This window comes from Arctopsyche grandis, chromosome 11 (assembly GCF_051622035.1).
Source record: "Arctopsyche grandis isolate Sample6627 chromosome 11, ASM5162203v2, whole genome shotgun sequence".
Classification (NCBI taxonomy): domain Eukaryota; kingdom Metazoa; phylum Arthropoda; class Insecta; order Trichoptera; family Hydropsychidae; genus Arctopsyche; species Arctopsyche grandis.
In genome coordinates this window covers 16,312,641-16,600,998 of record NC_135365.1, presented here as the reverse complement: position 1 = coordinate 16,600,998, position 288,358 = coordinate 16,312,641, and the positions used below count along the sequence as shown (strand labels likewise).

Below are 288,358 nucleotides of genomic sequence, written 5' to 3'. Positions count from 1 at the left end.
AATGATGACGCAGTATTATATAATGTCCCATAAAGAATAAAAAAAAAATATTTTACACCCCTAAAAAAAGTAATTCAACTATGAAACTTTCAACAAAAAACCTGTACTTATTTACAACTAACATCATAGACTAGTGGTTAGCATATAATGCTTTCGAACAAAGGGGTCACGGATTCGATTCCCACCAGTTGCTGCTGGCTAGACCTTGGTTTGTCATTCCAGGTCAATTGTTTCCGGTCAGAGTTTGCCAATTTATCTGATTTTCATTGAAACGGTTGCTACATATTGGCAAAATTCAAAACCTCTCTTGCGAAATTCGAGTTATTCAGCATCTTGACTTTTCACTGGTATGTACTTATATACTTATAAATGCTGCAATTTCCCCATAGATATATCTGCACGATGTTGATCATATTTTCTATGCATAATGCTTACAATAATTCTATACAATATTTGACCATAGATGTCGTGTTTAATGTAAAAATATAAAATAATTATATATTTACAATTGAAATTTCTTGAACTGTGTGGTACACTCGTCGCATTGGAGCAATCTATAAGAATTTATTTTTTATTTAATCAACCATGCACAAGTGTGCATGATTGATTAAATAAAAAATAAAAATAAAATTATCCAAAAAATCGAATAGCCTATTTATTTTATAGCAAAATACTATTACATGTGTTTAATTATCAACTTGCATTTAATTAACCAATTAAAAATGGTCATCGTGCAAATCAAATTATATTACTAATTAATTAGGCGTTCGCTTTTAACGGGCGTGAAAATTTATTCTTAGATATGTTTTCAGATTAAAACGCTTACAAATTCAAAACATGAATTTCATTTTGTCGAAAGCCCGTTTTTCCGTGAAATTTTTCCGTCCAATAAGCAAGCCTTACCCGTTCTCCTAATTTTCAGAATTTATATGAAAGGTAAATATTTCGTATGCATTCAAAATGTACATATGAAAAATGTGAGTGTTGTTATTCCAAACTCATCTACATAATTGTTTCTCACAACTGATGATTCTATAATGTATTCTGACACTTCCTCTGGTACCTTGCATGTCTAAAAAATTGAGGAATTGGATAAATTTGGTAAACCATCTCATGCTGATCTATTTTCTCCAGCACTAACAACGCCGTATTCACACTCTCACTATTACTATATCTAACACTCTAATGTATTGTAATTGCTATTAGACACGTTTACCATATAACAACTCACTGTATCGACTGATCCTTACTTACTACTGCTTTCGGATGTTCCCTTCGTCTTGCGAATCGACTTTCATTACACGTAGTAATTTCGAAGCAACGCACACCAAAAAGTCAATCTTTTCGTGTCGGATTTACATCCTGCCTACCCTTCCGAACCAATCGCCTCCGGAGCTCCATAATTAATCCCCTACAGAGGGGGAGAAAAAAGAAATCACGTTGCGAAGAAGACACGACGACGACGACTCTATACGCCTGAAACATTATTAATCTCTTTCGGATTTGACGGGCCGACGCGAATTTATTTTTAATTAAAAAAAATCTTCACGAGCTCGCTAGGAGGAATGGGCCGTTCATGGGAACCGGGATTGAGTTGGGGATCATTCAAATGATAATATTTTTGCAAAGCATGGGGGGTGAGCTTTGTTTTCCGACGCTTTTCCACCCCCCCAATCCGAGTTTAATTTGATTTGCAGTCAAGTGTGAACCACTTCAGGCGTCATACAGACGCACACCCACATAAAGCTACCGGCATACGCATGTTGCTGGAGACCACATTCTAGGAAATAAGTTGTGTGCCCTGTTTAACATCTTATAAAGACCTGGTAATTGTTAATCGTATCAACAAATCAAGGCGTCACAACACAAAGCAAAGTCGTATTTCTACAGGAAAACCTCCTCATAATAACATTTTTGGAAGGCTGGAGTACCACCCACGCCGTCATGTAAAAATACTTCTAATGTCCAATACCCCGAAATAAGACCCTTGTTTTTAAAAAACTTTTTTTTATTATTTTTTTTTTTATTTTATGCTTTTTAGTGTTACAGAATATTATTTTTAAAAAAAAAATATTTAATTACTATTTAAAAATTGATTTAATTATTTCTATTTATAATTTTATTGAATTATTATTTGGTTGTGCCTTTTTGCAGGCACTAATATCTGCAAATTATTGGCTATTTGCAGGTACTATATCTGCGAATTACTGGCTATTTGCAGGTACTGTATCTGCGACAGGCGCAAAGCATTGTGAACTGTCAATGTCAGCGTGTTAACTGTTAAAATTTTGTTTTAAACCTTTTCAAATTTAGTTCGAACTCGTAAAGTAACGTAGAGTAAAAAATATAATCCAAATTAGGTAATATTATTAATTGTTACAAAATTATTATCATATACAACGTATAATACCTACATACAAGTACAAGCCGCGAACTAGCTAAATGATATAAATCTATTATAACAAGTCTAGCATACATTAAATGTAAGAAATTATAATCGGATTATAAGTTCACGCGCATGCGCAGAAGGCTGTGCAGATATAGTACCTGCAAATAACCAATAATTTGCAGATACAGTACCTGCAAATAGCCTCAACCTTATTATTTTTATTCATAATTATTTTCAGTATAATATCGTATTGAAACTGTATCGATCTATGTACATAGGTTGAGTCACATGAATGCCATCAAAGTCTACACGAACAGAAGGTACAGACATATGTACATAGGTCCGTTTCATAAAGTAGTATAGTCACAAATTTGGGGTTATATATCACCGACTGTCAAACGAAATCTATGTTTATAACCAATACCTGGGCCTGTTTTGGATACTTTTTTTGTACATACCTCGCAAGTTTAATTACAAAATATGTGGATGCATTTTCTATTTTTTTCACTATTTCATCAACGAAATTTTGAAAGTTATAATTAGAGGCAGGGCCGGAAGCGTGCCGTTCTTTGTTTGTTGTTCGCCGTGCATAGTTAATTTTTATGATGAACCTTTTTTTTGCACTCCAGTTTTGTAAATAGACCCAAAATGCCCTAATTCCTGGAAAAAGCACGCTTCTGGTCCTACCTATAGTTATAATCTTCGATATGTGGGATTACAAAAACGAAATGGGAAATTGGCTAAAATGGCTTATAGAATCTAGTATGATAAAAGGTTCGTAAAATATTGCAGATCAGATACACTAAGCGCAAAATCAAGTCAGAAGGACGAAATCGTAAATACAACATCAGTCTGAGCTGTCAAAATGTGGCGTTTAAAATTTGGCCGTAACACGTACGTATGTAAATATATCAGCATTATATTGTATTACATATAAACATTTTAACATTCATTATATAACCTATTAGTAAAAATACATAAAGAGATATTGAGAACCTAAAATGTATATTTTATACTATAAGGGCGGTTTCAGACTAGCGTATTTTTCTGCGCGTATACCGTCGTTTCGGCATACGCGCTTACACGCGCGCTACTTTTTGCGCTTCAAAAAACCGTACGCGCGTACACGGGCTTATTCCGGCATTTTCGTTCGAACCGGTAGTAGTGATTTAGTATCAACATGAATAATACGAGCGTATAGGTGCGTCTACGCTCGTACGAGTTGCGCGTATGGAAAACGACGCGCCTATACGCGCCTACATGCACTTCAAAAAACCAGATTATACGCGCGTATAAAACGTTAGTCTGAAACCGCCCTAAGGTACTAGCTGAACCCGGCATGCGATGCAATGCCACAATAACGCGTGCAATTCTCGTTCCCGTTCCACAGACATTCAATTTTATATATAGGTATAGATATATTTGCTGACGTGGGCCATCCGCTGTGTGTTTATGAATGGTCAGTACATTCGAGCGCGAGGTAGGCGTGGCGCGATTATTGTCACACTCGCAGCGTGATGCGTTGAAGGTGGGATAGCTTTACTTTCGCGTTAAATAAAGGTTACTTAAACACAATATGCTTTAAATAGTCGAAAGTTTGGACCATTGTTGCATTACAGCAATTCCTAATGCGTCACAATGGTCGAAAATATAACTAAGAAGAAACAAAATATATATAAATCGTAGAGAAAAAATACATAAAAATAGAACAAATAGTCACAAAAATAGTTTAATATAAGGAGAAAATTTGAGAATGTCTTGCATCAACAATCAGCACCAATATACATAAACATATTTATGTATGTGCATACATATGTACAATGTATAAAAATCAGCCGTGAATACAAAGCATCCCCGTGAGACCCAAATGGAAAAGAGAAGATCAAAATTCATACATATGTATGTATTATATATATCACATCCAATCATGAAAATAATGATGAGCGCAAGCTACCAGACGAATTGGTTAAAGTAATCTTTAATCGCCTACGCTCACTCAGCTGGAAAATATCACATTCAGGCACAGCAGCAACGATTTTATTGTTAAGTCGGATAACTCTTAGAATAGGAGCCATCCGATAAAGAACTGTGCTAGCAGGAGGTACAACCATCAAATGACTTTTCTTACCATTATTAGAGACATAATGTCCAACTGTTCCAGCAAAAACGGATATTACCACGTAGAAGCTGAACAACAAAACGAATAAATGAGAAGCTTCTCCAGAGTTCAAGGGAATTAATTATACCCAAACATGCCCAAATGGAAAGGAGTAGGGTAGAGATATGAGCAAACGAAGAAATGCTTTTTGTACTATATACATATGTATACATATTGTTGCGTAGGGGTGGGTGGAGGATCCAAGTAAACGGCCAACAGTCGTTTCACAGCATTTATTGATGATTAAGGAGATACACGCAGTGTCACTGCTAAGTCCAGAATGAATTATATCGCCTACGTACCGCCTTATAAAGGGTAGATCTCTCAGGACGCCTAATCTGTTTACCTGTTGTATAGTCACGTATTCGGATATGTATTTCCAAGACATTGGGTCTTCCCGTACCGATTCTGAGAAATAACTAATAACGGTCATTGTTTAGCCTAAATGCACTTAGAGTCCAGATATAATCCTTGGAAGTAAGTGCATGCATTTAGTTAATCCGATAACAGATATCCGTTGGTCTAAGTGCAATTCGCTCAATCCGCGGCGTACGTAACAATATATATGTAGGTATAGTCGATGACCAGTGAATCGGCAGCTATTAGAATCTTCTAAGATGTGTTAGAAACATAATTTATGAACAATATAATAACAAAACAATATAAATAAATATAAAACCTTTTAAATTTCAATTTCATACACATGTATGTATGTATTTTCATACTATGCATAACATTAAACACGGACGAATCGTACAGTCGTATTATCTTACATATAAAACACTAAAGTTTGTTTGTTCGTATGTATGTATGTATGTACCTACGTATTTTTCGTCAACAGTCTATTGTTCTGACGTCATCGAACAAATAATTCGTTTTTTTTTCAATTCAAAGGATTCGAAGATCCCGGGGGCATAGGTGCCGAGGGCGAAGCCCTAGGGCTCCGGACCCCGGGGGTGTACATATAATTTTTTATAAGAGACTTACTGTATATGTTTGTTTGTTCGTGACAGTCAATTTAATAAAAAAAACAAATGAGTATTCAAATAAATGTATATAAAATAAAACTATTCAAATAAATTTAATAAAATGTTTAAATTGTTTAAGCGGTTTATATTACAAATACCGAGCGAAGCCGGGTAATAAAGCTAGTTTATTTTAAATTATCCGTTCTAATAATTGTTCAACCATTCGTATTAAGTGTAGGGTCCTTGACGCGTATTATTATAATTGCCAGTGTATGTAAAATCAAAGTAGGCGTATAAAACCGAAATCGAGTGAAATCTCAAGCACCTACAAAACGGTGGGCGTAAAGTAGTATAGAAAAGTTAAGTTCCAACTAGTTGAATACAGTTGTTGTTTTAGTTGAGCATTAACACTTTCGGCGCCGTGTTACGTTTTCAATGCTAATTCACACGTTGTTAACCCGCACGAGCCCATTAACCCTATGCGATTATCCAACAATAACTGCAGTTATGAAACTACCGGCTCTGTAAATCCGCTAACTACATGACGACCACACACACACTTTAACCCATACATTAACCCTAATAAGCAGTAAAAAAAAAATCACACTCATACATAATATATTTTACGAGTAAGGTGTTAATAAAGCTTATTTTACTAATTAAATATATTGGACAGGTTTAATATGCATATGATATCAATATCTGTAATAAGACAGATAGTATCATTTATAAAATAAAAAATCAACATTTGAGAATCTGAAATTCAATGGATGTAAACTAATGTATTGGGTTCTATGAATATAAACTAAGATAAAAAAAATATCTGACGAAACAAACATGTGAAAGATTGGAAAATTTATTCATCATATACTAATGTACTATGTATATTTGTAATATATGAGCCGTTATTTATTTATTTATTTGAAAAGGCTCACCAACAATGTACATACATTACACAATATATTCTTTACATATTTATGATTCTGGTATATATGTACATCAATTTAAGTATATTGCAAATTATTTTTAAATGTTAAACAATTAATCTAGAATACAGTAGAACAATTAAGACAAGAATAATAATAATAATAATAATTCGATTACAATAATAATAATAATAATAATAACAATTTCTTCCTATACATCATAATGGAAACACTAAAAATATCTATATTACATCTTTCAGAGTTTAATTCATTATAGGTTCTACATAATCTTGCAATAGGTGCATTTAATCCGAGATTAGTATTACAGACAGGGATATGGAAGGTTTTACTTAAGGGGAATCTAGGGTATATAAAGGGTACAGGGTGGCGAAAATTCAATTTTCGGTTCCAAAAAGAATAAAAACAATCGTGGTTACAACAATTTTGCATTTTGTTAGAGGAAAATATCCCACTTCCGGTTTATTAAATTTAGTTTTTTTTTTCATTACATTGATATAAAAATTTTAGTTGAATTTTTTCGTGAAAAGCATACATGTTTAAGGGGTCGATCAAAATAGTGGAAGAAAAATCGAACTAAAATAAACTGCCACTTCCGGTTGACAGATGCTTACCAAATTTTATAAATATGTAGCTTAGTATTAAGCTTTAACTTCTAAATATAAAATTTCAGTTCAATAAACCAAAAGGTTTCTGAGACAAAAACAAAAAAGTAAAAAGTCTCTATAGTAAAAGTACAACTTCCGGTTTAGGAAAAAATAAAATTTATAATTTCTATAACAGATAAAATATTTTCAGTCCAATTCGATTAGCGGTGTGGGGGATAATTTAATTCTAAAACTTAAAAAAAGAGGACACCTACATATAAGGGGAGGTACCATTTCCAGTAAACTTAAAAATTTGAAAAAAAATTACGTCGTATCGATAAGAATTTCAGTAACCGATACTAAGTTTCGGATGAAAACGTGATCAGTTAAAATCTCGAGTTAACATTTTTGCATTATCACAAAACATACATAGATAAAGTAACAATAGGAAAAGTTTCCTTGCTTACTGACACCGTTAGGATAGATGTTCACGTTTGTAGACACAACCTACTTCACTTCACTAAAGATAAGAAGTATTGTGAACCTCAAAGATTTAAAGTTAAGAATGTACTCTGCTCTTCTTTGTTCAGCTCAATATTTTAAAAGTTCCACCCACCTCATTCGGAAGCACCCGTATTAAAAACACCACTATAAGTAACGACGCGCGGCTGAAAGTATTTTCAGAGCGGGATTTTCCACATTGTTAATGCCTCTCGTTCTCGTGTAATTTATCTCGTACAGTGTCGGATAACCTTTAATCCCAAAGCCCGAGGCGAGGACCGGTCAAGACGGACCGAGGAGAGAGGAGGAAAAAAATACGTGTCCGTGCCGTAAAGATACACCGGTGCGTGTGCCGAAAGTAAACCCCTTTTGTTGCCCCGATAAGTGTTTCGATCCCGTTTCATCCCCCTCACGATAAACAATATATAGCCTGAAACAATCGCTGGGGCTAAAATATCGAAAGCTCGTTACTGGTTAAGTGTATTGAAATTGAATTAGGATGATTCGTGCCGAAATTACAAGGCGTTATGAGTGATGGTGGAAGATCGCGTACCCTTACAAGTGAATGTACATACATACAAATGGTGTCTACATATTTTAATTTTAATCAATTTTTTATTATAATAAGTACTTTTATTATAATAAGTTTTAATCATTATAATAGAATTCAGTACACAGTTAATTCCAATTATAATAGAATTCCATGTCAAATATCTATTATACTATTTGTCTCATTCTGTCTTCAAGATTTTGGGAACAGATTTTCTAGAGTTTTCCTGTTTGCATTCTGAAACAATTGTAGATTTCTGATAATGACGATTTTTTTTCTTTATTATTATTATTATTATTTTATGTATATTTTTTATATTAAAATAATAATAACATTTTTATTCCAGACAATAGGGAGAATAGTGCAATCTATACAAAAAATATATAGATAATACAAATATAATATAAATATATAATAATAATATATGTAAATATAATAAAAATAATAAATATTAATAATATAAATATGTAGCAAATTCATTCAATAAAAAATACGTTCCCTATTATCGGTCTCCGTGACGAGCCGGAATGTTAAATTACCGAAAACGTAAATATCGGAAGGCAAAGATCGAAAATCGAAAGATCTTAAGTCGAAAGATCAAAAAAAAGGGTGCATGGTAAACGGTACATGATCACTTAATTTGCGCGAGCAGGATACAACAGGAACAAGAGGAAAAGGCTTTTCCTCCCGTATTAATGTGCGCGCGCAGAATACGGGAGGAAAAGTCTGCTCGTCACGTAGACCCCCCTATTAAGTATCCTGTTATTTGATTTTCTTTCCCGATGTTCATTTATACATAAGTTCTATCTTTCTTTTGGATTTTTTTATCATATTTTTCTGCTCTTTATTTTATTTTATTTTATTGTAAGTATTAATTTTTTCTCTTGTTTTCTTAAGTTGGCCATTGTGGCGCATTAGTTTCTTCCTATAATACCACAATGGTCCAAAACTATAAAAAAAAATAAATAAATACGTGCATACGTAGCCGTCTCAAAAATTATTATGTCAGAAAAATATCAGCAGATTTTAACACTTGCTTTACTGTGCTAAAAAAAATTCGCTAACTAACACCGCCATCTATTGAGAATTTATTTAAGAGGATTAATTCAAGGAGGTCCACCCGCAGCCAGCGCTCGTTCCAGAAAGATCTGATATGGCTTAAGTACCTCCTTATAAAGGGCAAGTTGCTCACTACAACTTCTCCGATCCGTTTTTTTCTCCATTGTCTAGGCACGTACAGTTTTAAGTGAGTCTCACGTCTCAGGGTTCTAAGAATTCTACTGACCACTTAGAGTCCCTCTATGCCACTTCGGGGGTCTCCATTGTTAGCTCCCGAATGCACTTTAGGCGGCGAATAATCCCTATAACGTTCCCACGTTACAATTCAAATAAAAAATAAACCTTGTAATTTAATACTTAAAAACGTAAAAAAATGAAATTTTGATTGCAGTTACTAAGAAATAAAATGCAAACTATTTTTAAAAAAATATTCTGTATGCCAAAAAATATTTTCTCGTTTTTCTAAAATAAAATATTTTAAATTACTCTTTTATAAGGTAAATTTAAAAAAAAATCAATTATACATAATACGTCATTCGATTTACAATTCTGAAAATTGAGTATCCGTTTCGCAGTTTTCAATGCGTGCTAAGTTGAATTCGGTGTGGCCCTTTTATGTCCAAGTTCCCTTTGTGTGTATTGAATCCGGCTCCCGTGCCAGGGAAAATCCAAGCTTAAATACTTCAGCGACAGTATTACAGTGGTAAGTTTTATTTTTATTTATTTCTCCTAACACGAGTGTACGTGTTGGAAAAACTTGCCTGTTTACACCGACGACGGCCTTATTGATGGAAGCTCGACACAAAGTTCTATTCGAATTTGTTCCATTGAAAAAAAATACGGAAAACAGAAACAACGAGGAAACTTTTAAGCCTCGTCAATAATTGAAAGTGAGAAACACCGAACTTGAATTGTTAAAAAGTTCGCCGCCCCAGAAAACGAACCTTGAATTTATAACAATATGGTTAAGAGGTATTAAAACAAAATTAATAAGTTTAAGTTAACTTAAATTGTGTAACAAATTTTGTTTGTTAAAAATATTTTCATTCTGCTACTTGAAATTACTTTCTCAAAGCATTAACATGCAACCTTTTTGATCCATATTTGCATAATTGTTTTATTACGTGTAATAGAAATTATAAATTCTATACATTAATATTTTTACCTCAACCGAAAGTTGTACTTTTACTCTATAGAATAGAGGTTTTTAATGTTTTTCTCAGAAACCTTTTAGTGTAATGAACTGAAATTTCAAATCTAAAAGTTTAAGAGTATCTTTACATAAAATCTAGTATTATAATTCAATTCAAGTATTCAAGTATTATATTTGTATCAATATGATGAAAAGAAAAAAATATTAAATTTAATAAACCAGTAGTAGGATTTTTTCCTCTTTGAACGTATCAAGCTGAAAATTTATATTTGTATTATTTACATATGTACTAATATAGAGTTGATAAGGTTTTGGTTAGAATTCGTAAACTGGAAGTAGTAATTTTTTTTTTAATATTTCATTATTTAATTTTGACCTTTTAAATTAATTTTATCTTCTTGATAAAATATTTTATGTTTATTATATTTATAGTCATATTAAGTTATAAGAAATTTTAAACAAAATCTGACAGCTGAAAGTACAAATTTTGCCTTGTGAAAGCTTCCCTACATTTGCACACAATTTGTATCGTAAATACTCTTATAGCCGGTATTTGTGAACGAGTATGTACATACATATGTATGTTTCAATGTCGAATTTTGTTTTTTATACTTCTTATATTCTTCAAATACATGGTCGTGGTTTGAAAAAGTCATGGTTTCGTTACATCCGAATTTTTACAAGGTTCTTATTAGTTTCATTCGCCAATCGGTATGACGAACTTCCTACATTTTTCCAATCACTTTGAAATGGCCATTTTGCGAGGTTTGGCCGCCAATAGAGATTTCAATTGTTTCCGCAAGTTCGATGGTGAAATATAATCGTAATAAACTCGTTTAAGAATCTAAAAAATTGGAGACGGTGACAGCTAACCCTTTGCCACTAGCCTGTAGCCTTATATGTTTGACTTTCCACCCCCCATTCGTTTTGTTGAATTTCACCAACATTTCCAGCTAGAATTATTTAGAAATCCAATAGAAAGCAGGTTTATAAATTGTAGCTAATTCAAACAAAACGATCACTACTGTTACGTACGCCGCGGATTGAGCGAATTGCACTTAGACCAACGGATATCTGTTATCGGATTAACTAAGTGCATGCACTTTCTTCCAAGGATTATATCTGGACTCTAAGTGCATTTAGGCTAAACAATGACCGTTATTAGTTATTTCTCAGAATCGGTACGGGGAGACCCAATGTCGTGGAAATACATATCCGAATACGTGACTATACAACAGGTAAACAGATTAGGCGTCCTGAGAGATCTACCCTTTATAAGGCGGTACGTAGACGATATCATGTCATTCTGGATTGAGCAGTTACAGTGCGTGTAACTCCTTAATCATCAATAAATGCTGTGAAACGACTGTTGGCCTTTTACTTGGATCTTCCACCCACCCCTACGCAACACTACCAACAAAAACTAGATCACTACTCTAGATGCCCTAGATAACTGTCGAGAATTTCGAGTTTTGTAAAGGTGTGTTTAGACTCTAATATATATTGCAACAATATAACATAAACAAAAGAAGTCTATTAATGAATTTAGTTTTCCAAAACTAGTTAGTTCCATCTTCTTCATTGTTGTTAGAATGTAATGCTCGCAATCTAAATGCCATGTCACTATGGGAAATTCTGCTATGATTATAAATTCAGAAATTCCGGTGTAAAACAGTCTTTATAAACATTGACAAATGAATGACATGTTCAATGCATTTTTATTTCAATGCCACCTGGAAAGGCTTAGCGGGTAGTATTCTTGTTTAATTTGTACAAATACAACACCTTTTTACAAAATACAATGCCTATTGACATTTTTCAGGCCCATCGACTTGTTGGTCAGCATTCAAAAGGTATTAAACTATAAGTACTTTATCTCTAGGGTATAACTTCATTGCACCAATAACTTTATCATTTTCACACTACATTTTACTTCAAACAGTTTTAAGTCTTTCCTGAAAACTTCATTGTCCACTTAAAACATTGTGGTTTTGGCACCTCTCAATTGTACGCGTGCGCAACTTTCATTAATCCCTCTCCTCTCCACTGTTCGCAAGACAAAACGCGTATGATTTCGCTGCAGTCACTATAGAAGTGTTAGTTAGTTAGTAGAGTGAAAATTTCAATACTCAAAAAGTGTACCGAAACGATTCTATACGATGTTTCGCATTGCACTTTTCCGAAAATAATTTAAAACCCGCGTGACGAATGCACAACAAACGACACACGCGAAAACAAATAGCGCACAATTCCCGACGTAAACTTTGGGCCATATTTCCCGTACGCGCGGCAGTGCCATAATAATAAATATTCGAGTCGAAAAGTTCGTTCGTTCATTTCGTTTCGCCACACGTATATATATATATACATATATACATAAACCCGTGGAAATTTTCAACCATTTCATTCATTTTCAAGACCGGACAACCAGAAATGTGCAAAATGTCCAGTTGCAATGAGTCCGTCCGGCCTCGGGACGATCAATGGTGCGAAAAGTCGCCGGAGTGCATCCGTTTGAAAAGTACACGTCAAAAACTACATACAAAGGGAGACTCGTTCAAATTCATCCACGAATACGTATGTACCTGTACATAAATATCTATACATAGGTACATACATGTTCGTTGATTTTGTGTGTGTGTCGGTTCGATTCGAGTTCAGTTCAATTACATTGAATTGATGTTGCAGCGATGGCGACATTTAAATAATTAACTGCGACCGTCATTGTGCTAATTAATTACGAACGCTGGCCGTTCGGATTAAACTTGAACCAATCTGTTAGGGATGTGTTTTAATGCTGCACTTTTTCATATTTAATTATTTTGGATGTTACAAACTTTGGTATTTATAATATTTGGAACTGAAAATTAGATAACTATAGCTTTGAGGGAGAAACTAGCCGAGCTGGTCAGAATGGTTGTTCCATTGGTCGAAATAAATTTTTAATTATTTAAATTAATCAAAAATATCAAATATTTATGATACGTTGAAGCGATTTTTGAACGACGTATCTATTTTTAGTGAGTTTTGAATAAATTTGATACACAATTGTTAGTTTTTATAGTTTTATATTTAAAAAAACATTTTTTTTATTTTCAAAATCGATCAAAATACAAACTTATTTAAAAATAATATGTGTATTTAGTAAATAGTAAAGGATTGAAACGATGTTAAATGGGCTGGCGGTGCCCTCCAAAAGTAAACATACATATGTACCTACATATGTGCGTCATTATTGAATTTTGTTTTATTTTAATTGTTGTACTATTTTTAACAAAGCAATTACTTTTAATTAATATAACAATTTGCGACAATATTTTCTTTTCATTATATTTCTCCCTTTTTTCATCATCAATCATCATCATTAACAGTCATTCGCCATCCACTGCTGATTAGAAATAAATTAAAGCAATTAGAAATTTAAATCTGCCAAATGCCATTCAGCCTAATTTTCGTTGAGCCAAGTGTCCATCCCCGCACGCTCGCCCAGCTACCTGTGTATAAATGAGCATGTGTCTTCGTCAGTGGTCATGACGTGATATCTCGCATTCTTTAGAATAGCGAATGTGATTCGTAGAATTGTATTTTGCTAATCGTATGAGTGTGAAACATTAAATGCAAAAATGTTGCATAATTTCCCATTCACTTAAGTATGGAAATCATGGATGAGAAGTAGCTGATATAGTGTAGCTAATTAAACTAATTTTATATACATATGTATATTAATCTAATTTTATTATATTTGAATAAATATAGGAAAAACTTGTCGACATAATTTTAAATCTAAGTTTGGGCCATTGTAGCATTACAGGAGTCTCTAATGCGCCACAATGGTCGAAAAATACAGAGATGAAAAAATGAAAATTGATACATATTTACAGACAAAAATACATTCATACATAATCATAAAAAAGAAATAGCAGATAAAGTAAAAATATCAAATAAAAAAATACAAAGTGGGGAATGTCTTGCACCTACAGCCAGCACCAATATATAAGTACCAGCCGCAAATACAATACATCCCTGCGAGGTCCAAATGGGAGAGAGAAGATCAAAATTCAGCTCATACATCACATTCAACTATCTCAATAATTATGAGCGCAGGCTACCAGACAAATATGAAAATATGTAGGTTAAAATAATCTCCGATAACCTACGCGCACTGAGTTGCAAAATATCAGTCAGGCTCAGCAGCAACGGTTTCATTGACAAGTCGGATAGCTTTTGGAATAGGAACCATTCAATCATGATCGATAGAGATAAAATAAGATCGTACTAAGATCGTTAATAATGACAATCCACCTACGCGTGCTGCACTTTTAAGTGTGCTCTTACCATACTGGAAGTGCATTGTAAAAACCATCATCTAGCAGCGGTATATCATAAAATATGGCACTTGATTACAGTAATACATAAAGTTGAGTAAATTAAGCAAAATATGATTTTCCACTCCATAAGATATTACTTGACCTTTTTTTTAATATCATTCATTATTTATTTCAAATTGCCAATTTGTCGACTTGTTTCGAAGCCCCAATTGTTCGTTTCGAATTGAATATATAAAGAGAGAGAGAGATAGAGAGAGCTCGACACGTCCTGTCCAGGGGGAGTGAGGCTGCACCTGACACTGCACCGGAAGCATACACAGACAGAGCCCACCAAATCGAATTAGCCGCGAATCAGATGAGTGCATTTCATTGCATTAATCTGGCGACGCGCTGGATGAAAGTGGAAAGAGATGAGTAGGGGCGAATCGCGTGAAAACACGCGCTTGCGCTTACGTCTCGCCTCCAAAAGAGAACAAGAAGAGACTCTGATTGCATGCAAACCTCCCCCTATTTCCACCCTACAGTGCCCACCCCCAGCCACCACCTCGGGGGACCCAATCAATTGAATCCCCCGTCCGTCCCATCTCGCTCTCTCTCAATAAGGCTAAATTACCAATTTGCCTGGTGCAACAGAAATAACAAAGATGCATCCACTGCCCGCATCCGTGGCCGGAAGTTGGTGCAAGCTATCCAGAATGCATTTCCCAGATTGCAGGTCGCCTTCAAGTCCGAGCAGGTATATGTATGTATGTGTATTCCATTAGCAATTGACACAGCACTGGTTAAATGACAGGTAGCAGCGTTTAAATAGAGGGCAAAGTACTGCATACATACATACAATATAATGAATAGAATGTAGATGAGTTTTTAAAGATATAAACTAAATATTTAGTATATTGAGTATTCATTTCATCCTCTACTCTGCCTAATCTGAAATATTAATCACTGTTGATCCTCTTAAAATGAAGCAAATGAGCAGACGACTAGTCACTCCATTCTGAAGCAATTGCGTATATATATAGACAGGTACCTACGTCCTATTACAATTTACTACAATTTGCCACAATGGTGAAAAAATACTTATTTCATTTATAAATCTCGATCTTTGTCTTATATAAATTTCGATCTTCGTTGTCATTCAGATTAAGAATGGTTGATTATTTACACACCCAATTATTTTCATTATACGCAAAATCTATGATCGAACATTGTACACAAGTTTTGTAAGTATTATACAAGGCAAATAAAAACATCGATTGAAAATCGTAGAGAAATGTATGGACAAATTTGCAATATTATGTATATAAATCAGATAAAATCAAGATGCTGCAGGCTGCCAATTTGTTGGAACTGTTTCAATGAAATCAGATAAATTGGCAAACTCTGATAGGAAACGATTAAACTTGGAGTCTGCTCAGCAGCACAGCCAGGGATAGAACCTGTGACCACACAACTGAAAGCGTTACGTGGTAACCATCTGGTGGTAACTGCTGGTTAATAATAATTGACTTTCCAAATTAAAATACTATGGTTTATGTTGGCATTTAATACTCTTATATCAAACCAATAAAGACTTGGTCATAGTTTTTCTTTAAAAATAAAAAATAATCTTAAATCAATTTAAGATTCTTTTAATTTTAGCCTTTGTCACTTATCTTACTTACCTTCTTCGTCCCTTCTCCTGCATGAGTTGGGGATGTCATTTATTTCGGGTAATCCTGTTCTCCCCTGTTTTTGAAGTCGACTTGGGATTGATCCATGAGATTGACTTCATTTGACATCTAAATCTCTTTGGATTTCTTCACTAACATTATTTTTATTTCGAATGCCTTCTTTCAATAATCAATACAATTCAACAAATTGTACTTTTACAATTTGAGCATCAATCATGATGCTAAAGATCAAAATACAGACGCGTGAGGAGATTCAAATTATAATAATTGGGGGGTCAAAACCACACTTCGATAATTGCTTGAAACCCATTCTGCGATTCTATGAATATAAACTAATTCTATAGATATTAACTAATAGCTCCAAGTAAAAAAAATTCGTGTGTCCAATTTTCAGATCCAAAAGCACTATTTCTGTTTGACTTAATTCACAAATTGTTATCACTTATTTTAATTTGATTTTTCCAGAATCTCAGAAAAGCAAAACAAACGTATGGCCACCGGTATTTTAAATATTGTTAAATGCAAAACATTATATTTAACGTTTTGTGAAATATTACTCGAAATGAAGAAAAGTGGACTTATGCTCCATTCAAATATAACGGCTCATAACAAAAAAAATAACTAAAATCAAATCACCCAATAACAGCTTTTAGTATTTTAATGAGATTTTGTCAATTTGATGTAGCTACTAATAACCCAAAGAACTGGATTGATCTCCAAATTGCCTCTTCTAATAATTCACTTTGGATTCACAGTCATGACAAGTATCCTTACAAATCGTGCACTAAAAAGATACTTACAAAAATAGATACGTATTTATGTATGTATACATACGTATATACAAAGTCTGAAACAATTTAATGCGACCATTTATCAAGGGGAGTCATTCGATTTTCCTTTCCCAGCAACGTACTCAGACTTTAAATGGACTCGAAGTTATCAATCTTTTTTTCTACACACATACTACGAAAGTATACATTCGCGAAGTTCCAATCTACGTTTGCTACGAACGGTCTGCATAAAGATTTTCACTCTATTTCGACGGCGAAAGAAAGCTCTTTGACCATAAATATTTTTCATGACCTCTGTGGGAATTCGAATCCGGTCGACTCTCATCTTTTTTCCGTACACTGACTTCCGAGGGAGAGAAGGTCAACCTTTGGCTGGGTAAAATTTTTACACCATAAAGTGCACGCTTTAATGTAACGACACTCATTCCAGGCGGCTGCAAACTTTATAATTTAAATTCGCGAATCTCAACGATTGAAACTTCTCGAGTTTCGTATCGAAAACTACGGATTGTTCCCAGTTTCCAATGCTGAAAGTTTCACTAAAACCGTTCCATGTTTATATGTATGAATTCGAAACGAAAACGAATGCACTTACTACTTAGCGCATAAATTAAACAAATGTACACTTTAAATGTAACATACACACAGTGTATATCCAATTTTTTGTATTACCAAATTTAATATTAATAATTTGACAGATAATTTGAATGGTACCCCGACTTGAGCGCGCGGCGTCAAAACAGCGCAAGACAAAACCCATAGCGACAAAAGGGCGCGTTGACAAAAGTGCGCAACGAATATATGAATGCGTATAAAATTAGAATAATAATGCATTTTCAAATTCTAGACGTAAAGTATAATTTCTTTAAGTTCTATGAATAGAATTTCCCAATTATTCACAAATGTTGCCACTTACTATGCTCTTTTTTCAAATGTCAAATCAAAGTTTGAGTATTGCAATGATCGTTATTTGATCTAGAAATAGTCTTGATCGTTGAAGAAAAGATGATCCTGGGTATTAAACACAATTTATTATTTATTGAAAAAAGCCGTCAAAAAACGACAATATTTATTTAGTTTTTTTTTCTTTACTTTAATGCAACAACAATACTTCATTTAACTACACAATTACCCGGTCTTCACTATAGCATACTAGAGTGGGTTTACATATTTTCTGACATAAAGCTAAAGTGAGGAGGCAAGCTTGTGATTGGTTATTCTTATATTTGTCAATTTTTATTATTGTATTGTATTTAAATTTTAAAACTGTTGTAGGGTGCACATTTTTTTATTGCTTTATATTCGTCTCCTTTAATTTTTACCCGTACGTAATATTCATTTGTATGATAATTAAATAAATAAATTATTTTATTTTCAATTATTATAAATAAATAAAATTTCGACTAAAGTGTGAAAACTCATCATAACATTTTTCATAAATTTGTTGCGCAACTTTTATCGCCAAGCTCTTTTTCCTCGCGTGGTTTATTAGACCCCCTATTTTGTCCCGCGCTGTTATGTCTCGCGCACTATGTCGTCGTGGTTTTGTCCCACACGGTTTTGACTGGACACCGATATGAATTCCTTTTATTCATTATAAAAAAGCATGCTCTGCATTTATGTAAATCTAATTCATTGCTTTATTATTAAATTCTAAATAAAAATTAAGTGTCTATTGTAGTATATCGTGAAATCCAATTTAATTTTCACTTTTCATGTCTCATCGATTTCCTAGTTCTAGCCAATTTTCGTACATTGCCTCGAACGGAAAGGACAACGAATCCAGGAGCTTCCAGGGAAACTTGGGGCAGCATCCCTGACGTGTTCATGTAGTACATTTATACATACATACATACATATATACAAGTATGTATGTACATCGTACTTCCTACATTCTGTGCGCCAGTGCAACTTGCCGTCATTCGACGTGTTGATCAGTAATGAGATTACTTTGGATGAGTTGCAATACACGTATGCACACACATATGTCTACAAGCTTTCCAATTACGTGACGTTCGTATGTCGCCAACTTGTATAAATGATCGATTAATTGAAATCTAATCAACAACTTACCTCGAATTTGGATATTCGATATTGTCTTCCGTGCACTTTTTAAACCGTTCGTAATAAGTATTATACAATATATCATCGGGATCAATTTCATCGTGCGCTATTTACTATAATACGAAATGGGCTGAATCAGTTTTGTTTTTCGCGTCGAAGGACTCGATTTCCATTCTGCCAAGCATGGAAAGGTTGGGATTTATCGCGCGCAAAGAATTTCAACCCTTACGACGACAAAGCCGAGCTCGGGATCAAAACGGACATTAGACACGGTCAATGGATCAGCGGCTACGGGTTAAACGATTCCAAACCCAGCACAGGTGACCCGCAGCCCAAATTATTCTCTTACATTGTATATATGTACGTATATAAGGGGTGCTTTAAAACAACTGGCAAGATTATTACAGTCGTTTGCCTCTTAAAGCGGTTTTAATGTCTCCAATTTAACTTCATAAAAGAATTGCTTTGACGTAGAACATCAACTGGTTACTAATTTGGGTGCAAATTGAATATCTTACTGTATCTATCATGTACTTATACTTATACTTAACTAACAGCATAAACTACTCGTTAGCATATATTATATACTGCTTTTGAACAAAGTGGTCATGAGTTCAATCCCACCGGTTGCAGCTAGCCAGACCTTGGATATGTAACTCCAGGTCAATCGTTTCCTATAAGATTTTGCCAATTTATCTGATTTTTATTGAAACGGTTCCAACAAACTGGCAACCTTTATCTATTTTCTCGCAAAGTTTTAATCCTTTATTTGTATCAAACTGATTCAAGGTAAGTACTATGTATTTATGGTTTTTGAAATGACATACCTGTATCGAGAATACATTTTCGTATTTTATTTTATAAAATTTATATTTTAACCATGATACCATTACAGGTTACCCCAATGCGACACCTATGGTTATAAATTTGAATTATATACAAATAATGGTGACAATTTCATAGTAAGCTAGTTTGGTTGCCGATTTTGTGAAGAACAGTTTCAACGATAAAATAAGAGAAATTAGGAATCTGTGATGGGAAATAATCGACTTTAGAGAGTCACAAATATCCATGTATGCCCACCAGCACCGCAGAAATACTCCGAATATTTTTTTTTCAATCTAGGTAAGCAATGGCTCGAATCCAAGACCCCTCGGTGTTTAATTTTTATATATCAGCTTATGTTCCATTATGAGTCATCCAAGTATTTATTTATTTACACTTGGGAAAGGATAGCTGATGGATCCAATTACATACTATATTTTCCCATAATGCTATTTTTCAGGTTGCCCCTGAGTGACATCTATGATATCAAACTTGTACATAACATACATATAGAAATTAATAGATTATAAGTTTTTGAAATCATATTCAAATAGTGGTGATATAGTGGATAGGATGGTTTTGCCAATTTGGTGAGGAAACGTTTCAACAATGAAATCATATAAATTGGCAAACTTTAAGAGGGAACATCCGACTTGGAATCACAAATATCCGAATCTGACGAGCAACACTACAGATATTACTTGGAATAAATTATTTCAAAATCAAAGTCAACCCACGGAATCGAACCCAGTAAGCTATTCTGCTGATTAAATTGGGACTTAAAAAATCCGTTCGTTTTATAATAAAATGTGCTGTAGGTAAACTTTATTGAAAAGCGTTCTTCGACAACGCTTTGTTTAAATGACATACGTATGTATGTATTATATGTATGTTTTTAATACCCCTAAGTAATAAATAGGTGTAATAACTCGTGAATGGATTCTAAGCCATATAATTTCCCATTTAAATAAAATTCCTTTTAAGGTGAGTAAAAAATAGTAGCAGAGAAACAAAAGGATGATTCAAAACGCTGGATAAAATTCAAGATTTAATGTTTCGATAGAAAATCAATCCTAACTTTTATTGGAATAAAAAGTTTTAATATCAATAAAAGCCTGTGTGATTCATAGAAGTTACTGAAATCTTGACCCGAAATGTAAACCAACATATAGCTACTGTAAGGTCAAACTTTTGCGTTTATAAATCATGAAAATAAAAAATTCAAATGGAAATTTCAGCATCTATGCTATACATATACATAATTCGAAGCGACAGGCAGAAACCGGATGGTTTGATACAAGTTTAGCGTTTTCAAAACAAAATGCAAATCCCATTCGATTCGAGTAAATAAAATTAAATTCGAACGGTATAAATTGTTTACTGTCGAAGTTCACGGATTAATTCCTTATTGAGAGCAGGAGTCGACCGAGCCCAGATGATTATTCAATTTCGAAAGGGAAAATTCGCCGGTTAGTTGCGCACCCACACTGGAAAACCCCGCTTTTCAATTAAATCCTCGACGAAGAGACGAAAGATAAGAGCTTTTTCACGGAAGACTGTGGGGTGGGGGAAGAAAGGGAGAAATCCCGTTCAAAATATTGTAGCGAATGACTTTGTTAACCGGTTAACGAACAGCTCGGAAATTTCTTTATTATACCTACGTAGGTCCCATCATCTGTTTACCGAGCGAAAGCTTCGACGACTTGTATATAGACTTTTAGAGAAAAGATACGCTCGAATAGATAATGTATAAGATATATTGGAGACGACTGTGTCTTTATTCGAAATGTCATCAAAAAGTGCAGTGACTACGCTGCTAACATGTATAAAATGTCTAGCACCAAGTGATCAGTGGGTTCGATCCGCCATACTGCTGGTTAGATTTGGGGATATTTATGACTCCAAATCGAACGTTTCTTATCAGAGTTTGCCAATTTTATCTGATCATTGTTGAAACGGTTCCTCAAAATTGGCAAAAAATCATCTTTCCTGTTATCACAAATCTTCTGTATTTATTGTGTGTATAATTTGTAAAAATTATGTACAAAATCTAAATCCATAGATGTCTCAATGGATTAATTCTGTAGTTAATTCATTAATTGTTATTTCGTGTTTTTCAGCTTCTGGAAATACAGTGATTTGTGTAATAATAAAATACTGCATTGTTTGTAATTAATTGTCCGGGAAGGTGCATTGGGGTCTTCCTGTCAAGCCTTCCTGGTATATATCAATGTAAAAATATAGGTATATACATATGTACATATATTACAGTCCAAATATTAATTTCTTTCGTTCATGAGTATACTAGTTTGCTATATTCATAAAAATAGCCAGCAGGGTGGACTAGTGGTTAGCATATTATGCATTCGAACGGAGTGGTCACGGTTCGATTCCCACTAGTAGCTGTTGGCCAGACCTTGGTTTGTGCCTCCAGGTCCGTCTTTTCCTTTCAGAGTTTGCCAATTTTTCTGATTTTCATCAAAACGGTTCCTGTTAATTAGCATTTCCTTTGCAATCTCTCTAGCAAATCCCAAGTTTCTATAATAAAATGCTGCAAAAATTTCTCCATAAATGTCACTGTGGATTATGTTTGTATGAATACGCATTATATAAAAATGCTTGTATTCATTATATCTGTATTATGTAGTATGTACACTAGTCACTTTGGATCGATCTGTAAAGGCGAGTGTACATGTTGGATAGAAATAAAATACATGAACCACAGTTTTAGTTTACACAAAAGAACAAATTGACAAATAAACTAGTTTTTTCATGCACAAACTATTAGGCATAAACTAAATATTGTAACGTAAATACTAGATGAGTGGCGCTCGTTAACCATGTTTTACTAGCGCTGATCAGCTGATCTCGCTTTCGCGCCAAAAAGGCCTCAGCGTATAAAAGAGCCGTATACAACTACCAATAATGTCACGCGACCCAGCGACCAATGATATCTCGATGCGGAAGTACCGCTTGAGTATAAATATTGGACGGTTTTGGACCGTGGGTCATTCGGAGCTAGCAGGCCAACGGGTGAACATCAATAAACTACCTCTACCACGATAACTGCGTCTTCCACTCCGATTCGGAAACCCCTCTACACGTCCACGCTACAGTATTCTCAATCGTTTGTTACATCGTGTATGTGCATACGTATATATCCTTACTGTGGGCTGCAATATTTTTAATATTAATGGAAATGGGAATCATAGCAATGTTGTAATTTGGTTTCCATAAGATTTACATTTTAAATTCTTAGCGTTTTGACAATTCAAATGTTTAGATAGCTAAAAAGTTGCTAGGAAAAAGTTTCATGTGACACCTGTTGAGTCTATTTGAAGATAACCTTTGACTGTTATCACTTAAACTAAAACCAATAGTTTAGGAACAAACTAGTATGTCCATGAATGGACTGGAGTGAACACTTGCACTGTAACATATACATAGGTATACTAGTGGCTTTACCCGGCTTTGCTCGGTATTTATTATATAAACCGATTAAACATAGTTAATCTTATAGTAAAAATTCATTTGTATTTTATTAAATTTATCGCATTAAAGAATCGAAAAAAATAATATTTAATGACAGCCAATCAGAAATGAATAGTTTTTTTTTATATACATATGTATAAGTTAACCGGAACTGATAAAATAATCCTGATCCAGAACTGAAAAGGATTCCGGATCCGGAACTGAAACAGTTATCGAGATCCGTAACTGTAACAATAATGTAGATCCAGAACTAAAACAGTTATGGGGACCCGGAACTGAAACAGTAATCGGAATCAGGAACTGAAACATTAATTGGGATCCGGAATTGAAAAAGGCATCCAGATACAGAAATGATAAAATAATCCGGAAACAGAATCGAAATCGATATCTTCGCCATACACACTTCGATTTTTTTTCGATGTTACCAACCAACATTACATACATACTCACATACTTAAAAAGTCTCTTTCGAAATTATATATTAGATGTACACATTATTCTAAAGGTCTGGTTCACCTTTTAGCGAACCGGTGATAAATATTGCCTGTCATAAAAATCATATTTTCTTGTTATATGCACAATACATTGCATTATATCTGGAATAAGATTAATTTATATCGAGATTGATGTGGCAAATGTCAATTGAAAATGATATATATGTACATACGTCTGAATAATAGATTCATTCTCCGAACTTTTTGATAAACCTCGTATAAATACATTAAATAGGAGGGGTAGGGGTAGTACATTCAGAAATCAAAGATATCCTCCTCGTGAAGTTGATATATATGTTTACATTTAGGGATAGCCTTCTTCTCTAACGATATTTCCTTTTCGACCTCTTCTTATATAGCTAGGGCCTAATTTATGTACACATAAGGTCTTCCAGTGAAATTTGCTTCTTTAAGAACTAATAATTCTCCGAAGCCACTGGGCGCGACTTCGCCCCGGGCCTCTCCCCCCTCATCCGATGTTATAATATATTTCAACTCGGTACATTGAATTCAAAATGGAAGACATATGGAACTCTCGTATATTATTACCCGCCGTGGCAGTTTTATAGGCCTTTTCTGATATTAAATCGTAAAAAGATAAAGTCCCGCGAAGAGCCGGAGAAAAAAATAAAGTAAGTCGGTGATGTAGTGGGCAAGAACGCTCGATAAATTCACATGCAAATCAATATAGCCTTCCCAAAACCCTCATCCTTCCACTCCGTATCTCATCGGAGGATAACTTCCGAACAAACTTTAACTACAGTGATAGTTCGACGTTAAAATGAACCGAGCGCACCTGAAACTAACTGAAGAAATCACCATACCATTTGAAATTATATTTTTCCTCTACAATCCATAAATTTTATTTATACGGAAAAATACTTCTATACTCCACCAAAAGACATAATTTTCCATGTTATTTGCTTGTAATAATATATATTTTTAATTATAAACTACATTTTTCTACACCCCAAAATAAACAGAAATATGTACATGTATAACTAAAAAGGGATAATTTGAAAATGGGAGTTGAATAATAATAATATAATCATTACAATTGTATTATGTCCAAACTCATTACGTTCAATGAAAACACTCATCTTAGAGGTCACACTTTCAGACTACATAAAGAAAAATCGAATAAATTGATTAAAGATTCCTTCTTTTCAAACAGAGTGGTTTCAGTTTGGAATAGTCTTCCCAACAATGCAGTTAATTCTGAAAATCTTAATATTTTTAAAAACAATCTATGTAGATGTCAATTTCAAATTTAAAGAATTTTTGTAATTCTTCTTCTCCAATATCTTTTCTATATTTTTGTTTTCTTTTAGTTATTATGTTCCAGTTCCAGATATTTTATTTTTATTTTTCTTTGATATTTTCTCTTATTTGGTTTTTTTTCATGTTTACTTATCTTCAATTGTCATTAATGTATTTGTTTTTATCAAATCCTGTGGGTCTATCGGCTTTGCCGCCTTCCCCATGCTTTTAAATAAATAATTGAGGCCATCTTCTACTTACTACTTAAAGATGAATGTATATTTATATATATAACCAGCGGCGTGGTCTAGTGGTAAGTGTTGTATTCTCTCGTGCTAGAGGTGCCGATTTCGCTTCCCACTGGAGTCTCGTTGCTGGCCAGACCTTGGTTTGTCGAGGTCGGTCGTTTCATATCAGAATTTGTCAATTTTTCTGATTTGAAACGATTCCTGTAAAATTGGCTTTCTTATCCAATTTTCTATTGCGAAAAACCTAGAGATATTATTATATCTTAGGTTTCGCCAGATTTTCTCCATAGATGTCTATATGGATTATTGTTGAAATATATGTAAATATTTCTTAAAAAAAAAATGTTATAATTGTATTGCTTACGACGTTTATATTAGTGTCTGCCCATAGATGTCAGATGTTATTTCGATTTGTTTGTATGTTGATTATTTATTTGATTCTTAATCTGTTTGGCACATTCGCCGCTTTGGAGCGATCTGTAAGGTGAATGTGCATGATTAATTGAAAAATGAAAAATAAAAAATAAAATATTTGTATGTCCGTCATGCAAATTTACAGTTCTTATATAGAAATACTAAATTTGCTATACTTTCTAATGTAAGCTACGAAACATTTGCAGAAAAGAAAAGTTGGATTTTCTAACTTTTTTGATAACTTATGATTCGACTATCCAACCAAAAATTTACATACATAAAGCAAAAATTTGACACAGGAAAGGCACTTAAAGCAATGAAGCACTTAATTGCCACAGTCTTATTATCTTACGTCCAAAAGGTCCAATAGATATAATCACTAATGCGCTGCCATAGGATGCTATAATTTTTTGTTCGTAGAGCTGGTTCCTAAAATACAGAAACTAAAAATAATATATAGAAAAGTTCGGGAGTAATGTTTGATAAGATGCTAGGCGGTTAATAGAAAATTACTTGATAAAATCACATCACTGAATAAAATGGTTGATTTACCAAATTTCCGATCTTATGTACATTATATGTACATATGTATTGCCTATATATGAAATGAACACCTTTTACTATTTTCAGCATTGTGTTATATTCGCATGATTCCGATACTTTTGCGTGTGAAATTCAAATATTCTTATTTGATATTGGATAGACAACGTCCCGTATAATAATTGTGATGTGCAAGAATAAAGGATATGGGCCCTTTGTGGATCGCTTCCGCTAAAATAATGGCACGATCCGAAATGTACACATACATACGTATATTAAATGTACATACATATAACATTTTATATCCTTTTATATTTGTTCTGTCCGCACATCAAAGAACTTCAACGTACCGTGTATAATATACAGTACAAATAAAAATATTCCTCCGGAGCGGCGAAAATGCAAAAAAATAAGTGGGTATGTACGTGCCAAAAATTCAGACATATTCAGAATCGACGCTTCAGTGTCACAAAAGAACATAAAAGAGGAAAAATCGCCGAACAGTCACAATAGGACGTCGAAGTTTTCCGGTCTGGAAGGATCCTGTTGGAATTTATTCCCGTCAATTTAAGGAAGATCTCGTAAAGGACGCTCAGTGGGTGAAAGTTATTATTGGCTTTCTTTGTAAGCAATTTACAAGAACCGCTTGATTTATGACGAAGGTGAGGCAGCAATGTTCCACTGTCAGCTGGCTGATACAAGCGAGGCAAACAAGGCAGGTGCCTGAGCCGGAACGTAATGGATCACTTTCATTTTAATCTCGAGACGTGAAAAATGGGCCACAGTACCACTACAACATATTCAATTTTTATCCCCGAGCCCAAGTTTCCATCGAGGAGGAGACACTTTGAAATCGAGCCCGTTTTACGATATTTTTCAAACAAAATTTGTCTCTTTCATACTTATGAAATATTGCAGTGACAGGTTGTTGGGGGTATGTGTGGTGCGTATGATGCTCGCGTTTATATTTACTGCTCACCCTCGCGAATTTCGTAATTTATACTGACCGAAGAGGGCAAAACAAGTCCGCGAACCATGGAAATATAAATAATGGCCGCTGGATTTATGAAAAGGGTCGGCGGCTCTGAAATGCCCATTTTTAATCCTGAAAACGAGCCCCCAAACTAATCCTTTATACGGAAATATTTTCAGCTCGCATCACTTTTTTCACACACGCGGGCAGGCGAAACGTCGAGGCGATTGCCGCTCGCAAAAAAATCATACGAAATAAATACGTCGAAACGTCGCAGTTTAGATTTAAAACCGCAGTGAATAATGATCGAGTACCGATTCTGTCTGCAATTGAATGTTGAACACCTAAAAATAGGACATTTATATGCTAAAGCTAAAAAACTAGATCAACTGTCAACAGCCTGCAGCCCCAATCCGATAATAAAATGTATACTTAATTTCATATACCAATACATACGATTTTACCGTTGCTGGTTTAAATTTCATACCCTTTTCACGTTGACGCAACACTGCGGTAATGGTTGTTGTCATATATTAAGAACACACTCAAAAATGCACGGCATGGGACGCGTACTTGGACTCCAGCGGTGAGAGGCGTATCTTCACACCGCAGGGATTTCCCATACCAAGGTCGCAACCAGCAACATAACTCAGTGGTTAGCGTGGCTCTATTATATGGTCTCCCTATCAAATTCGTTGGATTCGTCTGATGTTGGAACGAATTCAAAGGAAATTCCTCAGATTTTTATATTTGAAGAAATTTTGATTTTATCTATATCTGTTCCCTAGTGCCTTTGTCTTGGGATCTTTGGGGTTCAACTCCTTAGCAAAGAGAAGACATTTATTTCTTAGGAAACATTTCGTAAAATTATTAAGAGGAGAGGTTCACAATCCCAGTATCCTGGAGAAGGCTAAATTTTTGGCCCTGGAAAATCATAGGGTTTTGCGAAAGCGTCATATCTTGTTGCCAATTAGGGCAAAACAAACGTGCTCATGAACTCCCCCCTCTCGAGAACTGTTCGACTCCTAAACTTACTGCCATATTCCTTGGATCTCTTCAATGCCAGTTATGTTGAGTTGATCGAACACATCCTACATAACGCGATATAATTATCTTTATTATTTATTTGTTTTTCACTATACATATTTCTTACTTGCTTTTAATTTTTTATTATTTGACTACATATTTTTGTTATTCTTGTTTTATGTATACTTATATTTGTATTAAAACCACAGTGACGCCTTGCGGCTACCTGTCAAGTTTCTATTGTATTAATTTTTTTAAATAAAATAAATTCCGAGGTTGCATGGGCAACCAGCAACATAGTTCAGTGGTTAGCGTGCAATGCTTTCAATTGAGGGGTAATGGTAGTTTGTGGTCATATGGTAAGAACCAGGCCTGACGAGAGGGGGGGAAGGGTATGCAAATAACCTGGGGCCCATATTATGTATGTATCAGTGGCGGACGGTGGGTGTTAATACCGGGTGTGCTGTGTATGCCGTAGGGCATAGGGTATAAAATTAGCAATTAAAAAAAAATACTCGTTTTGCATTACAAAAATGTTTAATTTATTAGTTATTTATACATAAGTTCAATGCGACGTTTCTGAGACATAAACTTTTCAATCACGTCTGCATAGAATGTGTCTTTCTGTTTTAATTCCACCAATAACTTTTTTTCTATTGAAATTAAGCTAAGGCCACATAATCTATCTTGACCTTGCGTACCTCTATAGCAAGTTTTTATTCTTTTCAGCGCCGAAAAAGAACGTTCTGCTGAAGCTGTACTGCTTGGTATCGTTAATATTAATTCTCCCAGCTTAAACACCTCTTTAAAACCAGATTCGAGGTTATTTTTACTATGTTAAAAATGTACATACTATGTATGTACATTTTTATCAAAAGTATAAAAGTATTATTTGGCCCTTATACTCTTAGGGTTTTTTGAACACCAAGCAAATTGGTATAACTGCTTTCGAGTGACGGATTTTATCTACTTTTTATGGCATAATAAATTTTAGGGAAAGATCCGTTCTGGTGTCAGAATAGTCAGTTCCCTCGTAACAATATCCAAAACAAATTAATAAAATAGCCCTTGGCCGATTCAAGCAGGTAAAAAGCGGATAGTTAAAAGTACGAGATTAGTGCATTTTTACATGGATAATAAAGATAAAATCTTTCACATATCTGGCACTCAAATTCTCGATAGTTTACGTGACTCTCAATGGGTGGAATTTTTGAGTACCAAATATTTCATGTTCGTAACGTGTGCGAAATTGTCACCGGACCAAACATACATAGACTTGCATCTTAGTCTGTAAATGTCACTATGGCAAAATTGTAATAAATAGATATATATACCATAATCAACAAACGTTTATTAGTCTAAAGAGCGGACCCAGAGCGCGCCGTTCATTGTTCAATTGTTGTAAATGCATTGTTAAAGGTTCGCCGAACCTTTTTTTTTTGCACTCTAGCTTTGTAAATAGAGCCAAACCGCTCCGATTCCTGGAAAAAGCACGCTCTCTATCCGCGCTCTATAATTATTACAGTTAAAATCTTTTCCACGAATATGCAAATTAGCTATGTATAAATCGGTAAACGGATTATTGCGCACATTGCGATCGCGTGCTCGATAATTGTTGCCACAAAAATCGCGAATACGGAATATGTGGCACTCGAGTTTTCGTTAGTACAATATTTCTCGCGTGTAACTTTCGATTGATGGAGTTTTTGGCTGTCAGATGTTCCGCGATCGAGATTTTAGTGACGCTTTTTGCAGAATAATCACTTTACCGCATAAATCATTCAAAAATTCAACTATCAATTACCGAATTAAAACTTAATTTAAGCTTTAATCCATCACTGTCCAGTCTCTGGGATACGTACTTAAATATTATATATGGAACTTATTGGTTAATGCTTCATGTAACAGCCAATATAAAAATCAATAGAAAAGACGTTCCAACATCAGCTCGTACTCGCCTCCTCAATCATAGCTAGTATATTCCACTGGGAAATCTTCGCGTGTCCTTGATCTTATCCTCTGCAAAATATAATCGTTTCCTTTGAATTTAATGTGGCAGAAAATTAAAGATATATTCCGGAGATGGTCAAAGAGCGTTCAATTTATATTTGACCGGAAATGAAACATGTCATGACAAACTTACTTGTATGAGTTTTCTTAGATTAAAATGTTTTCTTTAATTTGTCAAAGATATTTTTGATTTCGATAAAAAAAATGTAGAAGGACAGAGGATAAGACTTTTTATTGATTTTCTAGAGCCACATTAGAAATATTTTCAATAATTAGTACATCAACTAATTCAATCATTCAACACAAACTTATTCTTATATTTATTATGCATTGTAAAGAAGCAAGTTCAATGAATGCTGAATATCAAACATTACGTACGGGATATAAAAACTTTTGGATGTGTATAATTTATTAAGAGTACAACGTAAGTTTCTGCTCAAAACTAATTTAATCATTTCTGCTCGAGTCTTCGCATAGACACAATTACAAATCCCCGATGGAGGAAAATTCGAGCCGAACTTCTACGACCAACTTGTAAGTCTAAACAAGTGCATGAATCTATATAGCATTCACACTTGCCATAGTACTTTCCTACTACTCCAAAATATATATTATACAGTTGTGATTACTTAGAAATGTGTACATATGTATCCAATCAGTATTTGAATTCAATTTGATTAAAAAAATAAAACTATTTACTATTTATAATTTAATAATTATATTATACATAAAAATACAAAATAATAAACATGGTATTGCTAGGAACAATCAATACTCTGAATACAAATAAACCCATCTCATTCATCGTGCCATACCGTACAGACAAAACTATCAAAGAAAAGTATGATTTTTTTTACTAAAGAAAAATCATAATTTTTACTTTTAAAAGTATTAATAAGTACAGAATGAAATTGCAATAGGTATATTTTACAAGATGCAAACTTACATTAGCGAGTAAACAAAATAAAACAAGACTACTCATGTTTGGAATTTCAATACAATTTTAAATGCCCAGTGACAAAATCGATGGCATTTTTACTAGCCGGACCAATTCCTAGTACGGTTTTTGTATTCGGAGCGATCTGAGTGCGGCCTGCGTCGCGAATCAAAGACGTGACAAGTCCAACCTTCTTAGCACTATTGTAGATATTCATCAACTCCTCTTCCGAGTCTACTTTCAATGCTATTTTCGCCTGCCCGGTGTACTCCCATTCGTCCAGAGCGGCCGGATTTTTCTTTTGGGTCTTTGAATAGGCGCCGACGGCCGCGTGGGCACATTGAGCAGCCACCTTTCCCTTGCCCATCTTCAAATCTGATCTCACGACCAATACCAATTTATGTTCGCCGCGATCGTCAAAGAATTTCTGTAACAACACAAATAAATTTAGCGAAGATTTAACAATATAATTTCAGATGTACACAAGTTATAAATATATGATAATACATTTTCATAAATTATATTTAAATCTTAATACAAACTTTTTCTTCCATTGATAATCGCAAACACTTTGATGTGTTAGTGATACCAGTATGACTTGCAAAGGCGCTTGCCAAAATACGTAGATACATATTGATTATTAATTAATTGACGTAAAGTGTTTGTCCAGGTGAATTTAACACCACATGTTTTGCAAATGAGTATATACTGTTGTTAAGGTTACTTACTGGTGGTTCTTGCTTCTTGGTTTTTTTTGTAATAATTTGTTTAGATACCGAGGTCAATCCAAACAAACGAGTCCTATTTACGAAAAGTGCACACAAACACACTCCGCAAGCAATTCCTGACAAAAATACTGTGTTAATATCCATTTCGACTGCAGAAAAGGTACTACAGCACGCGTGTATAACCTCCAAGCCTGTTGAGTTTGACAGTTCGTAGTGTCGATAATGCAACACACTGCTTTACCGTCACATACAAAACGAGCAATGAATAAAAAAACCTTTTAATTCGAAATTTCGTAATAACACTTCATATCGAAAGGAGATGGTTTTATTTTTAGTTTTACATTAGTTTTTTCGTTACTGTTCTGTTTCTTATTGTCTTTCAAATTTTTCAAGTGGTGATTACTCCCACTGCCCATTTGTTTAGAAATTTAATTTTATTTTATTTTTAACATATTAGCCACAGTGACATTACAGAGAGCTCCAACGCGTCACTGTGGCCAGTAATTCAATAATAATAACATGATAGCAATAATAATAACTTATAATAATAACAATATTAACACAACATCATTAAAATCATAAAAAATAACAATCATTCACATTTATAATTGGCAAAATCAATCACTGGCATTACTCAACAACCACTCAAACAGATTAGCATATTTTATATTGAAGAGGTCAATTTCACCAGCAATCCGGTTGAGCAAATATATCGCCCTAGATATAGAAGCCGTTGCCAACATATTTGTGCGAGCCACAGGAGGAACAAACAAATCACGATTCCTCAAGTCCCTGAATTTACTAGGTGCATAAAACCTAAATTCATTAATAACCTGAGGATTGTATATTATCCCATTCAACAGCTTAAAAAAGTGCCTTCCCAGTAACATATTCCGACGAGACTCCAATGAGTTGAAACCCAACGCCCCTAAAAGGAATGCACTAGGAAATAAATGAAGCCGAGGAGCTAATAAAAAATGAAAATTATTTGTTTCATTCACAGTTTAATGAAAAAATAGTGGACAATAGGGTCCTGAATGGTGAATCATAGATATTGCCACTTTATGTTGCCAACTCTGTTGAAACTATGTATAGCAACCAAGTTTGTTTGATCAAACGCAATCAAACGTTCGAGCAAAATTTTAAAATGCAGAAAAAGTCTTCAGAAGAATCTAAATACGATGATTTGGCACCGATTGTTCTCCCTCAGGGACATCCTTTCGAATCCGTCGCCGATTACTTCATTTCAAAAAATGAAACTAATTTTATGAGGTACGTCAATAGATCAAAATTTTCATCTTTACAATATGAAATACTAAAAATTATATTTATTTCGAATTTATTAGATTTGCTCCAGAGCATGATCCAGTAGGACGCATGCCTGGGTTGACTGGAGCCAGAGCTCATATAGCATACACAACAGCCAAAGAGCGGCTTCAAGAAGCTCGTAAAGAAAAAGTAGAAACTCGGCAATATATGGATTCTCAATGGCAGAAATTAGGACAACATCAACGAATGTTACGAGAAGCTTTCGTGAAATTTAATCAGGTTTTTTTTTTATATTAAAGAATATTTATAATCTTTAATTGTTTTTAATTAATTTTTTTTTTTTGGATAGTTTGTGATAGAAAATGAAGATAAGCACAAAAGAGCCGCTGAAAAATTGGCAAACGACGAAGCAGCATTGGAGATTAAATTGCAAGAGGAACAGGAGTTTCAAAAGAAACTTCTCGAAATGGAATCACTCTGTTCTGACGTGGAACAAATGCTTGAGAAGTATTCAATATATGAAGTGAGAAACAAAGTCTGTTGAAGTATTAATTATTAAAATCAATAATTTCTTAATCAACATTAAATATTTTTTAGAAGTATCTCCTATCAGTGGTGAAAGAATATGATGAATTCAAAAATCCAATGGATATTATACGTCGATTTGAAACGCTCAGTAATTATATGATTGATTTGTTTTAAAAACCGTTAATGTTTTTGGTACATAAATTTAATAAGTCTAAATGTTTCAGCTTCAGCCAAAGAAGAACTTTCAAAAAGACAAGAAGAAGATTTGAAGCAATTGGAAGAAGCTTGCAGTAAAATCAACACTGTTTTAGAAGATAAAAAAATGAAAATCAGTGGTTTTAACAACACGCTATCAGACTTACGGGTTATTTGTTTTCAAATATATTATACATATATCAATAATAAAAATACATTATCAATTTAACAAATTCGCTCTTTAATCCTTCAGCAACGATACAGTAAGGCAAAAACCGAATCTAAATGTTGGGAAATGGTTTTAAATAGATTGAAAGAAGACTGTGCAACGAGAGAAACAGAATTCTGTCGAGTCCGTGAGAGCCTTTGGTCACTCTACTTGAAGATATGCAAAAATAAGGGTATATTAGATGAATTTTATTACATATAATATGTATATTATTTTAATGCAATTTAGTCTAAGTTTAAATGCTAAATTTTAAGGAATACATGCATCCTGTAAAAAAGGAGATTATGAAGGCCAACTAGTAGTTGTGATGAGAGGTCTCGCTGAAATACGAAACATTGTGAAGCTAGCTGAAGAAAGAGCGGCTCAAGATATATCTTCGGAACAAGTTCAAAAATCATCAAAAAAATAGTAAAAATTCAATTTCAATTTTTTTTATCAATAAAACTCATTTCGTTAGAATTATCAGTCATATTTATTGTCTTAAAAACAAATTATATTAAGCCTTCCCTGATTTATCGCCTTTAGTTTTTGATTTTTTTGATTCTTTACCTGCAGTTTTGACTTTAGTTGGAGCTATTAATGTAGCTACTATTTTCCCTTTGACGTTTTTATTTTCCTCTGATTTTTTTACCTTTTCCTGAAATTTTGTTGAATTTTTTAATAATGTACATCGTATTCTAATACAAAAATATAATATAAAAAAACTAAACCAACTTCATAATGTTCGCTGGTCACAATATCCATAGTTTTTCGCTCGATCGTCTTCAAATACAGCATCACATTATGGATGCTAATTTCAGTGGTACCCAATAGTTGCAATATAGGCACTGCGCCACAGTCTATCATTCTGCAACGGATTACAAAATAACAAAATTGTATATGTATTCACATAGGAAATGAATTAGAAGTTGTAACGGAAGCTTTTCTCACATAAAGACATCCTGAATGCCAGCCAAAGAATCCGAAAGCAGTTCTTGAGCTTTGATCTTGGATTTTTCCGCTGCTTCCGTTCTCGTTTGCTGAGCTTTCAAGCTCTCTTTGAGACTTTCTAGTGACTCCTGCTCTCGAGCTTCTCTCTCTAATTTCTGAGCACGCATATCCTCTGAAATAATAATGCACACGTAAATAAGAAATGCACTAACGTAAAAGCTCTTCATTTCCGCAACACTACATTTATAATTAAAACTCCTCTCTTTTTCAATACGCAAGTTGAGCAACACTCTGCAACCTTGCCGCTCGTTAATCCTCACATACAAACACACCTATTTTTATCTTCAATTCGGCAACAGTATTACTCAAAGTTTCCAGTTCATGATTAGCCTCGTTCACATAGTTAAAAAGTGCGTAGTTTTCCTCATCTTGTTTTGAAAACTTCGCTATCAGTCGATCCAAATCAGTTTCACTTGTGAAGTCCTGAATAATATACATACATATGTACATATTTGTAAGAATCATTTCGTACATGTATTATATAATCCATTACAAAAATTAACAAAACCTGAATTTCTTTGAGGATATCTCTCAATCTTTCTTGGGCAGCAACTTCCCGGTCTCGTTGAGCTCGACGTCGTGCCTGGTCTCGAGCTTCTAATTCTGCCAAAATTCTCACAGACCCTTTCACAGCCAAAAACTGTTGAAGTTTTGAGTCGTGGTCTAGTGTACGTTGAAGTTCACTCATTTCCTAAAAAGTATTTTAATTCAGTTTCTAATTAAACTTAGATTTAATTTCACCATTCAAGTCGCAATATATGTATGTATGTATATAATTTTACATGAGTATGCTCCACTTCATCGTATTGAGCACGCTCTCTGATAGTTTGAAGCTTATGACACCACTCTTCTCTTTGATCGTAAAGCAAAGTTGACTGTTCTACCAATTCCATCATAAAACTTTTTCCGTTGGCTAGTGCTTCTAAAGTTTTTGCCCACACTACATTAAAATGAGACCTGAAAATTTCCAATAAGTATAGTTTAACTGCCAATTTGGTACTATATATGCATTTTTATTGTTACCTTTCTTGGAGTAGATGATCGATCTCTTGTCGCATTTTGAAATTGTTCGCATTTACAGAGTTGAATTTCTTTGTGGTGACTTCTAAACGATTCTCCAACTGTGCTACTCGATGTTGATTGTGACTCACCTTTTCTGATGCCTTTTATATTGTGTGACAAAAATGTAAGTGTTTATTGAATTACAAAAATGTAAGTGTTTATTGAATTACAAAATTATGTTAAAGCTATGTTTTGTAAAAAAATGTTTACTTCTTTTTCTGAAATTTGTTTCGACTTTAATGCAAAAACTTCTTTCTCGACCTGCTTCAAAAGATAATCTATCTCCCCTATTTGAAACCTTTCAGCTTCAATTTCTTTTTGATACTGTTCCTGTTCTAGTAATAAATCTGACATTTCACTTCCGACACAGGTGTCTTTCTTAATGTTCGAGATTGATCTGGAAATCTAATACAGCATTAAAGATACTACTGTGTAAAAATAGTTAGAATTTCAAAAATTGCACTCTACCTTCAAATCTATCATCATTTGTTCGTATTCTTTGGATAGAGCAGTTAAAAGTTGACGTTGTTTGCGCAATTTCGGTTTTGCTGCACTGCACATTGTCACCCTTTCCATCTCCATAATACGATACTAAAAATATAAAAATAAGATATTTAAACTGATATTTTGTTGTCTTAAATTTTATATAACGTCCAATACCTGTCTTTGAAGCCTCGCCAATTCATCTTCGGCGATTTTATCCAAATCGGTTTCTTCTTGTCCAGTGTTTAGAGCCATTTTGAGATTCTATTCGATGCTATTTGATATTTTATATTCGAAATCAATATATAATTGAAAAGTACTTGACAAAAGTAATCGAAAACGTTTTGAACAATGTAGCTAGCACGAAAACGCTTTCAATTCTAAGGTTTGTTTTCGTAAGTAGGTAGTTTTACTCCATAGCAACCTCATATTTATTCAATAGACAGTTGAAGAATTGTCCTTCCTATAAGAGTACAAACTTAAGATTGATTGAGTTCGGCAAAAAAGGATTGCTTTTAAATTTAGCAATGTTTTATATTGGGTATATGTATAATAAACTCTGAGATTTTGAGTGCATAATTTCGTATTTCAATTCAATACTCTTTTAATATAAAAGCAATTTGCAAATGTATTGGGATTGTTTTATCGTCCATTTACTATTGCATCATTTTTCCGAACGAATTTCCTTTCCCTTTTTCCCTCTCTTTGGATTCGTCCATTCAAAGATGGCGTTCGAAATGGAAATGGAAAAGCGCTGGCCATAAAGATATATCGGTTGACTTCTTTCTTAGAATACAGATAGTATTTCCAATTGGCCGTTGAGGCTTTCTTGTATTTGCCATCTTCTCACCATCACTTTATGGACACAGGTGTGTTTTATTTCGCAACAACCATTTACATCCACGCAGGCGACCCGCCTAAAGCACGCTTCACACCAATCGATACAGTAAACCTCGAATTAAATAATTCCAAAGTGACACAATAATTGAAGTCATGTTCACGGAATGACATCAAAGCAAAAGCACTGTTCGAACTCGAACATTCGAGCACTTCGCTCGAGTTGGAAACTGGCACGGAACCATTACGGGAGGGTGCAAAAATCAATGCACGCCATATGCAAAATGGAAAATTTCCATTTAGACATGTGCTACTTTCGCCTTTTGGAAGTTTGGAGATATTTTCAGACGCAATAACCAGCTGAAAGCTCGGCTTAAGCTCGGCGGGAAAGCAAACGGTCCCTGCAAACCGAGCGACATTATTACTGTCACGGTTATTGTAACTGCCGGTGACACTCTCTTAGTTTTATTGTCCGAGTCTATTTTTTTACGACGTACTATTTCAAAAAAGGATACTTGATATCGTCCTTCTCCTCCCCCCTTAGGGATTTTTCAACCGTGATATATGTATGTACGTGCCGACTTACATGTGCGAATGTCGGGACACCAAATTTTGAAACTTGATATTCAAACTTTACAAATGCCAGTTCGAATTTTTTGAACATAACATGGTGCTTTATAAAATTGAGGCTATTGTTCCAATGTCTTAAATAATAGTCCAGTTTGCGACATTCACAAATAATTACCATTAGATTCGGGCCTCACCGTCTAGTTGCGCGACCAGATCAAATGTATGCAACTGTATAGGGCGTGCCACACCGTACAACTCATCGGTCTCTCAAGTAATTTAGTCCACCGACCAGTGAGATCGGTCGCAGGCGTTGGGTTTCGTCTCGAATATTTTATGACTTGAACGACCAACACGATGCTTCTATGTAAGAGACGAGCTCCACCGTTTTTTAATGTGCCACACTGGTCGAAAATATAACATAAATTGAAGGAAAATATATAAATTATAAAGGAATAATATTAATATCATATACATATGTACATTCATACCTACAAACAATACATAAAAAACAACAATGGAAGTAGTCACAAAACATATAATAAAATATAGGGAGAATAATTGGAAATGTCTTGCATCAACAGTCAGCACTAGGGATCCAAAATATTCGAATATCGAATATCGAATAGTAGCTTTAAATTATTTATTTTATAGTTTTAAAAAGTTCAAGATATTATTAAAATTTTAAGAGAATCATTATCCGGAACATCAGATAGAACTAAATGTGCTGTACATTGAAACTAAAGGTATTTGCTCTTGGTAATCAAACATACATATAATATTATATGTTTGATTACCAAGACCAAATACCAAATAATCCCCGTGAGGCCTCCTCGTGATGGAAACGAGAAGATCAAAATTCAGTCATACATCACATAATTATGAGCACAGGGTACCAGATAAATAGGTTAAAATAATCTCTAATAGTCTATAGTCAGTGGTTGCCACGCTGGTTTTTTTTTTTTTGAGCTTTGTTCATTTTTCCAGTATTATCTTATCGGCCTATGTATATTTTTTCTATATATGCAGTTGACAGGGGTTTTCAATACAAATATAATATGTATTTTAATAAAATTAATCACAATAAAACAAATAAACATATATGTACATATATATCAACAATTCTCAGTACTTCAATTGAAGTATTCATATATTTTTTTTAAATTAATAATTCAAATAATAATAAACGTACCTATGTACAACGATATGTGAAAGCATATTCAAGTGACTAAATGTTCTCCTTTTTCTAGAGGTTTTATATTTATACACATGTACGCGTATACGCCTAGGGCTTCAAGAGAATGAATAAATATTATACGAGGCTTGTTTATGGGCGTTACGCATTTTCGATAAGTAAACAACATTTAGCCCTGTGTGTCCATTATCCGGCCCTGGCGACATTTTGTATACGTCTTATTTATCATTTTCTTTGAATGGACGAAGCGGCAATAAAAACCCCACGACGCATGAAAAGTTTCTGCCGGGCATTAGCGTGTTTTTTTTTCATATACTTTATATTGCATACGTAAAAGCCGAACTAATATCGTAACATTACGTATGTACATATATGCATATGTGTGAATATGTTTGTGTTGTAGCCCTTTATGAGCTCGGTGCGGTTAAATGCGAGCCACAGTTTGGCTCTGAATGGGGCATGTCTAAACAAAATCAAAAGCTAATGGTAAGTCGCTTTCTTGTCAGATTGTAATTCTTCACTTTTTTCCCAACAATAGGTTATAAGAAAGCACTTTGACGGAAAACGCCTTGATTAGATTTTACGACAAAAAAGTAGGGAGGTATATTTATATACTTCATGTAAGATTTATATAAGATTCGAATTAGGATCCCTCAATTTGCTATACTATGTATGTATTTTCACGGTATCTTAAATGATTCGTGTAATTGCGAATATCGTTTGAAGGGGTTTAACTTGAATATGCAAAACGAAGTTTAATTAGTCTTAAGTGTCACCTGAAAACGTGAATACTTAATGACAGTTATTACTTTTTTTTAAAGAAAACTAATAGCAGAAACGACAAGTGAAGGTCTATTGGCTGTTTTAAGAGATGATTTATCAAGTAAGTTAAACAAGTCAGACCTTGGGGCATATAAATAATTTAAAATAGTAAAGATAATCTTATATAATAGTTGTCTAATGCGTGCGTGCGTGTGTACGAAGTACTCGCTGTTAACACCATACTCCGTCTCTCGGTCTCCCCTAGGAATCGTATATCGTGGGAAAAGACGCGGCATATCACTTCGTTCATATGATCGGCCGACAAAAACAAGAGAAATTTTTTTCAGAATCCGAATCGGAATTGCGATATTTTACCGAGTGCACAATTACATATGTGCACATATGTCACTAGTATATTACAATTGATTGAGAATGTGCACACCGACCACCATAAATTATTTGTCAACTAATTAATCATATATATAAAGACTAATCTGTGTGTGTATGTAATCTCTGTGTGTGTGTGTGTGTGTGTGTCCTAACGCTCGCCGAACATAATGAATAAATCGATAAAAATCGATAGATCGATAAACCGGAGGCATCGGGGGCGTTGGGGGCGAATGCGTCGGGGCGTCGGCGATGCACAAAACGTAATTCGTAATCACTTCGTAATTTGTAATTCGTAATTTCTAATTCGTGTATCAATTTCTTTCCAAAACCAGTCGATTCAATATCTTTAACTTTATTTTGATTCGAGTTTCAATTCCTTTTCCAAACCACCCGTTGAAATTAACGGGCCCTACACTAGTTTATTATAAAGACGTTAATGTGTGTGTGTGTGTGTGTGTGTGCGTGTGTGTGTGTGTGTGTGTGTGTGTCCTAACGCTAGCCGAACATAATGAATGAATCGATAAAAAGCCTAAACTTTGTATAAATTCTCATTCTGAGTAGAACCGGCGTACCCTCACGCGAACACGAATATCCTCTTATAGGTATACCTGAGCTCAGAGACTTAGCCGTGAAACCATCTTCGAATATTCAAATCGTCTTTTTTTTTAAACATTAATTGAAAATTTTCGTTCTCGCCATATAAAAATACGTAATTATAATAATTATATTTAGCGAGGTTTTGAACCATTTTTTTTTTGTTTTCATGTTAAAAAATTAAATATATATTTTTAATTGAAATTAATTTATATTTTAACGTTATTTGAAAAATAAAATTAATTCCAGATCGTGGGGTCAAACCCGGGCCGCTCAGTTGCTTAACTGGGCTTTAAACCAGTACACCCCGACAACCGACAACGAAGGCGTTCTAAATTTAATATATATGTAATTTAAAATATTCTAGGTTGCGAGATCAATAATTGTGGGTATTGAGTTTTGTAAATTAAACATACATTTTTGCTTACGTCACGCGATGTAAAAATACGTACTTTTCATATTATCCAATTCCGATTCCGATTATTTTTCATTGCATAATTTAATTGGCATAACCGATTCCCGATTTCTGTTTCAGTTCCGATTCCGATTATTTATTACTATTCATATTGTAACTTTATTTTAAATCATGTATCAATTCGAAAGCACCCGTTGAAATTTCAACGGACATAAAACTAGTATATTAAGAATTATGTATTTATAATTGATAATTATTGATCTACTGGTATAGGACATTCGTCATATTGGAGCGATCTGTATGACAAGTGTGCATTATTGAATAAAAATATAAAATAAAATGTATTGCTTTCGTCATTCATTCATTGCATTTGTGCATTTACTGTATTTTTTTTACTCAACCTCTTGTGTCGACCACGAACATCGTTTCCCAATTAATATGAGTTGTGATAATAAAACGAAAACGATTTCATGATTCATATTCCGATAATGAAACTGTGGATAAGACTAGTTGTTGGCTGAAGTCCATCACTTGAATACAAAAGTTTCCTGACAAATATTATTTTGGATGGTTGGTAGGACGAGCTGTGAATATCCTCATTTATACATATGTACATATATGTGTGGACCTACACTCCATCCTTGTGGTTCCCTTCCTTTACGTCTGAGCTAATAATGTGTGTGCGCTTTTTTTGGGGTCGGAAAATGTGAAAACAGACATAGGATACGAGCTCTGATAATTATGGTGTCTTTTGTGCGGGGAGAACGCGTGACCATTCCGAGCTAGTTTCCGCTACAAGACGAGACGGGTTTCTTTGTCCAATTGTCGTGTGAACTTCACAGAACGATGCTCATCCCTGAAAAGTAGTATGTGGTAGAGTTTGAGATATTTTTATTAATTTTTTCCGTGCATTCTGTGCTTGGTTTTTCAGCCAGGGGTCGCCCATAGTCATACATTCCGCAGCAAAATAAAAAAGAAACATTTTTACTTAGATAAGTATGTACATACGAAAAATATGTATTTCTGGTTCCATTTCGTTATATAAAAGAGGTCTGTGGGCCACGATAAATCCTCAACACACCGTGGAAAAGTTTTAAAACCACTGCACCACGTAAGAGTGGTTATATAATATTTTATACGAGGCATTGTTAAAACTTCTTATCGCTCTTTTTAGAATTCAAATCATAAAGACACAAGACGCTCAAAGAATACCATCGATCGTAAAAAATGGCTATTTTTACTTCTAGATAAGAAAGTGTAACGTAAAGAGAATTTGTGTATCTTCTTTTGAAATTTTCAAAAAAACTGAGAAGGTACTCTCGTAAAATTGATGCGCTGCTATCAAAGTGCAAAAAGAACAAGAAGTGTCAAATAAAGTACAAAGTTGTAAAACGAAATATGTACTTCCACATTCATCGTAAAATTAGAATTGTCAATATCAGTGTATCGGTTTTTTTTCGCTCCCACAAAAAATGAGAAATAAACAATATCGTGGTTTTTACTGTATTTTGTCTTGATGGGTTGAAAATTTCCCATTACGAGGTCAAAAGATGCGATTCGAGGGTCGGCCGAAAAGACGGACCGAATAATATTCGCCACAAAGACTATTCGCCACAAAGACAAGTCGAAATGGAAATCGCCGTGCGAAATTATGGCGAACGCCGTGGATTTAGAAGACACCCTTTTTTATTAGATTTCACATATAGAGGTTGACAAGGGTAGATGGAATATAAGCAACAAACATTTGAGCTAACAGAAAAAAAAGCAATAACATTTTTTGTGCAAATAAAATCCATCGGAAGTAAAGCCTACATTGCTACTAGCATGTAATAAATTGCTTTGTTTATTTTTATTTTACAAGGCTGTTTACGGCTCATAATGTGAGGCGGATAATTTGAAATAAAAAACAATATTAAAAATACAGACAAATGGTACTGTATAATTTATAAAGGTTCGTTATACCAGTAAAACTCAACACGGCAACTGAACATAAATAGCAGTGCGAAAAATTTTCTTTGGTACATTCTATAATTCATCCGCTGTTAGAAGATACTTAGATAAAACGTATGTACATGCTATATCTTTCAGCGCCTCTCAACCAACCATTTGTAATGTATGTATATGTGAGCCGATTTTGCCTTGCACTCGTCTAAAGTATGAATTTGCCGAAAATGGGTGGTGCTGTATATTATGAATATAAGTAGTCTTTTCCGTGCATTGCTGTGCTGAGCTGTTGAAGTGCAGTGCTGGATAATATAAACGAACCTTAAAACCTCTCAGAAAATCAGTGTATTAAAATAACTAGTAACTATTGTTGCGTAGGGGTGGGTGGAGGATCCAAGTAAAAAGCCAACAGTCGTTTCACAGCATTTATTGATGATTAAGGAGTTACACGTATTGCTAGTGTTCAATCCAGAATGAATTATATCGCCTACGTACCGCCTTATAAAGGGTAGATCTCTCAGGACGCCTAATCTGTTTACCTGTTGTATAGTCACGTATTCGGATATGTATTTCCAAGACAATGGGTCTTCCCGTACCGATTCTGAGAAATAACTAATAACGGTCATTGTTTAGCCTAAATGCACTTAGAGTCCAGATATAATCTTTGGAAGTAAGTGCATGCATTTAGTTAACCGATAACAGATATCCGTTGGTCTAAGTACAATTCGCTCAATCCACGGCGTACGTAACACTATCAATAAAAACAACTAGTGTATTAAAAATACCATATTTCTTAAAAATAAGTTTAAGTTGCTAAATTCCAGTGCAGACTTCGTGTACTATTTTTAATATTAATTAATGTTCTGAAATCTTTTATTTCTGAACGTGATTTAAACAGTTTGTTAGTGTAATATTGTAGCATGGACGTGTAGAGGAGTTTCAGAGATCGGAGTGAAATATGCAGCAGTGGAAGAGGTAGTTTATTTTTCTTGATCCGTTGACCTGCCAGCTCCAAATAAGGCACGGACAAACACCACCTAGTATTTACATCCAGTAGGTACTTTTAATACAGAGATGTCATTGGTCAATGGTTCACGAGACCTTATTGGCTGTTGTATTCAGCTTGTTCATATGTCGAGGCCTTTTTGGCGCGAACACAAGCAACGATCATGTGGTCAACCAGTGGTCGACGAGCACCGATCTCTACGTTATAATATTATTATACTTTAATATTTTATGATAATTATTTTTCAATTCTATCTCCCAATTACAAACTCACTAATCCGTTCATTCAGATCCAACCTAACACCACCATAAATTTAAACATGACTTTCAATAAAATAATACTATCTATATTCACGTATAGAATCATTTTCATACCTGGTCACAATACACTTATCTGTGTGTTAACAGGTTGATCGGACACCATCAATATTTGCCTTACACCGAGCCATCCGAAACGCTGAAATCTCATTGCAGACTACGAATGGGCTTGAAAGTTGCATTAAAAAGGTATCCTCGAGGGATGCGACATCCGCGTTGTCAACACTCCCCAATGGGGTAGGTACATATCTCCGCCCCATGACGCACAATCTCCACCCCTGGCCTCACGATAATAAGCTCGTTTCCTTCGTAAGCACGTCCTTTTAATAAAGGATCACTGTCGGGCAAACATTTTCGGTCCCACCGTGCACTTTAATATATGTGCGCTGCGGGATAGGGTGCAGAAGGGGGTGGTAGAATCGGGTGGTTGTTTTAGTGTGCTCGTGTAGGACCTTATTTTGAAAACGCTTCCAAAAATTGCCAAACGCGCCCACCTCTTATTAAGTGACCTCATTTAAAATCCGCCCTGAGCTAAACGCAATTCTAAAACCAGACCGCCTATTTTCGTTAAATACACAGTTTAGCTCAAATGTTGCCACGTATGCATTTTGTGGCTTATATTAGACGTGCTTTCATTTTTTTCCCTTTTGACAAAAAAATTACGTCTACATAATTACATACATATACGTAAAGATATACACATATATATAGTAATGATGACATAAAGAAATTTCACCGTTAAAATAGCAGTTTGTGCAGAATTTTAGAAGATCAATACTAGTTTCAGATGTTTATCGGTTTATGTACAATACATATTGTTGCGTTCACGTGAAGAGGGGTATTCAGATCGGGGAAAAATACTCTTTTTTTATTGTTGACATCTCGGACAGTCAGCTTTGAATGACCAAACGGAACAATCTGCCGGTCTTTTATACTCAACGTATTCTCAACGCAGTGAGAACTATCGGTAGGTCTATAGTTGTTGAACGCTACTCACTCATAGGCCGTCGAATATCGATCACTGATTGGACGATGAGTACTTGTCACCCATTGGTTGCGCTACGATATTATTAAAAACACTGTTCATACATAAGTATGTGCCTTTAACGTTAACGTTAAGATGCCTACAAATTTACATACGTAGATACCTCAATAAGAATGTGTTAATTTATTTTGTATGTGTTTTCATATTATTATGTTGAAAAAGTTTTCAGTTGGTCATATCGGATTGAAATTTAAGTAATCAAGTAAGAGTTACACATAAATCATTTTGAAATTGATTAATTCCATACGCACGTGATTGACAAGGGGTGCAAATCCAACCGGGACGCACTTAGTCAATTTCGGTTGGGTCAATACGCTTAATTTAGTTAAGTTTGACTGGCAGAATTCCTTCAGTAAATCAATTCCTATTTGTGTTCTCAGTAAGAAACAATTTTGACATTTGTTCAATACAAAACTAAATTAATTTGAATGAACAGAACGCGACGGAATCAAAACATTCACAGACAAGTCTTGATTTTTTTATTTTTCAGATTCTAATCAATGTACATATGTATGTATGTATGAAAAGATACGTTTACATGAGCACTGTGTAGGTCAATTTTCAGATGGAAGTGATGTTGAGTATTAAGTTAACACGCTGTCATCACTGACATAAATTTTGTTTGCAAATTTGGGCCTTGAATATGCGACAATCACAAATGGAAAATAATGTTTTCGTTTGAACGTTGGGAATAGTTGAAGGAACAGATTCGCCATGTATGGTTCATATTTAGTTGATATTTAATATAATAAATTACCCAAAGTCCTTACCCAAATTAGAAAATCAATCCTTATAAACTTAGTTAAATAGAAAACAGGCCAAATAAACGCTTAATACACACAGGGAAAACGCGTAAAATGTATATTTTTGACTTTAAATATTCGCTAGATAATTCATTATAAATATTTAAAATCAATAAAAATTATAATCAATAGAAAAAACATCTAACTATATATTTCTATACTCATTTTTGGCACAGAAATACTAAATTTTGAGTTAAAGACCGCAAAAGACAAAATCTATAAAAGTTGCGTATTTTTTTAAACGCTCATATCTCATAAACGAGTGCAAACAAATAATTATCATATTCGGATTCAGTGGATTAAATTTAGGAAAAATTAAATGATAAATTTGTATATTATCATTTAATTTTAATAATGGGAATAAATTTCATTTTCTTCTTCATACTAGTATTTTCCAATTTTAAAAATGTTTACTTTGTTCAAATCCCGTCTCTGCAATATTTCAAATCCAGTAGTAAATTCGGCTACACACACACGATAGTTTTATTCTATTTAGAAAACGACATAGTAAAAGGCTCTGTAAACAGTGGAAAGTTGCAAGCTATTTGCATGCGGTTTCGCAAGATTAAATAGAACTTGTATGGAAAATAATGTGAGAGCTTACGTACCCCCCGAGGGTGCGGTTTCAACCCCCCGGAAACGTATATATATCCGTTACCGAAATGGAAAAGTCTCCGAGAGAACGCGGACCGAGCTTGACTATCGCCATTTTCTTCAGTTTCCTGAAAATTTTTCACAAGGAAAAACTCGACAACGGGACGGCCGCGCCGAAAGCCTCTATTACCGTAACAATTTCACACGTTAAGCCCAAACACGTTTTCGTCGAGACTTTAATACTGTAACCAGAGATGGGATTAGATCCTCGATTATAAAAAAAAATTAACAATTCAGTCACTATTACATCATTTAAATTTTGAAACTATGTAATAATTTCCTTACTCTTCGCTGCATGCTTTCTCATATTAATCAGTATACTTCATGAAAAATCATCGTTCTCAGAACGTATCAATAGCGAAAACTATTTAAACATAACATTCTTATTCACCTATTAGAATATGTATAATAAAACGTCAACATTCGAAATAGCTTATTTTGTCATTGAGTCAGACTGAAAGCTTAACGAAATTCTAAAAAAAAATTCGGGTGTGACCAACCCATGACTTTATCTATGTATTTGAGGAATATAAGAAGGTTACAAAACAAAATTCGATATTGAACTGATGACTATGATAGCGATACAAATTGAGCGCAAATTTATGGAAACTTGCACAAAACAAAAGTTCTACTTCCGGTTGTCTGATTGTGTTCAAATTTTTTTTATTACTAAAAATCACTATCAGTATCATACTCATTAAATATCAAGAAAATAAAACTAATTTTAAAGGTCAAAATAAAATAGTGAAATATTGTTTTAAAAAAAATACTACTTCCGGTTTACGAATTCTGACCAAAACCCTACCAGCTCTAAGTTAGTACATAAAGGATAGAAATATGCTTAATTTTATCTATGTACGTAGTAACAATAGATGAAGTTTTGTAATCATGTGAAAATTCGAACTCGAGATTTTGACTGATTCGAACTCAGAATCGATTACTGATCACGTTTTCATGATCTAGTTTATCTTTCGACTTAAGATCTTTCGATTTTCGATCTTTGCTTTTTCGATCTTTTGACTTTCGGTGCCGTGAGGTAGACCCCATTGTCATATCACGAGGGTTGTGATGGCATATTTTGTCCATGCTTGAGTTTTTTACGTGTGCAAAATTATCAACAAAAAATACGTGCTGTCAAAATCATAATTATCATACATCTATGAGTTAGCTAAATTGATAAATTAATGCAGTTTTTTTTTTCTATTTTCATATTTTTCAGTGCGTACTGATGACTTTTCAATGTAAGGCACAGCTTAGCTCACTGGTTATGCTTATGTTTACTTATGCTTATGCTTATATCACGGCCAAAATCGAGTAATTATTCAATTCATTTACGCTGCTGACAAGATCTAGATTTTTATTTAATCCAAATTGAAAGTCTCCTGTTAGATTTTGCCATTTTATCTTACTTTTAAATGCTGTGATTGATCAAATAAAAATTCGTTGCAAAAATGTTGATTGTTAAATATGTACATACATATATGTACCTACATTGTAAAATGTATCTAGTACTTATGTACATATTTGGCCATAATTAAATTATTTTATTTGACAAAAGTATGTACAAAGATTACTATTATTATTAAAGCTTTAATTTTAATTTCAAATTACTTCAATTCCACAATTCCTTTCCGAAACCACCCGTTATATTTTCAACGAGCTATTAGAAAATAAACTAAAAATAAGGTTACAATTAAAATACAACTAAAGTTCAATTATGAAGAGTTATCATATTTGTATTCAGTCCCCCTAATTAATTCTTAGCTTTAATGACCCGTCCGAATTAAGACACAATGTGCTCACAAAAATTCAAGACGAACATGGACAAAAACGTACATGCAAGGCTAGTTTTGCAGGTGATGTTCGTCTGTAAGCGCTTTGTGTCTCTTTTTTTGTGCGCGTTGTTTCCTGATTTGCCTTGGATTATTTGGATAGATTATCACCATACTGTTATAAGGATGCAATACATATATATTCGCAGAAAGGTCCAAAATTATTAGTGAGTTAAAAACTTAAATGAGAAAATAATATTAAATTCATACGAGATGATAGTAAATAAGAGTGAAATTCGAGTTTTTGACCTGTGAGTTGCAAAGGGGCGGCATAAAGCCGTGTTTGGATAGCTAGCTGTCATCGCTTCGATCTGACACAAGATTCCGATCTAATTTTTAATGAGTTAATTTATTATGCAATTTCTCTAGTTTATTAGCTCAGATATTAGCTTACTTCAATGTAAATCAACCCCCGTATGTCGGAAAAAAGCAAATCTTGTAAAATACATGGCTGTAGTCTCTCATGCCATACTTACATATATACATATGTATATTACTAAGAACATGTATGCTCATTTTACACCAGCGTAATGGGTATCTGTATGAATGATGAGAAATGTATATCGTATAATAATAAAGCATAAATCAATAGCAATAATAAAGTGTAGGTAAGATAAGTGGAATAGAAAAACGAGTGCGGTCCGCCGAATAGCAATAGGAGCAACCAAAGGGTTTGTTCGCTTTTTTGCCCTCCTGCACCCTCCCCCGTCCCCTTTATCACCTCTTCGAATTTTTTCCGGGGTCGTAACTGGGGTTATTTATTTTTCCCTGAAACAATTTACTATGTTAGAGGGATGGGGTGGGGGTTTGCGTGCGAGTGATATATATTCGACGGGGTTCTTTTCTCACATTTTACATTTGTATCGATAAGCGAAAATATGAGAAATTTGTTTGTAAACATCACTGTGCGAATGCGATAGTGATTATATATCGACACTCTTCACCCTTACTTCTACCACCCCATCCCCTACGCATTGTTACTGATCAAATAATTCGAGTATTTATAACACGTACCCACATACTCGCACATTATCCATATGTGTATGGATAATATTAAGATATAGATTTAAAAATATGAACCTTTCCAAACATATTCAAAAATACCGCTAAATTTTTTACTAATTCAGCTCACTGAGCACGAATATGATAATGTAATTTTCTCGCCCCCACCCCATCATATCTTTTACACATCATCGTCATCAACCTTACACCTTCTGCTACTGGGTGTAGTCCTCTCCCAATATCTTTCCATATATTTCTTTCTTACTCAACTATCTTCCAACTTCTTTATTCATCCGACCGTCTATTTACATATATACTTCACTTTTGAACACCATTTGAACCCTTCCTCCAATATCTTCTATTAAACAGCAGAATAGACTAGTGGTTAGCATATAATGCTTTGAACAAAGTTGTCACGGGTTCAAATCCTACTAGTTTCTGCTGGCCAGACCTTGGATTTGTGACTCCAGGTCGATCGTTTTCTATCGGAGTTTGCCAATTTATCTGATTTTCATTGAAACGGTACCAATAAATTGGCAACCTTACCTATTTTCTCGCAAATCTCGAGTTTCCAACAATCTCGAATTTCGTTGAATTGTATAAAATGCTGCAATTTTACAAATCTGACCATAAATATCTATGTGGATATTATTGATATGTATTAGTTGCAAATTTACAAATTTGACCATAGATATCTGTCAGATAGGTGTTTTTATACATTGTATAATAAAAAATTAAATAATTCTTTCAGTTGAAAATATTAAATAATTTGGAGTTCCAAATTATTTCATATTTTGTGTGTGCTTCTTATTCACCTGCTTCTTATTGCTTTTGATTATGACCGACTTGTCCAAATCAGCTCATTTAAATGTAATGACATTATTCGGAGAAGTCGAAAAGTTATAATTGAAAATGGCATAAGTCCACTTTTCTTCATTTCAAAAATTATCTCGCAAAACATTATATATAACGTTTTTTAACAATATTTAAAAATATTGGTTGCCTGTTATACGTTTATCCTGCTTTTCCAAGATTCTGGACATATCGAATTAAAATAAGTAACAACAATTTGTGAATTAAGTCAAACAGATTGTATTTTTGGAACTGAAAATTAGACTTCGCCACTTTCAAATATAACAGCTCAAATTATTATATAATGTTTTCATCTGTATATACACATGTAATATTTACATACATATATAATACTAGTATATTCAATTTTATCAACCTACCTTTCGACCTTTTTATGAATCTTACATAACTAAATTTTAATACTGGCTCTGGGATCTTCGATCCACCCTTCTACTCATACATATATCCCCTAGCACTTGATTATATCTGCTACTACAGTATTCCTCTTTTGCTTTCATATCATTATTATAAGCAAGTTTCTTAACAAATTGTGCCGTTGTATCACGCCTGATATGTTTCAATATATTTATTACTTGTTTCTTATATTATGTAAATCATTCACCGGGATTGTGTCTTTTACATACCGCTTTATTTCGAATAAATGTATTAATTCAGATTCCATATTTTTTTTCTCTCCAAAAATATAGGCTTAATCATACCGACTCCTTTTTATTACCGAATACCACATATCTTCCTTTTGTAGTGTATTATACAGCACACCACACACGTCTGTTGATATCAGCTCGTATCTCGCGAACTGGTAAAACGTAATTTATACTCCATGTTGTCTCATTTGGTGGGTGGGTGAGAGGGGAGCGCTATCTGAATTAAGAAGACATAAGCGAGTTTGCGGGTTTCAAGCCTCCCCCGACCACCCACTCCCACCCACCCGGAGATAAAGACCCGGGAACTCGGTTACAGCGCCGTTTAACGCGACACGGGCAAAAAGCGTTCGTAACAGACATTAAAGATAAAGTTTCTGCGAAATTCGCGTATCGAGATTTCACATATTACATTTTGATAATGCAGCCGAGTCGCCGAAACGCCCATATCACACGAGGAGCCGTTCCCAAACAACAATGCTAGAGAGAAAGTCGAAAGCGTGTTCCACTTTTCGAGATAAGACTTCGCGTTTCGTCAGATCTCAGATTAATACACGTGGCAGTATCAGGGCTATTTTTGTTCTATTTTAATCACACACATTATCGATATTTGTAGATCGTGGTTTCTCTATGAAATCACTTGTTCGAATAACTTTCCTTCAAATATTTTGATTTTTAAATGCTTTTTATTATTACGAAATTATGTTCACAATACCTCTTATATCTATTTTAATAGCTATTGATCTACTGATCATTTTCTATTTTACAATTTAATTTAATTTTGTTAGTAATCATAGTATTATATTATTCATGTTAATGTACAGCATAATAGGAAAAAGAGCTCAAAAACCTATTTACAATTCTTATAAATGCTCATAATACATCTAATACATAATATTAATTAAAGACTCTCTAAAGTCGATGACCTAAAGCAGATTGTGTTTAGGTAATCTGTGTTTATACCTGAAGGGTATAGACATTTTGTTGTAATCACCGAGACTCTTCACAAGTGTGTTAGTATGGTTATTAGTGATTCTATCATAGAATCTACTGGTTAGTTTGTAAGTAATGTCTGTAATAAACAGAATATGGCATGCAGTTTTTTCAAGTTAGTATATATGGGTGTATTATAAATTATTTTTAGTCCCTTCAAATATCAATAATATTGAATGTATCAGAAACGTGCTTCTACTACACATCCATATTCTAATGAAAGTCTAATGCAGATATTTCAAAAAAAATATGAGCTCGCTTCAAAATAATGTACCAGATAGTCTTTAAATTTCCATTTTTTGTAGATCTCTCCGATAGAATTTTACTTTTTTTACACGCTTTTTATTACCTATAGTTTCACTAGATGTATGTTGGTGACGCAAATGTGTGAGCTGATTTTAACCACTTCCACTTTTCCAATCGCTTTTATATTTTAGCAATAGACGGGGTTAGCTGTCATCAAAGTAAGCAAGTGTCTCCGACATGACGCTATCCTCTAGCATTTTATCATACCAGGCAATACAGATTGGTGGTTGCATTAATGCTACCCCAAGCTCAAACCTTGGGTCGACCTCGATTGAAGATAATTTATTCTGAGTATTTCTGCGGTGCTTCAGGTCAGACTTTGATATTTTTGACGCCAAGACCATCATTTCCAATCAGAGTTTGCCGATTGATCTGATTTCATTATTGAAATGGTTCCTCACCATTGTTGAATGGTTTGAAATCATATGTACAAGTTTAATACCATAAGCTCAGATATAAAACCCGTAATGACATCATGGTATAATATTTTTTTTATATTTAAAAAAAATAGTCAAATTTATATATTTACCTTTTGTAAAAATTTTAAATCATATTCAAATAGTGGTGATAAATAGTTATTCGATGAGAAATATATAGTTTTTAAAAAATACAAAAGGTATTTTTAAAGACTATATAAAAAGAAAAGGCAGCTGTCAGCACGTCGATCTGACAGATGAATCTGATGAAATTTGAATGATTTAATTATTTTTTATATTTATCCCTGAGCAACACTTGTGGTATTAATACTTGGAAATATATAAATTTATAGCTTATAATTTTGAAATCATATTCAAATAATGGTAATAATTAGTTATTTGATGAGAGATATTTTGAGAGGAGTTCTTCTGGCTGTGTGAGCTGCTAGTGTTCAATCTTAATACCATCGGTGAACATCTTTGGGTTGATCTTCTTAATAATTTTTTTCTGTTAATTTGGTTTTTATATTTTTTCCGAATGAATCCCGTCACATAATTTATTCATTATTTTTAAAAAATGCAAAGGTGTTTGAAAAATGTTTTGGCTAGTAGGGGGGCTATGATCTTGGGTGACTTAAATTCTACGAGTTTAAATTTTATTTATATTACAATAATTTTTATGTCTGAATTATTTACATAATATACATATGTCAATTGATATCTGTAATAACATAATTAAAAATGATTATTACTTTTTTTGTAATTGGCCAGAAAGGTGCATTGAGCTTACCTGTTAGGCCTTCCCGATATATACAAATACATATGTATATATTTATTAATAAAATAAAATTAGTGATGAATTTGGGACTACGCACTCGAACGTCATTGATACAATTTCGAAAAGCATACACAATTTAGCATGGCGTAAATTGTGCACAATCGAATTTTGAATTTAGAACACACCGGTCGTAAACAATGTCATAAAATTAGTCACATTGTCACTGCGATAGTGGTGTATAGATTTAAGTGCAAATTTTCAACTGTAGACCGCGGAGCGCATTTATCTTCGTCGATATCTGACGATAAATTTTGCAACATTTACGCTCTAACGGCATAAATCTAAATTTCGCTTAACGTCACAACTTTTGACAGGCCATTGTACTGGTGCGACAAATCCCCTCGATAATAATCGAACGAGACAAACGGAAATTTCCCGGGAAACGATTCTACGGTTTTGTTACGCTCAATCGACATCCCGACCGCAAAATCTAGTCAGTGGAAAGGCGATTTGCAAACGTTTTGAAATTTTGACGTGCTTATTATAAAATACTATGCACTATGAATCTAATATTCGACGCTAATCTCATATGACCTAATCTTATTAGTTGCAAGTATCTCTTAAACGTGAAAGAGATCTTTATGTAGGTCCGAATTTAAATTTAACAAACCTATGTACATATAAGGGGAGATACTATGTACTTCCAGACAAACTTAAAATTTGGTCAAAAAAACAACAAAATTTCTTCAAATTACTGGTTGGTTTGGTGAGCAATCTTCAAATTCTTGCAGAATTGAGCTTCGATGTTCCCACTCAATTCAGGCTCATTAGATGCCGCAGTTTGTTCTCTTCTCCTGTGGCACTTACCAAAAGGCATCAGACTTCTGTTAGCTTGGATTTTCTTGATCTAAAATATATCGGTATGGTTGTTAGATTGTTTAATTTTAGATAGTAAATGTTTTATAGTGTTTTATTTATTTTTAAATATTGATTTAATTGTTTCATATTTTATCTATATCTTAATTTCTTCTTACCTTTTTTGCTTTGCCAAATTAACTAATTAATTAAGTAATTGTGTAGTATTACTATGGTAAAATTAATTAACCAATACAAAGTTTCGAGGGCTCATAATATCTCCAAACTACACAAACATTTTTAAAAACCATAAAATCATGATCAAGGATACTTGACACAAATCAGTTAACATTTTCTCACTATTACAAAATTTAATATACATATAATTTAATATACATACATATAAATAAATAAAGCACTTCCATATGCGACAATCTCTATAGTGAAAAAGTCGCAATGCAAAAATTACACCAGGAATTAATCATTTTTATTACTAATTGTATTGATCAAATCGTATACATATTTTAGTAAGAAACATGTTATAGTTAGTAAATTAGTTAATAAAAAAAATTAATAATAAATTTATCTATATAAATTAATTAATTAGTTATATACATATATAGACAGTTATTAAATATCAAAATATTTTATTCCCATGCTAACCAAAATTCCGGAATGCTGCTATATGTATGTATGTATGTAAGTCCAGCGCACTAAAAAAAGTGTGAAACGCTATATGCTTGACATAAGAAGGAAGGGGGGGGGGGATAGGAAACGGAATACTTAGGGTGAGAAGTAGAGGTACGACCGGAAGCGTGCCGTTCTTTGTTTATTGTTCGCCGTGCATTGTCCATTTTTATGATGAACCAGAGTGCATTTTTTTGCACTCTAGCTTTGTATTTCCTGGAAAATAGACCCAAAACGCCCTGTTTCCTGGAAAAAGCACGCTTCCGGTCCTACCTCTAAAGAGTAGTTGATATAATGGATAATAAATAAAAAGACAACGGCTGGTTCACGTAGTTAGAATAATGGACAAAAGTGCTTGAATGGTACCCGAGAGAATGTAAAAGGATATGGCTGTTCAAAACAAATACGAATGAGAGCGTGTTGGAATGGCCTTATGACTTAACAAAATACATCGAACTGAAATCCCATTAGAAAAATTTGCATATGATCAATGTTTTCAACTATTTTGACCTGTCCGTACAACGAACGACTTCAAGGCTTCCTCAAACGCTATAAATATATTTTGCGTGGTCGTATTTAGGTATCCAGTTTTGCGCTTATGTATCTACATATGATGTATATTAAATATACATATGCACACGTAGCCTTCGCGACATCCATTACTTGAGCGTAGGTATAGTCGGATTAAGCGATGTGCGCTCGCTCGCGATCCTACGAGTACATTCTAATACGGTGTAATTAATTATTATTTGTATGCGCCATGTCGGCGCAGCCATTAGGGGCCAATGTCCAAAATTGAAATTGACTACGACAAAACACCATTAATTCGAATCGAGTTTACCGCGTAAATTTTAACGACCATAGCGGCTGCCGTTATTAGAATCCATAGACAATAGCTCGTCCCGGTCGAATCCATTAGTTGCACCTTTTTGCTAAACCTATCTAGAATCTTCGATAGTTTGATGTACAAACAATCAGTACTCATCTGACAGCTATTATATGTATATGAGATAGATTAAATTACGCACATATCATATGACCAGATCAATACAATTCTAATTATACTCAATGCTAAGTAAACGAGATATTGTTGTCCTGCTTTTTATCCTCACCTTATCCCATCAATATGGTTACAAATACATATGTACATATTAGTGGCGTGGCTAGAAATTTTAGGCCCTGATGCAAATATTACGCAAGGGCCCCTTGATATATATATATTTTTTTAATACGAAATAAAATAAGTTTATGTACATATTTTACATAATAAATATTCATATAATAGAGAAAATAATAAAATATTTTAGAAATAATCTCACCGATTTAAATTTTTCTTTCTTGCTTTCATAATCACTAATTAAATTTTTAACTTCTAATTTTGCGGCTTATTTATGTTCAATGGCCAACAATGCAAGATTATTTTGTCTTGATTGTAGGATAGAGTTGCTTTCGTTGTTTTTAATCATTTTTAATTTACTGAAAAATCTTTCAACACTCACCACTGTTATTGGTAAAGTAAAAAATAACATAACAAAAATAACGCCTTAAGCTTCCAAAAATTCACTTTCCAAACAACTTTATTTTTTTATAAGTAATTATGAAAATTGTTTTATGGTCATGTTTTCAGTGAAATCGTTTTTCTAGTCATCAAATTGATCTGAGAAAACTTCTGGATATTTTTTCTTTAATTTTAAACAATTTTCTAAAATAATAAATAAAAGTTTACCTAGTTAATAATATTATAAAATACATTTAGTCTGAATAGTTATTCACTGTTGAATCTGTAATCGGATGCTAACTCATCAGAATGACGTTTCATGATATTTTGACCTTTGTTTTCAAAATCATCATTTGAGCCCCACTTCCTGCTTCTGATTTTATTTCTTCGTATTGATAATACATAATTTACTAACATTCTCATATATACGATTTGACACCAAAGTGGCTTCGTCTAAAGTAAGATATCGTTTCCGCAATATTTTCGTACTCGAGTGGCTACACGCCTCATTTGTAATTGACCATATAACTAAATCATATGCAGCTTAGCTTATATATGGTATCAAATATGATAACACGTGAGAAAGTATTTTGTCATTTTCTGTTCTGTTCTGTTACAATATTCAATATATTTAGATAGAAAATAATATTTTTTTCATATTGAGTGTTAAAAAAATTGGGCCCTTGTGAAGCATGGGCCCTGATGCCTTGCATCACTCCACGCAATGGTAGCTACGCCACTGGTGCATATATGTATATTATTGTTATATTCATTTTTTATTTTTTAATGTTTAAACTTTTGTTTTTCTTTCGCCTACATCTGTACATATGTATATGCGAAAATGTTTAAAATGGTTTTTTCTTCTAATAATTATTTTTTGTTATCAATTTTGTACTAATAAAACTGTAAATTTTCCTAACAAAATAAAATAAAATATACATATTACAAAATAAAATAAAATATACATAAATTTAAGCCAGCAGCATAGCTCGGTCATCAAGCTTCTCCCTATCCCTAATACGGAGAGGCGCCGGGTTCAATCCCATGAGCTGACCTCGATTGAAAATATTTTTTCTGGGTATATCTGTAGTGCTGCTGGTCAGACCTGGATATTTGTGCTTCAGGTTGTTCGTTGCCTATCAGAGTTTACCAATTTTCTCTGATTTTATTGTTGAAACGGTTCCCGATTAAAAATTGGCTAAAATCCTTTCTACCTACTATGTCACCACTATTTGAGTATGATTAATGTACAATAAAAACATTATGTACAAATCATAGATGTCTCGTTAATTTGCGCATTGGGGTTTAATGCTGTATTGTTTGTAATTGGCCAGGAAGGCGCATTGGGGTTTACCTGTAAGGCCTTCCTGGTATAAAAATGTAGTAAAATAAAATATGTAAATAGGTGATCTTGTGATCCTCATCGTGGCCATAATGGCCTTTAAGTAAGACTAATTGTTTCTGAACATCAAAGTACAATCGTCACAGTAAGACGAGGATCTGCTTCTTCCTCTTGTTCCCTCCACACCCCCAACAACGACAATCCTCAATGCCGTCTTCTTCTCACATTCTTTAATATCACTGAGCAACAAAAAAAGTAGCGGAGCGGAAAATAGTTTACTAAGTTTGACCTAGTAATGATCTGATACTAAGTTTGACCTAATAAATTAATATGACATTAATTTGTGTTGGCTTCTTGACATCATTTTTAACGCTTATATCTCATTTATGAGATATAAGCGTTAAAAAAAATGCCCAATTTTTACAGATTTTTGGCTATTGCAGTCTTTATCTCAAAATCTGGTATTGTTGTGCTAAAAGTGAGTATTTAAATCCATAGTTAGATGCTTTTTTCTATTAATTGTGATTTATTATTGCTTTAAAATACTTTTTACTTAAAATACTTTAAAAATAAAAATATATTTTTTTCTTACACATTTTTTCTCGTAATATTATGAGCTTATTTCAATAATTTGTCACTTAACCATGTTTGTAAGGATTAGGTTTTATCTCAATACTTTTTTTATTATCTAAAATACACTAATTCGAGCGATAAATAATTTTAAATTAAGCCAAAGAATAGACCGCATGCGTCGGTCAAGAGCTTGATAAATAATGGAGAGCGCATCACTCCATCTTACTCGCTCACATTTTCAAACCAAAACTTACGAGCGATGATCGTCCCTGCCTAGGATATTTCATATTTTACTTAACCTTAATTTCATAAACCATTTACCGTTCGAGTCAGTACACTCAGATAAAATAAAAATCATTGTCATATTCGAATTCAATGGGTTAAACTTAGTAAAGATTGGTTAGTCTCCGCTAAAAATTTGTGGCTATACTTGTTATTTATTTGTTTGTTTGGTTGATGATTGCCCAAATAAAATCTATTTATAAGAGTGTTCTTAAAATTTAAGGTCCGTATTTAAGGGAGATTGAGCCGAAAGTTTGTAATTGATCCTGACCCAAGTATCATAATGTTATCCGACTAGGAAAATTCTCTGCAGAGACCACTGCTATAAACCTTGATCATATGTTAATACTGTTGTGTGTACGGAGCCGGATCCTTTAAGCTACTAAGCCGTAAAAAACGTATGCAAAGTTAGAAGCATACACTTTGTATCCAATGGCAAACTCGCCGATCAGCGGAACGCGAAACTTTGAGAAACGGTGAGCTTGTGCGGCGAGATGAGCCGTTGTCATATTGTGTTCAAAATGGCGTTAATATCTGACAAAAAATATCCGGAATCGATTAATGGCGCATTAATGCCAGATCATTAACCATTGATAAAGCTAAACTTTTCGCCTTTGAAACTTTTTTCATGAATAACTTTGGTAACATGAAAAAAAAATTATTATATTTTTTTTCTGGTCTAACGCCGATGATTAACGACCTTTTCGTACACAAGTTGACATTGTTTGAATCCGCAGTTTGTAAGAGTGTATTTTCTAAAATGTTAAAAAGCAAAAACATCGAACGACAGATATGTATATTCAAAACATGCCATACATTGACCTAGTGAACTAATGTTTAGTTTTTGAATGACGGATGTACAAAATTAGCTATGTATGTACATACATATATATGTACATATATAAAACACTTATATCGTAACACTGTTGATTGTTTATATAGATGTTACAACGAGAGCAATTTTTTTAAACGTTACTCACTTCTTATCATGTGCACGAATGCGTGCACCTGGTTACTAGTATGATATAAACCTCTTATGTACATATGTATATAATGCAAGGCCGTAGGCAGGATTTTTTTAGAGGGGGGTTAAACACACGCCCCCTCCCCTCCCTCCCCCATGTTGTTTTTCGCTATTTGTATGAGTTTTCCGAATCAATTATTAATTTTGCTATTTTTTTGAAAAAATTATGTACGTGGCACCTAAGTACGGTTTTCTTGTTTATTCAATAAAATATGTGCTAAATTCACATATTTTTACAAATTTAGGGGGGCTGGCACCTCCATAGCTCCCCCCCCCTGACTTCAGGAGTGATGTAATGCATTTTAATGTAAAACATACTGTAATTTGACCGTGGTGAACCTATGGCACGCCGAAATATGTATTTTTTTGGTATTTGCAATTATTAAAAAAATATAAATAAATTATTGACAAAATATAATATATCCCCCTGTAAAATTACTTAGTTTATTAAACATCTCGAGTTAGATCAATTAATAGGCTCAATAATCAACAAAAGGGTACTATTCAGTGGCGCGCAGTGAAAATTCCTCTGTTTCTATCGCACAACTGTACTTGGGTCTGCGCGAGTAGAATACAAGAGCATGCCGTATGACGTCATATGCTCATGTATACAGGTAGTCCTCGACTTACGACGGTTCGCACTTACGACCGAAAAAAAATAATATATTTTTTATTAATTAATTATTTTTCAAAAATTGATTGATAAATCTCAAGCGGATGTGAGTTATGAAAACGGGGAATTCTCTTTCGGAAGAAATGAAACATCGCAGTAGTTTTAAAAATTAAGTTATGACTCATTCCTTTGGGATTCGTCACCAGTCGCAAACTCAAACGGTCGTTACCGTTTGTTACATAAATGTTCGTTATTGTTTTGGGATGTTTATTTTTTCAATTTTGTGTTGATTAGTGCTCAAATTTTTATTTATAAGAACATTTATAATGTGTGATAAAGAAACGGGATAATGACTGATAAAGAAACTCTTGTTAAAAAAAAGAGAAAGGTGATAGACTTAGAAATAAAACTTTAAGTGATAAAACAATATGATAGTGGTAAAAAAGTGATGGACTTGGTAAATAATTTGAAATTGTCACATTCAACGGTCTCCACTATTTTAAAAGATAAAGAAAAAAATTCGGGTGTAACCAACCCATGACTTTATCTATGTATTTGAGGAGTATAAGAAGGTTACAAAACAAAATTCGATATTGAACTGATGACTATGATAGCGATACAAATTGAGCGCAAATGTATGGAAACTTGCACAAAACAAAAGTTCTACTTCCGGTTGTCAGATTTTGTTAAAAATTTTTTTATTACTAAAAATCACTATCAGTATTATACTCATTAAATATCAAGAAAATAAAAATAATTTTAAAGGTCAAAATAAAATAATGAAATATTGTTTTAAAAAAAAATACTACTTCCGGTTTACAAATTCTGGCGAAAACCCTACCAGCTCTAAGTTAGTACATAAAGGATAGAAATATAAATTTTCAGCTTAATACGTTTAGGGGTGCGGACAGAGTAGTGGGCACAACATTTTTGACCTTTCTACGAGGAAAAAAATCCCACTTCCGGTTCATTAAATTAAGTATTTTTTTTTTATTTTTACTTAAAATAACTATTTTTATTATACACATTAAATATCAAGAAGCTTAAAACAATTTAAAAGGTCAAAATAAAATAATGAAATATTGTTTTTAAAAAAAATACTTCTTCCGGTTTACGAATTCTGAGCAAAACCCTACCAGCTCTAAGTTAGTACATAAAGGATATAAATATAAATTTTCAGCTTCATACGTTCAGGGGTGTGGACAGAGGAGTGGGCACAACATTTTCAACCTTTCTAAGTGAAAAAAATCCCACTTTCGGTTTATAAAATTTAATAATTTTTTTTTATTTTCATCAAATTGCTACAAGAATTATACTTGAATTTTTTTGTGACGAACACACATGTTTAAGAGGTCGAAAAAAATAGTGGAAGAAAAATTGAACAAGAGTAAACTGCCACTTCTGGTTGACAGATACTTACTAAATTTTATATATAAGTTTATATTAAACTTAAACTTTTAGATATGAAATTTCAGTTCAATAAACCAAAAGGTTTCTGAGAAAAACATAAAAAACCTCGATTCTCTAAAGTAAAAGTACTACTTCCGGTTCAGATAGAAATATTTAAAAAATATAAGGTTATAAAAATTATTATTTCTATCATATTTAAAAAAAATTCAGTCTGATTCAGTTAGTGGTTTGGGAGATAATTGAATTCAAAAACTTAAAAAAAAGAGGACACCTATAAGGGGAGGTACCATTTCCGGTCAACTTAAAAATTTGAAAAAAAATTACGACGTGTCGATAAGAATTTCATTAACCGATACTAAGTTTCAGTTCGATAGGACTAACGGTGTTAAAAATATCCCCAAAATGCACACACACACAGACACACACAGACACACACACACACACACACACACACACACACACACACACACACACACACACACACACACATTTTTTTCTAGATCATGAAAACGTGATCAGTGATCGATTCTGAGTTCGAATCAGTCAAAAACTCGAGTTCGAATTTTCGCATGATCACGAAACTTCATCTATTGTTACTACGTACATAGATAAAGTAAAAAATTGCCTGTGTCACAATTATAAATAATAAAAAAGTATTTTAATAACAATAATATTTCACTTGAGACGTAAAATATAAACGATTAAACCCTTCATTTATTCATTCATTCGTCAATTTGTGACGGTTACAATTTTAATAATTTTTCATACTTGAAATAAGAGCATGTTAGAAAGAACGAGACAAGATGCAGCCACCGACGACAGGGGGGGGGGGTGTACAGGGGTTGATGTTTTGCGTACAGCTACAAACTACAAGCACGAAGTTTCGTGCACTGGGCCACTTGCTTAATTTATAAAAAAAAATAACGGTGAAGGGGTAATTATTATTTGGAAACATTCCTATTTTGAAAAAATATTGTGATATGTACTTGGACAAAATCTCACATTTTCGAATTTTTGACTTTTGGGCATGTGAGCTCAAAAAGGTTGACCACCGCTGCTATAACGAATGAAAATTAAAATGATCCATTTGAGACAAAGCATACTAGAGTGTGTAATTATATGTATAATCGCATAAGACTCTTGTCGAGAACCGTATCGTTGCTTATTGCCGGTACATATAACATACATACATATGTACATATGTACATATCGGCATTGTTTCCTGTTTGCGCATTCGGATTAAAGTAAACGTTGTCGCATTGCAAGAGATGCATATGCCCGATGATATGCTCCTCGACGAATTCGCCATTGTTCAGCTCGGTCTTATCTTCAACTGAAACTAATCTCCGTGGACCGACCGTCTGTCTGGGTAAACACGAGAACAACCATTCCTTGCTATCTAACCTAGAGAGAGATGTACATAGTTATGTATGTTAATTCGAATACAGTATATAATTTGGAGAATGCACTTGGATCGTATTAATTTCGACGATGACCGTAAACATTGCAATCATTAGCTCCGATTAGCGTCGAAATAGTAGAAGCAAAAGTGATTCAATAATTTAGAATTGCGTGCTTACCAAATTAATGTTTCTCGGATCTTGGAAATGGTGCAGTTATTAAAGCACTTTGGTCCACTGTCCTTTATACTACATACAGTGGCGGACTGGGACTGAAATTAGTGCATGCCAGGAGTCAAAGGGGGCCCACCCAGGTATAAAAAATTTCCCCCCCCCCCATATAACAAAATTTTCTTCTTTCCATCACGCTAAAAATCAAGGGTAAAAAAAATTTTTTTCAAAAATGGGAATAAACAAATTTAAGTACAAGAAAAATGGCAAAAGCAAAATAGATCCATAAATTACATTGTATATTTCTCATTAACCCTTGTCCTAGGTAAATAGAATGCATCATAAAAGAATGCGGCATAAAAGCGGCTTTTACTTTCGGTAGAAAACAATCGGGGACCTCATTTCAGCTTTTTCTTGGGGGGCGCAGGCAAAGATTGGTCAAATTGAATTTTTTTTCAAAAAATCTTTTTTGTATCGGAATAAAAATGGAAAATATTCTTTGCACACACCTTATTGAGTTATAAAATATGAAAAAAATAAGCTTATTTTTGATAAAATAATTATAAAAAAATATTATGTAAAGAGTGAAAAAAGCGCCGCAGGCGAAATTTTTTTTCTAAATATCTTCACATGGTCAACAAAAATTGACCATCAAACTGAGTCACTAAAAAACTATCAATTAACTTAATTTCTACCGACTGTCTTTTCACTTTATCTATGTACATACATACATACATATGTACGTAATACAATAGATAAAGTTTTGTTATCATGCGAAAATCGGGATTTTGGGGAGGGGGCCCCTATCCTATATTTCTATATATGTACATGGATGTGTCTAGATTACGAATAGATTTTATATTCGGAAACTGTTTAAAATTGTGTATTTAAATCTTACTATATCGTCGAAGTATAATCAAATGTTATTTTGAAAGTATGAAGTAAATTTAAATCGCTGGTTGATGATGAATCGTCCTATCAAAATTATTTTAAGCAATTCAGTTTATATTATTCACGGAAATTTGTTTACTCCCATTTTTATTTCAGTAGGTAATTACATAGGTATTGATATATACATAATATTGAGGTTAGAAATGGGCCCAGCAAAAGGGCCCACGCAAATGTTGAAACTTACATTTCGAGCCTAATAAAAAAAGTTAGCCGATCCTTGGGCTGTTAAAGCAAGGATCGGTTCATTAGTTGTTTGTGTATATCGTAAGAAATTTGTTTTGTTGAAATACCCAAACTTTAGGTCCCAAAGTGCAATATCCTATAAATTTTTACACACGTGAAATAGTTAAAAAGTTATTTAATTTTACTGAGGGCCCATATTTTCTAACAGATAGTGGGGCCCACATGCCATCGGGCATGTTCGCTTGTATGGCCAGTCCGCCACTGACTACATATATGGTAATATGAGATTTTTAATACATTTCGACTACGAAATCTTCTCAGCTTTAGCATGACCAAAGGGTCCATAACTGCTATTGAAATGGCTCTCTACCATCAAAACCATCTGTTTATCTATAATTATTATATGTAGTAACATGCCTGCTTAACTTACTCAAACTGTTTCCATTTACTCCACACCGTTAATTAATTCATTTATCTCATTATTACTTTCTGTTGCTTCTTCTTTCATATTATTCAAGAACAGTTATTTATATGACTTATTTTATTGGTCATGCTTCTTGGGCACGTGCTTCTTCCGATTCTTCTTAATGGGTATCTGATTGTATATACTTATCTGGGTTCAACGACCGAATATAATATATCAATCAATCCTCAATTAATAGTCATAATAGTTTATATACATTTTTGTCTTCTCGATTTTATTTGTCTATACAACAGATCTTACTCTGGTTCACAGTTCCTTAACACCGAGCCCTACCCAAAAGTACCATATTTCAATTCTTGACTTTCAGTTTTCTCAGATCCTTTATTAAGTTCTTCCACCACTTCTTGGGACTTAGATCGCTTATATCAGTGGTTAGCATTTAATGCTTTCGACTGTGTGTCACGGGTTCTATTCCTGACTTTATTGCTGGCCAGATTTTGGATATGTGACCCCAAGATTGATCGTTTCCTATCAGAGCTGGCCAATTTATCTGATTTCATTGAAAGTGGTTCCAACAAATAGGCAATCGTGTCCTATTTCTCACAATTTGTTGATATTTAAAAATACTGTAAAAAATTGGCCCTAGATATCTTTATGGTGATTGTAATGTTTGATGATTGATGTTTTTAATTGGCTCTGAATAATACTTATGCACAATATTGACAATACATAAAATTCGTGTTAATAAAAATGATTGTAACCTGTATAAATAAATTCCATTGCACGTTTTTTGTGAATATTTTAAGAACTTGCTTTATCTGCACCCTATCTACTTGTATGTACTATCCATTTTATTATGTAAATCATTATTTTTCAAATCATCAAACCTTCAGGCCCTCTCTTCTCGTTGGCAAAGAAACAACGAAAAATGCCATTACAAACGTGTAGACGGGTGTTTCGTGCGCTTCATCGGCATTGGCTCAAATTTTATATCTCTATTCGCCTTTTTATAGGTGAAAATAATGTAAAAAAAATAAATTTCACATCAAATTGCTGGAAATAAGTACATTGAGCAACAAAAAATCCGGTAAATAAAAAAGGTTTTTTATTTACCGGAGTGGAGATTAATCAATCTTTACTAAGTGTGACTCACTGAATTCGAATATGGCAATATTTTTTATTATCTTGCTTATTCTTATAGACGTGGTAAAGTGAAAAATTATCGAAATTAGCTCATAATATCACGGAATAATATATATTTTGAACTTTAAAAATTCGTTAGATAATTAATTATACGTATTTTAAAGAATAAAAAAATCAAAATCAGTAGGAAAAACATCTGACTATTGATTCCAATACTTAATTTTGGCACAAAAATACTAGATTTTGTGTTAAAGACTGCAAAAGCCAAAAATCTGCAAAAATTACCCATTTTTTAAAACGGTAATATCTCTTACAAAGGCAAGCCAACAAAAATCATTGTCATATTCGAACTCAGTGAGTCAAACTTCGTAAAGATTGATTATTTCTGCTCCGGTAATTTTTTTGCGGAAAAGTTTTAAGTACCACTAAATGCTGGTCAGCACGTTATTGCCACGGAGATGCAAATTATTGCTAACTTTGTCGTTGAGTATTGTCCGTAAACGGGGAGGAACATTAAACTCGATTTTACAACTCAATTCTAAATTCATCCTCTATTAACTATCCTGATCATTAAAATCGTACATAAAACAATTTCTCTACTAAGCTCTATTAATTCAAACCGTACAATGCCAATGAAACTCAGTCGTCTGTGAAAAGAGCCTAGGCGTATCAATTAGTGCCGTACGATAATAGTTTAAGCAGAATCAATACATTAAATACAGCTTAAACAACAGATGTTAGCACTCTCTTTACTTTACCGTAATATAATCTAAAAATGATTATCAAATTGTCAAGTTATATGTGTGTAAGTATGCACTTTATAATCGAATTGTCGCGACACGTTTGCCCATAGTGAGTGCACCCGCGCAAGAAGTTAGCTGAGTTCCCCTTTAATTTTATGTAAATCAAGTTGCGCAAAGTTGAGTTTTCGTGCATGCCAAAGGAGTGGGTAAGTCACAGTCTGTGGTAACGAGCAGCGAAAGCAACGCTCATAATTTAATAGTAAGCTTTTTCAAGCAAGGCAAGGCAAAACTACTTGCAAAAGTACCGCCCATCGTTTAATGCGGACTTCTTCTATGTAGATAAAGGTTTCATCTTCGATAACACTAACGTTTCACGCCTTCCATTTCAGATTATATGCGGAAATAATGTACTTCGTAATGAAGAAGTTCAAAACCTAGAAAGTTAAAACTGTGAAAGTATATTAGAAGGTTTTCAGAAATGTAAAGCATGAATAGATACAGTCCAGTATACCAACCCCTCATCCTAAAACGTCTCCTTTTCGCACCACGGTACTGCCAACGTGCAATAGATAGCAACACCGTTATTTTGGTCCAACATGAAGAAGAGGCATATAACCAGGACTGTGGAGTCAGTGTCGGAGTATTTTTTATTATTTCCTTTAGTTAAAAGTATTACGAAATGTGTCTCAAATTTTACTGAAGGACATCCACTAATAAATTTAATTTTAATGATTTATTTATTCAAATCATGAATTATGTAAATTAAATTATAAATAAAAACGTTGAAATGCACGTATTTTGATGTATTATGGTCAAAACTAGGGATTGCAAAATACCTGAATTTATGATACCGGTATTATTGAAATAAAAAAGAACGCTACCGGTACTACCAGTACTTTCGGTATTTTTTTTAATTAATAAATATTTAATAAATAAAAAAAAACATTGCTTCCGATATACCGAGCACCGCTTGCATGTTTCAACATATTTATTGAAAATTATGACCAAACCGATTAAAATGGCAAAGTATGAAAACGATCGGATAAGAGCCAAAATTTTTCTTGAATAGTGATCGTAAGTGAAAGTAAGAAGAGGTTTGTAAATACGCCAAACCCAAACATTCAAATACAGGATATTCGGGTACAAAATTGTAAAGTAGGTACGTCCCAGATATAAAGAATTATAATGTTTCGTATTTTTTTTAAGCTTATCAGATACCCAATCATCGCTCACTGGAGATGTAAACGAAGAGTCAATCATCAGCTGGGGAATTAGTTACTAAAATCGTTATAGTTGAAGTCGAAGTTGGAGTCAAATCATAAACTAAAATCGGAGTGGGAGTCGGTAAATTTTAAACCAAATCCACAACCCTGTATAAAAACACAACCTCGAATGAACATCCACAAGAAGTTGTCTCCAATTGGGCTTTACTCATTTTGATTTTGGACGCTTCCTTGCGGTAATATGTACATATCAGCCGTTATAATTTAAAGTAGCATAAGTCACATTTCTTCATTTCGAGAAATATCTCGCAACACATTAAATATAATGTTTTGCGTTTAACAATATTTAAAAATACTGGTGGCCTGTAATACGTTTATTCTGTTTTTCCACGATTCTTGGCATATCGAATTAAAAGAAGTCATAACAATTTGGGAATTAAGTCAAGCACAATTTTTTGAATTGAAAATTGGACTTCCGCCACTTTCAAATATAATGGATCATATATGTAGGACTTGTATAGTTTTCAACACACAAGAGTGCGTATATAAATGATTGAGTTGGCATGCTGTGTCGAGTGTACGTTCAAGATGGTACGCTGCATAGCGCTGCGACCAAACTACAGTTCTTTTAGGAAAATAAACAAGCTTTAAGAGCTAAATGAGTATTATTTCCGCTTAACACGTGTCCAAGATTTGAACCGATCATATATTTTTATGCAAAAAAAACATCACTGAATATATACGAAGTGAATATATAGATACCGTATAATTTTATTAACAAAAAGCAGATTGTCGCAGACAGACATCCACACTCCACAGCATTTTAAACGGATGGAAAATATTTATATTGAGCATTCTCATAAATCACGAGCATTATAATAAAGCATACGATATCGACGTTAACCTCCTCACGCCTACTTCGCGGTTTTGGCGGATGAAATTGGGCACATATTTTTTAATACCACATTGTTATTAAACACACGCTCTCCATTGTCTTTTCGGCTTTTATGAAAAATTTCAATGAAATATAAAGAGGAATTAATTTTATCTATGAGGATTTTTCCTTTAATTTCTAATACGTTATATCACGTCTATTTATTTTTCTCTTATATTATAATGTATTGTTAGTAAACTGAATCAGCATAATGTTTCCTTACAATTACAATCAAATGTTATAAAACTATTTTGCCTCGAACTATCCATGTATTCTTGCAATGAAACGAAGCAATTATGCAAAACCTAACTACAGGTCAAGATTCGTTACGCTTCGCTGAGCTATGTCTTGCAATCAAACGCTCTTCAAGTATCGTTTTAAATGTTTAATTATTTAACGGGTAGTTAAATATATACATACATACATACGTTTATTTTAGTATAATAAAATTCAAACTGAATAAACCTCCCTGGTTAATCAAACATAAATTATTTCAAATGCGCACCCTCCAATTATGTGGCAGGGACTATTAGGCGTATTACACGAAAATATTGTACTCAAACCCCCCACTTGCTCACACCCTACTCCTCTTTAGTAAAGGGAAAACGTGCTCGTTTACCCTTCGACTAAAATTGTAGAGAACTTAGCAAAGATTCAGACCGGCAAATGAAAATCATGCAAAACTTATCTCGCGTTTTCGCATGGATGCGTTCCAGTTTTAGTACGGGAAGGGGAAGGGAGTGGAGCTCATAAATAATAAATTGAAGAAGCAGTTTGGAAGGTAGGCACCGCAACCACCTTGAGATAAGAAAAGCACATAAATAATAAACGCCGTGTTTCAAAATAAATATTTGCACCAATTCCGACTAATGTTGGCGCTAGTTCGAAGAATCGACATTTATTATATCTATTTATTATACGAAAAAAATGAAACGAAAATTAAATTTATACAATTCTATAAAGTATATAATATTTGCTCACACATTTATCGTACGTAACTTTCAGGCCACACATTATTTTTCACGGAAACTGACTGATCTGTAGAAATATAGTTCATATGTACATGCGTCATCATTAACAAACGGGCCTTTTCCGATCAACTCAAGGTTATTAGTTATATATTAGTTTGCAAAGCTGACCTAAATACATATATTCATCTGCCAACATTTCATATATTAATTTCCACCCGACCAATTAATCAGCTTTGACCTGATGAAATCAAATTTGGTCAGGTTAGCCAGTAAGACATTGATATTTGCCATATTGATCATACTAATTATCCCATATTGCAACCTGCGGTTGCAATATGGGACCTGGATATGGAAAATTTCGTACATATCGGTGTAGATATCGCTAGTGATAACGGTGCCAATGAAAATATTACGTTGACGCTGATTGACAGCAAATTGATATATTTCTATCCGGTCTCCGTGACGGGCCCGAATGTGAAACGCCCGAAAACGCAAATATCGGAAGACAAAGATCGAAAATCGAAAGATCTTAAGTCGAAAGATCAAAAAAAAGGTGCATGGTAAACGGTACATACTCACTTAATTTGCGCGAGCAGGATACAACAGGAACAAGAGGAACAGGCTTTTCCTCCCATATTAATGTGCGCGCGCAGAATACGGGAGGAAAAACCTGTTCGTCTAGTTCCTGTTGTATTCTGCTCGCGCAAATTAAGTGAGTATGTACCGTTTACCATGCACCCTTTTTTTTTTGATCTTTCGACTTAAGATCTTTCGATTTTCGATCTTTGTCTTCCGATATTTGCGTTTTCGGGCGTTTCACATTCAGGCCCGTTAGGTAGACCCATTTCTATCGGATAACAGTGCTCTCAATTATGAATAATAGCATCATTTAGGTTAGGAAAAATACTCGGTGATATTACATAATTCTCATTTTTTTTCTACAAAAAAGTGGTCAACAATTGTAATGTTTCCCCTAGTAAAATCTGTAAATAAATGAACGATCTGTGTTGCACATTAAAATATATTATTCACTGGCGAAAAGTCATCAAAACCTCAATAAACGTGTCAAATCTGTCAGTTGACAGTTGGTTAGTTGTCAGCTGTCAGTTAGAGTGAGAGGTTGCGTTATGTCGTCTCCAGAAATTACTTATTTGGGATTCGATTGGAGTACTCAAACAGTATTTTTACATTATTTTTAATTATTTTGATATTTTATAAAACATAACATACGAAAATTAAAATCAATCGACCGTATCAAAATGACATCATTTCAAAATGTTTGATTCATAGACCTGTTTTACATTTTTATATGAGTAACTTTTTTTTTAATTTAAAATATTTTTCTTATTGATCTATATAAACAATCTAAGCAATAGAAGTTAATAATACACTTTCACCAATTATTCCACACTTTCAGTTAAAAGCAGTTATAGTTAACGATGATTTACAAATACTCCAAGAAGCCGAAGTTCAATATGATAGTGACCTACCGGAGTTTCGGTTTGTATCAAATTACTGCAAAACATATAGACTTATCAAAAATGATTTTAAATTGAAAACCGATTAATACGACAGCACTCATGGTGGAATTCTTCGCGGAGAACAAGGTGAAGTCGTAGCACCACCTTTCATGTGGGTCAAAGCTTTGGACCTCATACTCGACAGACTCACTTTGGAAGGAGCCGATTTCAGCAAAGTGGTCGCACTCTCCGGTGCTGCCCAAGTATGAACCGTTAAACTTTTGTATAGTTTCTATAACAACATTATACTAAACAGTATCGAATATTTCAGCAACATGGCTCCGTTTGGTGGGCGAAAGGCTGTAGCGAACTGGTTAGTTCTCTCGATAGTAAGAATTTTCTACACGAGCAATTCGCATTAGCGTTTTCCCTCCTCGATAGTCCCATCTGGATGGATTCGAGTACGAAAAAATGGTGTAATCAAATCGAGAATGGCGTCGGTGGACCGGAGGTAATTATTTTTAGAGGTCGTCTGTTATATTAATCGGTCAATTATCTCTGTATTATTATGTCAAACAGGCGTTGGCTCAGATAACTGGTTCACGGGCGTACGAACGATTCACGGGTGCTCAAATAGCTAAGGTTTTCGAGACTAAACCTCATCTGTACGAAAGCACTGAGCGTATATCTCTCGTCAGTTCATTTGCATGCTCCTTATTTGCCGGAAAAATTGCACCTATTGACTTTGCAGACGGCTCCGGAATGAATCTCCTCGATATTGCCAAAAAAACTTGGGACACCAAGTGCTTAGAGGTGAACGATTTTATTTATATATTCACTGCATGGTTTTTTTCTTATTCCACTCGATGTTTGCATGTTTAATTTGTATTTATTTTTATGTAAAAGGCATGCTCTGACCATACACTATTAGAAAAATTGGGAAATCCAATTGAATCTCACAAATGCATCGGAAACATATCACCCTATTATGTAGAGAGATTTGCATTCGATGAAAAATGTCAAGTTATCGAATTCACTGGAGACAATCCCTCTACAATCGCAGGTACAAAATATACATATATAAATCACAAAACTTTCATTAGAAAATTTTTAGCTAACCCTTTGAATGCTGACTAGTCCTTGGGCCTGAAAAGCGTTGTATTTTAAGCATGTACAATGTACACAAGAACACTAACCGTTAAACCTTTCCAGGTAGCATTGAAAAAAAATGCATTGATCATGGGTCGTGTAATCCGTGTCAATGTTTATAAAGACTGGCTTACACTGGAATTTCTGAATTTATAACCATAGCAGAATTTCCCGATGGAAATCCCTAACTGCTGAGTATTTTATATTGTGGCTTGGCATTTATATTGTGAGCTTTACATTTTAACAACAATGAAAAAGATGGAACTAGTATTGGAAAAATACATTCATTAATAGACTTTTTTTGTTTATTTTATATTGTTGATATATTAGAGAGTCTAAATACAACTTTACAAAACTCGAAATCCTCGGCGTTAGTGATCTAGGGTTTGTTTTGATTGGCTACAATTTTTATAACTGCTTTCTATTGGATTTCTAAATAATTCTAGTTGGAAATTTTCAGCGTGGTGGGCTTTCAACAGAAAAGACGTCAGCACTCAAAGGGTTAATTGAATTTTCAAATTATTACATTTCATATCAATTTCTTGAATCTCCATCCATCAAAATATTGTATTGCCAGATCTAATTACATACTTCGTAGTTTTGCGAATTATTTTAAAAACTACAAACCAATAATAAATAGCCTTGAGAAGTTTCTCCTTATCATATTTCATAACTGTTGAGCACATGCTGACAAAAAACAGCTTACTTCATATTATCACTGATATTCAATGTTTGAAAAAGTATAAAATTATAAATAAATAAACCTTACTACGCAAAAGATTGTTATGTTAACCTAAGGTTATCATTTTGTACTAACGTAATAACTGCGTTTTATTATACATATATCAGTCCTATTTTTGTACTGTATATAAAACATATCAATGGATTACGTTTTGCTTTTTTATATATATATATATATATATATATATATATATATATATATATATATATATATATATATATATATATATATATATATATATATATATATATATATATATATATATATATATATATATATAAATATAGATAATTTCGTCTTAACTTTCAGGTATGCGCCTTTCTCAAGGGTGGATAGCAGTCAGTTTAGGTACAAGTGATACATTACTATTATCGCTCCGCGAACCGCACACCGTTCAAGATGGCCACATATTGTGTTGTCCGATAGATCCGAATATGTACTCGGCTTTGCTATGCTTCAGCAATGGATCTTTAGTAAGGAAAGGTGTGAGAGACAGATTAGCCGATAAATCTTGGGAACTTTTCAATACAATGTTGGATAGCACACCTCGGGGAAACTTCGGCAATATGGGTACATATTGATACCTTACTTTTGAGATAAATTTTTTTTTTTTTGTATATTTTATACATACTTTACATTTATAGGCTTGTTTTTTGACTCCCCGGAAATTATTCCAAGGGGAGTTGGTTTCGGAAAATGGTTGTGGAATCGCAGCGGAGTATTGGTGAATAAGCTTGCGCCGGAAAACGAAATACGAGCACTTTTAGAAGGGCAATTTATCGCTAGAAGAGTTCACGCTGAAGATATGGGTTTTGTTATAGGTATATAAATTCATCAACATTTTCCTTCTACTGCTTTGTGAAGACCTTTAAAATACTATTCCATTTGGCTGTCATTACTTTCATGGAAGTGAAAGGAATTAAATGACGGTGTGATTTGACGCACGACTATTTAATGTGACGGCCAGGAAAGAAGTAAAGTAGTAGCCGCCAACATGGTCGAATCGGTCCAAAGTCACAGGATTGCGACCCAAACTCGACCATGTACACTTATCATCATCATTTACGCCATTCAGCATCCACTGCCTCTCCAACGCGCTTCTACTCGTCTGTTTTATGCAACTCGCATCCATCTCACACCACACATTTTTCTAATTTCGTCGACCTATCTTCCTTGCAGCCTTCCTTTCACCGTTTTACCTCGGGTACCATTCTAGCACAAATTTTGTCCATCCTTCTAGCTACGTGACCCACCCATACAATCTCAAATATCAATCAAACATTTTCTTTTAGTTCACTCCATTTTATCTTCATCATACTAATCATAAACTCTTTTAATCCCTTGGTATGACTGAGAATATTTTAAGTTGGCAGGCCTGAGGCGCCTTGCGCGCCACTCGAGCAATGGTCGAGCCCGAAGCGAGACATTAAACGAGTTACGTAAAGACTTTGACTTTGAATATCCTCCCGCACACATTCATGGATCCCATATGTATATGTAAAATTTTCTCTAAATTCAATATTGACATTACTATAAATAACCAACATGGTTTGTGTAACAGATGAAAATACGAAGATATTGGCAACCGGTGGTGCTTCAGCAAATAAATCCATTCTTCAAGTCATGTCAGATGTTTTTAATGCACCAGTTTACGTGCAGGTAAATTCAATACAGCACTTATAGATACAATTAGATTTAAATCCACTGAACCTATTACATTTTCGTCGTTTAACTTTCAGGATAGTGCTAATTCTGCTTTGCTTGGTGCGGCTTATAGAGCTAAACACGGTCTGATGTATCACAACGCCTCCGATGATGAGAAACCGACGTTCGAAACGATAACGTCTGGAGTTCCATCGCCAACTCTAGTCTGCACTCCTTATTCGGACGCCGAACAAGTTTATAAACCAATGCTAGAAAGATACAAAGAATACGTTCAGAGCATAGTCAAAGAGAATATGACATACTGATCATTCACATTCGATTCCAGTTACTTCCATAACAGAGTAAATGTGATTGATACAGAATATTGTCGAATGAAACAAACTAAGTTTTATTTATTTATTAACTCGACCTAAAAAAAAGAATATTAATTAATTGATAGCTTTTTTGTAATTCCAATTATTTTACAACAAAAAAATCTCCACTCTTTACATTCCCGTATTGATGAAAATTTTATCTGATATGCAATCATCACATTAGTAATATATTATACTAAACTTTTTGCACAATTTAGCCTGCAAGGTACACACTCTTGTCTGTGATACATTTTATATTATTTTATTGCTTACAAACTTGTAATGATGTTAAATATTTGATATGACTCGGATGTGCAATAATACATAATCCTTTTATTTATTACATTTATTAGAGCCTGTGATTAAATATTATAAAAACCTAATCTTATTAAACGCAATTATATTTGTTATAAGATACTTGTAAAAAATCCAATTGAAATACTTTTAAGTATGACTTTTGATAATTTTATTTATGTTACATATATAATATATTAATTTTTATTAATATCTGTCTTTATTTTTACTAGTGATTCGCTCAGTATTTGTTCTGTAACATTCATTTGTTTTGTTTTTTTATTAAATTTATTAGAATCGGAAAAAATGAATATTTAACGACAGCCAATCAGAAACGACTTATAAACACACACACACAGGTCTTTTTTTTATATATAAGGAACATACAGTGAAAAAAGAATCGTTTGAGAATTATTGTATTTATTTCACCACATTAAACAAATATAACAAAAAGTTACATAGCAGAATAGAATAAAATGGATTGTTTTTCTTCATATTATTACAATGTATCGAACAATAAATTTTCAATATATTATACATTATATTCACATATCTAAAATAACCAATTCACTGTCCCATATTTCATATGGTTCAAATTTTCAAATGTACAATTTCAGACTCAACTAGTTGACATATGTAAGAAAATACGTTTAATTGACAAATATAACAAGCTCGCACGGCTTATTCACAAAAATATCACAAACGTATATAAATATAATATTTGATTATTCCAGTAAACTAAAATAAAATAAATGTCAATTTTGATGATTATAAAATAAGGTGTTGATTATGGTTTCACTAATATGATTTGATGAAATATAAAATAATCAAGAATTAAACAATAAATTAAGTACAAATTGCCAAACAATATATGTACATACATAAAAAAAATATTCTCTTAACCAATTTTAAGTACATATAAAATAAATTTAAAAACATGAGGAAGAAAGATTATTACTAAAAAGATCAATACAATTGGAATGTCTGTACATTGACTAATTAAACAAATACAATTAAAATTTAGAATTAGTATTAAAGGTTAGTTCATTACAGATTGATTTATAAAGATTAATAGATAAATTATTAACATCCCAGGATGTGTTTTTTTTATTATTTTTAAATTCATTACAACTTAATTTTAAGGTATACTCAAAATTTTAATAAGCAAATTGTTAACCTAATAATAATTTTATTAATACTCGTTTTCATTTGATTGTGTAAACTTAAAACTTTAATACTATTCTCAGTTCAGCATTCCATAATTTAAAATTAAGTAATATATAGGAAAAGATTGAATCGTGACAAAAAACGTATACATATGTAATTATTTTATATTTAACGTAAATAAATCTCAATGATGAATGTCAATATAATACTATTTTATCTTGAAATTATAATAAACATTGACTTTTTGCTGTTTACGAAATATTTGGTAAATACATATGTGTTTGCAGTTTTTTTTCTGCAATAAAAATGTAATTGCCTATCCTAAACCATGATCTTCGAAAAATCCTTGCGGTGTCTCCTCCTAAAATTAATTAAGCACAATAAAATATATTTTTTAATAAATTTCTGAAACATTGCTGTGAAAGATACTCACTTCCTGTAATAAATCTTGGGCAGCAATGGCTTTCAAAACATTCTTTTTGGACGTTTCTTGAAGTTCGCCTCCTAATACTAGCTCATCAAGAATAAAATACGCTTTTTCAAAATTGAATATAATATCCAATTCACACACCTAAAAAAAATTGGATCAATACATAAAATGATACTAGATAGAATAGTAATAGAAACATCGCCGATTCGATACTCACACTACCAAAATATTTATCAAGTAATTCCACATAGCGATGAATTAGTTCCAATGTAAGTAATTCATTATCTCCTTGTTCAACGGCACAACAAAAATAAAGGGAAGCGTATCTTGAATCAACACAATAAAACGGTAAGAATCTATAAGAAGTGTACACATTTATACAAAGATACGTATTTTTTTTTTTACCTTTTATAAACAACTTTAACATCCTTCCATTCCAAAAATGAACACATCTTGGGCTTCCGCGCCAACACCGTAGTAATTATTTCGCGGGTAATTTTCTTTTTCAGTTTATCCGGATGAGCGACATACCACTTTTGCAGCCTTAATTTTCCCTGTCTGCTAAACAACAGCATAAACTGCATCTGAAGAAATATAAATTTAATTAAAACACCTAGCTTGCAATATTGACAGAATATTAATTAAAATATGTTTCGACCAAATTGAATCGACTTAATGACCAATTATAACATGTTACAAAGAAGCAATCTGAGTATGAGCTTTTTTGAAAAAAAGTAAATATATAGCAACACAATTCATGCAAGCAAATAATAATGGTAAGGTTGAAATTCGATACCATAAGTTGTCATGGCTAATTTTTGAAAAATATTATCAGTGCTCCAAATGCGTATTTATATTTTAATAATTATTTAGAGGTAATTAAATAAATGCAAGAAATCCAAACCATTTTCACTTCGTCCCAAACAATTAAATGTGATAAAAGTTCAAAGGAAACGTCAGCCGGCACGCCGCTCACGTCAAAATACTGCCAGAATAGCCAACTGCAGCTTACTTCACATTACTAACCTAAAGAGAGCTTTAATTTTATTTTAGTAATTTTTATATTATACTAAGTTAAAAAAACTGCTTTAAAAGCACAATAGCTGCAACCGTTGCGTTTACTTAAAGACATCTATTTGGTTTGGGTTAAATATTGAAAAACGGATATTGTTTTCTACGGTTCAGTGACTATTTCACAAAAAATTATCTCGCACACGTCACTAAAATCTCGATCACGGTGCATCTGGCACCCAAAACCTCTATCAATCGAAAGCTTCCTACGTGAAATATTGTACTAACGAGAACTCGAGTGCCAGATGTTCCGGGTAAACGGACTACTAGTCATATGTGAACCAGTCACAGGACAATCGGTCGCTCTAGATCGGTCACACGTGATCACCCGTCACACTAAAACTGGTCACATTCTAAATCGGTCACGAGAAAACTGGTTGATCGATTTTAGGGTGTGACCAGTTTTCTCGTGACCAGTTTTGGGTGTGACCAGTTTAATGTGACGGGTGATCACGTGTGACTGGTCTAGAGCGACCGGTTGTCCTGTAACCGGTTCACATTTGACTAGTAATCACCGAACCGATGTTCCGTGATCGAAATATTAGTGACTTGCACGAGATCGCTTTTTGCGGAATAATCCATTTACTGTTTTTTAAGTTCATAATTATGATAAAAGAATTAATCGCATAAAACAAACTACGTATAAATGTTTTCAAAACAAGTTAAGTGATTAGACCTTCCCTTATAGGCAAAAAAGGTTTACTTTTTTAACAATCATAATAATAAAATTAACTCAACTTAAAATTAACCTGTACTGTTTTTGTTCAAATATTTAGCGCAGTTGATTTTTTAAGTATTGTTGTGTATTTATATATTTATACATATTTTAGCTAATTTCCCAAAAATATGAAAACATTTTAGTAGCATATTCATTCATAAACAATCACAAGAAAGTTTTATATGTTTTAATGTTGGAAGGTTTTATTTACTTATGGTTATTGATATTTAATAATATTTCAACATTTAATAAAATATCCATACAAAAATATCAATGAAACTACAGACAGCTTTGCTGAAACGCTCATTGTGTGGCATTGGGCGAGGTCGGCTCAAGGCTTTACCTTGAAGGCAAAGCCAACTCAAGGCGAGGTCGAACGGCAAGAAGGTCGCCTGTTCCAGACCTCGACCTCAAGGTTTTTCCACCACAATGCCAAATAGAATCGATATCTCGCTCAAAACATATTTTTGACAGATCATAGACATTACTTTCAAGCGAATCCCATATAAATATTGTAACAGTATTTGAAATTTTTAATTTTCAGGATTTAAATCAAGAATCTCAGTATATATATATGAAGCAAGTCGAAAAATAAATAAATATAATTTAATAATGTTCATTTATTGAGAATTGGTCATGGACGAATTTTTAGGTGCTACGAGCGTGCGTGGATCGTCGGCATCGGTCGGTATCTGTCGTCAGTTGTGTGGTCTGTTTTTATTATTATAGAGAGTAATAGTAATATATCTGGTGGTTTCGCTCCTCGAAATGGAGACAATCCTGGAGCAGCAGCGGCGTTATCATGAGGAACGGGAGCGACTCATGGACGCTATGGTTAAAGAAATAATGCACAAGAAAAATGGGGTAACTATTACTATCGTATTACATTCCTTGAATTAACGTTTCAACAGTACATTGGTGTAAGCAAATTTAGACTACAGTATTACTAAACCGTACAAACATAAGAACTATATTTGTTTGTACAATATCACCATACTCAATAACTTGTTCGACATAACCTATAAACTGTCACTACTCGAATGTAAATTATTCGTTTTTATTAAATGTAAATTTCTTTTTGCAGTATCGTGAGACCATTAATTCCGATCACAGGTTGAAGATGCTTATGGATGTAAGTAAAATATTACTCCTTTGTAGTAATCATCTTATGTCCTCTACTATTTACAACAAAAACTCTTTTTTTCATAGCAATACTCGGAGAGTACAATACGGTTGAAAGAGTTTTATGAAGATAAAGATGGGCTACGTAAAGAAGAAGTGTCGGCGTTGTCTGGTCCTAATGAGTTTCAAGAATTTTACAGCAAATTGAAACAAATCAAGGAGTTTCACCGCAAACATCCCAATGAAGTAATAAATCAAAATATTGACAATAAAATCATTTTTTTGCTCGTAGTATTATTAACATTGTTACATTTGTTTTAGATTAGTGTACCAATGTCTGTACAATTTGAAGAACTTGCTAAAATGCGCGAAAACCCTACTGAAGATGCGAGTTAGTTCTTAACTTAATTAAAGTTCACTCATTAGAAACTGATTTTCATATTGATTTTTATTTTTTTGTTTTCAGACATGATTGATTTCTCAGATGAGGAAGGTTATGGAAAATATTTGGATCTTCACGAGTGTTATGAAAAGTATATTAATCTTAAAGGAATAGAGGTAATTAATGAACAACCAATCTCAATCCAGTGTTTATACTATGTACCTATAAAGTCGAATATGATAAGCCTTTTACACATTGCTAACTTTATTGGGAAACTGAAATATATATAAATTTTGTTCCAATCTTGTTTGAAAAAAATGCTCTTGATTAAAAAAAAAATGATACAATCTTTAGTAAAAATCCTTGCAATATACGAAGATTGCTTGAAGGTGTTTATTTTATTCTTGTTTTCTTTCAGAAAGTCGACTATGTCACTTACCTCGGGATATTTGATCATTTATATGACGTTCCAAGAGAGCGCAAAAATGGTGAATACCGCAACTACATCAGAGCTCTTTTGCAGTATTTGAAAGGTTTTGTTGCTCGGATCAAGCCACTTCTTGATCCAGCGCAGGAAATGGCTCAAGCTCACAATGATTTTACTAAGCAATGGGAAAGTGGAACGTTTCAAGGATGGCCTGTGTGTTTTCATATATTTTTTTAAATAGCTCTATGTGTATTAATTTTATATATAATTTTAATATTTATTCCAAATTTTACAGAAAGAAACTAGTGGTGCTTTGACCAATGTTGGTGCACATTTAGACTTATCTGCTTTTTCGTCTTGGGAAGAATTGGCCTCTTTAGGTTTGGATCGTTTGAAATCTGCTTTGATGGCCTTGGGTCTTAAATGTGGTGGAACACTCGAAGAAAGAGCTCAAAGGTTTTACTTACTTAATTCCTGTTCATATACATATAAATATTTTTATTACTAAACACTAATATATCAATTCTGATTTCAGACTATTTAGTACTAAAGGGCAAGCTGCATTGGACAGATCTCTTGTTGCCAAAAAAGGTGCCGGAAGAGGGAAAGCATCTATGCAACATCGGCACAAAGACATTGCAGCCATAGAGGCTCAAGTTTATAGGTGAATCACATTTCTAGTCATTTTTTCACGCTTAAAATGAATTCTTCATTGTACTGATACACTTAATCTATATATAGATTTGCATCATTAGTATCGGAACAGCGAGCGGCCACAAAAGAAAATGTGCAAAGAAAGCAAGCTCGAACTGCCGGAGAAAGGGGTGATAGTTCAGCTGATGAAAGTGAACCTGATACTGATGGAGAAGGCGATGATGATGAAATTTTGTGCAATCCTAAAAATCTACCTCTCGGTTGGGATGGAAAGGTTTTTATTTGTATTTTTAAGGATGATATCAATATTTCTTTATATGAACCAATCGTAATCTGATACTTTTTTTTATTTTTAGCCTATACCTTATTGGTTATACAAATTGCATGGTTTAAATATATCATATTCCTGTGAAATATGTGGAAACTTCACATATAAGGGCCCCAAAGCATTCCAAACGCATTTTGCTGAGTGGAGACATGCCCACGGTATGAGATGTCTGGGTATTCCTAATACAGCTCATTTTGCTAACGTTACTCACATTGAAGACGCTCTAGCATGTAAGCATTATGATTAATATACTACTACTGATATCATTTGCAAAGGCATTGGAGGTGTACATATCGTTTTTGCTATTACCTCATCATAGTAAATATATTTTAGTATTCTTATATTTGAATGTGCTTTGATTTTAATATTAATTCTTATTTTAGTGTGGGAAAAATTGAAGCAGCAAAAAGAAGGCGAGAGATGGGTTGCCGAAAATGATGAAGAGTACGAAGACTCGTTAGGCAATGTTGTCAATCGTAAAACGTACGAAGATTTGAAGCGACAAGGGTTGCTTTAAAATGTGCAATTAGAAACTGTGTCATAAAAATCATTGGAATCGATCAATTCGTTCATTCATTTCCATAACATAAATCTAAGACTGGAAATTTAGAATATGTATGTACATATTTGTTCAATAAATGTATTCGTTGATGATAATTTGTACACAAAATTTCAATAAGATTTCTTTATATTGATACTTTCCGCTAATTAAGTATTAAACTTTTGTAAATAAAAACTTGACATGAAGTATTTTATTTAATCTATTACTAAATAAGTAATTCATATAGCAAACACATTTGATTATTATTTTGACGTAAATTTAATTTTGAGAAATCATTACAGAGATTTTCAAGTCTTTTACCACAAGTTTTTAGTCCAAAAACCATAGTCTTTTATACTTTATTATTTATTTGTATTAAATTTATTTTGTGAATCAACTATGGGTTTGTTTTAAATCATTTTAATGGTTTTTTTTCTATTCATTTTGATTTATTTTTTATAATTATGTTATTAACCCTTTGCCCGCAGCAATAAATATAGCGAACAAGGCTTGTACGCGGCACCTTTTTCGCGAATTTGGCAATCGAGTTTTCGACCTTAAATACAGATTTTAATATTTACTCAAGTAACCAGATATGTTAATTAACACATAAAGTATTATTTTAAACAATAAAATACATAATATATCTCGTAGTTTTGGCGTAATTGTCAAATAATCATTCTTCATACAATTGAGACGTATCGTCGCCATTGTTCAACAGACGACGTCACATAAACGAGGTTTCAGTATGGTTCCACAAAAAACTAATTTTGACTGGTATATATTCATTTTAAGTAAAATGAATAGATGGCATTCAACTCTCAGTAATATATTCAACCAATTTTGAACCTTAAAACAGTTGAAATAGGCGCATATAAGGCTCAAAATCCTGTGCAAAGTTCAGATATTCTATGGAAGACAGCCGCGCTACAGACTTGTCGCCCAAAGCTTCCATAGAAGACGGCCGCGGGCAAACGGTCAATTGTTCGATACATTTTCAATTTACTTTAAATTTTGTATCCAAACAAATAGTTCAGAATCTGCGTTATGTAAATATTTATTTAATATTATTATACATAAAACGCTGATACATTTATAAAAAGAAAACCCTCATTTATGTAGAAGCCAGCCATCAATTGGATTTCATGATTGGTATGCATATTTTAAGTACATACATTTTAAATAGGATAAAAAAAAGGCAATCAAATTTCCTATAATTCAAAAGGTATAAAATAATATACATTTATTTACTTTAATTTTTAAGTATTTGTTTCATTTGTTTTGATTATTGCAAACTATTTTCTTTGAAGATTTATTTACACACCTTTACAACAGATATTATAATAAATTAGAAGACCTCAGATACCCAGATTATCATGAGTTCGAAAAAACAATTAGATTTACTCAACGGAAGAGTAAAACAGAATTCTATAAAATCAAAGTCTCCCTATAAAACACATACTCAAAATTCAACGTTGGAACGTCACAAGCTTCCGAAGACTGAAATAGATAAAATAGCCTCCAAATATTTAAAATATGATGACAAGCAACAAAAAGTCTCCAATGAAAATAAAATAATTCACACTGATAAATCCCGTGACTCACCAAGAGTTATCGATCAACCGATCGACTTGACAGTTCGGAAACCACAAATCCCTAAAAACCATTTCGTTTTAGATAATAGAAGAGACCGACACAGTTGTGTAAAATCAACTCCTCCTTGTGTTGATGAAAATTGTCATTGTCGAACATTAAAAGTTGAATGTCGTAAATTTTCAGACGAGATGGCCAATGAAATACACTCCTTATATATGAAATATAACTATAACGACAATAAAAAAAGTCATTCCATTTCGAATAATCAGTACTATAAAGTTATCGATCGACAAATTAATTTGAACAGTCCAAGACCACGAATCACTCAAAGTCAATTCATTTTGGATAAAGGAAGAGATACACCGAATCGCAGACCTTCAAAATCTCCCTGTGTTGATAAAAAATACCATTCTCAAACATTGAAGCTTCAATGCCATAAATTTTCAGACAAAATGGCCAACGAAGTATGCTCCTTATATATGAAGTATAATCGTAACGGTATTCATCCTAATTGTATTTCAACCGAAGGTGTTGATCAAGCAGATGATTTAAGAAAAAAAACGGCGCTTGGTTTTAATAAAGAGCCAGTTCTATCACCGCAAATAGTAAATAAAAGTAAATCGATTGATCCTATTCCCTTGCTAAGAAATAGTTCTAGGGTAAAATTAAATAAATTGTGTGAAGCTCGGAAAATGTTCATTGAAAATAAAAACACTGAAAGGAATCAATTGTTTGAAAGTCACTTTTCTAATATTCTTAAACCTTCACTACCGAAAGTTGTTGAAGATGTTTGTCTTGTGTCTGTTCGTTCGGATGTAAACAAGTGTGAAGATTTTTTGGTTTCCCCTCGATGCTATTCAGCAAAGTCGACTTCCAGAGATAAAAATTACAAAAAAAATATCATACCAAAATATTTGAATATAATTAAAAGGGATTGCACGCCGTCCTACAAAGAACTTAAAATTCCAGTTTTCTCACGGACTGGTTTAATGTCGTCAGTTCCATATTGATTGCATTGTTACAAATACTTCAATTAAATAAATAAATTTTATACTGATTGTTGTTTTATTTTTCAACATTCCTATATATGTACATATGTTCAGTATAGTTATATTTTTTTTATTTCAACTTTCCATATAGTAGATGTGAAAGACAGAATTAAAAGATAATCGATGTAGATTTTGAACAAAACTATTTTACTATTTTCTAGATCTACAATAATGCCTAATTCCAATAAAAACTTAATATTTTTTATATCTTTTCATTTAGTAACCCTTTTTCAATTGGGTACGAAATGAAATAGCATTATAGACGAAATATATTTTCAAACCACTTTTTTTTAGATATTCCGTTATTTTGAAACAGTACACATTTTTAGTACAAGAAAACTGGTCACACCCTAAAATCGGTCACGAGAAAAGTGGTTGACCGATTTTAGGGTGTGACCAGTTTTAGTGTGACGGGTGATCACGTGTGACCGATCTAGAGCGACCGGTTGTCCTGTGACTGGTTCACATATGACTAGTAGTCCGTTTACCCCATTATCTATGTATAAATCTTCAACCAAGATATTTTTATGGTTTTTCTTATAGGAAATAGTATGAGTCAAGAGTAATGATTTATTAAACTAATTAACTTAATTTTTAAATAACACTATCAGATAAATCATTTTTTAAGACTAGTCGTATGTAGCACACTTGTGATTTCAAGGGTAAATGGATTATACGGAAAGGCACTCGAGTTCTCGTTAATACAATATTTCGCGATGAAGTTTTTGGGTGCCATATGTTCCGTGATCGAGATTTACTTTTTGCGGAATAATCACCGAACCGATTTCAAGCTACTGCTGGGAGGGCTGCAACTCCTCAGATCACTGCAGTAGACCCTCTTATAACGCGCTCAATCTATTCTGCGAGAAAATTTAAAATATAAAATGGGAACTTATTACGAACACCTTTACGCGCGGAAATGGCTCCCACGTTGGGTTGCGCAGGGCGAATAGGTGTACTCCAGGAACATGTTCTAAAGGGTAACCGTGGACTGACCTGGAATGTGTCATTATCTGTCGTAGGACCTCTCTTGGTTCTATGCTCGTTATCGAATCGCAGCCAGCTGGCGGAAGAAAACCTGAAGCCCCGGTCACGAGGTACTTCCCCTACGTAGACGGCTTCTGGCTGTTCCGTAAACAGCGGCGTATATAATAGGGCGGGAGCTCCAGGAACTGTACAGTTATTACTCGGCTCAACCGCACGTGGACCTATCGGCTCTCGGGATGCAGGGAGACATACGACGGTGTTTCTCGAAGGTCTGCTGACAAGAGAGGTGCCTGGGATAGGAGATCTGAGCTATTTATGAAGTAAGCATTTCTGTGCACGCACGCCCGGAAGCTACGTCCGGGGAGTGGGGGTAACAGGATACCAACCTAACCTTTGGCATTGCTGCCAAGTGAAGGGACGGTGAGGAAGACGTAGCGTTACAATTAGCAAGTTTGTCTTTTTTTAAAGACTTGTCGTATACAGCACGCTTGTGATTTTTTAAAGCTACTGCTGGGAGGATAGCAGCACCTCAGATCACCCAGTCGACCCTTTTATAACGCGCTCAATCTGAGAAAATGAAAAATAAGAAATATGGGAACTTGAATAAAAAAAATGATACGGAATATAACTTGGATGGTGTCATTGACATATGTCACATGTCTCGTCATTTTCTGCACCACTTCCTAAGTTACGGAAGTCGTGCTCAATCTGAGAAAATGAAAAATAAGAAATATGGGAACTCGAATAAAAAAAAATGATACGGAATATAACTTGGATGGTGCCCTTGACATTTGTCACAAGTCTCGTCATTTTCTGCACCACTTCCTAAGTTACGGAAGTCGCGACCAATTAGAATGGTTGAGTTGATCAGTTAAGAATTTTTATGTCATTTTTATTTATTTTTCTCTATTTCTTTTCTTCCATTTATGTATTTTTACTTGTATTTCCATGTACTTTTTACCATTCTTAATCTGTTTAGCACATTCATCGCTTTGGAATAATAATATGTATAATAAAATAAAATAAACTTCTTATCATTTCACTTATTTTATTTTATTTTTATTCTTTTGCCTTACATTTCTTACGCCCTTTCCAGCGCGATATGAGAGAGTTGACTGCACTCGGTAAATTAAAAACAAATCAGGCAAAATTGGTAGTGTATAGTGCAAGTAAGTAGGTTGGCGAGCGTGGTAAGAGGCGTGACCGTCGGATGACAGCTGCGGCACCGCAAACGTCGCCTGTCACTTTGGCTACTGGGGACATTTCGCGACTCTGCTTTCTCTCACGTCTTCTCCACTCCACTCCCTACACTCGTCCGATCGTCCGATCGTCCGCCGAGCTGGTCTGCGGCTGCGCGACATCACCCTCACATCGCACAGTGAGACTCCAACAAATTTACATATTTCACACACGTATACTACCATCTACGCAACACACTCATACTCCTCGCCAAAGAGCCGTCGAGAATTTCACATTGAAAGTAAAAATATATTTATAAATCCTTTCCTCAAACTTTTGGCTGCGTTTGTCGTCTCATTGTTGTTCGAATTGACATTTCCTCAATTTGAGGTCATGAGTGTAAAAATAAATTAGCACTTTATTGCCATCGTCGATTTTACTTTTGCGCCTAGTTTTTACAATCTTAATATGCCTATTATTTACGGATTCGTTTGACGTTGCGAAATAGATAAGTTTGTGTGGATTATTTGGATTAGTTTTATGCGAGTTGTAAATTACGTATTGTCAACGTTAGTCTAAATTATATACTCGTATTGAAATTATTTACATTTTAGTTTCAAGTCTATTCTAATAGCTACCGATCTATTTTAGACATTATTTTTCTTGTCAATATTTATAATATTGTCCTATTTCTTTAATGTTCACACCATTTCATTGACGATATGCGCTATTTTATGTCATACATATCTTTATACGTTTGCAATAAAATTACACAATCACACTTTCACCACTTCCTACGACATTTGTCACTTATCTTTGTATTGTGCTATCTTTTTACATGTGAATTAACTGTATTTAACATATCAAAAATGTTATATATTCTCTGATATGTAATGTGTATTTATAACGCATACTAATTGCTTATCGTAATTGCGTTTTTCAATTCTTAGTATTAAAAATATTCTAGTTAGTATACAATCAAATTTTCGATTTCGAATGCATAATTTATCAATAAAACTGATTGATTATACTATATGTAGATTAAAAAAAATCGCAATTTCGACAAACTTGCAGGGGTTTCCAAATTAAAGGCCAGGCCAGATTAAAAATTATAGTTTATGTTTTTATAGGGATTTTTTTACCAATCTGTACAGGGAGGTCTGTTGACCAGTGTCCCAGCCTATGGTAACACGTTTGTGTTTAGAAGAAGTTTCTTTATTGTTCAGTATACACGTATGTATTATTTTATATACGACGAAGGAGCTAGTTGCTTGTCTTCGAAGGAGTGAGCTGGCTGAACTCCAGAGGCTCACTGGCGCGCTGGTTTATATACTTAAGTTCGATACATGAATGTGTGCTGATGTCAGAGAGATGTAATAAGAATAGAGGGGCCCTTACGAATAAATAATTGTTGTCAATTTTACACGGTACGTCTCTATAAATACGCTACATCGCACGGAATACAATCGGGTCAATTTACTTATAAAAACGTATCCCATGTTGTTTAATGTGTGTTTTTGAATGTATTGTGCAATTTTTACCGATGCTTGCCCATCTTGTGAGTAATATAAACAAACAGAGAAGTTTTTATCGGACATACGTCGAGCACCAAGCATCAAATACGACTGATTCTAAAACTATTTAGATCTGTCCGTGGACAACTGTCACTTGACAACAATATAACACCTAAAGCCACTTCTATTAATATTACATTTCTCTGGCTGATGTCATTGTCTGGAGCTGTGAGATGGGGTCACTGTCTACGGGTCGTTTGTTGTGCGGCTGCGTGATTTTACTTTTTTTTGCAGGGTCGTGTGTCCAGAGATCACTCATCTGTGTGCAGCTGGTACAATGCAGATACAATGTATTCCTACACCACCGACAACATACTGCTTTTATAATACACTAATGTTGTGTCCGTTAATTTCAACGGGTGGTTTCGGAAAGGAATTGATACACGAATTAAAATAAAGTTATATGTTATATATAAATATAATGTAAGGTGATTTATAGGCACGCGCGTGCATGTATTAATCGTAAAATTATGAATGAATGTATGTGTGTGTGTGTGTCTTCCTTGGATGTGTGTATGTGTCACCCGTCGCTCATTCAGCTCTTAATTCGTTACTATTTTTTCAGATCAAAGATGTAGGAAACGAAGCGAGGACTGTACATCGGCAAAGTGGGTGCCTTTGAGGAATTGAGCATGTTGGGGGCGTTGGAGATCACCCTAGCTGTAGCCGTATGCATCGCACTAGTGGCAGTACTTGCCGCTTGTGTATGCGGTTGCCGTAAAGACTCACACAAGTAATTATCCATTCATACGAAATTTATGTTACTGCTTTCATTGTGATAATCATCAATTGCTTTTCACCTATAATAGAAGTGAGTTGATCGGCACGGCTGGCGTAGTGAAGATACACTGCGAAGAAGAAATCCAGCCCCCAACACAAGTCACTCCTGTTTCTGGCAAAAGGTACCATCTTTTGTGTATTACAGTATCGTTATTTGTACGATGACACCAATATAACATCGGCCGATTCTGTTTTCTAACTCATTGTATTGTATGTTTGCTTTGTGATCGACAATTGTTTCGTTTCACACATTTTTTTCCATAACCTTGACGCAATACTGCAAATAGACTGTAAGTCTCCGGGTCAACTTGGTAGCTATTATTATCGTTAGTAAGCGTTATTCTATGACACTAGTATTATTGCTATTCTATATAGTTCAATAATTCTCAAATACAATGGAAATCGGTCAACTATTTATGTACTGTCTTAAACAATTCTGTTTTATTATTGCTTTATTACTTCTGCCTATTTCCACATTACAAAATGGTAATTTCAGATATTCAGATATGATTACATACTTGAACAATATACATATGTATATATGTATGTGTGGATTATCTGACATGTCAGATCATCGTTATATGACTACTGAATATATATTTATTCACTTTATCTACTGTATCTTTATAGTTTTTATGACAGTATAAATTATTAGTAATAGGTACATATATAATACTGTATAAATTTTTATTTCATAAAGATGTGTTAACTCATTATGGACTGCTTGAATTTTCCGAAAACTATGAAAGTCTGCTTTTGTTTTTCAAACTAACGGTAAAATTGTGGGTTCTGTAAATTAAACATAACTCCTAAACTTTTCTATCAATTAAATTGAAATCAGAATTCAGCTTTCTTTTCATATTCAATTCATACAATTCATGTTGAACGAGAGAGAAAAACCAGTGAATTTCGATATCTGATTTGTTATCGTATTTGAATACTATTGTTGCGTAGGGGTGGGTGGAGGATCCTAGTAAAAGGCCAAAGTCGTGTCACAGCATTTATTGGTGATTAAGGAGATACACGCACTGGCAGTGTTCCGTCCAGAATGTCTTGATATCGCCTAAGTACCGCCTTATAACGGATAGGTCTCTCAGGGCATCTTCGACGTCCGATTTGTTTACCTATTGTTATGGTCACGTACTAGATGTGCCACGGAAGTCAGTCCCACGCTACCGCTGTGGGTTCTGAGAACTCTACCGCAATGCGACCGAGTTACCGCTACCCCCGCTAAGTGCATTTGGGGGTATCTCATTGTTAGCCGACTTGTACTTAAGCCTGGAGATAATCCTCGAAACCAATTATAATGGTCACACAGTCTCTGGGATGCTACTCAGCCTAATCCGATTGCACTTACTCGGCGGTGTACGTAACACTTTTATTATTTCGGAATATTATCGACAAAGTCCTTGAAAAAGAAAGTACATATAAATGGTACTTTTTGGTTATATGGGCGCATCCGAGCTTCGAGTATACACACATTCAAACACATACATGTGTTCCAGTGGAGGCCAGTATTACCTTATTGCAGAGAGAATCTCTTAAAATGGATCTTGGTTTCGTTGAAGAGCCGCATAAGGATGTTTTATCATAACTATACTGTCACTTTACTGAAACTGATTGCGACACCTAGAGATCATTTATGTATAATTCATATGTGTTAGTGTAAGTGTGTACAGTTGATGCCCGTATAAATACAAACTAAATGAACACAGCGTATGAATTTGTGGCCCATAGTGAGTTAATATTAATTTTATTTATAGCCAAAACTTTATGGTAATGTTTCTTAGATTCGTACAAAGGCCTGTTTCTAATCAATTTATAATTACAATAAAATTTTAGAGTTTCCGGCCAGAACAGTCAACGAAGTCTTCCAGAAATACCCCCATCAGTGCCATGCAGACAGGATAGTGGAGATACCGCCTCTGACCTTTATGCAACCGTTCAAAGTAAGATTGCAACGATTGAATAAAAACTCTTTAACCTTTACCTTTTAGATTCAATTTGTGACTATTTTTGGTTAAAGAGTTTTTATTGATTAAAAAAAAAATGTATAGAAAATTTAGATTTCACCATATTTCCCTGTAATGAAGCTTCGTTTATTTATTTTTTTATTAGTGATTTATTACATTCACAATAATTGTTTGCATGTATTCACTTGAACATCTTCAAATGCGGCGATATTAGATGCATGTACATATTGTCTTTTAGATATTAAATCAATATCAATTCTCGTAATCAAAATTATTGTTGATTTTATCTTTTTCCAAAGTTGCGGCCACTTCAAACGCGTAGCTCCTGCATTTCAGTGAATATCTGATCTGATCTATGATATACAAACGTACAATTTTTTTTTTTGATGATACATCAAACAAAAAAACGCAACACTCACTAATTGTCTCGCATTATTTTTCATTTATATTACTTATCACTTTTCACTTTAGGAGTATCTGAACAAAGTTCACCAAACACGACGAGGAGGTCTGATCATGCTTACGAACACGCATATGCTAAATTACGAGACGGCAATCACGGGTTCGACACCAGCTATTTAATTATTGATATTTCAATGCGTCGATATGTTCGTCACTAAGCTTTGCATTTTACAGAACTGAAGAGACCACCGTTGAAAATGAAACTGTCGTCAGAAATGCAAGTGCAACTTTACCATTACTATCTAATCTATCTGACGAGAGTCAATCTAGTACAGGTTCGCACTAGTATAGTACATACATATATACATAATTTTATTCATACCAAATTTTTCATTGAATTAAATCAATTTATTTTCATTATAGAAGGTCCCGTAATAACAGCAAGCAATGCTATCAGTGGTCAAGTGTCTTCAAGTCGTGATTTACCTTATATGACCCCTCCTGTTGTTTCAATCGCTCCAGTTATTAACGCTCTTGAAGAGCCTCCAGTACAACAGCCTAATCATTTCAGCGGAGATTCTGTGGATTCAGCAAGTCAGTATTATATCATATGTACATATATTAATTTTGGATCATGGACATATGAATATACGGTTTTGATATTAATTTCTATTTTTTTTTTATATTATAGAGGGTTATACTAGCATAAGCGTTCGAGAACCGCTTAGTTCCATACGCACAAATACAACGACAGCTGCAATATCTCAGCCACATTATGCAACAGTTTCCGATGATTCAGGTATACATACATATTATACGTCAATTCGTACAACTGATTATGTCTTTTGGAAGTCAAATCGATTTTAGATTCAATTTTTATGAGAAATTAATATAAGTGTCATGTGTGACAAAATATAGATACCGAAATAGAGATTTGGCATCTAGAATACTTATATTTTGATCCCATCCGAAGCCTAATCCTCATCTCGGATTAAACCATTAGTTGACACTACGTACATATGTATGTAAGGAGTCAATGAGAAATTCGTCTACATCTTACATCACAGATCAGCTTATATGCAATGTAACTTGTATGAAGTTTTTGCAAATCACTTTACATATATAGAAAATCGGCAATTTATTTATTTTTTAAAAACAGAAGCATATTTCAATATTTTTTCATCATATTGACAACAAAAAAGTATCCATATATTAATTTCTTTATTTATTTATCCATCATTTTATATATAATATCGCTATCCCGTCTGTGTGTCTGAGATAATGCTCGCAGTACTATAATACTCGTTTCGATTCGATATACATATGTAAGTCATAGCTAAATACAATAACAAAATAAAAAAACTTCTATATATACTGATCGCTACTAATGTTTCCGCTTGACAGAGAATTTATCACCATCTATTGAAAATTTATTTAATTAATTAATTTTTCTATTAGTGTTTAATATTGTTTTCGTATTAAACAATTAAATATAAATATAAATATATTTAAAAGGTATTTGAAAAAAATTCGACTGCGTGACGACACATTTCTTTTAATTTTTTTTAGTTAATAAATTAATATGCCAACACCATGCCATGATATATCATCGGGTACAACACTAGTATATAATATTAACCTCGACCATAGGTACCTCTACAGGTTGCCCAAGGTGACACCTATGGTCAAACTTTTGTACATAAATACCAAATACCATCATTACACGTAATGATTATACACAAAATATAAATTGAAAACGCTGTGCGACGACCACTAAAGCAATTTGGGATGGATTAATGGGAAAAGGAAGTGTTCATTCCATTTATAGCAAATTTTACTATTATAGATGAGATGTATGCCGCTATCGAAGAACCGTCCAATCCTGTCTATACGAGTGGATCAGAAACTTACGCTCAAATACAGCCTCCTCCCGTTCAACCCGTTCCAATTGTTGCAACGACCACCACCGTCGCAAATACGAGAAGTACAAATGTACAAACTAACACCACCGTGTTCAATGCAACTACCACTGTTCCATCGACGGAAACAGTCGAAGTAAATCCTAGGTAATAATCATAATCCAAGCCAGTTATAAATGATGTAAATAGTCAATACAACAGCTCTTTTTTTCAGACGAATAAGTGCTGAAGCACCTGCGGCTTCTACCTATCAAAAACATACACGTCAAGGTGAGTGAGTGCGTTAATTAATGCATGTTCTTCATTGAGTTTCATTTCTACATCGATTGTTCGGTTTTTACGTCTATATAACCATGTTGTTTATCTTTTTGTAGCGTCTAATTCTAGTTGCACAGGATCGGTAGGTACGTTAGGATCTCCGAAGCCGGAAAAGCGACAGGCGAATTCACCTCTGCCTCCGCCGCCGCAACCTTCGACATCTGATGTACTAGCGGTTGTGCCGGTGCCTCATCGGAAGAGTCAAGAGAGCCCTGTTAATCACAATAAAAGCAGTAAACACCATAAAATATCTAGCACTGGTATAAATTTTATTTAATATAAATTTTGTTAATGCTTAATTGGACAATTTCGCTGCATTGAGGTGTAGTTTGTCGTGTTCTTATGTTATAAATAATTTTTGATGATTGAAATGTTATAGCACACGTTTTTCTCATAAATCATTAGTTTTGATTGATTCATTGATCGCTTTAGTGAAACGAATGCCGTATTTAATTGTGTGATTAATGACTCATTTTTATTTTTAAAATGTTTTTTGCATGGTTTTTATGTCTGAAATATATATATATATATATATATATATATATATATATATATATATATATATATATTTTTTTTTTTTTTATTGTAATACTCATTGGCGTATTAGTACTTATCTGTGATTATACACATCCGATGCAATACATTAAAGCCTTATCATACTTGCATGTTTATTATAAACGTTTCAAGTACATACATATTGCCTAATGTATTTCATTATCTATGTTTTTGTGCTTAAAAAAGTTTTAAATTATCAAGTGAGATTATTAATAATGTATACATTTAATATGAAACTAATTATTAAATTAATACGTATCAGTAATTCAATATAATAGTATAATCCGGTTTTGATGGATTGTATTATGTTTCAATTTAAATCTGTACATTCTAATCAAGACAAGCGATTTTTTTTTTACTGTTGATTGATTTAATGGATGATCGAATTTTTTGTTTACTTTCAGGAAACCTTCACGATAATGATAAATTGCGACGGAGTCTCAATGAAAAACATCAACGAAATAACAGTTGCGTCAGTTCGTCTGATTTTTACGGGTGCAATTATCCCGTAGATAAGCATAGATTCAGTTCGGGCGATCTCGTTAGACCGCTCGTTGCTAGAGAGTTGAACTTTTCATTTGATAAACCTGCCGAAAAGACAGGCGATGCCATTTACAACACTATCGATGGAACCAATGACATTTACGCAGCCATTGATCAAGAAGTACCACGCAAAAGTCTGACTGTCAGCCAGCCCAACGTCACTGGCAGTCCTATAAAGAACGTTGAAGAAATGTATGCGAAAGTTATGAAGAAGACTAAATTGAGCAGTCATTCTACACCTGATCATCGCTCTCAGCCTTCCTCTCGACTTTCCAATTTCGATGATGCTCCTCTGACGAGAGAACACGCCTCAAACTCCAGTCGGAAAAAGAGCAGTCAAAATGATGAAGATAAGTTATCAAAGCCGATCGATGCAAAAAGGCTTTCCGGTTCTAGTCCGACGACTTCAGCAACATTGCAAGATACTAAAATCCTTAACGTTCAAAAGTTGAATAAGGACGATCCTGGATACGAGACCATAGACAGGATAAGAAATAAAAGCCACGGTTACGAAACCGTCACAAAGACAGCCAATCCGATCAAAGCTGAAAAAGTCGACCCCGGATACGAGACTGTTAAAGAATCGAGCAAAAATCAGAAACACAAAGTTATCCCGACCGTTTCCGGTGGGCTGATGCAACATTCGCACAATTCCGTTGATATTTTACATCGAATAACTCTCCACGATGGACGAGGTGCAAGTCCCATCAACGAGCCAGGATACGAAAGCGTTCCCAGCGGACCAGACAGCTTGATCAGCAACGATCCGGGATATGAACACATCCGCCGATCAGAAAGGTACACCTCCGATCCAGACCCGAATTACGAAGTATTGCGGTCTAGAAACGCCACACCACCTTACGCCTCTATCAGGAATAATAAATCCCAAAACAACATACCGGGATATTCCGTCATTAATAAAAAGCCTAAAGTTCCCGACCACAATTGGAGTAACAATAACGAAAACTTCGGGTCGGAGCCGAACTATGAATCGATGCCTCATGAAAATCCTTATAATACCGGCAGCGAGTCCGATCCTAACTACGAATCGGTCGGCCCGAAAGATCCCAATTACGAGAGTGTAAAGTTCTTCGACGGAGCTGCTAAAGATCCACCTTATGAGAAGGTGAAAACCAGCACCAATGCCGGCTCAGACGGTCCGAACTTTCAAAGGAGCGGATCTTCGACGAGTTACGAGAAAGTTAAGTCTATACTGAAACATGACAAGCACAGTGATGATAAAAATGATAATAGAGCGAACGGATCCACTCTTAGCTATCCACCGGAGAATACGCCCGTTGCAGACTACTTCCAAGTTTAATCAAAGCAACTGCAGGGTCAGACTGACGAGCTGGCTAAACGTTGAATTCCTACAATTAATGTTACATACGTAATATATAAATCAAAATTTTAGTAGACAATGTAGAAAATATTACATCGTATCAGGTTTTTCTTTCGTTTAGTTAGAGGAAAAATTTTCTACTTAACCCTTTGAATGCTGACCAACGCCGATCGGCGTTTTGCCATAAGTCCATTTTGGCAATTGTATTTTGAGCATGCACAAATTAAACAAGAATACTACCCGCTAAGCCTTTCCAGGTAGCATTTAAAAAAAATGCATTGAACATGAGCCGTGTAATCCGTGTCATTCATTTGTCAACGTTTATAAAGACTGGTTTACACCGGAATTTCTAAATTTATAACCATAGCAAAATTTCCCGATGGAAATCCCTAACTGCTGAGTATTTTAGATTGTGGCTTGGCATTTAGATTGTTAGCATTACATTTTAACGACAATGAAGAACTAGTTTTGAAAAAATACATTCGTTAATAGACTTATTTTGTTTATTTTACATTGTTGCAAGATATATTAGAGAGTCTAAACACACCTTTACAAAACTCGAAATCCTCGGGGGTAGTTATCTAGGGTTTGTTTGGATTAGTTACAATTTTTATACCTGCTTTCTATTGGATTTCTAAATAATTCTAGTTGGAAGTGTTGGCGAAATTTTCAGCGTAGCGGGCTTTCAACAGAACAGAAGTCGGCAATCGAAGGGTTAATTGTCTGGTAGAGTTTTTAAATATTTAATATTACAATATCCTCGTGTATTTGTGAGACTAATACACCAACTATAAATGCAATATATTCATTAAATATACCGTTCATGTTTTGTAAATAGTTCGTCCATTTCATAAAAACGATTTTAGTGTACATATCAAAAATTTAAATCGCATTCGTCGACTACCAATGATTCAAAGCAGCCTTATACATATGTAAACATACTCGAAAAGATATTTATGACATTTTTTTATGCACAAAATGACACGTTTAAATTAAAAATAACAAAGGAATTATTTTGATAACAATGAGAAAATACTGTGTATATACATAGAATGATATTATGTATATTATGAATTTTAAAACAATTCATCATGATAATTATTTTGAAGTAAACTAGATACGTATTCGTCCCCCCCCCCCCCCCCCCCGGCATGTAAAAAGTATTTCATATTATTAATAATACGATTATTCTCAAAGTACAAGTAGACATTATTTACAATGTGTAATATATATACATATATAAATATTTATTATTTATTATATTTTATTTTAAAAGCGAAATCTAAACAATTACAATTGGTATTCACTCTCTTCGTATATTTATTGAAAAAAAATTAAATAATCTATTGTATTTTATATTTATTTTCGATTTTACTCAGTTTGAGTATTTGTATCGATTCGATTGTAAGTATTTAAATTGTAAAGTGTTGAAATTTGTTAAAAGTATTGAATAGTGCCCTCACAAAATTGATGTAGTTCTCGTGCCAAGCACTGCTGATTTTTTTATATATATTTTTTTCTTTCATTTAAATTTTGGTACGATTTTATATTGCATTTTATACTCTGTTTTGTATTTATGCAATTTTTTCCATTCCACAACGAATTTTTTTTTACACATCCATTATTTTTATATATACGAATAGCAATAATGGTATAATTGAAACGAATACAAGCGTGATTTGATTGCATTTTCAGTTCCAATAATCAATGTACACGCCTAATCGATTAAACAAAGCCAAAATATAAGACTGACAAAATATACAATTTTTTGCATTGTAAACGTTTGATACTATTTTTGGCGTTTTAATTTTCCAATGGCCTATTTTTATTTTTATTGATAGTTGTGGATAGTATGCTATTTTTAATTTGCTTTTATTTCACACATACGAATTACTAATTTATCACTATGACCGTTAAAGCAAACCGAACTTATGAAGTGGTGCTACGCTGCTTGTGTTCTCAATAAAATTGTGTTTGTTATTGATATTATACTGAAATTGTTAAATTTGGTTAACTTTAATAAGTTGCACATACTTCTTTCGTTTCATGAAGGCGAATATCATTCTTTTGAAATGCTATTGAGCCTATTACTTATTGCATACTAAACAAAGGCACGCCGAAATTTCTAAAATGTGATCAAGCCTTTGTGAAATTAAATGACTAGCATCCGACAATCGCATAGGCAATTACTTGATAAATAAAATAAAGAAAGCTACTTAATAATCTGTGCTGATGCGATGGACCGGGTGCTGTACAAATTTGCGTATGTGCAATTTATCTCGGCTCTTCAGCTATATATTATGTATAAGCAGTGGCGGCTCGTCCATATGGGCTGCAGCCCCCCCAGTACAGTACAAATGCATGCTATGTTTGTCGTTTACATAGGCTGCGGGCTGCAGACCTCCCAATATAGTACATATGCATGCTATTTTTGTTTTCATTCGATCACCGGTTTGGTTAACGAGCTACTACAGCCTGATTTATCTCTGCAGCCCTACCACTATGAATTTTCACGAGCCGCTACTGTGTATAAGTATGATACTCTAGTGAAATATATTATGCATCTATACTAAATAGATATAATATCAATAATCATGAAACATATAGATCTGTTTCGAAGGAGTTAATGGTTCTTTTATATATTTATATTTTCTATAAAAGTATAGCACTCGTACTATACGTATGTATATATATTTCGTTTGCCTCATTCCAATTCATGTCTTTATATTTTCTGTTCTGCATTATTCTACGGTTAATGTCTAGTCATCAAATTGATATACCATCAATGTATAGCATCGCTTACGACCTAATAATTTTTATTGAAGTTTGTGTATTAATTTTATTAGCTCCAGTGTGTATATATTAACGATTAAATATTGGATAGATTTACATAGCGTCTAAGTAAATTAATATTACTTGGTAACGAATTGTATTGTTTTATTTTTTTTTTCAAGAATTATTAATAACTCCTCAATACTACGTACGTATATAAGAAACTCTCTTTTAACGAATAATAAATTGTTTTCCATTTATGATTCGTATTAAGCGTATAGAGGTGAATATTCCCTAGTGACAAATAAAAGTTTTTTGATATTTGTTTTACTTTTTTTCCAATATTGTACAAGATATGTACGCATATTTGATAAGTTTTGTGATGGATATATGCTACTGCTAAGATTTATTTTGTATTACATTGCAATATATGTATGTATGATATTTTTTTTTTGCAATTGGACTGTGTTTATTTAAAATTTGAATATGTTGGATTGTTTTTACTGATTATTAGATTGTGTATTGTGCTATTTATTACCGAAATTTATTATTTATTTGAAAAATATATTAATTGATTTTAAATTTGAATTTTCTTTCGAATCCTCTATTTTATGACAGTCTATAGGTTTGACCGCACTATGCGTCTGCGACACGAACGGCAGCGTGCGGCCAAATATTGTTTGTATGAAATTGTATTGTATGAGATATAACGCACTACGCGTCACGCTACAGAGTTGCCTTTTGTATCAACTTTGCCGTGTTTTGTCGTGCTGCAGCAGTCGACGACCGTATAGTGCGGTCAGACCTTTAAGGTCTGACCGCACTATAAGACAACCGAGCGATCCTTCACTTCACAACAGTGTGCGACAATATTAGGTAAACCGTACTTGAACGACAGATTGTGTCGATCATTGGTTCGATATCTCGGAGCAAAATGGACGAAACGGACGCTATTATAGTATCTTTGATATGCGAGGAAGAACAATCGAGAAAACCCAAAAGATTATGGCTACATGCTATTTCAAAGTCACGATATGAAGAAGGAGAATAATTGTCGCAAGGCAACCCCCCACTCAACGACACCATTCATCAAAGTTGGTCGAAAAGTCAACTTTGACGCAAGGTGACGTTCTACGTCATGCGACTGTCGTGCAGTGCGCTATATCTCATACAATTTTATACAAACAATATTTGGTCGCGTACTGTTGTGAAGTGAAGGATCGTTGGGTTGTCGTATAGTGCGGTCAGACCTTTAGGGCGAAAACACACTGATTGGGATATGGTTAGGGTTGCCAACTTTTTCTGAGACTATTCCGGGACAAATGGCTCAAAACTCAATTTTTATATATTTTTTTTATTCGTTCGGAACATATTTTATAGTTTTTACGTGCGGAAAATATTACTTTGGTTCCTTTATTCGAATACAAAAAAATATATACATAAGAGTAAAAGAGGTCTTATTTGCAATTTCGCCTTTACTAAGGTGATATTCATGTTATTCCTAGCCTTCGTCCACACACTTCATGTGACTAAACACTCTTTCTGGGTAAGCATTACTGCAGGAATGGACATAAAAGACACAATTTTCATCAGCTCAACCGATTTTTCATGCTCTTTGAAATACTCTGCCCATATCTTGTCATCATTTTGCTTGTCTAACATCTGGAAGAAAGTTAAATCGCCAAAGTGCTTCCTTATTTTGCAAAAAGCCGTATAACTTATACCCTCTATTGTCGCGATTTTATGTTTATAAAACATTCTAGTTTTTATTAATGCTATAATACTTGCATTTCTCTCTTTAAAAAGAATTGCTTTTGATTAAAAAAATATCTATTTAAGACTCACAAGCAATTTAAAACATAAATGAAAGTATTTCTTTACAAATTAATCACCAACTTACCCTAAAAATATAGTAAAGCTGCAGCAAAAGAAAAAAAATCACGGTGTTGTTAACGAAATAATAAAAAATCTTCGCAGAAACGCTCGTATATGCTTTACGTAATTCAGGAGCAAACTCATTTATCAAACTCTTTTTGTTCTTTTTCTTTAGCAGACATAAAAAAAATCAATAAAAATTGTATTTATTTTCAAATGTTTAATTTTTATAGATCCAATACTTTCTCATTATAATATAGTGTTCTTAATAAATTATCACAAAATAGTTCGTATTAAAAATTAATTCTATAAAATTTTCATAATAAGAAAAACAAACATCAAAAAAATATTTAAACATAAATACATATGTACCGAAATATGAGATAGTAAATTTATTCGTTTCTTTTTATATGACAGTACAATTGTACAAAGTTAGTACCTACATATATTTATGCACAAAACTATTCATTACTTGCATTATTATGAATGTTGACCGTAAAAATGGAAAGATTATAAATCAAAACAATCTGAGCTTGAGCGTGAAATCATTTCTTTTAAAAAGTACTGAATATATCATAAATCACAAAACCCGTATCATCAATACACATATTGTTATATTTTCAATCAACATTTGAGACTTAATGTCATGATTACCAAACAATAAATTCGTAACTTGTGATATTAAAAAAAAAAAAGTGAAACGTTCAGATGTCAAAATCGTACATTGTACGAATAAGATTACAATAAATAATAAAAAAAAACTTAAAATAATAACTATTATACAAAATAATACAACTTTATATGTACAAATATTAGCTTTAAGAATTTCAGTAAATGCGCAATTATACAATTTGCTTACAGCAATTTAATCTAAAATATATTAAAGTGCGCATATACTCATGTAAATATGTATGCATATATTATATTTATATACAGGAAGCTCTATTTAACATATTTATGCGATTAAATGTTACCCAACAGAGCATATTATAAACTTTACTATATATATTTATTTCGCTCAAAGCTTACAACACACTCCGCTAAGAGACAACGACTCGGCGCACATTTTCTGTGCATAATAATGAAATGGTAACAACAGTCCTTCTTCAGTCACTAAATATTCGATGTAAGTTTTACGAATTCAACATTGGAATTTAACCAGGAGCTTATCAATAGTTAAACAAAGGTAGCACCAAAATTTCAAAAACATTTCATAAGAATTTTCAGAGACAAGTATTATGTATGTAGGTATATATCACAAAATAGATTTCGATATCGTATAATAAAATCATAGGGGTCAGTCTATATAGCGTATAAAACTAAAACAATTTAAAATTTCATTCAAACATTGTTAGGAATCTGCCCCAAGGCGGCAAATTAATTATGACCAACACATAGATATAGAATACCATAGATACGCCTTGACGCTCTAAGCCGATCACCCTGTTGAAGCATGCACACACAAAAAAAAGTACAGATGATGCACACTCTCTCTCAGTAGCTAGTTAGCTTCTAAGTAGGAACATTTTTCGAAAATGCCAACGTGTTCAGTGAAATTGTGTTACAATTGCTCAAGAAAACATAAAAAGGCGGATGGCATCTCATATCATAAGTAAGAATTAATATATAATGTCTTCAATTATAGTAGTATTTTAACATTAATGAAATATGGCGCAATGTATGTAGTGTTCTAAACACTGATGGAACAGCGGTCGACAACCTTTGCCACGGGTATATTTTGTTGACACTGAAGGAAATTCAGCAATCGACATTAAGTTTAAAACTACAAGCAATGAACTAAATATTAAAGTGTCAGCTTTAAAATTGATCCTTGTGGAAGTTACTAATGTTTAAATATTGTAATAGTTAATGATGGTTTTATTATAGTAACATACATTTGTAGTTTAATATAGTGTGTATAGCTAAATATTTTTTTCTTAAAATGGCTTTATTAGTTTGGTTTACTGTCACGCGGAGTGTCCAATAAAATAAAGTTATAAATAAAATAAAACTTCAATGCATGTACATATGTACATAAACTGGTTGCTTACCACTGCCGACCGCTGCGTTCCTTCCTTTGTTTTCACCACTTCCCCGCTAGTTAAACCCCCCGCACCCCTCAGTTAGTGGCGACAAGATCTCCAACGAAATTTGTATGTAATGGCATATCTAGGTTATTCTACATCTATGGACCAACATCAATCACTAACTACATCAATTACAACAAAGTGAGCTTATTTAATCTCTCATAATATACCCGCCGTCGGATCACCGAAGACGCTTCAATATACATATTACAGCGTATGAACAAGCAGGATTAAACTAATAATTAATATACATTTGATTCGTTGTGTTTAATAATACATACATATATATGAAATAAAATCTATTTTGTATTGGCACATATCAACATCACTATCCCTAATTTTGGAAATGATTACTTCTAGGCGGCGGCTCGGGCGTGGCCGGCAACTCGGGCTGAAACGTACTACCCTGAAAGCCTAACATCGCTTCGAACGATATATTATTGGGCCCCATGTGACTGTCGCTGGACAACGAGGCGTTTCCAATCTGACCCGAGCTCCTCGGAGCGTTCAAAGTCGCATAGTCTCTTTCGCCGCTACCTTGTATCGTTGCATACGTGTTGTCCACCTGTGATTATTTCCAATGCAAAGTATTGATAAAATATCTAGTATTGAGAATTAAGCCTATATCATTTACATTTGTATATCGAATTTACCGGAGGTAAGTCTTGCGACTGTGGATATCCATCGTTGTTTTCGCCGAACACGTTCATAGTCAACTCTTGCTCTTCGTACAGACGCAACTTATGCTCAGCCCACAGTGGATTATCAGTACTGCTGAGCTCTTGTAAGAGTCGTCTACTTCTCTCTCGGACGGATCCTTTCTCCACCATGCCATTTTCAGCTGGCATTGGTAGAACCCTGAAAATTTTTCAGTATATATTACATGGGTCCAAATGTGAAACGGTCGAAAAACCAAATATCCGAAGGCAAAGATCGAAAATCGAAAGATCAAAAAAAAAAAAGGGTGCATGGTAAACAGTACTATGTATATACAATATATATGAGTGGCATGCGTCGAAATTATCTCTCTTTTTGTCACACAGCCTTGTTTAATGTGCGCGCGCAGGATACGGTAGGAAAAGCCTGTTCCTCTTGTTCCTGTTGTATCCTGCTCGCGCAAATTAAGTGAGGATGTACGACGGGGTGAGAGACAGTTTTACCGCACGCCACTGATATATATACTAACCGTTTTTCATAAACGAATATTTTCGACTTTTTCACGGTCACCCATATTACATACATAATTTTCTTTTATAATGAAAATATTCTTATATTTGTATACATGTACATACAATTGCAATAAAAAAGTAAAGACAACTTATTATTATATAATACTCAGTAGCGTCGCTAGGCCCATGCGGGGAGTGCGGTCTGCACTGGATGACACCATTTTTGGGGTGATACCAAATTGTTCAAATTAAAAAACGCTAATTCGAAATATTCGTTTTATGATGGTCCTCGAACGGTTACACGTCTCATTGAAATTTCTGTATATATACAGCTTTCTGTATTTATACAGCTACCGCGAAATCTGTCTGGTGCAGCTATATCATCATATACAGCGATTCACTATCCACTGCTGGATGAAGGCCTCTCCAACACGCTTCCACTCATCTCTGTTTTGTGCCACTCTTATCCATCTCACCCCATACATTTTATTAATTTCGTCTACCCATCTTCAAAACAGCTACATATATATAGCATCAAATATGAGCCATAATTGGCTTTTGTTTGAATTCCTGAGAAATCAGTATATGTACCTAAAGGTAAGAAGGTTAACTGATTAAGTCAGACGGAGACGCAATCCAGAAACGACGTGTGAACTTAGCTTCTCTCTTGTAAGTAATAACCATTAAAAAATATTAATAGTTAATAAAAAATATTTTTTAGGTGACACCACCCCTAGCGACGCCACTGATAATACTACAATATTTTTTTAATAAATAAAGGAAAAGACAAATTTGAATCAAAGTCAGCAGTATAGCTCGGTGTTTGCGTTTATGTTTAGCACTGAGAGATTACCGGGTTCAATCCCGTGCTGATCTTTAATGCTGTTGGTCAGACTTGGATATTTGTGATCCAAGTCGATCGTTTCCTATCAGAGTTTGCCAATTTATCTGATTTCATTATTGAAACGGTGCCTCCATCAAATTGGCAAAAACCATCCTGCCTGCTATGTCACAAATATCTGAATTTGATTTATGTACAATATGTAAAAATTTATGTGCAAGTCTAAATCCATTGGTGTCTCTATGGATTAATTAATTAATTAATTAATTGCTAATTTCGTGTTCTTCAATCTCCCGATATACAGCGATTTATGTAATAAAAAATGCTGCAATGTTTGTAATTAACTGTCTAGGAAGGGGGGTTTACCTGCATTTGGGTTTACCTGCTAGGCTTTCTTGGTATATATTGTATATACATATTTAAATATAAAATAAAATCAGCTCAAAAAAAAAATTACCATTGTTTCAAACAGCTACAAACAACAATAAAAGTAACAATTCCAGTAAATAGAACAATCAATATTGCAATTAGAGCAGCCAATGCCGGATCGAACGATTCTTGGTTTGCTAAAAAATAAACATCCAATTCATTAATAACAAATAAATTAAATTTTTAATATACAACTTTTTTTCTTCTTACTTTTATTCGACGTACTAGCTGCCTCCAAAGTTTTTATACCAGTATCTTCATATAAATCCTTAAGATGATCATATTGACCGTCGATCATTTCAATCACCCTTTCTACGGGCAACACTCTAGACGTCAACGGATCGACAACATGCATATGAACATCGCACCTAAACATCACAACACAACATTAACAAACCCATTCAAAAATTCAACTTACAATACGTGCATTTGATAATCACCAGTCTTTATAATCCGGATGAACATAATGCTTGATGGCATCGAGGACAATGATAGAACGTGTAGCATTGGATAATCGAGAGACTACATTCGACTGCTGTTTATTGACTTGAGTGCATGGACTTGAGAAAACGATCCGTACTAATTGCTCAGCCGTGACGACCCATATCTATGATATATCGAATGTTAATACATATACAAATACTAAATATTTCTTAGTAGGATTTAGTATGACTTACATGAACGTCTGCATTGGTTTGTCGATACGGAGGCTGCGTCTCTTGCGCCATAATGTTGAGAACAAATCTGTCTTGGTTGTATTCGGCCATGAAATCAGCAGTCAATAGCAATCCTAAAAGAATTATTCAATTCAATCAATATGAACCTTATTAGTGAGTTTAATACAACATATCATCATTGTCATCATCTACAGGGATGCGGTGCAAATGATCGACAAGCGCCAGACTGAACCACAGATTAATAACACGTGTACCTTATGCGTGCGCACTGCTCGCACTTACACTAAGCGAAATCTACCCGAAGTCCCGACATACCTACCCTGTATAAGTTCTGTGCTTCTGATACTTTAGTTCCAAATTTTGCCTTATTAAACTCGCCAGAAAGATCCAACTCAATTTTAATAATTATCATTTTAATAATTGCGTCTGTGCACATCGAAAGGTTAGTCGTCATCTGATGTGCAATCTCGTCTTGTCGAGAAGTCGAGAATTGCGTTTAAGGCGGCCATCCAGTTAATCTGTGGTTCAGTCTGCCTGGTGCGTGTCGATCGCTTGCACCAAACCCCATCTACAGCCATTCACCATCCACTGCTGGATGAAGGCCTCTCCAACACGCTTCCACTCGTCTCTGTTTTGCACAACTCTCATCCATCTCACCCCTCATATTTTCATAATTTCGTTTACCCATCTTCCCTGCGGTCTTCCTTTTACCCTTTTGCACACCTCTTAGATACCATTCAAGCACTTATTTTGTCCACATTTCGTCCATTCTTCTAGCCACGTGGCCCACCCATTGTCATTTCAATCTCTTTACTCTATCCACTATGTCCACTACCCTTGTCATACTTCTCACCCACATGTTCCGCTTCCTGTCTTTCCTTGTTATTTCGAGCATACAGCGTTCCATACTTCTTTGAGTGCATTGGGCTTTGTGTAGCATTTTTACGTTCAGTGTCCAAGTTTCACACCCATACGTCATCACTGGCAAAACGCATTGATTGAAGATCTTTTTCTTCAGGCAGAGGGCCATTTTTAATTTAATAACAACATTCATTCGTCCAAATACTCTCCGACCTACTTTCATATGTCTCTTTATCTCTTCATATTTACTACCGGACATGTCAATCATTTGACCTATATATAAATAGTTGCTTTACTGGTTTGTCAGCTAATGAGATGCTATCAGGCATGCAATGACTATTGAACATTAGTTTGATCTTATCTACGTTAATTTTTAACCCTAATTTCCCTGTCCAGCTGTGTTAGTCTGTTAAGTAGGTCAGCTGAATCGCGAGCTATTAAAAATATATCGTCTGCGAACCGAAGATGATTCAAGAACATACATATGTATGTATTAAAATATTTATTTACCTTCTTGGGTTATATTGAACGGAGATGGTACTATGGATCCACTCGAATGTACATTGTCGAATTTATATAAGTTTGATGCTGAAATGAAATAGCTGATGGTACCGTTCGCTTCGAAGTCAGGATCTTTGGCTTTGACTGAAAGAATGGGTTCGCTTGATTTCGCAGTCGATTTCACACCTAAAATCCCAAATGAAATAAGCATAATGGTTTATTTAAAAATATATATGTATAACGTATGTATAACATATATAATATATTTTACCAGCATAATAAACCTCCTTTTCAAAGGATGGTGGATTATCATTCTCATCCAATATCCTGATTTCTACTTGTGTTATTGTCTTTTCTTTATCTGTTTTGTATATTTTTGTATCGTTAGCAGTCTCCGGGCCCTTTCTTTCGAGAGAATTTAAAATTTCTTCACTTTTCCCATTTAGAATTAGTTCATTGCTTGCATATATCGTCAATGTATATTCATCCTTGTCTTCTCTAATAAACAAAAAAGCAATTTTATATTAAACTGAATATAAAAAAAAATGTTTGTATAGTTAAACTTATGTACCTATCTAATGAATAATTTGTTCGAATTGATCCTTGAGTTCGGTCGATTGAAAACATTCCTTTTTGATTTCCGTCGATTATGTGATAATATACTTTTCCATTGTCACCCGTATCCTTGTCGATGGCTTTGACGGTACCTGTCGAAACAATGATTTTCATTGTAATATCCCAAACTTAATTTAAAAAAATTTACTGCAAGTATAAGAACATACCAATTAAAATACTAGGAGGTTGATTTTCACTCACTGTAAATTCATATATATCTTTTGGGAACTGTGGTTTGTTATCATTTGAATCGTTCAGATATACATTAATAAATCTAACCGATTCGAAACGAGAGGGAGAGCCTTGATCAGTGGCCACTAAAACTAGCTAAAAATGGGACAATTTAAAATTTGTTATAACAAATTCAATAACAGTCAAAGAATAAATCATATTTACAAAACTCACCTGATACTCGTCTTTTTGCTCTCTATCCAAAAAGACTTTCGTACGTAGTTCTCCAGATATTTCATCCAAAGTAAACTCTTTAGTTTCGTGAACATTTTTATTTCCCACTTTCAGGTAGTAAGTGACTCGTCCATTTTCTCCTAAATCTTGATCAGTTGCTTTAACCGTCATCAACACAATGTCAGCCTGAGCGGCATTCTAAAAATACAATAAATATAAATGAATATGTAGCCATCACGAAAGAAAAGAACTGTAGAGAGCAGGGTTTAGAAAACATACGGTAAATCAAACTCAAATTAGCAGTTAACTATCGATTACACTTTCCCACCAAATTAAGTTACATATGATGCTATTATACATACCTATATTGAGTGGTGAATTTATATGACACATTAGCGTAATGACGACATAATCAGATGTTAGTTTGAGTTCAATAAAACGTATGTTCTCGCCATAGTGTTAATATACATTATATAAAAAAAACTTAGGAATATATTACTTCTGGTATGAAAAAGTTAGATTCGTTTTTAGCTGGTGTAACCCACTCAGGACTATGCTGATTTACACTATCAACATTGATATCAATAAATGCTGTGTCAGAATGAGGACCTGCTCCAAGGCGATCAACAGCAGAGACTTTCAAATGATGACTAGTATTTCCAGACAATGGAAGTGATGGATATAGCACTCCAGTAGTTTCATCTAAAGAGAACGCTCCTGTAAATGGATAAAATATAATCATTTATTACAAATAAATAAATAAAAAACCGAATAGGATATTAAATTAAACCAATAATATATACCAGGCAGAGTTTGGTCTAAGATTGTATATTTGATTTGACCATTCAAAGAACTGTCTTTATCTTCGGCTCTGACTTGAAGTATAGGTGCAGGAGGATTCAATGATAGATTTTCAGCAACTGATGCTTTATAAGTCCTCTGTCCGAATACGGGAGAGTTGTCGTTTAAATCTTTTATTTTAATATGAACCTGAAAACAATACATATTTTCAGATATAATATTGAACTAATTTTTATGTATTCAATACATAGATATAGAATAACCATAGATACGCCCTTACGCCCTAAGCCGGTCACCCTGTTGGACCATGCACAAACAAAGTAGTGCATGGTCCAACTCTCAGTAGCTAGTTAGCTTCTAAGTAGTCGATTGACATTTTTCGAAAATGCCAACGTGTTCAGTGAAATTGTGTTACAATTAAAGAAAACATAAAATATGTAAGAATTAATATATAATGTTTTCAATTATAGTAGTATTTTAACATATAATGAAATATCGGCGCCATATATGTAGTGTTCTAAGCACTGATGGAACAGCGGTCGACAACCTCTGCCACAGATATATCTTGTTGACACTGAAGGAAATTCAGAAATTGACATTAAGTTTAAAACTACAAACAATGAACTAAATATTGAATTGTCAGCTTTAAAATTGATCCTTGTGGAAGTTACTAATATTTAAATATTGTTATAGTTAATGATGGTTTTATTATAGTAACATACATTTGTAGTTTAATATAGTGTGTATAGCTAAATATTTTTACTGTCACGCGGAGTGTCCAATAAAATAAAATAAAACTTCAATGCATGTACATATGTACATAAACTGGTTGCTGACCACTGCGTCGACCTTTTTTTCACCACTTCCCCGCTAGTTAAACCCCCCCCCCCCACCTCTCAGTTGGTGGCGACAACATCTCCGACCAAAAATGTACGTAATGGCTCATCTATGTTATTCTATATCCATGATTCAATACTAAAAATATATATATTTGCACTACTAACAGGAACGCTTGCAGTTTTTCTCACTGCAACCGGAGCATTGTCAACAGCCATAGCTTGAAGCCAAATATCATCCATAACTTCACGATCTATAATAGCACCTGAAGCGACTTTCAACTCTCCCGTAATAACATCCATAGTAAAGAGTTCGGCTTGCTCTCCAGATATACTGTACCGTATTTCTCCGAATACCCCTATTGAAAACGAATTCTTTAGTAACTCATTATCACTAAACAATCTCATAATCAATTCAAATAAAATAAATACCTTGATCTTTGTCGGTGGCGTGCACAGTTAAAACAAGAGCACCTGCTGGCGAGTTTTCTTCCAAGACGGCTTCATACATGGTCGCTTCATCGAACACTGGTTCTTCGTCATTTATATTAACAACGTTTACCGTGACTCCTACAGATGTGGAGAGTTGTGGAACACCGGTATCGTAAGCTACCACTGTGAAATTTATTTGATGAACCCTCTCATAGTCGATACGTTGAGTTGAACGAACGATGCCTATATAAAAATGAAAATCATACATCATGAAGTACATATGTAAAATTCAATTTTATCCGAATGAATTATTAAAATTCAAAAATACCTGTAACATTATCGATTTGGAAATATTGATTCGGTGGGTCTATTGCATAGTGCGAAATGCTCGATTCAACGTCTGTAGCGTGGAATGTTGCGAGAGTCGTGTTCGGCGGTTGTTCTTCTACAAGCCTTTCTGTGAAACGCAACTGTCTGAAGGAAGGCGGTGAAGAGTTTACGTCGACTATCGTAATGATCAATACACCTGAAAAAAAAGTGGAGGATTTTCATACATTTGCATATACAATGCCAAATAAACCCTTTGCCCGCGGCAATAAATATAGCGAACAAGCCCTGTACGCGGCACCTTTTTCATGAATTTGGCAATCGAGTTTTCGACCTTACAGATATTAATATTTACTCAAGTAACCAGATATGTTAATTAACACATAAAGTATTATTTTAAATAATAAAATACATAATATATCTCGTAGTTTTGGCTTAATTGCCAAATAATCATTATTCATACAATTGAGACTTATCGTCGCCATTTTTCAACAGACGTGACGTCACATAAACGAGGTTTCAGTATGGTTCCACAAAAAACTAATTTTGACTGGTATATATGAATTTTAAGCAAATTGAATAGATGGCATTCAACTCTCAGTAATATATTCAACCAATTTTGAACCTTAAAACAATAAATAGGCGCATATAAGGCTCAAAATCCCGTGCAAAGTTCAGAAATTCTATTCTATCTAGCTCTAGTAGGATGGGTGGGTCTATAGTTTTACTTTTTCAATTACTTTGTCGGAATACATGGTAGTGAAAATATTCTCATCTAGTGTAGGCAGTCGTGAGGGCTCCTTATTTTCATTTATAGCTATCATTGTGATGGCTTGATAAATCGACTCTAAATTAAACCAAAACAAACCTTGAGATATTTGCATACTAGTGGCAGACGTATCTACAACATTAACAGGCAACGTTACAACAGCAGCTATATTACGGTCGAGAGGTTGTACAACTTTAACACTTCCGTCTTCTTCCACTTGGAACCATTGCCTGAATACAGAAGTTTCTTGAACCTAAAAAAAAATCAATCAATCTAAAGGTCACACATATTCAAACAAACCATTGACGACAATGCACTAACTTGCTTTCCATTCTTATCAACGGCTGTTATTGGTAGAAATCCCAAATCATATTTTAAATCTTCAAATGACAGCACGTCCGGATCAGACGCGGTCAGTTTATGTATTACAGTTCCAATTTCAGCATCCACGGAAACCTTCAATAACAAATAAAATTTTAATTAACTCAAATTAACCAAATTTCGAACCTCATAATTGATAACGTTGAGCAACAAACGTTTTTGAGTTGCCAGAGCGGAGACTAACCAATCTTTACTAACTTTGACTGAACCACTGAATTCGAAAATGAGAATGATTTTTATTGGTTGGTGATCGTTTACGAGATATGAGCGTTTAAAAAAATGCGCGATTTTTACAGTTTTTTGGCTTTTACGTTTTTTAACTCAAAATATAGTATTGCTGTGCTCAAAATGAGTATTGGAAACAATAGTCAGATGTTTTTCCTATTGATTGTGATATTTCATTGCTATAAAATACTTATAATTAATTGTCTAGCTAATTTTAAGTCAAAAATATTTTTTTTTTACGGATTTCTTCTCCATGCTATTTTGCATTTATTTGACAATTTTTTTTATTTCACCACGTTTATAAGGATTGGTTTTATATCTCAATATTTTTTTTTAATCTAAACGTACTAACTCAAGCGGTAATTGCAATTTAAATGCTCTCGTTGTGTATACGTTTGAAACGCGAAATGTGTTGGTGCAAGCGAGATGGCATGTAGTCCGACCGCTGTACTCCGTGAGGTACAGTGGCCAAACTTAGTAAAGATTGGTTAGTCTCCGCTCTGGTAATTTTTTTTGTTGCTGTGTAATTTGCCATACCTCAGCTCTTTGCGTTTGTGGAGAAAAATAAGGAGATTTATCATTGGCATTTAATACGACTACAGTCAACATTGTCGTTCCCGTCAAACTTGGCGTTCCTATAATATAAAAACATCAGACTGAAGATTATTGCATTAATTTCATTTTCATTACATATGCGATCCAAGCAGCATTGAAATTTGATAGATTTAATAAGAAAATTATCTAAACTCTATGTTCTAAGCTGCAAATAAATACATACCTTGATCAACAGCAATAATTTGCATTTGATAAGTATTTCTTCTATCATAGTCCAATTTAGATGCTATAGTAACACGCCCAGTATCTTTCTCTATTGCGAAATCTTCAAAGGCTCCTTTTTGTATTGAGTATTTAATTTCAGAATTCATTCCACTGTCCATGTCGCTAGCAACAACTCTAATTAGATCAGTGCCTACAAGCATAAATCAATACAATTAAATATACAGTCAATATTTACAAGCGATGGAAGACAAACTAAGGCTCTGAATAGAAAAATGGGAGTAGCAGGGGTATTGAGAGTTCTTGACAATTTGTTGTACTCAGTTATAAAACATCTATAAGAAGCATCAATATTGGATAGTAGAGTATCGAATCAAATATTTATCTGGCTGGGGTGCATACTCAAATGCTGTTAAGAAAAACAACCATGTAATAGGTTACGAGTCCAATATGAATAGGATCTAGTATCAAGACAAAATAGGTTATCCTGAAGGAATCTGATTAAAACGTTGGGATCCTATCCCAATCTTGGATTTAAGGGAACGAAGGAGAATAGTATACATTTAAAATTACCAATAGGAGCATCTTCAGATACGGATGCATTATAATGATTCATTTCAAATATTGGTGCATTGTTATTAACATCCTTTATCACTATTTCGATTCGACAAGTTGTGTTAAATATACCGTCACTTGCCTATAAATTAGAGAAATATTATTAATATACATAATTGTTTTATGAAAATTTATTTTGTAAATTGTGTACCTGAACAATCAAAGTGACATGATCTTCTTTAACGTGAGTCATATCTAAGCCATTTGTCCCCTGTATGCCAATTTTACCAGTAACACTGTCTACTGAGAATAGTTCACTGTTTAATCCTTCGACAAGGGAGTATGAAATAACTGATGTTTTATCAGGATCAACAGCTTGCACCTAAAATAATATTTAGTTAAAATAATGAAATACAAACATTTAAATATTTATATGTATAATGTTATGAATTTATCATTACAATTAATTCAGGATCAAATTTCAAAGCTCCTTCATCTATAGACGATACGTAAACTGGGCTTAAAAATTCTGGAGCATTATCATTAGTATCGTACAAAGAAATCTTTAAGGGAACTACCATATTTTGACCAGAACCATCATCGTCAGTTGCCTAAAAAATACATTTTTATATAAAATTAGGAAACAAAGAACGGTTATTAAAACTTTTATTTAAAAACTATACACACTTTATAATTTAAAAAGAAATCGGGTTTTGTTTCAAAATCTAAGCAATGATTTTCACCGGGGGTAGCACAAAATGCTACTGTTATAACACCAGTTCTGTTATCGACAGTGAAAAGTTCAGCTCCATTTCCAAACAATTCATAGACGATTCCTTCTGTTCCAAATCTGAAAAATAAATTTCAATATTATATGTATTGTATGAATATAGCTCAGCTTGTACGATCTCGAATCAAGATTGATCTATTTCTCCGTAAAACACAAGTCTGACGATAACATAATTGTGTTCCTGTACGAGCATGCAGAGCCAACCTTGCCTGAAATATCTTCGTTCACAAAGGGAAAAGACAAAATTTGACTCACTCCATGTTAACGATCGCGAGCCTGCGGGAACCCCAGAAGCACGGTATCATCACTCGACCGCACATCAAACAACCTTGAGGCACAACTATACAAAGAATAACCTCGAGCCCATTGGAACTCCCGAAAGCATGATGACATTACTCAACCAAGATCAAAACCAACACACTAGTGAGTCTCTGGAGTTCAACCAGCCCACTCTTACGAAGTTGAGCAACTACCTCCTTCGCCGTACATAAAATAATACTTGTATAATGAACCTAAATAAAGATCCTCTTAAAATCTCAACCGAGTTTCCATAGGCCGGGAAACGGTCGAAACATAACCTCCCGTTCTATAGTCTTATTGAAAAATTCGGTATCAACTACATATGTATATATGTACATGTTATCAATCATATGGTAACTAAAAGTACTCAAAATCATCGTTCGCCACATGATTTCCATCTACATATACACATGTAACAGTCATTGTGATGGCCTCAACCCATTATATTATACAAAATAATATACCTCGAATGATCTCTATCGATAGCGGTTATCGTTAAAACATGAGTTCCAGGTGTAGCTTGTTCTGACACGACTGCACTATATGATACGTGTTTGAAAGTGGGTGCATTATCGTTAACATCTGTCACAGTTACGGTGACCGTAGCCGTCGATGATAATCTTGGAGTAGTATACAATTCTTCGGCGATGACCTATAATTCAAAGTATTTGGAAATGATAAATTAAAGACACTTAAAATTCTCTAATTTCATATGCAATTGTCTTAAAAAATATATATGAGGAACTCACAAGTATTATGAATTTTCTTTGATTAGGATTCTCATAGTCCAATGTAATGTTTGTAAGTCGAATACTGACTTGCGTTGAACCGGTAGCTTGTTGTGGTTCAACTATGAAAGCACCGGATACATCAGAAAGTCGAAGGGAAAATGCAGAATTGGACCCCTAAAAATAATGCATATTTAATGATATGAAGCATAAACTTTTCCATATTTCGTTACGTTATTTTGAAAGAGCTCTAACTGCAGCTGTTTTAACTGTTAGTTAGAACCTTTTCAAAATATGTAAGGTAACGATTTTAATATTGGAATACATATGCTATACTAACAACATCAGTATCTGTGACAACCATATCAAGATTAGGTAACGGAGTACCGAATGGAATGTTTTCTGGAATTTCAACTGAATACTCTTTCCTGTTAAATCTTGGTGGTTCATCATTGACATCGCGAATTGTAATAGTAACGGTTGCAAGTGTAGTTGTAATATTACTGTCGACTGGTCTATCGTCTACGATTTCCCTTGCCTATAAACATTGAGTAATTATTAAAATATTTCAATACATACAATAAAATATATATGCATATACATATATGCCCATAATTATGATAATGGTCCAACTTATCTCAGTAGATCAAAAAGTCATCAAAAAACGAATGACATACGACTTAAAACACTATCATAATTATCGGCACATACATGTATACACATTATTTATACCATAAGGATAAAAAATGTTAAATATAATTACCCTAATAGTGAGATTTAAAGGTGCTGATGTGTCCACTAACGATTCCCTGTCTAGTGGTTTTCCAGTTTTCAAATCACCAGTTACACTATCCAAAATGAAGTAATCGTGTGGATCTGAGGATAATAAAAATGAAATTATTTATAAAATTCAACTTTTCTTTTTTGTTTACTTGCAATTTTTATTTCAAGACAAGTCTTACTAGTGAGAAGATCATATGTGATATTTCTAGGTTGTGCTCTATCTCCGTCTTTCGCATGTACTGTCAAGGCTAATGTTCCAATCGGAGCATCTTCTGACAGTACAGTGGCTAATGATCCGACGAAGGTTGGTGGAAGATTCTGAATATCAACAACCCTCACTTCGACACCGGCTGTGGAGTTCAAATGGCCATCCTAATTGAAAAAAAATATATATCATACATCTTTAAAACAATTGTAATTTTAATCAAACATAACAAAAAAAAACACAGATTTGTCTCACCGTAGCGTACAGTTGAAATTGATATGAGTGTTTTATATTGTAGTTGAGAGGTGCTTTCAGGACTAAGAATCCTTTGAATTGACTTTGGGAAGATTGTAGAGTGACTATTTCGAAAACACCGCAAGCTTCAGACCACTGAAAATTAATTAAAAATCAATAATAATATTTAAAATTTATGTATGAAATGAATTGGTAATGTATAATTACCTGAGCTGATGCTATGCAACCAACTTCTAACGTCTCTCCGAGAGAATCCCTATCTTCGATCAAAATTTCGGATATAACTGTTGTACCGATTGCCGCATTCTCAAGAATATCAGCTTCATAAGGACTCTATAAAATCATTTTATTATGTTATGATTGAAAATATTTGATTAAATCATATACAAATATCAATATTGATTTTATTTTACATTTTTAAATTCGGGTGCATTATCATTTTCGTCTAAGACTATCACAGATACGGGTACTTTAACAATGTTATTATGCAATCCTTCGACAATGTCTTCTATGGATACCATAAATTTCAAAGTTTCATTAACCTGCAACATACAAACAATTATAATAATAAATATGATGGAAAAATATATAAATGAACATTATTTAAATGTATATACAATTACCTCCCTGTCCAGCGGTTCGGCTAAAGTAACTTCACCTGTCGTAGGATTGACAATAAACCGATCAGTTCCAACTAAACTATACGTCACCTACAATCGGAAAATTCATGGTAATTGAATTGTTAAATAATAGTCGTTATATATTTTCAAAACAGAGAACAATACTTACTGGCAGTCCCTCGGGATCGTGACCTTCTAAATTATAAACGATTTGACCTACGGGCGTATTTTCTGAAAGAGCCAAATGATTCATATCTTTTGTAAAAACTGGTGGTAAATTGGCTCCGACGCCTGTAAATATTTGAAAACATATGTTTATAACAAAAATTCCGCTTAATATATTATTCAAATAGTATGATTTTATATTCAACTGACCTTTTTCATATAAAATAAATAAAAACAACAAAAATCGCAGCCCCATGATGGAAAGTAATTGTCTAATCTAAAAAATAAAAAAAACCTTGTGTTAATCTAAAGGTATATTCTCAAAAGAGTGTCAATACTATAAATAAGATTGTTACAATAGTAATTCGTCTATTTGATCATTCTAAATTTTATTATATTATATTATAAAGCATCTAAAGTACTTGATTGCTATTTTTTTTATTCATGACATGATCATAAATAAAGAACCTGCGTGGAGTTTCAAACATTGACAATAATCAAAAATAAAAAAAATTGCTTTAACATTCGTTAGAAGAAGAATCATCAAGATGAATGAAGAATAATAATAGCTCAGTTTGAAATCGCAAGTAGAATATTATTTATTGAAAAATGTACTTTTCTTTCAATACACAGTGCTTAAAAATCAATTCAGGTTTGAACAAATATTTAATTCAATACGATAGTGAACAAAAAACCGAAGAAATGGATATTCAAAATGAATATAAATACACTTTGATTGGTAAATTCTAAATGTATTGAGTTGTAATCGGAAGATTTCTAGAAAAAAATTAATATTGAGAAAGTTTAAAATATTATATTAAAAAACTATTGTTACAAGAATGTATTAAACGATGGTGCCTTTGATAATACTAATGTTATTAGGAACAGTTATCATAAACAATGTAAACAATTATCTAACCAACAACAATTGCATACAATTATAATAACAAAGAAAGTAAACAATAATCACATTCATTATTTTATTATTGTTTATATGACTGATATAAAAAAGAAAAGTTTTTTGTACCGTGAATTTATTTTTAGCAATATGAATAACATTAATTGATTATCGATAATAACATCGGTTACATTTGATAAATCTCTAGTCATGCAGTAAGGATGTTAGCCATCATCATCATCATCGATTATGTAGATAGTATGATTGTTAATTATTAAAAGGCTACAAAGGCATCGGTCAACCGCAATGGCAACGCAGTTGAACGAGAACGACTTTGCACTGATAGTGGCCAAAATCCAATAGATTGATGCGGACACCAATTATCCAATAAGTGTAGATCGACGACGAGGCCAAGGGCGTGTGCAGTTTAGTTCAATAGACCACTCGTCTAGGTGCATTCGTTGAGCGGCTACCCGGCATTAAATCGTTTACCATTCAACTTGTCAACAATCCTCCGTACACGTGGACTAAATCCAATTGACCCTCTTAATTAACCCTTTGTTGTCTCGTTGTGTCTCGGCATTAGACGCTGATACGAAACTACATAGTGTCGCTCGAAGCGAACATGGCAAATTCAAAAATTGGACTGACCGTGTAATGTGTTGTCCGCGATAATGGCCGCCTCGTTCCGATACAATTGACGCTCGTTTTTATTGCATAATAGTATTGGCGAATTGTCAATGATTCGCGACAATTCATTTCTCAACGCCTCCGATACGTGTCGCAGTTCGAAATTTTCACGTAGCCGCGTAAAGGTCTATTGACATTGCCAGTGATGAAAATATTTGTATGGAGTTGCCAGTACAAAAATTGTACATGCTTTAAAATTTGCATACTAATGATTTCATGTATATCTAATCCATTTCAACAGTTTAACAGCCGAAATTAAAAATACTGTTTTCAAAAAATCATACATTTTTAGGGGAAATATCTAGGGTTGTCACTTCAGAACAAGGTCTCACCCGAAGATTATGACAAAAAAATTATTTATTCATATAAAATAATATTAATAAAATAAAATCATTTCCAATTCCAATCAGGCCAATTGCTACAATATTTCTTCTACATACTTATATTATAGATAAGATTAAATTTAAAACTGTTGCTTTTTTGCCATCTTGCCAGATATTTTCGATCGTCTTTAAGGTCTGTTCATACCTATTCAGCACGACCCGAATCCTGCAAGTACGGACAGTATTCTTTAGTACATTCTATATGGACGCGCATGAATGCGTAAATGCGCATGCGCGAATGAAGTATGAATACGTCCAAATGTACCAAAGAATACTATCCGCACTTGAAGGATACCTGCAGGATACGGGTCGTGCTGGATAGGTATGAACATACCTTTAAAAGTAATTTATTTTTTTCAACCTTTTAACTCTAACCTTCATTTATATGCATACCAGTAGCATGCCGTTAAATTATCCCTGTTTTTGTCGTACAGCCTTATTTACGTGTGCGCGAGAAGGATACCAGGGGAAAAGCCTGCTCCCCTTGTATCCTGTTATTGAATTTTAAAATAAAAATGCATTTTTTAATAGATGGCAGAGGGTAAAATCCTCTTTCCCAATTTAATAAGTGACGCTATTTTGTATTATTAAGAAGCTATTTTGTATATTCGTTTAAATTCGTGTTTTGTTTTTCTTTTTACTTTAAATGAAAACAATTGAACAAGAAATTAATGCAAATATTTATAAAATGTCAATCCAATATATGTACATATATTACAAATAATACAAAGGTACATTCCATTTATCGTCAAATATTAATTACTAGTGGTTTTACCCGGCTTCGCTCGGTATTTGTAATATAAACGTAGCAAAACAATCCAATAGTAAACATTCATTTGTTTTTTTATTAAATTTATTTGAATCGAAAAAAAATAATGCTCCCAACCAAACCTAACATACATAGTTACATTAAACCTTACATATAAAGTCTCTTTCGAAATTATATATTAGATTTTTTTAATTCACTTTGTTTCGCATTGAATTTTCCGTGTTACCAATTGAAAATTTACTTGACCGATTTCAAGCAGCAAAACAATGTTCAGATAAAATTAATTTTATGCAATATTTTCCCACAGAAAATGCAATGTGCATTCTGGTGTAAACTTACCATGACTTATTATATAATCTTCACATTGACATGCTTCATAATAAGCGAACAAACGTGACGATTCAAACAAACTTTGCATTTAAACGATAACGATAGATCACGCAACGGACGGTTAAAATTTAATTAATATCCTCAGAATCTAAACGAAGATCTGTAAAACCACTTATATAATATATTATTAAATGTGTTTTTTCAAACTAACTAACCCACAATTACAGACAATGATAAACGAGAGCAGGATATTCGGATAGACGGCACAGATAAGCGAGTGACATATCTTGATCAAACCCTGACCTTTAAAGATTGACGTTCGCTATAAACCGTAAACAGTTGCAGTAGGTCAGCCATATTAATTGATTTATAGCATACATAGTTCGAATCGCGAACTTCAATATCTTAAGAAAAATCCTACAACCTGCCGTTATTTGACATTGCCACACTTTCTCGATCTCAAGCAACGGCTGTAATCGAGTAATATTGGCAATTTACCGTTTTGATGGAGCTTTCCGCACCGAAAGCATCTCTTCGTGCGAAGAACCGCGAGCTCGACTTCTAATAACAAACATAAGACGACGGTGATGAATTGTTATGTAATAAAAAAACCGTTTAAGCAATTCGCCCAAAGCTCTGTATCTAATTGGACGAATTTCTCACGGCGCCCGATAGTAACACAATAGCTTTTACTCAACAGTCATCAGACGGATTAGCATAGGCGTTTGATAATAAGAAGTAACGGTGGTAACTAAAGATAAAAAAAAAAGTGGATGTAGTGGCTCGTATGCAAGAGTGGTCTGTTACGCAACATCAGCCAAGACAAGAAAGTGCCGGAGTGAACGAACCAGCGACATCCAATATGGTAAACCAAACACACTTCCTCTTTGCCACATATGGATCAAACGGTTCCCGATTAGTCAGTTGAACGTGAGAATTTACAACTGGTAAGCCCAGGATTACCATAATAATATTATATACCATTTTTTGTAAAATTATAACGAAAGAGGAATACGTGATTTGTATAATATTATACAAATATACATAAGAATAGGTACATATAATGGATACCGGCAACCGGATTTTAGATCAAATGGATATTACAGGATATTAGATATTACAGGATATTAGTATTAGTTCCTCCATCAAGTTGGCAAAAATTATCCTACGCGGTATGTCACAAATATCTGAATTTGATTTATGTACAATATGTAAAAATTTATGTACAAGTCTAAATCCATAGATGTCTCTATGGATTAATTTCGTGTTGTTCAGCCTCTCGAAATACAGCGATGCATGTAATAAAAATGCTCCAATGTTTGTAATTAATTGTCTAGGAAGGCGCATTGGGGTCTACCTGTTAGGCCTTCCTGGTATATATCTATGTATGTAAAAAATAAATAAAAAATTATCCAATGAGTTGAAATTGATCAATTTTGACAGAGCATCTTAATAAAATATGATATATGTAGCTTGATCTAAGTATATTATACATACATACATATGTAGGTAATAATTAGTAGGAAACTTGTGTACTCGATGGAAATTCTCTATAAATAAATAACAGGCTGTTAAGATATAAAATTCGAATAGTCAACTACTACAAATAAATCACATAATTTGCTGTGGTCTCCAATTTCTATTCTATGTACATATGTACATACATACATACAATGTCCTAAAAATCTCATCTAGATTTAAGGATATCAAAAATTTCAGTCAGATTAGCTAAAGGACTAAAAAAACTGACAGTGTACGTATTATGTATGGCTTAACTTGATATTAATAATCATGAGCTTAATGCATAATTGACTGATTAAAATGCACAATTGGAACAATGGACAGTAATTTTATACGCAAAGACAAATTAGGATATCTTCAATGACGGAAGCCATTATAAATTATCTCGAGAAGCAAACAGTAAAAAAACAACAGTAATTCGAATGCATTCAGAAGCACTTTAGTAAGTATTAATTTCATACCAATAAGTGAATGCTACTTTCTAGTATTAATTTATTTGTAATAAATCGAGTACGAGCGCGCGCCATTAATCAATTCTTTATATTTTCCAATGTACATAAATAGATTTATTTATACGAATATTGAATATTTTTCAAGATAAAAATTACATTTAAACGAAAAGAAAATATGGAGTAAGTTAATTCAGTTGTCGAATTGTTAGCACCAAACTTAGTGTCGACGAATTTAACCTTGGCATTTATAATCACGAACACGGACAGACATTTATAATTTTGGAAAATGTATAACTCAGACTAGCTTCCAATTTCAATACATCATAACTTTACAAGACAGTTTAAAGTTTGTTTGCTTCAAATGTACATATCATAGTAGGTGTTCTTATGAGCCTAGAGCCTACACATATGATTCAGATCAAATACAAAAAAACGAAGATAGAACTTCTTATTCGAGTTATAAATAGGCATAAATTCGAAAATTATTGTATTTTTAATGTGGAAGGTATGTGGGCTGAGTGGGCAACAAATGGGTGGTATCCAGCAACTGTAGCTCGGTAAAACATCTGGTCTACCTCAAGACTAGCTAGCTATCTATGCAGTGCTGACTTCTCGCTGAACAGGTTTTTTTTCGTGCCATGCGATTGTCTCATTGCATACAACCGGTTTATACTGATTGACGTCAACGTGGCCACGTTAAAAAATTAGTCACTTTTATCTTAACCAAAGCAATTAATCCTACCCTGTTTTGACTACACTATGCGGGTATGAATTAATAACACGAGTCAAATAAATCGAGCGACAGTTGTAAATTATTACAAATTTGAGATTATTTCGATTCTCTCCCCTTTTGACATATGATGGTCATGGTCTAAGTGAAGCGTCTTACGACTGCCGATTGGCTTTTAACAGGATATTTAAAAACATTTGTATTGAGAACAGGGTTGCCAGAATTCAAAATCACAGATCGGGACATTCACTATTTCGATCAATCAAAAAAAAAGTTAAAGAAATTAAGAAAAAATATATATTTTAATAAAATTATATTATACTTATATAAAAAAGTACATATAAGAAGAGCTTTACTTGTTTCAAAAAATGCTCGCTAATATGATTTTTCTAAGTGGAATTTTATTTAATTCTCATATAAAGACAATTTAATATATTATCCCTATTAGTTCAATTGAGATTCGTGTTGATACGAGTAAATAATAGTACGAGATGTTAACTCGCAATTTTACCGATTTAAAATTCAGCACAATTCCAACTAACCCTTTTAAACGAAAACAAAAAATAGTGTGGCTAGAACACTATCCCAATGAACGTGTTTCAATATAAAATAGTATTAACAGTGGGAAAAAATCCCAAGTGAAAATACGTACTTTTGATTGGAACTAGACGACTACTTAGAGAGATTTGAAAGCTGAAAAGTACTACAAATGAAAGATGAAATACCTTACTATAGATTCCAATATTCATTTTAAACAGGAAATTGACAGATTTTGAGACATCGACCGAACAACACCTAAATATAGAAAAATCGTGTGATTTAAAAAACACATATATCTCCAAATCTCGAGCCAATCAACATTTTTTATTACCAGATTCGTGTTTACTGGGCATAATTCTATAAGAAAAGTCATATCTTGTCTCTGAACCATTTTTCGTGTCGAATAGTGTAATCTGTTTCTCTCCTCTCTCCAGGCTGCACTCATTAGACTAAATATTATTTCGCAAATTGCATTGGAATGTGGAATTGAGAGGATGTGGGCCACAATTTCATACAAATTAATGCCAGCGGAATGATCTTTAAAAATGTTATCCATTTCTCATATATTGTTTTTTTCTAGTGTAATTTAGTCATATTCAGTAAAAAATTGTTAAATAAAAAGTGTGGTTTTAAGGACAAAGCTTATGATTGAAATTTGTTACTTTTGAAGTCGAACTATTCTATATAAAAATTTAGCGAGCCTCTTTATGTACATTTTTGAATATATACAAATTCGAGATTTCCAGAGGAAATGCGGGACTCGGGATTGGTCTGTTGAACTCGGGACAGTCCCGCTCAAATGGGGACGTCTGACAACCCTGATTGACATCAAGTTAATTTTATATGTTGTTGCAAAATAGATCTCTGGTAGCAAAATCTAGAGATGTCATTGTTTCTTGCATAATATAAGAGCGGACCGCCTTCTATCTCAAAAGTGTCGTTTTTTCTACGGTTAACCAACGCCAGTACGCGTACATTTTGTCTTATTTTGGCGTACAAAAACGTCCAATTATCAAGTGTTTTATATGCGAAACGCTCGAATTCTCAACATATCCAGATCATTGTGCAATTGCGCTCCGGCAGCCACAATGGATAATTAAAATACAAAAAAAAAAAGAAGTGGCCGCAAGAAGTCGGTTATGCAACCATTACTCTCGATTGAACGATACACGTGCGAATTCTCTCTCTCTATCTTGTTTAATTAAAAACAGAAAATGACTATCATAGCCATTCTGTGGACCGAATCAAACAATGATACATCGGTAAACTTTCCCAAAAATTTTTGAACAGCATTCAAATTGGTCATTCGGAAAAATTATCCAGTAGGAATTTTTCAGAATTTATAGTAATATTTGTAAGATGAAATAAATGAAAGATGAAATAAATGAACTTTCATAAATGAAAATGAACTTTCATAAATGAAAGTTCATATTAGTACAGAGTTAGCGTATTTGTGATACACTATCTGAATTTTGTTACAGCGGTTTCCTGGAATCCAAAAGACGGCTAAATATTTTCAAGCATGATTCAAATGAGAAATCACAAAATCTAATATTCACAGAACTCAAATCGCGTATTAGGAAAACGCCGTTTGTGAGTGGATCGCATTTTTTATATAAATTTATGCGCCAAAGAGTAGGCATGGTTGTTATGCGCGATTTCCTTTCAGGAAGTAAATGTGATTACAAACTGCATATCAAGGGTATTTGATCTAAATATAATCTGCATGATATAACTTTTTGAATTAGAAATCAAGATTTTGAACACCAAAATGTCAAAACAAAAGAAAATATTTGAATTTTTTCCATTCAAAATATGAATTTTGAGCTTTAAAAAATTTGAAATTGATACTTCGTACATAATAAGTAAATAAAATATGTATACATCAATTTACATATAATTTTATTCAGAATTTTTCTCCTTTATATTTCATATCTGCCTATAAACAATGAACAAACACTTGACAAACGTTCGAAACCAAGGTATAATAAAATTGGAAAAAAATCTTTAGATTGACCTAATTTTCATCGTTCCAATTATTGTCGAAAAGAACAAAATCATAATGATAACATCAAAGTAAGACGGTATCAGATGAACTCGTTGATCTTAAGTAACCGTGAGCTTATGGCGCGACGCGAAAGTTGCGTTTTATTAATGAGAATTCTCGAACGAAGTTAGCCCAAATGTTGACTTTAGTTCTTATAGTGATAGAAAACATATACATATAACATGATCCAGTTCTGATCATTGAGTCACATATCGAAAGTATAATAAAATTCAAGTTCTATTGTGCAAGATGTGTTGGCTGAAAGGGGAAAGCGACATTGATCGACATTTTCACTTATGACATTGTCACAAGACCACCATTAATAAGCCGATCATTTCCAAACTGAAAATGAATTATAACACTCGTGACAAATATTAGACACTACTTTTGTGGAGTGCGTACACGAAGATCGCACGCAAACGACCAAAAAGTACCGTACAATGGGGAAATTAAATATCTATTCTTCTTGAATTGACACACTAACACTAAACAACGTTGGTTAATATTTGCTATTGTTTTTTTTTTTTATCGTGTTTCACTCAAATCGTTCTCAAATTTTCTTGTAAACAATGGTGCGTTCCACGATCGTTTCGCTCCATAAATTGCAGCCTAAACGCGCAAATTTGAGGTCCATTAGAAATTATCGTCATTTATAATACCGCCAGCAAACGCATAGATCAAAAATGTCGAGTATTAAATGAATAAAATATAATTCTCACAATCATGTTCTTAAATGGATATACATACATATGTAAGTGTTTAAAGCCTTTCGCATGTATACCGTTTAAAATTAATTAAAAAATATATATAAGTGGGTATGTACATTCATATAAAAGGCTATTTGCACCTACACACATAATAATCTAGACGATTTTTAAGCAATATCAATACATATAGTATGTACATGCACTTTTAATTTCGAGTATGATGCACAATAGAATTTATTTCAAGCATGCATTCTTCGCTTTGAAACACATGTTTTACAAACAAACTTCTAATCTTAGTACATATTACATATTTTCCCGTAATTGGGATGATAACTGTACATAGACATGCAGTAATTTGGTGGTTAGATTTAGTCGAAATTTATGGATTAGGTTGACTATTTAGTGTTGCCAATATAGCTGTTTTAAATTCTGGCAGGAGAGCGAATAAAAAAATACTTCGATTTATCAACATACATGTACTAGGGTTTGAATTTGATATACAAGTACAGACAAATGTTATAATAATAGAAGGGCCCTTTCGAATAAATAATTGTTGTCAATATTACGCGGTACGTCTCTATAAATACGCTACATCGCACGGAATACAATCGGATCAATTTCCATATAAAAATGTATCCCATGTTGTTTATTGTGTGTTTTTGAATGCATTGTGCAATTTTTAACGATGCTTGGCCATCTTGCGAGTAATATAAACAAACAGAGAAATTTTTATTGGACATACGTCGAGCATCAAGCTTCAAATACGACTGATGCTAAAATTATTTAGGATTGTCTGTGGACAATCAACACTTGACAACAATATGACGCCTAAAGCCACTTATATTATTATAACATTCCTCTGTACATATAATATACATATTATTACTATGATATATGTATACATATACATATGTATGTTAAGGTGACCGTTCGTAAAGTGGCGTAAATAGACAAATTTGTCCCGCATGCAAAATTTACCAAAGACTCGCCCATTTTTTTTAATGAAATAAATAAAAAAAATTAAATGTGCTTCTTAGCCTATATGTAAATTTGAAAATTCTGCAATCACATATTTTAAATATATTTTATGAACTTACTCATGCTAATATTGCAAGTTCGCGGAACAAGTAGAATTTTTTTATACATACTTCTAACTGTTTTCAATTAGAACGACTTGATTTTTCTATATTTTTTATATATAACTTTGTATTTTATTTATTTTTAATAAACATACATATGTATCACTATTTGAAGATCCTCCCGAAGGCCCTTCCGACTCTAAGGGCTCGCATGCACCGCATACCCCCGCGGCATAGTAGTTAACCCATTGCAATCGTACTGTTTTTACCAGTACATTACTGATTTTTTGAGTATCTGTCCTAGTAAATCGTGAGATAAAATATAACTAGTAAACTTTTTTTTATCTAATAGATGAATTTAAAAACACAAAGCCTTCAGTGAAAATGATGTCTCCTACAAAAATATTTGCAAATTAGTCAATTGTATTTGTTTACCAGGAACAAATGCATATGCCGAAGCACTTTTTTCTTGGATGAACAATATTTGGTCCAGTGAGAAAACGCAATATTGAATTTTAAAACTTTAAAATGTTTGCTAATCAATAAGAGAAATTTTAACCAGTTCTGTGTAGAATTTTATAAGAGCATCAAAGAAAATGAATACTTTATGTTAGCTTTTAATAATGGCAGTACTAAAAAAATGTTTTTCGATAAAATGTCCTGGTTTTCAATTTGAAAAAAGTGGTCACCTTAATGTATGTACATATGTACTATGAATATATATACATATATATATATATATATATATATATATATATATATATATATATATATATATATATATATATATATACACATACATAAATATATACATACATTTATTATCATGATTGTTTGTAAAATTTAAGAGTATGAAGTCTTCTCAAGCAGCCGATTAATTTTAAATTTCAAGTAGGTATGATTAAAATTCTTTCGCTCGACATATAATTAAACCGCAATCCTACATTGATGAAATATACTATAAACCGATCGACAACCTTTTAATTTTCATAAAATAAATAAACAAATCACTCAGTATGGATAGACCATTAGCGATGTAAACATATGTATGTATGTATGTATAATTAAATAGAGCACTTGAGACATTTATCAGATGTTTTTGCATGTGATATTATTAATTTAATATAAAGAAATGTGACCCAATACTATTCCAGTACACAGCAAAAAATCACTATAATTTTTATTTAAAAAAATAATGTACCTTCACATTTCGTGGTCTAATGCCTTCGCTAGAGACAGCCGGTTGAAACTCGACCGCAAGAGCAGATTTTACTTCCTACTATTTCAAATTTTGCTTCAATTCAATTTTTTTCTTCACGAAAACGAGCAAGGCTAGAGAAACACGTAATGTACATTAAAATTTACCAAAAAAACTGTAATCTTGTATATTTTCTTGAACGTTACCATGTGTGCAAGTGCTAGCTCATCTTCGACATTGCGTCATATCAAGATGAAAATTCGTATAGATATGAGCGCAATATATTTCGGAACCGGTTATATAATCAATACATATAGCGTATTGAATTCCATTTGGAGAAAGTATCATTTACGCCTGACCTTAAGAATTCCTTATTAAAAATAATTATTACGCATAATGTTTGGGAAAATATTCACGTTTGACGTAATAAGATCAATCGCCATGATACATATGTATGTATGTACGAACAAAATTTAATCGATTAGTAATGTGCTAATATTTGATGAGTAATGGAAATTCAATTCATATTTTCACTCGAGAAAGCCACTAATGAAAGTGTTTGCAAATTTCAAAAAAATATACGACATCATAGTACAACACGATTTCATAAAGATATCATTCGATAATTGTATTCATCTACTACATATATGTATATTACCCATTTGCGTGCAATAAGGTTTATAAAAAATATTGTTTTTGTAATAAAAAGAAAAACACAAAAAAAGAGAAAATTTATTTTCTTCGTAAAACAATACTTATTCTGTTACATTATCTAATGCCCTAAACAATGAATTGGATTAGTTTTGCAGTATTGCGGATTGAAAAGTTTGGAAATCAGTTTCTCACCTACATATGTACATATTTATATGTACATTGACAAACATGATTATGATATTAACGCATGTATATGTACTAAGGGCGAAAACGGTTACACGACAATTGGTGCAAGTCCAAAAGGTTCAACGACAAAATGTACCCGAAAATTAGTGCACTGACAAAATGTACCCGCGACAAAATGTTCACGCGACAAAATGTACCCGCGACAAAATGTTCACGCGAAAAAATGTCCACGGAAATAATGTTCAAGCGACAAAATGTTCATATATCTCAAAACAAGAGGTAAATAACCAAATTTCATCTCAGCTGCTAGATTTACATTAATATATATGTACAATCAGGGCCGCTGAGAGGTGGGGGGGGGGGGTAAGCTGGGGTTTAAGTTTCAGGGACCGGACTACTTGAGGGGCCTCGTGTTGGAACTTTCAACTGATCGATATTGATATTTTATATTATTCTACATACATAAAAATACATATATTTCTTTAATGCTAAATATTTATTATTTTTCGATCCGCACATTCTTTGTGTCCATGTGGAATTGTACCTGTTATATCAAACTTTTTTATTCGATTATTTCAAAAAATAGCATTTAACATATACATATTTCTGATAGATAAGTTCTGATAGATCTAATAGTTCTGATAGATTTTTCGCGTATTAAAAATATATTTATAAGATTTCTTTTTTGGTTTGTCATAGGGTATGGAATAAATTTTCCAGGGCTTGAGATTCCTCTCGGTGGCCCTATGTACCTATATAATGTTATATTTGGTTTCATCACCGAAATTTTTGCATTATGAAAACAATGCTTTATATGTATGCATGTATGTATATTTAAAAACAATTTACAAAATTAGAACCCATAGATCAATCATCAACAATTATTTGAAAAAATAATTTAACATTAGCTCGTTTGTATGATTACTTGGTTTTCTGATATTTTAATCTTTAGATTTACCATTAAATACTTAAATTTTCCATTTGAAAAAACGGTCGTCAAATTTGACGGTACTGCACCGAAGTTGAAGGCTTCAAATTGGCGCGTTTTATCTTAACTTTCCCTCGACGAAGCGACCTTCGACAATTGACTTGTTTTGTTGTTCTCCAGCCTCGCGTCTCGACCACGGAACAGCGCTTTCCAAATGATCATATCGTGCTTACAAAAAATTTAAGTAAAAACATAAACTATCCTCTCAAATTCATCACATAATGCCGACATAATATTACGCACCAAGACGTTCCTAAACTATTAGAAATAAATGCATGATAGATTATTACAAAAATGTATCAGCTCAAATTTCAACCTACTCCAGTTGGAATAATTACCAATTATAAAATCGAAGGAGCGTTTGAAGAACGTTGTATTTCCACCTACGCCAATGGAAAGATATTAATTGCACACGTATCTCGAATTACTCCGATCCTGCATATGTCATCCAGCCATGAATTAATCAAAGTCTATTAAAATCATCATTAGCGGTCAAATATTTTTGAATGCCAGTGTAGATGAAAAATGCACAGCAGTCGGTAGGTATGATTCTAAATTAAGTATGTACAATAAATCAAGTTATAATATACATAATTGAGTTGAGTTTACAATTGTCGGTCACATTGACAGCGTTGACGTTTGCATGTAAAATGTATTGAGTGCTAAACTAGCACTTAACGGAGTGACATCATTTCGATTGAATACCGAAGACGTTTCTCATCGGAAGGTGAGCAAACAGTACCGAAATTCTTCTGGTGAATTTGCGATACGACTATGTGGTCGAATTTTCTAACACGTGCTTAAATTGTAAAGAGAGAAAAATTGCACTGGTAACCCTCAAAAAGTGACAAACTGAATTTGCTCGCATTTGTCACAGGACAATAGCTCTTGGCGAGCATTATTTTTCTGCACATATTCCTACACAGTTGATAAATAGAAAATATAAGATCGAATTGTTCGAGCTTGAAATAGGATATTTCATGATCATTTCCTTTTCATGATTCAATTTTCACTTCCTAGACACATATACATGTATGTATTATTATATTCAAGGATTTTAAAATAAAATTCAATAGTTATCATCTCAAACTATGCTATTTCGTATCAGGTTAAATTTATATGCAATATATTTGTATATATTTAGAAAAATAAATTTAATTCTACTACATATGTATTATATATATATAAGCATGTTATTGGTACTTAAATTTACAATATATTGTACATTGATTACTGCCAACTAGTATTTTGAACTGAATTTATGAGAACAATAACATCGGCTCACAAAAAACACCTAATGCAAATTGTGTAATTAATTACAAAATTTAATGATATAACCAAGGCTTTTATCGATATTTTCTATCAAATTATATCGTGAATGGTATTTAACAAAAATAATGGACTTACATATTGAAAAAATAAGCTATTTATGAAGTCAACGTATTGTATTCCGGAAAAATTACATTATTTGCCTATATATCTTTTTAATTTACATTTTTAGTAATAGTAGTGTCTTAAATACACTTTCAGATTACATTTTTACAGTTCAGATCTAAATCTAGATTCAACTGCTCAAAAGAACATATTCTTTAAAAATTAGATCAAGCAACTGTGCCGAAAAAAAAATACACACCTGATCAGCCAAAAGATTTTGCTCATTGACCATTTACACAAACGAACATGACCAACAAATAAACATTCTATTCAGATATCGTGAGAGCATTATACGCAATCTTTTCAACTACTGGAACACAATGCAGCTTAACAAATTCTTGATATAATGTTACATTAACAACAGAGAACATAAAATCCGTTCTATTGTCCCTATCGTCGAGCATATTTTTAGTGTTTCAAGAAAAATTCAACTTTGAATTTGATCAAAGAATACAATCATCGGGGAATCCGTGCTAATATACACATATTAAACATTCGAACGACCGAATAATACTGTTATCTCGAAAGACGGGTGGCGGTAAACCGATTCGAACCGAGCGATCCAATGTTGGAGACTGTTGTACGTCAACGGAAAGACCGACCGCGGATTCGAATGGACCAAATCAAAAGTTGGATATAGCACTGGCATTCTTGGGTATCCGGTTCGAGCAAACTACGGTAGTATTCGCTATATGAGTATAGTTAGCGGCACTTACGGCACCACCGTACGTAATCCCAGTCTAAGATGGCATTCCTCTGGTGTGGCTGTGCCGGGAGCCGGCTCGCTTCTGCCAGGATGCTGAGGTCCTCGTCTCCACACTATCAGGACATGGTCACCTTCACAAGCACACACACACACACTCAGCCACCCACACTTTATAGACCGAAGTGTACCGTTATACCGGTATTCCGATATGCCGGTCGAGCACTATACACCACCCGCACAAGTGAACACCACTGCCGTACTAACTGCTCCACCAGGTCGCCCCACCTTGCACACACCTCACCAGGTATATGACCCAACACCTCCCCTCCATCCTCCTTTCGAGATTAACCTTTGAAAGGCTACCTTTCGATTGCACCGCAGCACCGCACCCAAGAAATGCAAGGCGACACGCGTCACACTCCCACTAAATACTAGAAATACGGAAGACAAACTGCATCATTTTCACACTACATATCTATGTAAAGGTAGTGCTATCCATATCTTTGTCGGAGGACGTGTAGGAAAATGCTAACAAAAGCCTCAGGATATTTCATATGTCAAATCAATATTACAAAAATCGCTACGGAGAATGCTAAAAATGCTGCAGAGAATACGAGCATTGCACTTCATTCAGAATTAGTGTAGCTAATTCCTGTTCGAAATTTGTTCGTTTTCGTGCAGATGAAACTATCCATTTTAGAAAATAAAAGTTTTTGAGCTCTTTTTCCTATTATGCTGTACATTAACATTAGAATAATATAATACTATGGTTACTATGGTGCCCGGTGAAATAGCATCGCATAGGTTATGGTATATTAAGCTATTAATTGAAAAAAAATTAAAAGAAATATGTCGGTCCTGTGTTATGTTTAATTGTTTAATATGAAAAAAATGGTAAAAACTACCTACCTACCTGCATATAAATAATATAAAACACCATTAGAAAAATTAATTAATTAAATAAATTTTCAATAGATGGCGCTAAATTCTCAGAGACTTGCTTAGAGGAAACATTGGTAGCAAGCAATATATATAGAGGTTTTTTATTTTATTATTATATTCGTACATTTACATTCGTACAGTTTTAGCTGTGACGTACATATGTCGAATCGAAACGACTATTATGGTACTGGGAGCGTTATCGTACACAGATACACAGACACACAGAATAGCGATATTATATAAAAAGGTCGCTTGCTGGCAATACGTTTTTGAATTATTGGTAGAGGAATATTTTTGAGAAAAGATGATATTCCAGGAATTGATGGGGGGGGGTTCTGAATCTTAACCCTTAATACAATTTGCAATATCATGGAGTTTCATGCTAAAGTCACTTTAAACCAATAAAATCTAAGCTATAAATACTATAATGATTTATAATTTATTTATACATATGTATAATATATAATATTTGTAGCATTAGCTACATGGATGAAAAAAATAATTTGTGTAACAATGTATGTACATACATACATACTTGAATTTTTTGTTGAAAACCCATTACAACGGAAATAAGATGACAACACTGTGTTTATCATAATTCTTTATGGATATGAATATATTTACATATTTACATAAAAATCCAAAAGAGAAAAATAAGACCAAATCAGATGGAAAAGCCTTATAATAATTTCGAGTAATTTTCCCGATTTAATATATATATTTTTAATTGTCTTTAAATTATAACATGTAATGTGAAATTCTACACTTTCGGACTTTTGAAAGTGTCAAATTCTTCATCATCACAAATTAACTAAAAACTTAGTTTTTTTTTAATCTCACAAGTCGCAAAAAAAGCAAAACATTTTAATACAAAAATTTGCATTTATTTTGGTGTTTTGTTTATATTTCTAAAATGTGTTAAATCATGTAACTACAAATTCGCATTTATATAATTCGAGTAGACTTCGCATGCTTCATTTTGGGATAAAAATTTGCATGTTTTTTTATTAAAGCACATATACTATATCATCTACTCACATATACTATTTCAGCAATCCTTTGCCAGATTTTTCAATCGATTGCTGTTTTTGGAGTAGTACTCTCGGAGTGTGCCAGAGTTGTCAGCCGGTGAACCCACCGACCAACAGCAGGTAAATAGTCGTTTCAATTGCGTATCATCCAATAATTCATTTATTCAATTTCAATTTTAATGGAAGTACAATAGTGCGATCCACTCTTGCTAATCAAAACAACCCAAAGCTTCCTCTCAAGAATTTGAATGTCATATGTTGTATGACAATACATAGTGGAGCACGTCTATATAAAATTATTTAACGAGCAACGGTTACAAAGTTTACATTCAGCAATCTTTCAAATTTTGAACTTATCCCCATGGTAAATAGATTATGAAATTATATTTCGTACATACTAATAACTGTGTCGACGTGTGCTAAATTGATACATTGTTGAAAAAATATGATTTTTGGTATTCTAATACTATTCTACAAGTAGTGTGGTAAAACATAATCTATTTTTACTTTATTTTTATTAGACAGGTAGAATCGATGCAATATAAATTGTAATTCAATATGATTAACATATGTATCTACTATATATAAGCAGGGCCAATGAGAGGGGGGGGAAGCTGAAAGTGCCAGGGCCCGGACTACTTGAGAGGTCCCGTGATGGGACGTTCGACTGATCGATATTGATATTTTATATTATTCTACATAAAAATACATATATTTCTTTAATGCTAAATGTTCATTATTTTTCGATCCGCGCATTCTTTGTGTCCATCATACCTGCTATATCATACTTTCTTATTCGACTATTTCAAAAAATAGCATTTAAGAGGGCTGTACACCCGAAACCTTAATTTTGTTGCCGTTGCTTTCTTCGATATATATATCGAGTGAATGTATATATTGAGTGAATGCGACAATATATATCAATATATATATATATATATTGAGTGAATGCGACAGTTGCGCTTCGACCAGATAATACGTATTTTAAATCGATAAACTCGAGGTTTCGTATTCTCCTATTTTCTCCTCCAAAACTGGACCAATTTTTAAAAAAATTCATCATCGATATGAGAAAGATATTTTCTGTGCAACTATGCGCGTATTTTTTTTAAAATCGACCGTGAAATAAGCACGCTGGACTCTTTTCGTGGGTGTAGAAAAGAGGCGATTTTATAGATGTTTGGCGGCTCCTAGCTCCTATAAAAAATAACTAATCAAAAAAATAAAACGATAGATGCATCCCAATGGTGGATATCCATAGCATATTAAAAAATAATTTCTCTAGTGCCATAATTGAGGAAGGGAGAAGTGTAATACGTTTTTATGGACAAGGCGCTGGTGTCCAGCCCTCTTAACATTTAAGTATTTTTCTAATAGTTCCGATAGATTTTTCGCATATAAAAAATTAATCTATAAGATTTTTTTTTGTTTGTTTTAGGGTATGGAATTATTATTCCAGTGTCCGGGATTCCTCCCGGTGACCCTGTGTATAAGTAATAAAAAATCAAAAGAAAAAAATAGGCTATACAACTTTTACCATGACATTTCTTCTATTAAATGAATACCACTCTATAGTATAACATTATATAATGTTATATGTACATATTTTAGATTGGTATATAGTATATATGTATGTAGTATTATGTATATAGTATGGGTGTTTAGTATTTTGTACGAACACTTATAAAAATCTTTTAATGAAGATACAAGTCCCCAAATTGCATATGATTTTTTTATTACAGATTCCACTATCTATTCCAAATATTTTGTAATATTCAAGAAATTAAATATTATAATCAAAATGTATTGTCAGGAAAAAATAAATTACAGCAAAAATACTTCACAATTTTAAATTTATTCATAATTTAGAAAAAATACAAAATATCTTTAATGTGTACATTACATATGTACATACATAAATAGATTGATTTTTCGATTTTATTCTATCAGCCTTCAGTTACAAAAGTTCTGTTTTGAAATAATAATTACTATAAAAATAATATTATATTATAAAGCGATTTAATAACGGATGAACGTGCGACAGATATCAAATCTGTAGATTTAAGTGATTTTATAATCTACTTTATGATTTCATAGATCTTTCAAAAGAAATTATAAAATATAATACATACACCCATGCAAAACATTTTATACAAATATATTTATTAAATAAAACTTAACCTAAATGCATTAACATTATTTGAATATGAAAAAAATAAATATACAACTGAGAAAGAATGTTATTTGCTTTCATCTGTTTTCTCTTCTTTTTTATTACTCTCTTCATTATTTGTGGTGGCTACGGTAGTTTCAGTTGATTGCGATGCATCCTTTGCGTCGAAATAGTGCAACAGTTGGGTTAATTGCAATACTGCTATCAACGAAGCAACGTATTCTTTGACATCTTGAACTTTAAGGGTTCTTAATTGGGTCGACACATTTGTGTACACTCGACGGGCCGCTTTGTTTGAGAGTCTTCCTACTGTTTGAACAGTGTGTAAAACGGGATCTTCAGACTTCGAAATTGGAGCTGTAAACAAACATAGAAACATTGTTAAAACTATGGAATATGAATAGCTTAATACAGTATTTCAATAAAATTGATGAATGATGATTGCATGAAATTGGATACAATGCCTTCTTAAATATCTTAAATATGTATATAAATATTATAATTACATGCACATGTTAAGCTAATAATTTACTATAATATTTTATTGAATTCTTGAATAAAATATAAATATATTCGTTGTATTATGTAGTAAAAAATTATATTTTAATTGCATAAACTGGATGAATAAATTTAATAGTACATATGAAATGATATCAATCATTTCATGTTTGTCTTGATAAATTACTTAAAATATGAATGAGCGCTTTTATATCATGCCATCACCATTAGTTTCATCTTCTGTAACAGCTGGGAAATAATAGTCAATCAATCTTTCAGCCATTGCTGTCGTTGAATCAACACCGGTGATGGCCATTTGTCCATATTGCGTTGCTAATACTTCATTGGCTTTGTTCCATGAGAGTTCTTTCAAAGTCAGAGCTTTATTTTCCCCATAAGACTTGGCGGCACATACCTTTAAATGTTAAGACAAAAAAATAATCATCCAAAACATTGAAAATAATAAATTGACTAAAAATAAATGTAATTTATATGTACCTTATTCAATGTGGGTTGGACTGCGTTTGTAACTGCATTTTTTGCAGCTTCGTATATCTGTTGGGGTTCCTGATTTACAATAGGTGCTTTAATTTGAAGAGTCTGTATTCCCTTGACGAGTGTCTGATCGACCAAGTGTATCGGCTTATCCAATTTGTGAACCAGAGGACTTGCAGTACTCAAAGCCCTTTGAACAGTTGTTTCGGCTGTTGTCAATGCCCATGTTAACATGTAATTAGCTCCTAAAAATTGTAGAAAACGTTTTAATAATCTTTACCTTAGTTAATTATTCATGAATAAGTTTCATTTTAAGTAAATTTGTTATGTACCTTTAACTTTTTCGTAAGCACTGGCGCCTTGATTATATGCAGCTTCCACTATCGGTAATTTCATCACACAATCCAAAGATTCCAAATGGAATGCTGGTTGTGGAATTTCCGAGACAGCTTGTGCTTCTGTAGACATATTTGCTTTGATGTTAAATCTGTAATAAAAATAAAATTTGTTACATACTTGCATTTATATGTAATGATATAATCTAAAATGAGATTGTTTTGGAGATCAACTTTTGCACAAAATGTGTACGAAACATACAAAAAACGGGCCAACATATTCAAAATTATGTATACATGAGCGAAACTGGTTTGTTTGCATCAATTATATCAGTTGATGTTACAATGCGAAGAATATATAAATATAGTATCCCACAAGTTAAAGTAAGTATGAAAAAGTAAAAACCCTAACATTAATTTGGTATACAAATTAATAATAATAAAATTTTCAAAAAAAAATCAATTTTATAAAATTTATGATACATGTGCAATTCTAATTAAATATACCGAATTCAACATTAATGTTTTGTACTTCAATGATCAAGATTTAATTCAAAATAAAAGGATTATTTTTATTCTTACATAGTAACAGCGATAAGTTATGTTTTTCAGATAATGTCAAAAACTTGTAAAATAGCGATAAGATATTGAAGTTCTTGTTTTAAAAATACGTTCATATTATACATATACAAAAAAATACATTACTGATAATAAATACTACTACTTTATCAAAACTTTCGTGTGGAAACAACATTATTATTGCTATAATATTAAAATTTTGCTAAGCATCAGTATCGATATGATACATGTATATTAATAATACGAAGCATATGTTCAAATAAACGGTTGATGATTCTAAAATATGTCATATTAATTATACATTGTAGCAGTTTAAATTATACTTCAATCATTATATTTTTTTTTCCTAATCGTAATCATATCTACAAGATATTATTTGTATGGAAACAAATGACCAAAAACCAAATTAATGGAAAAAACGTTCTCCAGTAAACGAAGCAGACTATTTTATTCATTAATGTGAATTGATATTATTATCATAGTAACTGATTTTTTTTTCATTCTTATCACTGATTGTTATTTGATTCTAGGAATGCGTAATGTATTTTGCGAAATTGATAATATTGTATTAAAAGTACATTCAAAAATATTTAATAAAATCTATGTACATATGTATTGTTACTTTGACTCAAGTTTGAATTACATAAAACATATGTATTTCGCACATTACACAGTGCAATATTGTTACAAAATCTAATACAATTAAATTCTTCAGGATTATGATTTTATAAGTTATAAAGAAGCTTGAAATTAAGTCACAGAGGATAAACAAATTTTAAGGACTAAAAGCTTTACTATATTTTAACTAACGATTAAATTGGAATTAATGTAATCATATATGTATATATACTATCGCTATTCTGTTTGTGTATCTGAGATAAAGCTCGTCGTACTATAATAGTCGCTTCGATTCGACATAGATATGTAAGTCACAGCTAAACCACTGCCGAAAAAATGTACGAATATAATTACGAAAGAAAACAACTTCTAAATATGTATACTGTTAGCTACCAATGTTTCCTCTAGGCAAATTAGTATCTGAGCATTGAGCGCCATCTATTGAAAATTTATTTATTTGATTAATTAATTTTTCTATTGGTATTTTATATAGTTTATATTTAGGTAGTTTTTACCATTTTTTTTTTCATATTAAACAATTAAATATAAATATTAAATTAAATATATTAAAAAGGTATTTGAGAAAAAAATTCAAACGCGTGTGGATCAAACACAGGACCGACACATTTCTTTTAAAAATTTTTATTTAATAACTTAATATACCAACACCCATGCGATGATATTTCATCGCGTACAATACTAGTTATATTATATTTATAGTAATACAATAAGTTTTAATAACTTTTAATACAATAAATGGCTTGCGAAATTATAGGGTTATACATAGGTATTATAAGAGGGCTGGACACCAGCGTCTTGACCATACAAACGTATTACACTTCTCCCTTCCTCAACTATGGCACTAAAGAAATTATTTTTTAATATGCTATGGATATCCACCATTGAGATGCATCTATCGTTCTATTTTTTTTATTAGTTATTTTTTATAGGAGCTAGGAGCCGCCAAACATCAATAAAATCGCCTCTTTTTTACACCCACGAAAAGAGTCCAGCGTGTTTATTTAACGGTCGATTTAAAAAAAAATACGCACATAGTTGCACAGAAAATATCTTTCTCATACCGATGATGAATTTTTTTTAAAAATTGGTTCAGTTTTGGAGGAGAAAATAGGAGAATACGAAACCTCGATTTTGTCAATTTAAAATACGTTTTATCTGTTCGAAGCGCTACTGTCGCATTCACTCAATATATGTATATATATATTAATATATATTGTCGCATTCACTCAATATATATATCGAAGAAAGGAACGGCAACAAAATTAAGGTTCGGGTGTACAGCCCTCTTAATATGCCAACACCCATGCGATGATATTTCATCCGGTACAACACTAGTTATATGTATTATATTTATAGTAATACAATAAGTTTTAATAACTTTAATACAATAAATGGCTTGCGAAATTATAGGGTTATACATAGGTATTTTAATGATCCATATCTAGCACAATTGAACGAGACTACATAATGGGATTGTTAGGAAAAGACGCTTCGTTATGGACCTCTCAGCCGGAAAGACCAACGTATTAGCGATTCTATTCACAAAGGGCGGACAAAATGGGGGGGAATATTTGAGGATAATATGGCGACGATGACTTACAAGTATCGGAAAAACTAGTCAGACCACAACACGGTAAGCGTCCACGATTGACCACAGACCGAACACTACTACTATCGCGACTACCGTAGCAGACTGCGTATATACTGACGCGAGAAAGTTGCACTTTGGACATCCTGCAAGGTGACGCACCGGCTTATTTTTTTAGCACTTTGACTACTAGCTCCCTCACCTCCCCTCCCCTGGTCTGTAAACACACAAAAAATGCAAACATACTCATACCAAATACTAGAATTAATGAAGGTCGAGTGAAAACTCTGTGATATTCGCGCGATACTTGAAACCTACCGACGATGTTGCGCAATTCCGGTTATTGCACTTGGATTGCCATAGAAATCTTACCTATATTATACTATGCTCACGTGTCAACGGTTCCTAGAATTCATCTCGCTTATTCATACTATTGTGATACTTTGGATCGTAATAGAACACGTGGCCCAGTACCGATAGTCTTACGACGGAAAAAAATAGTCGATTGCCGCTTGTCACTAAAAGCAGTGCTCTCCAAACTTCACGCTTATAAGACATGACATTAAAAGTGTGAAATGTAAACTTCAATGTCTTTCAAATCGATGCTCTTGATATCAATCATATATGTTTATTTCAAAGGTCTCGAAGATTTTTCATTTCTATACGCCACAACTCAACGTTCATTTAGATCAGGCGCGTAACTACTATGCCGAACGGGTATGCGGTGCATGCGGGGCTTTTTAAATAAAAAATACTAGACATTTTTTAAATGCAAGTCTTGGAAGTCAAGTTATAACTTTGTTAAGAAGTGATCTTAAGAGGGCTGGACACCAGCGCTTTGTCCATACAAACGTATTACACTTATCCCTTCCTCAATTATGGCACTAGAGAAATTATTTTTTAATATGCTATGGATATCCACCGTTGACATGCATCTGTGCTTTTATTTTTTTTGATTAGTTATTTTTTATAGGAGCTAGGAGCCGCCAAACATCTATAAAATCGCCTCTTTTTTACACCCACGAAAAGAGTCCAGCGTGCTTATTTAACGGTCGATTTAAAAAAAAAATACGCACACAGTTGTATAGAAAATATCTTTGTCACACTGATGGTTATTTTTTTTTTTAAATTGGTCCAGTTTCGGAGGAGAAAATTGGAGAATACGAAACCTCGATTTTGTCGATTTAAAATACGTATTATCTGGTCGAAGCAAAACTGTCGCATTCACTCAATATATACATTCACTCAATATATACATTCACTCAATATATATATCGAAGAAAGGAACGGCAACAAAATTAAGGTTTCGGCTATACAGCCCTCTTAATGCAACATTGTCTATTAAACAGATTTCGGATTTGTAAATTTCAAAATATAATTCTATAGAAAGTGAATTCGCTGAAGTGTGCACGGTATTTTTGTTATTTTTCACTTTGCCGGTCACTGTCGCTAGTGTTGAACAAACTTTTAGTAAATAAGCATTAATAAAAGACTATAAAATAAATTCGAAGAGTCAACTCAGACTCAGTGAATTAGCAATATTATCGATTGAACATGAAGAAACTTCTAAATTGTCTTGTAATTCCAGATGTAAAAGATGTCATTCCAGATTTGCGACTTCGAAGGTAAGGAAAAGGAACATTTAAAGATCTGTTCATACCTATCCAGCACGACCCGTCGTGCTGGATAGGTATGAACAGACCATAAATTGTTAATTATCAAATTAATTATAATAAAAAAAAAACCACTAAACGGGAGGGGGGGGCTTTTGCTAACAATTGCATGCGGAGCCAATTTTTCTAGTTACGCCCCTGATTTAGATATTCAGAAATTAATTTAAAACCGATTGTTATTTTTAATATAAGAAAATAACCGGGAACAGAGAAATTGTTACATTTTCCTGACCGGGAAGTTAAGATCTCAAGATCGACAGATCTAAAGAATATATATATACATATATAGTACTTGCAGGCATTCAAAATTTAATTTGTACATCTTGCACATAGACTACTGTATTATTGTAACAAATTCTAACCCAAAATTTTAATACTATTATAATCCAATTAAATGTTTATTTTTCAATTTTTTAAACATAAAATAATTGCTCTCAGCAGAAACTAACAGTTAAGATAAATAGACATATCTTATGGTCATAAAATAATACATACTAGCATTAAAATCTCTACACGATTAATAGTTACTCTTAATAACTGAACATTTTATTTCACAATTCAAGTTCAACCATGAGAACTTTTGCTGCTTATAAATATAATATAAAAATTACTGATGCTAAGTATCACTAAAATAAAACATTTACAAATGTTATTCATCATGTCCCAGTATTAATGTTTATACCTTTAAATTCAACTAAAACTTGAAAAAACAGTGTAAGCGAATTGTATTGCATACATACATAAATACACCTTCAGGTTATAGGTTTTTCTTATTTACTCTGTATACATCCCAAAATACTTCTCAAAATGACACAGTTCACTGACCAATTTGAATGTTATTTTAAGCTTCCATATTCAGATATTGTTACCAAAGATGTATACATATGTACATTATAAATACATCGGCCATTTACATACATGCGAAGTGCATGAATATTGACCAGATTATCAATTAAGCAAAGTGCACAGACAAAGGTAAATTCTGGGGGGACTATGATGTGTTTCGGAAAATACAACAATTGCTTTGAATTCCTCAATTATCTCACTGGTCAGCTATCGTATTTTTTTGGCACTTTGGATGGATTTATCAGATTGCAAAATTATCAAAACGAAATCCCATCTGATAAAATCCCCTGTGTGATCTTTGGTTTACATTTTAATGGACATATGTACATATGTACCTACTTCGTTATCAATATTTTTAATCTAGAGGCAGACACCGACAACTTAATTAATCATTTTTTTGTGATAACCACATATATTGTATTATTATTCTAAAAATCCTTAATCCATTAAAAAATAAAATAATTAGTATCTTCATGAAATTTATTTAATTTGCTTTACATATTTGCACTTGGTAAGTTGTGTATAAATTGCTTCGTAAATATTCTTTGAATATAAATGTTTTATATGTAGAATTAAAATGAACAATCTTTTCAACAGCATTGTATGTACATAAGTCAGACGTAATCGGTATCGTATGATTATTCTCAGAAATCACCACAGTTCGAAGTTCAGATGATAAAATCTCGCTACACAATATCATCAGTTAATCAGGAAATTTCGTCACAGCTTTGCACTTAAAACTTTTTATTATTTTTATATGTATGTACATATGTATATATATGTTTATAGAGGTTTTTCATTCCAAATTAACCCTTTTTCATTTCAAATAAACCTTTTTCATTTCAAATTCCCTTTTCAATGTCAATTTGAAATGAAATGAAATTTGAAAAAAAAACGATTTGAAAACTGTACGAAAGCAAACTAATAAGAGGTTTGTAATGAAAAAGGTTTGATTTGAAATGAAAAAGAGTCAATTTTAAATGAAGAAAGTGTTAATTTTTCTTCGTTTGCCTATTTGAAATCGAATAGTCGTCAATTTCTTTTATATATCATAAGTACTCTAGAAATACATTTCTATATTTGAGCAGACCGCGCAAAATGGCAAAGTTTCAAAAAGATCAGAAGAATGTAGGAATAGTGTCAGACCAATAATCGAAGTGGAACATAGAAAAGCCTTGTAAAAATGGAAAGATTGGAGATTGCAATAAAATACGAAATATTCAAATAATAGACTAAATGTTTATTTCTCATGTATTTTAACAATCCTTATATTATATTTATTAGCAATATTAAAAAAAAACAAGTCATAACTATGCAATACTCTTTCTAAAATATTATTATTATTATATATATAATAAAAATATTTTCAAAATCTGTCAGCTCTCAACATTAATAATAATTGATGAAATTCTATTCAGCATTCCGTATCATAAAATCAAGTAAGCATTTTGCTTTCTTTACATCATATTATAATAACACAATTAACATGCGATAAATATACAAATCAAAAAAATATATATAAAAAATTAGATCAGCTTTTCGTTACCATATATATAATATTTATTTATATTTTTGAAAAACTTTTTAATGATTTCTATTTATTTTTATTTGTTTATTCAATAAATATTTTTATTCTATGCATTTAAAAATATTCTAAAATTAATCATTATTGTTAAACATATTTGTATTCCAAATGTGTATGTATTATAATGCTTTAAAATAAAAATGACATATAATGTTAAAGTAAACAAATTATAATAAGTATAATCAAGGCACATTTTTTTTTAATATGTTGAAGTTGTTCCAAATATTAGGCATCGTACAACAATGGCAACTTCTTTAATCCAACAGTTATTTTATCTAAAAATATATAAATTGAATATATGAAGTATAAAAAAATATTGTTAAGGTTCGTTTAAAATTTAATTGAAAGCAAAAAACACTTAGTTTATGCATGTCATTATTTTTATTTGTACAGTTGATTTTTAAGACAAAACCTCCAATGATTTATTTCAATATATGAATGTATGTATTAAATTTGATAATTTGAAATTAATTTACTCCATTTATCAAGTTGTTTGCATTTAAGTAGTGGTGATTTCTTAGATGGCAACGAGAAGTTCTAATTTTTTCTCTCTCTGTATTACCAGCGATGATCATTGCAACCTGCTCCTAAATTGTGGAAATACAATAATAATTAAATTCGAATAAATAAAATAGTATGTCTTATACCAATACATACATATGTATATTTCAGTTCGGTGATTATTCCGCACAAAACGATCTCGCACGCGTCACTAAAATCTCGATCACGGAACACCTGGCACCCGAAAATTCCATCCATCGAGAGCTGCACATGCGAACTGTCATACTAACGAGAACTCTAATGCCAGATATTCCGTATTCGCGATTTTTATGGCAACGATTGTCGTGTGCGCGATCGCAATGTGCGAAATAGTCCGTTTACCGTATATTTCATATGTTCACCCATCGGGCATTAAAATAATAAATGATTTTGTCTTTATCTTTTCTTGGACCACTAATACTGTATTTATTCAAAATATATACTTATATGTATATTCTTTTATAGATAAAAATATTCAAGTTTTGAAATATCCTTTATAAATGCATATATGTATGTATATCTTACCAAAACAACTCTAGAACGATGTTGTATTTCCGAAATTATAATCTCAAATCGTGTTTTAAATGCCATTGCTTCTGTTATAAATGACTTTTTTGCTTTTTCGAGGTGTACTCTCTGAAATAAAACAGTCATTTTAATATTTTAAATATTTTATATTTTTATCTTTTTAATACATTTATATATTATGTATACAGTATATATGTAAGATTATTTTATTTATTCTTAAACTAGTGTTGTGTCCGATGGAATATCATCGCAAAGCTAAAAGGAATGTGTCGGTTCTGTGTTCGATCCGCATGCGGTCGTTTTTATTTCAAATACCTTTTAAATATACTATTTAATTGTTTAGTATGAAAAAAAATGTTAAAAACTACCTACCTACCTACATACAAACAATAATAAACACCAATATAAAAATTAATTAATTATTTAATAAAATAAATTTTCAATATATGGCGCTAAATGCTCAAAGAATACTTTGCCAAGAAGAAACATTGGTAGCAAACAGTATATATAGAAGTTTTTTGTTGATTTGTTATTATGTTCGTATTATATTCGTACATTTTGTAGGCAGTGTTTTAACTGTGACATACATATGTCGAATCGAAACTATACACAGACACACAGAATAGCGATAATATATATATATATATATATATATATATATATATATATATATATATATATATATATATATATATATATATATATATATATATATATATATATATATATATATACATATATATGTATGTATATATGATGACTTAAATGTATGGAATAATAGCTCATTATATTGCATGCAAGCCATTACTTATATGTTCAGTTTCCATGAGTAAAATCAAACTTAATCTGAAAGGATTCCACAATCCTTGAAAAGCAACGTTATTATATCCGTTATAATCTAAATCGATCTCAGGATTGGCGACAAAATCATTTTGAGAAAATACCTTTACTAATGAATCAGCAGCCACAAGAAATTGATGAGACGCCACATAGAAGTTATGTACAAAAGTTCTGAAAATAGTAATTGTTAAACATCGTGTTATTTTCAAAAAGATGTAATCAATGGTTAGCAACATCAAAACATTTAAATCGAAAATACTCAAAATCGCAATTCAAAACTTAGATATCGAACATTACAAGTATAAAACAATATAAAAAATATATCTTTCCATGTTATTTAAAAATACATGTTATTAAAAATTGTTTATATGTAATATTTATTACTATATATGTAATATAAATCGTTACGAAGCACTTTTTAAAGTGAAAACTTAAATTTACAAATATTAATTTTATTGTAACTTTCAAATTAAGCATCATATGTATTCCACAAAATACAGATTTCACAGTCTTCATCTATACTGTGAGTGTTTTCCTCAAATACCAAATGTAAGTTAGCATACTTGGGCAATTTTGCAAAAGTGTTTGTAGTGAAATTGATGAGATGCACCAAGCGTCTAGCTGATTCCCTCGTCAACATAACTATCAATTGCTCCAACGTAGCTGGTCTTGCTTGGTTTTCCGGTTCATCTTGACTCAACGTACCCCACAGTTCTCTAGCCTTATCCATAGCCAACTTCGGATCTTTTGCAATCTAAAAAAAATGTGATTATAATTCATCATGTGTTATTGTACTTAGTATAGTATAGGTTTAGTATAAATTTTACCAGCTCTGCAACATAGATGAGTACGTGTATAGCCTCGGTAGTTTGCTCTTTCAGAGCTCGTGCCTCTTGTAATGTACGCTGTGTTATTCTGCGTTTCAGCTTGCGAGACAATCTGTCGACATGCTGTATTGTCTGAACGGCCTTCATTCTACTTGCCAATGCATCGTTATTGGAAACCGTATTATCGTTGGAATTATTTGGTGCTTAAATTAGAATAATACAAAATTTCAATCTAATTTTTCTAATAACACTAAATACCTAGTTGTTTGTGTGAAAAATATTCTATGCTCATGCTATCGGATGCATCAAAGTGTAATTAAAAATGTATATTATTGATAAGTCAACATATTTATTGGTCATTGAACGTCTAGACTTCTATAGAAACGGAAATACATAGTTACGTCACCGATACAAAGTCCCGGGAACGCTTATATTATTTATGACTGTCGCTGATATAATTAATAATAACTATATAACAGCCATTAGTGATAAATATTTACATTTTTAAAAATGAATGATGACTCACAATCCGTTACATCTTGGGAATCAGCTGGAAGATATTTGTCCACATATATATCAGCTTTATCCAGGGCACTATCAAGTTTGTCGGCAGCGAAAGCAGCCGCTCTGGAGTCTAGCACGGCTGTACCCAACTGTTTCACAGAATCGGCCCTCCTCAACACCGGTTTCACTAAATGTGAACTGACGTAATCTTGAGCATTCGAGTACATCTACAAATTTTATATTTATTACAAATAATGTATACCATTACATAAAAATTACTCTGGATGAAACACACATGTTGTAGAATTTGAATTCCTTAAAAAAATAATTAAATTTGTATGAGGACTCATAATTTTATGTACGCGAATGACCACATTACCTAAATTTTGATAATTTTTTACAATAAATTTCACTGTCTTCAATTTTAAAATACAAAAACGTCTTTGAAAAAATAATTAACATCGTACTCTCCATTTTACAGTAACGATTAAATAACAGAGTATGATTTATTTATTTTTCTGGTTAAAATTACTTTGAAATTAAATATAGAAGCTCTCTCCAATAGAACTGAATATTAATAAAAAATGAGTAACCAGAAAAAAGTCACATATTGCTTAAATTTTGTAAAATTTTAAGTGAACTGTTCTTTTGAATTTCCAACATATCCATTCAAATTGTAAATAGGTTTTTGAGCTCTTTTTCCTATTATGCTGTAGATTAAAATTAGAATAATATAATACTATGATTACTAACCAAATTAAATTAAATTGTAAAATAGAAAATGATCAGTAGATCAGTAGCTATTAAAATAGAAATAAGATGTATTGTGAATATAATTTCGTAATAATAAAAAGCATTTAAAAATCAAAAATCAATATCCATTCAAAAGCATCATTTAATTCGAGAAAATATTTTTCTAAATTTTCCAAGTATTTTTTAAAAGTTTAAAACACGTTGCTAGTCAAATTTCTTACTTGTAAACGTGAAAAATAATCGGTTTCAACATGATTTGTTAAGCTAAAATAATAAAAATCTGTTGAATATGTTCTAAAATTTTTAACCAGCATATCAAAATGGAATAAAAAGTTCTCAAATTTATCGAAAAATTATTACCACTTGCGGGGGCAGATACATTGAAGGCACTCGTTGCTCAACAGCATCAAGACTTTTGCATAGTATATCATCTATTTTAGATATAGGACCGCTCAAGTAAATCAACGCTGGCATTGCAAAATTGACTGATGCATGTAGAGATGATTCCGCTGCCGATAAATACCATTTTGTTAAAACGTTTGTGTCCTATAATGAAAGGAAAATATACACATAAAAATAATGTACTCTAAACTTTTTTAACGTATCACAATATTCATAAAAATATACCATTCTAAAGGTGAACTATTGTTTTTTCAGATAAACATATATGTACATAACCTTAACATATGGGTTATCTCTACTTCGGTGTCTTTATCATTTTATGACTATTCAAATAAAGTCAGGTTTTAAGCAAACAAATTTGTTTCAATCGTTCAAAATAAATAAATTTATCAATTAAAAGAAACATACTCATAATTCCGTATTTTAAAATTTATTGTTTAAATATGAAATTGAATTTCGATATTGGATTATCATGCTGACATATAGAAATATATTAAAGTAGTAACCTTTATCTTGGCATATAACTTTTCTCCGATTTCAATGCTACTTTCTACCAGTGGAATTGAACTGATCCGAGTGATTGATTCCAATCTTGGAAGTAATGGCTTGGCCGCCGAAGGTAAATTGTAAGACACTAAAAGAATATAAAAATGTATAATTAATGGATAATAAATTAGTAATGGTATCTATTAACATAAACTTTAATAATTATAGTTTCAAAATTGGAACTGTGATATCATATAAGTAAAATATTAATCTATTAAAATAAATAAAATTCACATATAATTAAACTTAAATGAAAAATAAATTCTTAGGATGATTGAGTTATTATAAAAACTGCGTAGTTTTTTTTATGTAAATCTTAAAAACGAATTTATTTGATTATCTGTTTTACTTTTTTAGAATTGATATCTTGAATTTACTAAACGTAGAAAAAATTTATACTGAAGAAGTTTTATAAAAAAATATTTTCAAACAATAAGACGTCAATTAGATACTTAAATTTAAACATGAATAACAACAAAATTAAAACTCAATTTAAGTGTTAAAAATATATTAACTAGTATGAGAATTGCAGGCGGCGAGGTAAGCTTCAGTCTTGCTTGATATTGCACCCTTTGCCTGCTTTCCACGTCTGTTTTGGTTAACACATGTTCCTGTGTAAGTTCTGGTTGTCTTGATACTTTGTTTGTTTGAATTTCCAGATTCTTCGACAGTGATTTTAGCTTGTACGCCCGTTTCAGGCATGGTGATAGCGGTCGACAAGAGCGATCGGGTCCAAACACATCACCGCACTGGTGAATTGATTTCACACACATTCCGGTAATGATCGCACTAAGCGAACCGCAACATTTCTTAACCTTCGATCTGATCGCCAGACAGCTTGTAACATATTTCAAAATATGATGTAAACATATCACTAACAATAATTGGACATTACTGTTGATAAGAGAATTTCTTCCTCGATTTGTCATAATCAAATTTTCTACAAAATTTCGAACTAAAACACTTTAAAAGTTCTTAGAGTTCAGTTTGGTTGTTATAACAGATATGTCGGAAGTCTAATCTATTTATAGAATCATTAGTTATTAATTTCTAACTTTGCCAAAAAATTTTCCTATTTTAGTCCATACAAAAATCACAAAAATCCGTCTATATGGAGCCGAGACGTGGAAATTAAAGGCAGTAGATGGAAAAAGATTTGACGCTTTTGAGATGTGGATGTTAAGAATTCCATGTGTCCATGAAATCAAGATTAAAGACAGAGACTGTCCATGTTCTGCTTGAGACGCATTTTCCAGTTCTAAAGTCACATAGAACGAAGAAAAGAAAAGAGTCTGGAAAAGCTGGTTGTGGTTGATGATGTGGAGGGAAAAAGAAGAAGAGATAGATCGGATATGACGAACATAAACACGATGTACACTTATCTAGACTGACATTACGAAAGTAATATGTTAGAATTAACATAAAAAAACGTTTCATAAAAAACAGGAAAATGTATCTACATGCATGCCACTCTGCTACAGTTAGTTTTATGAACTCTAAAATGAAAAAAAAGTGAAGCTCATATTAACTCATTCTTAACAATCATTAATTATAAGAAGGCCGACGAGAAAATTTAGTGGAACTATACTGATGCAATAAAATTATCATTTCATTCAACTAATACTTGTAGGATGTTTATTGAAATTCAAGTGCAAGCGTACTCAGTTTTGTATTTATAATGTCCTAATGTTTGATAAGAATTTGCTCTGGTATGCAAACATCGTATATACAATAATATAAATAATAAATTCATATAATAATACAAAGTATTTCTTGGTGTGACTGTGCTTTTAATTACTTTGACAGAAACACATCCAGGAGAAAAATTAATTTTAAAATTGAATAATATAATAATTTTTAATACCATATGTATTTTTAAATAAATTATTTGTTGAATCTCAAATTACTTAGCTAATATTTGTGAATGTGTACGTGTACTCATATTCTATAAACAAATATATTTTTTCATCCGTAATCAATTTTTGCATATGTGTAAGTTTGTGTTGTTAAACCGTAATTGTTTAAATATATTTAAATGACCTTTACCATATAAAATTGACCTTTATCCTTGCTATCGCACTTTTTTGCAATTTTTTCTATATAACAATGTATTTGTATGTTCGAACAACACATAATTGCCCATGGCGCCAGATAGAACTGCATTTATATATAATTTATTTAAAAAATCCGATCATATAAATAAATCGCATATAATTTTCAATGTTTAGCGAACCGTTCGAATATTGAATTGAGAGTAGATAATGATATGCACCTAAGTAAAGAGTATATGTATACATATTTGAGTAAAAAATATTATGTACATATTTTAGGATTCCCACAATGATCAAATAAAAAGTATGCAAAATTTTTTACTCGACAGTTTATACTTTCCTCCTATTTTAGTTCAAATGGGTCGATTATAATTAGTTTTAAATGATCACTTCAAAGTATATACACAATTAAAGTCAATAAGAATTAAAAAATTCGCCTTTTTTGGGCTAACTCTCCAGACAGGTCTAGAAGACAATTGTGCAATTTTTAAAATATGCCTTCGTGAGGTCAAAGCAATGTACATGTGTAGTATAGCACTATGACATGATCGTTTTTATGGTCCACAATTTTTTTAGGAAATGGACCGGTTTGAAATTTTAAAATGTATGGAGGGCCGGATGAAAAAAAATTCAGTTTGAATAAATTTGCACATGTGTAATAATTTTGCAAATGGAATTTATATCTAATGTGAATTAGAGTACATCGAAAACAGCGAATTTTGGAAATTGGAAACAGTTTAAGTAGAAAAAGACGTTCTGTGGCATGATATATCTGTAAAAACAGAATATAAACATTATTTACGCTCCGCCAGCCAGCCTATTAAAGATTGCAAAAGACGTGGTTTTTTGTTTTTAAATCAATTCAAGTAAAAGGGGTAAATTCACATTAAAAAAATCTTACGTGGAATGTTTTTTCACATTCCTAAGATATGAAAAAAAAACTGAAACTTTGTCGCGCGCACCTTAAGAGGGCTGTACACCCGAAACCTTAATTTTGTTGCCGTTCCTTTCTTCAATATATATATTGAGTGAATGCGACAATATATATCAATATATATGTATATTGAGCGAATGCGACAGTTTCGCTTCGACCAGATAAAACGTATTTTAAATCGACAAAATCGAGGTTTCGTATTCTCCTTCTTTCTCCTCCGAAACTGGACCAATTTTTAAAAAAATTTCATCATCGGTATGAGAAAGATATTTTCTGTGCAACTATGTGCGTATTTTTTTTTTAAATCGACCGTTAAATAAGCACACGACTCTTTTCGTGGGTGTAAAAAAGAGGCGATTTTATAGATATTTGGCGGCTCTTAGCTCCTATAAAAAATAACTAATCAAAAAAATAAAACGATAAATGCATCCCAATGGTGGATATCCATAGCATATTAAAAAATAATTTCTCTAGTGTCATAATTGAGGAAGGGAGAAGTGTAATACGTTTGTATGGACAAGGCGCTGGTTTCCAGCCCTCTTAAACGTCAGTATCGGCGTGTCTCCAGTCCTTCACAGATGTTCCTTAAACATCGTTTCTCACTGCTTCTATTTTCTAATTATAATGCTACTTTATTTTATATTAATTTTTATATATTTTTTTATAATTTATAATTTTAATATAATTTTTTTCGAAAAAATATGCCTGATGTACATACATACTTATGAATAATTTTGATCGAACATCTGCGTAGATTTTATTTAGTGCAATGTTTTGAAGGACTAATTTTCATAATATCTGGTTTGAAATTTGACGTTCTGAAAGAGTCGACGTAAAGATGAAGAGATAAAGAGACGTATGAAATTAGGATGGAGTGCATTCGGACGAATTAATATAGTTTTTAAATCAAAAATGCCATTGTGCCTGAAGAAAAAGATCATCGATCAATGCGTTTTTCCAGTGATGACGTATGGATGTGAAACTTGGAAATTGAACGCCAAGATGCTACACAAAGTATGAAAGTATGGAAAGTGAGAAGTATGACAAGAGTAGTGGACATAGTGGATAGAGTAAAGAGATTGAAATGGTAATGAGCGGGCCACGTGGCTAGAAGAATGGACGAAAGGTGGACAAAATAAGTGCTTGAATGGGGTCTACCTCACGGCACCGAAAGTGAAAAGGTCGAAAAAGCAAATATCGTTAGGCAAAGATCGAAAATCGAAAGATCTTAAGTCGAAAGATCAAAAAAAAGGGTGCATGGTAAACGGTACATACTCATTTAATTTGCGCGAGCAGGATACAACAGGAACAAGAGGAACAGGCTTTTCCTCCCGTATTAATGTGCGCGCGCAGAATACGGGAGGAAAAGCCTGTTCCTCTTGTTCCTGTTGTATCCTGCTCGCGCAAATTAAGCGAGGATGTACGACCGGGGAAGAGACAGTTTTACCGCACGCCACTGATATATATATACTAACCGTTTTTCATATGTATGCATGATAAACGAATATTTTCGACTTTTTCACGGTCACCCGCTTGAATGGTACCCGAGAGACTGCAAAAGGGTAAAAGGAAGACTGCAGGGAAGATAGGTAGACGAAATTATAAAAATGTGTGGGGTGAGATGGATGAGAGGTGCGCAAAACAGAGACGAGTGGAAGCGCGTTGGAGAGGCCTTCATCCAGCAGTGGATGGTGGATGGCTGTGGATGATATGTATGTATGTACATATGTATATCTCTTCTGAGTTACAATAACTCGAAAAAATGACTTTGTGGTGTTTTATGCAGTTTAATTTTATTAAGGTAACGCATGTTTAATTTTCACTTAGATTGTTCATTTTCAAGATATTAATCGTTTATTTATTTGTGTAAGGAATGTGCAATTTTGCATAGTTGCAATGATTTTTCATTGCTTAGATCACTTGATGTATAATATTTATGATTGAAAGGCAGGTTGAAGTTCTATATTTACCAACAGTGCTAAATATTATCATTGACGAGATTTAGATTTTATCAAATCTTATAGGAAATTCCCAATCTTAACTGTAGTTTATTTTTATCTCTTCTACAGAAGGCAACAAAATTTCATTGAACATTTTTCAAAAGAATCCATTACATGTTTGAGTAAAATTTTAATACTTATTAAAATATTAATTAATTATAAGATACTGAAAATATAAACTGTACATTTGGCTCTGAAGATAGAGGTTTTTATTAAAATTCATTATCAATTTTGTGCTCACGTGTAGTTATCATAAAAATAGCTGTCGTACTAATCTCGTATTGTAACCGAACTTTGAAAAGTCCGGATCAAAGATCAGACAAAATATTCTTTTAGTTCCGCACTGTTGAGACTTTAATCGAAACACGCGACACGCGACATAGTTTCTCAATTATTTTCCAGATAATTTTTGTATTTTACAGCGGTCTTTAAAACAACGAAACCAATCACTAATGGGTGTTTCTTGATTTTACATATAATAGTTTTGGGTCTACGTGACTTGACAGAATGTTAAATTACAGAAAACGCAAATATCGGAAGGCAAAGATCGAAAATCGAAAGATCTTAAGTCGAAAGATCAAAAAAAAATGGTGCATGGTAAACGGTACATACTCACTTAATTTGCGCGAGCAGGATACAACAGGAACAAGAGGAACATGCTTTTCCTCCCGTATTCTGCGCGCGCACATTAACACGGGAGGAAAAGCATGTTCCTCTTGTTCCTGTTGTATCCTGCTCGCGCAAATTAAGTGAGTATGTACGTGAGTATGTACCGTTTACCATGCACCATTTTTTTTTATCTTTCGACTTAAGATCTTTCGATTTTTGATCTTTGCATTCTGATATTTGCGTTTTCTGTAATTTAACATTCTGTCAAATCACGGAGACCGAATAGTTTTATATACCAAAAGCATTTAAAATTACTTACCAATTAAATTCAGACCATTTATTGTTCAAGTTGAAAATTAGTACAAAAAATACTATCCGCACTTGCATGACACCTGCAGGATATGGGTCGTGCTGGATAGGTATGAACAGACCTATATACGAACAATAAACGTGGATCATTGACTAAGATCGCCTTTTAATTGTCTCTCTCCTGCAACCTCCCCCCCCCTATACCCAGGACTTCCTACATTATTTTGAATAAAAATACCATTATTTTATTTTGCTACCGCCATCTATGTTAAAAACTAATAAACAAACGGTGGATAGACGTCAACGAATGTCTCGCCGGGCAGATTTAAAACGCGTCTTACGCGATATTTTTGCACCATCGTAATGGCGGAGGATCCATTTACTTATATTGATGACCAAAATGAGCAATATGGCAAAGTATGAAAACGATCGGATAAGTGGCAAACTTTTTCCTGAATTGTAGTCGTAAGTGAAACGTAAAGGAGGTATGTAATAATAAAAATGATAAGCTAGTCGTATTGTAATAAGTAGGTATTTATTTCATGATTTCTTACTGTTTGTAAATTAAAATTCTCAATAAAACATGTAATTAGTTGCAAATTATTATATAATATGTAGTATGTAAAATTTGCAAGACGTTGTAATAATAACAACACGTATTATAATCGTTAGCTTATTTCTCACAAAATAAAACAGACGTAGAACGTAAAACGTGTCGCTAATGAATCATTAATAATATATGTATGTATGTATGTATGTAATATTTTATAATTACTTATATGATTTGCTTTATCACAATTTTATCAATATTGTCTGGATATATATATTATACATATACATATGTGAGTACATACATACCTACACATTTAATTGTATATAATTATTCTGTTTGTTAGAACCATGCGGAAATTTTTATTTTATTCAAGAAACTATGAAAGTATTTAAATAGGATTCTAAAACAATACTTACTTATTGACGTGTGCCTTAACAACGACAAAAAGTTTTTGTACACAATGTGTGTGTTTATTTATAATAAAAAAAATAGCAAGAAGTTTTCGGTGAAGGAGATAGTTAGACTGCAGTAAAGAACGGAATACGACTGACACTCTCATTTTTATTATTCTCTCTCAATAGCGTTCAATGTCTTCATCTCGTATCTATTTAAAAAAAATAAACATTGCCCAGTCCGGATATGGGTCTTGAAATTATAATATATCACTTCCAATATCGTAAAGTACGTGCCAGAATAGAAACACGAGCCATTGATATTAGGTAGATTTCATCTGAGGCAGATATTATATTTGATTGTTAATAGGTTTTTTCCCTATTATGCCTTAAACACTAACATTAAATTAAAATAATATTATAATAAGTAACAAGGAAAATAATATGTAAAATAGATCAAACACAATTAGATCAGTAGGTATTTAAATAGACTTAAGATATATGTATGTAGGTACCTATGTATATATGTATTGTGCTTTTGTGAACATAATAAATGAATAATAAGGAGATTTTAAAAATAAAACAATGATTTATCTTATCATATGCATTTAGAAAATCCAGAAAAAGGCGATAAATTTCCCTCTTAGTATATTTCTATCAATTTTAAAAATGCCAATTTTTTGAAAAATAATTTGTAGGTACATATGAGATTCAAGTTTAATGCAAATTTTAAATATCCTACCTGCATACGTGTATTTATTTTAATGTTCTGGACTTAAAACCTATTTGTTTTGTTATTTCGTTTAACTAAAAAAAAAGATGTACAAATTTCTCAGAAATTTTATGGGATCAAATATTTTGACACTTATCGTTTTTAATATGTTCAAAGATTAATTCATAACAAAATTTCACTTCTCGCACTCGTGATTATATAAATATATGTATACATATATATTTATATGGTCACGAGTGCGAGAAGTGAAATATATATTACGGTTATGTGTGTTATATTATGTTTATGTTTGCCGAATTTGCTTGTATTGTACATTCTTTGGAGGGTTGAAATGTTTTAATACTATTGTAGCGTAGGGGTGGGTTCAAGATCCAAATGAAAGGCCACAGTCGCTTCACAACATTTATTCAATGATTCCAGAGGTCCACACGGTTCGGTGATTACTGGTCACAAAATCACTGAAATCTCTGTAACGGAACATCTGGCAGCCGAAAAGTCCATCATACTAACGATAACTATCATACTAACGAGAACTTGAGGCAAAAATTCTCTTTGTGACCACCACAATGTGACGAATAGTCCAACTACCGTCCACGTCCACACGTAACCAGCACTCGCTCCAGAATACTTGTTCTACCGTGTGTACCTCCTTACAAAGGACAAGTTGCCCAGTATAGCATCCCCGATCCGTTGGCTATCCATCTATTGTGGCGAGTCGTATACACTCGCCCCGGTTCTGAGGTTGTCTTTGTTATCTGTGAAATCCGGGGACTCTCTATTGTTCACCTACAAATGCACTTAGATAGCAGATACTCTCTCAAGATCCCACGTTACACTGTTATTGTAGTAAGTAATTTTTTTTTCTAAAGTTAAACCCATTATGTTTTGGTGTGAAACTATAATCGATCAATAACTGCTCCATTCAAAATATTTTCCTTGAATTATTATTATTGATCTAACGTTGGATGGAGAGGTGTTAGAAAGAGTCAAAAGATTTAAATACCTGGGTAAATAGTTATGTGAAGAGATGGACCCAGGTGATAATTTAAGAATCCGCATCGAAATGGCTAGAACAGCGTTTATCAAAATGAAGGCGGCGCTTACAAACAAGCATCTCAATCTTCATCTGCGTTTGATATTCGTGAAGAGCTACGTCTGAACAGTATTGCTATATTGATGTGAAATGTGGACTCTGAAGACCAGGATGATCAGTCACATCGAAACTTTTGAGATGTGGGTCTATAGGCGTATCCTGAAGATCCCGTGAACCAAAAAAGTATCAACTGAAGCTGTCCTCGGCATGATAGGGAGAGGCAGAGAACTTGTTTCTGTCTTCATGCGGAGAAATATGAAGTACCTCGGACACATGATACGGGGTCCAAAATACGATTTTCTCCGTTTGTTAACGATGGGAAAATAGAAAGTAGAAAATGGATTTACAGGAAGAAGTTGTCTTGACTTCGAAATATGCGCATGTGGACCAATATGAGTGCCAAAGGTCTGTTCCTAGCCGCTAAAGACCGATGCGAATATCTTCAAATAATCGACGTGATGGTCTCCGACGTTCGGATGCGGACAAGGTATTAAGAAGAAGAAAAATTATTATTAAACCATACACGTATTAATTATTTAAATTTAAAAGTTGTCTAATACTGCACATTCTACATTTCTCTTGAAGGCGAAAAAAGGTGAAACAGCATTATTTATTTTAATTTAGAAATATGTCCAATCAGCGTATTGCGACATTTCAATTTTAATATAAAAAGGAATGCAAACTTTCACAATCGCTATTAGGTTGAATAAGCGGCTTTTTGGACCAACAGTTTTTCTGATTAGCTGTCACTTTGACGTTCATCAGCACCATGGCATCTGTTAGTAGTGACTATTAAATGTTCTAATATTATTTCAATTGCACATTTAACTGCTTTTCATTATATAACTACCCAAATTAAATACAAATTTTGCCCTTTTATGTAATTAAAATATTTGAATTTTCTTCAGGTACACAAATTCGAAGTTGAAATGACATGCGAGGGATGTTCGGGCGCTGTTGAGAGAATTCTCAACAGACTGAAAACATCAGGAGTCGAAAGTTTCGACATAAGTCTGACTGAAAAGAGAGTTACCATCACCTCTACCATGACAGCTGACGAGTTATTAGATACGTTGAAAAAAACTGGGAAAAAAGTGACATATTTAGGACAGCAATAAGGCAGATCCTATGTCACTATTCCAAATTCGTCTATTATTCTATATGTATGCATAGACTGATAACTAACGAAATTAATTTTTTTATGCAGCTTTTTTATATACATATGTACTATTATTATATATATATAAGAAGTCATTTTATCATTCTAAAAAATATGAATTGTAACCATAATAATTTTATAAAGCTATTTGATTTTTTTTAGTTTATTTTATTTATATTCAGTCAAAGCATAACAAAACTTTTTGATTTTTTTTATACATTGTTTGACATTAGACTTGTTTGTTGACTATATATACATACATATGTTCTAAAATATTTTTATACTAGTTATATTCATATACAAACATACATCTAAATTAATTATATTTAAATTTTTATCCATGTAAATACCTTCTATACACAGAAGCATGTGATTTTTGGCATTTTTTAATATTATAATAATATATTAATCAATTAATGAGCATTTTTATTTTTATATCAATAATGAATTTCTCAAAGATGAATCAAACTATTATAGTAAAAAGTGTAATTTATTACATTTAAGCAGTTGTTTTGGTACTTGCTCACTAGTTAGGCTTGCAACCAGCTCTCAAAACCCAATTGTTGCGACAACACGTCTCGCACTCACACTAACATGTTGTCAACAGATGGAGCAGTTACATATAATTTTAAAATTAATTCTAACCTTATAACGGAAATGAAGATGTCTTGAAAGAGTCCAGAAGGAGCTATTAATACCATTGTTATTAAATAAGTATAAAACGTAAGAACAGACTTAAACAAGTATAAAATGAAAAAGACATGTATACACTTCCCAAACTGATGTTGAGGCATCTATTGAAATGAAGATGTCTTGAAAGAGTCCAGAAGGAGCTATTAATACCATTGTTATTAAATAAGTATAAAACGTAAGAACAGACTTAAACAAGTATAAAATGAAAAAGACATGTATACACTTCCCAAACTGATGTCATTACTCGAGGCATCTATTGATAAAGTGTCGAAATTTGATGTCACAGTGAAGCGTAACAATTGGTTTTTGAGAGCGAAGCGCAAGCCTGACTAGTGAACAAGTACTGTTGTTTTAATTCACAGTGAAAAATCAATTACGATGATCTTCTAATATTGACAATCTTTGATCCAGTGCATGAAGTACCAAATGAACAGAGTTCAAGTGGCATACAATAGTTTTTACAATAGGAAATGTATTAATTGTTGTGTTATTGAAAGTGACATTCAACTGATTCTCTTTATCATCGCACAATCTTGATGAACAATCACAATTTTTAACACGATCTTCAAAACCACTGTAAATTTCAGGAGGAGATCGAGGCGTGTGATCTTCAATATATAAGCTATCTTCAATCTGAGTAGTGCTAATTTTTGAACTGAAATTATTCTTCAATTTCGTCATTCTTTGATTAAAAAAATATATTAAATAAAAAAACCTTAAATTTCATACTATATAATGTTTTGAAGAATTTTACAATAAATAAATTTGTCAATAAATTTAATCAGCACACATTCGCTACCTCTTCCCCGGGTTCACTGCAATGAAATATCGATTTTCTTGCATCTACAACTCGGGACGCGTTCAAATCGCCCAACTCTCCTTTCATACTAGGCGTTCTATCAAAATTGTACAAGTTTTCTTTAGTATCGTCGAAATTTGGCGAGTCCACAAAATTAGTTTTCCACACCATTATCTACAATAAAAATATACAAAACTAAATTTTTATGTACAATAAATTAAATAATAATTAGTTGAAACAAATATAGACCTGTTTATCAGCACCACCTGAAGCAAAATATTCTCCATCTTTCGAAAAGTTTACGGCAGTCACCCCGCCAGTGTGACCTATTAAAGTATATAAAGGATGACCCTCCTGCAAATCTAAAATCTGAAAGAGAAGTAATATTGTTCGTAAGTTTATTCTTTAATTTCAAGACACAAGACCGAATCAAAGCTGGAATTTATTCCAGTATACCTTCATAGTACTATCTTGACTAGCCGTAATGAGAAAATTGCCAGTAGGATGAAAAGCAATCTGTGAAATGGATTGGTCATGGGCCCTGTAAAATGAATCGATTAATAATAAACAAAACCGATTTTAAGCATCGATCGATTTTCACTTGCTTACCTATAATGTTGTAGAAGCTTGTGGCTCCTCACGTCGTATAGTTTTACCGTGCCGTTGGACAAACCGACAGCGAGGTAATAATCAGAAGGGTGCCAGGATAAATGTACCCCGTGACCTTTATACTCCTGATACGTGTGAATGCATTGAGAATTGTTCGAGTCCCACAGTTTTATGGTTTTGTCGTCTGAACACGATGCTATCATGGCTCCATCGGAGCGGAATTTCGCACACCGCACCCAATTCTTGTGATTGACGTACGATTGCAAGAACTTTTTCCTAAACACCGTCCACAGCTTGATAGTCTTGTCGTCGGATGCACTCAATATCTGAAAGTATTTTTGATTTTAAACATAGAAACAACTAAAGCTGTATAATTGTATATGAATTAATACACACTTTTTGTCCACACGGTGAAAAATCCACCGATCTGACGGTCTGAGAATGGGCGCGAAACTCTCCACTTTCACCTTTGATGGAAGGTACCCAGAGTCTGATCGATTTGTCGCGTGAGCAGGACGCTATCAATTTGCCAGATGGGGAAAAAGACAAGTCCATCACTGCGTCGGTGTGTCCTTGGAAACGGACACATCTCGAATTCGAATTGAAATTCCACAACTGAAAAATTAATATTATATTGAATTTATATTAGAAAGTTTATGCAGACATAATATATAGTATAAATAAAAGTTAAATCTATTAGTGGTTTTTAACATCTTAACTATTGCACAGACTAAGAGAATCGAAACTTTTTGTATGCAAATATATCGCAAAAAGCCAGTTTGTTTTTTAAAAGCATATATGTATGTATCTTAATTGCATACTATTTCCTGATCTTTTTAAAATATAAGGGGACTACAAAATGAGAAAAGTAGTGGACAAATGGAAAGATGGCATAATAGGCGACAGAAAGGTTTTTAATATAAGATTTGTTAATGACAGTGTTAATGGTCAGCAACGAGGATGAAATGAAATAAAGAGTATGTAAACTTGGGTCTAGAGACAAACAAAAACAAAACATAAATCGTCTTTGTTGACATATCCAAGCCTCTCATAAAGTCCAATGGTTGAAATGAATATGAGGAAGTCAACGATTTTATTTACTTAGGTGCCTAGATCTCAAGAGAAGGAGGATGCCAATCAGAAATCTGCAGAAGAATTGGAATGGCCTATACAGCGATAATCAGTCTAACATAGACATAGAAAAACCGTTCTATAATGAGAAAAATAAAAATCAGCATGGTGGGAATTCTTGTGATCCTCATTTCTTTGTATGGAGTCGAGATATGAATGCTAAAAAATAATTGTGGTGCTGGAGGCGGATCCTACGCATTTCCACAGACTGCAAGACAAATGAACATCTCCATCCTCAAAGAGCTGAGAGTTTTACAGACTCCACAACATGTAGAAAAAGGATTCTTTCCTACTTCGACCACATTGCTAGGAAGGTTGTGGAGTCTAGAAAGCTGGTAGTCACTGGAACACTAAAGGGAAGGCGAGCCAAAAGACGGTCTCCCATAAGTTGGTCAGGTTAAATTAAAGAACTAGCGGAATTGTTCCTAAACGTTGCTTTCAATTTGGTCCCAGATCCCAGATGATGGAAATGAACACGACACTCGACAAGAAGAAAGAAGATATCTTATTTATCAGTGTAAAAATATCTGGAAGAGAAATAATAATTACATTAAGACTAAATATTTCTGATTATAGTAACTGCTTTACTTCCTTCTTCAGTTCAACAAGACATAAAAACTTGCGTCTCGACAGTTACCTCATTTCTGCATGGAGATTTTGTTCTTGCGACTCCATACCCTTACAGTATCGTGAAAATCGATTTAATTTAATTTATGAATTATACTGCGATAATCAGTGTTTAAAGGTAGACTGGAAGGAAAATTTCTAGAGTGATCGTTGAAAGCTACTGATCCAATACACCTACTTCATTTGAAGCTCTCCAAATTATAAATATACCTAAAAATGACTTATAATAATCTTAAAAAGCAATTAAACATATACACAAGCACTTTTAATATAAATTATTATAGTTTCATTACTTCAATGGGCAATTTTTTATTATAAATATAATATATCGACAATCTTAGAAAAGTTTCAAACGTTCTAGCACAAACAGGAACATACACCCAGTGTGACCTAAGCCAAAATGATTCGATATTGAATATTTTTAGTCTTGGAAATGTAATATTGTACATATGAGCGACGCCGAGCGCATCCGCATTAAGCTAGTTATAAGATTGACATCTTTGAATATTGTAACTTTGCCTTGGAAATATAGTCTAGCCTATAATGAATTATATGCGAAAAGAAGTAGTCCAGTTGTATAGAGTAAAGACGATTCTAATTGGAACGTAATGTACGAGGAATGGGAACCAACCGTGAGACAATTGTCGTGAGAAGAAGAGGCGAGCTGGTGGCCGCTCGGATGGAAGGAAACGGCCGAAACCAGAGCCCGCGGCCCGCGAAAGTGTCTCTCGAGGGCGGGGTCTCCTTCGCCGCAGTCCACCAGCTCCAGCCGATCCTCCTTCTGCTTCTTCATCTCGTTCATCTCGACTTTATTTACAAATTCAAACCCGGCCACCGTTGGCAACCGACACCAACTGCCTCTTGCAGATCGTAACACGCCGATATGCTACCATCTCTCATTTTTACTTTTTTTACACGAATACACCACACCATCTAATTAATTATTTAATTATATCATTTTTAAAAGTTTTTCTATCAGCTCTGAGTGATTCTGTTACAAATGTGACAATATCCGTTAAACTACTTTTCTACTTTTATATTGAGTCTACTTTTATATTGAGTCTACTTTTATATTGTGTGTCTGTTGTGCGGTTATTTAAATCACCAGGTTGATTTATTGGAGAGGTCGTAATTCGGGCATGTTGAATTTTTGTGACAGACACAAGTACTGAATGTAGTTTTATATTGTTTTTTTTTTCTCTTCATTTTGTTTTTAATAGCTGTTGGTTTTCCGTTTGTGGAAACTTCATGTGAACAATACTCGTGTTAGTAATTTTCTCGTGAGAATTAGTCAATGGCTACGTCCACACTACCGATATCTACACACGATATTTACGAAATTTGCCATAATCAGTTCCTAAATAGCAACCACAGGTTGCAATAAGGTATTATCGATAGATATGCGGAAATGTTGTCGTCACTAACTGAGGGGTGCGGGGGGTTTAACTAGCGGGGAAGTGGTGAAAAAATGCCGACCGCTGCGTCGTAGGGAAAAAAACCTTGTAGGCGGGGTAGGTATGTGTTGACCGTATCCCAACCTAACGAAACACTGTTGTGCTTGTTTTAATAAAGTTTTATTGTTTGCCTAATTATTGTACAAAGGTATTATATTTGGGCAAAAGTATGTCGTTCAGCGGTCTCTGGATATGGTAGAGTGTCGCTGGCTCGGCATTCGGCTATGTTCAGAAGGTCTCTGGATGCGGCAGTGTGTTGCTGCCTCGGCGTTCGGCTATGTTAAGAAGGTCTCTGGATGCGGCAGTGTGTTGCTGGCTCGTTCGGCTGGTTGATCTTCCAAGTCCGCGTAGTGTAGTGGTGGCAAGTCAGAAGCTGGATGTCGACTGGTCTGCTGCTGTGTGTCGACGCTTGCTGCTGTGGGTCGACTGGCGTTGTTTGGGTTGTACCTCCTTTTATAGTGTTTCTGGTATCGCCTGACCCGTGGTGGTGGTTGTTGATGCGTAAGCGAGGAATGTGCTTTTGTCGATGGGGTAGAATTTTCTGGAACGATTGGCGCCGTTCCGCTCGATGTAGTTTAATGGCTGCGGTGTGCTTCGACCGTTTTGGTTCCGCTCGACTGGTAGGGGCGTTCCGCTTGAGTTTAGTATAATGGCTGCAGGTGTGCTTCGACTGGTTTTGGGAATGTATTCTGCGTCGCAGTAAATGTTTTGATGAATGTGACGAGATTCCCACAACCTTTTTTTTCCAACTTCCCCGCTAGTTTTAAACCCCCCCACACCCCTCAGTTAGTGGCGACAAGATATCCGACCAAAAATGTATTGTAAGGCGCATCTAGGTTATTCTATATCAATGGTAGTCAGTCTCGGGTTGCACCAATCGCCAATAAAAGGGAGATAGGAGTTTAGTAAAAATATTCAGCGAAACGTATGCGCAATGTGTATAGTGTGAGAGGTGCATTAGAGGAAGAGAAAGTGAGAGTGTGTGGGGTGAGCAGATGCGGTAGGTGGCGAGTGCGAGTGGCGCGTGTCGTGCGAGGTGTGTAGTGTGTGGTGTGTGGCGTGTGGCGTGCGGCGTGTGGCGTGTGGTGTGCGCTGAGCGCTGAGCGGGTGCGACTGTCGGTTGACGGAGACACCGGCAAGTCGCCCCTCGCCCCCTCCGCCTCCGCCCCCGCCTCCGCGCCCCCTCCCCGTATTCGGAGCCTCGAAAAGTGGGCGTGCTCCGTGTCGCGTGGACCACTGTACAGCACACAGTGTACTGTATACGGTGCATGGTTCACGGTGCGTGCCAAACGCCAAACGCCACACACGTGCCACTGCCACTGCCACTGCCACTGCCACTACCACACTTCTCTTCACCACCTGATAGTTGACACTCACCAACACCACCCCCACCCCTCACCCTTCGCCACCCCCACGGTACGATTGTTGCAACTGTCAAACATTTGAATTTTATCGTTTCATCACCGCTCGTCATATGACCACTCTTCATTTGTTTTCATTACTTTTCCCCTGTCGCTTTCATTTATTTATTTTTCTTTTATTTTTTTTATGAATTTACGCAATTTTAAATTATATAATTAAATTCGTATTTATTTTAATCGTTTTGGATGCGATTTCATTATTGGAAAAAAAATCGATTCGCATGTTCAAAAAACTATACAAAAAAATCAATTAAAAAAAATTGTAATGAATTTAATAAAAATGTATAATAAAATATCTTTATTGATTTTTTTCTAAATACTTATTTTGTAATATAAATACTATTGTATGTACTTAAATTGAATCAAAGAAAATTCTATTTCAAGAAATCAATCCGTATACATATAATATAACCAATGAGTTTTTGATGTAAAAATTACATTAAAAACTTAGACCTATGTATGGTGAATATGATATTACATATCGTCGTTGTCAAACCTATGTGCACTTTTTGGAGATTTCCAAATTCTGGACATTTTGACCATTATGACAAGTTTACTAATCAAATTTTCATATAAAAAGACTTCTGTGACTCCAAGCATTATACGGTGAACTGTGGTCGCTAAAAAAATATGCTATGTACATCAGCACGGACAGGAGAACCTTTTTTTCTTCAATATCTCAAAGTTATACTTTTTGCACATAGCAGATATTGGTTTGACAACGACGATATAGTAGATATGAATGATTGCTAATTCAAAGTCACCGAGCGGTAACATTGTATTAAAATTGTACAATGTTTCCAATTCGTAATGTTTTTTACTGTACAATACATATATGCATTGTTTTATAATCTTTAGTTGAAAATATGATTACTTGTGGTTATAATAAACATTAATATCAACAGTCGGAAGCATCGTTGTAGATTATATCATTTATTAATATACTTTTTTTTACTTTTACTACCTTAACATATTCACAGAAATTTTATCTTTTTATTTTAATATTTGATTGATCATGCTGATATTCAAAAAAACATTTAGTATGTTGATTTTTAAGAATTGCACAATCAAACTATGAACAATGAAGTACATATGTATGTATGTATATATAAATATATATTGACTGATAAGAATCGATTACACCAATACTCATTAACCCTTTGAGTGCTGACATATTTTCTGTTGAAAGCCCGCTACGCTGAAAATTTCGCCAACATTTCCAACTAGAATTATATTGAAATCCAATAGATAGCAGGTATAAAAATTGTAGCTAATCCAAACAAACCCCAGATAACTACCGCCGAGGATTTCCAGTTTTGTAAAGGTGTGTTTAGACTCTCTAATATATCTTGCAACAATATAAAATAAACAAAAGAAGTCTTTTTCCAAAACGAGTTCCATCTTCTTTATTGTTCCTAAAATGTAATGCTCACAATCTAAATGCCAAGCCACAATCTAAAATACTCGGCAGTTAGGGATTTCCATCGGGAAATTCTGCTATGGTTATAAATTCTGAAGTTCCGGTGTAAACCAGTCTTTATAAATTACTGACACGAATTATACAACCCATGTTCAATGGTTGTATAATGCTACCTGGGAAAGCTTAGCGAGTAGTATTCTTGTTTACTTTGTATATGCTCAAAATACAACGACAATCGGCGTTTTTCAGGCCCATGGACTGGTAAAACACCGATCGGCGTTGGTCAGCATTCAAAAGGTTAAATAAAAGTCGGCATGATTAGTTTATTTATTTATTTTATTTTATTTTACATACATATTTACGTATGTATACCAGGAAGGTTTGACAGATAAACCCCAATGCGTCTTCCTAGCCAATATCCAAGACATATATGGATAAATTTTTGTTAAACTAAAATTTTCGGAGCATTTTTTTTTATATAAATCGACAAATTTGTAGCATTTTCATACGAGTCGGCGAAATTCGAGATTCGAGAAATGGGTAAGGGCGAAATCACACAGAGAAGAACGGTACGTCATGTGTTTGGCTCCCTGTTGTGGGGGTTCTCCTACATTTCTTCAAATATGGGATACACCGTTATCGATCACTGTCAAGCAAGGATAAAATTGTACCGAAAACACTCCAGCGGGTGATTTTGGGACGGTGTGTGCCATGAATATGTGCCAAGTACGCCACATTTTTTTCGCACGTTTAAAACTATCTAAAAAACCATGTGCCGCGTTCCTTCCTGTGTGTGATTTCGCCCTAAAGGTTGCCAATTTGTTGGAACCAGAGAGCTGTAATAAGAATAGAGGGGCCCTTACGAATAAATAATTGTTGTCAATTTTACGCGGTATGTCTCTATAAATACGCTACATCGCACGGAATACAATCGGATCAATTTACTTATAAAAGTGTATCCCATGTTGTTTATTGTGTGTTTTCGAATGCATTGTGCAATTTTTACCGAAGCTTGCACATCTTGAGAGTAATATAAACAAACAGAGAAGTTTTTATCGGACATACGTCGAGCATCAAGCGTCAGATACGACTAATGCTAAAATTATCTATGGACAGAATGTCACTTGACAACAATATAACACCTAAAGCCACTTCTATTAATATTACATTTTTCTGGTTGGAACCGTTTAAATGACAATCAGATAAATTGGCAAACTCTCATGGGAGACGATCGACCTGGACCAAAAAAACAAGGTCTGGCCAGCAGTAACCAGTGGGACTCGAACCCGTGACCACTATGTTCGAAAGCATATATGCTAACCACTATATATACACGTTATAGATTCATTACAGAAAAAAATACACTAATTGTATGCGATTGATCAATATGTATATGTTTTAATCTAGAATCGAATTTACATATATTGCATCATTATTGCTCATGCTCTCTCTATTTTTTTTTTTTGAGGTTAATTGAAACCTACTGAAAATTATAAATAATGTTTTCTTTATACTTATTTTTACAGATAAAACTGAAATAAATTAAAATGAACGGACAAGGAATACCGGTAGGTGGCGGCGGCGAGGTGTCTGTCCTCGCGGAAGAACTGGCCAGAGCCGCACAGCTCGCCATGAGTCCGACGGCCTCTCAAGAGAACAGAATGCAAGCCTACAGCGCTTGCGAAAGGTTTGAAGAATGAAATAAAACTTGTCTTAAAATAAACCATCCACAAATTTAACAATATTTTTATTTATTATTACGTTTCAGTTTCAAAGAAGGCTCGCCGTGGTGTGCCCAGGCCGGTCTCATTTTGGCCAGCGGCAATCAGTACTCTCCGGAAGTGCGTCACTTCGGCTTGCAACTAATGGAGCACACCGTAAAATATAGATGGACTCAAATATCGCACCAAGAGAAAATATTCATCAAGGTTTGGTCTCAGTATGAATGATTTTTTTTTTTATTTTTTTGGTTCAATTGAATATGTAGGAAATGGTTTTTGGTTTTATCGAATTCGTAGGAGAATGCTATGAAATTAGTGGCGGCTGGCGGTTGGGCTACGAGTCACATGAACGATGCTTTGGCACGGGTGGTCGTCGAAATGGCGAAACGGGAATGGCCCCAACAGTGGCCGACTCTTCTCACCGAACTTAGTGATGCCTGCGCTCGAGGCAACCGACACACTGAGATTGTGCTCCATGTGCTGTTGAGATTAGTCGAAGACGTTGCCACCTTGCAGGTACATATACGATTTTTCGATTTTCAGCTGGACGTAGTTCTGCATAAAGGATCCAAACCACGTATTCAAACAATAGTAAGGCGCAGTTGCTACCGCTGCTGCCTATTATGCATTGAATTTGTTTATGTTTTGTATCAAAAAATAAATTATTAATTAATAATAGTTCACTTATTGATTCGATCGAGACAGAGGTCTGTTTTGAAAACATGATAAATTGTACTAAAGCCTTCAGTTGGTTGCCGATTACATGTTTACATTTACACCAGGCTTGTTTGTCCTTTTTGGGTCACTGGGCCACAAAACAACACTCAGTACGTACTATGTATGTGGTACGTGTTTTTTTTAAATACTTTTAAACATGTGAAAAGACGCGCAGCACCCCTAGCCCATATATGTACATGGTATACAGTCCCTAAAATTACCCCCTGGGGTGTTTTCGGTGTTATTTTATCCCTGTATTTATCTTTGCTTGGCAGTGATCGATAACGGTGAATCCCATATTTGAAGAAATGTATGAGAAACTTGTCGGTTGCATATGGATATGCATTCTGCATGTGCAACTACACCTGAATTCGGTTTGGGGATCAACCACTGTTTACAATTCATGATCGTGACGTCCCATACCATTTAGTGTGTTTTCGCCCTTAAGTATCTCGGAGGCCACAATATTTTTTTTTTTTAGTTAATTCACTTCACTCATCTTGTTACATACATATATGTATGTTACAGTTCAAATGTACATTTCGTTAGTTCAAGAACATGCTAGTTTGTTCATACACAAATCAATTTGGCCAGTTATAGTGTACACAAAATAACAAATTGACAAATGAATTACATAGTTTGTTCATGCACAAACTATTAGGCATAAGTTTAAGTATTTTCAATTGTTTGTCCAATCCGCTATTCGGAGATAGCTCTTGACTGTTAGCACTTAAACTAAAATCAATAGTTCGTGTATGAACAAACTGGTGTGTTCATGAATGAACTAGAGTGAACAATGTATTCAACTGATCGTTTTTATTTCGGATTAAGCCTGGTATTGGAGATGAGTATTGTGGATTTATTGGATTTTTTTTGCAGAATTTTTCCTAATTATAATATTATATATATATTTTTAAGTTTGTTTTTTATATAATATTTATTAAATTTTCAGACACTTGAATCGAATCAAAGGCGGAAGGATATTTATGCGGCGTTGACGAGCAGCATGGCTGAAATATTCACTTTCTTCCTTCGTTTGATTGAACTGCACGTTCAGCAATTTAGAGAATTCACCGTTCAGAGCAATTTTCAATTGGCATCAGAGCATGAAAGAGTCGTACAAGTACATATATCATTTTTCGTCATTATACCAATGCCATATTGCTTGTGTTCGTCGACAATTAATCGATATTTCCCTTCAGGTCGTTTTGTTGACTCTCACCGGGTTCGTCGAATGGGTATCCATGAATCATATAATAAGTCAAAACGGCAGATTACTCCAAATCCTGTGCATTTTATTGAGCGATGAAGCTTTCCGTCTACCCGCCGCAGAATGTTTGCTTCAAATTGTAAATAGAAAAGGACAAGTATGTAAATTCCATCGACTGTTTCATATTAATAAATACAGTGAGTGTGATTTATTTTATTTGTTTTCATTTATTATTTAGGTAAAAGAACGCAAACCATTGATGATATTATTCAGCGGAGAAGCAATCGGATGTATACACAGGGCTGCTATTATTAACGCAAATAATGTGGATGAAAAGTTTTACTTGTTTCTCAAAAAGTTGACTCAGGTAGAGCATCATTGTTGTATTATACGTAATTTGTATTAATACATTGCGTTTATTTATTGAATCTTTCATCGACCAGGTCTTAGCTGGATTAGGGCAGCAGTTGGCTTCGCTGTGGAGTCGAGAAGACGGTATTACAGAGCATCCACAGCATTTTTCGATCTTTTTAGAAACCCTGTTGTTATTCGCTGCTCACCCATCGTTGACTCTGGCTCACACCGCATCCGGAGTCTGGTCCACGCTGCTGAAGCACGAACACGCTCAACGAGATCCAGTGCTCTTATCGTTTATTCCCCGATGGGTTACGGCAACCGCTCCTAAACTGCTTAAGGTTTACGTCGTTTTCAAATGGTGGATTTTTATCTTTTCTGAAGTGTATGATTAACGTTGTGAACACTGTGCAGGTTACATATCCTCAACGTCAAGTCGGCGCTTTGTCTGATGCTGGTAGTTACGCCGCTATAGATTTCGACAGTGATAATGAATTCAGTATGTTCTTCTGTCGATGTCGGACTGACTTTTTAGATAACTTTAGGTATGTCTACTTTTTACAAACCTCCTTTACGTTTCACATTAAGACGTCTTTTTTATATCTCTTATCCAATCGTTTTCATACTTTTCCATATTGCTCATTTTGATCATCAATATACGTTAATTATGTTTTTTTTCACTTTCTTGTGATTAATATGTGTTTATAATTATTTTCAGGCAAGCAACGTTGATCGCACCTTTAGTTACATTTGAATATGTCGATCAATGGCTACGTGTTGTCTTATCTAAAGCTGCGTCACATTCTCACAATACTCAAGGAAATGTTTTCGATCCTGTATATTTAGAATGGGAAGCGTTGTCTCAAGTAAATTATATTATATATATTAAATAATTATTATATTATAAAGCCAGCAATGTAGCTCGGTGGTTGCGTTAATGCTAACTATTGAGAGGCTCCCGGGTTCGAACCCTTGGTTAGACCTCGATTGAATAGGATTTATTTCGAGTATTTCTGCAGTGCTGCTGGTCAGACTTGTATATTTGTTAGTCCAAGTCAATCGTTTCCTATCAGGTTTGCAAATTTATCTGATTTAATTGTTGAAACGGTTCCCATCAAAATTGGCAATAATCATCCTACCGGCAATTATTCATGTACGAGTTTAATACGTGGTTTTTTTTTCATGATGGCATAATTTATTTCAAAATGGGAACTTGAGAAATTTTGGATTGTTTTTTCTTTTTGAAAAAATTGTTTCTATTGATGTACCCAATACATGAGATTTTTTAATTATTGATCGTTAATACAATTTCAATGTTTTTTAAATTACCTATACATTCAAAATTGTAATGTAATTAATGAAATAAGCCTTCGTGTGATAAGGAATTGTACTATGTAGTTGTAATGTCATGAATATTGATTTATATTCAATACATTTATGTTTCATATATCTTTAATGTATTTTCAGTTGCTCGAAAGTGTACTTTCTCGTATTCTAATGGTGCCTGAAAGACCTTCTGTTCAATCTGGACTCACTTTATTAGAACTTTGTCTCGCCTTAGAACCTCAAGATCCACTTTTGCTCAGTCTTTTATTATCGTTCATTTCGGCTCTGTTCGTGTTTCTCAGTATGTCGTCTTGCCAAATCACTCAAGGTAAAAAAAAAAAACTTTTAATACTGATCATATACATAAAAACTTTGCCTTATTTGTGTTTTCATGCTTTTTTAAGGCAATTGTGTCGCCATGTCCGGCGTTTCTCTGCTGCCGCAAGTTTTAGATAAAATATTCGCCGCCCTCGTGTACACCGGATGCTCCCCGGGCGAAGTCGATAGCAAAGAAGGAAGATCCCGGGTCGTAAAAAATGTCAGACGACACGCGGCCAGCCTTATGGTGAAGATAGGTCATAAATATCCTCTCCTCTTGCTGCCGGTATTTGACCGAATTCACTCCACCGTTCGCAAACTGAGCGCTGAACCGTCGCAGCTGAGCACCATGGAAAAAATCACCTTACAAGTAAGACTCCAATCATTCAATCATCGACGTATCATCTTCGAGACTATTATTACGTATATTGTTTGATGGCAATGTTTCAGGAAGCTTTACTTCTGATATCGAATCATTTCTGCGACTACAACCGACAGAAGACTCTCATCGGTGAGATATTGGGATCGTGCGGCTCTCACTGGGCTGCAATGGCGTGTCATTTCGAATCGGCAGCTATGTTCATGCGATTCGTCGGATTGGACAGTTCGCCGGTGCATCCGTCTAGCCACGATCACAACGGTCAGAACAGAAGTCACCTGCAACACTGCGTCAATTTGCTGCTTGGTGTTATTAAACGATGCGCTTGGCCTGACGACCCCGATAAGTACGTATTTGCTCGACACTTTTATCAGTCAATCAGTCGGATTTGTTTACATATGTATTCATTGTAGGGCTTCTCGAGGCGGCTTCAGTGGAGGCATGACTCCTGGAGGAAATCCCATTTGGCGTAATCCGTGCGCTGAACATGTCCTACCCATACTGCCGCATGTGCTATCTCTCTTTAGAACTCTCAATCAGTTGTATAATCCTCAAGCGATGCAATTGCTTTCAGAGGTATTATCTTTTTATCCGATACGTGCAACTCGTCGTTCAATCCGATTTCGATTTAATCGTGCTTTTTGTATACATTTTCTAGGGTTATCGTTCGGCGTATAATATGTTGGAAGTGGATCGCCAGAATTTATTGGGTTTGAGCTGGGCTGGACAAGTAGATCCTTTGGATCCGAACTCCAAAAAGCAGCTGACGCCTTTGGATCGTATGCAACACTTCCTCACAGATCTGAACGATTCATGTTGCCATATGCTCGGGTAAATTTTGCCGCTCTTGTGTGTTTTATATATTTTTCAAATTGTTTTTATTTCATTTTAACGTGTGTGTTTAGGTCTGCCGGTCCATCTATCGGACGCGAGTTGTATCAAATTCCCGGAATCGGTTCCGCTATAGTGCAGACTGTCCTGTGTGGTCTCGAGCATATTCCGGACTATCGCCTACGACCGATCATAAGAGTTTTCCTCAGGCCTTTCATATACTCGTGCCCGCCAATATTCCACAATGATGTTTTGATGCCTATCATAGCTCACATTGCACCGTTCAGTGAGTGAAATGTTCATACTTTACGAGCTAAATTTGAAATTAAGCGTGTATTAATTTAATATGAATATTTTTACAGTGCTAAATAGGCTGTGTATTAGATGGCAATACATTATGACTCTGTACGAGTCGGGTAAATTTGAAGAAGAGGGTGCGAACGACACGCAAGAAGTCATCGAGGATATGTTGAATAGGAATCTAACTAGGGAATACTTGGATGTGTTGAAAGTAAGCCGATTCGGCAATCGTATGTAATTTCTATGCGTAAATGTAAATGGGTTTTCTTATGTGTGTATTTTTTTTAGGTCGCTTTAATAGGAGGCACTATTCCTCTTCCCGGAGAAGACGAATTAATGGAAGCTGAGGATAGTATGAGCGGGATGGAAGTTCCGGGAACGGTTACAGTCTCCCGCTCTAGCACTCCGCATCACACGTCCATAACTGCTCAAGAACACGTCGGAGAACTCGGCAACACGCTCTTGGCTTGCGAACACACCTGCATGCCTATTTTGAACACCATTTTAAGGCAAGTTCTATATAGGTCTTATATACTTACACTTTATTGTGTCTAATAATGAATTTAATTTAATTTATGCTGATATTTCAGGGCGCTTTGGTGGAACGACAGTGTGTGTTCATTGCGTGCTTGTTCGCTTCTGGGAGGATGTGCTCGTGCTCTTGCGGCACGTCCCATCAGCGCTATGGCACCGTCGGCTTCCCTTCCTGCAAGTGCTCTCGCAGCGGTGTTGCAAGCGTTGCAACAACACGGTCAGCATGATGCAAATCAGGCGGCATTATTAGCACTCGGAGTACAACTTTATGAAGCCTTACGACCCCGTTGTCCAGCTATGTTAGAGGTAATACCGCATAACATTATCATGCATACATATTGAAATTATTCATATGTTTGCAATAATGTAATATTTTTATATTTCAGGTAATGCGACAAATTCCTAACGTCAGTGCGTCAGATCTGCATAAATTAGATGAGAAATTATCTGCAGCGCCGACTAAAGGCAATAAAATTGAAAAAGGAAAAAAGGATTTATTCAAAAAAATTACTAGTCAGGTAGGTTCTTTGATTCTAGGTATGTTCTGATTCTTTATAAATTCTGCGAAATCAATTGATCGAAGCGAGCTACACGAATGGCATTTTATCGAAGTGCGAATCGTTCGAAGCATGACACAATCGACAAAATCCTCGAATGACATCGTTCGAATGTAAATTATTACGTTGACAGATAGATGGCACTTTTGTATTGATTTCAAATTTATTTAAAAAAAAACATATTATGGTTTTTAATGTGGTTGCGTTTTTTACATTCGATTTGATTTGATAGTCACTGATAGGGAAGCAAAATTTGATATGTGTTACAATTTATGATTGGGAGGCAGATGGATTTTAATAGGTCCGTTAGTAAGAGTTGGGGCGTGCAATTGCGCTTGTATAGTCTGTAAATAGGTAAATAGCATGCCATTACACCGCATTCAATAATGATAAAAACCTTGTAAAAAGACGTTCTGTCTATTTCGCGCGCATCTGTGTGAGAACGACAACATGTCAACTCTCGGTAACAGACCTATACATATATTTACATTATTTATATAAAAAAAACTATGACTTAAAAAACACCGTATACTCCACTCCTAAACGCCGTATGGTTTTACTAATTTTTTATATCATAATTTTATTGGAAATATGTATGTATGTACAATCAGTGCTGAGATGAATCGGGCTGTATATATGTAGCTCGTTGACCATACCAGTGACCGGATGCAAACAAAAATAGCATGCATATGTACTATAATGGGCGGGCTGCAGCCACGTGGACGGGCCGCCACTGGTTGATATACAATATAGCTGTGAAAACTAATAGCTACAAAATTATATTATTTGTTCTGTTTACTAAATTTAGTGCATTCGCTATTAGGCGGGAATTCGTTTTTCAATCTTATAAGTTCGAAAATTATTTATTTATTTATACCAGGTAGGCCTTACAGGTAACCCCAATGTGCCTCCCTGGCCAGAAACATTGTACATTCGATACAAAAGTATTATTATACAAAGTAAATACCGGTCTCCCTCACGGGACCGAAAGTGAAACGCCCGAAAACGCAAAGATCAAAAAAAAGGGTGCATGGTAAACGGTACTATGTATATATAATATATATATATGAGTGGCATGCGGTGAAATTATCTCTCTTTTTGTCATACAGCCTTGTTTAATGTGCGCGCGCAGAATACGGGAGGAAAAGCCTGTTCCTCTTGTTCCTGTTGTATCCTGCTCGCGCAAACTAAGTGAGTATGTACGACGGGGGCAGACCCTTTTTTTTATCTTTCGACTTAAGATCTATCGATTTCCGATCTTTGCCTTCCGATATTTGCGTTTTTGGGCGTTTCATTTTCGTTCCTGTGGCTAACAACGTATTCGAACAATGTGTAATTGAATGAATTGCAATTCGAAAAATGTCTTTCAGCGAATTGATTGTGATGAATTGTTTTCGAAAAGTTTACTGAATACCATGTTCTTTTTTTTTATCTTACTAATGGTGCTTACGGACTAAACCAACGACGATTTTGGGCCAACTTTTTAACCAGCAGTAGCGTACAAAATATCGAAATAAAAATTAAATTTTAAAATTGAAATTAAATATCAAAATCAAGCTAAAGAGCGAGATTGAGCTAAAATTAGATCATCGTTGATGTTTTGAATTACAACAATGTTTTGAATTACGACGATACGCATTTTAAACCAGAGAAATATTATAATTTCTCTGCTTACGAGCGAAAAAAAATATTGTTAAAGTCGTCACGAGATGTTACTGTATTTCCACGTGGATGATCGATAAAAAAAAAACAATTCATAAAAAAACGCGGTGTCGGATGTCGGTGATTTGTCAAAGGGTTTTTTTTCTTTCGTCGAAATAAAATTAATAATCACACATTATCCGATAAATTTTACCTCTGAAATGATTTAATTACTTGATTTATTTCGACGAGAGAAACAATTGAAGAATAAAAAAATCCGTTTGATGTGACCGACAACACCCCGGGTTAGCAAAAATCGTTGGATCACCCATACTAATACATGATATATTCTCAGTAACTGCGCATTACGGGGAAGTAAAAATAATAATTCTTTGATTTATTTTCGATCTTAGTGCGTATCTTCGTAAGTCAAAACATCTTCGACACACAAAAGTCGAGGATTACCTGTATGTGATTGTTGATGATCTAATTTTAGGTCAATCTCGAAAATTTATTTAAATTGTGCATCTTCTGTTTTAACTTTCAATATTTAATTTTAATTTTAATATAATGATTATAATTTTATTTTGATACTTGAATTTAATTTTAATATAATAATAATAGTTTTAATTTTGATATTTAATTTCAATTTTTAAATTTAATTTTTATTTCGATATTTTGTACGCTACTGGTTTTAAAAGTTGGCCTGTGGGCCGTTCGTTGGCTTGGTGCGTACGCACCATTACACATAGTCGAGTTATGTTGAATAGAATAGGTTAAAATTTTTATTTTTTACAGTTAATTGGTCAGAACGTGGGTCAGCGGTTTCGTAAAGAAGTGCACATTGCCAATTTGCCCAAAATGATGACAATGCCGAAAGACAAACCAAGTAGCTTACTAGACGGCCCGGATTCGGGAATAGTAAATATTTTCACTGAAAACACCATATCATAGCATTTGCTACAATGCGAGGAGCAGCCTTAGGAATACATGAGACACCAGCGTGTGAAGACTATTTAAAAATCTGAATGCTTGTTGATGAATTTTGTGATATTTAAAAAAATAAATAACAAATAAACACACCCCCGCCCCCGCCCCCGCCCTCCTCCCCAAAAACACATGAATGAATGTGCGATTTATATAATTGAAAGAGAAGGCTTTAACGTTATTGTTCGTATGTATGTATGTATGTGGCTGAATGTGTTACGGCATATTCAAGTGATATCTACTATATATAAAGTAATAACTATTTTTACTTTCCTATTGATTGTTATGATAAATATTAAAATTAGGTATCGTGTATAATTTATTGTTTCGTCTGCATATTTGTTTGTATATTATTATTTTTTTGTTGTTTTACGCTAATTTAAATATAAATATATATGTATATAATGTACTTGCATACTTTATATATTTAAACGGTTGATAAAATTGTGTGCTCGTGTTTGTTTTCGTAATTTTGTAAAAGGAATTCTCACCTGTTGAAACGTACAGTTTGAATGTGTGAATATTAAACTTGTATCTTTATAAAGGTTTGTGTACACTGAATGACTGAGTCGGGTTGTTTTTGTATGTAAATTTCAATGTAGAAGATTAAAGACTGACAATGTGGAAAAATTTACACATTCCTTACCGCTGTATGCAAAGTTTGAACGCTTTTTGTGAAATTCCAGCACACACACACACTCAATTGACACTGATTTGATGATCGTTTGTTGCTTGCTGCAATGTTTTATATTACTGTTTAATATGCATTTATTAATTGTTCGCAATTGTGACCAGTTTACCTTTTTTACGATGTCACTTGTTAGGTAGGTAGTCGTTTGCGAAATGTTCAATGGTGCTACTTTAGCTAAATTTATGATCTTTTGCTTGGTGTGACATTTGTCATTTATTGATTTATTCGTATTGTTAATATTGTCGGCCTAAAATATATATGTATAAAATTACGATGAAAAAATTGGCTGTGTAACTGTCGTATTTACTATATATTTTTTCATTCATGGTTGTTTTTTTTTTTTGTAATTTTGTCTGAATTGTTTTTATAATCAACTTCCATCAGTTACTAAATCAATCGTTTTAAAATATACCGGTATTTTTGGTCACAATTTAGAATTATCTCGTTTTTTTTTATGATCACAATGCCATAAAATCCGATTGTTGAATAGTATTTTTATACTTTTTTATTCATTTCATATCCATTGAATTTCATGTTTGGTATTATTTTTTTATAATTCATAAATTATTGATGTGGAAATTTTTAACTCATTTATAGCAATAAAAATGTATCTTGTGTCAATTTTTTTTATTATTTTTGGAAACATCCAGTTGTACCTTCATCTTTTTCCTCGTTTAGCTCAATTCCGCGTCGTTGTCATTTCTATCATCTAGACTCGACAATCCGGCTCCACTCCAAGTTGAAAGCAGTGATGATCCCGTCAGTTCTTAAATTCTATATGAATATCTTATGGGAGACTGTCCACTCGCTCGCCTCCCCTCTAGTGTTCTAGTGACTGCTAGCTTCTCTAGACTATCCATGTCCTTCCTGGCAACATGGCCAAAGTAGGAAAGACTTCTTTTCCTGCATGTTGTGGAGTCTGTGAAATAGCCAGTTCTTTGAGAACGAAGATGTTTGTATGTCTTGTGGTCCATAGAATGCCCAGCACCACATTTCGAAGTCATCTAATATGCCTCTTACGGTGCTACTTTAGTATGCGGTCTACCTTTGAATCGCAGACAATTTTTTTTTACTTGTATCGTAGCAACGACCTGTTTATTATATTTTTTCCTGCCGCCCCATAATGTTGTCGAAGCATTTCTATCAAAATATCGTCAGCAGCGAAGAAAGTACCGATCCCAACAACCTAATCTTGAATTAATAGGGACAACCCTAACTTAATCTAACCTAACGGCTCTAATCCTTTCTTTTAACAATCTTTCTGTCAGGCGACGACATACTGATGCTATATTCTTCTTTAAGCTCATAAATGGTTTCCTTGATTGTTCTGATTTACTGAATAAGGTTAATTTCAGAATCCCAGTTCGGTACTCTAGACGCGTTGCACTCTTTTCACTTGATCCTTTCAATACTAATTCCCAAAAATATTTTTATCTGCAGCGCGTTTATCGTATGTTTAACGGAGAGCTGAATGAGGTTGATCTATTTGGTATATCCCTACATCAATTCAGGTCTAACATCAAGAGAATCTTGACTGATTGATTCATTTCTTCTCCTATTCTATTTTTCCAATATTTCCAATATTTTTATACTTTAGTTTAGTTATGTAATGTGCTATTTAATCATATTATAGCTTTCATTCTTTTCCTTTTCATTTGTTTATTTTGTATTTACCTTTTTCATTTGTTTTATGTTTGTAAATTTCAATTTCTTCTTATATTCTATTTTATAACCTTTTCCAAATATTTTAATATTATAGTTTAATTATGCAATGTTCTACATATTTTGTCATGCCTTTATTCTTTACTTTTTTATTTGTTTTCCTCATATTTATCTTTTTCATTTTTGTAAAAATCTATTATTGGACTCGGATGTTACATATATTATTTATTTACTATTTGTTTTTTTATACATATCTATGTACATCCTGTCTGTTGATTTTTCAATTAATAAAATAAATAAAAAAAAATAACCTGACCCTTAAATAAGTAGGTGTTGGCTGCTAAGATGTTTATTTCATCAATATTTTCACAAAAAAATATATCTTAGCAGCCAGCGCCTCTATTTAATGGTCAGGTTAGGTTAGGGTTGGCCCTATTCATCTAAGATTAGGTTGTTAGCATAGAATCGCTCTCGGCATCCAAAAATGTTGCTACAAAAACTCTGCACGGCAAAGTTTGTTCATTGTTTGCTAAACTTCGTCTCTCTCTCTTGCCTCTTCTGACTTTCCATCTCTCTTCGATGGCTCGCTTTTAGACGATACTTTTGTTAACAATGACCATTCTATGCATTCTACTTCTATGGTTGTTAGGGTCGGTATTATAGTCTCAGTGTCACGCGAGAACTGAGACCGCATATTAAAGTAAAAACGTGAAGGTAGATCGCATACTAAAGTACATATGTGAAGGTAGACCACATGCTAAAGTGGCACCCCTCTTTCTCTCTTTAACCTCTCGACTCCATACAATGCAATGGGGATCAACAGAGATCGCACCCGATTTTCGTATTTTTTCTCATTATATAACGGTTTTTTCATATCTTTTGTCAGACTTAATATTACCATTCTAATTCTGCAGATTTCTGATCGATATCCTCCTCGTCTTGAAATCAAGGTATCTAGGTGAATAAAATTGTTGACAATTAGACTTTATAAGAAAATCAAATTGCCAATGAGGATTTTGATTTATTGTAAGTACCTTTCATAAATAATTATTATTATTGTCACAGCATATTTGTCATAGAAGTGTTATCATGCTGACCTGAACTAATATTTAAATAAACCTTAGTAATGGTAGAAACATACTCGAGAAATCAAAAGAATATATCAATAAGCTCTACATATCGGCAGCACTAGAAAATTCAGAAACATTCAAAAGTTCTTATCACATGTATCCATTGATGTATAATACAGAGATGGGCCCTGACGTGTCATTTTGGTCGGAGATCTTGTCTTCGCTAACTGAGGGGTGCGGGGGGTTTAACTAGCGGGGAAGTTGGGGTTTTTTCCACTACGACTCAGCGGTACCTACCTACCTACTAAGAGAAACCAGTATAACACGTGAAGGTGGATCTAGTGTATTATACATCAATGCATGTATCTCAATATTTTGTCAAGCAATCTTTGGATGATCTGCATAGTCAGTAGTCACTAAAATTTATCCCTTTGTATTTGTAAAGTAATAGTAGGTATACTCGAGATGAATTTAACTAGATTCAAAAAGATCTTATAAATGTTCATTTTCAGAATTAATAGTAATCAATTTTGCTCACAATGCAATTATTCCTTAAAATGGAAAGTAAAAAAAAAAAGCGTGTGTGGGTTTAAGAAACTGTCACTTTATTACAAGCAAGCCGTTGTGAACATTGTGGTAAATTAATAAGATATAACTTAAAAGTATTAATTTACAGCTTCAACTTGGTACGTCTCCAGTGACGCCTCTTGGCGTTGTATCTGAGGATGAGAAAATATTTATGAATACGATTGCAATAACATTTTTCATATATGAATTTAGGTTTGGATTATATACCTTATGGTGTTTCCGGTACGCATACGTATCCATTGAGGAATGGGACGATTTTGTTTTAACTTCTTCGCAAGCTTTCGCTTGATGATGAAGGTTTTGTGCGCCGACTGTAAAAGAAAAAGGTTCACAATTAATACAAGTTGATTTAAAATACGTAGATACTCAGAGAATTCAATCATGTACTAGTTTGTTAGAATTGATAAAATTTGTATCAAAGTGAGGTTAGATTCGTGGTAATGAAACATAAAATAACCTAAAAATATGAAATAACGTGAGAATTCAAAAGGAACATGATTACGAATCAACGCAAAGAATGTATAATTTGAATGACATATAATAATACTGCATAGCATTCTGATAATCTAATAATATAAAAATTGGCATCATGAAATCTGACAGTTGGAAACAAGTGCTTGTTTCAATTCTAGTGAAATATCCAACTCGGAGATGATAGATGGATGAAAATTGCAGTCAATATTCCATCGAATTCAAACAATTCGGTACTGCAATAAGACGTCTGAAGAGTTGGTGGATTCGGAAACACGCGAGGTTCAAGCTTCAGTGACGTCAGAGGGGCGAGCGGGAGTCGCTCAAAAAGTATATAAATAGAAAGCAAGAGACAATGGATGACTCCCCATTGTGAGATACGCAAAATTAGGGCTTCGCCCCCGCAGATGGGCTCGGATTCAGCGGAGGTAGACACTTACCATGTTGCCGGGAGAAACGCACACACGACAGAGACCGACACAGTGCTGACAATACAACCAGTTGAAATTTTATTTCGTTACTTTTCGCCCTGTACCTACAATTTATTTCATGTTCGTTTTTCGGCTCGGTGATTATTCCGCAAAAAACGATCTCGTGCAAGTCACTAAATCTCGATCATGGAACATCTAATCAGCATTGTTACGTAGACGAAATAACAGGTTTTCAGATTAGAGTGAAAGACGCATCGAATAGTAACCATAAAAATGGTTGTTTACATCTCGACAGCCAGTTTTTAATAATTTTTTGTACTCAACGCGATGGGAATGGGACTGTTAAATCCCGATCGGGATTAGTCAATAATTACGAATCGGCGAGCACTACTCGCTCAATCTCTACGTTTCAATATTTAAATTCAAATGAGCAATAATTAATTATAAATTGCCCAACGACTGACATTTCCACTAAATAATATAAAAGCGATGGTAAACGGACTACTGTGTGACCAGTTTTCTCATGACCAGTTTTAGGGTGTGATCTGTTTTCTCGTGACCAGTTTTAGTGTGACGAGTGATCACGTGTGACCGATCTAGAGCGACCGGTTATCCTGTGACCGGTTCACATTTGACTAGTAATCACCGAACCAAAAGCGATATATACAAAAAATATTTTTTATAATATTATAGTAGACGGAATCAATGTGCCAATTTAGTCGAAGCGTACATACATATTTGAAAACCTGATGATATAATGAGTGGGTTCGGTGATCATTGGTCACAAAACGCTCCCCCAAAAGTCACTAAAATCTCTATAACGGAAAATCTGGCAACCGAAAAGTCCATCATACTAACGAAAACTCGAGCTTAAAATATTTCGCATTCACGGTTTTCATAGCAAAATTTGTCTTTGTGACCATTGCAATGTGACTAATAATCCAATAACCAATCAGTGGCGGGTCGTTATTTGCTGTATCTCAGTCCATAGTTGCATGTGTGCGAGGAGTGTTTCGTAGGAGCACCAGAGCTCCCTGGAAACACTGCTCCCACGCATGCAACTGTGGACTGCAACTGTGGTAGTGTAGAGTTCGCTTACACGCTCCATCTTTCTTTCTCCTCCTGGAATCGTATATCGTGGAAAGAGACGGATCTTGATTAGTGTATACGAAGTACTCACTCAGGCGACATTAACAAAAGAAGAATTTGTTTTCAAAACAATTATTTAAATTTTAAATTATTAATAAATAATTCATTCCGTTGATCCGAATTGCGATGTTTCATCGAGTGCACAATTATGTGCACACAGGTGCATCTCTTGGTAATGCAGTTTTAGGTGCATCCCTCGCTCTATCGCACATATGTACTCGGATATACTCTTCGCACGCATGTCGCGAGCTCAAATCGGTCATTTATCTCTTCTACTATCCTGCGATCCGGATACATTCACAACGAATTTCGAATGTTGAATGCCTAGTTTAAATACTACACGTAGTAGTTTTCTCGTTATCGTATCCATCTCTTTCCTTTACGTGTACTCCTAGGAGAATTGAAAATATTTTTCGAATTAATTAATTAATTTTCGAACTGGGGGGGGGGGGGTATGAGGGGGGATTCGTTAACTCTACCCATGATAACCACTACCACGCCTTTTTCGGGCATTTAACATTCGCTAAAACCTAATTCGGGCTCGACAGGTAGACCCCAATCAGAGTCAAGTGGTCGAGGGGCCCCGGGAAGTGGGGGGGGAGGGGGGTGGAGCGTCATATGACGTCAGGCTGAGCGACGGGTAATACACACACACACACATTAATTCATCATTTCGAACGGGTTGGATTGGTGAGCGTGTAAAGGTCTGTTCATACTTATCCAGCACGAACCGAATCCTGCAAGTGCGGACAGTATTCTTTAGTACATTCTATATGGACGCACATGAATGCGTAAATGCGCATGCGCGAATGGAGTATGAATACGTCCATACAATGTACCAAAGAATACTATCCGCACTTGCAGGACACCTGCAGGATACGGGTCGTGCTGGATAGGCATGAACGGTAAACGGACTACTAGTCATATGTGAACCAGTCACAGGACAACCGGTCGCTCTAGATCGGTCACACGTGATCACCCGTCACACTAAAACTGGTCACACCCTAGAACTGGTCACGAGAAAACTGTTCAAACCCTAGAATAGGTCAACCAGTTTTCTCGTGACCGATTTTAGGGTGTGACCAGTTTTAGTGTGACGGGTGATCACGTGTGACCGATCTAGAGCGACCGGTTGTCCTGTGACCGGTTCACATTTGACTAGTAATCACCGAACCGTATGAACAGACCTTAATGCGCGCACTTTTTATTACGATTAATATTAAATGCACGCGTGCGCCTATAAATTACCTTACATTATATTTATATATAGCATATAACTTTATTTGAATTCATGTATCAATTCCTTTCCAAAATCATCCGTTGAAATAAACGGGCACAACACTAGTATTATATAAAAAAAATATATCATCTTCCTTGGTTCGGTGATTACTGGTCACAAATTACTCGTCACAAAGTCACTAAAATCTCTATAACGGAACATCTGGCAGCCGAAAAGTCCATCATACTAACGATAACTATCACAGTAACGAGAACTTGAGTGCCAAATATTGTGTATTCGCGATTTTCATGGCAAAAATTGTCTTTGTGACCACCCCAATGTGACGAATAGTCCATTTACCATCATCCTTAGTGTATGGTGTATGGTCATAATGAGCGGTGTGTGAGTCGATGGCTAATTTGACAGCTGAGTGGGGAGAATTGTCAGTGTCAGTGGTGAGGCGGCCGTCGTAGAGGCGGTGCGCGATGTCCCTCAAATATGTGGCGACGCGGCTGGTGAGGAATGCGGTCTCGCTGGTGTTGGGCAGAGTCGGGGCCGGCGGAGGACTAGCGATAAAGAACGGAGGAGTCGCGCGACGAGCGTTGCGGTCCCCTCGGGTGGAGCAGTTCGCCTCGGGGTCAGGGCCGGCCGCCCCTCGCCGCCCCCCACTCTCACTCGGCTTCTGGGGCGGCCGCGCCAGGATCTTCTTCGACACTGCCTTCGCCAAAGTCGTGCCGGTCGACCTCAGGAGGCGAATCACCAACAGGTCCCCACCCCACCCCACCCCACCCCACCCACATGTGACGTCACCGACCCCGCTAATACGCATTAAATAGCAAACGTCAACGTTACTTTGACAGCCGAACTCGCACCCCGCTCGAAAGCATCTCTAACCACACAATCGGTCAATGTTATGTAATTCACCTTGAAATTGTGTCACATGTGCAATCTGTCTAGATTCACCAATTCCTACTTTTGCTGTCTCCTTTTCTTACACAATATATGGTATATATAATATCTTTTCGAGGGGTTTGTTTTTATTTTTGAACCCTGTCTTTAAGCGATTTTAATATAACACGGTTCATTTTACGTTTGCTTATTATATTTGTTTCACGATAATCGAAGTAAACCTCAATAACAAAGCGATTATCTCAATAAAATGGCCGATTAGCAGTGGTTATATTGCAAAAAATATGCTGAAATTGAGTTATTTATGATAACACTTCTATTGAATATGTTACGATATAGTTCCAGATAATACATATGTTACAGTTGTGGTGTATTTTCAGTTGTAATATATTCCAAATGGCGTTTTAGGTCATTCATATTCGAATACAATTCAACTAGTAAATTATATCTCTACAAGCGGAAATACACTTTCAACAATGTACGCCAGTCGTACTATGGATTTTTCATATCAAATTACATCTTTTTCATTTCAAATTTACATAAATAAGGGTCAATTGGAAATTAAAAAGGATCAATTTGGAATGAATAACCTGTATAGCAGTTGGGTTTTGATAACTCTGATGTTTTTATGAATATTACAAAGGGGAACCATATTTCTTCAAACACACAACACACAGATACTGTATTTGTATGTGGATGAAGTAAGGCATGTATTTATTTATGTTTGATTTGGTCAGTAAGATATAGTATGTCACTGAATGCTTGACTGTTTGTCAAAATATACAATAAGCAGTTTACTGACAGTTCATTTTGATCTATACATAGATATTACAATATTATGTCTAAATGTTCTTAAAGTTACTGACTATATTTTGAAAAACTCACCATTCCACAAAATAATACATATGTAGGTTTTTAATTTTTACACTTAAATATTTTTCGAATGTAACATTTATATATGTACATATCTTTAGACTTCACTTTGAATAGTCGATAGTAAATTTTATTATTATCAAATTACTGTAAAACAATGGCCGAATTACAACTTTGATCGGATTGGTTAAATCGAAAGAATCATATCTAAATTAATTTTATTTATTTCAGATTGTTCCACGGAAATTCGATTACGCTCTTTTCTTTGATAGGATTATCATTGTCTTCCGAAAGCACTCTATTGACCAAAGATGATGAACAAGATGTTATTTGGTGGAATATTAAAGTAAATATACTTCGATCTATTTTATTTTTGTACATTTCACCAACATATGTATGTGTTACAACTCAAACGTATTTTATTCTAGGAGGTTGTGTCTAAATTTCCATTCGATTTTTACTATTATGAAAATGAAATGATCAATACGATTAAATTAGACGACTTATGCATCGGAAAACCAATAGCTAAAGGATCTTGCGCAATGGTGTACTCTGCAAAACTAAAAAATGCAACTGAAAACGTAGAAGTGCCTTCTAGTAGTGCTGTCGAACCAATACAAGAACCGATTGAATACCCGTTAGCCTTAAAAATAATGTTCAACTACGACATTCAGAGTAATTCAATGGCAATTTTGAACGCTATGCACCATGAGACGCTTCCGGCTCTGTCCCGTCACATCAATACGGATATATTTTATTGGGAAAATAAGTAAGCGAACTTTATAACGTAATATCTACATACATTGTAATTATGAATTTTGAATATATTTATCTTTATTTGACAGCTTGAACAAACAGAAAGTGGTTCTTCCACCGCATCCAAACTTGGTTGTTATGTACAGTGCATTTGCTGATTATATGCCAAATTTAAACGATTCGATGGACAATTATCCAGATGCTTTGCCTCTTGCTTACAATCCTGAAGGACTTGGCAGAAATATGACTCTATTTTTATTAATGAAAAAGTAACCCTTTTGACATTTTAATCTGATATATATTAGAACCATAGATATAGAATACCATAGATACGCCCTTACGCTCTAAGTCGGTCACCCTGTTGGACCATGCACAAACAAAAAAAAATTACAGATCATGCACACTCTCTCTCAGTAGCTAGTTAGCTTCTACATAGTAGGAAGGTCGATTGACATTTTTCGAAAATGCCAACGTGTTCAGTGAAATTGTGTTACAATTACTCAAGAAAACATAAAAAGGCGGATGGCATCACATATTATAGGAATTAATATATAATGTCTTCAATTATAGTAGTATTTTAACATATAATGAAATATCGGCGCGATGTATGTAGTGTTGTATGCAGTGATTGAACAGCGTATATCTTGTTGGCACTGAAGGAAATTCAGAAATCGACATTAAGTTTAAAACTACAAACAATGAACTAAATATTAAAGTGTCAGCTTTAAAATTGATCCTTGTGGAAATTACTAATGTTTAAATATTGTAATAGTTAATGATGGTTTTATTATAGTAACGTACATTTGTAGTTAAATATAGTGTGTATAGCTTAATATTTTTTTCTTAATATGGCTTTATTAGTTTGGTTTACTGTCACGCGGAGTGTCCAATAAAATAAAGTTATAAATAAAATAAAACTTCAGTGCATGTACATAAACTGGTTGATGGCCACTGACGATCGCTGCGTCGACCTTTTTTTTCACCACTTCCTCGCTAGTTAAACCCCCCACACCCCTCAGTCAATGACGACAACATCTCCAACGAAATTTGTATGTAAAGGCATATCTATGTATATTCTATATCTTAGAACTGATGGCAAATACAGTTTTTAATAATTTTTCAGATATAAATATTCTTTGATCGACTACTTGAAAAAGGAGCAAATTGAACAATACGATTCATTATCACTATTTGCTCAATTACTAGAAGCCATTGCTCACATTAACAGACACGGTATAGCTCATAGGTAATACATAAGACTTTTTCTTACCATATAAATACGTATTTTAAAAAAGATAGTTTATTTTATACATCACTTTCAGGGATCTTAAATCAGACAATATATTAATAGAAGAAATAGGCTCAAAAAACGGAAATTCAACACCCCTTTTGGTCATTTCTGATTTTGGATGCTGCTTAGCAAACAAAGAGTGCGGCTTAAAGTTGCCGTACACGTCTGATTACGTCAACAAAGGCGGCAATACAAACCTCATGGCCCCTGAAATAATATTGCAGCAACCGGGAGTGTTCAGCTTCCTCGATTATACGAAGTCTGATCTGTGGGCAGCTGGTGCTATAGCTTATGAAATTTTCGGTTTGGAAAATCCATTCTCGTCTCTTACCAGAAATAAAGGTAATGCTTTCAGTGGAAAACACTTGACTGAAACATAGTTCAATATGTGCTGTAATATTTATTATATTTATTTTTAATATAGGTAATAAACTTAGCAATGTAAATTACACTGATAGTCAGATACCTGCAATGAATGCAACGGTTCCGTTCATTATTCAGCAATTGGTTAAGAATATTCTGTCGAAGAATCCGAAAAATGTAAGTATTCTTTATATATTACATAATACAATCTTATTAGAAGTTATTTAAATATAAATCTTTGATAATTTTCAGCGTCTGCAACCGGAGGTGGCAGCAAATGTTTGTCAATTATATCTTTGGGCGCCTTCTTCTTGGATTACATCTAAAAAATTACCTTCTAATGAACAAGTAATTGTCTACATTTTACGTTTATCAAGTATGAAAGACAACTTTCGACTAATATGCTTTATTTTATTTCATAACAGATCCTTCAATGGCTTATGCGTCTGGCAGTTAAGCTCATTTGTGAAGGACAATTGTCCAACAACGACTCCGATCTGAAGAATAACAACCCTGAATACTATCTCATTACTAGCTTTTTATTGCGTGTGAAATTTTCCTTCATAAAGAAAGCTCTTTGGTGGATTCAAACAAATAATAATCAATAGTTTGAATCATACGAACATATTCTCAAAAATGTGATATATGTAAATATCGAAAAGTTCTCCCATATATTTTTTTAATCGTATATATGTATATATTTTTATTTATTAATTGTGTTACGGTTTGAAGTGTGTAATATTATATGCATAGATTTATTTCGTTTGTGATATACTTACGTGATTAAAAGTGTACTTATGCGAAAGCCGCTGTCTTTTTCTTTTAAAGGATGTGAATGAAAATGTCGCTGGAGTAAATTATTTGTAATTTATTGTTATTTATAAATCTACACAATCGTTATAAATAAATCGTTTAGCATAATGAGTTAATGACATGTCAGTTGGTAAACTATAGATTACATAGTTGAACTTTTGAAGGCCATTACATACAATACAGGTAGACTGCTCGGAGAATACAGTAACATACATATAAAAATGCACAAAATATGGTAACCACAGTTTAATAACGATAATAATTGATCTTTGCAGACTTGATTGATTGATTATACATATTATGCATGTTGCAGGTATAGTATATATACATATATCTGTATAAGCTGCCGAACTAAAAATAAATATAATAGAAACGTGTGAGCAATAATACATAATACTATCATAAACAAATCCAACAAAATTGTCTATTTATTTCATATTTAAGGACACGACTTTGGATCAACCATCGATTCGTTTCATATTTGCTTTTTCATCTTACATTAATTAATATTCATGTATATATATATATGTATATATATAAATGTATCTTAATTATTTGTATATTAGATTAGACCAAATTAGTTGCGATAGTTATACTGTTGGTAAAATTCTATTATTATCAGAACAAAATTTCAGTAGTAAACTCTGAAAATTGCTACGATTATGTCCCCTAAAGTGCCATAATTTTAAAAATTCAATACATTTTTGCAAAACGCTAGAATTCAATAGTACATTACAGAACTGTGAGTACTCGTCGATGCTCGTCGAATCATCCAGATAATCCCGCTGGCTCCATTGATTCGGCACCGACGAGCAACACATTAATGCCATAATTTATTGATATATATGTATATATATATATATATATATATATATATATATATATATATATATATATATATATATATATATATATATATATTCAACGTGAACGTGCAAAATGATACGATTTGATGGTCGGGCACACTAGCAATTCTATATTTGGTATATAATAACTAAATCTTGTGGCAGTGAGATGATGAAAGTCATTTTGTTATATTCTAAGATCACCACTACGAGTGTTCGTATGTAAAATGTATCATATTCATTTCACGGTTTAAACTGACAGGTAAAATGAAATCATAACGTATTATATAGAGAGTATCAAATAAGATCTTTTTTTTATTTTTAGTTTATTTAATTTTTAAGCTAAGTTATTATTTTTCATAATTTCAATTGATGACTATCTTTATATTCCTAGGATGTTTAAACATTTTCTTATCGACAATCTGGCCAGCATATATTATACATAGTTTCAACATAAAATTTCTCCCAATTCGGCTTAACCTTTTCAACGTCTGTTTCGAGGTAGAAAACAATTCATAGTTTCATTCGACATTTGACACAAAAATTTCGTATCCGACATATTGCTTCAATATACATACATAAATTCGATCAGCGAGAAAATAACGTTTGCGACATTCAAAAGGTTAAACAGAACGAATAACAGATTCCACTGATTGATAAAAGTAATACATATAAATGTGAATAAATAATTTTAAGATACAACAGTATACATACACATTTCATCATAATAATAATAATAAAAAATAGCATAAACAACAGCTCTTATGTAATTCATACATATACTTGTTTTAATTACAAAATTCAAAGAATTTATAATTACTGACTGAAGAGTTCAATTATTACACACTAGAGTGTTTAGTGAACTGCAAAAGTTAAAAAAATTAATTTAAATAGCTATCATAATAGTTCGCATACGTTCGGATTTCAGCAACCGTGTGCGGAAATTAAACATTACACACTTAAACGCTAGTATTTCACATAATTTTTATTATACCTATAATAAACAAATCAATCTAATTTAGATATGATTCACTAGTTTCTCCGCTATCACATTATTTGATCGGAACAATCGGAACAAACAACGTGCGACCCTACGTAGGTTCGTATCAGACGACAGGTGAAGAATATATATATATACAATGGTGCTGCAATATGAGTGTGTCTCATAAAGTCGTGGCTCGACGACAACCACGACGACTATTCGATTCAACAACAATAATAATAATACGAAACGTGACGCGGCTCAGATCTCGCCCATTCCCGACGACGTTTCCACAAATAAACATCGAAACATACAAAAGAGAGTCATTAATAAATAGCCAAATAAGCGTTAGTAATAATACATACGTCCGATACAACCGAAAATTCATAAAATGTGTACCATATTCGGAACGGGAAGTATTCGATCGCACTTTCACAGCAACACCCCGACACTTACTTATAACATCATGAAGACATTTGGGCCAAACATCTCCCGAGTTCAATAACAAACTGATGAGCAGACTACAAGTGAGCCGTAGTGTCACTCAGACGGCCTGATGCTAAGCTTTCCGCTGCGCCGGAGGAACGTACATCGGCTGGTGGAATCTTCCCGGTCTGCTGCCGCCGTTCTCGTTTCGAGCCATACCGGCCTCCCTTCCGAATCCTGGACGACCCACTAAACACAAACACAATCAAATAACCAACACAACTAACGATTATGTTCAAAATTTAAGCTGTCGCGACAGACTCGAGACAAAACTTCTAGAACATACATGAATAACACTGAGCAACAAATGAGAGGCTAAAAAACCGCTCGATAAACGAGGAAGTACTTTCAAACGTGTCGATAATACGATATTTTTTCACCGTCGTAATGGCGGATGACACTTTCACTTATATTGATGACCAAAATGACAAAATATGAAAACGATTGGATAACTTCGTCACACGACAAAATCATTTGTGAACTATGTAAGAGGTTAGTAATAAAAAAAAATCACGTTTTTTACAAACATGAGTGGAGACTAATCAATCTTTATTAAGTTTGATCCACTAAACTCAAATATGAAAATGATTTTTGTTGTTTTACTCTCGTTTATGAGATATGGGCGTTTAAACAGATGTTGACTTTTGCAGTCTTTATTTCGAAATCTAGCATTGATGTGCAAATCAAAATTGAGTATGTGTTGGAATCAATATCCAGATGTTTTTACTTTTAATTGTGATTTTTTATTGATTTAAAATACGAATAATTATTTATCTAGTAAATTTTCAAAGTTGAAATATATTTTTATTTTATTTCATACCAGGAAGGCATTACAGGTAAACCCTAATGCGCCTTCCTGGCCAAATTACAAACAATACAGCATTTTTTTTTTATTATATAAGTCGCTAAATTACCAGACACTGACTTAAACTCGACAATTTAACGAGACATCTATGAATTGTACATACATTTTTATTGTAATATTTACATTAATCATACTCAAATAGTGGTGACATAGTGGGTAGGAAGGATTTTTAGCCAATTTTTTAATCAGGAATCGTTTCAACAATGAAATCAGAGAAAATTGGCAAACTCTGATAGGAAACGATCAACCAGGAGTCACAAATCCTGGTCTGACCAGCAGCATTACAGATATACTCAGAAAAATTCTTTTCAATCGAGGTCAGCTCAAGGGATCGAACTAGGCGCCTCTCAGTGTTAAGCAGAAGCTTAACGACCGAGCCACGCTGCTGGCTGAGACTAAGACATATATATATATATATATATATATATATATATATATATATATATATATATATATATATATATATATATATATATATATATATATATATATATATATATATATATATATATATATATATATATATATATATATATATATATATATATATATATATATATATATATATATATATATATATATTCACTGAGACATTATATTTCACTTGAAATATAATGTCTCAGTGAAATTATATTTCAAGTGAAAGTATATATTTTCAATGAGGTTTCAGTGAAATCATAACCAGTTACATTTTCAGGGTTGGTTTTAATCATTTAAGATTGTTAGGGTTGGTATTATTTAAGGGTTAGGATAGGTTAGGTTAAGTATGGGTTGGCTCTACTCATTTAAGTTTGGGTTAAATTTATAGAGGTAAACGTTGTAAATTCATTGTTTGATACATTTTCACTTGAAATATGCTTTCACTCTAACATATATACATTTTTACACATTTTTTTTTAGCTATCATGCATTTATTGGGCCAGTTTTATATTCCACTACGTTTACAACAATTGGTTTTAAATCTCAATATATTTTTTGTCTGAACATACTAATTCAAGCAGTAAATAATTTTGAATTACATTATGAATTATTGCAGACAGGGAATCTCTATTCTTCATTTCACTCTTGTATCATGTACACAGTCATCAACAACAGCATTTTTCAACTCAATCTAAAATCATTTACATTATACTACATATGACTTTATTTTTATTCGTGTTTCAATTCCTTTTCGAAACCACCCATTGAAATCAACGGGCACAACATTAGTAATATATATATATAAAAACAGACGCGATGTATGTTTGTAGGTATGTATGCGGCGGATGGTTCGGTGACTGTTGCCCACAAAGCGCTCGCCCAAAAGTCACTAAAATCTCTATAAAGGAACATCTGGCAGCCGAAAAATCCATCATAATAACGATATCTATTATGCTAACGAGAACTCGAGTGCCGAATATTCCGTATTCGCGATTTTCATGGCAAAAATTATCTTTTGAGCGATCGCAATGTGCGTAATAATCTAATTAGGGCCGGGCCGAACCGTGCAACTTTGTCGGCCGACTTGTTGCGCGACACGAAAAAATGTATGGAAATGTGTGCGACAAACAAGTTGACGAGTGCGGCATGTCTCATCTACCGACATGCATTGGTCTGGTCACCCTCAACCAAGTTGTTCGCGAGTTGAGTGGTGCGGCCCGGCCCTTACCGTGGCGGATGCGTCGACAAGTATGTAGATTAGTTATGTATAGAGATGTAGCGTGACGTCCGATCGTGTCGAGTGCTCCTGATATTGAGTGCCTGACTTGGAACGGGTGACGTCAGTGTCAGATGCGCGGAAACGTTGACACATCCACGAAGACACACACACACACACACACATTCATTAATCATTTCGACATGGGCGAAAGGCGCATTAAATTACTTTATACTATATTTATATACAACATATAACTTTATTTTAATTCGTATATCAATTCGTTTCACTCGTTGAAATCGAGGGGCACAACACTAGTTGAAATATAAAACTGGTCCAATAAATTTAAACCAACAAAAATCATTGTCATATTCGAATTTAGCGGGTCAAACTTAGTAAAGATTGATAACTCTCTGCTACGGTAATATTTTTGTTGCTCAGTGTAATCAGACTCCATTTTTTAGGTCCCATACATATTGATATATGTATGAGTATTGCGATGCAAATCGCTATGTCTTGATAACACTCATCAGGATCAGTATCGCTCTCTACATGTATTGAATCATTGATACTTCAAGTTTGTTTATAAATTTGAAAAAAATCACCATCAGCTGGTGGTTAGAGTCTGATCTAATATGTAAGTTCACGTCTAGGATTGTCATCTGATCGCGACAGCCTCGGGCTGATACGTACCATTAGGTGGAATACAATCAGAGCGGAGGACTTCTTCATGGTTGCCATAAGCTAAAAATCGCACAACAACCGTCTTGGTCGACACTCCCGTTATTTCCGCGTCGTAATACTGAAACAAAAATTAAACCACCTTAACGACAAACGTAATCTTTCTATTCGTTCCGATGACTAGTCCTGAAGTTCGCATAGTATTTTATTTTACGGCAAAATTAAAATAGATTTACTCACGCCGTTGTCTTCCCAATATTTAGCCAGGCATCGATCTCCGATACTCCAGTTGATTTCGGAACCTTCGGCGAGCATCTTCCTCGCCTGTTCATTGATCGTTGCGTTTTGGAAGCCGACGATGTTGCTGGCTTGGTAAAATCCGTTACCCCTATAGTTAAAGTTGTTTCTTTGGTCATGCGATTGATTGTTCTGCTGTTGGAGTACGTCGAGTATGTCGGGCTGTTCCGAATTGGTCTGGTTGTTCTTCATCTGATTCTCTCCGTACTGGTTGTAGAACGATTGATTCATGCCTTGACCGTTGGATATGTTTGGTATTTGGTTCTTGTTATTGTTCTGGTATTGATTGTTCCGTTTGTACGCGTCGTTTTGAAACGTCGGATTGTTGTAGTTCGGTTTCGTCGGGTATGAATAGTTATTTTGATAATTTGGAATAGTATTTTGTCTATAATTGTTAAATCGGTTCTGCTGCTGTTGTTGTTGTTGTTGTTGTTGTTGTGTGTCGAGATTCATGGCTGCCGTCGCGTTTGTGAGAGAATCCATCGTTTGCTGATTGTAATAGCCTCTGAGATTCCGGTTGTCAGGCATGTTGCGCCTGTCGGTGTAATAGTTCGATTGCATTTGTTGCTGCTGCTGCTGTTGCTGTTGTTGTTGTTGTTGTTGCTGTTGTTGCTGTTGATAATTAGGTGGATAAGACGATTCGTGGCCCATGTTGATGTTTTGTTGTTTTTTAGCCTCGCCTTCTTGTTTTCGTTGGAACCTGGGAGGTTTTTCGTTTTGATTCTGTTGAGAGTTGTACGAGTACTGCGGTCGATCCTCCCTCGGGTAGTTGTAGTTGCGCTGATTTTCATTCTGCCAATAAGAATGGTTTTGCGACATGTTGTCGTATTTGTTAGTGTGATTGGTCTGTTGGGGAGGCTGACGAGAAGTCGAAGAACGTCCCCCTCGTCCGACTCCGATTTTGTTTGGTCCTTTGCGTTCATTATTGCTTTTATCGTACTTATTATGCTCTTCTTTATGAGCCATGCTCTCGGCAGACTTAACGGGCTTTTCAGGTTCAGACGTTATCGGCAACTTGTCCTCGAGGAAGTCGAAAAGCGAAAGTTTACCAGTGGGTTTGAGAGAACTGACACCGTCTTCGTCGTTCGCATCCTTATTGCGACCCTTTCTACCTTTGCCCGCTTCTCCGGCTTGTTTTGGCGGTCGTTCCTTTTTATTCTCACCAGATCCCCTCTGTAAATTCTTGAGAGCTTTATCAGCATTATATCTAGTTACTTTTAAAGCATTCTCGGCTTGTTCCTCGGTGAAACCAGCATCGACAATCTTTTGTACATTTGCATCTAGCATAGGTTTCGTACCACCTCCAAATATCTATGAATAAACATATAAATTATGATACAAGTAAAGAAAACAAAATAAAATCGAGGGCAAAAATTGTATTACTTTTTTGGTTCCTGATAGTTTTTGAGCTTCAGCAATGGCACCTTTCCTCTGCGCTTCGAATTCAGCATTGCATAGCTTTACAGCATCTTGCAGAACTTTGAACATCTCATCTTGCAGATCTCTACCTTCCAATTGCTGACCGAATGGAATCCACGGCGGAGGCGCTCCTTCACCACCGACACACACTAAAAAAACCATAAAATTTAATAAATCAACATTTTCAGAGCTGAAATAAGCAATTCCACACGACACAAACGAGAATTTACCTCGTGTATGTTTGGCAAGACTCCTATTGAGTTCCCATTTTTCGATCATATGCGTCACATGGCCACCCAAAACCTTGATCGATTGTGGCCCAATGAACAAAAATCCATGCGAGGTAGTTATGGGTCCATTTTTCAATTGTAATTTGGTACCAGGCGGTGTATTTATACTCAAGCCGGGTATATTCTCCACTTCTATAGCTTGGCAAGTGGTATGGCCATCGGTCAGAGTCAACTTGAGCATGCGAGGAGAGTGCTTGGATTCCTCGTTGGCTTTCGGAGCCGATATGTTCCTTACTTTCTGTATTTGTACGAATACGGGCTCCTCTAGAGATTCACATTTTGTACCACTCTTGCAGAAGTCTTCCGGAAACGCCGGAGCGCCGATTTCCCTCAGATCAAACTGAAAAATAGTACACAAATAAATTGATTGCGTTAAATCCAGAGTGATTATTTGAATCAATGGTTGAATTACTCACATCTAATACTTTCTTTAGTATATTTTTAAGATCCGATACGTTTCCACCGAGACCAACGGTTTCAACACCTTCAGGTGTGAGGTGACTGTAAAATATTAAAATAATAATAATTAGTATAATATGATGCAGAAATACAACTTCACTAGTAAAATACAAGTTATGTATATGGATAAAATATGTAAATATATATTTTCGGATGTATTATAAAAAAATTTGATATATGATTTGCCGAGTAATTATCAATTAGTTAATGCATGAGAATAATCGTCTACATATTACATAAGAAACTTTTTATATATGTTATAAATTGGTCATACTACACTAACTTATGCTTGTGTCAGCCTTGAAATTGATATTTATTCATTAAAATCTTTTAAAAATTACCATTCAATGTATGTAATGCAGCGGTTTCCAAACTGGGAGGCGCGGACTATTTTTTTTTAGGGAGGCGTAGTAGCATAAAGTTTGGAAACCGCTGATGTAATGTCTAGTTTATAAAATCGTCTACAGTTAAGACACTTTTATCGAATACATACATTGTATTTTTAAATATGTACATACATGCTTTTTGCGCTTTAATAGAATATTAGAAAATTGAACAATTCATATTATTTGATTAATTCACATATTTTGCTGTAATAAATGAAACCGCGCAATATATAAGCACTTCCATTCTGTTTTCCAAATTAAATTACCCAAAAAAAAAAAACCATGCTATTCAAATAAATAAATAGTCCTTAAACACAATTTTAATAAACATAAAATCATATTCATAATCCAAGTATTATACAAGGAGAATACATTTGATAAATAACCAGCAGCGTGGACTAGTTAGCATATTATGCTTTCGAGCAGAATGGTCACGGGTTCGAAACCCACTAGTGGCTGCTGGCCAGACTTTGGTTTGTGACTCCAGGTCAATCGTTTCCTATCAGAGTTTGCCAATTTTTCTGATTTATATTGAAACGGTTAAGACATCTTCTTTCCTATCTCTCTTGCAAATCTCAAGTTATTTAGCGTCATGAGGCTAGCCGATTTGTATAATAAAACGCTGTGACAATTTCTTTATAGATGTTTGTATGAATTCGCATTGTATAAATGCTTGCAATGCTACTTTGCGATGTTTGACCATAGATTTCGTATATAATGTAAAAATATATAATAATAATTATGTATTTATATGTAATTTAGTGTTTCTTGATTAGTACACTCGTCGCTTTGGAGCGATCTGTTAACCGTTTGCCCGTGGCCGTCTTCTATGGAAGCTTTGAGCGACAAGTCTGTAGCGCGGCTGTCTTCCATAGAATTTCTGAACTTTGCACGGGATTTTGAGCCTTATATGCGCCTATTTCAACTGTTTTAAGGTTCAAAATTGGTTGAATATATTACTGAGAGTTGAATGCCATCTATTCAATTTGCTTAAAATGCATATATACCAGCCAAAATTAGTATTTTGTGGAACCATACTGAAACCTCGTTTATGTGACGTCACGTCTTCATACAATTGAGACGATACGTCTCAATTGTATGAAGAATGATTATTTGACAATTAAGCCAAAACTACGAGATATATTATGTATTTTATTGTTTAAAATAATACTTTATGTGTTAATTAACATATCTGGTTACTTGAGTAAATATTAAAATCTGCATTTAACGTCTTGAACTCTGAAAGCCACTATAGTGGCTTTCGGATATTCGGCTGCCAGCTCGGAAAGCCAGTATAGTGGCTTCGTTAAGCGGCTACTTTGGAGCTTTATTTTTAATATTCATTGGCAAATTTTTGAAGGTTTTATTTTACAATAGTGTACTTAAAGGATACGAGATGCTAGAAAATGTATAAATAGGATAATTACAGTAAAGGGTTAGCGTCTATATTGTTTCTAAGAATATTTGCATTCTTTACCTGCTTCTACATTTGAGTGCGCCGTTTTATTTGGGCAGTCGGTATCGATACATTGTGCTCTAAGAAGCTATTTTCGGTGGGGTGACCATAATTTTACATAATGATAAAAACGCGAAATATATTTTGCACCATGAATAAATTTAATAAAAGTTCTACGGAATATACATATGATGTTATAACGACGTGCTCGGTAATATTAGTGCATATGGTGAAATAATAAATACAAGTGTTTTGCAACATTGAAATTTCAGTTTTTAAACTGTTAGTTAAAATCACATTTTCTATTCGTTACCTACTAGAAAACTTCCAAAACCTAGAAGACTTCCAAAATGATTGTGATTGTGATAGTGATGATAACTATTTTGTATTTGATAATGTAGAAAATTTTGACAGTGGAAGTGGCATTCAACCCCAACCAAGTAAAAAAAGCGCTATGTTGATACCGTTGAGCGATAGTGAAGATGATATCAGAGATATAAACAGTGATAATTGGTCGATTTTAAGTAATCATATTTTCAACCAAAAAAAAATTATTTTTCGGTTGAAAATATGTTTTTTAGGAGCGTCTTCAAAAGAGATCGTTTTCTACAAATATTTCGGATATTACAACTCAAAAATAATAATGTAGAACACAATGGCTTTTTGAATCATTTAGATGCTAAATGCAGACAATTATTTATACCGTGCAGAGACATAGTGGTCGATGAGTCTGTCGTGAACTTCAAAGGCAAGATTTGTTTGAAAAGTGTAAAAAAATAGTGATCAAAAACACCGTGTATCTGTTAAATCTAATCTTTTCGCCTTTGTCCGCCTTCTGGGATGATCCGGCTTTTTTTTTCGATGTGTCCTACAAGTAGGTAACGAATAGAAAATACGATTTTAACTAACAGTTTAAAAACTAACCAATAGACACTTTATGAGGGTGGGTCCGCATTAAAATACAATGAGTAAACAGACAATAGCTTTGCATCCTTGGACCCAAACTGCCTAACGAACTATAGGATAGGTATGAAAACATTTCTATAAGCATATTTTAAAAGTTTCTAGTAATAAAACTCATTTATTATACAAAACTGCTGTCATAAATAATACAAGAAATGTAAAACTTATCATTTAGTAATTCGATTTAGTAATTATGATGGTTTGAAATAATTGAGTTTAGCGACTATATTCGAAAAATACTATCCCAAATCAACATCATGTTATTATGGTCACAATTGGACACGAACAGATAGTCCCAAAATAACTGAGCATAATATTTAGTTTTTATAAAAAAAAAAAAAAATTGCGTATTTTTTGTTAAAATGAATTTACCAATTTGATCTTCGACATAATTTAATAATATGAACAACTAAAATTAAAAAAAAAAATCATATAATTTTTTCCATCCTAGAGTAGACTAGTGGTGAAGAGAAATTCCAATAAGAGTGCAAAGTGTTAAGGTCGAAAACTCGATTGCCAAATTCGCGAAAAAGGTGCCGCGTACAGGACTCGTTCGCTATATTTATTGCCGCGGGCAAAGGGTTAAGATGAGTGCACATACATACATGTTCGATTGAATAAATTAAAAAATAAAACAGGAGTGCATCATAAATGATACATATGATCGTTTGATTTGACCGGATTTGTAAGCAAAAAGAGAAATTCATTATAAAAATGATTTCCAATTGGATTGCATTGGAAAATGTCATGTTTAAGGACTGATTTTGTACATTGCGTAAAATTGGAATCATATCATCGGTGGTTGCTTCTAGTTGGAATATTTAAATTCGCTACAAAACTACTGCTTAGCCTCAGGAATGCGTATAAAATTTGACGGAGAAAATGTCCAATTTCGATGCGATTTTTTAAAATTAGAACATTATTTTATTTATTTAATGAAAACTTGGATTTATCAGTTTTGAGCATTCGATATAGCCAATGAGCTAAAGGGGTCTGTTACATTGTAATATGTGTAACAACTGGGCAATTAATCATATGGCGTTTGTTAAATGCAATAACACTAGCACCTTTACAGTAGTATTGATTGAGACCATTTATATATTAATTCAAATATAAAAAATTTGCACAATTGTCCATGAACAATAAATAGAATCGATATATACAAAATAATGCATAAGTTTAGTACTCAGGTAGTACAAGTATATACTTACACAGGTAAGGATGGATACAAGACATTTGCAAGACTTTCAACTCAATCAACAAATCCTCACCCAAGTGGGTACTTGTACTACTTGAGTATTAAATAATGTTTATATGAGATAGTGTTAAAAAAGTTATTATTTTAACTGTTGTGCTATGTAACCTGTTAAGAAAGGCGCATTTGGATAGCCAACTGTCATCACGTTGATCTAACAGATGATTCCAATTTAATTTTTAATGGTTTCGTTAATAATTAAATTTCTATAGCTTCACGCCGGAGACATTTGCTCACTGTAATGTGAGCTAACTCCCGTATGTCGATAATATATCAAGACGATTGGAAGAGTGGAATAATTCCAAATCAGCTCACAAATTTCAGATGGTTAGGAATTTCATCTCACCAACCAAGTGAAAAGCTAATAAAAAGCTTGTAAAAAGTCGAGTAATCTGGCATTTTTAGTGCATACTGTAAAATTTCATGTGATTTATTCGAATTGTAAATAAGTTTTCGAGATATTTTTTCTATTATGCTGTACATTAACATTAGAATAATCATCATCATCATCATTTACAGCCACTCGCCATACACTACTGGATGAAGGCCTTTTATTTGTCTCTATTTTGCGCAACTCTTATCCATCTCACCTCACACATTTTTCTAATTTCATCTACCCATCTTCAGTACCGGTTTTAGGAGGGGGGGGGGGGGGGGGTGCCCGAGGGTGCCAAATAATAAAATAAGTTAGGGCGCCGCTCGATGCACCCAAAACGTTTTAAAATTAAAATCAGAGCGCCAAAGGTCCTACATTTGTACTCGGAAAATTCTATTCAAACAATCTACTGGAAAAAGCCGATCTTCAAATTAAGCTCGCCACGAATTCAAATTCTGATATTATTAGCAATCAATTTAAAAGCCTTTCTTTCAAATAAAGTTCAAGGTAAAATTAATCAACTTTTTGTATTTAATTATATAAAACAGCACAATTTACAAGAATTATATCCAAACATTTGAGTTTCTATGCTTTTGCTTACACTGCCTGAAACTGTAGCAAGGTCCCAAGGCCGGGAAAAAGGAGGATGGTAATCCATTTTTTTATAATTTTTTGTTAAGGGTGTTTAGAAAAAAATGCCCATTGCGCTATTGGGTGTAAGGCCGGCACTGCCCATCTTCCCTGCGGTCTTCTTTTTACCATTTTGCATTCTCTCGAGTACCATTCTAGCACTTTGTGGCCCGCCCATTGCCATTTCAACCTCTTTACTCTGTTCACTATCTTTGTCATATTTCTCATCCACGTGTTCCGCTTCCTATTTTTTTTCGTTACGCTGAGCATATAGCGTTCCATACTTCTTTGTGTGCATTAGACTTTGTGTTATTATAATTATTAACAAAAATAAAATAAAATTGTAAAATAGAATATGATCAGGACATCAGTAGCTATTAGAAAAGATATAAGATGTATTGTGATTATAATGTTACGTACGCCGCGGATTGAGCGAACTGCACTTAGACCAACGGATATCTGTTATCGGTTAACTAAGTGCATGCACTTACTTCCAAGGATTATATCTGGACTCTAAGTGCATTTAGGCTAAACAATGACCGTTATTAGTTATTTCTCAGAATCGGTACGGGGAGACCCAATGTCGTGGAAATACATATCCGAATACGTGACTATACAACAGGTAAACAGATTAGGCGTCCTGAGAGATCTACCCTTTATAAGGCGGTACGTAGGCGATATCAGGGCATTCTGGACTGAGCGGTGACAGTGCGTGTAACTCCTTAATCATCAATAAATGCTGTGAAACGACTGTTGGCCTTTTACTTGGATAACAATAATTTAGTAATAATAAAAAATAAAAAAGTGTTTTATACAAATTCATATTTAAAAATTGTTTTAGTTATCGATTATTTTTCTTTTTTATATACATCTTTATTTATCTACAGTATGGATTGCATCATATGTCCTATTGGTTTGAATAACAATTTTTCTTTTATTATTAAGAAAACCATACCGATGTGCAGTTGTTTTTTCTAACGTGAATTATTTCATGAAACTTTGCCTACTGTATTGTCGGTGCTATTATATTAGTGAATGTTACAATTTTGCTATAATATTGGTGCACAAACATTGACGAAGTTGAACATAAGAAAAAAATTCATCCAGGTCGGTTTCGTCAGACAGAACTATGACACAATACAAATCCGGCAAGAGTGTAATAATACAATATGAAACGCGGCTCAGTTGGAATCATCGTATACATGTATGAATGAAGCTGTCAATCTAATGGTGAGACTTGGCTATTTCCGTTTGGACTTTGACAGGAGAGCTTTGCGGAGGGGAGGGAGGGGAGGTTGGGTGGGTGGGTGGGGTTGGGGTTGGTGGTGGGGTAGTGGGAGGTGGGGTGGGGAGTGCTTGTACTGACCATCCGTCGAGCAGAAGAGTGGCGGCAGCGCCCTCGGTCTGCGGGCGGTTGGGGGGCGCAGGGGGCGGAGGCGCGGCCGCCGAGTCACCGTCAGCGTCGGCGTCGGCGTCGGCTTCAGCGTCGCACTCGCCGTTCAGCTCGCTCTCGCAATCGTCGGTGGCCGTCATGGTGTGGGGGGTCGGGAGTGGCGGGGTAAGGTGGGGTGGGGGGAGGGGCAGGAGCGACCCCGAAGAGCCGGTCGACTCCGACTCCGAGCCCGACTCCGACTCCGACTCCGCGCCGACACCCACACCTACACCCGAAACCGCACCGGCTCTCCTCTCCTCCCCTCACTCCTCACTTCACCCCCTCCCGCACCCACTGCCGCTGACAACTGGACCTAACGTCGACCAACTCGACCATATCTCGATTACATTTTTCACTTTGTTTTTGGATATTTTCAGTGGCGTAGCGTGAATTCCTGGTGCCCCCCCCCCAAATCTTTTAAGGAACCCCCCCCCCCATATATTCACATTATTTACTTACAGCAAAATAACTTTCCAAATTAATAATTAATACCTTTTTTACGTATCGGCATATATACATATATATCGAAGTGCATTAATAGTTTAATCTGGACGATCAATAAGCAGTGCACAATCTGTTTAAAGTAACTGATGGTGAATTTTCTTTAAAAACTTCCCACCTGTTAATGGTGACAGCGAAAAATTTATAAATTTTATTGGTTTCAATCATATAATTTTGTTTTATTGTTTACACATATACAAGTATGTTTACACATATATAAAAATATATACAAGAATAAGAGAGAATTCTCAACAAATAGGTTGAAAAGTGGCACCGACGTTCAAAAGATGGAAAATGACGGAACTCTTCTAGCCCTATTGGCATAAATCAATTACACAATGAGGATGAATTCAAAATATGTATAATAATGTATGTACATACGTATAGTACAAATAGGTTGAAAAATAAGAGAAGTTTAATAACTTTAAAAAAGTTATTTCAAAAAAATTACAGAACAAATTAAAAAATCAGTGAAAAAGGCGCGCTTCGTGGCGTCCCCCCAGGCCTCGGCACTCCCCCGCATTGTGGGGTCTGCGGGCGCGGTAGCTACGCCACTGGATATTTTATATGGCTGTGGAGTCGTAGAGTCGTGTTGACAATTTCGAACGCCTCCAATTGCGATTTTTGCGCCTCCCCCAAGTATATTAAATATTAAATGAATATTAACTTTCGAACTGTGAGTGAACTATCAATGGTTCGGTGATTACATCCCAAATATGAATTTCCCAACAAGATAACTGCTGCTACGAAAATTGATCGCGTGGGTCTCCTGTCGCACAGGAAAATTGCCGTACAGAAAACTGCCCAAATATTACTCAAAACTGCCCAAATCTCGTATGAAAAAGTATTTTTTGAGCAATATTTGGGACGTTTTCTGTATGGAAATTCTCTTGTGCGACGAATTTACGTGCGACAGGAAATCCGCGCGAATAATTTCCGTAGCAGCAGTTATCCTGGTAGCGATTCACATTTGGGATGTAACCCGTTTACCCCTATCAATGTATGCAAATCTGAGACACTGAATTTCTATTTTTATCTTTTTGCAAGTCGAATTGAGAAGATGCCTGATATATAGACAAATCCATTATACTAAGTGCGTGCATGCGTACATTTTATTAGTTTGCATATTCATAAATAAGAAAATAAAAATTTTTGTATGTTTGTATGTATAATAGTTTACATTGACTCACTGTACATATAAACGGCAATTTTTGTTATTATTTCAAAAAATATTCGAAAACAAGTTAAACGGGAAAAAAATTTAATTTTACATTTAAAAAATTGTGGTTTGGAATAACGATAACACAATTTTATGATTGTGTATCAGTGGCGTAGCGTGAAATCTAGACGCCACTTCCCCCTGCAAAATATTTTATATTTCCTTAAAGCAAAATAGCTCTATTTTATTGTTTAAACACGAAAAAGTATATGCAAGAGTAAAAAATAATTCTCAACTATATGTATATAAAATAAAGCGAGATGAAAATAAATTAAAAAATAAGAGAGGTTTTTAAAAAATTAGTCACAAAGAAATTACAGAACAAGTTAAAATTTGATAAAAAAGACACCCCCCTAAGTATTAACGTCCCCCCACATTGTGGGGTCTGTAAGCACGGTCACTACGCCACTGATGCCTATCAAAATATAAAACTATTGATATGTATAAATTAATTGAATTTAAAATAAAGAGGTGTTAAAGAAAAAAGGAGAACGAAAAATATACTTTACTACTCACTAACTGATCTATATTTTACTACGCATTCCCTAATTTTAGAGAATTTTACTAAATGAAGAACTCAGTTCGAATATTCTGCATTCGTAAAATTCGAAATATTGATATTCTATATTTTGATTACCTACTAATTTGGGTATAATCTGAGTGAGAACGTGATGTACAATATTTTTGTGTAAAAAAAAAGAGCTTTCGAATAATGACGAAGATGTGAGCAAAACACAAAACACATCATGGAGAGGGTGTGGGCACGAAGTTTTTCTCACTGAGTGAAACCAGCATAAAAGGTGCTCATAAGTTATGTAAAGAACAACCGTTCTAATTAGATTCAAATAAGACATGCTCAATAGAACTCGAGAATTTTATGTTATTCAAATCCTGAACTGGGCTTTAACCTTTAGTAAAAAATAATCAAACCTCAAGTAGTTTCACTGAAGTGAAGTGAAGACCTATCGAACTATTTACCACAGTCCCACCTAAATATTAATAGCAATTGAGAAATTTTATCAAAGCTGTATTTTATGGTAAACGGACTACTAGTCATATGTGAACCTGTCTCAAGACAACCGGTCGCTCTAGATCGGTCACACGTGATCACCCGTCACACCTTAAAACCGATCACGAGAAAACTGGTCACACCTTAAAACTGGTCACGCAAAAACTGGTCACATCCAAAAATTAGTCACGAAAAAACTGGTCACACCCAAAAAATTTAGTGTGACCGATCTAGAGCGACCGGTTGTCCTGTGACCGGTTCACATTTGACTAGTAATCACCGAACCGTATTTTATATTCAATATAGTAACGACAATATATCACAAATCGAATTTTGCTTATTTACGTTTATTTATATTTTTACAATACAACTTGTATTATACCAGTGCCGGCCTTACACCCAATGGCGCCCTCGGGCAATTTTTTCTAAACACCCTTAGAAAAAGATTTCACCTTTATTTTGTATGGCTTTTGTTTTGTATGGCCTAAATTTTTTGTATGACTTTATTTTGTATAGCTTTTGGCACTCTAATTTTAAATTTTAAAGCGCCTTTAACGCATCAAGCGGCGCCTCAACTTATTTGGCGCCCTCGGGCGCCGCCCGACCCGCCCCCCCCCCCTAAAACCGGCACTGATTATACAACCAAAAAGGAAGGGAATGGTAGAAAGAAAAAATAGATTTGAATCTTTATGCTGCTGGTGTTCTTTGTGCTACATAATGAACAGCTGGGGAAACTGTTTTGTATCATCATTAGAAGTTCAACTATAAAATGATTTAATGCATGTGAGTATTACAGTTCTTTTGACGATTTGAAGATAGATCAGATGGTGACAACTGACAAACAAAAGTTAATATCTGATGATGATTTGAAATGTGGAAGGACGGAGAAGAAGGGGCAGGCAGACCGATGGAAGCTACTGGCCTTTCTACTTATGTTACTCTTCGTACTACATAATGTCGAAACAAGTGAAAGAACATCGTCAAGAATGCGCACATGAACTCATTCCAGAAGAGTCACGATTCTGTCATAGAAGAATAAAAAGACTAGAATGTTTTTTATTTAACATGTATCCTTATTTTGAATGACTTGTAACAGGAAAATGTACGTTTTGCCTCAAACAACGGTTGCACAATATAACGAGCGGTTGGCGACCGCTGACTGTTGCAAGACGACTCTTCAAAAGCAATGTTTGCGTTAGAACGGCGCGCCTCGTCCAGTGCGTCTTGGTTTGTGGGCTTGTAGACTCGTGTTTTTGAAATTTGAGATTCAACAAAATAATCGAAAAATATATATACGTTTATAATAATAATATAAACCGAAAACGAAAATTAATCACCTGTGCTTGGTCAATATTCTTGTAAAAGCGACAAGTGAAAGTGATTACGACCGTTTCTGAGGCGAAGGATATTCAAAATTTAACAAAGCGACACATTTCAACCGGGGAATATTATCTTTTGATGGTAAATATAATACTTTCTTATTGCTAAAATTAATTGCACATTATGTTTAGATAGTTAGATGTTTTTTTATTATTTATTATTGTTGTAAAAAAACTTGAGTACCGTGTAATATGTACATAAGTGTGTTTTTATTTTAAATACGAAGCGATTACAAAATGTTAAATTGAATGAAATGAAATGTAAAAAGAGAAAATCAGTCAAAACTTATCACGTTTCTATTTTTTATTACCACTTCTTAAATTGAGCGAAAATTGCAAATTTTAAGGATTCAAGTCACACAATTCATTATTATTAAATGGAAACTTCATGATTTTGATTGTTCATAATACATCTTAAGTTAATAATAATAGCTACTAATCCATTGTCTATTATAATTATTATTTTTCTCGTTAGTATTTATAGTATTATCTTATTTTAATGCTAGTTTATACGGCATAGAAGCTTAAAACTCATGAAGAGACTTCATGATCTATTTTTTGTACATATATAATTCTGTTTCCTACTAAAGAGATAAACCAAAGAAATAAGCCTGGTCTATAGTGAATCAATGTTATCGATCAGTAGTGAACGAGACCACCACTTTGGACACATAATATTTTGTTTTAAAAATTTTAATTTTAATTTAAAATCAAAATAGTTTATTACTAACGCCGCGATTTTCCACCCAATACTATTTGTTTAAATATTATCCAGAATATTAGGTCAATTTTGCAAAACTACGCGCATATTTTTAAGATTTAAATAATGTCAATTCTATGTCAATTATAAAAAAGATTCGATGATGAAAATTCCACTGTATATTGTATCTGTTAAATATTGATTTTTTTATAATAATGCAATTTTCAACGAATAGATAAGGAAAACCGACAATAGTCATGCTCATTGTAATAAACTGACAATAATTATGTACAACGGGTTCTATTGAATTTGTTGTGATACATATTCCAATTAATATTTTATACTCCAAGGTTAACACAATGCAATTTGCATGTCTGTTGCTCACATGCAATTCCGCGAAACATGTATGGGTGAAATAAAATTTTAAAGGTCTCACATAAAAGGATCACCTTCGTCCAATATCAGGTGAGCCTTGATGGTCAGCAGATCTAATGATTTCCTTCACGACAACCAACCAAATGTTGCTCTGATAATGCAAGGACTGTACGTTCGTTTTTTGCAATAGGTCAAACTTGTATGAATGTCCGACTGTTTGCTGCTCTAAATTCAATACACAGTCAAAACGATCCAACCTAAGTAAACGTAAAATTGATAGGTCAAGTTGCCAGTCAGTACTTTTACGTTGTTTCGTGCTTCTCTTAATTTGCATAACCATATCGTACCTATGTATATCGATCTGTCCTAAACACGAACGCGTAGTAAAAATACGTAATGAACATAAAGTTTATAATCTGAAATCAAGAGTGTGTTTGTTCACGTATGATTCAATTCTAGCATAGCGTTCATTGTTCATGTGAACTTCTCAAACAGACGAAGGTTACCAAAAACGAATTATTTTTCTACTAATTCTTAAGAATATTTCAAGGTGACTCGTATGGAAAAAAAGTGTAATGAATGGTTTAGGATTGGACAACCTCGGATATTGGAAATGTTTTGCAATAGATTTACTATCGTGATTAAAATCTGCAGCGTCGTGTTCTAATTCTCACGTGTGGGAAGTTTGGATCTCTGGCTCCTTCAGAATTGTTTTACAATCAAATGTTATCGTGGTAAATTTGAATCAAGTCCTGAATGTTGTAAAATCAACCGTAAACATATCAAATAAATAAGTACATAAATACTTATAGTCAGATGTATGTAGGCTTGGTTGGTTTGGGTACGAGTTCCTTGCTCCGAAGAGCGGTTTCAAGGTTCAGATTGTCATCATGTTGGTCGCAACCTTCATTAGAGGATGTACTATAAAAAAGAGAAAGTATTTTTTAGTTATATCTATATTATAAATGATTACAATGCAAAGTTTGTCAAGGAAAATACAAAATAGTATTTGTTAGAACATTATTTCATTCATATTTTGAATCGGTTGAGAATTACCGTATACAGTTCGTAACATGTAAAATTATGTCACAAAAGAGAAATTTAAAACAATGGTTTTTTTACGACATAAAACACGTCACTTTTAACTGTGTCGTAATTGTAATTAAAGGGTTTTAGCACACGCCATAAAAATTATACCCAGTCTTACATATTATTAAAATTCTATGGTGGCTCTTAAAGTATGTCTTGTTTGAATAGAAAAAAATAATGTATAAAACTGTATCAGTTCCTAGTTTTCACTTGTTCAATAATGTAAACATTTAACAGGACGTTCAGTTTCCACATTTGTTCGTGACATTTGTAACCTTTCTTGGAAAAATTGCATGCAAAACTCGTGCACGTGCTTCCGACACAATAATTACTACACTTATGTATGCAAAAATATGTACATAATAACAGCATTGTTTATTTATATTCACAATGTATACCACATTCATTAATTTACAGATACTGATTTTTCTTGGGAAACTCGGAAGAAAAGATAAGAAAACATTTAGGTGCTATTTATGATATTGAAAATGACGTCTATATGTACGTGTTGACACCGTTGTCGAACTGTGTACGCCTTTAGTATCTATTCTTGTATCTAGAAAGTGCTTTTAACCAAAGTATTATATACTAGTAGTCAATATTTAAACTGCTTCTTAAAACTGCATTCTCCATACTAGGTACGATATTTTTATTAGGACGCGAAAGTTCAGATTAAGCGGACCAGCGGTTTATTTTGCATATACAAAACTATATAAAAAAAACCACGTACCGCGCACCTCTCTGTGTGTCTGCGCCCTAATAAGTAATTCTTTCCATAAATGGTACACCAATAAAAATTGATAAGACCTGAATTCAAAAATTTTTGCATGTTTGTAAGAGATTATAATTTAATGCAAAAAGTATTTATATAAATAACTGAATATATGTATCTAATGAAAAAATCCCACTGATCAACCAATGCTCCAAATCTACTCATTATCACGTATTCTCATTCAAAAATAAGTAAATATAAAGAAAAAAATGAATTAATGTCAAGCACGGATAATCCGCAAACCGGATAATCCGCACCCGGATAATCTACACTAATAGTACACTTTAAGATGAAAAACCAAGAGGACAGATTAGAACAACGCCTAGTGGAATGGAATGATCAGGCCAAATTCTGCAAAAAACAAAAGGCGAAAAAATGAAGAAACAGTGTAAAGAGATTTGTCGATATAATTTAAAAAGTTTGAGCAATTTTTTCAAAGATGACTAAATAGGCATAAATGTAATGACAGTGATCGATAGCAATCCCATAGTTATAGAAATGTGTCGAAACTAATCGAGAATAATAACCCATGCAGATTTTTCACAACGGGAGTCCAAGAACGTGCCCGTGCCGTTCGCTTCAGTGTGTTTTCGCCCTTAGTGGACGAGGTTTCTTCCGGTGCTATTAAATGTATTACATTACCGTATCCAAGTAATTATATATGTACATACATACCAGTGGCGTGCGGTGAAATTCTCTGTGTTTTTGTCACAGCCTTACTTACGTGTGGGCGAGCGGGACTCGGTATGACGTCACCTGTTCCCCTTGTATCCTGCTCGCGCACACGCAAGTAAGGCTGTGCGACAAAAACAAGGAGAATTTAACGGCACGCCACTGGTATATGTATACATACCTACATCTTATTCTCCACACTTCAATGATAATTCCCGAACTATACGCAACCGTGGCGTTGCAAAATATTGTCAAATCAGCTCAACACAAATATTCCAGTTGACAATGGTCAAATTGTTATCGCGTGTTTTAACCGTCGGTTATGTATTATTATGTACATGCCGAGGTTTGGTGCGTTTGACACACATATCGGCCTATAGCGACCTTGTTCAACACTTTCACTTTGGCTTCGGTGTTGTCGATTTCGCTTGCCTTCCATTGTGAGACTCTCTTGCTGCTGCAGAGGAAAGTCTCCAACATAACTTAACCTGCGCACTAGTTTGCGCTGCCGATTCCAGTTCACTCTCGTTTTCGCCTCGAAAGAAAGTGAACTCGCGCACCGACAGCAAATTATGCAATTGCAATTTCCAAGTGTCGTCAGTGCAAAAGCAGGCGTCTAGTTAATGTCTATCTCATCACTATTTGTGTTTTATATTATTTATAATATAATAAAGAGACGCGGTTTGCGATATCCCCCTGTCGTACTGCACAAATATAACTCGATGTATTTTTATCATAATAATATTTTGAGCCAATAAAATATTTAACACGTTCATATGACGCTTTGCACTGCAATATGATAATGTTTGGCTAGCACGCGAATTTAACATGGTTCGAAAATGATACACTTGAGATATGTAAATGTGGAGGTAATAATTCAAATTAAGTGAAAAATACATTACTCAGAACTAATGGAGCAGTGTTATTAATATTATCCGTAGGCTATAATCTTAGAAGTTTAAATGAATTCTGCACATATGCACTTATTTTTACTGTTTATTTCAGGCCCTTTGGATTGTTTCTTTGTTAGATATTAGATTGTTCTTCAACCAAAAAGGGCGAAACCACACAGAGAGGCAAGTGGCAAGTGGTTATTTTGGATACTTTTAAACATCCGAAAAAATGCAGCATCTTTAGCACATATTCATGTTCAGTTCCGAAAATCACCCCCTGGAGTGTTTTCGGTGACATTTTGTCCTTGACAGTGATTGATAATGGCTAATACCATATTTTAAGAGATGTAGGAGAAACTTGTCGAAATAATAAGGTCGTACAAATTAACAATGAACTGGGAACGCCTTTTCTTGACTCGAAGCAAAGACCACGTGCCGTGCCGTTCATCTCTATGTGTTTTCGCCCAAACTCTGCACTGTAGTTTCAAATTGATTCGATACCTTCTATTGATTTACCTGAAATTAATTGATGCGAGAACATATCTGCAAAAGAAAGATTAGTAACTTCCAATACCTGATTGGAATCGTTGTGTAATTGAATCATTTACTGAAACCAAAAAACTTTCTATCTGAATTACTTTTTTTGATATTTATTATTAATATTTTATACATATACAAATACCAGGCCTAACAAGTAAACCCCAATGTGCCTTCCTGGCCAATCATAAAAATCGATGAACAATTTATACAGCAATTTTACAAAGCGTCATAGAGACATCTATGGATAAATTTGACAAATATTTTTTCAGCATTTTATAAATCGGCAAATTCGAAATGCTGAAAACTCGAATTATGTGAGAAATAGGACAAGGTTGCCAATTTTTTGGAACCGTTTAAATGAAATTAGATAAATTGGCAAACTCTGATAGGAAACTATCGACCTGGAGTCACATATCCCGGGTCTGGCCAGCAGCGCCAGGCCAAGGATTGAACCCGTGACCACTCAGTTGAAATAACTACACCCTAACCATCGATTTATGCTGCTGGTTATGGTAATTGGATTTTTGCGCACATTGCGATCGCCCAAAATACAATTTTTGAAATGCAAATCGCGAATACGGAATATTTGGCACTCGAGTTCTCGTTAGTATGATAGTTATCGTTAGTATGATGGACTTTTCGGCTGCCAGATGTTCCGTTATAGATATTTTAGTGACTTTTGGTCGAGCGCTTTGTGAGCAATAATCACCGAACCGCTGGTTATATATGAAGAGTGTTAAGCAAAAGAAGCTAGCAGTTTCCTTTATTTGGTTAGTCCATTGAGACGCTAATCTGGGTTTTGCTTTCTGTTTTTTCATTCGTTATTTAATAAACAACCCTTTCATGTTTTTTTCTTTGTGATTAATGTGCTTAAATTATACAAAAAAATGACGGTTACCGTTTTGAAGGTTTACGAGTACTTATCATATATTTTTTATTCGATGCATTCTTTTGGGTAATTTAAACATCATTTATATTCATAAACCATATAATCATCATTATGATTTCAAAGTCACGTTTATTCATCGGATGAGAATTTACATACCTACATAGATATGATTCAAAAAATGTTGTCATTTATGTACAAGCTCGTTACGTTCGAGTGACCACAAAAACTACAGATTTCGACATTCAAATTTGACATTCAAATTACTTGTTTGCCCGGAAAATTTGGGGGAAATTTTGTTGATCTCTCAGCTCAGTCACATTGACAGAATTAACCTCGTTGTAAAGAAATTTCTAGAACAACCACGTAACACGTATTATTATGTTGACGCAATGACGCCAGACGCGTTTTCACTTTTCAAGAAGGTTGAGCACCTCAGATCTTACATAAAAAAAAAATCACGTACATTTTCTTTACGACAGACGACTGTTTTGTGAATGCATATTAATTTTTATTAACGACTAAAATGACCTAGCAATTAATTCAGTTTTTTCGTATACGAGAGGAAGCTCTATCAAATACCGGAAAAACCGTTAATTTTGTATCAATTCAAATTGTGATAATTTATTAACCGATTTGCATCTAAAATATTGAATACATTTTTTTATAGAATTTTTATTTTATCTAATGGCAAAAAATTGTGCCTAACTTGTCCTATAACATTAAAATATTTGATATTTTTTTACTAGCTGGATTTACGGTATATGTATGGCCGGGTTCACCTTACGGCACAAACTCTAAGTTGATTAAAACTCCCACTCCAAATCTTAATGCTTTTGTACCAGTTCATTTTTTGAGTATTCATCAACTCCGAGTTTATGCCATATGTATTGTTACGTACGCCGCGGATTGAGCGAATTGCACTTAGACCAACGGATATCTGTTATCGGATTAACTAAATGCATGCACTTACCTCCAAGGATTATATCTGGACTCTAAGTGCATTTAGGCTAAACAATGACCGTTATTAGTTATTTCTCAGAATCGGTACGGGGAGACCCAATGTCGTGGAAATACATATCCGAATACGTGACTATACAACAGGTAAACAGATTAGGCGTCCTAAGAGATCTACCCTTTATAAGGCGGTACGTAGGCGATATCAGGTCATTCTGGACTGAGCACTGCCAGTGCGTGTATCTCCTTAATCATCAATAAACGCTGTGAAACGACTGTTGGCCTTTTACTTGGATCCTCCACCCACCCCTACGCAACAGTATTATGGGGGTAGGGCGAGTGAGACGACTGTAATGCACAACTGTTTATTTCGGCAGCCGGGGAGGAGGTGAATGCTTACCGGCGAAGCACTGGCCAACCGATGATTTTACAGTCAGTACCTCGGGTTTGCCACAGTGTGTATATATCGTTTATACATATATGTATATTATTATCCAGTGATGACGTATGCATATGAAACTTAAACATTGAACGCCAAAATGCTACTCAAAGTTCAATATACTCAAAGAAGTATGGAACTCTGTACGCTTAGAATACGGAACGGAATACGTGGATGAGAAATATGACAAGAATAGTGGATATAGTGGAGAGAATGAAGAGATTGAAATGGCAATGGGTGGGTCACGTTGCTAGAAGAATGGAAGAAAGGTAGATAAAATAAGTGCCTGAATGGTACCCGTGAGAATGCAAAAGGGTGATAGGAAGGCCGCAATGGAAGGTTGAGATGGATGAAAGTTGCGCAAAAAAGAGACCAATGGCAGTATATCGTAGAGGTCTTCATCAAGCAGTAAATGATGTATGATTATATATATATATATATATATATATATATATATATATATATATATATATATATATATATATATATATATATATATATATATATATATATATATATATATATATATATATGTATATAGAAGTTAATAATAAATTAAATAAGTCTCTGCTCACTGAGTCAAATAGTCACGTATTTATGGACTGTTTGAAACAATTTGCAAGGGTCAAAATGTCAATTTGATGTTCATGTTCTTTTATCGGTGTCAATAAAGAAAAAAATCATACATGCTGTTATTCATTTAATGTAATTATTTTAGTATTCTTCAACTGACTATTTTTATAGTTGCATAATTAATTAATTCCGAACAGGATGTGTACCTGCATATAGCCCTTGTAACGTCCAAAAAATAATGATTCTCCATGGTCCTCGAGTACTAGACCATGACCCCGATGTTTTTTGATTCCTTCTATTGTACATTTCCTGTTTTAATTTTTAACCTCGTCATCCACATATTTTTTTCAAAAAAGAAAAAATGCAAGTCTCGTATACGTAAAAAAATAAAGTAAAAATATACATAGGTACCTCAAAAATAACAAAGCGTGTGAAAAATGATGCGTCGAATAACATTCCTTTATTTTCTTACAATACGTATCCTTACATACAAAAAAAACAATAATTCTGCCAGTTTTTTTCAACCTTTTTGAATATCGTTAGAATTTTAAATCTGAGTCGCCAATATATGTGTGGTTTGAAAACATAGTTAAATTTTTTGTTTATTTTGCTCTTATTTATGACTTTTGGATCTTCTTTATGAAAATCTAATTTCACGATGAAAAATGAAGCCTTTTTCATTGTGACTATAAGGAAAATTACAACAGGAATATTTATTCGTATATTGTATACTACTGGTTTTACCCGGCTACGCTCGGTATTTGTAATATACATAAACCGCTTAAACATGGCTAATCTAATAGTAAACATTTATTTGTTTTTTTATTAAATTTATTTGAACCTGGAATCCGGAAACGGAATTGAAACAGGAATCTGGATCCGGAACTGAAGTAAGAACTGGGAACCGAAACAGAAACAAATCGTTTCTGAACTAAGAAGAGGTTAGTAAAAAGAATCGGGATCCGGAACTGAACCAGGAATTCGGAACCGGAACTGAAACGGGAATTCTGATCCGGAACTGAAAAAAGGAATCGGAATCCAGAACTGCAATACGAGTTATGATCCGGAACTGAAAAAAGGACCTGGATCCGGAACTGAAACAGGAATCCGGGACAAAAACTGAAAAAGGAAACGGAATCGAAGTCGATAATGATATCGTCGTCATAGAAAATTATATTTTTTCGATAACGTCACGGATTCTCCCACAAAAACCATAAAAATTCCTTCGAAATTATATATTAGATAACAAAGGGAAAATTTAACTTTAACATATTATGATTTCATATGAAAAAAATCATCATTTGAAGTCGTAATTAAAAATAAATTGCATCTAGTCAGCGGATAAATGGATGATTCAGATAATTTAATCGTGATTCACAAATTAAATCTATATTGTCTTCGTTTATTGCGAAAATTTGTGCCGTGTTAAAGGACCTGTTGTTCTACTTGTATGGAATGCCGTAACAGGTTGTTGAAAAAGTTCGCCATGATTCAAATCACGAATGTTACCTTAAACGAAATAAAATGGACACGTTACATCATTGATATTGTAACACATCCATTGTTGATTTCATTTCCCAAGACTTGCCTTCTACAGATGCCATATGTATAATGCATTCAAATGGAGTACATTCTCGTCAACTTCCATCATCAATCATACATTGTTTGAATTGATTTTTTCATTTAAGATTTTAGATAATCTCTTCTTAAGCCTTTTCATAGAAGAACGTGGAATTATATGGGATATAGAAGATTATATTTTCTTTTAAAACGCATATTATAAATTTAATATTTGTATTTTTACTTTAGAATACGCACATATTGTTGTGAATATTTCGTTAGCGTAATTATCTCCTGCGGTTATATATTTTTTGGTTATTATTTAAGGTGTGGTTTTATATGTGTCAAAAGCTAATTATACGAAAATACCATTGCCGAGGGACTTCATTTAATAATTTGAGTCAACATAAAAGTTGACCATTTTGCTAGATTAGAAAGCTAAAACTAAATTCGCACTTCCGGGGGATAATTTGGTATAAAATTGTGGGTAGGTACATATGTTATGTGGATAATGAAGTTAAGTGATGTGACTCAACATGACACGACACACCTAACATAGTAGCTGGTGTACAACCAAATACAATTGTCTTTGTTTTCACCATAAAAAGGGGTCACGTAGTAACGTGAGTATGTGTTAACTATTTTAGGACACCATTTGAATAACTAAACCTAGGGAAAACCATTGTTGGCCCATTCCAACACGATACTAACAACTCGACCATAGAATTTATATCAATAAAGCGTCCGAAAGAAATGTGGTTTATGGCGTAAATAAAAAAAGAAAGACGAAAATTTGGGTAATAATCTAATAATTTAAAAGTCTACTTAACCCTTTGAGTGCTGAAGTATTTTCTATTGAAAGCCCGCCACGATGAAAATTTCGCCAAAATTTCCAACTAGAATTATTTAGATATCCAATAGAAAGCAGGTATACAAATTGTAGCTAGTCCAAACAAATCCTAGATAACTACCGCCGAGGATTTCAAGTTTTGTAAAGGTGTGTTTAGATTATCTAATATATCTTTCAACAATTCTAATATATTTGGTATTTCCCTACATCAATTCAGGTCTAACATCAAGAGAACCTTGACCGATTGATTAATTTCTTCTCCTATTCTATTTTTCCAATATTTCCAATATTTTTATACTTTAGTTTAGTTATGTAATGTGCTATTTAATCATATTATAGCTTTCATTCTTTTCCTTTTCATTTGTTTATTTTGTATTTACCTTTTTCATTTGTTTTATATTTGTAAATTTTAATTTCTTCTTATATTCTATTTTATAACCTTTTCCCAATATTTTAATACTATAGTTTAATTATGCAATGTTCTACATATTTTGTCATGCCTTTATTCTTTACTTTTTAATTTGTTTTCCTTATATTTATCTTTTTCATTTTTGTAAAAATCTTTTATTGGACTCGGATGTTACATATATTATTTATTTACTATTTGTTTTTTTAAACATATCTTTGTACATCCTGTCTGTTGATTTTTCAATAAATAAAATAAAATAAAATAAAACAATATAAAATAAACAAAATAAATTTATTAATGAATGTATTTTTCCAAAACTAGTTCCATCTTCTTCATTGTAAGGGGTGAATGTCATCTTCCTGATGTTCTGTGTAATCTTAAACTTAGGGTACCTGAGAAACTGAGAGAATCACGCTCCAGAACTCTATTTCTGCCTATTCGGGCCAGAACTAATGTGCTTGATGACTCGCCCCGTTCAAGAGCCATTCGATTATTTAACCTGCTTTCTGGGAGCCTTGATGTTTTTACTGCATCATACAGTTCTGTCAGGCAGCATATTTTAAAAGACTTCTAGCTACATATTTACACATGTTGTTTTCATTTTGTAATATTATTATTTAGCATAATAAGTATGTATGTTGGTTTTATCTTTATTTATGGGTCTACCTCACGAGCCCGAATGTGAAACGCCCGAAAACGCAAATATCGGAAGGCAAAGATCGAAAATCGAAAGATCTTAAGTCGAAAGATAAAAAAAAGGGTGCATGGTAAACGGTACATACTCACTTAATTTGCGCGAGCAGGATACAACAGGAACAAGAGGAACAGGCTTTTCCTCCCGTATTCTGCACGCGCACATTAATACGGGAGGAAAAGCCTGTTCCTCTTGTTCCTGTTGTATCCTGCTCGCGCAAATTAAGTGAGTATGTACCGTATACCATGCACCCTTTTTTTATATTTCGACTTAAGATCTTTCGATTTTCGATCTTTGCCTTTCGATATTTGCGTTTTCGGGCGTTTCACATTCGGGCCCGTCACGGAGAACGGTATGTATGTATATGTACATCATTATATGTATATATGTGTATTTTTATATTTATGTATGTATGTTTTTTTTATTTGCGTATACGTGTAAGTATTTGTGTATATATGGATGGTGTACATATATGTTTATATAATTGTCTTTGGCCAGGAAGGCGCATTGGGTTTACCTGCTAGGCCTTCCTGGTATAAATGAAATAAAAATAAATAAATAAATTGTTGTTAAAATGCTCACAATCTAAATGACAAGCCACAATCTAAATGTCAAGCCACAATCTAAAATACTCAGTAGTTAGGGATTTCCATCCGGTAATTCTGCTATGGTTATAAAGTCACAAATTCCGGTGTAAACGAGTCTTTATAAACGTTGACAAATGAATGACACAGATTCAATGAAACGACCCATGTTCAATGCTTTTTTTTCAATGCTATCTAGAAAGGTTTAGGGGGTAGTATTCTTGTTTACTTTGTACGTGCTCAAAATACAACGCCTATCGGCGTTTTTTCAGACCCATGGACGTGTTGGCAAAACGCCGATCGGCGTTGGTCAGCATTCAAATGCTAATTTTTTTTTTAACTTTATTTTAATTAGTAAAATAACCATATATGTACAGTTTGCGTATAAAATATGACGAATTGTACATATTGCGATGAAAAGTGATTTTAAGGTCGAATTATAATTTCTATATAATAATAAGACTTGAACAACAATGAAAATTAGCAGTTTCGCATTACATCAATTTATCAAATAAGAGCAACACTAATTGGTAATTAGATTCTACACTTCAAGGTCTTCCATCTCAGTAATTTACTTGCGACAATTTGGATACCTATTATGTAGGCAAATTTATGATATTCAAATCTTTACAATAAGAAACATTCAATGCCCATAATTTTTTTACTTCATTATTCAGTGTTACAATCATATTGATTAATATATGTATTTTCTTAAATATCATGTAAATATTGGTAATATATTTGTTAATAATGGGTATTATACTGCTAAAAGATATTTTCACTTAATGAAAGGATGTACATAGCTACACTTAAGGTTTTGTCAGCCCATTGGTACATATATTCTTCTAGAAGAATTTTCGGTTTTTTTTACCGCTGTGTACAAACAGGTTTTGCCGAATTTACTCATTTTTTTTTGCTACATTGCCGATGACCAATCTTTAGCACAATGATTCCTCAACATTAGTGTCAAGTGTAAGGTAACTATTCTATGGTCAAAAGTTTGGTCAAAGGCAACTGTAATTGTTTCAATGTTCATTCAATTGCAATGGTTTCTGTATTCTTATTTTTAGTGAATATTCAAAATGGGCTTCGGACAAGAAATGGACGGATGTGGTCGGTGTATGAAATATGGACTCTTCGTTGCCAATTTTCTAACATTCGTAAGCATACAAACATTTGAACTATTGACTTAAAACAATATTTTTTATATTTTTTCAATGAATATTTTGTTGTTTGAAGCTCGGCGGATTGGTAGTGTTAGCTATTGGATTGTGGATGTTGATCGACAGGACATTTATCAACGATTTGATTGGAACTAATTTGTTCCAAGGATCAATTTATGTTCTCATCGCCACAGGTGCTTTGATCACGTTTATATCGTTCTTTGGATGCATGGGAGCGGCAAAAGAAATTAAATGTCTACTGTTGACGGTAATTCTATTATGAGTATTTACCATAGAAGTAGAATGCATTGTTAACAAAAGTATCGTCTAAAAGCGAGCCATCGAAGAGAGAGACGGAAAGTCAGAAGAGAGACAAGAGAGAGAGCGAGAGACAAAGTTTAGCAAACAATGAACAAACTCTGCCGCGCAGAGTTTTTGTAGCAACATTTTTGGAGGCTGAGAGCGATTCTATGCATTCTACTTCTATGGTGTTTACTTACTAGTATTCAGCTTTGCAGTGATTAACTTAATCCTTTTAAATTTTCAGTACAATATTTTGGTCTTTATCTTATTTGTTACGCTGCTCGTGGGAGGAATTCTAGGCTATGTATTCCGTGAGAAAGTACAAACGACAATGGAAAAAGAAATGCAGAGTTCTATATCCTTTTATGGTAATAGGGAAGAATTCACAAAAGCCTGGGACACTACTCAGCAGGAGTTGATGTGTTGTGGAGTTAATAATTATAAAGATTGGCAGGAAAGAATTCCAGAGTCGTGTTGTAGAGAAGTAGAACGGGGTGGCAGAGTAAGCAAATGATCACATTCTAGGATTACAATGCATACTTGGCTAAATATGTACAATATATTTGTAATTGTTTCATTTTCATTACAGAAATTACCTTGTACACAAGCGCAAAATGCTTTAACTATATATACTGAAGGATGTCTCAGAAAAGGAGTTGAATTTATGAAAGAGAATGGTGTTATCTTGGGAACTGCTGGTATCGTTGTCGCTGTAATTATGGTTAGTTAATCACTAAATAATTCCTGATTTCATATTTATTTATGTTTTAAATTTGATATCCATCATAGAACCTTTCGAATTCCAATCACAGCATATGCTCTCAGATTTTTAAAAATAATTACATATTGATATCTTCTGTGTGTTGTTTTAGATATTTGGTATCATCTTTTCTTGCGTTTTATTTATGAAGATAGAATAAATGGTATTTAAATAAAATGTACAAGAATTAGATACTTTGGTGATGCCCGAGACGTTCGTCAGGTCATTGATGAACTAGCCGAGAATGTCTATTACGTGTTATATCTACTTAAAACATTATATTTCAATACATGTGAATTTGATATTATTATAAATGTATCAATATGTTTTATTTTATTAAATACTTACGTATTTACTTCAAAATATCATATTATTTATACAAAAATATTTTATCTCTGATATAATGTATTATTATTATACGTTACAATGTTTAATATAAATTTATTCAACCGTATGCGGTAGTTAATTTAAAAGTTTCGAGAATTATTATTATATAGTAATAAAATATGATAGTTCTTGTAGTGTCACTGTGTTAGTATGAAATGCATTTTAAATGTATGTACATATTATAGTTAAATCTAATTGATTTTTCATTTCTGTTATAAAGTTCGTGAAGTATATTGTTAAATATCTAAATATAGTAAAATAAAATTGTAGTGATTAATAATTTATTACACAAAATTGAAGATTGAGCTGGAAATAATGCATATTTTCTTTAAGATGTCAACATCAAATCATACAAAAATATCTATTATAACTAATTATTTATTATACATAAAAAAAAATCATACATATAAGTAATATCTACTTATATTCTTTTATACTGTTTCTTTGAATATTGTAATGTTTTAAAATATAATATATATCTCATATTTTGGAACGTACATACATATATATACAAAAAATTAAATATGCAGTAATAAAAAATACAATTAGGTTAAAAACAGGAATGTCTTCAATTTAAATATAAACTTAAAATACAACATAAAATCTTCATGGAATGTTTATATTAATTTTATTATTTGGTTAAGATTTCAATATACATACATATATAATGTAATTTGATGTAAACGAGTTTTGCAATAAACTTTAACTTTAATAAAACATTGCTTTACTCAATAAAACTAATGTTCGTAAATTATAAAATATCGTTGTATAGATTAAAATTATAAATGGCACAAATAAATTTGATTTTTAGTTAAAAAATATCACAATTTTGCACGTGAAACTTAGTATACATATATCTGGTTAAAAAAATATAATATATACTTCAAATTAAATCTTTTTAAATGAATATTTAAATTTTTTACAAATCATAAAGTGGTGTATTATAAATTTTCATATCGATGAAATAGTTCTTTTATTATAAATGTTGTTAATTTCGTTTCGTTTTCAACCTGCATGGTTAGATTTTCATTGAATAAATTGTTTCAGACAAACGAATTCTTATCCAAGATGTAATTTAATAATATATGTAACATATACATATACATATACATATACATGTGTATATGTAATATTGTTGTTGTTTTTTTTTTGTAATTTTGTATTTTTTGTGACTGTGATTTTATCACAGATAAATACCGAGTACACGTTTTAACACGAGTGACACAATGCAACCTTGTATCGTGTTACCCGTGTTATAACATGCATATATAGCCGCAGTAGTTTATTATGTTTATATTATATATAATAATATATATATAAAAGCAACATGTATGAATGATATGAGATTTGATGAAAAACATGAATAAGAAACAATTGTGTCACCGCATAACAAGCTTTTTATTTTTGTAGTAACTGTATGTATTTAACATTACATATTATTCATTAATTTTATACATAATATCACAAATGAGATGAGTTTTAACGAAAAATAAGATAAAACATCGATCAGTACATACAAATACAATACATAAATATATGAAATATTGTACATTTACAATAGGTTGTGGCTATTTGAAGGTACTATATCTGCGAACTATTGGCTATTTGCAGGTACTATATCTGCGACAGACGCAAAGCCTTCTGCGCATGCGCGTCAACTTATAATCCGATTATAATTTCTTACATTTAATGTATGCTAGACTTGTTTAATCAATCGTTCATTATACACGAGGCAAATAAATAAATTTCGCACGTTATTATAATAGATTTATATCATTTAGCTAGTTTGCGGCTTGTACTTGTATGTAGGTATTATACGTTGTATATGATAATACTTGTCTAACAATTCATAATATTAACTAATTTGGATTATATTTTTTACTCTACGTCACTTTACGAGTTCGAACTAAATTTTAAGAGGTTTAAAACAAAATTTTAACAGTAAACACGCTGACAGTGACAGTTCACGCGCATGCGCAGAACGCTTTGCGCCTGTCGCAGATATAGTACCTGCAAATAGCCAATAATTCGCAGATATAGTACCTGCAAATAGCCAATAATTTGCAGATATACTACCTGCAAACAGCCACAACCTTTAAAATATAGATAAAATATATAGTAAAAGGCATACGTTGTATTTTATAATTTAAATATAATGTATAATAATAATATTGTATTTCGATTCTATTTCAGATGTGTTTTTCAAATTAGTTGCGTAGTTTCAAACATATATAAACAATAGTTTTGGAAATTATAATTGGATTATCGTACGATTACATCAGCGTTAGCCATAGGAGCGAATCAAGTGAAGCGTACGATGATTGCTTCGATGAAAAATGACACATTTTCAGCGACTAAATGTATGTATGTAAGTAGTATTTGGGTACAGAAAACATCCACTTGAAGTTTCATCAAAGCAATTATCATAGGACACACTGAGAATTTTCTCCAGTGACCGGCACCGGATTACATGCCTACCTATGATTACATTTCTATAGTTAACTATGAAATCATGTAATTAGAAAACAATTAAAATATCTTAATTTGTCTCAACGGTTACAATATTTGAACACAGCAAGACGTGCAAGCATCAAAATGCCGGCGGAAATGAAACAAACAAAACATGTATTAAAATTCTCACTATATTTGGTTTTGCTATTATATACTGCCATGGTGTTTTTTTTTTTTTTTTTTACTTTCAACATACTTTTTTATATAACTATTTTAATTCTAAGGAAGATAGTTTTTATTTTTATTAAAAGCAATATTTGTTTTTTTAACGGCAAAATTTCGAGGTATGAAACACTCCGATCACACCTCACAGATGAAGAAATTCAATTAGTATCTAGCAGTATGAAGTTCTTTTTTTAATACAATGGATAGAGTTTCATTCAATGACGTATTTGAAGACAATTTTATAAAATTTGTCGTAAAAAATTACATAGAAACACTAAAATGTATGTGTATACACAAGGCCGCATTAAACTCAATCAAACTCAATTGCTCGTTACTATCTCGGCAATCTCATAATCGAATACAAATCATGTCCAAAACCTTTCTGTTTCCGTCCGCATCGAAAAATATATATATTTTATGTATACATTTGTCACATTCTCACACGGACGTACGTACATACATATGTATACATTATGTTAACGGAGAAAGTATCATCGTGATTGCAATTGTTAATTTGGACCTGTACGTACGAAATACTCTCATGTCAAAATATGCTTTAAAACAAGGTGATCGGTTGAAATGGAATAATTGTATTGACATTTTAATACAATCATAGTCAAGATGATCGTCACTACATATTATTTTGTTATATAAAAATCCCTATAACTAATTTACTCATCCTCTACGCAACTATGTATTATTTGTAAATATTACATGATACAGACACTCTTATCGATGTTGATTTTAGAACATCACTTTTAGAAACTTTGGTTATATTGCCTAGTATTTGTACTATATTTCTGATTTTTTTTTAATTTTCAGAACTATAATTATTTATACGGAAAGAAAGGCTTAAATTTTGTTAAATAAAATCTTTCAATATATACTCTAGAATAGTTGTAAGTACACGGCTGCGCCCATGAAAAGATTTAGATACATAATTCATATACAATTATGTATAGAAACAATGAACCAGTGGCGGCTCGTCCATATGGGCTGCGGGGCTGCAGACCTCCCAGTATAGTAAATATGCATGCTATTTTTTTTGGATTTGGTCAACGAGAGCTACTAGAGGCCGATTCATCTCTGCAGCCTCCCCACTTTGAATTCTCACGAGCCGCCACTGCAATGAACCTTTTAATATATACTCTAGAATAGTTGTAAGTAAACGGCTGCGCCCATGAAAAGATTTAGATACACAATTCATATACAATTATGTATAGAAACAATGAACCAAACTTAACTTGCAGTTTCCATTTGAACCGATCACCCGCTACAAACATGCACCCGACGAGGCAGAAAATTTACATTAACACCAAAATATATATATATATATATATATGTATATTATAGTAAAGAAGTATTGCTTGTGAAAATCACTTTTGCCAAATTCGTCATTGAACTTTGATTAAACATCAGTACAGTGGCGGATACATATGGGGGGCGCACGCCCCCCCCTTGCGGAGCCACCAGCTAATGCTGATAGCCACTTTGCTCGTATTGTTGAAGAGGCGAAGGCAGTTATGGAAGAGTTAGACGTGGAGATGAGTGTTCCTCGTCTTACAGGCAGACAAAGACACAGGGAAAACTGCGATCATAATGATGATGCTATGACATATTGGAAAAGAACTGTTTTTATTCCAACACTGGACAATGTTACGACTGACATGAGAGAACGTTTTGCTGAAGAAAATATTTATCATTTTAAATTCAACATACTTTTGTCCTCACAACTACTGAAACATGCCGGTAATGATCTGGCACATAAATTGAATCAGTGCTTAACTGAACTATCGTTCTTTGAAGGAGAATCACCCTTTGTGATTAAAAAGAGACTAATGGGAGAGATTCTTCAATACAAGCAAATGAGCATAAACGCCCTTAATGATCCTGTGATTCTGTTATGCAAGCCTTGTCTGTTTGTCCTAGATCTGACTATCCTACTTTGCACACGCTGTACAAAATATTTGCTTGTTTACCTGTATCTATTGCTACAGTAGAAATAAGTTTTTCAACATTGCGGCATACAAAGACATGGCTGAGGTCGACAATGAAGGAGGATCGACTTAATGGCTTAGCTCTGTTAAACACTCACCCTGAAATCGATTGTCCTATTGACGATGTAATTATCCAATTTGCCAGAAAGAATAGGCGCAGAGAATTCATCATTTAAGGATGAGAACCACAATTGTAACTTTTTTATTATATCATAAGATGGCATTGTCTTGTACATGTGTATAATCAGTTTAAATAAAACTTTCTTAAACTTTACATGTGACTTGATTATTTTTTATTACGATAAAAGTAAATGTAGCTCAAGATATCTTTAGCGCCCCCCCCCCCCTTGAGTTTTTTCTGTATCCGCCACTGCATCAGTAACGATACATTTTGCTTTTTGGAATATTTAGACGTCTATTATTAGATTCTTTACAGTTTACAATATACTAAGCTCAATTGATAATTTGTAAAAACACTTTTTTTTCTTCACTAAATTTATTTATAATGATCTGTCAGATATATAATTGGCAAATAGGCAATCGGTAATCTTTTTAAACTTCCTATTATGAATAAGGCCTTCGAAAGTAGACAAAAAGAACGCCTTTATCGGTCGCATTTCATCGCTAGCTCACGCACCACTCTCGCTCATTCATCCGGTCACATCACTCGTCACTGGTATGAAAAACACACTCTGAACATTATCTATCTAAAATAAATAAGTTTTTTTTTTTAATTATTAACAACATATAATGGTAAATTCATTGTGCTCGAGGATTTAGGCAATTTACAAATTATTACATATTTTTTTGCACCATTTAGATTATCGATTTAATTGATAGGCATGGCATGGGCGCTTAGAATGCGTTCAGCCAGGCTCTAGAGGGGCGGTGGTTCCCTGACTCCCCGATGCTTGCGGTGGATTGCCTGTCGAATTTGTCTCCAGGCTGCTGCCGCCCACCACACCCACACAAGCACCATCATTGCCGCACTCCTGTACAATTCAAACAATACAATTATTCACATAAAAATATTTGGATACACTCTAAACAGAAAGAGAGAGACAGAGAGAGAATGATTCTATCTAAGGTTTCTTTAAATATCCTAAACAGGAATGTAAAATATTATGAGTTTGACTATTAAGCTATGTAGAGCAGCAAAGTAAACGTTGCATTACTATTGAAAAGACTCCTTTCGCTTGTAGCAGAAGTATGGTGGTAAGTTACATATGTATGTACATATATCATGCCTTTCATATGTATGTGAATATTCTACAGTTAAATATGTACGAAACTCTTTGATATGGTCAATGTCTATTATTCATTATGAGGGCCGAGTTAACGGTGACTGTATTTATGATGTAATTTTGAGAAAAATTATAATTGGCAGCTAATTAATGTAATATAATATAAAGCAGGCTAAGAATATGTGATAAGCGCTGCTATGAAGTTTGTGGATAAGAATAATTTAATATAATTTTTTATTATATGTATAACAATACGTAAAAAACTAGATGATTCTAATCACTTTGAGCTGGCCTTTTTATTATTTTCTAATAATCATTTAATTATTGTTGAGTATCTATATTAAAATATATAAATTGAAACTTTTAGTAAGTAAATCATTCAATCGGCGAATTAATAAATATAAGTCTACATATGTATAAAATTTTCCAAACAAAATTCATGCCATAGTATAATAATATCCGAACATTCACTATGTTCTTGCTTTATATAGGCGTTTGAAATCTGAAATCAACTTTTCAGATTGTTTTTATATAAAGCAAGATTTCCACTGTATGTTCAGCATGCGTAAGATAGGTTAAAATTAATTGTCATGCTTGTGAAGTTGTTTCAAAAGAAAAACTATCTAACTGTATCATTCTGTATTTAAATTTAGTTATTGTATATAATTTTTATGAAAATGTAATATGTATGTGAATTTTCAGTTTTACATAACTAGTGTGTATCTATTCTGAAGTAAATAAATATAGAAATAAAGTCACTCTATGTATTATAAAAATGTACAAGTACTGGAAATAAAACGTTACACTGATGCAAATGGTTCGAAGTTCGACGTAAACAAATTATTGTTAGTACAAGAAATATACACAAATACAAACAAATAAAAATAAAAAGTCACAAACATGAGAAGCATGCCACAGAAAACGGTGAACGCATTTTTGGAATTACATAGCTTAACTGTTGGGAAGATAGTGTTACATAAAAATTGAAAATGGGAAAAGCATGTGTGCATTTGATTGTATAAATTTACAAATGAAGTTTTAAGTAGATGAAAGCCAGATAGTATATATTATTATTTTTACTTCAAAATTTGGTGTGCTATACCTACATTTGTCACGGATCACTATGAGATATAAAGAGGTGTCTGGGTATCCAATTTTGTCAACTAAATGGACAACAACAAATACACGCATTTAGGTGCGACAATCCGACAAATTATTTATAAAAAAAAATAATAAAAATACAATAAAAATAAATATTTTCAGTAAATAATATATACCCATGAACTCTTGTCTCACATATGTAATATTTAAGTTAAATTTTAAACGTCAAGTGGATCAAATGCGGAGATGCATATATGCATTTCCCAGTTTGTATATTTTATTAACAAAATATGTAACCCTGCCGGAGAGCCTTGTCTTTCATGCCGCAAAATAACAAATAAAGGTGAGATAGTGAGATAAAGAAGGGTGAGGTGGTTACCGATGCACACAACACGCGATATTGCTCACCAGTGTCGCGCAGTACGCCATCTGAGAACAACAAAACACGTTAAAACCATTCATTAGTCAATATTGTATGACCCAACTACGTTTACACACACACAAATTAATTTTAAACTCAAGCCAAACATCACAAAAAGCAATTGAAATTGATCAACATCAACAATTTCTATCGCCGTTCGGTGTATTTTGCGATTTTATGATCTGTAAAGAAATATAATGAAAATCCTCAAGCAGTATATCATCCAGTATATATGTATAATATAAGCAGTGCTATTATCCAGTGAGTTTTCAAAGGTTTAATGTATTCATAAATAAACTTAGACTTTCCAGCAACTTGATTTTGAATGATTGGTAATGACTAGAGCCCGGAATCTGAAAGGGCTGTTTATTGTTCAAAGATTGTAAATGCATTGTTAAAGGTTTGCCGAACCTTTTTTACAAAGGATTTACAACAATGGAACAATAGGCGGCACGTTTCCGGCCCCTACATATTCCGACCTCTAGTAATGACATATTTTTAGAGAATATATATATATATATATATATATATATATATATATATATATATATATATATATATATATATATATATATATATATAAATGTATTTTAAATAGTAATCTAAATAGAGGATCTGGATTTTGAATGTTCACTGTTAATTATTTACACTTCAAAACAATTAATAAATGAATTGGACCTGACCTCATCGAGTGTCGTCCGTAAAAAAATAAAATAAGCATATTTAGATATTATTAAATGCAATTTAAAAATCTGTGATTGATAAAATTTAATCTAATTTCATGTATTTGTATGCTTGTATATAGTAGCAGGATTATTGGAATGTAAATAAAAAATAATTTGATAAAAATTTTATATATTTTATACTAAAATTATTTAACGAGTTATTATAAAATTATAAATATTTACTGCAATAATTCATTGCATATTTATACGTACGTGGATATATAATATAACATGGATGTAAAAATTGTAACTACAGTATTTATATTTGGGATAATTTCATTTGTCCGTTGTTACGGAAATAGGTCGACTTGATTAGTTGATTTGTTCGATTTGAGAACTTAACGATTCATAGCATAAATAAATAGAGATATAATACAGATTTATATATGTAATAGTGATGATAGTTTAAGTTTAAAATATAACATGTATAATGACGAACACAAAAATTTCACAAAACATGTAACGTATAGGTGAAAATAGTCCCGTTACGGTGATTAATATACAAAATGAAAAGTAAAAAAATGATGATTGATGGAAAGGCACCTGGCAATCAGGTGCTGTATGATGTGCAGCTTGTGGGCACGGTGTGGAAGAATTGGGCGAACAGAGAGCTTCTGCAATGTGTGTTCCGGTGATTCCGTTTGCCGCACTACAGCACATCCCTTCACCCATCGAATTGTCTCCTATGGGACACTCCAGCTCCCAGCAGTCGACTTCTCCTAACTAAACAAACCAGCATTAAATAATTTCAGACAAAACATTAATTTCAATAAAATAAATTAATAGTACATACCAAACATTCACAAGTTTGACATTGGTACACCCATCGTTCTCCGCTATGAAACACGACATGATGCAACTCCTGGTGGTGACAATCGTACGAAGGATTGCACTGAGGACAGCACGAAGGAGATGGCCTGATTCCCGTGCCAGGGGGACGCGGGGGACATATGCAAGGAGCCGGAGAACACGACAAGACTCCTTTGTGACATGAACAAATTTGACATTGTTTCATCCATTCGTTACCGTCTGGTATTTCTTGAGAATCATGCATGCAGCCTTTGAAAATAACAACCACATTATTAGAACTGTTGTATGAGAAACTATGTATGATGGGAGTTTTTTTATACTTACTTAATTTACAGTCTGGCTGCGTACATTCACACTGAAATGACCCGTCTGTATTTACACACTTTGCACTCGGATGACAGGTGTGCAATTCTTCCGCACATTCGTTTATATCTAAAATTAAATTGTTTGTGTAATATACATATAATGGATTCACATAATAAAGTATTACTAAACAGGAACAGGATAAAACGCCAATTTTCTAATGGCCCGTTATTGAAACTGATCAAAATTCCTTCATGCACTGAAATTTTGACCAATTTTAATGACGGCTTATCTGAAAATTGTTAGTTTTCTAGTGGCGCTGCCTGTCCTGGTTTCAACAGAGTGACCAGATTTACAAAAGATTATATCATTGACACTATTTTTAATCATTGTTTGATTATAATATATAAAGATTAAAAAATACAACTTTGACTTGGGCGACGCCGGGTATATATTAATGACTTTTATGCATACTAGTTTTAATTAACGACTTTTATGCATACTAGTTTTAACTTCGAATTTTTTATACATAAATATAAAAATAGTTTTCATGTTTTTAATATTTTATTGTGCCTCAAATAAGATAAAAGTTTTAACACACTGTGATATATGTACATATATAAAAGTAACTTTTCCTTTTTCGTAATATTTATTAATAAAATGCCACACTAATAGCAATAATAATGTTGTTTACTATTTTTAAAATTTATAAGTTTATTTTTAATTACAAAAAAAAAAGATTCACGAAGATATAGTCAAAATATTATCAATGAGTTAGATATTTAAGTTCATATTTTGCATAGAAGCCCTAACAGGTAGACCCCAATGCGCTTTCCTAGACAATTAATTACAAACATTGCGGAATTTTTCTTACATAAACCGCTGTATTTCGATAGGCTGAAGAACACGAAATTAACAATTAATTGATTAATGAATTAATCCATAGAGATGTCTATGGATTTAGACTTGTACATAAATTTTTACATATTGTACATAAATCAAATTCAGATATTTGTAACAGTGGGTAGGCTGTTTTTTGCCAATTTGATGGAGGAACCGTTTCAACAATGAAATCAGATAATTTGGCAAACTCTGATAAGAAACGATCTACTTGGAGTCACAAATTTCCAAGTCTGACCAGCAGTATTAAAGATTAGCACGGGATCGGACCCGGTTACCTCTCGGTGCTAATCATGAACGCAACCTACTAAGTCATACTAGAAGCCAATTTTTCTCATGTTAAGGATCTCTGGCCACCCTGTATATTATAAAATAATTAAAAGTGCACCTTGACAAGCTGTAGCTTGTGAATTCCTCAACGGCAACGACCTATACCCTGACTTGCATTTACAATAGTACCATCCCGGCATGTTGACACACGTTGCAGTGGAAGGACAATGGTGAGTGTTAGTAGTGCATTCATCTAAGTCTCGTTCGCAATGTTGTCCAGTAAAACCTGGACGACATTCGCACCTATCCGGTGACTGGCAAGTGCCACCGTTTAAACAACCACCAGTGCATATTGCTGTGGATAGTAAAAAATATATACACATACATTAATGATTAGCAGTTGCTATGCGCTTAAATTATGTATATATCTATAGGACTAAAATACTAACGTTTGCAATCATAACCATCACCATGATATCCTTGCATACATTGACACGAATAGGAACCTGCAGTATTATTGCAATGTGCGAACGGCGAGCAGCGATGATCGCCCGATGCACATTCGTCTACCTCGATACAGTTAAATTTATCAGATCGAGCGTAGCCATCTTCACATTGGCATACATACGAGCCAACTATGTTGGTGCAACGAGTGTGAAGATGACAATGATGTCCGTAAAGTCCTCCCTCCGACAAACATTCGTCGATATCTAAAAAGTTATATTTTACATATAAAATTAAATTCATTTAAGTTCTGTTCTAATTGTGAAATTATTCTATTTACCTTCACAAGTAATTCCATCTCCTTTGAAGCCTTGATTACAATTGCATGAATATTCCGTGATGAGATTCATACATGTTGCATTTTCACTACACGTATGGCCGAGACTGCAATAATCGACACCTGAAAAGTAACGAGCGTTTTAGTATCTAATATATAATTTCGAAAGAGACTTTGTAACTATGTATGTTTGTAAGGTTTGTTGGGAACATCGAAAACAAATCAAAGTTTCTATGAAATCAAATCTACATATGATTCAAATAAATTTAATAAAAAAACAAATGAATGTTTACTATTAGATTGTTTTGCCATGTTTAAGCTATTTATATTAGAAATACCGAGCGAATATAAACATAAAATGTAATGTAGGCCCATGCGGGGAGTGCGGTCTGCACTGGGTGACACCATTTTTGGGGTAACAAATTGTTCAAATTGAAAAACGCTAATTCGACATATTTGTTGTATGACGGCTACACGCCTCATTGCAATTTCTGTATATATACAGCTTTCTATATATATATACAGCTTTCTGTATATATACAGCTTTCTGTATATATACAGCTTTCTGTATATATACAGCTTTCTGTATATATACAGCTTTCTGTATTTATACAGCTGAACGAAATCCGTCTGGGGCAGCTATATATAGCATCAAATATGAGCCATAATTGGCTTTTGTTCGAATTATGTATGTATCTAAAGGTGAGAAGGTTAACTGATTCAGTCATATGGAGACGTAATCTAGAAACAACGTGTGAACTTAGCTTCTCTTTTGGCGCTTCTCTCTCATAAGTCATAACAATTAGCAAATATTAATAATAACCCCTAGCAACGCCTCTGGTAATGATTTCTGCATTCGAAAAAATAAATACCTGGGCAAAATTTACAACACTCTCCCGATACTGATATTTGCTCCGACAGTTTGCACGGAAGTTGAGGACATTTGTTTTCCGGATCTATCCTTGAGCATCCCATATTACCATCTTTGCATTCACATTCTACGCATTGTTTCGGAGATACTAATTCTCCATGCTCATACAACACCCCCTTTAGGAAGCAACGCTCTGAAAAAAAAAAAGATTATTAAATTAATATTTGATTTTTATTTATTACAATCAATGTACACTCGTCATTACAGATCGCTCCAATGCGACGAGTGTACGAGAACGGTCAGACAACAACGTATACAGCACGTTCAATAAATATCGTATTAATTAATCAAGTACATAAATAATAATCATAGAGAAATCTATGGATTATTTTTAGATTTTGTGCACAATTATTATTAAAAAATTTATACACATAATAAACACGAAATTATAGAGACATCTATAGATTTCAGATTTCTGTGCATAATTTCTACAAATTATACACAAAGATTTTTGTGACAACAGGAAATGATCTATTACCAATTTTCAGGAATCGTTTCAACAATGATCAGATAAAATTGGCAAACTCTGATAGAGAGACGTTCGATTTGGAGTCACAAAACCCCCAAATCTAACCAGCAGTTTGGCGAGTCGATCTTTCGATCGCAGTGGTGCTAAATATATACGCTACCATTAAGCCAAACTGCTGGCTGAATTTTAATTTAATCATATAAATCGTATAGTAGTAATAAACATACTCAAACAAGTTGGACAACAGTCTCCAGGATGTAATACTGGGTTTCTGCATAGAGCCGGAGCACATTCTACCGGCCTGCATGATATTTCACCATGCTGGAAATAAAAAAATAAGCTTATAATACATGTTTATAAATAATATGCGAAATTCTGCTATTTAATAAGACTAAAGGATAAATTACCACACAAGCACATTTATTACAGTCTTTTTGCCACGTCGCACCATCCGCATGTATAGTTCCATTTACGAAACACGACTTTTGACAATCGCATTCTTCTTTGATTCGAAGTCTTTCTTCGTGTTCTATTAACTGAAATGAAAGTTGTATTATTTGTAAGTATAATAAAAGTATGCATGTACGTACGTATGTACATATGCCAAAAGTAAGCTTTTGTAGATATACAGGACACATACCTTTTTTGATATTTCGTGAATGTGAGACGTTAATTCTTGAACTGTCGCCTGAAGAAGCGAAAACTGTCCACAAGTTGGACATTCCGAATCGAGGCCAGGACATTGCGTCAAATATCCGTGCGGGCCACTTATAAGTCTTACATCTTGAAATGCTCCCTGCAAATTGAAATTATAATTTTAATTCTACACCACTATATTATAGTTAAATATAACATTTTTGAATTTCAATATGCATTTGTATTATCTTTATAAAAGATCAAGTGTTTGTTCATAGTTTCTTTCAATATAAAAAAAGACTGCTTAAAAAATGATACAATTGAATAGCTTACTCTTTACTTTATCTATGTACGTAGTAACAATAGATGAAGTTTTGTGATCATGCGAAAATTCGAATTCGAGATTTTGACTGATTCGAACTCAGAATCGATCACTGATCACGTTTTCATGATCTAGAAAAATGAGTGTGTCTGTATGTCAGTGTATTTTGGGGGTTTTTTAACACCGTCAGTCCTATCGAAATGAAACTTAGTATCGGTTACTGAAATTCGTATCGATATGGTGTTAATTTTTTTTAAATTTTAAATTTGACCGGAAATGATACCTCTCTTTATAGGTTTCCGTTTTTACTTTTTTTTTAAGTTGTTGAATTCAATTATCTCCCAAATCGTTAACCGAGTCGGATTGAATTTTTTTTATATATAATAGAAATTATAAATTTTATACCCTTATAATATTTTTTGAATATATATACCTCAACCAAAAGTAGTACTTTTACTCTAGAGAAACGAGGTTTTTTATGTTTTTTTTCAGAATCCTTTTGATTTATTGAACTGAAATTTCAAATCTAGAAGTTTAAGATTAATACTAAGGTAAGTATAAAATTTGGTAAGCATCCATCAACCGAAACTGGCAGTTTACTCTTGTTCGACATTTCTTCCACTATTTTTTTCGACCTCTTAAACATGTGTGATCTTCACGAAAAAAATCAAGTATAATTCTTGTATCAATGTGATGAAAAAAAAAATCACTAAATTTAATAAACCAGAAGTGGGATTTTTTCCTCTTAGAAAGGTCAAAAATATTCTTTCCACACCCCTGAAAGTATCAAGCGGAAAATTTATATTTGTACTCTTTATGTACTAACTTAAAATTGGTAAGGTTTTTGTCAGAATTCGTAAACCGGAAGTAGTATTTTTTTTATACAATATTTCATTATTTTATTTTACATTTTAAATTATTTTTATTTTCTTGATATTTATGTAAAATAATTATATTGATTTTAAGTAATAAAAAAATTTCGAACAAAATCCGACGGCCGGAGGTAGAACTCCTGTCTTGAGTAAGTTTCCCTACATTTGCGCTTACTTTTTTTAATCAAAAATGCTCTCAGAATCTACATGTGTGAACGTGTATGTATGTTTAATTATCAAATTTTATTTTGTGACCTTATATCCCTCAAATACATCGATAAAGTCATGGGTTGGTCACATCCGAATTTTTTCATTAAATCTTTATATGAATGTGAAATGTGATTTTGGTTTTAAAATATATGTATGATATGTTGTTCTATGTAAACGTTTGAAAGTATAATAATATAAAAAAAGATGAACCTTAAATAGTGAGTGTTTACTATTGCGTTGTCCGAGCCATAGTGAAAGCTGTGGCTGAGTGAAGTTGCGATCAGGCGGTGAGATGGATCTTCTATACAAGGGATGGCAATCGACCAGCAATTGCACTTGTGTTCCTGAAACGCTGAGGGCAACTCGATGCCACGTTCCATCAGCCAACCGGTAAGGGAATGTTTCCACACGGGCACTCTCGCTCCCCGCAGCCACGTAGTGCAGCCGTATCTCGTCTCTCCTTCCACTGGATTGCAGCTCCAGATACCTGCCGCATATCTTTCGTTATCATTCATACTCACTGCAACGAACATCCTGTTCCGAGGTACATGTCACAACACAGTTTGTAGCTCACATAACAAAACATTACAACACAAGTTCATATCGGTAAGCAGGCTGAGTACGACATTTAAAAACAGGTTGGGGTTCGTGGGTGGGGGTGGGGGGGGCAGGAGTGATAAAATTTTTCACAATTTGTATTGTGCGAGCATGTCGTGTGTATAGGTATGAATGTATATGATTGCTAGATAATATTTAATAATAAAATAGATACGTTGAGGTCTACATCTCAAAATCGCCATATTTGAAAGAAAAACATATACATAGGGGGACGCTCATGTACCTCGGAACGTTACAGCATCTTTGCTTTGATAATAATAATAATAATAATAACAATAATAATAATAAGAGTTGACCGAATATTTTCGACAGAAATATTCGGCATGAAAGATTCATTTGGCTAAAATAAAATGAAATTTGTTGTATTGTTTTACTTGAAATAAAAAAAGCAAAACCATGAAATCGATATGTCAATAGAATATTATTAGCATTAAATAAAATTAATAAATGTGTTTTAAAATCATTTTGCTTATAATACTTTAAGCGTGAACTGTTTATGTGGAGAAAGTGGATTCTCATGTTACTTGGAATGCAGTTTACACGCAATAAGATAGATTCACTATGGTTACCTCCTTTTTCCTGAAAAATATTCAGGTGTGAAATTTATTTACAAATACACACTTTAATTTGAATGTATACTTTTTTTACTTTTTCATATGAATGTATTTTTATTTAATGTTATCAGTTTTTATCAAAATAAATAGCATTTGATTTGAAGAGTTTACTATTTTCAACTGTTTTTTTTTTTTTTTTGAGAAAATCAATTTAGTGTAGCATGATTTATAAAAGAAATTCATACATTTATTAACATAATAATACAACAAACATTGATAGGGTTTAAAATAAAATAAAATATAAAATAAAAATTGATTTACAGACAAAAATTGACAAACATGACAAGATCCACAAAACACCGAGTTTAACAAATGGAATAAATACTAAAAAAATTACATTTATTGAAATTAAAAAACACAAAAATAAAATGACGATCAAGACATGATAAAATGTATGAGTCACTCATGCGCAAATTCTCAAGCCAAAAACTTAACATTAGTGTTTTAAACACTGGACTGAAATTAATGCACACGTATAAGTTTGATTAAAAAAAAAAAAATATATATATATATATATATATATATATATATATATATATATATATATATATATATATATATATATATATATATATATATATATATATATATATATATATATATATATATATATATATATATATATATATATATATATATATATGTATGTATGTATAACAAAATATAACTGATAACTAACAAAATTATAAAATAACAAAACAAAACAAGGTGCGATTACATATTGGGAAACATGTTCAAAGTAACGACCATGCATGTATAGAGGTATATTTGAAAGGTTACTGTTTGCAAAATTGGATTAAGGAGGACCATTCCGAGGTACAGATCATTCCAAGATACATGATTCTCCCCTATATATATAGATATAATAATAATGTCAATGTTTTAAATAGTATACCACAAGAACCACTATTGCATCCATTTGTATGCGGAAACATGATGAGTGGATCGCGGGCATCTACATGTATAGCTTGCCAATATGCGATGTTAAGATGTAGAACTCACCCCATCCACATTTATTATATGTATCACCACCTGAAAACAGGAATTCACTATTATAATTTTGAAAATTATTGTTTCAAATATCGTAGGATTAATGAATATATATTTTTCAATATTAACCAGTGGAAGTTTTCAGTGGAATCTCATTTTAATTATTAAATGTTGTGACTAATGTTTATTCAAAAACAACTAATCTGAAACGTAATACTTATTATTTTATTAAAAAAACTAAAAGTTCATTATTAAAATCAATACAAATTGACTAAAAATTTAATATCATACTTGATGAAATTTATTTTTAAGCAATTAATTTTAATAAAAATAAAAATTAATGTCTATTTGTCGTAATTTTATTTCAAAATTCATACATATTCATAAGTTAAAAATTACATTTAAATTGCCCAATTATCTGGCAAGGAAACTGATATATGTACATATGTATGAATTTTTGAATAATGGAAATTTATTTTTTTTATTTTTTGGTATAATAAAAATGTTCGTGTCCGATAATTGAGTGTCGATTTGAGTATTTATTATCTATAATTGAAAAATGTATCGCGCAAAAATATGTAGAAATAGTAAAATACAATTATTTCACCAATATGGGGGGGTTAAGTTAGTCGTTCCATTTAAAATGGACCATTTTGTACTATTTACGTAAACAACATTTACATACATATACATATAATATAGGCAATTAAATCAAATAGACATTTTGTGCAGTAAAATGTGTAGCAGCAGGGATGAAAAATGTACCAGAAAAAGAAAAACTAGAACGAAACAACGTAATGGTAAATTTCGGTCACCTGTTGAATCCATGTGAAAATGACATAATAGTCCCAGAGTTGGCCTGGTCCTGCCGCAATGCGGCTATCAGTGTGAACTCTGGTGATCTTCGGAGCAGGTCCACCGCTTTGGAAAAAGCCGGTTGTGGTACTTCCAATTCACGGTAATCTCCTAAATGGTCCAAAATAAACACTAAATTACTTTAAATCTGAAAAATTCATACAACAAACTCATGGATAGTAACGTATGCTCAAATAAAATGACAATAATCTTTAAATCCCTTTTCAGCATATTTATAATTCACGTGTGTCTTCTATTAAAATTTTCCGATGAACATACATACTTCATAATTTGTAATTATAAAAATACTAGTTTTATTTTAAGTGCTAACAGTCAAAAGCCGTTATCAAATAGACTACCAGGTGTCGCATGAAACATTTGAGCTATCAAAACCTTTGAGATGTCAATACGCCAAGTATTTAAAAGGGAAATCCTATGGAATCCACATTAGAATGTTGCTATAATTCCCGTTTCTGCGAATATTAAAAAGTATTGGAACCCAAGGGAAGTATGCACTAAGTAAGTAAGATAAGACAAACGGTTGAGAATGCTTAAACTTATGTCTAATAGTTTGTGCACGAACAGACTAGTTCGTTTGTCAATTTGTTCTTTTGTTTACACTAAAACTGGCCAGATTGGTTCGTGTATTAGCAAACTGGTATGTTCATGAAGGAACGAAATGTACAAATTGACTGTAATATATACATACATATGTAATGGATAAGTTAAAAATGTTGGGTTTTGTTTGGTTTAAGAAAATGTTAAGTTTACGCAATGCAGATTTTGAATAATAAATACAGATCCATTCTTAGCTATTATAAACATAGCAAACTGTAAATCAATTTTCAGCATAAAAAGGTATTATTTATAGGAACTTAATATTATAATCAAGTTGCTAAATTTAATTACATCGTAGATCAAAGTGTTATGAAATTAGCTCTCATTAATTAATAGTAAATTAAGCCTCATTTTTCCCCAACTATTTTGATTTATTGAGACAACGGTTTTTAAAGCCAATTCAAATTTTCTTCTTTTACGAATATATTAATAAAAATAAAATTAGATTTATTCAGGAGACATAGGAAACGGAATACGTAGGTGACAACGGCAAGGGTAGTGGATATATGTACCTATATGTACATGGTAGAGAGAGTGAAGAGTTTGCAATGGAAATGGGCGGGTCACGTAGCTGGAAAAGTGGATGAAAGTTGGACCAAAGAAGTGCTAGAATGTACACGAGAGAATGTAAAATGACTGTTGACTGAAGAAAAAAGTTTTTGATCAATGTGTATTTACCAGTGATGACGTATGGATGTGAAACCTAGACATATGTAGGACACTAAAATGTTACTTGGAGAAATGTGAGAAGAGATAGAAAACGGAAATCGTGAATGATAAGTATGATAAGGGTAGTTGACATATAAAAGATAATGAAGAGATCGTTACATCTAGAAATAGCTAGAAGAATGGACGAAAGGTGGGTAAATGAAGTGCTGGAATAGTACCCGTGAGAATGTAAAATGGTGAAAAGAAGGCCGAAAGGAAGTTGGGAAAATGTGTGCGTTGAGATGGATAAGAGTTGCGCAAAATAGAGAAGAATGGAAGCGTGTTGGAAAGGTCTTCATCCAGTACTGAATGGTGATAGCAATCATTTTCAAATTCGAATTAAGGTGAATCAAAATTATTATAGATTGATAAGTCTCAGCTCCGGTAATTTTTTTTCTTACTCAATGTAATCATAGATTTGATAAAATTTATGAATTGCAACTTTGAATATTTCGGTGTTATTATTTTTAGCGATAGTCGAAAGTCGATTTACAAAATAAAGGACAGGGCAGTGAATTAAGATGGCTGTATACCCGAAACCTTAATTTTGTTGCCGTTCCTTTCTTCGATATATATATTGAGTGAATGTATACATATATTGAGTGAATGCGACAATATATATCAATATATATATATATATATATATATATATATATATTGAGTGAATGCGATAGTTGCGCTTCGACCAGATAACACCTATTTTAAATCGACAAAATCGAGGTTTCGTATTCTCCAGTTTTCTCCTCCGAAACTGGACCAATTTAAAAAAAAAATTCATCATCGGTATGAGAAAGATATTTTATATCTTTGTATGCTCGTATTTTTTTAAAAATCAACCGTTAAATAAGCACGCTGGACTCTTTTCGTGGGTGTAAAAAAGAAGCGATTTTATAGATGTTTGAGGGCTCCTAGCTCCTATAAAAAATAACTAATCAAAAAAATAAAACCACAAAAACATGCCTATGGTGGATATCCATAGCATATTAAATAATAAGTTCTCTAGTGCCATAACTGAGGAAGGGAGAAGTGTAATACGTTTGTATGGACAAAGCGCTAATGTCCAGCCCTCTCAAAGGACTGCCCTCTTAAATAAAGGACATATGATCACCGTATGAATAGCTGTAAATGATGGTGACGATATCTACCATCATATTACTGGTACTGAAAAAAATATTATCCACGAAACACATTCTAGTGGTTTTAAAAGTAGAAGAAACATAGAAGAACATTTTAGAAAATTTTAAGTTTACACCAAGAAAACTCAATTTGATCTAACAAATTGACCTGAAAATTTCGTTGGTAACATTTACAATAAAATCAACTTGAATAATAACCCATCAACAATACTTTTTGAAACGGCGTACTTCAGTAGATATGAACTTATTAAGACTTTGATGTACACAAACCACAATTTATCATTCATATGTACATACATACATATAAAAGGCTAAGTCACATAAATTCTTCAATAAACCGGATGCATTGAACAGCAACGAATACGGTTATAGGCCACACATCAAATAAGAATTAATAATGAAATGCATCGTATTGATTTCGAACGGTGAGTACTATAACCATTTTGCCATTGGCATATGGCTCGAGGGGTAATGGGAGACTATATGCAATAAAGTGTCGTCGACATACGCTATTAATTGATATTTATTCAAATGGGAAGGGGACCGAAGGATGCAAGGGTATTAAATTGCCCGTAAAATAATCACACCGAGCCACAAAGGGTTTCACGCCACCCCGTGTTTGCAGAATCACGACGAAACACCCCTGCCATCCCCTTTCATCCGAACATACCGCCAGTTTAGGGGTGAATTTGGGCAAATGCTCGCATTCTATGCACACTCGGCAGATTTTATTGCCCGCGAGCGTCAGCGGGAAAATGCAAACCGGATGCAGCGAAAATAAAAAATAAAAATTGAGTCGTTTTCGCCGACACTTGTCGTATACACTGAGGGTGTGATTTATCTGAAGGAGGATTCCGGTAGGGGTGAAAATTGCGTCTTAACATTTCAAAAGGGTCCTTTTCAAGCGACTATTACGTTGCAGCAAGTGCTCGGTTTCTATTGTATGTACATATATCTAAGTGATTATTATTATATATCCTAAATGAATAAAGAAGAAACTAATTTTGTACCTAGGTATGTACACACATATGTCCGTACATAGTAAAAGAAACCCTAATATTGGATGCTGTAATATAATATGGTACACATATTCATTACATTCATTTTATATGGCAGGGGTATATTGCATGAGTAATTAAATTAGTGTAATTGGTATATACATATTTTTTATTCAAATTTTATATTAGCAGTAAATCATAATGACTTAACTTATAATATATCTACATACATACATATGTATTAGCCGCAATATTCGAAAGTGGCATAAGTCGACTTTTCTTCATTACAAGAAATATCTCGCAAAAAAATAAATATAATGTTTTCTGTTAAATAATATTTAAAAAAATACTGGTGCCCTGTAATACGTTTATTTTGCTTTCACGAGATTGATAACAATTTGTGTATTAAGTCAAATTGAAATAGTGTTTTTGGCTCATACGGCTCATACGTATGTATGTATGTTCGTATATACAAATTAAAAAGCTCTCTATGCGAATTAAAAAGCTCTTTGTACAAATTAAAAAATATTTTACCTATTTTATTAATTTTAAATGTATGTACCATCTCAATAGTTTTTAAAATTGTATTTATTAATTAAATTTATTTATTTTACAATTTTGCCATAGTGACATTACAGTCTTACAGAGTAGTTCCAAGTCGTCACTATGGCTTAGCAAAAAAAATAAAATAAACATAAAACACAATGAACAAAAATAAAACACAATAACGTAAATATAAAACAAATACAATGAAAAACGTTACGATCTCAAATTTTATAATCCTTCAACGAGATCAGCATATTTTAGATTAAATAAATCCAAGTTAAAAGAAACCATCAAGTTGGTGCGTGCCGCAGGGAAAGAAGACAAATTGTGGCATCTACTCTATACGTATAATTAAAATCACACAATCGTCAAAAAAAGGAACTAATAAGTAAAAAGTAAACAGTTCTTGAGTATACATAGATCCACTAAATATTTGACCATTATATTATACTGGGAAAAGGCAAAATAAACATTTCCTTTATCCAAAACACGTCATAGGTGATGCAATGTGTGCCCAAAATCTACGTGAGCATATTTAGTATATACTTATGTACTATGAATAATGCGATCCTATTAGTTCGACAAGTATTTTTGAAGACTATACCATTTTTTTTTCTATAAAATCTATCATTTATTATTTAACAAGAAGTAGATAAGGTGTCCCTCAAAATCATTGAAAAACTAAAAATATACGAAAATTCAAATAAAATGAACATCACTGGTACATTACATATATGGTAATATTTTGAATCATATCTCACAGATTAGGGGGATGATCGCTACGGCTATATAATCATACAAATAGCCCAATACTAAACAAATAATATATATATTCCCCTAGGCATTAAAGATTAATGAAAATATTCTAATTCGTTGATGGTTTCGATGTCCCAGCGACCCGAGGGAATTCGACGACAGCGGAGGGATGATCCTCCGACGATTTATCTCCGGGGGTGCGACGGACACACCCCAGAAGAATGAAGAATGAGAAGTCGCGTGGGGATGGTAACACGCCCCCCGGATTTAGGGGTGTCCGAGCATTGAGTAAATACTACGCGAAGTGGACAAATAGACGTCGCCAGAGGGATGGTGACGAACTGCCCCCTTTAATGACGTTTCACTGTGACGTATTGAAACGTCACCGAGGGCGTTTTAAATTTCGACAGTTGGAATTGTATTATACGTATTTGTTGGAAGCGCGTGTCGTTTGCTCTTTGGGGTTGTTGGCCCTCGGGGTTGGATCAGATAAAGCGGGCGCGCGTCACCGGCTTAGGGGTGCTTTTGATGATGGAAGAATGACTCGGATTATAAATACATTAAGATTGGGATCGTCGTCGTTATAATGCGTAGTAATTTTTGTATAATATCACGGTTGGATATAAAAGGCAAAAATCTAAATCGTATAAGGTAGACCATATGTACATACATAACTAAATATTTATTCCGTTCTCTAATAACTTTCGATTTGTTTGATGACAACTACTGCCTTTCCATCACGCTTCCATTAAATTTTGTTATGAGAAACAGTCATCTACTTAACCTCACAAAAATCTCCATATTCCATTTATCTTACACGAGGCCTTTCTTGCACCTTTTTACATTCTGTTATGATTCGAATGTGTTTCAATGCCTGTTTCTCCTCATGTATCCATGTGCTCACTCATTCATAAAAATCATTCGTTCATAAAAATACTACTTTGTTCATACACGAACTATCGTTTCTAGTTTAAATGTGGAAGTCTATTTGTAACAGTCAAAAACTTTCTACAAATATACTTCCAACAGGTGTCGCGTAAAACTGTAAGTTGTAAAAACCTTTTAGATGTCAAAACGACAAGTATTCGAAAGGAAAATCCCATGGAAATCATAATAAGACGTTGCTATAATTTCCGTTTCTACTAATATTAAAAATATTGCAATACAGAGTATTTTTCTCTCTCGTTTGCTCAATGCTGAGCGTCGTGGTCATTGTTGTCATTTTGAATTTGATAGACGATACGCCTCCACTCCTCACGGTTCTGTGCTAAGTTAAGGGCAGCGTTAACCCTTTGAGTGCTGACCAATACCGATCGGCGTTTTGCCAACAAGCCCATGGGCCTGAAAAACGCCGATAAGCGTTGAATTTTGAGCATGCACAAAGTAAACAAGAATACTACTCGCTAGCTTTCCCAGGTAGCATTGAAAAAAAAATGCATTGAACATGGGTCGTGTAATCCGTGTCATTAATTTGTCAACGTTTATTAAGACTGGTTGACACTGAAATTTCTGAATTTATAACCATAGCAGAATTTCCCGATGGAAATCCCTAACTGCTGAGTATTTTAGATTGTGGCTTGGCATTTAGATTGTGAGCATTTAATTTTAACAACAATGAAGAAGATGGAACTAGTTTTGGAAAAATAAATTCATTAATAGACTTCTTTTGTTTATTTTATATTGTTGCAAGATATATTAGAGAGTCTAAACACACCTTTACAAAACTCAAAATCCTCGGCAATAGTTATCTAGGGTTTCTTTTGACTAGCTACAATTTTTATACCTGCTTTCTATTAGATTTCTAAATAATTCAAGTTGGAAATGTTGGTGAAATTTTCAGCGTGGCGTGCTTTCAACCGAAAAGAAGTCAGCAATCAAAGGGTTAATGACTGGTAGAGTTTTTAAATATTTAATATTACAATATCCTCGTGTCCTCTCACTCGCCTTCCTCCCAGCGTTCCGGTGACCACCAGCCTCTCTAGACTATCTACATTCCTGACCATATGGCCAAAGTAGGAAAGAACTCTTTTCCTAAAGACTCTCTCTGAAACTGCCAGCTCTTTGAGGATGGAGATGTTCGTGCGTTTTGCGGTCCATGGTAAGGGCATTACATAAGGATATGTATGTATTGAAACCCAGTGTAAGCATACATACATATGTATGTAAATACATATGGGAAAAACGGATGAGAATACTTAAACTTATGCCAAATAGTTTGTGCATGAAAAAATTAGTTCCTTTGTCAATTAGTTATTTTGTGTACATTATAACTGGCCAGATTTGTTCGTGTATGAACAAACTAGTGTATACTTGGACTCTAACATATATGTACATACATATGTATGTATGTACATATATAACTTTGATTTTATTCGCTATAGTGAAATAGATATGTACATAAAAAATGTCATGGTTACACTATCGAAAAGTCATCGGACTTACTTATAAACTAAATTAGTCATAGTTTGATTTTACAAAAAGTAAATATTTTAATGGATTTTATTTACCTTGGAGGGCGAAGGCCGGCCGCAGGGGCTCCGGCCCCGCGGCCGCGGTGACCCCCTGTCGCGAAGAGTTGTGCAGCGACAGTGCTCCTAGCAGATCTAACTCCGCAGCTGAAACAATATTAGAAAAAAAATTAAAGCATTTTCTATTATTCAACTCCAAATTTCAAAAACAAACACTCAAGAAAAACAAATCTAATATATAATTTCGAAAGAGACTTTGCATATACATATGCAACATTGGTTGGTTGGTTGGGAATGACACATTAGATTTTTTTCGATTCAAAGGATTCGAAGTCTCCGGGGGCAAAAGCGCCGATGGCGCAGGCGCCGGATTCTGGTATACATATAATTTCGAAAGAGACAGTATACACATGTATATGCTTGTTTGTTCGTGACAGTCAATTTAATAAAAAAAACAAATGAGTATTCAAATAAACTTATATAAAATAAAACTATTCAAATAAATTTATATAAAATCAAACTATTCAAATAAATTTATATAAAATAAAACTATTCAAATAAATTTATATAAAATAAAACTATTCAAATAAATTTAATAAAATGTTTACTATTAGATTAGTCATGTATGTAGGAATGATTTTTAAACGAGCCGAGCCGTATGTGTGGTTGGCCAAACTGCTAGGGATAAAGTATGTGTGTGGTATGCATGGGAGAGACCGGATGCGTGTTGTTATGGTCACTTGTTGGAGAACAAGCCCGACGGCATGTTATAATAAATACATAGTTCTGACTTAATCTGCGTTTCACTTGGAATCCTTCACATCCGGATCCTATATGTATAAGCGGTTTATATTACAAATACCGAGCGAAGCCGGGTAAAACCACTAGTTTTCTATAAGCATATTGGTATTTATGTATAACAATGGGTAATATATGAATATTTTCCTTAAACTATCATTATTTGTATCAAACAAAAATTTTCTCCATTTCCAATGAGAATTTTCCGATTTTGTACTATTCAAATTTTGACATAATTTTGATCAAAAGTCGGCAACTTTTTTGACGAGTGGGCAAATTTTATTCGATTATGCAATTTGTATGTAGATAGCAAAGATTATAATTTTTATTGTATTCTTCATAAAAATGGATGCAATGAATTTTTATGAACGGTCTCTAAGTTTTCCGGAATCTGTAGAATTTAAAAAAAACTGATTCAGTCAGACGTTGACAATCCAAAAACAACGTGTGAACTTCTTTTTGCGCATCTCTGTCGTAAGTCATAACAATAAAAAAATATTAATAATTAAAAAATATTTTTAGGTGACACCACCCCTAGCGACTCCACTGAAATATGTATAAGACTATTGGAGACAGTTTGATAGGAATATTTATAATAAAATAATCACGAGACTTGTATACATATATTAGAAAAAAAAATGAAATTGAATTCAATTATTGGAAAATTGGAAAATTTCAAGTAATGGAATCCAACTAGAGTCCAATGGGACAGTATATTTGCGCGAAGGCATTATTGAAATATTAATGAAGTATACATAGGTAGTATTTTATGTATGTATATGTATATGTGTATAATATATCAACCGACAGGCAGTCCCAATCGATCTAAATCGACTTATAATGACCGCATATACTCACACATTAAATAAATAAGTAAACAAATAAATTCAATATCGTAACGATCCGTAGACGATAAGGTGGCGGAACGAAAAGCATTTTATAGTATATTTTTATTTTTATTAACCATATGCAAACCACACCTGATTCTTTATGTATTACATACACATATGTATGTACATAGATGCGAGTTCGTCTCCGTTGACATAACGACAATGTTATGGGTACCCGGTGTGTAATTATTTATTGTGTCAACATGCACATAATGGACATCAATGTTTGTCTATAAAAAAATGGTGAAAAAAAAAAACCAGACAAAGCTATCACAAGCGCGTGCTTTTATTACCGTATCATTTCGTTTAGAATATAATACAATGAGAGTATTTTTAGTACCATAATAATCGGAAGAAAGGTTAGATAGATTATATATATACGTTATACAGTTTGAAAAACTGTTGGTCAGTTTCGTAGATAAATTGCAATGCGATAATGGTTTAAATGTGATTATCGCTCTAGATGTAAAGACATAAAGGTAGAATAGTTTTATTCGAAAGAAAAGTATCCCATTTTGAGATTTTTATTACAGTGACATTAGGCTAAATTGGTTCTGTAAAATATTACATACATTAACGGTACATTTTGAGATTCTCAAACTATTTCGAGTATTGTAAATAGGTTTTTGAGCTCTTTTACATATTATGCTGTACATTAACATTAGAATAATATAATACTATGATTACTAACAAAATTAAATTAAACTTGTAAAATAGAAAATGATCAGTAGATCAGTAGCTATAAAAATAGATATAAGATGTATTTTGAATATAATTTAGTAATAATAAAAAGCATTTAAAAATCAAAATCAAATCTATTTCGAGTTGCAGCTTTTTTTCAGTAAAACTATAAATACAGGTCTAGTTTGAAAATGATCATAGTAAAACAAAATTTTCGAAGAATTCAATCGTAAAAGGTACTTGCATAACCAGTTTGCCACCCCTTGGCAAAGTTCAAAATACCGCCCCTCTAGAAATATGATAAAGTCTTACTTTGGGAAAGGTGGCATAGCCGATGGACCCAATTTTATATTTCCCATGATGCCGTTATCAGGTCGCCCCTGAGCGACATCTATAGTATTAAAGTTGTACATATGTATATAAATTTTGAAATAATATTCAAATTATGGTGACATAGTGGGTAGGATGGTTTTTGCCAATTTGATGAGAAACCGTTTCAACAATGAAATCAGATAAATTTTCAAACTCTATAAAACGATTGACTTATAGTCACAAGTATCAAAGTTTGACCAGCAGCACTATAGATAATACTCGGAATAAACTATTTTCAATCGAGGTCAATCCACGGGATCTAGCCCGGCAACCTTTCGGTGGTTAGCATTAACGCAACCACCGAGCTATGTTGCTAGCTTAATATTTTTAATTACATTTTTATATTATAAATTTATTAAGAATGTCTTCAAATTTATTTGAAATGCGTACGCATTTAACAGAAATAATTAGAATCTATTTTCAACGTCAATGATTACTATAATTTAATTGTACTAAATTATAAAAATCTTATATAGCTATGTGTTATAGTAATTTGCCGCCCCGTAAAGTTTGCCGCCTTTGGGCATTGCCTTACTTGCGTATGACAACAAGACGTCCCTGTGCATAACAATATAAGCGCCCTTGTATATTACGTAATTGATTTGCATATTTAATGTGGATGCTAAGAAAATTGAAGTAGTTTTGTTTAATGGAATTAACAATGTTATTTTTTTATGTTTAGAATTCAAAAGGAAACTAATATTTCAAAACAATTGGTTATAAAAATTAAAAAAATATATACTACATATCTAAGTTTGTTTAATTTCACTTAAAAAAAAATGATACACCTGTTGCATATCCCTAATTATTCCTTGAATTGGGGATAGAAAGATTAATAAGTGGTTCCAGGAGGGATGGCATTACAACTTTTTAATTATCAAACATTTAACGTAGGCGATATAATCGACTTGCGTGACTTAAAAACTTGAAACAGTTAAATTAGTTACCCGAATAAAGTGAAAATTCCAACAAAAATATATGTATAAATGATTGGACTTTTTTGTTAAATATCTCGAAAACTTTCAAAACAAATTTTAATTTTCTAATGAACTCTCACGATTTCACTTTAATATGTACATATATCTAATTTATTTTTTTATTACATATATATATTGTATGTGCCATGATAGGAATTAGCCCAAGGCGACACACATGGATAGATTTCTTTTGTACAAAAGTAATAACAATATTTCAAATATAACAAGACATAAATAGAATACAATAGAGACATATATGGACAGTCGACAGCTTTTTCGATACACGGCAAATTTATGAGAATATATCATTTAAGATTAAATAAACTCGAATTTGCGAGAAACTAAAGAGGAGGATACCGATTTAATGGATCTGTCACAACAATCAAGCTAGAAAAATTGGAAAATTCTTACAGGAGACGGCTGATCTGTATTTTTTCAACAACCACAAGATCTCGCCGGCAGCGTGTTTGACTGGGATTTGAACCCATGACCTATCTACTGGTATGCAATACCTTTTCAGTGCAATACGCTGAAGCCAATATTAAGAAGATATCTACTATAACATAAACTATATAGGCCTGTGTTTATTTGGACAGTAAATACATGATCAGTAAGTTATACTATCGGTAGCTGTCTGTTTGATTATTTTCTCTGTTAAAAAAAACTTACTTAAAATACAGTAAGCGATTTCATGACTGTTTATTTTTATATATAACGTACAGTATCATCACTAAAATTTTGTGATGATAGTTTAAAATATAAATAATAATAAAAATAATAATCATAAATAATAGCATAAAAGTTATTGACCATTTACTGAAAAAAGCTGTCCACTTAATTTGTGGCCTATTAAATATATTTGAGCTCATCAGCTATGCCACCTCTCCCAAGTATTTTATGTAATAAATATATATATATATATATATATATATATATATATATATATATATATATAAAATATTTAAATTCAATCAAAATTATTAATCAGAAAAAAACACGATAAAAATTTTGAATACGTTTGCAAAAATAAAACATCTTATCAGCTACTTGTGTCATGCAATTACATTGAGCTTTGTTATATTATACTACAATGTATTGGGAATCACTTGTTTCGGACTACTGCATTATACGTAGATAATAAATAAATAGTTAGATAGTTTGGATATCTCTCGAAAAGAATGATACGCATTTACAAAATAAAAGTATCATATCGTTAAGAAATTCACCAATGAAGTGTTCTTTGTTGTGATCTTGCACTATACGTCTTATTTTATTAGAAAAGTTTCGATGTCGAGGTACATATTTGTACGTATACTGTATACGAATTAGAATGATCTTTTGTGTGGTTTTTTTTTTCAACCGTTTCATGTCGTAATATTTTTCTCAGTAATTAATTTTGAAATTAAACTTTTCGCATTATCGCCACTTTTAATACGAAAACTTTAACGCTTTCGCACACAGAGCTATCACAATTTTTCAATGATATTTACGATGGCGATAAATTCACTCTTTATCGCGATGATATGAATTTAAATATATACGTTTTTCAGGAGGTATGAAATTCGGAAAGCTTAACACGTGAATATAAAATGAATTTTTTCATCCGTGTAACGACTGAAAAGCATCATTTTCTCATATCACTTTTTGAAAACTGACAAATTCTTACGTGAAAAATACATTTCACATATTTCACACGAATCTTCCAATTGAAATTTCACGAAAAATAACAGCTCCATATTTCATTTGAAATTCTTACTAATATATGCATGAAATATACGCACAAATATTATATACCAATAAACTCGCACATACATACATACATGACAAATAAAAATTAAATTTATTACTGAAGCTTTAAAGCTTTGTTATATTAAAGCTTCATAACATTTTATCATGTAGCGTAAGCATAGGAAATATAATTAATAAGACACAGTAGTTAATAAGCAATAATCCTTTGGATGCTGCCTCATAACTGTTAGCTCGTTAATGCTAATGGTTAAATGCATTATATGAATATAAGTAATTTTTTTATTGCAGTTCATATTACTTCGCTGAAAATATATGGAATCCTTTTTATTAACGAATTTATTTATCTCATTTAATTAGTATTCCTGGAAACCCACAGGTGCAAATACATACATATATCGAGGGCGGTATAAAACTAGATCGTTCAATGATAATTTTGCCAAAAACTTGATGATAGTAGGCTTTGTAGACTACACAGTTAGAAATGAAATAGAAGAAGATAGTCTAACCAAAAATATATTATTGATTTAAATGGTCTTTTAGGTTTTCCAGAATATGTAGAATTTAATAATATTTTTTCAATTTAGATCGAGGGGGTAGTAACGTTGTAATACATTATTTGGAGCAGTATGTGTATACTGGTGGATATATTTTTTAAATATTTTTAGTAAAATTTATATTTCACCATAACAGGTTGCCCCTTAGCGCAACCCATTTTTATATGTATTAAATTTGTACATATAAAAAATTATAAATTAAAAGTTTGAAATCATATTCAAATAGTGGTAACAAATAGTAGGTAGGATGGTTTTTTCCAATTTGATAAGGAACCGTTTCAACAATGAAATCAAATAAATTGCTAAACTTTCATAGGAAACGATTGAATTGCAGTCACAGATATTATGATCTGATCAGCAGCACTACAGAAATACTCCGAATAAATGATCTTCAATTGAGGTCAACCCAGGGCTAGAACTCGGTGATTAACATAAGCACGCTACCATTTAGCCAGCAGTATGGCTTAATGGTAGCGTGTATGTTTAGCACCAAGTGATCAGTGTGTTCGATCCGCTATACTGCTGGTTAGATTTGGGGGTATTTGTGACTCCAAATCGATCGTTTCTTATCAGGGTTGGCCAATTTTATCTGAATATTGTTTGAAACAGTTCCTCAAAATTGGAAAAAAAATCATCTTTCCTGTTGTCACAAATCTTCTGTTCTGTATTTATTGTGTGTATAATTTGTAAAAATTATGTACAAAATCTAAATCCATAGATGTCTCAATGAATCAATTCTGTAATTAATTAATTAATTAATTTGTATTTCGTGATCTTCAACTTCTGGAAATACAGTGATTTATGTAATAATAAAATGCTGCATTGTTTGTAATTAATTGTCTAGGAAGGCGCCCTGGGGTGTTCCTGTCAAGCCTTCCTGGTATATATGTATCTATATAAAAATAAAAAAAAATAAATAATGCAACCACCAAGCTATAGATAGATATAAGACTGTTAGATTAGATAGCTTGATAGGTTAATATTTATATTCGATTTGGATGCAATCTGTTAGACGAGTGTACATGATTAATTGGAAATAAATTAATAAATCTAATATATAATTTCGAAAGAGACTTTGCATATATGTAACATTGGTTGGTTGGTTGGGAACAACACATTCGAATTACTTTTTTTCGATTAATAGGCCCCGATTCGATTTTTTTTCGATTCAAAGGATTCGAAGCCACCGGGGGCGAAGTCTCCTAGGGGGCGAAGCCCTACCCGATTTCTCTTTGGATTCTGGTATACATATAATTTCGAAAAAGTACATATGTATATATGTTTTTTAGTTCGTGAGAGTCAATTTAATAAAAAATAACAAATGGGTATTCAAATTAATGTATATAAAATACTATTCAAATAAATTTAATAAAATATTTACTATTAGATTATTCATGTTTAAGCTGTTTATATTACAAATACCTAAGTAAAACCACTTGTATAGTAATAAATTGAAATAGAAAAAAAGTTGGTATCTACAGACAGCGGGAAGCTAGAAGTATGTACATATGTACATATGTTTCTGAAGATGGCCATTTCCTTAGAGATTTATCTGCAGAAAAGTCTTCCGTAAATTCTCTCTCTGGCTATGAAAAATTTGTAACTAGATATACTACGACATTTTATCTAATCAAATTTTAAGTCATTGAAATACAGCACCGATCACAACTATGTGGGATCACATGACTAATTGAATTGTGCACAAAAGCATTAGCAGATACGGTAGCAAACTGAAAAAAATAGTTGTGTGCCGATTTGTAACCTTTTCCCACAAGGAAATGACAAGACAATACATATGAAAATAAAACACAGGTGAGCCAGTTGGGGGTTTTGATTGAGGACTAGACGTGCGTTAAAGTTACACAGAGTAGTACGAAGAGGTTCGTGACCTACACGATAGGAAACAAAACGCGATCGTCTTGATATGGCAGGACAGGGGTTGTAAATCATCTGAGACAGAGGGGTTTCGCTATTCAGGTGGATGTGCACATGTGGTGGTGTAATGGTTCGCGAAGCGTGACCGCAACCGGTGTGGTACGGTGACCACCTGCTCAAAAAGCACATGTAAGTATTCACTTATAATGTATGGTCGCGTGCTCTATGTCTGAACCGTCATTGGATACCGGATCTACCAATTTTTGAATTTGCCTTAGCCACACTTCAAGTGTTGGGGTAAGACCGAATTCACCGACCTTAATTATGACGAGCTCATTTTAATTAAACTGTTGTATGGAATTGCTCCTTGCATCAAATGTACATACGACCTAACTTTGCGGTAAACTTTTTTTAAAATATTTCAATAAGCTCGGAAGGAGTTCATTTGCATATGTATAAATATTGCAAATGAACTCTTCTTATATAAAATACTAGTGGTTTTACCCGGCTTTGCTCGGTATTTGAAATATAAATCTAATAGATTTGCCATGTTTAAGCGGATTATATTAAGCAGTAAACATTCATTTGTTTTTTTTTCATTAAATTTATTTGAATCTGGAACTGAAATAGAAATCAGGATCCGGAACTGAAGAAGGAATCCGGAATCAGAACTGAAAAAGGAATCTTGATCCGGAACTGAAAACGGAATCAAAATCGATATCGATATCGCCATCATAGAAAATTAATTTTTTTCGATAACTTACATACATACAAAGTCTCTTTCGAAATTATTTACTAGATTTATATATGAGCCGTTAAATTTTAAAGTGGCATAAGTCCATGTTTCTTCATTTCGAGAAATATTTCGCAAAACATTAAATATAATGTTTTACGTTTAACAGTATTTAAATTACTGGTGGCCTCTAATACGTTTATTCTACCTTTCCGAGATTCTGGACGTATTATATAAAAAATAAGTGATAACAATTTGTGAATTAAGTCAAACAGAAATAGTGTTTTTGGAGCTGAAAATTGAACTTTTGCCACTTTCAAATATAGCGGCTCACATATTGAATAAATTTTAGTATGGAATTGCTCCAGTGTAGATAAGGTGGTATGAAAAGTCATATATTAGCTTATTCGTTGATTAAGGTTGAAATGCCCGGACTTAAATCTTAGCCGAAAAAGGTAATTATGTTTACGTTCTGATTTTGCCGAAGATTATTTTAAATATTTCAATTAGTACGAGCACAATTTACCGACTTCAGCTTTCTTCGTATTTGAGCTCATTTGAATAATATATAGACTGCATTCTAGAATGAATTTGCTCCAGTGAAGATAAGGTGGTGCTAAAAATCAGAGATTATTTTATTCGTTAATTCATTCACCGATAGGTTAATAGATTGTGGGTTTTTTATTTATTATGATTACGTTCTTACGTTGCTAAACTCACTTTCTTGATATTTCAATAAATAAAATAGTTAAATGCATCCAATTCTATTTTTTTGAGGATGTAGAATTTTGTCGAAGTTTTTAAATTTTAGCATTTTCGGTCGAAGTTTTTAAACATAACTAATAATAGCACATATTTAAGATTTGGAAATTAGAAAAATGTGTGGCATAAAATGAATAAGAGTCGTTCAAAACAGATAAATATAGATGGAAAAGTTTTTGAGAGGCCTTTCATCTAGTAGTGGGTGGCGAATGGTTGTAAATGATAATGATGATTTAAGATTTGAGATGTAATATTCAATACTTTTACACTTATTGTATATATAGACCACGAGACTTTTACTGCGATGATTACAACTATAAATTTACGCTTATTGAAATATATAATGACAACATTGGTTGATGACCGATTTAATACATTACTAATTATCTCTGCCGGGAAGATCTGAATTCGCCAATTTTATCTGACTGATTTTTTTATGAATGCTCTTAAATTTAATATTTGCTAGGTATTACGAATAAAGGTAATTAGTCCCGTATTACGATGACTCTAAAAATGTTTTCAAGACAAAAAAATATGACTTTTCAAACCAATTTACTAGTCGAGTAACGTTTTTACGAAAGTCTAACCTCTCAACCAACTTATAGTTGAAATGTATTTGAAGTTGTAATATATTTTGACCAGTTGGAATGAAATTCACTATATGAATCAACTTGCGTGGGTTAGACTGTATATATTCCAGTTAGTCAAAATAGAACTGAAAATACACTTCAACTATAACGGTAACCGGTCCAACTTGTTAAAATATATTATAACTGAAAGATACACTTCAATATTGTAATATGTAGGTATAGTCGGTGTATGTTCCGTGATGACTGTACATATGTATTGATACTTTGTATTATACAAAGTTAAAACATACAGCCCCATCGGAATCATTTTTACCACTTCTGCAATCTCCAGAAAGAAACATGAAGTAGCTTTTCAAGAATACTTCACGATTTATATGGTTAGATGTGATATGACGAAATAGTCAAATAGAAATCGAGTATTCAAAGAAGAAAGATACAATTTTTGTTCTATGAGGAAAATGTTCAAGTTGTCATGAACGAGCTATCTTATTTCAACGCTATTTCCACATCCTTTTATAAGGGAACAAACAGAACAGTAAAAGTATCCGTCGAAAAGTGAGGAGGCAAAAAGCCACCCCACTTCAAGTAGAAGAATTACAGTATAAAATACCTACTCAGACCGATGATATCTTTATTTGTAAACCCTTTAATGCCCCTTCGACCTCGACGGCATAAGTCACACATGTACATATACATATAATATAAACCTATAGAAAAAGGCACGTGGGTCTCCTCGGCAAATGTCAGCGGCCCCTCACCCTAAGGGGGCTCGCGTGCCGTCCCCGAGCGGGAACAGGTGGGGAGCGACTGGCCATTATAATACTACATACATACATACATACAGAAATAAATATAAATACCAGACGGGTTTTAAATTCGTGGCGAATTCCGCGAAAAGCCACCTCTATTACATCAATAACGGAGCTGGGTGGAGTGGGGTTACGCGTACCTGTGGCTCCGGGGCGCACGTGCTAATGCCAAAACACACGACACGGTTAAATGTCGAAGTCTGCTCCCCTTTTGACTTTTGCTAATTAGAATTGCTGAAATTTTTCTGCTATTATAAAGCCGCATGCCTATACTTTTAACCTTTTTGCTACATTCCGCGACGTTTGTCGATTGTTGGATCGATATGGTTACTGGAAAACTAACTAGTTTGAGCAGTTGTTTATTAATTGAATAGCAGAGAGTTCGTAGGTTCAAATTCCAGTAGGAATCGAAAAATTTATTAAATCTTTTCGATGAATACGAGTACCCCACCACGGTTCCAATAAAATCAGAATCCCCTCGCTTTTGCAAATTCGGCCAGTCTGATTTTGTTGGTAGTTTCTGGTATACATTTCCTTGTGGCTTTTAATTAAAATCTGTATACTTATGTACATTGTATAATGTGTTTGAATATGTAAACAATTAACCATAGTGTCGATTTGGAGTGTCCTGTCATGGCGCTATGGCGTATATGAAAATAATCTATATATGTATATAGACCCAATTTTAGGTAAATTTGCCTAATTTAGCATTGAATTTTCTTCTAGATGATTAAAATTTTGTTATAATCTATCGATATATTATATATTATATGTATATATATATATATATATATATATATATATATATATATATATATATATATATTTATATACAATAGCTGAAATAAAGTTTCATTATATAATTCAGCTTTCACACGTTGAGGAAGGGTTGAATTAGAGAATTTAAAACATTGAACCCAAAACTTCTTACTTGAATATGGAAGCTACAAATTATAGTATTTTGGGATCATTTTAAGTGAAATATGTAAGTTTTAGCAGTCACTTGACGTGACAACCATTTTTGCATAAGATGACGTACATACATATGTATGTACATAAATACGGATATTCCTAAACGTTTTGAAAAAAAAATCAATTTGGGTTATAAAAAAAAAAATCATATAATATTACATTTTCTACGTAAGATTCAATAAAATATTGCCAGTAAATTTTACGATTAAAGAATAATTTAATTTATATTATTATATTATCTAGTGAAATATTTTTTAACTTGACGAAGACTGGAAAGTTTTCTCTATACATATAAAGTAAACTTTTAAATACATATAAAGTAAAAATTGCTTCATAAAACTGCATTGAATTACAAAAAGTTCATAAATATATAATGTAGTTTGTTCACACACGAACTAATCTGGCCAGTTTATATAAATTTTGCTTATTGATATATAGTTTACACGAAAGAACAAATTGACAAACGAACCAGTTTTTTCATGCTCAAACTATCGGGAAAATTCTTAATAGGTTATCCCATCCTCTATGTATGTATGCTTACCCTGGTTGTAATTTTTAATATTACGAAAATGGGAATTATAGCAACATTGTAATGGGATTTTTCATAAAGTTTCCCCCTTTAAGCACTCGGCGTTTTGATATCTCAAAGGGTTTGATAGCTAAAAGTTTCATGCAACACCTGGTGATACAATTTGAAGATAGCTTTTGACTGTTAGCACTTAAAACTAAAACTATTCGTGTATGAACAAACTAGCAAGTTCATGAAGAAACCGGAGTGAACAGTCGTAAAAATTTGAAACCGATAAATATCACAATTCAATAACAAGTGTTTGCCAAACATCATTCGATTTTAAAGTGTTGATGACGATAGCTTACTTGTAACGCTGTAAGTTTAGCGTCTTTACGATAATATATAATGGTATATAAAGCTCGTTATACAATATGGTTTGACGCCAAGTGTCGAGTGCCTATATATGTACATATGTATATATATGTATGTGTATTAAAGGTGTCGATTGCAATCTTATCAAATTAAAATGCTCAATGCCCATTTCCTGTAAAAGACACGTGGACGACTCGTATCATATCCCTGGATGAACCGGTGAAACTCAATATGTTATTAGAGTGTGCTAAAAAAGAAGAAATTGCACAACGGACGCAATCGAAACCTTAGATATAATCGAGCTATGTACATACGTACGTGGCACGCGACTATTTCCTATTGTTTGCACACACCCACTACTTTCGGTTACGAACATGAAACAGACTTATGATATGTGCAAATTTGAGTTCTCAAACTGTGGATAATTTGATTATATCCATTTACTTAATATTTCTTGATTAAAACTGAGAAACGTTCAAGAGTAGAGACTAGAACGTACAAGAATAAGCGATATGATGGATAGTATTTTTGTTGTATCCATTTTTAAGCTTGGTTGGTTATATAACCAGCGGCGTGGACTAGTGATTAGTATATTATGTAATTCGCGGCCGGGCTATAGTGAGTGGACGTGTTTGTGCGCGCTCTCGGTTATTACTAACGCCAGCTGTCTCTACACTTTAGAACCACTAATAGAAGCCAGGAATAACAACAAGGAGCTAGGAGGAGCTCTTGGTACATCGCAGCGTCCGTATCAACATTGTATTTCGTATCTAAAGGTGTACGCCGTTGTACTGCGAACGATATACGTATTGTTGCATTTACGTGATGGGCGATTGTTGTCGCATGTGGCGCGATCTTTTTTTCGATGCGATAAACCGTATCGAAAAGAGATTTGCTGCTTTGGAGTTGTTACTTCAAAGTTCAGCCTCAAGAGGCGATGTCCCTCATCTTTCTGTTTCCCCTGTTGCTAATGCAGCTACGGTGAACGGTGGCTCCAGTCAGAAGAAGAGGAAGAGGAAGGGACGCAAATCTGATGGTGCTACCAATCCTCCTTTTGTCCCCTCTGCACCTAGAGTCAATATGCGCCGCTTATCCCTGTCTCGGGACGGTGGAAAGTCTGTATACGGACTTTTGGCTGCCACACCATCGAATAAGCAACTACCACTACGTCGGCGGAATTTTGAAGTTGGGACGGCTGTTTCCAGTAGTATCACTGCAGCTAGAAGACTCATCCACATTCATGTATGGAAGCTCTCCTTGGATACTTCCTGCGATGCTGTACGAACTCATGTTCGAGCCATCTGTGGAGGCGTGGATGACATAGAGGTGTTATCACTAAAAGCACGTGGAGACTATGGATCTTTTAAGATCTCTGCCCCTGCTTCTGTGGCTGGCCTGCTTTTTTCTGCTGATTCTTGGCCTGCTGGGGTCCACTTCGGCAGATTTAGGGACTGGAGAAATAATACTAAGAGTAATATTAACTCTACTTCCACTACTAGTAACACTACCTCCTCTCCGTCTGTTTCTCAACTTAATCCATCGGTTGCTGTATCTCCAAACGTTACGTTTGCTGATGTTTGTTCCGGAGCTGCTGGGAGCATGACACCAACTGTTAATACTCTTTCGACTACAAATGCTAAGAGTGGTGATACAACTATGTCTACTGTCGCATCATCGACTATTTCATCTGTTCCTCAGTGTCGTGATTCTACAGTGACCGTATTGCCTTCTTCTTCTTCTTCCGTTTTATCTCCGCTGGCAAGTCTTGCGACTTCAAATCAGTCATTTCTTGTTCCAAAAAGACTCACGCGCCAGACTGAGAGATCGAAAAATATCAATCTACTACCAAAACGTACGCGGTCTCAGGACCAAGGTGGCCGCGTTTAATACGGCGATTTATTCTATTGTCGATGATATGGTGGCGTTAACTGAAACATGGTTAACGCCATCATTTTTTAATTCGGAGTTCTTTGATTCTTCGTGGACAGTGCATCGTCGGGACAGAGAGCAACGACGTGGTGGGGGTGTTTTATTTGCTTCTCGTGTCTGGTTGCGGTCTGTCAGGTTGAAGAACTTTGAAACTCCTTCTGGCGAGGACTTATGGGTGAGAGTTGATTTTGTATTTGCGAGAGTTTTTATTTGTGTTGTTTACATTCCGCCCGCTGCGAAAGACGATGTATATGAGTTATTGTTTGCAAATATGATGAATGTACGTGATTTCATAAATGAACGTGACATATTATTAATAATGGGTGATTTTAATATGCCTAGTGCCAATATTCATGTCCGCAATAAATTTAATTTTGTTATTTCCTATTGCGACCTAGTACAGGTTGGTTCACCCATTAGTCCAAGTAAGCTTGATATTATGTTGGTGAATGAATCCAATGTGTCAGCAACGATGATCCTATGCCCAAAAGGAACTGCGATCATCCCTGAGGACATATATCATGATGCATTACAAATTGAGCTTCTGTTTTTGTCTTCTGTGAGACCTGTTTCAGCTTGTTCATCTGTTGGGATTCCTTCATCACGGTGGAATTTTGCTCGCGTTGATTCTGAATTGGTTTATAATGAGGTTCGTACTATGGACTGGCGCCAAATGTACCTCATGAATACTGGTGATGCTGTTGAATTTTTGTATAACACACTATATAATATTTTTGACAGTTATGTTCCTCGGTTCATCAGTTATCCTAATTTAGAACTACATCGTCGGGTTTTTCCACCGTGGTTTGGGTCCAAACTTATAACTGATGTTCGTGCAAAATGGTTGTCTCATAGAAGTTGGAAACGTAGCCAATCATTTCGTGACTATGAGAAATTTCGGATTCTTAGGAAGATCGTGAAACGTGGTGTGAGTGAGCGTTATACCCTCTATCTCAAAGAGATGGAGAGTGCTATCGCTAGTAATCCTCACCACTTTTTCAGATTTATTAAGAGTAAGCATATTTCACATGGCCTTGAGCATTCGTTCTCATTTAATAATAAAAGTTGTGTCGGTCCTGAGATCGCTAAAGCTTTTGCTAGTTTTTTTAGCTCTGTATTTGATCAGAGATCACCATCCCTTGATGCTAATTTGGCTTCCCAAATTGGTACTGAAGGTGTTATTATAGACATTCCGCGGGTCTCGCTTGGAGATGTTAGGATAGCAATTTTGAAGCTGAAAGGGTCTGTTGGGCCTGACGGTGTGCCCCCTGACGTATTAAAGGCATGCTGTAATTCGTTCTTAGAGCCTCTTCAGTTTATTTTTAACCTTATTCTGGATTCTGGTAATTATCCTGAAAAATGGAAATTATCTAGAGTCATTCCCATTCATAAAAGTGGCTCTAAAAATGAGGTTGAAAATTACAGACCTATTGCTATCATCTCGGCTATTCCCAAAATTTTCGATAATATCCTTCACCGTTTGATTCTTTTGCAGTTCAAAAGATTGTTGTGTGATGAGCAGCATGGTTTTTCACCATGTCGTTCCACTACCACTAATCTTGCCTGCTTTTCATATTATACCATGTCTAAAGTTGACCGTGGACAACAAGTTGATGTAGCCTACTTTGACTTTCGAAAAGCATTTGATCTTGTCAACAATGACGCTCTTATGATCAGATTAGCTGAAGTGGGCTTTTCTCCACGTCTTCTTAAACTCTTTGCTTCTTATCTTAGTGATAGGAAGCAATTTGTTAGATATGGTATTTATGAATCTCCTTCATTTTTTACGCGATCTGGTGTAACTCAGGGGTCCACCTTAGGCCCTTTACTATTTACAATAGTCATTAATAACCTCCCAAAAGTACTACGCAATGCTTCATGTCTCTTGTTTGCTGACGACGTTAAACTATTCTTTGCTGTTAAGGATGAGAGGCAAGCCTCTCTCCTTCAAGCTGATATTAACGCTGTTTTAGAGTTCAGTTCCAGTTTAGGGCTTGAACTGAATACTAGTAAATGTGCTATTATGAGTTATGGACGTGCGAATTCGCTCTATTGTCACGGATATTCCATTGGATCCGTATTGTTGAAGCGCGTGGAATCAATGGTCGACTTGGGTATCACTTTTGATCCTCAATTCACCTTTCACAACCACATCAAGACAATCGCTGACGTTTCCTTTCGTCGACTTGGATTTGTCTTGAGATATGCTAGATTATTCTCCAACCCCTTGTCTTCTCGCTTGCTTTTCAACTCGCTTGTTAGAAGTAAGCTAGAGTATAATGCAATTGTGTGGAATCCGCACGAAGCAAACTACTCTCTTATTATAGAAAAAGTGCAAAAAGCATTTCTTCGTTTTCTTTATAAGAAAGAGTATGGGTACTACCCATATCTCTATCCTACTCCTTTCCTTTTGGGCATGCTTGGGTATAATTCCCTTGAACTTCGGAGAAACTTCTCGTTAATTCGTTTCGTTCTCCAGCTATTGCGTGGTAATACGTCATGCCCGTTGTTGCTGGAACAGTTGGGACTTTATGTCCCTAATAATTATGTGCGTGGTAGACATCATCATTTAATGGTTGTACCTGCTGCTCGCACAGTTCTTTTTCGAATGGCTCCTATTCCAAGAGCTATTCGACTTCTCAATGAAATCGTTGCTGCTGTCCCTGAATGTGATATTTTCCACCTTGGGGAGCGTAGATTGTCGGATATTATCTTAACATATTTATCTGGTAACCTGCGCTCATCATTACTTTCTTAATTTGAATGTGATGAATGAGTGGAATCTTAATCTACTCTCTTCCATTTGGGCCTCGCTGTGATTTTATTTTTTATTCATATTTTGTTTTATTTTATTTTATTTTTTCTTTCTCTTTTGTACATTTTTATATACTATTTTAATTTTGATCAGTGTAAACAAAGAATGGGATTTATGGATTTTATTTTTAATTTTTACACTTTTGTTATTTTTTTTTTCTCTCTGAATGATGTATTATTTTCCTTTTGTTACTTTTTTTTGTAATTTTATTTTACCATGTTTTCTGCTTTTGCTTTTTTCCTTTATTTACAGTTTACTTGTTTTTATATCATGTTTTTATATATTTTTCAAATGTAGGCCATTGTGGCGCATTAGGTTCTTCCTGTAATGCCACAATGGTCCAAAACTATTAAATAAATAAATAAATAAATAAATAAATAATTATGCTTTCGAGCTAAGTGTCATGGGTTCAATTCCCACTAGAGTCCTGCTACACACCAGACCTTGGTTTGTGACTCCAGGTTGATCGTTTCTTACCAGAGTTTGCGAATTTTTATAATTTTCATTGAAACGGTTCCTGTAAAATCCTTTCCTATCTCTCTTACTAATCTCAAGCTATTGAGCGTCTTGAGGTTCCCCAATTTGATTATAAAATGCGGCAAAAATGTATCCATATATGTATGTCACTTTGGATGTTTGTATAAATTCATAGTGTATAAAACTCTTATACATACATATATTGTATTGATTGATTGATGTATTTATCTGTTTAAAGTGTAAACGGCGTAAACTATCTGTAAAAGGTGAATGTTCATGTTCTATGAAATAAAATAAAATATGTGCATACATATATATTTTTTCTTATATACAAGGTTTGTTTTTAAAATAAAAAAAAATAAATTTAATTTTGCATATAATTTGTAATCTTTAACTTTAGTAGTTAGATCGATAATATGTGATAATGAAATATATGTAAGATAATGAAAGAGGACTTATTCCAGCTTAAGACTAACAAAAAATCAATTTATTATTTGAATTTGGAATTAATTTATTGTTATGACTTATCCTATAATTAAATAAAGTAAAATTTTAGCCGTCATTATTTTTTCAATAGATATGTGGCATAGCCATTTTTAAATACAATAACAGCAAATAAACATTCTACATTCTCTAATATGTATATGTATACCAAAAATCTAAAATTTAATACATAAGTGATTTGTTGTCAATTCAGGTCTATTGATGAATATGTATTATGATAACATATCGCCTATTTTTACTTTCAAAGTGAATCTTTAAAAATATGTTTAATGAAAAGTGCAAGTCTAATTAAGAACAAACCAAGTACAAACAATTTTTTCATATTATGTATATTTAAAATCTACATACAAAAACATGTTGGGAATTCGTTGAAAGCATGATAAACAATACGAATGTTTGACTACGTTGAGCAATTTGCTTAAATGGACCAAAGTTTTTCCTAGTTTTCCCCCTGGCGTGTCATCGGGAGACATCAACGAGCGAAACCCATTAGTGATCGTCAATAAAGGAGATTAATCTTCCAAATGAGAGGCACAAACACAACCATCTGTGTTTATTGTCATTGCCACTCGAAAGCGGACAAGTTTCAGTGCATAAAACTCGAAGAAAATGCAAATTTTACGATGGGGGAGCCAGTAAGAAAACCGACGCCGACGACGAGACAATCGATTAACAAGGCTTTACAGCCACTTTTACAAGCATCATTTTCATTTTACTATCCTACATTGAAAAATTGTTTATAACTACCCATAGAAAATATTATAAGGGTGTAATAAGATTGCTTAACATTTGCTCTTGAATGTCAATGCCATAAAAACGATCGAAATAGCATTTAAAGAGACTTTTGAATGTACACAAAATACTATACATACAGATATACATAGTCATTATCTTTATAAAGGTGAATCAATTATATTTAAGCACGATTTAATATAATTTAAAATCTTTCACATTTTATAAGTTAGTTAATTTCCCTTTTTTATTAAATGGCAAACCACTTTTTTTTTATATCCATGAAGGCTACGTATTTATACGTATTTTATACGTATTTATACGTATGTATTTATACGTATTTTATACGTATGTATTTATACGTATTTATTTCGAAAACATGATTTTGTAACATCATTTATTTAAATACATATATTTAGATTATATAAATATGTAGTGTATTGAACAGGTTGTATAATATGTACATATGTATATGTACAATATATATTTTTTATGGTTCAATTTATCATGATAAATATTTACCTAAGTCTTGACAGGTATGTAACAATTATATTTATGTATGTACATATGTACATAAATAAATGAATATTCAACTATTGTAACCTAGTATCTATTATTAAAGCCATTTTAAAGGCCAATATAGTCAACGTATAAAACCCTCAACATTAAGCCATGACCTCCCAACTAATACAGTCTGAAAGATATCATCTATGGGATATGAATACTAATTATGGAAAATAGTATACATACAAACATCTTCCAAGTATCCTAAATGCATTAATTTTGATTTTAAAATTCTTCAATTTACCACAGAGACGCTCACATGCATCAAATGCAGCACGCGTGTGCAATTTTTTATTTCAACAAGTGTATCACATTGCGCGAGTAAACAATTTGTAAATACATAAATTGCGAATGACACTAAAATTTCCACGAGAAACATCGACGCGTGCGTGTTAATTAAAATCTAAACCCAAAAGTGAAACGAAATTCATCATAACGAATGCAAAAACCGTCTAGTAGAATATATATGTACATACGTAACTATGTAACACGCGTATCTGCATTTTTATGCATTCATATAAAAATAACAATAAAAATCTTTAGCGTTTGGAGGGTGGCCAATGAGCGACAACTAACGACCCATCCGATTCGCAACCACCCTGCAAATTGCTTTTATAGTGGCGTTAAGTTTCGTGAATTATTACCATTCGGCAAATGCATATTGCGCACATCAGACAACGGTTTTAAGGCACACCGAGAATAATGCACTTAACTGCCGCGAATTGGATTAATCCCTCATACATCGCTACATTTTATATGTATGTACGTAATTCGCAGAAGAGGTTTTTTGCCCATTACGAAATACACCGCTGACCCAAATTGAATGCTCCGTTTTTATGTGCCGTTTTACGGTTGTGATATCACATCATACAAATGGGTCTGCTCTAGAGAACGGTTGATTTTCTAGCAGGTTTAAAAGATGAGATCGATTTCTAGTAAGTAATTATTTATGTAGTAGACTCTAGTTAGCAATCCGATTACAAGTAATAATGTCTAACTCGTAATTACATAAATAATTACTTGTTAGTAATCGATGTCATCTTAAAAATATGCTAGCAAACGATCGACTTTACTCTAGAGCTATAAGTCATATGAAATAATATGAATTACACGTCTACGCTATACATACAAATACTTAATTATGTTAACACTTAATATCTATTTTGAACTTATATAATATGTATATGTACATATATAGAAAAATTGAAAACAAGATATCTTGACTTTATCCTAGACAAGATGTCTTCAATACCCTTTAGATATGAACACAGATTATCTAAACACAATTTGATGTAGATCGTCAACGTTAAAAATAATATATACATTTGTATCAAATGTATTATTAACATACATGTATATTAATTGGGAATAGTTTAAACTTTTTTTCATATTATGCTGTATATATGTACATACACTATCATTAAAATAAAACAATCACTGGATCAGTAGCTTTTAGATTCGACCTAAAATGTATTATGAATATTATTTAAAGACAATAAAACGCATTAAAAAACTCAAAATCAAACATCTACGATATCTACGGTTTTATGTAAAAACAATTTCGAAGGATTTAGAAACAATAAAAATTATTTGGTCTATAGTTACATATGTAAACATAAAAGTTGATAGGTAGAGCATTAATTTATGGTATGATTTGATTCATTTTGTTTCCTCGAATATTTCTATAGGTATTAAAATATGACTACTATATTCAGATTTGTAACTGATTAGTACACGTACTCATATTAATATCTCAACAACACGAATGATTATAACTTCTTTCATTAATTTATTTCTACTAGCCAAAGTGAAATTACCATTTTAAGACACATTTTCAGAGACTATTTTATACGTTAAATAGCGTTTAAACGTTCATGAGACATTTTGATTTGTTTTTAAAACAGTAAACAGACATTGATATGGAATCTGTCAAATCTTTGTAGACTTTCAAAAAGTTACAAAAAGTACAATCAACATAAAAACAAAGATTAATATTGTGAATTAAAAATATTTGCATGAAATCTGTCAGTGAGCCCGCGATGAAATGTCCAGACACGCATTTTATTTTATTTTATTATCTATCATGTGGACATTCGCGTGGTTATTCAAAAAGGATTCAACCTATTCAACAATTTAAAACAAATACAACTTTATTACAATTTTATTGATTTTAAAATGTTTTTTATTATTACCAAATTACGTTAAAAATACATCTTATATCTATTTTAATAGCTACTGATCTACTGATCATTTTCTATTTTACAATTTTAATTTAATTTTGTTAGTAATCATAGTATTATATTATTCTAGTGCATAATAGGAAAAGGGCTCAAAAACCTATTTACAATTTTATTCTTAACCAAATTTTCTATGATAGTTTCTTATTCTACATATTTGCTTCGTTCTTCAATAACTTTAATAACTCTGGACTACCTTTCATTCAATTTTTATTTTCTATCCCTAAAATTAGCAATGAAATCATATATTCTGTCTAATTCAATTTGGAATTTTTTCATTGTGCCATTTCATCCGATTGCACTGGATAGTTTGTAGTAGTAGCATTGAGCCACAAATTTCGCTATCATACATTATTATTCTAATGTTAATGTACAGCATAATAAGAAAAAGAGCTCAAAAACCTTATAAATATTTGCTCATAATACATCTAAATACATAATACTAATTAAATACTCTCTAAAGTCGACGATCAAAATCAGATTGTATTTAGGTAATCTATTGCAATTTTATAATATCCATTACAAGCATCATTATCGATAAATTTTATGCTTCATTGTATAAAGATTAAATTATGTACATACACGAGCCAAGTATTTTTGCAAAAGTGCACGTTAAAATTTAACGGGTAGACCAACTTCAAACAAGATTAAACATGCATTGCCAAACTAATGAAATAGAAAGACAGTTCTAACGCCGAGTCCCACCGGAAAGCATGCCAAGTTCACTTGAGAACAAACTGCCGATCAAATCATTTTAATTATTCACAACCAAGCAGCGTAATGGTCGCGTTGAAAATTTCAAATAAAATAAAACCGAGTTTTGAATTGGCAGTATGAATATGTCGAGTCGGCAATGTTTTGGCTAGACGTGTCTCGGAAGTAACGGCCGTAGACGGGGGTGCGCAACCATAAAGTTCAGGGGTGCGGTACCGGGACCGATAATTAATTCATCGGTCCGTGAGCACGACAGCTGCTACATAATAGTAGTATGTAGTATGTAGTATGTAGTAGTAGTTGCGATCGTATCGACCCAACCGACACGAAAACATCCACCAGACGACGACCTATAATAATAATAATAAGATCGAAGTTGGCATTTGATTTTCCGACGGTTTCCGATATTTAAAAAAAAACTTGCACCTGATGCATCGCTCTGTCGTCAAGCGCGATGCGGTGCAATTTTGTGTATTATTGACGATTGCTGAATTTGCGTGTCAATTGTGTGATTTTTTGTATTACAAGTATAAATATGATTTCATGCAAATTTGAGAACTTTTTAGTGTTTCATTAATAAACAAAAAAAAAAAAACGTTCCGCATGGGTAATCATCGAGTCGAAATGCTGTTCGAACACTGTTTGCACCTGGTGGATGAGTTCAGATTAAATTGCTTATATCAGGTGGTTATTTTCAATTTATTCATATTACGCACACACATTTAATACAAATATAAAAAATCTCCATAATACACAAACACGCATATGTACTGACACATACACACACATTTTTTCTAGATCATGAAAACGTGATCAGTGATTGAATCAGTTCAAATAAAATTTTTGAATGATCGCAAAACTTCATCTATCGTTACTACGTAACAGTTGGGCTGAAAAGTTCGTAGGCTAGCATAGAAAAAATCTTTTTTTTGTTAGAATTTGATTTTATTATTCAATATAGTTGCCTTCGAGGGCGATACAACTGACGATACGGCTGACTGTCGATTGGACTACGGTGTGAAATGATGGAGCCATGTTTCATCCATTGTCACATATCGACGCAAAAATTCGGGTTTATTACAATTGAACAGCTCCAAACACTGCTCAGAATCATCAATTCGTTGTTGTTTTTGGTCGATTGTGAGCTCGCGGTTCACCCACTTTGAACAGAGCTTTCGCATACCCAAATATTAATTCACGATATGTCCAACACGTTCCTTTGATATCTTTAGGGTCTCAGCTATCTCAATCAATTTCACTTTACGATTATCCAAAATTATTTTGTGGACTTTTTTGATGTTTTTGTCGGTAACAGCCTCTTTGGGGCGTCCACTGCGTGCATCGTTCTCGGTTCTCATTTCACCTCGTTTAAACTTAGCAAACCCCTTCTCAACGGTTGATTTTCCTGGTGCAAGGTCCGATTAATGTTTATCAAGCTAAACCTTGGCTTCAATAGTATTTTTTTTCGCCGAAAAACAATGCTTTATTAACACACGAAATTCCTTTTTATCCATTTTTTCAAACTAATAAAAGTTGCTTCACTCAAAATGCTATAACTCACAAACTAATAGTACGACAGCTGTCAAATTTATACACGTGTCTTATTAAGGTTAGGGCTAACTAAAAATCATATGGATTTAATACTAGTAGCGCTATCTATGTGTCAGCCTATGAACTTTTCAGCCCACCTAATATGTACATATATAAAGTAAAAATGCAAAACATAAGAGCACAATTTTGAATAATTACATATGTATATGTACATACATATGCACCTTGATGTATTAATATATGTATATGTTACAGTGAATGCATATTACAAGTGAAAGTATATTTTTACAAATTCAAGCACTGAAAATGTATCAAACAATGAATTTACAACGTTTAACTCTATAAATTTAACCCTAACAACCCAATATTAAATGAATAGGGACAACCCTTACTTAACGTAACCAATCCTAATCCTTAAATAATACCAACCCTAACAATCTAATCTTAAATGAATAAAACCAACCCTGAAAATGTAACTGGTTATATTGATGATAGATAGCACTTAGATACCCTTTTGTCGAAAATTGTATTTATATCAATATTTATTTATTAATCAAGATATTTAAAAGTATGACAAACACAGCTGTCAGGGAAAGTAGGAAAGTAAGAATATAGGACCAAACTAATGTTCAATAGTTATTGCATGCGTGATAGCTTTTCATTAAATGATGAAACAATAGAAATAGTCAGTATTTATTTATATTTAGGGCAAATAATAGACATGTCCGGTAGTAAAGAAACGGAAATAAAGAGACGTATGAAATTAGGATGGATTCCATTTGCGCGAAAGAACGCTGTTTTTATATCAAAACTGCCACTTTGTCTGAAGAAAAAGATCTTCGATCAATGCGTTTTATCAGTGATGACGTATGAATGTGAAACAAGGACATTGAACGCTAAGATTTACACAAAGTCCAATGCACGCAAAGGAATGTGGAACGCTGTATGCTCGGCATAGTGAGCAGAGATAGGAAACTGAATACGTGGGGATAAGAATGACAAAGATAGTTGACATATGTATGTAGATTGAGTGAAAATATTGAAATGACAATAGGCGGGTCACGTAGCTAGAAGATTGGACGAAAGCTGCATAAGATAAGTGATGGAACGGTACCTGAGATAATGCAAATGGATTAAACGAAAGCCGCAAGGAAGATAAAGGATTAAATTTGATAAATATGTGGGGTGATATAGACGACAGTTGCGTAAAATAGAAACGAATGGAAGCGGATCGGAGAGATTTTCATCCAGCAGTGGATGGTGAATGGATTTAAATGATTTACGAAACAGAATCTTGACAGTGATCATGAAATTTGTAGTTACATATATTAATATACAAAAACATTGCCACAGTTTAATAAAATTCAAGCTATATAGTATGTAGTGTTGAATTTTTCATTCTCTTAAAGAAGTGAATGACAAATTCAACACTACATAATATGCAGTGTTAAATTTGTAATAAATAATTTTTATACGAGGAAGAATCAAGCGGAATATTAGATTATTACATAAAATTTTCTAATTTCATTGAAACCGATAAGACACTCCCTTTTCATTTTTGTTATATAATATATGAAATGCGAAATATACCAATTGAATATATGTATGTACGTGTAGTATCAAATGTCTGACACACCTGTAAAATATTGTGAGTTGCGTAATTACAGGCAATTCAAAACACATTTCTAATAAACTACGAACGTATAGCATACACATAGAATGTATTAGAACATGAACATATTAAACGATAATAATTCGCGAGTTCGATAGTTAAGCGAAAACTACACGGAGCCGACCGGAAGCTATGATTTATCCGTCATAAATTTTTATATTCAATCAAAGGGTTTACGATTGCGTTTCCGTTGCGTTAAATAGTGTAAAAATAAATTGCAGCCATTTCGTACGAATCAAATATACCAATATAAACTTTCACCGTTATTTCTACACAGCTTTCGGAGGGTTGAAGGCCGGTCGAGCGTTAAGATTGGATGTCCTGAGGTCACGCATGCCCTTTATGGACCCCATAAGAGATTTATCGTCGACGTATGGAGATAACAGAATTCCCCCCCATTAAAATCTCGCATCGCGTATGGAAATTGCGGAAAATAAATCCGTATCGCAGAATTTCCTCGCATAACATTTCGACGTCACGTTCAGCCAAGGCTCGTGCGAAAATTTTCCTGCTATTCAACAAGCAGATAGATTCGACTACAAGCTCACATTTTCCCATCGATGTATGCTTTATATAAAATTACATTGTATCTTAAAATAAAAGTGAACATAAAATATTTATAGCCAACCCACCCTTTTCAAAAAGTACAATTCACGATTACGTGTGTAGAAGTGTTAACAGCAACGACATGGAAAATGCTTTTCCGGAAAAGTCTCGGGTGTATTGAAGGGATCGTTGTTGAATTATGCGATCCGTATCTGAAAACTGGCACTGCATAATTTTACGACTCGTCCGCGAGGAGAGTTGAAAGCTTTCCTTTCAAGAAAAGAAGCAAAAGAATAAACAAGTTTTACAAGGAATCCCCTTGAAAAAATAAACACTATTGCAACAGCCATGAATAATGCATCGCGTGAAAATGGGACCGGAAACGCCGTGAAATGGAGGAAAACTCAATAACAAGAACGCATTTTCCCTATTTTCATGCGAATTTTCAACCCATCACAAGTTTGGACGCTGTAAATCGTCCAAAAATATAGAAGCGTGTATTTTGTATGCATATATTCGAATATGAAAGTGTATCTATGTAATATGCACCTAGAATGGGGTAATAGTGTTTAATTTAATACGCAGACACTATAAATCGTAATTTTAGTATGTAGTTAGATGCTTTCACACCATTTAATAATTAAAAATATTTTTATGCGTCTGTGTTTATACTTTATTCTTAAACCATCGTAACATTTATTTTAGTAGTAAATTAATTTTATAGTGTACGGTTTAATGCAAGCATAAAATTCTATTCTGCGAAGGGCAAAATTGAATGAATATTTGTACGTAGTTAAATATTTAAATTTTTCTCGAATATATTTGTATAATATTATAGTTTAAATATTAGCTCAAGTAAATGTTAATCGTTCTCGCATTTTATGAGATAAAATTTGGTTACTAAAAAAACTTCCATTTGTTCAATTATTCATATCATAGTATTACATATGTACTTATGTATGTATATTATATTTATTTGGACTATAATATTGAATTTTTTTTTAAATTTTGATATACTGAAAAGTTATGAAGTAGCTATTAAAATACATATAAGATGTATTGTGAACATAATTAAGTCAAAGTAAAAAGCATTTAAAAATCAAAAAAATGTAATAAATTTTAACGACGATTTATAAAGTATTATTTATCTGATTCATTATTATACATAAAATGCCCTAAATAAAAAAGAAGATTCATAAATTTGCTATAAAATTGTACATATAAAGTATTTCGGTTGTTTCGAAGACGGTATGATTAATATAAAATGTTAATAGATGGTGAATATAATAATGGCATTTGGTAAAAATGTAAAACATTTGTAAAATAAAATTAATCGACCGTGTATTTTATATTACACATTACAGAAATGAAACTCACTAAGGGAAACTGTACATACAAATATACTAAATAAGAAGCAAATAAGGCTTTTGAGATAATTCTCAACGGTACATTGTAGAAGTGGGCATGCAACATAAATAATTTAACAAAACAAAAAATAATTTTCCGCCAAAAATGCACAGCTATCAATTTTTGGAATTACATACATTATCGATATTGGATACATTGAATGATTCAAATTTTATAAGCTCATAGCTCGGTCGATGCATTAACGCTAACCAAACCGAGAAGTTTCCGGGATCAAGCCCTGGATTGACTTCGATGGAATAGAGTTTATTCCGAGTATTATTTGTAGAACTGCTGGTCAGACTTGGATATTTGCTACTCGAAGTCGATCATTTCATATCAGAGTATGGCTCGGGGTTGCGTTGATGATAATCACCGAGAGGTTCTTAGATTCAAGCTCTGGGTTGACCTCGATAAAAAAGAATGTATTCGGAAGTATTTCTGTACAATTTGCCAATTTATCTGATTCATTATTGAAACGGTTCCACACCGAATTAGCAAAACCATCCTACCTACTATGTATTTATTACTACTATTTGAACATGAATTTATAAATTAAAAATTTGTAATTTATAAATTTATAAATTCAAAATTTGCAATTTACATATTTAAAGTTCAATACCATATTGTTACAATTTTGAATGTGAGGAAACGTAAGTATGTTAGATTAATTGAAATGGTTGGATATTAGAAATAGTTTTAAATTAAGCACTTTAAAATTTGTATATATCTAAGTTAGATAAGAATCTATTACCTAAATATTTTAATAATTATATAGTTAGGAATAGAGGTATGCATACTCATAAAACTAGATATACGAATAATTTAATTATAGGTAGAGTTGAGAAATAAAGAACTGCAGGAGGTGTTTTCCACAGAGGTGTTCAAATCTATAATGCCCTTCCCGAAGGCACTAGAGGTGCTAATAGCATTGGGGATTTCTTGAAGGGTGTTAATGGATACCTCCGTGGAAGATGATGTAATTATATATGTACGTAATTTTAATAAAATGCAATGTTTGGCATTATATAATATTATGTTATGGAGACTAATTATAGTTTTGTTAATTATGTTACTAGTTGTAACTTTTGTTATTTGTTACATATTCGTTACCAATTTTTATAAAAATAAATTTGTCACTCAAGGGCAACCCGTAATGGCATCAAGGGAAAATATAAATAAGAAAATCTTGCAACCAACCAACCCTTCTCAACAATTTGAAAAAGGATCAAAATATTAATTCCTTTCGAATATTTCACTAAGACATGGCATATTTATTACACCTAGAAATATCCGAAAATTCGCACCTGAATTTGGAAAAAACCGCAAGAGAGTGTGGAAAACGAAAAAGATAAATTCTTCACGGACCACTCGTACCTACATCACAAATCCGACGTGCGATAAGTTCTATCTTATAAAGGTGAGGCGTGCGCCTTAATGGGCCAGATATGCAGGTGGGTACTACAAATAACGAAGATAGCCGACAACGAATGAACGTGAGGTTCTACGCCGTAAATATTCGGCTGCAAAGTATTAAATTTTTCTCCGACGGCCGGAAAATAATTTACGATTCTCGTGGAAAGCGATGCGGGAAAGCAAGCCGTCGGACGAGTCGAATGTTACGCACGAAAAGTATTCATCACGTGGAACGGTGGTGGTGTGAGACCCTCTTTCGTATTGATCGCCGTCTCCTATATATCTGCCGGAAGGATGGGATGTATTTGGAATAACCACTATGTCTGTGTTGGAGTGTCTCTTGCGAAAAAAAAAATAGAGAAAGAATAAGGTCGGTCAAACCTGTTGGCGAAAGGGCGAAAGTATCACAAGGACACCGGGTCGTGAAAACTTCGAGGAAATTTTCCATAGACACTTAAATGTCATTATGTACAAATATATGTATGTGTGTATATTTTCTATCTAATTTAAAAAGCCGTAAACTACACTAAAGTGGTCGTTTTCGGTGATAAATCTGCACAGGAAGTGTAATGCCATTTAGGCAAACAATATTTATTGAGAGTCCCTTAAAATTGACAAGAATTATCTGAAATATATTTAAGACCGTAAAGAGGCTGTTCTAAAATTGAAAATTTTGCAATATAAGGACATTTACTTGTTCTGTGCCATTAAGCACATTTAAAGTGCCTCTTGTCTGTTTATAAATTGTCTATAAACTGTCTATAAATTATCTACACATACAACGCTAAATTGAATGGAAAATCTTATGCATGTACATGTATAAATTTAACTGGATTAAAAAAATGAATTTTTAACATTATATAGAGAATTCAAAAGGGTAAGACCATAGGGAAAATGGATAGAATAAATTAAGAAAATATGTGGGGTGAGATGAAACGTGTTGGAGAGGCCTCCATCCAGCAGTGAATGGTGAATGGTTGTATGTAGTTGATAATGATGATACGTACTATGGTAGATTTTAATACCATTTCAAAATCTTCCATTCAAACAAAACAAGCCGTTGAATATAAATCATGACGTTGAAGTTATATTATTTTCACATTTTTATACACCTTAACATAATTGCTCATTTAACAAAAGTGAAATATTGTTTTGAAAATGTTAAAGATTACAATTTATATTGTAAATACTGAAGTAGAAAATACTGTGAAAAAAGTTCACGGTACTTGATTTCAGGCATGAATATTAAAATCTTTAGCCAAAGAAGACAATATCTTTGATTACTGGTGAACGGAAATATGAAGAGATTGTGAATAAGAATAAAAGAGGATAATAATAAAAATAAGACTCAACGATTCTACCAAACTATGAACTAGATTCTCTGTTCGTTGGTACGCAAGAAAAACCAAATGGAAAATTCTTTAGAGTATTCACATTACCCTATTCTAAAGAAGTCACGATTCTCGGATATGAGAAGAATATAATTATACTCAACTGGGTCGAGTTATATAATTTCAGCTTGGAAAATGTTAAAAATCAAATATGAGTATGACTCATTTAAAATCTAAAAAAAATCATTAAAATAATAAATATGAAATCATGAATGATAAATATGATCATGAATGTATGAAATATAAAAGAATTGAAAATGATAAAGTATGTATATATGTACATAATGGATGTATTGAAACTTGCTAATGCAATAAATAAAGTCCAAAATTAGTTCAAAAGGCATTACATCACGTATTAAACTTTTGATTGACGGCGTCCTCATATTCTTTCCATTGTGTACTTTAATGGAAAACAAACATTTCAAATAAAAGCCTTGTAAAAAGAAAATCAATCGATCGCTCCATTTCACATTTCACGTCAATATGAAAAGTGACTCATTGCTAGTTCGTAAAAATAATTCGACAACAATGATAGCGGTCTATCGATATGAAAAATGCCGCAAGACAATAAACACATTAACTTGCAAAGTCAAAATGTGAAATGAAGCATCGAATTCGAAAATAAGATAAACACGAACGGTTATAGTATGTCATTAATTTGTACGAAGTACACGCGATTCTGCCGACAATGTCTCGACTTTTATGTTGCGAAAAAGTAACTAGATTCATCGTCTAACGCGTCGATGGAATATTTACGATCGATTCGATGCAATTTTTATAATTTCAAAATCGAATTTACGACCGAATCGTCCGGGAAGGGCGTCGCCGTAATAAAAATTTGACGGTTTCGTATTTGAAAAGTGGCCGCTGGGATTTTTCCCCACCCACGTCTGGAAAAATTCACCATTATTTATTTCATTATACTTTTGTATGTGAAAGCCTTCATGGCGTGACGATTCCCGGCACGGCGTGTGAAAAAGCGTAAATAAAAGAAGAAAAGATTGCAAAGAAAGGGGGAGGAATATTAAAAGGAAAATGTTTTTCTTTTCGTAATCACTGGGTGGGAAAGTCGCAATTTTCCTACTTTTACTTACGGATTCCCGAACGGCTTTTATCAATCACGATTTATTTGTTTTCGATGTCTACTAAAATGCATTGCCTTTTTTTCCTTTTAACAGAACATTCTAATCCAATTATCTCAAACTCAATTCCATACTTAATCTAGAGGACAGCCACTTAACGATGTCAAAACATTTTTACTATTTTCTGTAAAGTCAAGCGTTCACAGAAAAAGCTTATCTCAAGTGGAAAGAGAATTTTGAATTCAGTCTGAAGATTGGAAAAGTTAAATTAAACTTTGGCAATCGATTTCGATATCAAAACAATCCAATTCTTACCGACAGAGATGTTCTTATTAGTAATCATCCAATGATTAATCGTTTCAAATTTCAACTGTTCTTTGAAAACACGATCCAGTAGATAAATGCAAAGGTGAAAAGAGAATTTCATATTTAAACGGTCAATCATCGTAATTTTTAATGCAATATTTGCATGTTAATAATTAAAAGGATTGTAGCATTTAGGTTTATACACTGCCATCACTTTCAATTATAAAACTTTAGATAAGGAACACGCACGTTGAAATATTTGGATGCAAACTTTGCATAAATATTTGCCAAAGCATATCTGAAATTGCAGCCCCTGTTTAAGTTCATTAAAAAAGCAAGGGGTGTGTCGCTGCAGAGGGTGAGTATTACATGAGTGGGATAAGAAAAGGCTTAGTCATCAATTAATTTCATTATTTTCTTGAGAAGTGCATGGTAACAAATTTTTATTTAAAATAAAAAGTATTATCGTATTATATTATATATGTAGTAAGTTTATTGGAAGTTTATTATAATAGTCCATTAATCAAAGCTAAACGCAGAGGTTCGAATTAAAAACGACGGTATTAATATTGCATCATTAATCAAAAGCTATGGCGCAATGTACAATATTAAATTAGAAGTTACGGTTTAAAACAATGGCCAATATTGCCAAAATTACTCCTCGGAAATTTATTATGCTATTTCAGGGCTTACCATATTACGACTCGCAGACAAAAAGCGATAAATTATTTTTACTAAATTTATAGGTATAATGTTATCATTTAAAAATTCAAATAAATCTAGCCAAAGTTCATTTAATAAAGTTTTAAATGAACTCATATAAAAATTATATTGTAAAAATATACATATATGTATGATATACATATGTACTATACATTTGGAATGCGTCATAGTACTTCCATTAGATGTGTTAACAACAAACGATTTTTGTATTACTCACAAGTGATTTATAAATCTTCTCAAGAATTCTGTGCTACTTGCATTATAATATAAAAGATTTTATTGAATAAGTTGAGGCAATGTAATACGTCGAGTAACAAATTTTTAAATATTAAAGTCGACATTCTTTTTATGAACATTGTGTTGAAGTAAATATTTAAGACCAAATTTCCACAGTAATAATGTATTTAAAACCGAAATTCATTCAAAAGATTTGATGAAGGCATTCATAGTACATATGTATATCAATTGAGTCACAGCTAAACTCACTAGTTAAAATATTATTTACCAGTAAATCCCGACTGGAATCGAGTAATTATTCGATTTATATACTTACTCAATGAAATATATGAAAATAAAATAAATTACATACGTAAGGCTTTTTTCGTATCTTCAACTTGTAATATATAATATAGAATACATACATCCGTAAAAGTGGGATAAATGTGCCGATGACTCATTGGGCTTAATAATGTCATTTTAAAAAAAAAAAAAGTTATTGAACTATGTATATGAATTATGGTGGTCAGAAGAAAATTTCTTAAAACATATCTCATTTCTGTTTCTAGTATGAACTGATTAAAAGCTTAATTTTCAGTGAATACGTTAACTGAAAAATACCAACTTCAAATACCAACTGTGCGCTTTAAATATTTGCTGCACTGTGATGGATAGCGAGTAGGGATCCCAAATATTCGAATATATTCGAATATCCAATATCGAATAGTAGCTTTAAATTATTTATTTGTTGTTTTAAGAAGTTCGAGATATTATTAAAATTAAAGATATTAAAAAAAGAGAATCATTATCCGGAACATCGAATAGAACCAAATGTGCTGTAGATTGAAAATAAAAAGTTCGTATAAAAAGTATTCGAATATTCGGATTTGGGATCAATAATAGCGAGAGACCAGTACTTATATTTTATTTTATTACTCCAAACATACTGAATGAAGGGTCTTCATATTTTATGTATCTCTCATCAAAACCTCTGATTGGTACTTCATTACGAAATAAAAATATTCATCAATATTAACAGAAATAGTTATTTTCGCGGGAAGCTCCTTGTACACGTGTCTCACAGATGCGAGAGAGATGGAGAGTTCAGCACGCACCGCGCTAAAGGGCCAGTGGGAGAATGATATCCGCCTTAGAATGAAGGCCCGCTATTTTTTCATTTCTTGCATTTATTGTATATTATTCGACGTTTAATACACGATAAAATGATTTTTATAGCTAAATACAATAATCAACCTCGCAGATTTGGAATTATTTTAGCTTAAAACACACATTTTTAACTGGACGCTTTCGGTCCAGCACAGTGGCTAGCGAATTTTTTAAAAATAGTAAGTCAAGTGTTAATGAAAAATATTTAAAAAAAATCACAGGAGACAAACTCGAGATATTTACAATGCCTTATTCAAAAAATGTTTTTATTCATGACTCACCGTTACAATGAAATTTTACATGCGACCCTTTCACAAACTAATTTGAACACGCCTGCCCTATAAATTCCACAGAAGCTTTCGTCGCGAAATTTACGAGCTTAAACCGTGTGACTTCGTCGAAGACCTGAACGCTTTTCTAACAATAGAAGAGCTTTCATGTACGTACAGATATCTATTATATCATACATACACATAACTATTATATCACGTTTGTTCAAGTGAACAATGGCGTAACTTTCGGTCAACAGACTCAAGTTCAAAATTCCCTTATCGGTTATACGGTATACATATCTACATACCTATTCTCTATTATATTCCTCGTTGTTTGGAGTCCTCTTTTGCGGCCATGTTTCTTTTATATACGCACTCCAGACCCAAAAGAATGTCAATATTGATTCGACCAGTACAAATCGATTCTGTGTAACTACAATAATAATAGTCCTTATCTGTCATCGTTGATCGCTATCGCCTCACGCGACACGCACCAAATTCATTTTACATACTAATGCGTGAAAATAATTAATTGCCACCAAATATAAACTACAAAATAAATACACACTTATTAATGTGCCCCAGTTAACAACGAAATATGTATGGAGATATCATAGTCGAGTTTTGCAAAGGCGCCTATCTAATAGATTACCTGATTACAGACTCGGCATCATAGTCATAATTTAATTTAAAAATTAAAATATTTAAAAATTTATTTACCAAAGTGCCTATACAGGTTTTGCCGCAAGACGACATCTTTGTACATTTGTACTCATATAAATTTATAGCATTATTATTATAAATTTGAATTTATGTTCAAATAATGGCGACAAATGAGGGCACGTTGCCAATTTGCTTGGAGCAGTTTCAACAAATCAAATCAGATAAATTGGCAAACTCCGAAAGGAAACGGTTTACCTGGAGTCACATATACCAAAATCTGTCTAGTAACATCAGGTATTGAACAGTTGCCAGCAGTTATGTTGCTGGTTGTACGCACATATATAATATTGTAACGTGGGAACATGAGAAAGAGAGAGAGAGAGAGAGAGAGAGAGAGAGAGAGTATCCCCTGTCTAAGTGAACAATAGAGACCCCGGATTAGGCTACGGGACTCATGCATAAATGGATCGGGGAAGTTGTGATGTGCAACTTGTCCGGTTGCATAGCACAACTTGAGGTACAACAACAAGAGGTACACATGGTAGATCAGATTATTCTGGAGTGAGCGATGGTTTCGTTTGGACTTCCCAAATCGTTGAATAATTGCTGTGAAGCGACATTGGCCTTTCATTTGGTTCCGAACCCACCCCTACGCAACAATATGTTAAGATTCGAAAATAAGTTTTGAAAGACTGGGTAAAAACCTGGAACTGTTCGTGTAGTTTAAAAGTTTGTTAACCTGCGATGTCTCAATTTCATTTTATCAACTGATTGCGACTCCTTAACATTGTAATCTCTTTGAACCCACCGTGAACACGCAACAATATTATAAATGGTCAAACTAGCTTCGAAATTCATAGGGCATAACTATTGAGCCTGATTTATGTAACATGAATATGTATTTTTGTCTAGAAGCAGGCCTGATAGTAAAGATGAACTGCGTTTCTATTCAGATTTTTTCAGTCGACATAATAATATATAACTAGATATATACAAAGATAGTGATAAATTTGAACAGTGGAAGCTACACTACTTAAATGATTTGAAACTCTCCAATAATCATTTCGTGGAAAGCTCAGGTGAACTTTTTTGAGCTCACGTGTCCTAAAACTGTGAAATTCACTTCTGAAAATATACAATTTAAAATATGTATGTAATCATTACCTACTAACTACATAACTCATCTGAATTAAACCTTTTTTAGCCAAGTTTCAACATCAGAATGTGGAAAATTTCCAATATGTATATCAGGTAACATGACACTACCTCTCTGAATAAGGGCGCAGACACACAGAGTGCTATGTGGTACGCGGTACGTGAATTTCTTTTTAGATAGTTTTGCACATTTCAAAAAACGCTAGCACGCCTGATCTATGCAAGGCCAAAACTCACTCCCTGGAGTGTTTTCGGTGAAATATTTTCCTTGTATTGAAATAGGTTTGACAGTGATCGATAGCGGTGATTCCCATATTTGAAGACATATTCAATATAACAATATCGTACGAATTAACAATGACATAAGACACACCCATTCACAGCTGGAGTCTATCTATGCCGTACGATTATGTGTGTCTGCACCTTAAACGAATGCATCACATATGAAATTCACACGTACTTTTAATCCGCATGTCAAAAAGATAACGCTTTAGATACATTAAGTCACAGTTTATATGCCGATTAAATTAAAAAAATAATGTATTGATTGAAACACTCGGTCATTGCTTATCTTAAAACAAATATTTACCGTACGAATGCGGCGCATAACATTAACACAGGTCAGTGTCCCTACTTAATTGTCAAATGACACATTCAAATGTATATGTACAAGATTCTAAAACGGTTGCTGATATGTGTGAGAGTGACTTTGACCATGATTCATCTCGATGATGGTCAAGGTCTTGACACACGTGCTGATGGAATTATCTCGCATGCCATTGCAGGTTCACTAGTTTGCATGTATGTACATACATACATATGAATGTATGTATAGGATACATTGAACACAGTGAATTCTGGAATTTGTAAACACCCTTAGGTAGAAAAGATATCGCGGGGAATCCGTAAAAAATAATATAAAAATTCTAAAAAGTATATATTTGCACTACCGCCAGCCCATTCAAGTTTGTGAAAATCGGAATTTTTTGTAATTTAAGCTCAGATTTAGTACATAAATAGTTTAATCATTACAGTACATCGTGATGAATTGGAATATAAAATGGAAAGCCTCGACCCAAAATGTACAAACATGTAAGTGGATCATTGGGGTCCCATTTATATAGGATGAGCCGTTATATTTGAAAGTGGCGGAAGTCCAATTTTCAGATCCAAAAACACTATTTATGTTTGAATTTAATTCACGAATTGTTATCACTTATTTTAATTCAATATATCCAGACTCTCGGAAAAGCAGAATAAACGTCATACAGGCCACCAGTACTTTAAATGTTGTTAAAAGCAAAACATTATATTTAATATTTTGCTAGATACTTCTCGAAATGAAGAAAAGTGGGCTTATGCCACATTCAATTATAACGGCTCATATGTTAAGCCGCGGTCAAATTGTATTTTATTTTTACATACATACATAGATACATACATACAGGCACTGTTACTAAAGCAATTGAGAAAACCAACGCTTATTATTTAACTGCCAATTCCCGGTCGTCGGTGACAATTCCATGATTGGTTAAGATTATTCCTATGAGTGTATAATATTTTACTTTATTAATTTTACATAGATATATAACAGGAAGGCCTAACAGGTAACCCACAATTCGCCTTCCTAGACAATTAATCACAAACATTGCAGCATTTTTATTACATAAATCGCTGTAT

At 33.4% G+C, this 288,358-nt stretch overlaps 17 protein-coding genes across 38 annotated transcripts; 8 read left to right on the top strand and 9 right to left on the bottom strand.

Moving 5' to 3' along the window:
- Positions 1-30,660: 30,660 nt before the first annotated feature.
- LOC143918924 (peptidyl-tRNA hydrolase 2, mitochondrial-like) lies at positions 30,661-32,321 on the bottom strand. 2 transcript variants are annotated; one of them, XM_077441040.1, is made up of 2 exons: positions 32,113-32,321; positions 30,661-31,811 (listed from the first exon to the last, which is right to left on the bottom strand). In XM_077441040.1, exons 1-2 carry the CDS (start codon positions 32,254-32,256, stop codon positions 31,440-31,442), a joined length of 516 nt encoding a protein of 171 aa, XP_077297166.1. In that variant the 5' UTR covers positions 32,257-32,321; the 3' UTR covers positions 30,661-31,439. The 2 variants fall into 2 exon arrangements, with proteins under 2 accessions (XP_077297166.1, XP_077297167.1); XM_077441041.1 differs by lacking the exon at positions 32,113-32,321 and adding an exon at positions 31,927-31,986 and having other exon boundaries at positions 31,152-31,811.
- Positions 31,504-41,948, top strand: LOC143918923 (coiled-coil domain-containing protein 42 homolog). 6 transcript variants are annotated; one of them, XM_077441039.1, is made up of 9 exons: positions 32,092-32,272; positions 33,116-33,384; positions 33,459-33,660; positions 33,731-33,904; positions 33,979-34,057; positions 34,134-34,273; positions 34,358-34,505; positions 34,588-34,741; positions 41,463-41,948. In XM_077441039.1, coding segments are annotated over exons 2-9 (1,083 nt in total). In that variant the 5' UTR covers positions 32,092-32,272; positions 33,116-33,199; the 3' UTR covers positions 41,464-41,948. The 6 variants fall into 6 exon arrangements, with proteins under 6 accessions (XP_077297164.1, XP_077297161.1, XP_077297160.1 ...); XM_077441036.1 differs by lacking the exon at positions 41,463-41,948 and adding an exon at positions 36,405-37,498; XM_077441037.1 differs by lacking the exon at positions 41,463-41,948 and adding an exon at positions 36,405-37,443 and having other exon boundaries at positions 32,095-32,272; positions 32,976-33,384.
- A 29,810-nt stretch (positions 41,949-71,758) lies between these two features.
- Positions 71,759-76,536, top strand: LOC143918690 (xylulose kinase-like). 2 transcript variants are annotated; one of them, XM_077440669.1, is made up of 11 exons: positions 71,763-71,843; positions 72,083-72,165; positions 72,241-72,388; positions 72,457-72,636; positions 72,705-72,938; positions 73,032-73,188; positions 74,326-74,364; positions 74,443-74,586; positions 74,661-74,837; positions 75,578-75,675; positions 75,756-76,093. In XM_077440669.1, exons 1-11 carry the CDS (start codon positions 71,793-71,795, stop codon positions 75,984-75,986), a joined length of 1,542 nt encoding a protein of 513 aa, XP_077296795.1. In that variant the 5' UTR covers positions 71,763-71,792; the 3' UTR covers positions 75,987-76,093. The 2 variants fall into 2 exon arrangements, with proteins under 2 accessions (XP_077296793.1, XP_077296795.1); XM_077440667.1 differs by having other exon boundaries at positions 71,759-71,843; positions 74,326-74,586; positions 75,756-76,536.
- A 190-nt stretch (positions 76,537-76,726) lies between these two features.
- LOC143918667 (AP-1 complex subunit sigma-2-like) lies at positions 76,727-79,340 on the bottom strand. Its single transcript, XM_077440619.1, has 5 exons — positions 78,830-79,340; positions 78,331-78,509; positions 78,143-78,251; positions 77,929-78,066; positions 76,727-77,856 (listed from the first exon to the last, which is right to left on the bottom strand). Exons 1-5 carry the CDS (start codon positions 78,830-78,832, stop codon positions 77,812-77,814), a joined length of 474 nt encoding a protein of 157 aa, XP_077296745.1. The 5' UTR covers positions 78,833-79,340; the 3' UTR covers positions 76,727-77,811.
- A 732-nt stretch (positions 79,341-80,072) lies between these two features.
- On the top strand, positions 80,073-85,820 carry noi (splicing factor 3a subunit 3 noi). Its single transcript, XM_077441818.1, has 11 exons — positions 80,073-80,578; positions 80,799-80,846; positions 80,924-81,082; positions 81,158-81,227; positions 81,303-81,394; positions 81,637-81,858; positions 81,941-82,101; positions 82,181-82,309; positions 82,387-82,573; positions 82,656-82,857; positions 83,011-85,820. Exons 1-11 carry the CDS (start codon positions 80,483-80,485, stop codon positions 83,142-83,144), a joined length of 1,500 nt encoding a protein of 499 aa, XP_077297944.1. The 5' UTR covers positions 80,073-80,482; the 3' UTR covers positions 83,145-85,820.
- A 2,140-nt stretch (positions 85,821-87,960) lies between these two features.
- LOC143918824 (uncharacterized) lies at positions 87,961-97,879 on the top strand. Of its 2 annotated transcripts, XM_077440894.1 has the most exons (12): positions 87,961-88,178; positions 90,119-90,286; positions 90,363-90,455; positions 92,176-92,282; positions 92,778-92,868; positions 92,943-93,043; positions 93,132-93,302; positions 93,400-93,507; positions 94,555-94,774; positions 94,842-94,897; positions 95,002-95,205; positions 95,905-97,879. In XM_077440894.1, exons 2-12 carry the CDS (start codon positions 90,186-90,188, stop codon positions 97,362-97,364), a joined length of 2,712 nt encoding a protein of 903 aa, XP_077297020.1. In that variant the 5' UTR covers positions 87,961-88,178; positions 90,119-90,185; the 3' UTR covers positions 97,365-97,879. The 2 variants fall into 2 exon arrangements, with proteins under 2 accessions (XP_077297020.1, XP_077297021.1); XM_077440895.1 differs by lacking the exon at positions 90,363-90,455 and having other exon boundaries at positions 88,010-88,178; positions 95,905-97,856.
- A 6,111-nt stretch (positions 97,880-103,990) lies between these two features.
- Cad87A (cadherin 87A) lies at positions 103,991-134,148 on the bottom strand. The gene is made up of 36 exons (XM_077441817.1): positions 133,889-134,148; positions 118,777-118,843; positions 118,571-118,692; positions 118,405-118,491; positions 118,195-118,323; positions 117,989-118,114; positions 117,782-117,916; positions 117,501-117,693; positions 117,302-117,414; positions 116,879-117,076; positions 116,560-116,715; positions 116,275-116,462; positions 115,408-115,570; positions 115,182-115,331; positions 114,932-115,102; positions 114,739-114,862; positions 114,167-114,358; positions 113,926-114,023; positions 113,104-113,238; positions 112,882-113,035; positions 112,015-112,212; positions 111,687-111,929; positions 111,423-111,613; positions 110,421-110,607; positions 110,117-110,334; positions 109,618-109,815; positions 109,380-109,539; positions 109,169-109,304; positions 108,869-109,095; positions 108,607-108,783; positions 107,236-107,348; positions 106,999-107,165; positions 106,769-106,926; positions 106,587-106,695; positions 104,773-104,977; positions 103,991-104,684 (listed from the first exon to the last, which is right to left on the bottom strand). Exons 2-36 carry the CDS (start codon positions 118,820-118,822, stop codon positions 104,454-104,456), a joined length of 5,598 nt encoding a protein of 1,865 aa, XP_077297943.1. The 5' UTR covers positions 118,823-118,843; positions 133,889-134,148; the 3' UTR covers positions 103,991-104,453.
- A 3,540-nt stretch (positions 134,149-137,688) lies between these two features.
- Positions 137,689-144,778, bottom strand: Lsd-2 (Lipid storage droplet-2). Of its 10 annotated transcripts, none has more exons than XM_077441809.1 (6): positions 144,572-144,778; positions 142,171-142,375; positions 139,350-139,504; positions 139,021-139,262; positions 138,748-138,937; positions 137,689-138,381 (listed from the first exon to the last, which is right to left on the bottom strand). In XM_077441809.1, the coding sequence occupies exons 3-6, from the start codon at positions 139,483-139,485 to the stop codon at positions 138,092-138,094; spliced, it is 858 nt and encodes a 285-aa protein (XP_077297935.1). In that variant the 5' UTR covers positions 139,486-139,504; positions 142,171-142,375; positions 144,572-144,778; the 3' UTR covers positions 137,689-138,091. The 10 variants fall into 10 exon arrangements, with proteins under 10 accessions (XP_077297935.1, XP_077297933.1, XP_077297934.1 ...); XM_077441807.1 differs by lacking the exon at positions 144,572-144,778 and adding an exon at positions 142,531-142,694; XM_077441808.1 differs by lacking the exon at positions 144,572-144,778 and adding an exon at positions 142,477-142,678.
- A 1,120-nt stretch (positions 144,779-145,898) lies between these two features.
- On the bottom strand, positions 145,899-158,165 carry Lsd-1 (lipid storage droplet-1). Of its 3 annotated transcripts, none has more exons than XM_077441803.1 (10): positions 151,718-151,956; positions 151,163-151,290; positions 150,615-150,800; positions 149,524-149,728; positions 148,998-149,200; positions 148,734-148,924; positions 148,275-148,341; positions 147,328-147,438; positions 146,739-146,849; positions 145,899-146,537 (listed from the first exon to the last, which is right to left on the bottom strand). In XM_077441803.1, the coding sequence occupies exons 1-10, from the start codon at positions 151,902-151,904 to the stop codon at positions 146,529-146,531; spliced, it is 1,398 nt and encodes a 465-aa protein (XP_077297929.1). In that variant the 5' UTR covers positions 151,905-151,956; the 3' UTR covers positions 145,899-146,528. The 3 variants fall into 3 exon arrangements, with proteins under 3 accessions (XP_077297929.1, XP_077297930.1, XP_077297931.1); XM_077441804.1 differs by lacking the exon at positions 145,899-146,537 and adding an exon at positions 158,075-158,165 and having other exon boundaries at positions 146,584-146,849; positions 151,718-152,039; XM_077441805.1 differs by lacking the exon at positions 145,899-146,537 and having other exon boundaries at positions 146,628-146,849; positions 148,998-149,175; positions 149,514-149,728.
- A 2,456-nt stretch (positions 158,166-160,621) lies between these two features.
- On the top strand, positions 160,622-161,449 carry Atox1 (Antioxidant 1 copper chaperone). Its single transcript, XM_077441185.1, has 2 exons — positions 160,622-160,654; positions 160,785-161,449. The coding sequence occupies exons 1-2, from the start codon at positions 160,646-160,648 to the stop codon at positions 160,992-160,994; spliced, it is 219 nt and encodes a 72-aa protein (XP_077297311.1). The 5' UTR covers positions 160,622-160,645; the 3' UTR covers positions 160,995-161,449.
- A 930-nt stretch (positions 161,450-162,379) lies between these two features.
- Positions 162,380-165,885, bottom strand: LOC143918841 (uncharacterized). The gene is made up of 6 exons (XM_077440915.1): positions 165,526-165,885; positions 163,533-163,751; positions 163,137-163,462; positions 162,984-163,068; positions 162,777-162,896; positions 162,380-162,701 (listed from the first exon to the last, which is right to left on the bottom strand). Exons 1-6 carry the CDS (start codon positions 165,694-165,696, stop codon positions 162,510-162,512), a joined length of 1,113 nt encoding a protein of 370 aa, XP_077297041.1. The 5' UTR covers positions 165,697-165,885; the 3' UTR covers positions 162,380-162,509.
- Positions 165,886-167,265: 1,380 nt separating this feature from the next.
- Positions 167,266-181,369, top strand: Ranbp21 (exportin-5-like protein Ranbp21). Its single transcript, XM_077441164.1, has 21 exons — positions 167,266-167,764; positions 170,716-170,876; positions 170,958-171,117; positions 171,208-171,426; positions 172,580-172,750; positions 172,830-172,994; positions 173,076-173,204; positions 173,281-173,532; positions 173,606-173,736; positions 173,910-174,057; positions 174,659-174,845; positions 174,922-175,205; positions 175,286-175,560; positions 175,628-175,790; positions 175,873-176,045; positions 176,120-176,331; positions 176,408-176,556; positions 176,634-176,854; positions 176,936-177,185; positions 177,266-177,397; positions 179,876-181,369. Exons 2-21 carry the CDS (start codon positions 170,737-170,739, stop codon positions 180,029-180,031), a joined length of 3,717 nt encoding a protein of 1,238 aa, XP_077297290.1. The 5' UTR covers positions 167,266-167,764; positions 170,716-170,736; the 3' UTR covers positions 180,032-181,369.
- A 2,702-nt stretch (positions 181,370-184,071) lies between these two features.
- Positions 184,072-185,047, bottom strand: RpL39 (ribosomal protein L39). The gene is made up of 3 exons (XM_077441165.1): positions 184,987-185,047; positions 184,283-184,386; positions 184,072-184,206 (listed from the first exon to the last, which is right to left on the bottom strand). The coding sequence occupies exons 1-3, from the start codon at positions 184,987-184,989 to the stop codon at positions 184,158-184,160; spliced, it is 156 nt and encodes a 51-aa protein (XP_077297291.1). The 5' UTR covers positions 184,990-185,047; the 3' UTR covers positions 184,072-184,157.
- A 2,508-nt stretch (positions 185,048-187,555) lies between these two features.
- Pink1 (PTEN-induced putative kinase 1) lies at positions 187,556-192,454 on the top strand. The gene is made up of 9 exons (XM_077441163.1): positions 187,556-188,111; positions 189,359-189,473; positions 189,556-189,896; positions 189,973-190,152; positions 191,007-191,129; positions 191,206-191,516; positions 191,599-191,714; positions 191,790-191,885; positions 191,963-192,454. Exons 1-9 carry the CDS (start codon positions 187,831-187,833, stop codon positions 192,143-192,145), a joined length of 1,746 nt encoding a protein of 581 aa, XP_077297289.1. The 5' UTR covers positions 187,556-187,830; the 3' UTR covers positions 192,146-192,454.
- On the bottom strand, positions 192,391-207,119 carry LOC143919006 (tudor domain-containing protein 3-like). 3 transcript variants are annotated; one of them, XR_013261176.1, is made up of 8 exons: positions 206,743-207,117; positions 200,268-200,352; positions 199,792-200,191; positions 199,526-199,710; positions 198,086-199,453; positions 197,858-197,966; positions 194,634-194,852; positions 192,391-192,701 (listed from the first exon to the last, which is right to left on the bottom strand). XR_013261176.1 is itself a non-coding variant. In XM_077441162.1 (7 exons), exons 1-7 carry the CDS (start codon positions 206,907-206,909, stop codon positions 194,737-194,739), a joined length of 2,430 nt encoding a protein of 809 aa, XP_077297288.1. In that variant the 5' UTR covers positions 206,910-207,119; the 3' UTR covers positions 193,481-194,736. The 3 variants fall into 3 exon arrangements, 1 of the variants encoding a protein (XP_077297288.1); XM_077441162.1 differs by lacking the exon at positions 192,391-192,701 and having other exon boundaries at positions 193,481-194,852; positions 206,743-207,119; XR_013261177.1 differs by lacking the exon at positions 192,391-192,701 and having other exon boundaries at positions 193,535-194,852; positions 197,858-197,987.
- Positions 207,120-210,752: 3,633 nt separating this feature from the next.
- Tsp74F (Tetraspanin 74F) lies at positions 210,753-226,903 on the top strand. The gene is made up of 6 exons (XM_077440974.1): positions 210,753-210,998; positions 223,980-224,069; positions 224,149-224,340; positions 224,620-224,877; positions 224,965-225,096; positions 225,248-226,903. The coding sequence occupies exons 2-6, from the start codon at positions 223,992-223,994 to the stop codon at positions 225,293-225,295; spliced, it is 708 nt and encodes a 235-aa protein (XP_077297100.1). The 5' UTR covers positions 210,753-210,998; positions 223,980-223,991; the 3' UTR covers positions 225,296-226,903.
- Positions 226,904-228,216: 1,313 nt separating this feature from the next.
- LOC143918589 (protein kinase C-binding protein NELL2-like) lies at positions 228,217-259,683 on the bottom strand. Its single transcript, XM_077440529.1, has 16 exons — positions 259,653-259,683; positions 250,537-250,644; positions 243,228-243,378; positions 240,401-240,677; positions 238,791-238,946; positions 238,558-238,686; positions 238,378-238,471; positions 237,623-237,814; positions 236,754-236,873; positions 236,419-236,679; positions 236,088-236,324; positions 234,821-234,928; positions 234,480-234,745; positions 234,230-234,409; positions 232,920-232,969; positions 228,217-231,187 (listed from the first exon to the last, which is right to left on the bottom strand). The coding sequence occupies exons 1-16, from the start codon at positions 259,681-259,683 to the stop codon at positions 231,073-231,075; spliced, it is 2,475 nt and encodes an 824-aa protein (XP_077296655.1). The 3' UTR covers positions 228,217-231,072.
- Between the last annotated feature and the right edge of the window lie 28,675 nt (positions 259,684-288,358).

What these genes read in the sequence shown, in the direction of transcription:
- Lsd-1 (XM_077441804.1), bottom strand. Translation starts at nt 151,904, where the DNA reads ATGCCTGAAACGGGCGTACAAGCTAAAATCACTGTCGAAGAATCTGGA. An exon ending in TGTATCTGCCCCCGCAAGTG is followed by an intron (nt 149,729 to 150,614) that starts GTAATAATTTTT and finishes TAAAATTTGTAG; the next exon opens with ATGTACTCGAATGCTCAAGA. An exon ending in TCATCTATGTTGCAGAGCTG is followed by an intron (nt 148,925 to 148,997) that starts GTAAAATTTATA and finishes CATTTTTTTTAG; the next exon opens with ATTGCAAAAGATCCGAAGTT.
- Ranbp21 (XM_077441164.1), top strand. Translation starts at nt 170,737, where the DNA reads ATGAACGGACAAGGAATACCGGTAGGTGGCGGCGGCGAGGTGTCTGTC. An exon ending in AAGACGTTGCCACCTTGCAG is followed by an intron (nt 171,427 to 172,579) that starts GTACATATACGA and finishes TTAAATTTTCAG; the next exon opens with ACACTTGAATCGAATCAAAG. An exon ending in TCAAAAAAATTACTAGTCAG is followed by an intron (nt 177,398 to 179,875) that starts GTAGGTTCTTTG and finishes TATTTTTTACAG; the next exon opens with TTAATTGGTCAGAACGTGGG.
- Lsd-2 (XM_077441809.1), bottom strand. Translation starts at nt 139,485, where the DNA reads ATGTCTACAGAAGCACAAGCTGTCTCGGAAATTCCACAACCAGCATTC. An exon ending in TGCTTACGAAAAAGTTAAAG is followed by an intron (nt 139,263 to 139,349) that starts GTACATAACAAA and finishes TACAATTTTTAG; the next exon opens with GAGCTAATTACATGTTAACA. An exon ending in TCCAACCCACATTGAATAAG is followed by an intron (nt 138,938 to 139,020) that starts GTACATATAAAT and finishes TAACATTTAAAG; the next exon opens with GTATGTGCCGCCAAGTCTTA.
- noi (XM_077441818.1), top strand. Translation starts at nt 80,483, where the DNA reads ATGGAGACAATCCTGGAGCAGCAGCGGCGTTATCATGAGGAACGGGAG. An exon ending in TAATGCACAAGAAAAATGGG is followed by an intron (nt 80,579 to 80,798) that starts GTAACTATTACT and finishes TTCTTTTTGCAG; the next exon opens with TATCGTGAGACCATTAATTC. An exon ending in TTAATCTTAAAGGAATAGAG is followed by an intron (nt 81,395 to 81,636) that starts GTAATTAATGAA and finishes GTTTTCTTTCAG; the next exon opens with AAAGTCGACTATGTCACTTA.
- LOC143918924 (XM_077441040.1), bottom strand. Translation starts at nt 32,256, where the DNA reads ATGGATATTAACACAGTATTTTTGTCAGGAATTGCTTGCGGAGTGTGT. An exon ending in CCAAGAAGCAAGAACCACCA is followed by an intron (nt 31,812 to 32,112) that starts GTAAGTAACCTT and finishes GTGTTGTTACAG; the next exon opens with AAATTCTTTGACGATCGCGG.
- LOC143918841 (XM_077440915.1), bottom strand. Translation starts at nt 165,696, where the DNA reads ATGAACGAGATGAAGAAGCAGAAGGAGGATCGGCTGGAGCTGGTGGAC. An exon ending in AAGCTTCTACAACATTATAG is followed by an intron (nt 163,069 to 163,136) that starts GTAAGCAAGTGA and finishes TTCATTTTACAG; the next exon opens with GGCCCATGACCAATCCATTT. An exon ending in CAGGTGGTGCTGATAAACAG is followed by an intron (nt 162,702 to 162,776) that starts GTCTATATTTGT and finishes TTTTTATTGTAG; the next exon opens with ATAATGGTGTGGAAAACTAA.
- Tsp74F (XM_077440974.1), top strand. Translation starts at nt 223,992, where the DNA reads ATGGGCTTCGGACAAGAAATGGACGGATGTGGTCGGTGTATGAAATAT. An exon ending in TTGCCAATTTTCTAACATTC is followed by an intron (nt 224,070 to 224,148) that starts GTAAGCATACAA and finishes TGTTGTTTGAAG; the next exon opens with CTCGGCGGATTGGTAGTGTT. An exon ending in AAGTAGAACGGGGTGGCAGA is followed by an intron (nt 224,878 to 224,964) that starts GTAAGCAAATGA and finishes TTTTCATTACAG; the next exon opens with AAATTACCTTGTACACAAGC.
- LOC143918667 (XM_077440619.1), bottom strand. An exon ending in GTTAAAGTTGTTTATAAAAG is followed by an intron (nt 78,252 to 78,330) that starts GTAAAAAAAAAA and finishes TGTTGATTCAAG; the next exon opens with ATACGCTTCCCTTTATTTTT. An exon ending in CCCAAGATTTATTACAGGAA is followed by an intron (nt 77,857 to 77,928) that starts GTGAGTATCTTT and finishes AATTAATTTTAG; the next exon opens with GAGGAGACACCGCAAGGATT.
- LOC143918923 (XM_077441035.1), top strand. Translation starts at nt 33,200, where the DNA reads ATGTATAGCAACCAAGTTTGTTTGATCAAACGCAATCAAACGTTCGAG. An exon ending in AATGAAACTAATTTTATGAG is followed by an intron (nt 33,385 to 33,458) that starts GTACGTCAATAG and finishes CGAATTTATTAG; the next exon opens with ATTTGCTCCAGAGCATGATC. An exon ending in ACACGCTATCAGACTTACGG is followed by an intron (nt 34,274 to 34,357) that starts GTTATTTGTTTT and finishes TTAATCCTTCAG; the next exon opens with CAACGATACAGTAAGGCAAA.
- LOC143918690 (XM_077440667.1), top strand. Translation starts at nt 71,793, where the DNA reads ATGTCGTCTCCAGAAATTACTTATTTGGGATTCGATTGGAGTACTCAA. An exon ending in TCGATTGGAGTACTCAAACA is followed by an intron (nt 71,844 to 72,082) that starts GTATTTTTACAT and finishes CCACACTTTCAG; the next exon opens with TTAAAAGCAGTTATAGTTAA. An exon ending in CACTCTCCGGTGCTGCCCAA is followed by an intron (nt 72,389 to 72,456) that starts GTATGAACCGTT and finishes CGAATATTTCAG; the next exon opens with CAACATGGCTCCGTTTGGTG.
- LOC143918589 (XM_077440529.1), bottom strand. Translation starts at nt 259,683, where the DNA reads ATGAGCTCAAATACGAAGAAAGCTGAAGTCG. An exon ending in TACGAAGAAAGCTGAAGTCG is followed by an intron (nt 250,645 to 259,652) that starts GTAAATTGTGCT and finishes ATATTGTTTCAG; the next exon opens with CTGCGGAGTTAGATCTGCTA. An exon ending in GCCGGCCTTCGCCCTCCAAG is followed by an intron (nt 243,379 to 250,536) that starts GTAAATAAAATC and finishes TGGACCATTTAG; the next exon opens with GAGATTACCGTGAATTGGAA.
- LOC143919006 (XM_077441162.1), bottom strand. Translation starts at nt 206,909, where the DNA reads ATGACGGCCACCGACGATTGCGAGAGCGAGCTGAACGGCGAGTGCGAC. An exon ending in ACTCTTCTGCTCGACGGATG is followed by an intron (nt 200,353 to 206,742) that starts GTCAGTACAAGC and finishes AATATTTTACAG; the next exon opens with TCACCTCACACCTGAAGGTG. An exon ending in TGATTGTATTCCACCTAATG is followed by an intron (nt 194,853 to 197,857) that starts GTACGTATCAGC and finishes GTTTGTGTTTAG; the next exon opens with TGGGTCGTCCAGGATTCGGA.
- Pink1 (XM_077441163.1), top strand. Translation starts at nt 187,831, where the DNA reads ATGTCCCTCAAATATGTGGCGACGCGGCTGGTGAGGAATGCGGTCTCG. An exon ending in TTATTTGGTGGAATATTAAA is followed by an intron (nt 189,474 to 189,555) that starts GTAAATATACTT and finishes ATTTTATTCTAG; the next exon opens with GAGGTTGTGTCTAAATTTCC. An exon ending in TGTCGAAGAATCCGAAAAAT is followed by an intron (nt 191,715 to 191,789) that starts GTAAGTATTCTT and finishes GATAATTTTCAG; the next exon opens with CGTCTGCAACCGGAGGTGGC.
- Cad87A (XM_077441817.1), bottom strand. Translation starts at nt 118,822, where the DNA reads ATGGGGCTGCGATTTTTGTTGTTTTTATTTATTTTATATGAAAAAG. An exon ending in CACATATGATCTTCTCACTA is followed by an intron (nt 117,415 to 117,500) that starts GTAAGACTTGTC and finishes TATTATCCTCAG; the next exon opens with ATCCACACGATTACTTCATT. An exon ending in ATTTCTTTTTAAATTATAAA is followed by an intron (nt 115,332 to 115,407) that starts GTGTGTATAGTT and finishes TGTATTTTTTAG; the next exon opens with GCAACTGACGATGATGGTTC.
- RpL39 (XM_077441165.1), bottom strand. An exon ending in CGTACCGGAAACACCATAAG is followed by an intron (nt 184,207 to 184,282) that starts GTATATAATCCA and finishes TCTCATCCTCAG; the next exon opens with ATACAACGCCAAGAGGCGTC.
- LOC143918824 (XM_077440894.1), top strand. Translation starts at nt 90,186, where the DNA reads ATGTTGGGGGCGTTGGAGATCACCCTAGCTGTAGCCGTATGCATCGCA. An exon ending in CCTTTATGCAACCGTTCAAA is followed by an intron (nt 92,283 to 92,777) that starts GTAAGATTGCAA and finishes TTTTCACTTTAG; the next exon opens with GAGTATCTGAACAAAGTTCA. An exon ending in ACAGTCGAAGTAAATCCTAG is followed by an intron (nt 94,775 to 94,841) that starts GTAATAATCATA and finishes TCTTTTTTTCAG; the next exon opens with ACGAATAAGTGCTGAAGCAC.